Raw genomic sequence first — 223360 nt, 5'->3', positions numbered from 1 at the left:
TGCATTTAAAAACTTAAGATAAAATATATAAGAAATTTTTTTCCCCTCCCTTGCCAACCATGTCAGCCCCTAAAAACTAGGGACATCAAACAAACCATAATAGGAAAAATTTGTTCACATCCTATAGTCTTGAAGGAAAAGTGGCCCCATTTAAATTCAAAATTCAATGGACATTCTAAGGATCATCAATCTCACATTAGTCATGATATAAATGTGTAAATGTTTTTTGAAAGATTATAAGCTAGGTACAGTGGAGAAATAGAAATCTCCCAAGGTTACTTAAGATCCTGATGAATACAAATGTGGGTTCCACTTTCCTTAGAAGTGTAATATGATCCAAGTCTCGATGAATATTACATTGGGGCCAGAGTGACACACACCTGTATTTTTCTAGCAGCAAATGTTCTTAAGTACCAACAAAAATGCATTTCATATATTCAGATTTGAAAAAAGAAGGCCTTAACTACAAACCAGTGATTTTGAGAAAAATCATGTGAAATAACTACTTTATCAGATAAATATAGTCAAGGAGAGTAATATTTCTTTTTATGCAAAAGGAAGCATGGTTTTCAGAAAATAGAGGATCTACTTGAATATTGCTTGGAAATTGAGAGGTAACATACTGATACACGTATATGCACCCCTCTTTGATTTTCTCATCTTCAATAAGCTTTGTACTTCTGCATAACTATACATCACTGATTATTTTGGTACCAAAATGTGAAGTACATGACTTGCGTCCTTCTGTTGGTTGACCCTTGATATAAACTTGTTAAATCTTTAGTCATACTGTTGGCTACCTTCATCTGCATTTAGAGGCCTTTCAGATGTCATGAATATTGAGAAAGAAGTGGTATTACTTTCAACTGGGAGGAGGGTTTGAGTTAAGGACAAGGGTTTGAGTGTGTGCGGGTGTGGTACATTGAACCATAAAGACAGAAATAAATCACCAGGCATTACATAAATATCTTGATATTAAAGTTGTAAAATCCTTTAAACACATTTTTTTGACAAAAAATAGCTTAGACATCATTTGTCACATTAAAGCGAGTGAAACATTGCAAATAACAGAAAACTGCAACCAAGTATGCTGTAAACCCAATTTAGATAAATGCATGGGCTTGATTACTTGTCCCAAACTGAGAAAAAAAAATAAATTTGGAAATAATCAGTAAAATTTTGTCATCTTGGTGTTGGGACAATTTTTACATCAGAGAATGAGTGCTTTAGCACCACAAAGATACATCCTGCGGCACCTGCATCGACATGAAGCTGATCCTTGGAAAAACCTAATCAGGTGTTGAGCTATCAATAATGTTTTTTTTTCTCATAAACTCACAAGAAGTGTTGGTGCTAGAGGCCATTTTAAAAAGCGCTTCCAACAACAACACCAACACCAACATCAACACTTCCACTTGAAATCCCCTAATGTATGGATACCCCTTCTACATGGTAGTGGGTTGTCATAATTTCACAGCTTGTGAAAGCATGTGCCACAGCGATGTATTTTTATTCTACTGTTGAATTTACAAGCACAGTCGCTCCATGCATTTGACACTTGAGTCAAATCCAAAGGGATTTGGGCCCACATTTATGTCAGCTTGAAATTGATCATGTCAACCATTAACAGCTGCAATGCAAGGTCCAGGTAAGTGTAGTCTACTCCATCAAAGGAACCATGCATATATATTGTGTGCGGATCAATATGGTTCTGGTGCAGTAAATTAAATGCTGTTAATCATTGTAGCTTCACGGTCAATTAACACGGAGCAGAGGGGTTTGCTGCATGGACCATAGATTTCACAAGTTGATGTGATTCCCATCTTAAACCATCTTCTTAACACCCTTCCAATCACAAAAATAATAGTTAATTACAGGATTCAGAACTAGACAAGGCCTCAAAATAATAATACGTGTATTTTATTTGACATATTCACACCCGTCTGAAGGGGAAAAGGTCACTCATCAAGAAAACCATTTCATTGTATACAAAGAAAGTAGGACTACTTTAATTCTTATTGCCTAAAATACCTTTATAATTTTCTTTCACACTTCAAATGTCCCTTCAACCTTGAAGATGCTGCTGAGAAGGATGCAGCAATTTTAAAAAGAACTACTTTGCAAGAACTTTTTCTAGGATTTACATGTAGAATTCCAGATCAGAAAATACCAAGATTTTTTACTTGGTTGGGTGTGAAAGCACTAGCTTTGTAGTTTACATACATATAAGCAACTGCAGATCTGAGTATTGTCATAAAACATTAGAATGAGTAGCTAGGCAAGTAATGGGGTATTATGCATTCTATGAAGCAATTACAGTAGGTCACTATTTGCATTTTAAATCATGTAATATATTGATGATAGAAACAATGCTCTCCACCTCTCGATTTATAATTCAATAGACTATCATTTTCATATTTAAAAAATAATAATTTTCACAATAATGGCTTCTGTATGACAGAAATGTAATTCTTTTAAATAAACTATGAAATGATCTTTATTTTTATACTATGTCAAGTGAGAGAATTCTACATGTACATGTATCTCATGTTTCCAGTTCCAACACCAACCCAGTTCTAATGCCAAAATTATCACTTAAAATGTGAAGCCCCTTTCACAACCACACGGAGTTACACAAATGAACAATATTTATTTCTCTTGCATATTTTTTGCTGCAGTAATACTAGACTGCCAAATCCATAACAAATTTTGCTCTACTCCACCATCCATAAAGTGGATCAATTTTCTACTTAACAACAAAAGCAACATAAAATGCATTTTTTCAGGCCATGATTCTAGATTTCAGATGCAATTTATCTTCTTCCCTCTCAACTGACCAAAACTGAAGTCTCTGCTGGAATCGATCGTTAAAAAAAGAAAGATAGGACGCATATATTTTGAGTGAAAGCAATTGGGGAATGGAGACAGTGACAATGGCAAGTATACCACTTGGATGTTTTTCAAATATTTTCATTTTATTAGGAGAAAAAGACGGGGTAGTTTTATTGGGACATGCAGGGAATAGAAATAGCATGGAATAATTGGATGAGTAGATTGGTGAACTTTATAAGATGGAGGGTTGAAATGCAGAAGGACTCAACAAACTAAAAGTAGAGAATTTGAGGAGAGCAATGTTCATTTTATACCAAGCAAATCTATTGATATGTGGTGGAGTGTCACTTTGTGTCATAGGCATTTGGAGGCTGAGTTGAGTATCTAAGGATTTATGGTTAACAGAATCTGAAGGTGTTTCTGAATATTTGGCACCAAATTCTTGAAATGGCCAAAAGTAAGTTATGTCCTCTTGTTTGTTAACACTCAAGACGTTGCCTCCATGCTCTTGCCCTTTCCACAAATCCTCTTCTGGTTTATGATCGTTAACATCACCTGAATATAAATTGGGATAGCATGGGCAGATAATGCCTTTTAAAATACAGAAATATCTAGACAATATAGTAAATGAGAGAAGGAAAATGCACAAACTAGAGGCTTAGATTGATTCATTTGCAGTCCAATTACTGTAAAAGATTGAGATTAGAAGCTTATTTATAGTCAATGCAGTTTCACTTTTAAATCTAACAGTTTAAAGGTTGTGATTTTTACTTTATTCTTTCTGTTTATGAAAGAATGAAGAATGTGTACTTATTGTTGAATAACCTCTGATGAAATGATAATGTAATGTAAATGGTATAAAATGATATAATAATGTGTGCTTATGGTTTGTCAGATAACCTGCATAAGGCACCTCATAGCCATTAACCCCAGCTTAAGCATACATGTACATGTAGCTGCCGATGAGGTGCTTTACCATTTCAATTCAAGGAATGTATTCTTTCCACATGTCTACAGGTTCCCATACACTCTAAACTCTAAGGATTTGAAATAAATCCAGATCAGCTGTGAAGTGACAAATTTTGAATTTATATCAAATCTTAAGGATTAACTTTTAAATCTCAAAATATTTCAATTCAAATCTTTTAGATATATATTTAAATCAACAAGGTTGAAATCTATATCTAATATTCGGCTGGACACTATTCACAGCCGATCTGGACTTGGAATTTAGAGTGTATACTTGACCTTGACCTAGTAAGTCGAGTGAAGCAAATGAAGATCAATGTCTTGCAGGAAAACATGAGGATCACAGCTGGATTTGAAACCAATATTTTGTGATCTTAGTGAGGGGAGTGCATCTATCAAGTATATCGTGACATGTGTACCCATACATTAGCAAGATGTGGTGTTAGATAAAATTAAAAATCTAAACACCGGTGATTGGCGTTTATTTTCTATGCAGCGTTATTACCAAGTGGTTTGTACCTATTCAAATATCCAAACAGAACACATAAAGAATACCCTCTCCTTGAAATAAAGATCAAGTCACAAAAAAATTATAAATTTTCATAAAGCCTAAATTCTAAAGCAACCATGTATTATGTATTAGAAGAATAAGAAAACAAAAGGCAGAAAAAAATGAAGCAATGACGATAGCACAGATTGAAGTGGTATCTAGGATGCAATTTGCCTATTACAACTGAAACCATCCTAGCAATACATTTTTGATGATGAAACAATGTTTTAAACATGCATGGCCAGCCTAGAATTGTACTCTGAAAAGTGAAGTGTGTCTCGATCTCAGTCGGCAGAAACAAATTTTCAGCCTGCCTACTTTAGCACGTTTTTTCACCACTTCCGTCGCACACATCACAAGGCATCTTATCATCCGCTTGACAGGAATGTCCACAAAAACATTCAATCATTTTTTTTTCTTTAATATTATTCCATCAAACAGGTATATGACCAGAGCCCCCCCCCCCCCACACACACACATTTTCATTTCCTTCAACTTCAAGGATTCATGCATGAATTCATTTTTTTAATGTGTACATATTTTGATGCTTATTATGATTCCTTGAAGTGCATGATATTTCTCTGATAAACTTGACAAAACTGTTTACAAAGTATTGTGCAATGTACAGTATAGATTAATAGAAATGATAGCATGTGATGTAAAAACCGATGTGTATTCATGTTCCGCCTCATGGAAAAAACTTGTAGGCATATGGACAGATAAGTATAATGAACAAAAAGTGGGTCAATTTTATTATAATTTTCTGACAAACAAGAAGCCATGGAAAGTTTATCAGTTTCACAAAGGACAAAATGGCTCTTAAAAAAACACTATATTATTTTTGCTATGAGAAATGATGTGCTCCTTTCCTTTAGAACAAGAAAATTTTTATTATAATAAAAATTCCCAAAAATATTTTTAGAAAAAAAATGGCAATGTGATTATTAGAGCAAAGGATATTGCAAACCAATTTTTTTTTAATTCTTGTATCAGCTTAAAATCAGGGCATAGTATTTACAAGCAAACATCTCAGCATCATACTAAATCAAATACCTTGAAAAGAACAAGGAGTCAGTCGTTTTTTATGACTGGACACTAATTAAAAGAACATTTGTAATGGTTCTTGATTTACATCAAAATATATTTTGCTAGAACATTGTTCCATAGATGTAAATCCACATGCATGTGCGAGATGACGTGAGAAATAGATAAACAAAACCTACATAATCATTGATTCCATTCTCATATACATGCTCACAAAAGGCAATAATCCATTTACACACGATTGGGTACATTTCTGTTGCAATTAATGCAAGATATTAATTGAATTCAGAACCCCAATACAAATTCGATCGAGCAAAGTGGCCAAACACACAAACATACACACCGAGTCAATATCATGCTGCAATGGAAGTCAAAGTCATACAACAAACGTGATGGTGATAGAGAAATGGCTGGTATAGCTCCAATTCTCTGGGGATTCTACGTAAAGAATCACCATGGCAATGGGAAAGCGTATCTGAACAATGATCTACCTAGCGCAAACTAACCAAGGTTCGTTGTGCAATAAATCAAGCTGCTCTATACCAGCAAAACAATAGTGAGCATATAGTTTCCCCAATGCAAGCATTACTGCAAGAGCAGACCCGTCTTATTACTGATCAATCTAAAGCCCAATATGAGTAAAATAGCAATATGACTCACAATCTCAAATTTGAATAAATGCCGAGTATCAGAGAGATATGTATTAAAGGTGAACTACGGTAATCATCAGGCATGAAAAGTTCTCATGCTAAATGTACACAGAATCAGATACTGTATATCTACCAATATCACTTTGTCGGGTGGGATACTTGTGGACTTTGTAGATCTATTGAAAAAATGAAAAATCCATATTTTATTGTTTGAAATAGAAACATTAAGAAAATTCACCTTGCCCAATTGATCATGGGCCGGGCAACCACTGTGCAGTGTCAGATCGACGAGGATATATTTAACACCAAACCAGGTAGCAGCAACTCCACACTTTTTACGTCATTTGGTCTGACACGGCCGGAGTTTTAACTATCAGCGTCCCGGTTGTGACACCGATGCTCTACCAACTGAGCCAGCACACCGGTTTAAAAATATTTTTGAAAGCTGAAACATGAATATTTCAACATGAAAGGCATGTATCTCAGAAATTTGAAGCATTCAATTTTTGAAAATTACAGATTTGTGTGGGAATAATACCCAAATTCACTGATCAGCCTAATTGCTCCTATATTGTATTATGAATATTTTGTCAATAAAGGTTTTATTATTGCAGTTTCCCCAGTCCAATAATCCCATAATCAATATGTGCTGCAACAAGTGAGGATATAATGTTTTTAAAATGTAATCAGGAAAACAATATCTAGCTCCCGAAGCTCAAAAGACCACTCGAAACTAAAAAAAAGAGAACCCTAGAAATCCCCATTCATTGCAATGTGAAAGCTTACCAACGTGCAGAATTAGACAGTGACTTGTGAAAAGTAGAGCAATCAACATCCATTTCATTGAAAAAAAATGTATAAATGCATTGTGGATCAGTGGATGAAAAGACTTCGGATTGCGTTCTGAATACATTTTTTTTCTAAGATCATAAAAAAAACATGGTTAGATGCTTACAATTAAAATCAATTTCAATTTATTAAAAGAACCATCTAATGCACTATGATACATAGTAAGGTACATCATGCGCTAGATATCTATATATCAAGCAAAAATCAAGTTTAAATATGGAGTGCTATCTTAGGTAGATATGGATACCTCAACATGCAATAGTGGATGAAAATTTTTAAAAGATGAAATTTTGTTTTATTCATTTTCTCTCTAATCATAAATTCAGCATTTGTCAATTTAGTTTAGGAATTTTGGATGAATGGAAACCTGAACTCTCAAACAAGAAAAAGCCAGTGTAACAGGCACCTTTCAAATCTATGCAAATACACATGCTTCCTACTGTTTATTGATTGAAAGAAAGACATACATGTATGTATTAATAGACATAGCCTTTAATAAATACAAGTTTTTATGTGGTATTTAAGTTTAATGTTCAATATTCCAAGTCAAACGTTAATTCTTGTGGATAATAAAGGAACAATCTAACATGCATTCAATAATGCATTTCCAGCAACCTATTATTTACAATTTGCTTGGTTTATAGATTATTCAAAAGCATTGGAATTGAATCAATAGGCATATTTAGATCGTGCATTAATAATGATTTTAGTAAGCTATTGAAAATAGATGCAGTCGGCATACAATAAAATTGTGTAATTTCATTTTCATATTTCTGTATCTCATTTTAAACAGTTTGCAGTCAGGAAACACAAGTTTGAATTTGCATGGCCATCAGATTTCCTTACTTTCTTCATTCTGAGTATACAAAATGGCTGAATGTAAACCCCCTGTAGCAACGAAGGAGGTGAGAATCATAATTACATCTATGCTCCCTGAGAAAAGATGGGCAACGTCTCTTAGGATGCGTTCAAGCAAACATTGTTCACCCTTGAATTATGTTTCAAAGACGTTCAGTTGAAAGAGACAGATGCATTCAATTATTTTTCTACCATTTATACAAAAAAGATCCCTCAAAATGTGAACACACAACGCTGTTAAACATGCATGAATGTAACAGAAATTCAAACCACAATGTGACCATTCTATATTATTAAACTGGCCTGCTTCGGGTTTGGACATGCATTATAATACTCAAAGTTGACCTAACTATACTTCCAGGGTCAAACTATACAATGCAATGCCATTAACATATCTTGCATTATAGGTGAACTAGCATTGATTAAAAATCACTTGAACACTCTCTCACTCTCAATATCACATCAACTGGGTTTTGTATTTGAGATTTTTGTGATCCTCATTTGAGATTTTAGCATTGCATACTCCAAAATAGATCTTTATTTCCTAAGTCAAACTAAACATGTTAAGAATTATTTATGGGAGAATCCACACTGACGCAAAATTACTTGAACACTATCTCATTTGGATCAGCATTTTCTTTTCTTATTGTGATTTGTATGTGAGATTCCAGTTTTAGAAAAATGCCTGAACACTCCCTCTTGCTTTACTTCAAGTGGAGCAGGAACAGTTACGATTTTCCAGGTCGACATCAGAACGATCATTTTTCCCCGCAAAGCCTATTGTTGTTGAGATCGACTTGAGTGTGTGTCATAGACAGATGGATGAGGGAAGCAAGTACTCAAGAAAAGAACTGAATAGGAGTTACTTGCTTAGAGGGATTGATTTATCAAGAGAATATTCTGTCTGCTGAAAACATGAAATATGCATAGATTACAGTGGGTACATGAAGGTATCATCATACGGGGAAATAACATCACTGTCAGGCGTTCAAAATATAGACAGCAATAAAAATGAAGGTACAGAATCTGACATTGCATTTGATAATTACCAAAAAAAAAAAACAGGTGGTGAGAAGATTTAGCATGTACATGTAATGGCAGGGAATAATAATATGGAAAATGTTTAATTGCCCCACTCTTGATAACAGAATATTGGCAGCTCTGCAGGTAATCATAATATTTACCTCAATAGCTCAAAAAGTAAAGTGATATATTTCAAACATACCACCACAGGCGCAAGTGACAACGAACAAATATTTGCTCTGCTGAGGCTATTGGAAGTAATTATTTCTTAATAATGAATACAGAAGCAACATAGCTCTGCAAATTAAACAAGAAGAGGACACCGACATGTGACTCAAGAAAGGCAATCGCAATATACATGCACATTTGTGTATACTCTATGATTCTTACAACATGAATCACATATTTTTCCTTTTTTCCTTTTGACTACTTTTTTTTAATCCCACACAAAAAAGGAAATTCCACTTTTAATGTTTTCAAAATATTAGTCAGTTGACAATAATAATTTAAATCTATTTTGGCAGAAATCAAGCCATTTCATTAGGATTCAGTTTAATGTAAATATTCAAATTAACAAGAAAATTTACTGATTGACCATGGTGTTGAAAATGAGAATATGGTCTTTCTGGATGTAAATAGTTTTAGCATAATATATTATATATGGTATACATATACGCTGGTTCAGTTCACTTCAAAGAAATTCATTTATTTTTCTTTCTTTTCAGAAGAGAGAGTTGGTCATCAATTTGAGATTTCTAGAAAAGAGTAATAAGTTCAAAATTACAGTAAAACAGTATGGTGAATTAAAAGGCTTGTGAAATCAAGAACTAATTAGAGTATACATAGTAATGATTTTTTTGGTTTGTTGATTTTAATGAAATAAACACTTCAGATGAGGACAAAAAATTGACAACAATAGACAGAAATCAGTCATAATGAAATAAAGGAGAAAAGAGTGATATACAGTATGTACATGTAGTTGTTTATGTTTTGAATATGTGGGTCAAATTTGAATTGTTATGCTTGTAGTTAACATGGTTTTGATTTGTAAATTTCACTTTTAGCTTCATTTGGGGTCTTTAATTGTGTCTAAAGGACAAAATGTAATGCTCCCTGATGGGAGAAAAAACCTTAACTATTTGTTCCTCTACTGCATAATGTACTGCTTCATGATGTGTATGTAACGTAAAGCTGAAAATAAAAATAAGAAGACAGCTACTAGAGCAATGGTTGATTGGGAACGCTGAGCCCGAATGACTCCATGTTGGCCCCCAACCTGCATTCATCTCAGCGTTCATGACGGAGGCAATGAGGCTCATCAGGCTAACTGGCCTTCATACCATTTTAAATGTGGAATGCCACCAGAGCCTTGCCTAATGAAAGTACAACTAGCAGACTGTAGTGATAAGAGGTCCCATGGAGGGGGAAAACATTGGGTGTACTTATGGCTGGATTTTTATGTGTATGTTATCGGAATAGGTCCATGATTGTATGAAGCATATTTGTGATGCTTTGAATCAGAGAAGAGTGGTGACAGATTTCAAGTTGAGTAGAGTACGATGGGAACTTACGTCATTTAGCTAAATGATTCCAAACTCAAGAATTTTAATAAATACAAAAGCACATAAGTTCTAAATATAAGCTTGTACAATCATGTTGTTAACATAATATGTTGCTATCTATAATTCTGAAAATTGTAAATAGATTAGAATTCAATTTGACCTCATTTTCTACACCCAATTTTTTTTCAAAACATTTAAAGGTATCCAGATCCTATAAGTATACAAAATTTTAATAAAAGATTTATGATTTCAGCCACACCTCCCCTCCATGACAATTGGTACACATAGGTTTACTGAAAAGATTGGTCAAGCAATTTTAATTGCAAAATGAAAGAAACAGAAAGCCTTCTAAGCACAAGTAACCTCCATGAAGAAAAAGTAAGGGTAAAATGTCCATGCATGGGTTAATGATGATTCACTACAATCAATACCACAGCCGTACAAATGAACAGACAAGTTTACATCTGTAGCATATATACACCCCCTCTTTTCCCTCCCTTTAGATTGCTGTATACATTTTGGTGGACTTATGCAATTAGCAAACGCATTTGCAAAAATCCTCATCCAATTATCATCCTCACCGTGCTACGTCAGAAGGACAGATCGCATTATTTTGGGGCGCAACTGATTAATTCAATATTTGTCGGCGATGGTACTCGAACATGCAGCTCGGCCTGCATGAGCAACCTCTCCTATCAACTCCACTGGGATAAAATCAATAGTGACAACCAAATGAAAAGGCAGAATCAATGCTCTTCTCCTGGGCAATTTATATTTATCAACCCGCTCATGTACAGTTAATTCCGAGCCTTCACATTAAAGAATACATTTGCATAATATCAACCCGCAATTTATCTGCTGCAGTAACACTGCCGCAAGGTTGATAATTAAAGCCACAACGAATCACTTATTATATGGGTGATGTTTGCAGGTTACTATCAAGATAGGCACCTGTAATAGAAACAAATTGGTATGTGTTGTAGAAATTAGCAGGTTTGATTTGCTTTATTTGATTTGATTTACATATTCATTAAACATACAGGTATTGCTAAGAGAATGGAGAATAGACATGTGGAATGGATTTAAAATTATTTAATTTGTTTTCCCTCCATGTTTAATAAAAACAAATAAAAAAGATATCAATTCATTTAATGAGAGCTAAAACAAATACTGAAAATTGAAATTGCACACTAAACTACAAAGATTATTTTTTTCCTTTGCAGAATTTCTAATTCATTAATTACTATACATTTCAGTATTTAAACATTGTAATGGCGAAAAAAAAATTGTGCTTGTTCTAGCCAGTGAAACACGGGGCCCATGCTTAAATTTCACAGCCTCACAGTGGCACTTTTATTGGAATGTGTGCATCGGAACTTGTCCATGGTTGACCTATATTTACAAGGTCTAGCTGATCTGAACCAAAGGAAATTTAAGATTAAATGAGAAACTTATTGACAAGCTTGCACTGCAAAAGCTCTGCTGAAAGTGATGTGAAAAGCAAATGTGAACCATGGGTAGGCCTATATTCCCAGAGAGCATTTCATCACCATTTTTCTCCAAAGAGATTTTTTGTCCAACAAGTTGTCAGATCTTAGAATTTTCTTGATACTAAATGGCTGATAACAGTTACTATGGTAACTATTGAACAAAAAAGGACTTGTCGGATGAAATGTCTGACAAGTCCTTTCATGAAATGCTCCCTAGAACTAAAAATTTGATGTTATGCATAAGTTTAGCATAGAATATCACAATTGCTTACAGCAAATACAGTTTTTCATATTTTCACCAATTGGTGGACTTGGAACATCTAAAAAATGTTATTGTTGGTAATGTTGATTGTTATACCTGACTAAGGCTGCGTTTAAGCGACCTCAAGCCAGAACATGATTTGAATCATGATTCAAAATACAAACATGAATCACAATATCACCGAATCAGAGTTTAGACGATCTTCATTCCAATGCTGTTTCTTCTCAGATTCTCGGGCCAATCCAGTGCGCATCACAAGTGCGCAGTTTGACAGAGGAAGTTTTTCGCACGTGTTTCGGCTCTTGAAAAATCTTTTGCTCCCAGAATTCAGTCTATACCTCATTTTGTTTACTTCTATCATATAGGGTCCATATGCTTCTATTCATCTTGTTAGTTTATCCAAAATGGTGTTCGGAAGTGAATTTCAGCGTAGACCTAATTTAATATACTTAACAACAACTGAGATCATAGTCTGTCCAGTTAATTCATTTCCCAGAACTTGAAGTTGAAGACATGACCAAAAAATGAAAAGTAGTGGACGATACGATGACCAACACAGAACTTGAACATGACAAGAAATGCATGCATAGTACATAATCATGTCCATACAGTGAGCATATAGAGCGCCTTGAGCTTGGCAAGTGTCAAACCGAAAGTAGCCCGACACAACAGTGAGGTCATAGAATCATGATTGTAATCACGATATCGTTTATTCAAACATTTTCGTACGTGATTCTGCGGAAACGTCTTTCCAAATGCCCCTTTTTTGTGTTTCATATTTGTGATTCTAATCATGATTATATTCAATTTCGACTAAACGCAATCGTGATTCTGCAGAATCATGATTCATGATTCAGATCATGATTCTAGGGTAAAAAAGTGGCAGATAAACGCACCCTATACCAAATGAACTATGGCATTAAATTATCTCTGAGGAAAGGGATAATAAAGATGGATGGAGACCTGTTCAAGTATCTGACAAGAAAAACAATTACTTGTTACAAGTGCCTTTTATGATTTGTACAACCTACTTCCCTTTATATATCTTTGAAAATTTAATGCTCAGACTGGTTGCAGCATTCCATAACCCAAACTTTCTGGCCAGTAGACCCAGCACTTAATGCAATATCAAGCCTATCCAACCAGCACTAATAATGTCCCCATTGATAATGAAAATTGCTGAGATTTTGATTCTTGTGGTTTTTAAAAGCCAACAGATTTCAGTGAGAATATTTGTGCAAGCAGCAGGGTGTCACACCATGAAATCTCCAACAAGAGAAAATGGACTGTGACAACACTGACTAGAATTTGCTCCAGAGAGAGAGAGATCTCCTGAATATTTATTTAATATTACTACATTAAAAGAATTAGTTCGAATCAGAATGTTTATGCTATTGGTCAATGAATGTGTTACAGGAGGATGGAGGATAGTGCAATTGAATTACCAATACCATCATCATCATCTATTTGTCAATAATGACAGTGAGTTTACAAGAGTAAAAAGACTGGATACAAGCTTATCTTGTGTGATTTACCTTTTACAAATTATGCAGGGAATATACAAACTGTTGCTAAGTATGTAGTTTCATTGTTTTCATAAAGTTTTAGAGAGATAAGATAACTTCTAGAAGCTATATTTCACTGCATTGGGGCAGAAACAATTGAAATCTTTGGAGTTCTACTACCTGTGCATGTTGATCTTGAGCTTCCATGCAGAAGAATTTTAGTAAATTCTAATACAATGTATATGTTTTGCCTCTTCATAGGCCTATATAGGATCATTAAAATCAAATAGAATCATATCAAGTGAAAATTGAAGGGAAGTTCTACTCCAGAGCATCCTTCCTGGTGTCTGCTACATGTACATTTATGAGTCAGTGAATCAAAGAAAAACTGACAATCGAATGGACCATAATGTAGTGAATGTAGAGGGGAATTTATTCAGGCTGCATATGCATGTCTGTATGTTCAGGAAATTGCTGAGTGTACAAAGCTTGTTCACCACCCATATCTAAATGGGTATATTTGAGTCTGACCTGCTATGTCACAGAGGAGAAAGGACATCGGTAGATTTATGACGTCAACCAATAACTGATTGCCTAGTCTGGGAATCAATTTAAACATATGTCCTAATTTTGCATCTCCCCTTTTCACTAAAAAAAAATCATTTCTGCTCTTCATGAATAAATCAATGCATTGCTAAGAGGTCGGTTGATGCCGAGGTGTGCAAAAACCATTAATAGCCATCACCCAGAGTACACCATACATTCAACTTTGAGCTGAAAAACATAATAATAATAAATCACAGTGACATATTTTCACATATTTGTCTGTTGATTTCAGAAGACCTTCATCCTTAATTAATAGCCATACTGTATGAAGTTTTTTACTATTTCCTGCATTTTACTCTATTCATTCTGGCCCAACATTAGGTTAAAACTCCCTGAATAAACCAAAGAAAAACTTTGGAATGAAGGATGATCCAAAAATATTAAGGTGAAAAGGAAATTTTATACATGTAAAATTGAAAGAATATGTTTGACATGTTTGATGAGAATGACAGAATCACACGAAAAAAGAAAGAATGCATTTGTAAATAATCATCACAAACATATAAGAAATGGAAAGTTAAGATCACGATCGTATCAAAATAACTTTTAGATAAGGGGTCTTGCCACCCATTTCCTTCTTTTCAACCTAACATTAAAAATGAATATATAAATCTAAACTGTGATGATGGTCATTGATCTCTCGATATAATCAATAGACGTTACATCAAGAATATATACTGGATAGACGTCAGCACACCTGTCTTTTACAAAGAAATCTTGGCACAACCTAGATAAACATCCACATTAGCACATTTGAATGTGATGTCGGCCCGCTGCATTTACTCACTCGATTCCGCCTTTCACGGTGAGTAATCAATAATGTGAATTGTTCCTTCGTTATACACAGGTATTGATCTATTGAAGCATATCTCGGCATCCTATCATTAAAACATTTCAATATTGGCATCCTGTTTACATGACAAGCACTCACATTAAAACATGGACGCTTAACTCTTTGAACGCTATTTGATTTTCGATAGACATTTCTCTTAGGCCCAAATCCAAGATATCTTCAGTGTAGGGCTCAATGGAGTTATGGGGCATCATATCATATTGAAAACCGCTTAATAAAAACAATATTTGAAAAGTGGGCAACAGTTCTTTGCTACAGAGCACATGAAACAGTCAGGTCAGATTACAACTGTAACAGTTCATTTGTTTATACCAAGCTGTATAAAAGAGAAAAACAAGTTTCATTATGATACTCTCCCAGTATTGGCTTTAAAGGGATTACTTGATTTCAACAAAAGTAGACAAATTTGAGAGTAATGAGAGGTATAATACTCTATCTTGTTCTGTTGTATGACACATGCAATAATTACTAACTTTTGTATTACCAGTAAACTTTCATCTTCTAATACCCTACGCCCCCCCCCCCCCCCTCCTTTCCAAGCAAAACTAGGTATGACCATGGACCTACTGGTATGACAAGCCCCAAAATAGCATACAGAAGAAGGAAACTCAAAATAGCTGTTTACAGTGTATTATCTACCTGTGTATGCCTTTGAAGACTAATTTTCATTTATTTTGGCATGATCAGAAAAGAGAAAATATAATTGCTTGATTATCGTGGACACGGATTGTCATAGCGTAAATACCCAGGGCTTTTGTGCCGTGCTAGCAATTGATTGTGAGTTATCTTTGCCTCACACCTCTCAATGTCATTGTTGGGTCTGGCCAATATTTATGTTCTTGATGCGTAACAAAGAAGCGTGAGGCAGCACAACCTGGCCTCTTTCATCGCAGTTTAACCCGAACAAGCTAGGAAAATGGCAACTCTGTGGGATTTGTGTATATTATGCAGTGCCTATAGATGGTCTTGGCATGTAAGTGGTTAAAGTTAAACTACACCTACATATATTTTTTTCTCCCAGTAGCATTGGCATTAGTGGATCGACACTTCTGCATCTACAACAATTTTCATGTTCAGGGATGCACAAGTTATTTCACAAAAATATTACACAAAAGTATGAAAAATATTGCAAAATACTGATGGCATGGAAAGGATGGTTTACTCAGTTATCTCTAATAAGCTTTAAATACATGGAGAATATGAAAAGGACAAGTGTCTAGTTTGTGAGAAATAAAAAGGTATAAGGCTCTGTATTCTATAAGATACAACTCAATGGAAATATTGGTGAAATCATATACATACAACACACACTTCTCACATTACAAAGCACAGATATTCAATTGAAATATAACCCCCCAAAAATAATGCTCTTTATTATTTTCAGTATACATAGTCTGAGTTCACAAGAGTGTGATTAAATCAAGCAAGGACAAGGAGATTTCAAAAGCTGTCTCAAAAGAGGATTACATGAAGACCTTCATTCAACTTTGGATTAATATCCATGAAATCACTTTAAGCACATGAGACTTTACCTCAAATAAAGACTTAAAGGATTCTTGTGAAAGAGTGTGAGATTAGGTTCTTTCATATATGAGACCCATTGTGGAAAAATGAAACGTGTTCAATACATGAATTCTGGCAGCAAATATTTATACATATTTTTTTAGACATGCCATGACATTAAACTAATTTGCTTTTATTATAAAGGAAAATGAAGGAAAACCCAATGGTGACTTGATCAGTGCATGACATAGAAGTACACTGTACTATGTATGTTTGGCATACAAATGTTTGGTGCAAAGAATGGTTGCTTCAGTCATTTTAACTCAATAAAAGGGGCTGCATTGTGGGTTTTCGAGGGGAGAGCAAAGTGACCAAAATATGACTTACATATTTTCCTCAATGAAAGAATAAGAATATCATGATAGGTGCATAAACAACATAGCATACTCTTTTTATTACTCCACCATCCTTCTCTTTTATCTTTTCTCTTTTTTTTAAATAAATATATTAAAATATCATTCAAAAACATAAGGGGGAAGTCACCACCCTTCCCCCTCCCCTCCCTTGTGACGCCACCCCTGATCAGGGACGTTTGTCTTTTAGAAGAGACTCTGTCATCAGCAGCTGAGATGAGAAGTAGTACAGTGAATGATGAGGACACAGTTGCTGGAAGATTGTTTCTAATCATCCTGGATTATAAAGACAAATATTACCAAGCACAGGGAAAGCTGTGTGCATTCATTGCCAGATGCTAAGGGCGCAGCTTTGCATTCAACCTACATGTAGAGGTCTATTCACATCTCCCCATCAGGAAAATACCTGTAAATATCAAGGACTTTAATGTTTATACCTACATGCACACAGTAATTTATGTACAGGATAATCTAAACCAAATTCACACCTGTCTCAACCAGAAAGATTTGAACGTTATAAGCCCACAACGAGCAAAGAATATGCATTCTTCAATGTCATTCCTTAAATCAACTTTTTTTAATTTTGCCTTGATAATTTGCAAATTTTCCTAAACAGTGCCAAGTTCTTGTTAAATAAAAATGCAGGAATTTTCTTTAAGGGCAGGGGGAATAACAAATATTTGAATTCACCTCACAAAGGCAAAAATATCTTTGTCTGATTAAGGGTATGATTCCTTAGCACACAAAAACAGATAATTTGTGATTGGGTAGGTGTAAAAACCCCTTATATATCTATAGTAGATATAGACTGATAATTCACACCCACATTTACTCCAGCCTGATCTCTTCCCTGAAGTATGGTTTATTGCTGTGCTTCTCTGTGAATAATGATGGGCATGTAGGGTATTATATCCTCTTCTTTGGATTACTATGAATGGTTTGTTATTATCCTTTCTATGAACAATGGTAGATGATACTCCTCTTTGATGTCAGATGATTTCCAGATGAAAGGCTTGGAATCATTTCTTTGAAATGGAAATACGGATCTGTTTCTCCTGTTTGTCAAAACATCTTACAAATTAGATGAAATAAAATAGTGTGCAGGTACTAATCATCATATCATTTTGCATATTCATTTTTAAGTTTCTCAAAGATATACTTTCATTCTTTTGATACATCACTCTGTTTTAAAGGCATGAATAATTATTGGAACACTAACTTGAGAGTTAAGTCACGCTTCAATCATACTAAATACAAAAATCAGGCAAAATATAAATCCAAAATTTAAAAAGGTGATATTAAGGAAAGATGAAGTGACAAAAAATATATGCAATTTGAATTAATAATACACATTAAAAATGATGGGGACAAATTTTAGTTGGGCTGCCCATGAGAAATCAAATTCTCGATTAAAATAGGATGCCCAGATATTTATGTGTGCTAAGGAATCATACCTCTGATCAGACGAAGATATTTTAATCTTGTATACCACAGACATATGCACACACCCCAAAACTACTTCATTTCTGTGGGGGGGGATTGCAAACCAAGAAGATAATTGAGTATGCTAATCCTACACAATAGCCAGGAGATTTCTACAAAGTCTCTCCATGTCACCCCAAGCTGACTCAACCCACCCAAATTGGACACATCGCAAACGGCAGAAAGGTTGTCTTATTATGAGCATCCCTGAATTTATGCACGGAGCTAGGAGGAAGATGAAGGGAAAATGTCATAGGGCGTGTGTGGCCATTACCAGGAGCCTTTTGCTGCAGCGGCGAACACTGTTGCTCACCGTGTTAGTGTACGGTATGCAGGATTGATTATATGTGTGCAGCATCGCTACTGCTGCATGCATACTCCTGTTTACTAGAAGATTCTATCGTGTGTACTCCCAATTGAGTGTGTCTGCGTCATATCTGTATGAAATCAAATGAACCCTATAGAGAGCGAGTAGATGCATTTCAATTGATTATACAAAAATCAATGGACTAATAACCAACAAAATTGTCTTATTGCATTATATGATTCGGAATGCTGGGCTTTTTGTGAGAAAAAATAAAACAGAAATGACAAGAGATGATGATAGTGAAACACAATGAAATATGCTCTGAACAAAAATGTGATCTTTTGAATCATCCATCTAGTTATTAAAATAACAGCAACAATTACAATAATGATTAAGTGTGTTTATCCTCTGCAGAGTCTTCAAGGAGCCAGTTATTGTCAATTAAAATGTGTATCTTAAACATACTTGATATAAAATCATACATAATATTCATCTTAATTATCATTAATTACAATACATCCTGTCCAAATTTGAAAAAAACATGAATTAAACATGGGGGTCTACACTATACATTTATGAACAACTGGGTTGATCTTGGACCAGGAAAAGAAATGATGACTACAAAGATGCCCACGTTTTATTTGTAGGTCACCATCTATGCCTGGGGTTGGTAGAAAGGTGCAAGTCAAAGATCAATATCTCATCCTGATTGTCAAGGCAGAAAAAAATTCTAGTGAGTGAAAAAGATACATATGCAGTCATATCATAAACTGTAACTTACGTCAAATATTTCTACTCAGAATTACATTGTAGAAAATGTTCTTTAAATGTTGCCTCCATATGAGATCAACATCCACAACCTGCTATTACACACAATAACCTAAAGAAAAATTGAAATGCATGATTGACTTAAATATTTTTTATATATATTTTCACATTTAATAAGTCTGCTCTCTTTAAAATTTTGACATTTCTGTTTCATGAAGGACTCATCTTCACTAGGAAGTATTTGTGAGAGATAGATCAGATCATATACACTAGGACTTTTTCCTCACACCTTCAAATTAAGGGTATACCATCTCAGCCACATTCTCCCAGCTCCCTCGATTTTAGTAAATACAGCACCCTCCCATTTCCAACACACCGACAGTCTCCGGCCATGGATGAGATAAGTGCAAGGGCGATATTCATCCCCATCAGGGAAGTAGGCCCCTCATGTTTGTAAGATGCGTGGGTGTCCAGTTTGCACGGATCTTTGACCACTAGGCGGCCGTTATCCTCAAGTACCCGACAACATAATCATCAGAGACATATCACTGCAGCTCTCCAGAATGGGCTTTATTCTTTAAAAAAAAAATCTGCATGGTTATTAAGCAATATACAGCAAGCTTCTTGAGTCAAGGGAAATATAATCCAGGGAGAATTCATCCCAAGCTCTCGTACGGGTACTTCATTCTCAAGAAAATCTCTTCCATATTTAATCCTATGAAGACATCCTCTCATCTCAGTCTGGCACCGTGAGGTACATGATGTGTGTAATTTCAGAGAGAGAGTCATCTATGGTCGATAGTATACATTAGACAAAGGGCAAACTGAAATACTAAATCCATTTTCCAGACCTATTGAAATTGACAAAGTGACAAAGTGTTAAAAGAATAATTGCCATCCAATATGTCAAATTTGATTCAATTGTGCTTTGAATGTAAAATGGTCTATGATAAGTCCATTTCCTGCTGTTAGTAACAAAACTGTCCTGTGAAAAATTCAAACTCTTCGTTGATATTTGATTTGAAGGTTTTGAAAGTGACTGAAAATAGATGTGGTGCTTTGATATCGATTTGAGCAGACCTCAATTTTTTATTCTTATTTGCTGGACTGGACTGTCAGTGCTTGTGGTAATGCTTGCTGTTCAAAATTCAGTTTCAATTTCACCTCTTTATCATCTGGCTCCTTTTTTTCATTTATCAATTTATGTTTATAATGGAGTTCTTTTATTTTGCTTTTCTATAAAAATTTTAATATCTAGTCATTAATTTCATGTAAGTAAACGGGCTTTGATTCACTTGATTATTTTGAATCAATTTAAAATCTTTTCTTTTAGGATAATGAACATCAAATCAACACAAGAGCACCTTATAACCAATTAACTTTGTTTCTATTTTGAATGACAATATTTTTGTTTTTATGCCTGAAGGTCTGGTATCTATTAAAGGGACTATGTTAGCTACGTATATGTACATGGAACTAGTGATCCAAATTTCACACTTAGCATTTAATTATGTTTTAAATCAACAAAGAATCATCAAGGACATGTTGTCATAATAGAACACTTCTCTTTCTCTTTCAACTTTACAGTTTTGAGTTTAGATACGTACCGTTCAGCTGCTGTTTAATCATCAATTGTTGCGACACTACTTCCAAATAAATAGTTTATCCCACAATTTTATTCCAAATATTATACAGGAATAAAAAATACATTAAAAGATGTATTTATGGTCATAAGTGAATTTTTCCCTTTCTTGGCATCCATGCTTGCATGCTTTCATACCCAACCAATCAAAGGAAATGCCTTGCATTTTCTGATCAGGAATCCTGAATTTTGCCAGTGTATATATGTACTTGTAATTTCCCCTCAAGAAAATAACTGCAAGTTTGATAAAGATTAAATATTACAAGAACGTTTGTTGCCGGGGTTTTGGTAGAGTGAGAGCATATTAAGGAGATAAATGCAAGGTAATAAAAAAAGGTTTATATACATGAGAGAGTCTTGATGCTGGCTCATATCAAATTGGTTCAAGTGCAAAAATATATTTAATTTGTTATTGCACCCTCACCATGCTTTTGTAACTATAGGTATGAATAACTCTTAAAGTGATTCTCTTTCAATTTGTACTTAATGAAAAAGTTTTATCTTTGGCAAACAAATATAAAGATATGCATATATATTTTGGTATTAAAATTTAAATACATGTACATCTTAAATTGCCAAAATGATGTTGTTTATGCCCATCATCTACATTATTTCTTAATAAACATGAAACGCTGTAGTGGTACATCAGTTTAATTTTCAAACATGGAGCCAGTGCATCTTCTGGCTGTCTAAAAAGTATTTGCTTGTCTGCATAAATAATTCTTTCTCATTCTTTTGAGGTTTTCTCCTTGATTTACCCTTGGGAGAGCAGTCTTCATCATATCCATGCTGGCAGGACTGGAAGGATCCATACATGTCCTGCGGTCACACTATGGCAATTAGGGAAAAGTAGTCTAATGTGAAATTTTACGGATTATGGCTGGAAGTTAATGCTCAGACATGCTCATCCCCGGGATGATTGCAGCGGTGTCCGTAGTTCTGGCAATTCTGACGTAAATGCGATAGCTGGTCAACCACAAAATAATTGCACTGAATATCTATTGTGGTAGAGCTTGGTCATCAGGGTTTGGACGTACAATGTTTACTTGCAGGTTTGCCTTGTGAAGGTTCTGGGGAAATTTATATACTGAATGACTCGGATATCACAACACATGACATTCAAATAAAAAAAAATCTTTTATACATCTTTAAACCCAATTAAAGTCTTTTTAAAATGTAAATCTCTAGGCTTTCAGCCAGCCAAACTTAGATGTGAAAGAATTTTGATATATGCAGCACATTTGGACTGAGCAAAGAGGTGCACGTCTTACCAGGGGGAAACCTAACCTTGATGGGAAAGAATAAAAACGTTTTGATCAGCCCAGATCCCAAGTTCACATTCATGCTTGCTTGCTCGTGTGCATGGTTGGGACTTGTGTTCAGATTGCCAAAAGCGTAAGGATGGTGAGAAATTTTGACCAGTTCAAATCTTGGTAATCTGGATGACTTGCTTCCAGAAATTTTGATTTGGATATCCAAATAGATATTTATTTGGTCTAACATGATCTTAAGTTATGTGTAATTAAAGGGACAAAATGCATGAACTGAGAATCGACTCATTTCAAATCAAATCAAAGTATCGGTTTATTTGACTGGATGGAGCTTACTCCATTCCAATGCAATTTGTGAATATAAATTTTAATAGATCTGCAGAAAAAAAGTAGGTTCAAGAGTTTAAGAAGCTTGATGTACAATGCAGCAATATACTATTATTGTTTTTTTTTTTTGCATTTACATGATATTAGCAAATGTAATTATGATTTGATACTACAAGGATAAACTAGTGGCTACAATCATATTAAAAGGCAAAGGAAAACAAACGTGAATATAAAGAATGTTATAATTAGAGACACATAACTACATAAACAGAACATCATGGACCCTTACGAAAAACAGCATGTGCTGATAGGGTGTTCCATCCCACAAGTGGTAAATAAAAAAAATGAAAAAATAAATAAAAATAAAGATGCATGTACATGTATATTCAGGTGGAAACCAACACATTACTTTTTTTCAAAATTCTCACTATATGGTCTCATGTATTACAAAAGAAAGAAAATATTATCATGACATCAAATCTATTTTTGCAAGATTAAAATAGCAAAGCAGTATGTGTCTCCAAATGAAACATATCTTTCATGTAAGCTGTTGATATCACAAACTCAGATTTTGATTATTTGAGGCTATTTTCGTCGCCGTTTTTCCAACAATGTATACACAGTGCTTCATGCCATACCCAAGTCAGGCAAACACTCCAGGACCCTGGATCACAAATTTTAATTATTGATCATAGGAGTGATTTTACAACTGATTGCATGTATCACTACATGTTATCACTTGCACAAATTAACAATTCCATCAATTACTATGCTTTGTGTAAAAGGGAACTAGATCTGAAATTGGCATCCCTGTAATGATCGACACAATAACCATGATTGCGCACCCATCCAAATGAAAAAAATGGGAACCAATTGGCACCTTGCTTCGATATTGACATTTAGAGAAAGATGGGAAACAAGTAATTAAAGTGGTGTTGGAGGGAAGTGGGTTCATGTGAAAATATGTTGCTTCCAATAAAGAGAGTAACAAATACAGTCAAATAAAATCTCAACCAATTTATTTTTGGTAGGGTAGGCCTTATTGAGTATGAAATGGAAATTGCAATAACAGTGTATTGATATGAAAGGATCCAAAGCTCTCCAGTTCGTATTACCACCATATTACCTTGCTGATCCGCCAGCAATGGGTTAGAAAAGGTCATTTTATAAAAAATTACCAAGAATGGAATTCATTTTGCAAAGGCTATTCAAATGGTAAAGCATATTACGTTTGTAATTGCTTGTTGCAAAATACTTGATTGGTACAATAAAATTAAAGATTATGTCATTCTGAACCATGAACAGAAACTTTAAGATTCGAGATGAGCCATTACGAAACTAATATATCAAACTTTTCTACTGATAGAGGATCTTGCAATACGAAAGAGAAAATCAGCTATCCTTGACAGCATGAAATACGATTTAGCAAACGCAAGACTTTACCATATTGACATTTAATATTAACAGACTACAGGTGCTTCTTAAAGATTATAAACACATCAGGTTAATAACTTGAATCAATTAAAACCTAGATAAGTAGTGTCAGGGGCAGGTAATAGATCAGCAAAAGGAACTGTATCTATTTAAAATGTACATGTAATGTCAAGAAAAAAAATGAATTGAATTGTTAATCATTTAACTTCCAAAATTGTATATCTCTTCCTCCCTTCTCTTTCGCTTTATCTCTTTCTTTCTGCTCTATCATTTATTTTCTAGAAAATGCACTCAGAATTTTGTGTTTACATTTTGAAAAATGTCTATTTATATAAAGAACAAAAAAGAATTTTAAACCAAACTTTGATGTAATGATGTAATGTCTTGCAAACTGTGATTCCAGGGTGAAAAATAGTCACTTGAATGCAACTCATCCTTCAAAAGGGAAATGCATAGAGTGCACTTCTAATGGATTTAGAAAGTATGACAGGTCAGCCAGTGATGGTCAAGGAGTGTGCTTATTAAAGAGACTCAACATCCCATTAAAGATGACATTGAATCAATGATGCTTTTTACGCTAATGCACACATGCCATAGATTACCCCTAATGGGTAACAACGCTTTGGGAATCAAGTCCATGGATGCTAATTGTAAAGTACAATGTGTGTTGACATGGTTCAAGAAGGCTAACACTAAACCTTTCAATCATTATATGCTACAGAACATTCATTACCAGTACCATATTCACTACTTCATTGCAATATACAACACACAATTTTCTTAATTACAGATCTCATTTCCTTATGCTCTTGTACCTCCTCAAGACATCTCCGTTCATTGTCTATAACGCAGTTAACTCATGGACCTCGAACCTCTACATACTTGTGACCACGCTTTTTTTTCAATTGCCCCTTCCCTTTGGAATACGCTACCATCTTACATTAAAGAGAAATGCCAGTAGTTGCAGTAAACACTGATTTCATGAGAAAGTCTGTAAAACCAGGCTTAATTGTCAGTATATCATCGAGGATCTAGATCTGGTACAGTTACATAAACTGAACTTTGTGAAATCTTGAAATCTACGCTGAAAAATGTTCACACTGAAGATCACCAACACAGATAGGCACACGTGGGGTGGGACAGTGCATTATTATTGCTGGAATAAAGACCCGACGGAAGTGACCGAATCCACGCTTATTTTGCTTATTTCTCAGCAATTACACAATTTCTTCCAGAATCCTTTGGCACATATTTTTTATTCATACAAACAGACACTTGGGTGGTCATTATATTAGATTCTGTAAAAAGTCATTTTGAGATCGTTACCAATACTGGAATTTATCTTTAATAATGCCAAGTCTGTGAATCAGTTCAAAACCCTACTCAAAACCTACCTGTTTAATATGTGATTCACAGTTGTGGGTCGGTCAATTGGAGGTACACACCAGTTTCTATTTTTGATTAATATTAGTATAATTGAATTAGCTGTGTCATTTTCCCCCATCACATTTTTTTTCTTTCTTTCTTTTCTTTTCATCCCAAGTACAAACCATAACAGAACACAGTGCCCTTAGAATCACCAGTAGTATGCGCCTTTTATGTTATGTATTATTATATTATTAATTTTATAATGTTGTACTTGGCAAGCCAAAACGCTTCACCTGCAATCCACTCAAAGACGGGTTAGACGTACATGTATGCCATTTACAGAATATGATGTAAAAATAGAAATAAACTTTGACATTTGAATTTGAAAGGAGCAATTGATTTGGATTCTAACTCAGAGCGCAATATAACTAGAATAAAGATCCATATTTAATTATGTATTATGAGTATGTTCCCATCTTCCTTAGATCACTCTGATGGAACCATTTATATGAAAATGTCCGTTTAAAAGCACAACAGCCATACAAACACTCCAGTTCTAGGCTTCATAATTTCACACAAATAAAGATCTGCTGATCGAATTAAAGAGTGTATTCTTTTTGGTGAAGATGCAGCACTCTTGAGGGTATTTACATGTGAAATGGTACAATAGACTCAAAGTGCTAGATGAGTGCTTGTTCAAAACAATGAGAATAGCTGAGGTACATCCATCTTCACATCACAGACTCAAACTTGTGCATTTATCGAGTTTGATGAAATAGTACACTGTACAAGTATGTAACACAAGTTCTAATCATCAGTGATTTCATTTGAATTTTAACAGCTATTGGTAGTGTACAATAAAATAAAACATTGCTCAGTAATCAGTACTAGCTACATGTATGTACATGAACAGCACAGAGTATTGTTCACACTACACTGTATACTAAATGAGCATGCATCATCCTACTAATATGTAAATCCATCAAAGTTATTTAGAATATTCCAGCTATTCCTCTGCATACAATGTACTTTAAGGACTGTCGCAGTTATCTCACAGTTTACTTTGTGTGCATTCCTTTTACAACATGTTCATATACTCAATGAATTTATTTGAATAAACTACACCACTGGTGTATAGCACAACACAAGACATTTTTAGCAATGTTAAATTTCTGGTGGGTATTCATTAAGCTGTTCATAAAGTTACAAACGACTTTACGCACGACTGGAACTTGTTCTTAGGTCATTACTCAATTACATAGGGATAGCACAAGAAAGGATCACCAGTCGTGCGTAAAGTCATTCGTATCTTAAAATAAAAATAGCTCTTTCATGAAACACCCACCAGGTGTCAGACTGTTAGCTCAACACAAGTGATATCACGAGACTAATACACATGAAAATTCAAATTTGAACCTGTAATTCTAACACCCGAGGACACAGTATTCTATTATTCACCAATTAGTGTAATATGCACAACCCTATATTCTGCGAGCAGGAAAGACTACCCGGCATTCATCACAAATTATTAATAAGCCTATTTCCTGATAAAGCTTTCACAAAATGATATTTTCATAGCAAAAGTAAGAGAATTCACACTTATTTTCACCCTTCTTGAATAGGTATTTGTGCAGATAATTCACCCTATTCCTAAAAAAAATCCAACTTGAAAAGTGCACATTCCAAATCAACTGTCTTTTTAGAATATCAATGGGGAAAAGCCCCAGTGAGATAAACCCTGCTGAAATGCAGCCAATACAGGCCGTGTACTGCATCGTATCAGCACTGCTGATGCATTTTTATACAATACGCGCACAGGAAATGATGCAGTCAAGGTTTTTTCTTTTTTATTTGTCTAAAAAAAAAATAGAAATGGCAATCAAATCAACAGTATCAGTCGGCATCCATTATTTCTTGTGTGGTTGGTAGCTGATATTCTTAATATTCTCATCTGCCTTTAAAACATTTTTATAAATGCCCTTTCAATTTTTCCCAAACTGTTCTTTAATATTGGAATCTGTTGTAGGCTATAGATGAGTGCAGCCCCTTTAAATATTGAAATTTGAAGGAAGTCTATGCACTTGAGAGATTCATACATGAAAGGAACACTAGGCTAGTCTTGATACAAATTATATCTTTTTAAAAACTTGTGTGAATTTTGGTACAATAGGTGGTTTAGCACCTTAGTATTCCAGTTGCTCGTAGATAACTTTAATATGAAAAGTTTTAATTAATGAAACAGGTTTCAGCATGTTTGAGTATTTGATGATTTACTGTACACTGTCTATTTTCAGGATTATACAGTATATGATTATGGCTTTATGGGGCACATTTACATGCAGCAAAATTTGTAATACACACATCAAAAATAGAAGAACAATTTCTTTTTAAAATGAAATGATTAATGTGATGAAAGGAGGAATAAAAAGCACTTGTCATCAATAAGCATCCTCCTTGTCATATTTCCTGAGATTGGAAATAGATTGCATTTCACAAAAAGGCCGGCAAAGACCTATAGTTAGACACCAACTAATATCTATCACCTCCCACTCGCCTCTGACTTCCAGTGCCGAGGTCCTCCCAGGCTTTCACCACCTCAATTACTTAAATGTCAACCCCGTCATTTATTGTTAGCTGATGCTAACTCCCCCATCCAGGGGCACAACCAAGCCACATTAAAGAAAGTAATGGCGAGGAAGAAAACAAGAGCAGGGATTAGCACTAGATGAGAAATACATGTAGGATTCAATTAAGGTATACACCGTACTGGGTGCATATTAAAAAAAATACAATTCTGAAATTCAAACATTTACATGTATAACAAAGACTTTAAAGCAAATTATTCGAACACTAAACAGGTTACAGAAGGCTATTCTATCTAGAAGGAAATTGCTATTTTAAAGCATGCTGATAAAGAAGAGGTAAAACTGATATGACACAAAAAATCACCAAGGTCAACAGCAAAATTGATAACTTTACAAAAAATGTAGATTTAAAAAGAGCCTACTGGTACATGTACATAATGCAGCGACTCAAATTTTAACCAAATCATAATCAGGAATGGCTTCCACTTTTAAAGGTGAGCAATACTGGGTTGATACCAGTGGTTTCATTCCCAGAACTACAAACATACATTAGAAAATGATAAAGTTCTCAATGGATATTGATTAAAAAAAAACTTGGCAAAAAAAGTTCATTAAAGGTATCACTCTGGATCAGTAGCTGAAAGAAGAAGCCGAAGAAAGACATCTCAAATTGTATCATTGAGAGCAAACTTCATAAGACTTTCTGTCTAATTTTCTTGAACACCTACATGTGTATGATAATTACTTCTGTCAATATAAAATCATTCTCTCTATGAGACATGGTCAGAAACCCTATGAAAATAATTTCGAAAAACGCCCAGCAAATTTTCCCCCATGACGTCAAACCGGTTTTCTTCAAAATCACTTCACAGCCACAGGGATTTGGCTGAAAGTGGTATGCGTCATCTGTGTCAAGTGGACACAACAAAGATGGGATTAAGCCCTTTCAGACAAGTTGACTAAACCACTGCTTCAGTTTACTCTAGACATGGATAGTAGGATCCATGGTGAGACCAAGTCCAAGACCCTTTTAGACCAGGTGCTATGAACTTTATTAAAGAACAGTTTTAATTGACTAGGGTTCCAGGCAATTCCTTTTTAAATTGAATAGTCCCATACTCTATATTTATTTCAGCCCTTATTAAATTAATGACATTAACAAGATCATTCCAATCTATATAATCATCCACTTATCACAACATATATTACAACTATGATTCACAAAAATGAAGGTCAAGGACTCAGCAAAACTACGCAATCTGTCTTTCTACGTAAATCCCAAGCTTAGAGATCTCACACCTTGTCATTTAAGGGTCAATCTCCATTAGCCCTGGTTTACTAAATTACACAATTCGAGCTCTAATTAGCCATCAATATATTAAACCTGAGATTCTAGAGACTCCCTGTCCATCAGCCCAAGTGGGAATTTGGGCTAAATAGTATGTGCACTATGGGCCCCCATCACGTTATGGTACCATTCATAGGCCTACATTGTAATTAATCCAGAACCAAAACTTGAATGCATTTCTCCTTGTAAATTTGTTGGATAATTAATCAACAGACCAAATACATGAAGATCATTATTTTACGCAAAGTTGAATCAGGATTGTAATGTTGCTATACAACACAAGAAATAGCCTAATAATAGCGTTTGCATACAAGACAAAAATCGGGGAAATTAACTTGGATATGACAGTTTGATGAATAGCTTGGGCCGATGAAGACAGACCGACACTGTAATGGTAATATGATGAGCAGTGTATACCCTTAATGAGCCTCAGGTGGAGGGCAGTCAGGGGGGTAAGAGGTACCTGGTGGCAAGGTGTTGAAGCGGCACAAAGTGATTGATACCCTAATTAGATTGGAAGTTCTGGATTAGAGCAATAACTGATAGATGAAATATATCAAGCAAAATTCAGTTGAACACAGATCTATCAATCAATTGCAAATGGTGCCATTTATTAAATGGAAGAATGACAGCCTTCACCTGAATTTCACCCTAAACTAAAATCAATAATTTCCTTTTGAAAAATACTTTTGTATATTTCTTAAAAACTACATGTAGCAAATAATGTGAAGACTGGATGATGAATTTAAGTGTTACATAACAGAAAAATATGTACCTCATAATAAACTTAATAATTTGTAAGCAATACAAATTTAAGAAATTTTGTGATATTGCCCACATAATTCACTTTGAGGAATATCTCTTAAGACATGGCATTGGTATTTAATCAATTTCTGTAAAAGACATAAGTGACCAGTGTAAATTTTATCTATGTGCTGTTTTATGATCTCATCTTTGAATGAAAATCATATTGCATGCTTACATTCCCCTCCCCCTAATAATCTTTAGTGATTATGAAGACATCTGCTAGCTATAGCAGGATAGTAGATTCGCCTGAACTACTATACTGGTTACAGCACTTTTTCCTCATGATATGGTAATTAAAGCAGAATGTGATTAACACACACAAGGGATAGCAATAACTTCAAACAGGGAAAGATGGACTCCATCTACATTATGCTTGACAAATATCTGAAGGTTAGGTGACCATCTGCATTGGGTTTTTTTTTGTGATATACGGTGTACAGAATATATAATTGCTATAAGAACTGCAATGTTTACCTTTTAAAGCAAGTGCAGTGTAGTATCATACCAGGTACATAAAGAGTATTGTTTTACTTTTTACTGTCTTCTTACCCCATAATTATTATTATTTTGTATAATTTCAGTCACTTTCTGTTTTGATCTATAGTCAAACACTGTAAGTGAGTAAATGCTAATTATGAGTAGCAAATCTATTGTTAGCAGGAAGGGAAAAAGTACTTACCAAGTTTCGTCATTCTCAAATTCCAGCTCGCCTTCCACATCCACAAAGTCGATTCCATTTCCTTTGGCGGTTCCCTCGATCGTCTTGTAGGGAACGCGCACCATGCCTCTTGCTCCAGCAGATCGAACAACCTTGAACTGTGCCTCTCCAGAGGATTCTGGAATCTTGGCAACTTTGTCTTCAAAGTGGAATATGCCAGCATGATCATCGTCCAGGATGGTGATGGTGGCAAGGAGTGGCTCCACAATTTGTGCTTGCTGATCGTTGCAGTTGCTCTGAAACATCCCGTCAGGGCCACCAACACGGATGTTATTCAGACGCACATAAAAGTGCTCATCCTCCTCAAAGATATCGTCATCGATGATGCTGAGGGGAATCTCCTTGTGGGTTTCCCCTGGCTTGAAGATTAGAGTTCCCTCAGCATAGTGGTAGTCCGAACCAGCATTGGCCGTACCGTCTTCTGACTTATAGTCAACATACACGGTGCTGTTCATGTCCCCGCCGAGTCGCGCAACAGTGATGGTGAAATTTCCCACATTCTCCATGACAGTGTAGTTGGATGGGTCAAAGCATACGCGGGTGATGGAGTCATCCTGCGGTACTTCTATCTTCACTTCTGCCACACTTGCTCGCTTTTTCTCCAATGTCTTCTTGAGGATATTACCAGCGCCGCACATCTTCCTAGTAGCCTGAATACGGTAGAAGGCCCTGCTCTTTTGCTGGTTGTTAAGGGCTTCATAGTTGGCCATCTGCTCAAGGGTAGCAAGATCAGCATCTGGGTGTTTCTGTCTCAGTTCCCTAAGAAGGCGAATGGTTTCCTTCCTAGAATCCTCCAAATCCTTGATGTCACTCACATCTCCATCCAGATCCTTATATCTTTTGCCCTTGAACTCAACGCCATCCATTCCATGATTGAGATGATTTTCATGCATCTCATTCTCGCCCATCTCCATTGCATTTTGCAAGTTGGACCCTCTCCTAACAACCCTTTCAGCAGTGTACTTTTTCCTGAGAAATCTGTAAAAAAAGATGCGCTTATCGGCAATGTATGCCCAAATAACAGTCACAGGAAACAGCATCAGTGTTACTATTGCTTCCCACAATTGAATGACACCAGGAGAGAAGAGCTTCAAAATGGCAAGTAACCACACATAAGCCAATATACTGAATGTAGCGGTAACAAAAAACACTCTTAAATGCTTCAAGCGCCGAAGCTCCCCATTGGGTATACAGTATATACATATTGCAATGATAACAAACAGGTTAAATGCTGCACTGCCAACAATTGTTCCTGGGCCAAGATCTCCTGCCTCAAAATTTCGCCCACAAATTTCAATAATGGAGAGCAGGATCTCAGGAGCTGAAGACCCAAGAGCCATAAGAGTTAAATTAGACACAGTCTCATTCCAGATTCTTACATTCACAGTTACAATCTCTCCATTGGGCTTCTTGATAGTGACTTCTTTCTCCTTTGAAGTGATGACTTCAATGGCCGACATGAAGCGGTCAGCAATGATGGACACTCCAAGGAATATGAACGCAAGTGCAGTGAAGTACACGATAGCTCTGGCGATCTTATCTCCAAGAGTTATGTCCTCTTGCGGTTCCCAGATAGGCAAGATTAATCCTGGTTTACAAACTGTCTTATTATTGACATCTTTTGCTGCTTCTGTTCCAGAGACTGTAAAAACTTGAAGAAGCAGAAAGCACAGGAGTATCCTCAAGCTAAGACGTGTAGGCAGCTGCCATACAACAAACCTCCTTGTCTGGGCCATGTTGTCTGCCAAGCTCTGTGCTCACCTGTCTCCAGCAGCAGAATTGTTCAAATTAGCAAAGTGTACACTGATGTAACTTCAGGCTATCTCTCTAACTCATACATGTAGGTACTCATTGTGACATGTCTCACTTTCTAGAGTTTTAGAGAATGTCCAGTAAATGCTGATGTGGAACTGGGTACAGTTCAAAGGTTGGTCTCTATTACACAAGGCTGTTCAGTTCTCACATAGTGGAAGTCCGTGTAGAAATACCATGAACCTCAAACAGTACCTGGGTAAATACAGATAAAAAGAAAAAAAAGTGGTTATTTTCTTATTATTGTGGTGTAACATTACTACTACTACAACACCAATTCTCTCGTGTTTTGTGATGCAGTAAACATGTACTGCCAATTCTACATAAAATCACATTGTGACAGCTAGAAAACTGTTATCACTCATCCATCCAGACTTCTTACAAAACAGTAACATATTTGGATTGTGACTAAACATGTTTTACAGTATTATCAATTTTCCTTCCCTTTCCACATGATTAGCATTATGGATTATGTCCGACGGTCCACATATTCCTAAGTCACATGTGTATAATTCCAATGCCAAATGGTAATCTCTTTTTTTTTATAATTTGTCATGAAAGCTTAGATATCTTGAACTAATGCAGGAAATGAAAGATTTATACTGCACATCATAAGTTATACCTATCATACTGAAGGTCGCCAATATCTATCACGCATATGATTATGACCGTGACAATGTTCCATGACCATGTTCATATTCACACACAAATTGGGAACAGGCTAGTCATATCTTTAAATATATATGATGAGTCTTCAGGACTCTTTTTCAAAAAGTTTCTTTACCCATCTTTTGAGAAAATGCAATGTCCATCATATTTTACATAGACATCAATGAGAATTATGGGGGGTCCTAATCACTAAAAACAGAAAACCTACATGAAAATTATGTAAACAATTAGGCAGAGATGATATACAACAAGTACAACATATACTGAATATATTCTGTCACCGTCCTTGTCCTATATATTTAGTCTACTGTGATTAACAACTAAATCAATCAACTGGGGTTTTTGCCCTTTAATACACCCATTACGATGCTACACATTCATTTATAGAACAAGAACGAAACAAGCTCACTCTTTCTCACACTATAATCAATCAATAAACAGGGGTTGTTATGTCACTCAACCGATCAACTTCCTGAAAAAAGAATCAATTCTCAATTGTGTGGATTTCAGCCCAAATCAATCTATGGTACCCCCCCCCCCATATTCTTTTCACTCTCTTGGCAGTAACAATTGATCAAGGTCTACATGTACAGAGTAAGATGCTTTTAATACATTTATATGGCAAACGATGACCCCTATTTCATCTTGCAATTTAGTAACTTATGCAATTTCACTATAAAGACATAAGGTGAGGCTCAGGATATTAATGGAGTCCATGCCTTTATGGACAATTTATAATAAATGATTAGACTTATGTGTGTGATAGGGTGGGTGTGTGTGTATGTATGTGGTAGGGTGTTAGGCTTAATAACTAGTTTTCCCATAGGAGCAATTTTTGCTTGAGCAATTACCCCCGCCACCCCCCCCCCCCATAAACACATAACTACGGTCTTATGTTTCCAAAGAACCAAGCAAAGAACAATGATAATTTACATTACCCTAAATGAATGTTGACACTAAAAAAGAATTGGTCCTGCTCCAAATATAGGCCTGGCTGAAGACAAGAAATCTTAATCAGTCTGTGCGAGACATTAATACACCCAAGAGACTACCAGTTTGTACGGGAGCTTCTCAGATTATACAATTATCTGGTCAACTATAAAACTCTTTAGCTATTAAAAGACAAAACCCTATATTAAAAAAAAAGACTGAGTGATACTACATGTCTCACATCCATGGTGTTATTTCAGTGGCTAATAGTGATACATTTACAAGCTGGGGGGGGGGGGGTTTGGTGGAAAAATGACAATAATCACTACTCACTGGGTGCATTTAGATCTATCAAAAAATTGTCACATAAATAAGATAAACATGTAGATCTACTATAGACATGCAAAAAGTAAAATAACTTTTAATGTTCTTTGGTTTAGGTCCTGGGAACCTCACTATGCACCATTGTATCTAACTTAGAATTGGACAGACCTGAGTTGGACAGTTTATGCTTAAAATAATGCACTCTGGGGACAGCTAACTTACTTCAGACTTATATCCACCCCCTTCCCTCTGTTGTGACATCTGGGTTCCTTTTTTTTTAATTATCAAATGAGGGACAAAATAATGGAGGGCAAAAGATACGTTTTGGGGAGCAGATTGGTCAAGTTTTCTTAAACCAAACAAAGTAAATTATTGCTGTGTGCAGCGAGGTTGGTGCTGTGGTGCTGAAAATGATGGTAGGGAGGGGCAGTTGCCCCCCCCCCCCTCACACAACTTTAAATCTAAGTAGAACTAACTAGTATAGATCTAGTATAGTAGTAACACATCCCAACATTCCTAGATCCAATATTTAAAATACTAGTACGGTACAGTACTAGATAGCTCTCTTTGTCCACAAATTAAAACCATGAATTTCACTATTGCACATGCAGGTCCCTATCCAAAATTCCAAGCGTACATCCATCTCATTCTCATTCGAATGCTATAGACTTAGTATAGCACTTGTTACACAGCCACAGCTCAGACTCAGACAGTAAACTACTGCAGCTGCAGACCCACAAACACAGCGCAGGGCAGGGCCAGAGGCAGAGCGCGGCTTGGAATTGCAAGCACTGCACTGGATCTGGACTGGGCCTGGCCTGGCGCCTGTGACTACACTGCAGTTTCACTCAGCTCCTTATCGTCCACGACCACGTCCAAGACCACGTCCACGATCACCGTTTAACTTCCAATTTCGGGCTCTGCTCATATCTTTCAAAATGAATTCACCATTCACCTCACCTATTTCACAGAAGAGGACCTAATAATATCGTTTAATCCATTAAATTCCAGATAAAACATGAAAAATATCAAATATGTCGCAACCTTGTCTTACCGGTTTTCGTTGCAGACGATCTCGGGAAACAGCAGCAGCAACAAACAACGTATACCGTATATCTCGTCAAAATTTGTCGGCTGCTACGGTACGTACGAAAGGCCTCTCGGATACTGGTAAAGCTCCATGTATCAGCCGTGTGTGTCTGTGTGTGAGAGGAGCGGTATGGTGCCGAAATCAACTCAAAACCCGACCCATCACATTTTCGAATCATCTCATTATTCATTGACGTCATGAAATAGCGGCAGAGAAAATGATAAACGTACTGTGCGTGCATGGTATTACCTCCTCTCAAAAGCATATGATATCGGGGGAATAAGGCGCAATAATACAAAAAAGTAAAAAAAAATACTGATTCAAATGAAAACAAAAATCGTGCCAACATCAAACACATCGCAAAAGATTACGGATTTTAATCAAATTGAGCAAACACGTCAGGAATAAGCTTATTACGGATAAAGAATAAAATATTGACGGGGAAGCAGGGACGGGTCCAGCATTCGCCAATAAGGGGGGGGGGGCGATCAGCAGCTCAAAATTTATTTTTGTTTGTTTCTTTGAAGGGGTAGTCATAGCAGTCACTAGTCTTTCTTAGGCCCTATGTAAATCACAGGCGGATCCATGGGGGCGAGGGGTCCGTCCCCCCCCCCCCTTTGGCAGACAAAAAAATAAAATAAAAGGGGGAAAATTGGAGAAAAGTAAAAGGAAAAATAAGAGGAGGAAGACGAGAGAAAAAGGGGGAATACTTTGAAATAAATGTCCCTCGCGCTTCGCGCTCGCATTGCCTGTTAGGTGGTTTACATATCTTGCTCAATGGAGTTTAATATACAAAACATATTTGTGCTCGAAAATCGAACTTTCATTATTTTGTTTGATTTACAAATTGATATTTTTAAAGTGCTCTATATAAAAACGTCAGTTTTATGGTCTAAATAATAACATTTTCTGCTCACGCTACGCGCTCGCGGACAATTTGATTTGTGAAAAAATGAGCCACCACATGTGGCGGCATAGGCGGCGGTAGGTTGGCCTACAGATCATTTTCGTGTTTTCCATAAAGTTCTCAAAATATCCAAATTCAGGTGATTGTCAGGAAGTATCAGTTCGCGCTGGACGCTTACATTCTGATTGATGAGTATCTAAATATTAAGTCTGTAACAAATTACTTAAAATCCCCATTTCATGACAGTTTACAAAAAAATTCAGCCGCTTGTCGCGATTTGCGTTCACATAAGTTGTTAAAAAAAGAGTATCTCATGCATCCTATAATCATAATTACAATAGAGCTTGAAAAATCCAGTTTTCATGCCATATTATTAACAAATTTCTCGCTCTCTTTAGGCTAAAGTTTATCTAATAATTAAATTGTCCCTTTTTCAAAATAGAATATCGAAAAATTTTATCTCGCGATTAGGAAGAGGAATATTAAGACAGTCATAATTTTCATATGATGACAAAATGTCCTTAGAAGGTCCCGGTCCTGTATGTCAACACTATAGGAATTGATGAAAAATATCGGCTCTTCATATTAAGTGCGTTCGATCCATATCCACTTCACAAAGTTCCTACAAAGTCCTTGAAATATAGAGCTTGAATTAACCCACATCCAGATCGGAATATCAAATATTTTAAGCTCGCGCTTCGCGCTCGCTTTATTGATTTTCATGATAAAAAATGTATTTAGAATACCCGAATTCTAGGTCTAAATCTGAAACCCGCGCGTGCATGTTTATTCAGATACACAGCTTGATCTCTGTTTAAATCATTACGTCGGACAAAATTACCTTCATTTTGGGTTGAAACCTTTATATTGTATTTCTATTTATTATCATTTTTGCTTGTCAAATGTTCCTAGGGAAAATGTCCCCCCCCCCTTTCGAAAATCCTGGATCCACCCGCGATCATAGTGTTTGGCGAAAGCGGCGGGGCGCAAAGACACATGTCTGATGCTCCCTCTATTATTATTTTGAGAATTGATATAATTGAACCTTCATGAATCACGTAGCTTTTTTTTGTTTTGAATAATATTTTATTTTCTTCCTCTTTCAAAACAATAAGTTGACAATCACAATTCATATAAATAAAGATTCCTTGCATGTATACAATCAATAAACAATCAAACAAATATATCAATATCAATGAAATTACAAATATTTTTTAAATGATTACAAATTAAATTTAAACTGCCAAATTTCTCTTCTATAACAATGTGAAACATTTTTTTTGTGAAAAAAAATCACCTCATTATTTATATCATGTTAATATCAAAATTATGTCAAATCAAATAAAACTACTTTTTTTCATGAAACTCTACAAGCCTTTAAGAGGAAGATTACATATATATAATCTTTCACTCACCCCACATTCCCTACCACACGATCATTTTTTTTTTTTTTTTTTTCATATTGTTTTATTCTGATTCCATGAACAAAAATATATAACATTTCAAATTAACATTTCAAAACACATAATATTTTACATTTCATATTTGGACATTTTTCACTAACTTAATACCAGCATAAATCATATATAACTTAAAGGAGAAACAATGAAATCAGTTATAAAAATGTTTGAAACACCACTCCTCCCAATCAAAAAGTCTTCCACCCCAAAAACACACCCAACATACACCCCAAGAACACACACACACACACAAACCCTCCTTAATCTAAGGAAATTGTCATCTTCGCCCTCTCGATTTGAAAAGACTGGATCCGCCACATTTAAAGAGCTCAAACAAAGGCGCCTATTGAGGTTCTCACTGGGGTTCTTAGCCGAATGGCGTTATCAGATGCCTGGGTGTATAAAGAAACAATTTCCTTTAATTTCTTTGCCACTTTAAACATGGATTCTTACGGTCTTTTTAGCACAGACTCTCAAAACAAATCAGTCAAAATGAATCAGGTCAGCTATAGCTGGGTGTAACTGTTATTTTAGTAACAATTACTATTTTTAGTCATATTTTACGAGAACAAGATTTATTTCTGACTAGAATAGGCCCTATACGTCCAAAATTTGACTACATATTATTTGCACCCAGCTGGCTGCTGATCTATCAATAATTTGAGTTCGTTTATACGAGTAAACAGCAAAACTTGGGGTTATAATAAGGGGCGGCGCAAGGGCATAGTGTGGGCAAGACAATCTCTTTTTTCTCTCACTCTACTTCTCAATCACAGCCTAATCTTTTATTTTTAAGCTCTCTTTCCACTTCTCTTTCTTCCTTCTTTCTCTCATCCTTTCCATCTTTTTTTTTCATTCTCTTGAAAAACAAATGACCGGGGCGGTTGATCCATCAAGGCGCCGACCTCTAGGGTTCTTGTTTAAAACACACAAAAAAAGAACACATGAAAAGGGGAATGGAAAACTGAGTGAGTTTCGAAAATTATTTTGAAAGTTTTGAAAAAATAACTAAAAGAAACACAAAAATATACATGCATATCTTTGTGAGAGTCGTAGGCCTATAATATTGGCAGACTGGGTACCTTTACCAGTGGGTCCTTATATGTAAAACACAGTTTCATTTTTGACTGGGGATCGAACCCACGACCTGCTCAGAGTCGGGCGTTAAACTTCTGAGCCACCACATGTGGCGGCAAAGGCGGCGGAAGCGGGGGGAACGTGTCCCTCCTAAATTTTAGGTTGGGGGGACGATCCCCCCTAATTTTTTTGTTGGTTACTTTTTTGTGGGGGGGGGGGGCTTGTCAAAAAAATTTGTGGTGGTCCCCCCTAAAATTTGGGGCTTCCGCCGCCAATGTGTACCGGCAATGACTCCTAAAAAGATGAATATTATATACAGGGGCGGATCAGCTGCTCGAATAGCTAACAGTAGAGTTTGTTTTAATAACGAAAATAAAGCAATATTTTTAACTTTAATTTAAATATCAGATTAACATCATATTTCATACAGTCTAAAAAGATGTGAGCACGAAACGTGCGGAATACGCATGAAAAGGGACATTTTAAGCACATTTTGTATTATAATCGTGAACAAAATAAAAACGTCAAATTTCATCAAAGTAATAATGATATACTGATCCAAAAAAGTGTTGTTGCAAGAATAGATATGATATATCCGTATATATCATATATCCGTATCTGGCGTCGTGCATCTCATTAATGCGAGTGCAAATCTCGAGCTCGAGCTTTTTTATATACTCACCTATTCGGAAGGGACGGAAGTAAGATACTATATACTTTCATCAAAGATAACGAGTGGAACGCCACTAACAGTCTCGCCTTCATTACGCTATATTGAAAACAGCTATTGAATAATTATTCACAAAAGAAAACACTCATACGATGATAAAACACTGTCTCTATTGACCCAACATGACCTTTGGCCATGATCATGAAAGTGACCTACCTACGACGTGTACAAAACATACTTTATTACCCTTTTGTCTATGTTTCATGAACTACATGTGTAGAGCCAAACTTTCTAAATTATGATGCCAATTCAACAAATACCTAGCTCCAACACGGCCAAAGTTCATTGACCTTAAAATGCCTTTAATATTGGTCATGACTTAAACACGCACAGAATATGGCAGGGATACATGGTCACTCTTCATATGTTCAAGTTTTGTGAACTATAGATCAATAAAAAATTATGATGATCGACAATTCACAAATATAACCCAACGTGGTCAAAGCTCGTTGACCCAAAGTGACCTTTGATCATGGTCATGTGACCTGAAACTCAGGCAGGATCTTCACTATTACTCTTATACCGATAGTTTCTAAGTTTTTACGACATTTCAAAAACTTAACCTTGGTTAAGATTCCATATTGATTCCCCCGACATGGTCTAGTTCATTGACCCTAAATGACCTTTGACCTTATTGGTCATGTGACCTAAAACTCGAGCAGGATGTTCAGTAATACTTGATTACCCTTATGTCCAAGTTTCATGAACTAGGTCCATACACTTTCTAACTTTATGATGACATTTCAAAAACCGTACCTTGGTTAAGATTTCAATTTTGACGACGCCACCGCCGTCGGAAAGCGGCGCCTATTATAATAGTCTCGCTCTGATAATGCAAGTGAGACCAAAATGTGAGTGTAGCAGAGCGCGAGGTGGCTTTTATAATATTGACCCCAAAATGGGACATTCAGTTAATCCCATTTTGTAATGGTGAACACGAAGCGTACAGATACATCACAGAACAACCTGACAAGGGAGATTTCCCCCCAAAAAATGTAGAAATTCGCGCGAACTTCATACATATCTCACTATACAAATCAAAGGCAAGCACATAGTGCGAAAAATCCCCAATTGCTATTGAACGATATGAGCAATAAAGAGGAACCAATAATACATTTCGGTTCGCCACCACCGACATAGAAAAAGTTGGTCTGCATTGAATATCATAATCATCTTGTCCTACCCAAATTCGTCTTTTTTTCCTGAACGCTTTCCCTAATAAAATTGTTTTTGAAAAAATTTGCAGATTGATCCCACCCACGGAAACAATCGTCCTGAGGTGGTTGTAAGATGATGCATGATGGCGCTATCAAAATAAGAAGAAACTGTTCATTGTGCTTCATGGATGCACCGCACAGGCGGCGGAAGCAAGGGGGACGGGGGTCCTGTCCCCTAAATAACCCTTTTTTCGCATGTCAATTTTGTTTCCTGCGTCTCCCTAAATTCAAGTATAGATCCCCCTAAAATTTTGGTTGATAACCTTGTCCATCCCAAAATTTCAGGTGGAACCCCCCTAAATTGTTTGGCTTCCGCCAACAATGACCGCACATTAAAGGAAGTGAAGTAAACGTAAAATATATTTATAAATTAATAACAATAATTTATTTTACTCAGGGAACCAACTTATGAAACTGCTCTACATGTGGGCCCTGCATCTCACGATATAATTATCACTACCCTTCTCAAATCTTAACGCTGAGCGCTATAGTAAAGTCTGTGATATGACTTAGTAAGGGGCGCTCTTTCAGCATGTCTGGTCCAATAATTATAAATGAATATCATAAATATAAGATTGGATTGAAGAAAAAAAAACGTTTTCTTATTATTGTCTCAAGAAGAATTATCAAGGCACGGACTAAAACAATATCAGGGAGGTTTGGTCTGCGTCATAAGATTGTAGATCTGAGCATGTGAAGATGTATAGATATATAGATTTGTACTGAAATATGAAACCTAATGACATAAAATTCTTAGAGTTTTATCTGCCATAGCAACACTACATCCATACAAATAAGTTTTAGGTACCAACGTTTGGATACAGAGGGGCAAATAAGTTGTGTATAACTTCATGCCTACTTCCAAGGTAAATTCCAAGGTAAATACAAACTGGATTCCAACACGTAAATCAAATGAGGGCAAAATGTCTCCAGCTGCTTGGTTATAGAGCTGGAATGATTATCAATATTATACTGATTTGTATAGCGTAGATTATGTGCGTATATTCTGCGCTGTAATTAAGAGCTTATGAAATACAAAGGACAAATTTAGAGAACAGGGAAAAAGGAATGTATGGGAATTAACTATAGTGCTTAAACTTTACTACTCTTTGTAATATTGATATAGCGGGGTGGAAAATAGAGATTTGTATGTTTTGGTAAAAAGTTGTTTTGCCTTGCATTGCACTATACATTCCTAATGTCACATTAAAAGCAACTTGTTGCTGCGCGCGCCATGCTGTGCCCCCTCTTTTTTTTTTTTTTTTTTGGGGGGGGTAATTATCACGCATTGATCTTCGCCCTAATGCTCGGGACACAATCATAAAATATCTTGTCCATGACCAGGAAATTGTTGGCTCTTGCCCCCCCCCCCCCCCCCCTGTTACGCCCCTGATGATAATCAGAATTATAATGAATACAAAGAGTGCTTCATGGATTATGTTTGGATGTATATTCTAACAAAATCAGCAAGCACTTGGCACTCGCATTAGATGACTGCGGTGATGAGATAATGCTCTTAATGGATTTCACATACATACCTTGTTAACATACCTTGTTGTGGGCTTAAAGATTTACGTATAAAACAGTGTTTGCCCCTCACCCTTCTTCCAATTTCTTGAAGTCAGTAAAGTGGAAGATAGACTATGGCGATGTGTAGTTTCAGCCGAGGTAAAGGTATTAATGAAAACATGGGCATGTAAATGATTGGTCAGGGTTAAACTTGTCTTTTTGAGCTCCCAAGATTTCTCTAAATTTGACTTGAAAGAGTTTATGGAAGTGCTCTTATTTCGTCCTTGTTTGGAGTCAATATATTCACAAATTTCTGCTCGCGCTTCGCGCTCGCATCACTGATAAGTGAAATACTTTTGATCTCTGTGAATTCCTACAAACAAGCCTTAAAATGCCCCTCTTCATGTCTGAATTTCCTAAATTTTCAGCTTGCACTTCGCGCACGCAATCGGATGCGTATTAATGTGATTACGTACAGTTAATGACTACAAGTGCTTCCTGTATTTAGATGTATTCAAAATCTGCAAGCGCTTGGCACTCGCTTTAGATGACTTTGGTGATTATGTATATTATATTGAGTCATAAAATATAGTCCTTAAAATGTCCCTGTTTGGGGTCAAATCAGCTCGCGGCTTTGCGCTCGTATTGTTTGATTAGCGAGACAGGTACGTATCATGATAATAAAATTGGCTCAGTATAAATATGTCCATTTTAGGTCCGAATATCAAAAACTTTCGGCTCGCGCTTTGCGCTCACATTAGTTGAGCAGTGAGATTGATTGATTTGATTTATTTATTTCCACATTCCAATAACAAAAGCACATAAGTGTAATCATTTTTTTCTTAGCATATCATAAGCAAATTATATAAATAATAAAATATGCATATATGCAATCTAATAATCTAATTGAAATATATTTATACCTAATAAATTTCTTTATCATTGTTTAAAAAAATTGGAAGAAAAAAGGAGCAGAAAAAAATTATATATATATATATAAATTATTAGAAAAAAGTAGCAGAAAAAATTATATATATATATATATAATTTTTTTCTGGTATTTTTTTTCTAACAATTTTTTTTAAAAACAATGATATATATACAGTGCGTATCAATAAAAAGTTTACACTTTGAAAAAATCCTGTAAAATTATACATTTGTAGTTTCCTGAAAATTTTTCCACATTTTTACATTGGTACATGTCCATTAAAGAAAATGACGATATAACTGTCAAAAAATATTTCCGCTTGAGTGAGCACCACTTGCTTTTGAAAATTTAGTGAAAAATGATTTGCGCAGAACTTTGAAATAGTTATGCAAATAAAAGTAGACCTAAATCATGAAGAAAACGTGGAATTTAGCTATTAAAATTGATTTGAAGATATCCTTTACCTTTTTAAACTTGTTTCCTTGCCCAAAACACTTCGAAGAGTACATTGCGCCCCATCCCACTCCCCCACACACCGAGGCTATCGAGACGTTATTTGCTTTACACTGAGATGTGATTTACATGAAATGGCTTAGGCTTGATTTTAATTTTGTTAATCATTGTCAAGCTTGGGGAGAGTGTGGAGAAACAAGTATTAGATGAAAAATAGAATGTAAACCCACTTCAAATTATTAAAAAAATTGAAAAAAAAAATGCTGGAGATGTCTGATATAAACTTTTTTTTCAGATTCAGTTATGTCCTCAGATCCAGCTGGCACAAAGAGGGTAAAGGTTGTGCTTACTATGTTGATATTTCAATTTGGGTGGCAAAATTGTTACAAAATGCTTGAATGTGTCCGTTTTATTTCAATTGACTTAAAGTGCAAGGGAAATGTATGAGAAATGTTTCGCAGGGTAAGTTTGATTTTGCCCTTTCCCCTTGACACAGCTAGCTGCATATATATGCGCACAGCTGACGACATGACTGAAGTACGATATGCTATATGTAAAACATTTGGGGAAATTGTCTTCGGCGCAGATCCAGCTGCACTCCCGGCTGTATTCTCACTTTTGTACTCTTACAATCAGACCAAGCAGGTAATTGTCAGTGCTGAAAAATAATTGTTGGATTGGATTATGAGATGGAAATGAGGTAGGTCGCTAACCATAAAGAAAAACTTCAAAAGTTGAACAGGAGGATGATTAGACTCGACGAGCCGTCGCTGCCCAGGCCCGGCCCAGCCACAGCAAGGCCACGGGCAGGCCAAGCCTAGTCCTATGGTAGTGGATCGTATTACCGAACACTTTTCTTGAATTTGATCATATCAAACACATTATTTCAATAAAATTCACCAAACTTTCACCATAAATACACAAATACCTACAAAATATAAACATGCAGAAATTTTGCCGAAATTGTTTTTCATTTTTACGACATCAGCTTCCAATCGGACCCCTCTTCGCAAGTGAAATATTTTGGTCACTTGAAAAGGTATCGTATTACCGAACGTGTGTTTTCTATGGGAAAAGTTGTGAAAACAACAAAATCACTGATGAGCTATTTTGACCATATTTTATTGTTTTGAGGATATAAAGACTTCGAAATTGTGTTTTTGATAATTTTTCATCATTTTTCTATTTAAGTTCCCTTTCATCCTTTGGGAGGAAGTTGCAACTTAGGTTTTACTTTGAGCGTATTTGATTAGTTTCTGACGCATATGATGCGCGCGTTCGGTAATACAAGGCCGGTCGGTAATACAATCACTCACTATACCTCTAGCGAAGTTCATGCAGGCTCATAGTACCGGTACCGGTAGTCATAGAGATCAGGCGCGGGAACACTTTCATTTTTTTTTGGGGGGGGGCCAAAGTCCCGAAGGGGGCACAATATTTTTGACAGCGTGAGATACCGAAGCGATCGAGCGGGAGAGGGTGTGGGAAGAACTTTGTGTAAAAATGGAGTATGAAAGTTGCGTTTCTAAGAGCGTTCAAAAATAAATTTCTTGGGAATTAAACAGTCTTGGAGACGGAGTTCTTTTTGCTCCTCATTTCTGTTTCCTCCTGACCCAGACTGGTGTTTTTTCATGATCAAGGTCGCAGTTCCAGCAAATGACGAGCCTTATTGCAAACGAAATTATTTCAAACAAATTTAATATAGGCCTAGAGTCTAGGCCTTTTAAAGACTTTAAGATGACAAACATGACCATACGCAGCCGGGGGCCTCCAATTGAGAGGGCAAAATTCACCAAAAGTGTGCACGAAATCCTTCAATTTTGTTCTAGAAAATGCAAAAGCTCCCCCATCACAAGCCCCCTCGCTCTTAAGTTTTTTCGAAAATTTAGGTCTTGCAGCCCCACCCACCCCCGGATTTTTTATTTTTATTTTTGCAAACGTCCATGAATAACAAAAGCTGGGATGAACCAGAGAACATAGCTGCCATCTCGATCTGATTAGTAAAAGGTAATGGGAGGAAGTTTTGGAATCTAAAATACATAAGTGCTATATCATATGAGCTGAAATAGTATCAGACAAAACGCCTGCCAACCATGCCAATGAAAAGGAATAGAGGAAAATACGGGGCTGTGAAAATATCTTAATAAATTTTTTTATAGTAGAGCAGTACTGTAACGCTTATTTTTTCTTTTATGTTCTTTATTTACATTTTTATTCATATCTTGAATAATATGAGTCGGGTCAAGTAGGCACTTTCACAGATGATTTTTTTTTCATGTCTAAACATCTTTAAGTTGTTTTCGAGTGGGATTCACCATTTTCACAAATTAGAAATTATAATCCTCTACACATGATTATTCTGTGTGTAATTTTCTGATAACATGTCTATATTGAATTGAAATGACCTTGGTATTTTCTTTAGGGCACTGACTTGTTATTGTATTAACTCAATTTATATTTAGTTGAAAATGAAATAATTGAAACAAGTTTTCATAATTTGAATCTGTATCTTTATTAAACTGTACTTACTATTTCAGGGATGACTTACTCAGGCAACAAGTATATGAGATAATGATGATCTCAAGATATTATGGTTTCTGGGCTTGACAGCTATGACATAGATTCCATATGTTGCTCGAGTAACTAGTGTTCACGCGTGGTAGTGATATCAGGTCCGGTCTGAGCGTTTGTGGGCAACTGTGCGTTTGTTAGCCGACACAGCCAGCATCATAGAGTCTAATCATTGGTGGACCACTCAATTTGCCAGAAATCAGTAGGCTTTAATGGTTTTTGAAAGTAGACATCTCCAAGTATATTTTTCCATTTCAGTTACGTAAAATTATTGTGTCTTGAAATACAGTGAATTTAGTGCAAGGGAAATTTAATGTGACAAAATGTTGATTTTTGCATTAAAATTTACATATTGCCTATCACAATATAAAATTTGTATTAGAAACATATTTGTTGGCAAGATACTATAACTAGCTCTGTATTGTATCTAACTCCTAAATAAAAAAAAAAAATTATTTGAAGTGTTTTTCTGAAAAAAGTAGATCTTCAAAGTTTACAAAACTGGTTGTCGTGTCACTCACCCTTAAAGACAAAAAGTTTTTCTAGAGCTGTGTATTCTGAAAATTAATTTATCCCAGTATAGGAGCTAATAGTAGCTTGGTCCAATGTGTTACGGTTTTAAAGCTAAAATTAACTGTTAAAGTTGTGTCGTGTCACTCACAAAATTTCGTGTCACTCACGGTCTCATATTGTGTATAAAAAAGGACATCAAATAATTTGTAAAACATTTTACAACATAAATTCAATGATGGAGTCAAAATATTGTTCCTGACTTCATTTAGGCCTATGTAAGGCTAATAATTTTTTCTTTTTTCCCAACTTCACCACTATCAATGGAAATACAGAAAATCGACATTGAGTTCATCCATTTTCTTTCCTCTCCATGGTTTCCTCAGTTTCAAAAATCCTGACAACTTTCCATTCGTGTGAATATACTCAGATCCTAATTCATATTTTGATGACGTACTGAGATAAAAGAATATAATAACGTAATCAATCAACACAAAAATATGAATATATTAAGAGAAAAACTAATATACAGACCTTCATTTTTGAGAAGCGCGATCGCGCCAGCGCTCCTACTGCGCTTCTTAAAAAAAATAAGGAGAGCAAAAAATCGCGCTCCTCAAAAAAAAAAAAAAAAAATTGAATAAAAAAAATTTGCTAAAATTTCACATTTTACATCTTTAAATCCATGAAATGGCCTTCTTTTTTCCATAATTCCTTGAAATTACTTTGATTTAGTTGAAATCTATCAGAAAAATGAAGAATATTCATCTCTTTCCCGACTCTGATTTTAATTTAATCTCGGTAAATATTGCAGTCCCATGTAGTCCCATATGTAGATTTTCATGGCAACACCATGGAAGTCTACATGTGGGACTACAATATACATGTATACCGAGGTAAGTTCAAATCAGAGTCGGGAAAGTGGTGAATATTCTTCATTTTTCTGATAATTTTCAACTAAATCAAAGTAATTTCAAGGAAGTATGGAAAAAAGAAAGCCATTTAATGGATTTAAAGATGTGAAATTTTCGCAATTTTTTGTCTCACCTGCATATCAGAGTGAGACTATAGGCGCCGCTTTTCCGACGGCGGCGGCGGCGTCAACATCAAATCTTAACCTGAGGTTAAGTTTTAGAAATGACATCATAACTTAGAAAGTATATGGACCAAGTTCATGAAACTTGGCCATAAGGTTAATCAAGTATTACTGAATATCCTATGACCAAGGTCAAAGGTCATTTAGGGTCAATAAACTTAGACCATGTTGGAGGAATCAACATCAAAATCTTAACCTGAGGTTAAGTTTTTGAAATGTCATCATAACTTAGAAAATATATGGACCTAGTTCATGAAACTTGGACATAAGGTTAATCAAGTATCACTGAACATTCTGCATGAGTTTTATGTCACATGACCAAGGTCAAAGGTCATTTAGGGTCAATGAACTTTGGCCGAATTGGGGGTATCTGTTGAATTCCCATCATAACTTTGAAAGTTTATGGATCTGATTCATGAAACTTGGACATAATAGTAATCAAGCATCACTGAATATCCTGTGCACATTTCAGGTCACATGACCAAGGTCAAAGGTCAATGAACTTTGGCCGAATTGGGTGTATCTGTTGAATTACCATCATAACTTTGAAAGTTTATGGATCTGATTCATAAAACTTGGACATAAGAGTAATCAAGTATCACTGAACATCTTGTGCGAGTTTCAGGTCACATGATCAAGGTCAAAGGTCATGTAAGGTCAATGAACTTTGGCCATGTTGGTTTTTTTTGTTGAATAACCATCATATCTCTGTAAGTTTATTGGTCTAGTTCATAAAAAGTGGACATAAGAGTAACCATGTATCACTGAACATCTTGTGCGAGTTAGAGTAGTTTTCAAAGTCAGCACTGCTGCTATATTGAACTGCGTGATGCAGGTGAGACGGCCAGAGGCATTCCACTTTTTTTTTTTTAGCAGGAGCGCGTACGACATCTTGTAAACGTATTGACGTGACCCAGGCCTAGTTTCACCACAGATTAATTAATAGCTAACACAGCTATTACATATATACAATGTTAAGAAAAATCTACAATTTATCATACATGTATTGTAATGAATTGATTTGAGCTCCTTACGGAGAGCGATTCTAAGGAGCTCAATTGAGCTCCTCAAAAAAAATAAGGAGAGCGATTTATTGAGCTCCACGAAATTATTAACGTGAAGGACTGAATATACATAGTAATGAACAATTGAACATATGTAGGGGAGACCGGGGTTAGTTGGAACACGGGGTAAGTTGAAATATTGTAATTTTCTTTAATGTCTTTCAATAAATTTCTGCAATACTGCCCTCAATTTATTGTCATTATCAACAGCCATCCACCATATTACAGACAACATATGTGCAACAAGCCTGGTGAAGTTAGAAAGGAATTTTAGTTTTTTGACCTTCTGAGTAATTTTTTTCTCTTTCAGAATAATTTGATTATCTCAGAGAAGTTTATAGATCAAGTTGGCCAGTTTGGGAGTATAATAGACACTTATACCAAGCTACAAAATGAGATTATTAATATGTAGTGTTGTTATCTAGAAAAAAAATCCCGGTCCGAAACCGTCCCGGCAACTTCAAAATTTCCTTATCGGGATCCCGGCTCGTCCCGAATCATATCTCCACGCACAAATGCAATCCAAAACTGTATACCTTCATTTCCGGTACAACACTGCGCACTGGCGGTGCACCAGACAGTCAAAGTGTGCATGCCACCACCGCAAATTGTAAACATTCACTCAAAACATGGGGAAAATAATGATGAGACAGTCAAAGCGTGCCACCACCGCAAACTGTAAACACTGATGACCACTGACATGACCCGAATTATGTTTGAGTCGATCCAGCTGCTGATCTGACAGTCCAATAACACACGTGTCGGTGCCACTGATCTGTGGTCGGTGCGCACGTGGTTGACAGTTATAAGCAAATTGCGTAATGTCTTGTCAGTGCGCCCGGAATATGGATTAACTTTCAGTTTCACTCTCTGTCTCTCTCCCTCTCTCGTAACTCTGAACAGTATGATATCACTACTACTGAGAAAAGTGAATACTATCTTATCAGAGAAGCTTATTTGGAAATTTACACAAGATTAGTCCCGGCGGCCGGCACTTCGCATCAAAACAACAAACTCATTTTTTCTTTAATCATGAATTACTTTCGATCAAGAAAACATTATTTGAATAGATACTCAGACTATTCACAGTAAAAAAAAATATTTTGAACAACTATTTAAATATTAAGAAACAGTGTTTAAGCCAGTCAATATACAACTATTTTTTAAACTATTAAACCAATATAAATTTTTTAAAACTTTAAACTGTTTGTTTTTGTCTCACCTGCGAAGCAAAGTGAGACTATAGGCGCCGCTTTTCCGACGGCGGCGGCGGTGGCGGCGGCGGCGGCGTCAACATCAAATCTTAACCTGAGGTTAAGTTTTTGAAATGACGTCATAACTTAGAAATTATATGGACCTAGTTAATAAAACTTGGCCATAAGCTTAATCAAGTATTACTGAACATCCTATTAGAGTTTCATGTCACATGACCAAGGTCAAAGGTCATTTAGGGTCAATGAACTTAGACCATGTTGGAGGAATCAACATCGAAATCTTAACCTGAGGTTAAGTTTTTGAAATGTCATCATAAAAACTTAGAAAATATATGGACCTAGTTCATGAAACTTGGACATAAGGTTAATCAAGTATCACTGAACATCCTGCATGAGTTTCACATCACATGACCAAGGTCAAAGGTCATTTAGGGTCAATGAACTTTGGCCGAATTGGGGATATCTGTTTATTCCCATCATAACTTTGAAAGTTTATGGATCTGATTCATGAAACTTGGACATAATAGTAATCAAGCATCACTGAACATTTTGTGCAAGTTTCAGGTCTCATGATTAAGGTCAAAGGTCATTTAGGGTCAATGAACTTTGGCCGAATCGGGGTTATCTGTTGAATTACCATCATAACTTTGAAAGTTTATTGGTCTAGTTCATTAAACTTGGACATTAGAGTAATCAAGTATCACTGAACATCCTGTGCGCGTTTCAGGTCACATACCAAGGTCAAAGGTCAATGAACTTTGGCCGAATGGGTGTATCTGTTGAATTACCATCATAACTTTGAAAGTTTATGGATCTGATTCATGAAACTTGTACATAAGAGTAATCAAGTATCACTGAACATCCTGTTCGAGTTTCAGATCACATGATCAAGGTCAAAGGTCATGTAAGGTCAATGAACTTTGGCCATGTTGGGTTTTTTTGTTGAATAACCATCATATCTCTGTAAGTTTATTGGTCTAGTTCATAAAAAGTGGACATAAGAGTAACCATGTTTCACTGAACATCTTGTGCGAGTTAGAGTAGTATTCAAAGTCAGCACTGCTGCTATATTGAACCGCGTGATGCAGGTGAGACGGCCAGAGGCATTCCACTTGTTAAATATTATTTGCAATTTCCAACGATATCATTTAAAACTGTTAATATCATTGGAAATTTGTTTGATGCATTTAACAACATATTTTTACAACATATAGGGTATGATATGACTTTCAAAACAATGTTGTTTCAAAGTTTAAACAACGCCACTTTAAACATCGCCAATTCTAACAGCGTTTTGGTACAATTTTATAATTTAAGTCGAAATATATCTAGGAGAAACGATTTGACCGACTGGTTTGCAATTGTAAACATCAAGTCAACACTATCAACCATTGACGGCTGTCGATGACAGATGGTCCCCAGTCGTGAACGACCAAGCACTTCCCGTAATCCCCCCCTTCTCTCTCTCTCTCCCGGCTCTAACCAGCTGAAACATGGTGCGCATTCGTCTAGTTGTTATTTGCAAACCTTTTCGCAAAAAATACCCCAACAAATACAATCATCACAAAATTAATGTCGACTTTTTTAAATGACTAAATTTGCAAATACTCATAGATCATCATCGTCAATTGTTAGTAAATTATTTCATGATAAATTCACTAGTCCATACATATCGTAGCAGATTCAACTCGAAAGTATGGGGTAAATGAATGACTCGGTAAAACGAAGTGAGGCGAAAGAGGTCTGCACATGAGACTATACAGTAGACGGTTGTTGTCTGCGTAGATCTCTCGGAGCCGTGTGCAAAGCTAGATTGCATGCATGCTCATGCGATCGACGAGTACAGATAGCTATGTAATTGCGTAATATTTCGAGGTGCATGTGCACACAGCCAGTTGAAACTAAATTGTTCTCTCGTATTTCGTAAGTACAATTACTAGTTAGGGAAATATTACAACATGAATTTGGCCATTATTGATTTTATTTTCCTGCCGGGATACGGTCTAAGCTGATTGATCCCGGAATCGTCTCGGAACCGTCTCGGAGCCTCAGACTGCCAGGAATTCATCCCGATCCCGGACCGACTGACAACACTATTAATATGCCATGGTGAAGTCCCTTTTTTGTGCTGTAAGCTTAGAAATGTAAAATGGGCCTCCGGGGTTAGTTGGAACAAAGTTAAAGGGGCTAGTTGGAACATGTTCCAACTTACCTCAAACACAATTATGAATAAAAATATTGGATATGAGAAAAAACATATAAAGTATTTCACACTCTTCTCAATATGTACTGCATACCATGCTTGTTTTGTTTATCAGTTAGGTCTGAGTGTGCATTTAAGGCCTATTCTAGACCCCTAATGCAATATTTACCCTTATCAAACCGAGGAGGGGGGGTCAATTTGAGCCCCCCTTGAGCAATTTTGTCACTACGCTGTCGCGCAAATTTTTTTTACTACACTGCTCACCGACTTTTTACTTTCAAGTCTCCCGCATCATTTGAGACCAAATTTGCGATGCCTGTGTGCGCGGTATCAAAATTACGCAACATTTTGTACGTGCATGTTCGGACCCAAAATTGCTCAAAAACGCGATTCCATGTACATGTACAAGGTCAATGCAAATTGTATTTTTCAACCAAAAGTTATAAATGTTTGATTTTTTACTTTTGTTGGTTCAAATAGATTTATTTTATGCTATTTATGATCACAAAAGAGTCCTGACAAAGTTCATCGGAAAAAACAAACTTAAGGTTAAAAAAAAAAAAAATACTTGAATTATATTTTTTGCAATTTTGGGTGGATATTTGTTATAAATGTGAAAATTGATACTCTTACCAAAAATTAGCATTCTAGTAGATTAATAAATAGAATTAAAGGCAAAAAACATACAAAACAAATTTAGGGCAAATTTCATATGCTTATTTGCATAATTAATGAAAAAAATATAAACAATCAATTTTAGTCTTATGCGGAATTCTCCTACACAGTCTGCTTGCATGAGTGGCTGTATAATAGAAAACATTAAGTTCAACAAATCTACACTTTAATATTTTGAACTTGAATAAAATAAAGCAAATAGGCTAAAACCATGTACATGTAATATTACAGTTTTAAGTAGTTTTAGTATAATTCTTAATTGACAATGCAGTGTTCCAACTTACCCCATACCATGTTCCAACTTACCCCATATATGGGGTAAGTTGGAACGTTTGCGATGATGTTGTTCAAGGTGGATTTTTTCGGTAACCATAATAGAGTTTAAAATTTTATGGGGTACATTTGAAGTCCTTAGATATATGCTTCAAATTGATATATTGATTGTTTCATGAATAAAATCTATTTGGATTTTACAGCCACTTTTGTCAAAAATGTTCCAACTAATCCCGGTCTCCCCTACAGTGCATGAAGATTTGGTGATGGTTCAAGTTAGTCAGGTACATGTATGACTTGAACATTCTCTGTCTCCATTTACGGAAATGAGTAGAATGTTCACCTATCTTTTTAGAAATGTTATTTCTTTGTCTTACTAATTAAGAAAGGTTTGAAGCTAGCAAGGTCTGGGATCTTATTTTGAAATTGGCAGAAATTGCTAGAATATTCTAATGGTAGAAAAGTGTATGACAAGATCTCTGTGAACACCAAACATTCTTTCAAAATCAGAAAAAAAATCTTTCTCTTCTGATTAATTAAAATGAACCTTTTTTGCCACAAAGGTTGTATTCGAGGACATGAAATAAACAATTTTTTTGCAAGAACATCTCAGGTGAGAATATAAAGAGATTTAAAAGAGCATTTTGGATATTGCTTGAAGTAGCTACATGCCTGGTTCAAAATCATTCTTTGTTCGGCCACCGTTCATACTACTAGTGATGAACTACATGTAGGGTCTGCACAGCAAACTACCGTGATCGGCTGATGTGGGTTCAGAGTAGATTTGCATTACACACAACAAATTGATAGAGTAACTTATGTATATGTAGGTCCCAACGAGTCCCAACCAAGACCAAATTTGCATTTGAGGAACTTTGGTTAGTTGCCATGTTTTCAAGTACATCAATTTTTCTTCGGGAGGGGGTACCCTGGTTAGAACTGAGCTGGACCTTGTGGGGAAAAAAGCTATGCCATATGGAGGTATAGGGGGAGTATTTTATGTGTGGGGATGCTGAATTGACTTTCAATGTAACTTCCAAGGGCTCAGCAAAGGAAAGGTTAATGACTTGTAGTTGTAGGTAATACCAACAGACTGTACTGTGGCTTTCTTGCAAGAATCAGGTACTGACTATGCGTCTTTCACCTTGTGGCTTTCCATGTATTACCTGTGGTTTGGTTTATTATCAAATATGATAGTTAGCAATAAAAAGCAGCTTGCAAGATTGTTGCAGAAGATCATACCTCTGAACTTGGCACAGTGCCTTTGGAAGGTCCACATACAAGCAGTGTTCAGGAGAAAACCAATGCTTCATGAGTTGAACTTGATCCCTATTTAAGTTTCTCAAGGATTTGCTAATAGTCCGTCTGAAGTGTGCAGCCAAGTAACTGTGGTTTGATACAGTGTACAAAAAAAGACATTGAAGCTGCCAAGTCCTATTTGGACAATGTCTAAAATATTAAAGGACGATAATATCCTAATCCAGTATTTCAAGAAAGAGGAATCATGCATGACATCATTGGCTACCAGACCATGCCAGATGATGCGAGTGACAATTGAGAATACCTTTCTTACAAGGAAAAATGTTTCCATCAGTTGTGGATGCTGAATTGTAAACCCGTAAACTGTCATATACAGATAGGGAGAAAGAGTTCAAGTTTTGAATGAAATCAGGCCACAAAAAGAATGTTTGAGTTGATGTCAATGCCAAGACCACATAACACCTTCAAGTGCCTCCTCGTCCAAAGAGGAGAGTGGTATAAGCTCGAGTGTCACAATAATGTGGTATGGTATAGGGAATGTAAGTTGATGGGCAAATATGACCATAAACCAAGAATTAATCATCAGGATGACACATCCTGGCCCATGCCAGTCCTACATTGTATACAATATAGTAGTCATGATTGATTCATAATCTTTATTGAACCCAAGGGTTCATTACCATCCTGCCTGTAGGGAATATCTACAGGTAGGACTATCTTAGGCTATGGTATGCCAATATAGTGAGTGATTGTATTACCAACCGGCCTTGTATTACCGAACGTGTGCATCATATGCGTCAGAAAATGATCAAATACGCTCAAACCTTTCAACATCCTTCCAAAGGGAACTTGAATAGAAAAATGATGGAAAATGACCAAAACACAATTTCGAAGTCTTTATATCCTCAAAACAAAATATGGTCAAAATAGCTCATCAATAACTTTGTTCTTTTCCCAACTTTTACCATAGAAAACACTTGTTCGCTTATACAATACCTTTTTTTAAGTGACCAAAATATTTCACTTGCGAAGAGAGGTCCGATTGGAAGCTGATGTCGTAAAAATGAAAAACAATTTCTGCAAAATTTCTACATATTTATATTTTGTAGGTATTTGTGTATTTATGGTGAAAGTTCAGTGAAATCAATTTGGAATAATGTGTTTGATATGATCACATTCCTGAAAAGTGTTCGGTAATACGATCCACTACTATACTGTACACAGCACACAATTTAAAATATCATTAAAATATCACTTTTGTGACCAACAATACTAATTTCCATACAGTTGCAATTTTTTTTTCATTAGTAACTTGGGGATAATTTTTTAATTCACCAGAGCGCTTGAAAACTTGAATTTTTGGCATATTTTGTGTACGCCCTCTATTGGTGGAAAGTAATATGGCAAGATAATAATATGGAAAGTAATATGGCAAGATAGTAATATGGAAAGTAATATGGCAAGACTGGGCGTTGTGGCGTGCGCCTGTAATCCAAGCTGTGGGGAAGTTACAAATTGATGCAGAGGTTCGAGGTTCGAGCCCTGGTCACGTCTTTCGGATGGTGACGTTAAAGGTCGGTCCCAGACGTAAATAATCATATCTGATTGGTACACGTCTGACAAAACTCAAATACACACACACACACACACGATAATATGAATAGCTGCAATGGAACCTGACAGTGTCAAAAAAATCAAGCATTTGTCCCAAAGAAAAAGAGAAAATAAGCCAAACATTGCCAACCTTATTTCACCACACAGGGAGGAGAAACAGAGAACAAGGTTATATCATAACCTTGTTCATAGAATGAGTGTATTCACAACCGATTTCAAAACATTGCATGCGATCGGTCGCAGTTCAAAATATTTATATTATATTGGATGGCTCAGAAAATACCAGAAATATTGTAAGAGTTTGGGGAAATATTCCAAGAATCAGTGGAGTAAGAAATTAAGCTATTTTTCTTTCTCTTTATATTTTTTTCTTAAATTTTTACAATAAATAACTTTTTGATCCCACCTTTGTCACTCGGAATATCAGATCGAGTTCATGGTCCCGAAGTTCAAGTAGGTGAAGTGTAGTGTAGCGGTAGTGAAGTGGAGTGGAGCCTGCACGCACTTCACTCAAGATAGGAGGCTCCTAGAGAGTAAAAATCATTTACTATGTGTGTCTACTCTCCACGGAGTCAGGAATTGCATCCCATTCATGTGCGTGTACCGCGATAAAAACTGATTTTTTTTTGCCCCTGAGATTTCTACTTTCCTTACTTAAAAAAAAGATCTATTGTTAGACCTAATATAATGTCATGATGATCATGTACATGTAACGTTAAAGGTAAATGCTAGCTTTGGTAACGATATCAAAATGAGTTCGTACAGAATCCAATGAAATGACCACCAAAGTGTCTGTATAAATAAAACGCATGTGCCAAAGGATTCTGGAAGAAATTGTGTAATTGCTGAGAAATCAGCAAATAAGCACAGGATTCGGGTAGAGCGTCGGGCCCGACGCCCTAAGCAATAATTATACATTGTCCCACGTGCGCTTATCTGTGTTGGGGATCTTCGGTGTGAACAGTTTTCAGCGTAGATTTCAAGATTTCACAAAGTTCAGTTAATGTAACTGTACCAGATCTAGATCCTCGATGATATACTGACAATTAAGCCTTGTTTTAGAGACTTTCTCATGAAATCAGTGTTTATTGCAACTACTGGAATTTCTCTTTAAATGGGATAAGCTCTTCATTTCCGACATTTCTACAATACTAACTATAACTTAGATGTAACATTAGATCTTTTTTATTTACTTTTCAAACAATAATTCATTGAAAAATGAGGAAAATATTTGACAAATTTATGAAAAGATGGGGAAAAATTGCTGCGATGTTTACATTGCCATCTTGTTTTCTTTGTTTTTCGCCAAGCGACAAGACGCATATCATGAATATGCTTAGTGAGAATGGTGTCTAAAACAATGTTCTCACTCCCGTCCTCAAACTAGTTTACTGGAAACTAGTGTAGCAGAAATTAGTTACATGTAAATGTGAAATGAGAACAGTCGAAGCAGTCTTGGAAGCGATCTATCAAACCAGTTCAGAAATCTACCTCGCGATGTACATTAGTTTTGAAGATCGCTTTGACTCGTTAAACTGGTTTTAGCGTAAGTTAGGACACAACCGTTCTTTGGGAAGCGATCTTCGCACATTTCGAGTGCGCTACTCCACACACTGTATGTGGAGTGCCTATGCTGTGGTTTCAAATTTCGCGCAAAACATGTCACCCCATTGAGTGTCCCCATAGCCAGGGCTCGACACTAGCGTCAGTCCAACGGTCTTGACCAGTAATAGTCGCTGTCGGGCCAGTAGATTGTCAGAAATAGCAAGATTTACTGGTCTGACATTCGGGGTTTCCATGGTCATGGAAAATCCTGGAAAAATTTGTGGTCCTGGAAAGTCAGGGAATTTGGAAACTTTGTGAAAAGTCATGGAAAGGTCATGGAATTGCATTTACCTCATGGCTATGACAGCTTTCCGTTTGGTTGTGTCTCGCAAAGTTCTCTCATACTTAATTATCATACTCTGCTATTATAATTGGTGCTCATAATTTCCATCCAGATTTGTGACATCCCAAATTCTACAAAACTTTTTTTTCATGTCACCTTATTGTAAAATTTAAATATCACTCTTTTGTAATAATTGGCTCATGTGTGACATATGTAAAGTGTTTCATCTTCATATAATTCAGGGTTCCCCCAGAAATTTGAAAACAGAATTCCATGACTTTTATGTGGAAGTTTTGTCCTATAATAATGGTAAAAATAGGCATTCATATTGCGCCATCTATCTCGAAATAATCTATTCCGAGGCGCATTGTTATTATGGTTACAATTACCCCTGCTTTAGCTCAAGCAGCCTTCCAGTGCTCAGTGCATTTCAAGGAATTAATCCTGCTGGGTACATTCACCTTACCTGGGTTGTGTGCAGCACAATGTGGTTAAATTTCTTACAATAAATGGAAAACACGCTGTTCCTGGGATTCGAACCCATGTCCCTCTGAATGAAAGACGAGAGTCGTAAACTTCTAGACCATGACGCCCCAACCTTGTAAATTTTTATTATATGAAGCAAATTGATCTACAGAGTGTCTCAAAAAAATATACACTTTTGAAATGGCTGCCAAACAAGAAATATGTCTCTCTTTGGGAAAAAGACCTATATATATATATATATATATATATATATATATAAAAGGGAAGCGCAATCAAGTCAACTTTCAAATGAAACCAAAAAAGTTGGACAATTATTTACGCCTGAGTGGGCACTACCCACTTAAAGGGTACATGTATGAAAATTGGGCTGGGCAGGTATTAGACTTCCAATTTCTTTAAGTTTTGGATGGGCGAGTCCCTTGGAATTTGCAAAGTTGATGGTGTTGTGATAAATTAATGATCAATCATGATAAATTTTGGTTGTTTGAGCAAATTTCATGAATTGAAATTTAATGCATGAGTGAAGTTGAATTGCAATTTTTAGTGCAGCATATTGACTTTTTCATGTGGATCCCAGCAATGTGTTCATAGGAGTCGGGAGAATAGGGGTGAAGTTGGTGAAGATGGTTGATGGGATAAAGGTCAACAGAACATTTAGCCACCCCCCCTTCTCCCCTCCTGAGAGACTAGGCTAAGCGCTTAGAGACATTCTTTATGATAAGTGCTATACAGTGCGTATCAAAAAAAAGTTTACACTTTGAAAAAGCTCTGGGAATTAAAAAATATACAACATGTGGGTAATTTTTTCACATATAATCTTGGGTTTGGGTCTCATCTATCCAATGAAAGTAAAAGTTTTGACAGAATGTTACACTTGAGTGAGCACTGTCCATTTTTGTGAAGCTCGCAGAAATCTGTTTGCGCAGAAATGCTCTTTTTCACGCAGTGTCAAGGGGAAAGGGCGAAATCAAACTTACCCTGCGACACATTTTTCCTACATTTCCCTAGCCCTTTTAGTTAATTAAGATAAAACAGATACATCCAAGAATTTTTAAACAAATTTGCCACCCAAATTGACATTTCAACACTTAGTAAGCACAACTTTTACCCTTTTTGTGCCAGCTGGATCTGAGGACATAACTGAATCTAAACCAAAGTTTACATCAGACATCTCCAGCACTTTTTCACTAACTTTTTGTTATTTAAAGTGGGTTGACATTTAATTGTTCATTTAATACTTGTTTCTCCACACTTTTCATAAGCTTGACAATGATTAACAAAATGAAAATCAAGCCTAATTCATTTTATGTAAATCACAGCTCAGTGTAAATCAAATATCGTCTTGATGGCCTTGGTGTGTGGGGGAGTGGGGCGGGGCGCAATGCACTCTTCGAAGTGTATTGGGCAAGGAAACAAGTTAAAAGAGCTCAAAGATATCTTCAAATCAATTTTACTTGCTAAATTCTACGTGTTCTTCATGATAAAGGTTTACTTTTATTCACATAGCTATTTCAAAGTTCTGCGCAAATCATTTTTCACTAACTTTTCAAAAGTAAGTGGTGCTCACTCAAGCGGAAATATTTTTCGATAGTTACATCGTCATTTGCTTAAATGGATCTGTACCAATGTTAAAATGTGGAAAAATCTTCAGGATATTACACATACATAATTTTGCAGGATTTTTTCGAAGTGTAAACTTTTTTTTGATACGCACTGTATAAATGATGTTAATTATCATTATTATTAGGCTTTGCTTGGTTTGGTTCCAGTTTTTTCAGAAGTGAGTCCTTTGGAACTTGTACAGTTAAGAGTGTAAATGCTGAAATACTGATCAGTTGAGATCGCAAATGTCATGAGGTAATGAATTGAAATTTAATTCATGAGTGAACAGGAATTGTTATTTTAGTGCACATATAAGTTTATCATGTGGATCTTAGCAGTGTGTTTGGGAGAGTCACAGTAATATGATGGTACCTGTTGCATGCAAGGGGGCAAGATAAAATTTGGTTAAAAGGGCAATCTTTGTGTTCTTTTACAAATTACTATTACATTGTAGTCATATACTGACCCCCATTCACCCCCTCTCTCTTTCTCCTGGATGATATTAAAAAACTGCCAATTCACCAATAGTTGGGTCAATTTTTAGCTCATCCGGCCCAAAGGGCAAGATGAGCTTGTGGCGTGGCGTCCGTCATTTATAGTCCGTCCACAATTTCAAAATGCTACTACTTCGCAATTTCAAGTCCGATTTCAATTCTGTTTGCTTTATATGATAGCACTAGGTGGGGGATTCAAAAATTCTACACAGAATTTTGAAATTCATTAAATATGCTAATTTATGCGCATTTTTCAAAATTCACAAAAAATGCTTTATTTGTTGGCCAATTTTGAATTTTTTGCTTCCATCTTGGTAGAGCTTCATGAGGTTCACCAAACTTTTACACAGAATTTTGAAATTTTGACCAGAGCAATTTTTATGCTAATTTATTCTTAATTAATTTATGCATATTTTTTTAAATTCACATAAAATGCTTATTCTTCTTTATTTGTTGACCGATTTTGATTTTTTTTCTTCCATCTAGTAGAGCTTCATGAGGTTCACCAATCTTCTACACGGAATTTTGACTAGAACAGTTTTTATGCTAATTCATGCGAAATTAATTTATGCATATTATTTTTAAAATTCACATAAAATGCTTCTTCTTCTTTATTTGTTGACCGATTTTGATTTTTTTCTTCCATCTGGTAGTGCTTCAATGGGTTTACCAATCTTCTACACATAATTTTGAAATTTTGACTAGAACAATTTTTATGCTAATTTATGCGAAATTAATATATTCTATTTTTTAAAACTTCACATAAAATGCTTTTTCTTCTTTAATTGTAGACCGATTTTTACTTTTTTTCTTCTTCCATCTTGTAGAATTTTATGAGGTTCACCAAACTTTTACACAGAATTTTGAAATTTTCAGTAGAAAATTACTTTTAAATCCTAATTTATGCAACTGCTATACATGTCTGCTGATTCTATGTAGTCTAGGGACTGGAAGTGAATATGCAGAATCCCACAATGTTGGCATCTTTTCCCCCAAAATTGAATGGAAATCTCATAAATACTACGGGAAAAGATTATGTTTTTACCCCAACTCCAACGCAATATTTCAACTGCTATTATTGATTGCTGGAGATGTAAGTTCAAATCCAGGCCCAAATAGCAGCAATAATGAAGACCACAGAAATGTTTTGGGTGAGCCCCGAACTCAACCATCACCAGAGGGCGCAACTTATGTGTACGACAAGGCATCCTTGTTGGCATTAAACACAATTCATCTACAACGACTTAACCCTATATTATGGAGGACACTATCCAATCTCGGTATATCTCAGAAAAAGAAAACCAGACAAAGTAAACGACCCATGTCAAGAAGGACTTACCATGATAACTCACCATCTAATTCAGTTTCATCCAGTTTGCATCAATCCATAGCTGAAGTTGACATCTCAGATAGCAACAGTGTACCACAGGGCAATACAGTCAGAGATGGGGAATGTAATCATAGAGTACCATCAGATGATCGGGGTGAGAATCACTGTCCACATCTTGTCTCCACTACACCCTTGAAGAACCACAATGCATCTATGTATTCATTCAATGGTAGAAGCATTCGTAATAAAACTGCATCCATGCAAGCATTCTTTCATGATCACGTATTTGATATCATCTGTATAAGTGAAACATGGCCCGACAAGGACTTCAGCACAAATGAACTTGGCTTAAATGAAGAATTTTGTATCTTTTGCAGAGATCGATCCCTCAACCGTGGTGGAGGAGTTCTTGTGGGAGCTCGACCATATTTGCTGCCACAGCGAGTGTCAGAATTAGAACACCCTGACCTTGAACTTGTTATTGTTGAAATAAGTATGAGGGAATCGAAGTGGTTTTCCCCCAAAGTGACATGATTTTTATTTGGCGGCCATTTCAAAAGTGTATAGTTTTGTTTTGGAGATGCACTGTATGTTGATTGTAGTGAATGTATAAATTGTACCATCATTTTAGAGATGACATGATTGAAAGAGAAAAAAAATGAACTGCATTTTCCCAGATTGTGTGGATTTTCTTTGATCTACATACAGAAGTTGATTTGGACATTAGCACAGAAACTCCATCCAAAGCAGAAATTATTGTGGCAATTACAACCTTAAAGAATGGAAAGGCTTCTGGACACGACAACCTAAATGCTGAGCTCTTTAAGTCAGATCCAGATTTAGCAGCAGATATTTTCCAGCCTCTATTCTCAAAATTATGGGCCAACAAGAAAATACCCAGTGACTGGAGTTGAGGTATTATAGTGAAGGTTCCAAAGAAAGGGTCATTAAGGAAATGCAGTGACTAGAGAGGTATAACACTTGTATCAATAACAAGCAAGATTATGACTAAAATAATCATCAAAAGAGTAACTGATCCGGTTGATCATCTCCTAAGGAAAGAGCAGGTGGGGTTCAGAAAAGGCAGAGGGTGCATTGATCATATATTTGCATTTTGGAACATTGTTGAGCAGAGCAACAAATGGCAGAAGAAATATGCCTGTGATAGTATTCACAGAGATAGCCTGTGGAAAATACTGCGATCATACGGCATTGCAAAGGATCTTGTACTTGTTGTCAAGAGCTTCTATGATAACTTTACCTGTAGAGTAGAAAATGGTAATTATAACTTCCTTGTAAAGACAGGGGTAAGGCAAGGATGTGTTTTGTGGCACTTCTCTTAATCTTGCGATTGAATGGGTAATGAGGCAAGTAACTCAGGACCAGAGAAGAGGTCTTTGCTGGACCCTCTTCACATCGCTGGAAGACCTGGAATATGCTGATGATCTTGCTCTTTTGGCACACACACACCAGCACATGCAAGAGAAGACATCGCATCTTGAGAAATACTCTCAGCAAATTGGACTAAAATTAAACCAAGGGAAGACAGAAGTAATGACTCAATGTTTCAAATTCACTGCAGGTATATGGAGAAGATATACCATTCACTGAAGAGTTTGCATACCTTGGTAGCAATGTTATCTATGATGGAGGGGCAGGGAAAGACATTAAAAACCAACTCAACAAAGCCAAAACTGCATTCAGTATGCTTAGCAATGTATGGAAGTTGCAACAAAGAGTAAAGACTAAGCTTAAAATGTACCAGAGCTGCATTCTTTCAAGACTGTAATATGGCTCAGAATGCTGGAGGATGTTCAGTAGGTACCCTCCGTTGAATCAGTGTTAGATTGTCATCATATTCATTCATTTTTGTCAATCAGCAATACTAAATTTAAAGGTCCTATGACACCAATTCCATGTTATTCTAGATTCTGAGATGCCCACTCCACCCCCCCCCCAAAGGGGGGGGGGGGCAAGAAATAATATGACTGACTTTGAAAACAAGATCAATAATTTTTCACAAAGGGAGAAAAAAAACATGCACTAAAATTGTTGACCTCAAATGACCTTTGACCTTGATTGAGATTGAGAAACTTTATATCTTTTAGATATTAAATGACAATCTCATATCAGTTTCATTTAATTTGGTTCATTATTTTTGAAAATTATGAACAAAATATTAATTTCTAAGAGGGTTAATTGAAGTAAAATAAACTTTAAGCTTGAACTAGCAATCTGTATTTATACTGATCAAATAGACACCCCAAACAGTTCTCTCTTCTACTGCAGAAATAACTGAAATATAAAATGATGATAATAAAGTAATACTAATAATGATAGCGCTATAACAACAATGTTATAATTATTATTGATCATGATTAGCATCAACTGCAAAAAGATCAGAATATCAAAATAGTATAATTCCATGAACAATGTACTGTATATCCCTTGTGTAAAGCATTTGCAGTGTACCTGTACAGCCATTACACGTACCATTCAGCTACTAATACAGTAAATCAACTTTTAGATGAAATTCATTGAAATTCTGCCTTGTCTGACTGTCTTTGCATAATATTTGGCTTGAAACTTGCTGACAAAGCACAATCAAGCTTCATCTGCCAGGGTAATCCTTTCAATTCCTGTATCAGAAAATTGCTACTTTTTGAAAATTCCCAACATTTCTTGAAAATTCCCCATAAATTCCTGTTTATTCCAATAGAAAGTTTCCACCTCGGAAAGTTTGCAACCCTAATGTGATATATAATGCACAAGTCAAGTATACAAGTGTTCATAGAAATGATTGAAATCAGAAATAAGATTCCATTTCGTGGACCAGATCATTAAGATGGTTTTAAACAGGTGTCAGGGAAGCTTATATACTTAAAGTCTTGCAATTGGTTGTGCTGCTATTTGCTCTCTATGTAAGTTGTCGGCAAGTCAGGAAATTCAGGAAAAGAAAGGATTTTATCCTGTTAAGTGGGATTTTTTAAGGGGAAAATGAAACTATATGATTTTCCCCTTGAAATGGGATTATTTAAACTGGAAAGGATAATGATTTGTGGTATGTTTTTCTTTCAAAATTTAAAAGAAAAAAATAGAATTTTAGGCTTGCAAATGGTATAAAAAAAATGAAGAATAGGATTTTTTCACTTTATCTTTTTTTGCAGATCTGTTTTAGGTGTCTGTCATGAAATTAATGGTAAATGGATCTTATGAGGTTGGGCAGATAGTAAATCATATGATTTCTACAATGAATGTCCCATACTGCTATATAAGATGTGAAAGTACAAGTAAGATTACAAAGGTGCAGCCCATCATTAGTAGATATTTATACAGGGAGTTAACGTATACCATAATCAAATTGTCTTTCAATTTGGTGTTTGTCTTCAATTGTGGTGTTATTGAATATTTAATCTGGATGATGGGGAAGGTTGACATTTGCATAGAGCTATCAAGAGAATTTGGTCAATGTTCATCTCATGATATACTGTACAATCTACATGTATGTACAAATGTAAGTTAAATAAGATTATCCATGTACACTTTACCGATGTAAGTTTGTCAAATATCTGTCAAGATTAGTCAAGGGATATACTGCTTCAAGTTTTGTTGTAGTCTGTACGTTGCCCCGTCCTTTGGGCAGGGTTTTACATATTGTTTTTGAAGCACTTGCCCAGTCAGGCAATTAAATTTCTAAATAGTTGGAAAATGCTTGCCCCCCATCCTTCAAAATAATGTTTTACCACTTCTATAGAAAGTACTAAAGAAAATGAAGGAAAGAAGAAAACAGAACAGAAGGAAATAACAGTGAAGTAAAGATAGAATAAGGGAAAAGAATGAAAGAAAAAAAGCATGGAAGAAAAAAAGAAGAATGAAGGAATGAGAGAAAAAATGAAAAAAAGTAGAGGAAGGGAGCAAAGAAAATTTTAAGGAAAGAAAGAAAAAAGGGGAATAAAGAAAAAGAAGGAAAGTAATAAAAATAAACACAGAAAAGTATCAGGAAAGAAAGCTAGCAAAGATTTGAAATAAAGAAAGGTGGACAAAAAAGGGCAAGGAGCAATGATAGAAGGATGAAAAAAGAAGGATAGAAAGAAAGAGAGGAAGACAGCTCAAACTATAAACAAAAAAAATCCAATACTTTTACAAAAAAATCTTACTGATTTGTTTTTTAAGAAACATATTTAAAAATTCTTCTAAGAAATGAATAAAATTTCAAAGTGAAACATTGTAAAACAATAGATGAATTATCGCAGCATCACACACAGTTCGGATGACCACTGATGATTTAAAAACATTTTGTAATGGACTTCAATTTGTTATAATTGAATCATAATCAAGAAGAAAAAAAGATTCAAAGGGACCTAAGCTATTAGAACTTCGCTACGTTCTTGAAGTTGAGAAGAAACCCTAGGACGTGGCGCCAGCTTTGTTTGATATTCTTGAAAGATGTGAAATTTTCATGTGCGTGCTACTTCAGCGCCACGTTATTGTGCCAACTGAGCACAATAACGCAGCGCCAACTGATTCCCCTTTACACCAAAGCTACATCCATGTAGTTCTTGTCGCGTCAAAAAAAATAGCCATGACGCAGTGGGAACTGCTATGGCTTACTGAGATTCTGTGATTTTGGTGTGATTTTGGTAAAGCTGACAATGAGGGTGATCTTTATAATTACATCTTTATCACTCAATTGCTGCACATTTTATCAAAGATGCAATATTTGCAAAAATTATTATCTGTTTATTTTGTTACCATAGCAATGCAATGAATGAGTTTTCTATCCAAGCAAACTCTCAATTATCTCTAACCTTTGCAGATTTTCAAAATACATTATACAGTGTACATGTAAGATGTATGGTTTGGTGAAGTTTCCTTTGTTCAGAATCATGTAGTATGGTCTTGAATTCTCTCTACCATTTTTTTTTCTCATCAGAGTTAATTTGGCTGTTACGCACTATATTTAGATTTCTTTATCTAGATCTATTTCCTTTAATCAACCAAGTGGACATGTAAGTAAATAATAGTAACGAGCAGGATTTCTCCATTTGCTTGAATTTAGCAGGGCTCATAAGATTATAATCCTAAATTTATGTTGGAAAATGGTACCCCTCCTAGATGATGTGTAAATTGTATTTTGTGTATGGTTTCCCCTGCATGATTTGAATCTCTACAAATGTCTGTTCTCATCTCATCTTCCCTATTTAGAGATTCCAAGGCAAACTCAAACCCAGAGAGATGATGAACGATGAGACATAATCAATGTGATGTTATGGCAACGTACCTGAAGAGAATGCTGCTTTGATTGAGCAATCAGCAGACATCTTCTATTAAGCCATTCTTGCAAAAGGGATCTCGGCAAATAACAGAGAATAAAACTGAAGACAGGATTCAAACCTTTGTTGCAGTTGGGGACATGATGAAAAACCTGTAGCCATGGAAGTCTCACCGGACTTATCAAATTCGTGTAAGTATTCCTGCTACATTGAACTTCTTGCTATCTTGCACATTTTTACATACAGAGATACATGTACATGTAGTTGAGCATTCCTATTTTCTGCAAATATTTGTAAATTAACTGATGTGAATTCTTCTTACTCATTCAGTTTCTGTAAACTTTGAAGTGATAGATCATTGTTAAGATCATGTAATTTCTGGATAGTATTGCCAACAATGAAACAAAATTATTGGTTCATAAAGAAGAAAAAGATAACATAGGAGGAGGGGAGATAAGGGAGGAGAATAAAGGGTTCTAAAATGTTATAAAGAAAGTACATTGAATTTTTTAAAGCACAACAGAAAAACTTTAGCAATTAAGACTTCACTTCAAAAGTTCTGCTTTCCATTTTCACTAATTTATGAACTCAAAACTGCAATTCATTTGTGCAATTACAAATTACATTTACATGTACATGTAGATATAGTACGATGCATAGGTTTGATGTTCGAACCCTGGTCACTACTTTCAATTGGTGATAAAGTCTGGTCCCAGATGTATCTGATTAAAGTAGAAATATATTGAAAATCGTAAAAATGGAGAATCATATATCAAATTAAAGGAGAAAATAAGGAGAACATGATGGTGTACAAACATCATTTATCATGGAGACTGATGACACTCAGTTAATTGATAGTTTAATGTTCTCTCTCTGAATGCTTCAAACACGCAGAATTACGTCCGCGAAATCGAGGATTTTTTATGACGTCACTCTCTCTACGAGAGGCGTGATTTGCTCTCCCACGTGAAGCTCCACTTGCGTGCAAAACCTGTTGCGAGGGTACGTTTTCTCCACATTGTCACTGAACACTCGTTCCCGAAACAAAAGAAAACCCAGAATTTTATCTATATTGGATTTTCAAATTGATGATTTTGAAGATGAAGAGAATGATGATGAAGTGAACAACAAAGTGACGTAGTTGGAGGTAAATTGGGGGAATTACGCCGATGATGATGAGTCGGACAATTCAACTCGCAACACGATCATATGCCGATTCGCTACCAACTCATGCAGCTGCTAGTACAAGTGCTAGCTACACCGCGCGGGCCAAATTGAATTCATGAAAATAAATAACCACATCCAGACAGTGTTACCTCTTTCAAAATAAGAAGGAAAATAATGATATAACTGTACTTACAAAGAAGTGAATCACCTGCATAGCAGAGTGAGACTCATAGGCGCCGCTTTTCCGACGGCAACGGCGGCGGCGGCGGCGTCAACATTAAATCTTAACCTGAGGTTAAGTTTTTGAAATGACATCATAACTTAGAAAGTATATGGACCTAGTTCATGAAACGTGGCCATAAGGTTAATCAAGTATCACCAAACATCCTGCATGAGTTTCACGTCACATGACCAAGGTCAAAGGTCATTTAGGGTCAATGAACTTTGGCCAATTTGGGTTTATTTGTTGAATTACAATCAAAACTTTAAAAGTTTTTGGATCTGATTCATGAAACTTAGACATAATAGTAATCAAGTATCACTGAACATCCTGTGCAAGTTTCAGGTCACATGATCAAGGTCAAAGGTCATTTAGGGTCAATGAACTTTGGCCGAATTGGGGGTATTTGTTGAATTACCATCATAACTTTGAAAGTATGTTGGTCTAGTTCATAAAACTCGGTCATAACAGTAATCTAGTATCACTGAACATCCTGTGCGCATTTTAGGTCACATGACCAAGGTCAAAGGTCAATGAACTTTGGCCATAATGGGGGTATCTGTTGAATTACCATCATAACTTTGCAAGTTTATTGATCTGACTTTTGAAACTTGGACATAAGAGTAATCAAGTATCACTGAATATCCTGTGCATGATTCAGGTCACATGATCAAGGTCGAAGGTCATGTGAGGTCAATGAACTTTGGCCACATTGGGGTATTTGTTGAATTACCATCCATATCTGTAAGTGTATTGGTCTAGTTCATAAAACGTGGAAATAAGAGTAACCAAGTATCACTGAACATCTTGTGTGAATTATAGTAGTTTTCAAAGTCAGCGCTGCTGCTATGTTGAACTGCGTGATGCAGGTGAGACGGCCAGAGGCATTCCACTTGTCATGAATTCAATTTGGCCCGCGCGGTGTAGCTAGCACTTGTACTAGCAGCTGCATGAGTTGGTAGTGAATCGGCATATGATCGTGTTGCAAGTTGAATTGTCTGACTCATCATCATTGGCGTAATTCCCCCAATTTACCTCCAACTACGTCACTTTGTTATTCCCTTCATCATCATTCTCTTCATCTTCAAAATCATCAATTTGAAAATCCAAATCTAGATAAAATTCTGGGTTTTCTTTCATTTCGTGATTGAGGTATTCAGTGACAGTGTGGAGAAAACATACCCACGCAACAGGTCTTGCATGCAAGTGGAGCTTCACGTGGGAGAGCCAATCACGCCTCTCGTACAGACAGTGACGTCATCAAATTCGAGTCAATTCAGAGACCGATGCGAGGCATATTTCGGAGAGGCATTTTAGCGTTATTTAATCGGCGATTTTCACCATGTATTATTTTCATTATTTTTGAATGGCCCACTGATAATCCCCACATCATTATCTTTCCATTGATATATAATAAGACCACATTCATAATCAATATATTTCTCCTTTAATAATACACATGACCTGTAAATTGAACTTTTCAAGATATTCCATTGCATTGCATACAAAATTGTTGAATAGCATTCCACAAATTATGAGCCAAAATCATGTTCTACATGTACTTTGCCATCATTCGAAGGAAAAATCACACATGTACTTGTATGTAGAAGGTACATTTTTTATTCTATATATTTTCAATCATTTCATTTTACATCGTTCCTTGACAATTCTCACTTTGTTTTCTCTTCAGGAACTTTTTTCCTTCTCATGTTTTCTCTAGTGTTTTTAATGTGCATGTACATGTAGGTTTTGATCATTAGGAAGATGGGAAATCCCCAAGTAAGCCTCTGTGTTTTTTTTTTCACATAAACTGTAGGCTACCCATTATCCATTGAAAATATATAAATCACATTCCTTTTTCAATATATATTTTTTCTGTCTTTTGAAATGTTGGATGGAAAGCAAATAAATGAACGAAATGATTTAGATGCATTCATTGGACAGTTTCATCACTCTTTAGTACTGATTGTGCAAAGGCTTAAAATATCAATCTTTATAAAGATTGATATTTTAAGCCTTTAAAGAGGATTTGGTACATGAGATGGAGACCAAGTATTGGCATCCCTATGCTCATATGAAGATATATGCTGGTATGTTCATGTACATGTACACCTCTTGAAGATTTCCTTTTTCAGCGGGACTACAAGTCTGCTAATAAGGGTGACCAGATTTTGAGAGTTAAAAAAACGGGACACTTTGAGGCCAGATGTTAATGAATTTGAATTAAACCTCCCTAGGCTGCTGCCCCTATTTTCAAATTATTTGATAAGATTGAATTAAAATACTTAAGTATGTGATCTAAAATAAGTTTGCACAGATGTGAACATTAATTTTGTGATAACATAAGTTTACTTTATTCATCATCAGTTTTTTTGTCTCGCCTGTAAAGCAGAGTGAGTCTATAGGCGCAGCTTTTCCGATGGCGGTGGCGTCAACTTAACTGAAGGTTAAGTTTTTGAAATGACAGCATAACTTAGAAAGTATATGGACCTACATGTAGTTCATGAAACTTGGATATAAGGTTAATCAAGTATTACTGAACATCCTGCTAGTTTCAGGTCACATGACCAAGGTCAAAGGTCATTTAGGGTCAATGAGCTAATATACCATGTTGGGGGATTCAAGATCAAAATCTTAACCTAAGGTTAAGTTTTTAAAATTTTGTCATTACTTAAAAAGTATATGGACCTAGGTCATGAAACTTGGCCATAAGAGTAATCAAGTATTACTTGAACATCCTTCCTGAGTTTCAAGTCACATGACTAAGGTCAAAGGTCATTTAGGGTCAATGAACTTTGACCATGTGGGGGGTATTTGTTGAATTACCATCATAACTTTGAAAGTTTATGGATCTGATTCATATATTTTAGAGGCCGTTCTCATTAGGCTTTCTAAAACTAGTGTACTGGAAACCGATTCAGGAAACAAGTTTGGAAGTTCGCTTTGCTAGTATTTCCACTTGATCATACGAAAGTGGTTTTCAAAATCGCTTCATGTAAAGTGATCTTGTTGCTATGGAAACGATTTCAGTGGGGTGACATGTGACCCCTATGAATACAGCTTATACTTGTAAATAGTCAACACAAATATAATAATAGTAATATGTCCCAATTCAGCTGAAAAATCATGTCATAAATTGTTTGTATGCAAGATTTTTTGGTGTTTTTATGTAGAATTTAAAAAAATCAATTATTACTAATAAAAATTAATCAATTGAATAAATTGTTCAGAGTGTTAGAATATCATTCTACTCGTGAACTTCAAGCTTTAGAATGAGACCAAAATGAAGTCTCTAGCCCCCTGTATACCAAAGTTATTCATGTTTGAAATATGAAATGTGACTTTCCCGTAGATTTTGTGTGTACCGCTGCCCCCCTCCCCCTCAACCACCCTCACCATTTTTTGTCTCACCTGCGAAGCAGAGTGAGACTATATGTCATAACTTAGAAAGTATATGGACCTAGTTAATAAAACTTGGCCATAAGGTTAATCAAGTATTACTGAACATTCTATTAGAGTTTCATGTCACATGATCAAGGTCAAAGGTCATTTAGGGTCAATGAACTTAGACCATGTTGGAGGGATCAGCATCGAAATCTTAACCTGAGGTTAAGTTTTTGAAATGTCATCATAACTTAGAAAATATATGGACCTAGTTCATGAAACTTGGACATAAGGTTAATCAAGTATCACTGAACATCCTGCATGAGTTTCACGTCACATGACCAAGGTCAAAGGTCATTTAGGGTCAATGAACTTTGGCCGAACTGGGGATATCTGTTGAATTCCCATCATAACTTTGAAAGTTTATGGATCTGATTCATGAAACTTGGACATAATAGTAATCAAGCATCACTGAACATTTTGTGCAAGTTTCAGATCTCATGATTAAGGTCAAAGGTCATTTAGGGTCAATGAACTTTGGCCGAATCGGGGGTATCTGTTGAATTACCATCATAACTTTGAAAGTTTATTGGTCTAGTACATTAAACTTGGACATTAGAGTAATCAAGTATCTCTGAACATCCTGTGCGCGTTTCAGGTCACATGACCAAGGTCAAAGGTCAATGAACTTTGGCCGAATTGGGTGTACCTGTTGAATTACCATCATAACTTTGAAAGTTTATGGATCTGATTCATGAAACTTGTACGTAAGAGTAATCAAGTATCACTGAACATCCTGTTCGAGTTTCATGTCACATGATCAAGGTCAAAGGTCATGTAAGGTCAATGAACTTTGGCCATGTTGGGGTTTTTTGTTGAATAACCATCATATCTCTGTAAGTTTATTGGTCTAGTTCATAAAAAGTGGACATAAGAGTAACCATGTATCACTGAACATCTTGTGCGAGTTAGAGTAGTATTCAAAGTCAGCACTGCTGCTATATTGAACCGCGTGATGCAGGTGAGACGGCCAGAGGCATTCCACTTGTTCTATCAATTGTGGTGTTGCGAATCTGTACGTGCTACTGCGCTTTTTTTAGACATGGTAGAGTATATATTTAGCTTTAAAATGATACCAATTTCATGACAATATATCTCTCCATTCAATTGAGATATGGTATGTTAAACTAAATGAAAATGGAATACAAAACCACCTGTTTATGGGGCGAGTTCAAGAAGCATATATATTTTAATGATTGATTGAAATAAATTTTGAATTTTTGAATCGAATTTAAAAAAAATTGTTTTATTTCAAATCAGATCGTAGGTCAATCGTAATGTGTGTGGTGGTCTTAATAATATGTACCATTATCCACAGTGTGAATTATCATTACTCAGTCATATGAATCTTTCACATGACTTGTATTTGATTTCAAACTTTGAAAATAAATAATCTGTTGATGTGGGAAACATTTATATAAAAAAATAACAAGGTCCATATCCCAGCTGTGAATTTAGAGAAAAAAAACTACATTGTACATAGAAATTTACATGTACATATAACTTTCTTTGTACTATGGCCATACTTTTTGTTTCTAGAAACATGGTGTTCAAATATCTTCATTTCATACTCCTGGATATTTCACTCTTTGAGAACCAATATTTTATTGTTCTGGCAACGATATTGTTTCAGGATGTGCATCACTGGAAATGACTGAATATTTCTTGGTATTGGATTTCCTGTGCATATATTTACCATAATCAAAACATTACTTACAAATTAAAGGAGTAGATATTTGGAAGATATTTGGTGATCATTGTGGTTACATGTAGAATCAATGACTCAACATAAATGTATTGTTTTTTAATAGTTTAATCGTCTCAGTAATTTGAAACCAAAAATGGAAATGAATTTAGATTGAATGGAGTTGTACATGATGCTAAAATGATGACTAGTGGAAGGTTAAGTGTATGCCACTCACTGAACATGGTCAAGTTTCAAGATTATGGCATGAAATCTTGGTTCCAGTATCATTTTGTTTGTGGAGCTGGTATTAACCCTTTAGCGCTGATGTTGAGATGTTGCGCGCAAAGGTCAACTCAGACCATGTTTGGGGAATCAACATAGGAATCTAAACTTTGGGTTAAGTTGTTAAAATGTCATCATAACTTAGAATATAATGCACCTACATGTACATGTAGTTCATGAAACTTGGACAAAATCAAGTATTACTTAACACCTAAACCTGTTTGAGTTTCAGGTCACAATATTAAGATCAAAGGTATTCATTGAATTGCCATCATAACTGAATGTTTGTGGATCTAGTTGATGAAAATTGGACATGTGAGTAACCAACTATCAGTGAACATCGTGCACGAGTGTCAGGTCGCATGACCAAGGTCGAAGGTCATTTATGGTCAATGTCTTTGGCCATTTTGGGGGTATTTGTTAGTTTGCCATCATAACTTTTAAAGTTTATGGTCCATATAGATCGAGTTTATGAAATTTGGACAGAGGGGTAATCAAACTTGTCACTGATCATCTTGCACTTGTAAGTCTAATGTCATATATGGTCAATGTACTTATGTAGTACTAAATAGTATTTTAGTTTTTAGCTCATCTGGCCCTTTGGGCCAGATGAGCTAAATGCCGTGATGTGGTGTTCGTTGTCTGTCATCTGTCGTCCGTCCATAATTTAAAAATGCTTCTTCTTCGTCATTTCAAGTCCGATTTAAATTCTGTTTGCTTTATATTTATTTTTTTCGTCTTTATTTAACAGGGTAGCCCCATCAGTAGTTACAGTACTGTAATACTATGAGGCCCTGCATAACATAAAATACGAAAGATCAGTACAAAATAATATGGATGCTACTTGTCAACGAGCAATAATAGAAAACTAATATTTACAACATAATTTATGATTTAAATACAATAAATGATTGTCTTTGGTTAAGTTATGGTCAACGAAAATATAAAAAACAAAACAGTTCATTTTAAGGCTACTACCAAAATAAAGTGTAAGAAAATAAAAGACATTCGGTAATGAATAGTATCAATCAGAATAGGATAAGTGTGATTGTATGCAATGTGTAGTTGATTATTATATTGATTGCACTAGGTGGGGGATTCAAACATTTTACACAGAATTTGAAACTATTAAATATATGCACATTTTTCAAAATTAGCAAAAAATGCTTCTCCTTCTTTATTTGTTGACTGATTTTGATTTTTTTTTGCTTCCTTCTAGTAGAGCATCATGACGTTCACCCAATTTCTACACAGAATTTTGAAATTTTTACTAGAAAAATTGTTATGCTAATTTATGCAATATTTATTCATAAATCACAGAAAATGCCTTTTCTTCTTTATTTGTTGACCAATTTTAATTGTTTTTCTTCCATCTGGTAGAGCTACATTAGGGTCACCAAATTTCCAAACACAGAATTTTGAAATTTTGGCTTGAAAATTATCCATACTAATTTATGAACAATTTATTCATAAATCACAAAAAAGCTATTTCTCTTCATCTACTGATCAATGTCAATTTTGTTTGCTTTATATGATACATGTAGCCCTGGATGGGGATACAAAATTTCAACACAGAATATTTAAACTCATTAGATATGCTAATTTATGTATAATTTTTGTTGACTGATTTTGATTTTTTGTGGGGGTTTCGTCTGAGAGCTACATGAGGTTCACCAAGGTTCTACACAGAATTTATAAATTTTGACCAGAAAATTATTAATGTCATAAATTCATACAAAATTTATTCATAAATTACAAAAAAATGCTTACTACATGTATGTCATTTCTTTGTCGATTTCAATTCTGTTTCCTCATTTTATGTCACCAATAATAATAATTCACCATAGTGTCAACTGGGTAGAAATTAAAAATTGTGTTGCGAGATGCCGGATGAGCTCCACTTAATTGATAGTATTGTGAATAATTACTCTATAGTTGTTTTCAAATTCAGAACTGGTGCTACATGTACAGTATATTGAATCTTGTAAGGCAAGACTGTCAGAGGTTTATAAATTACTTGTTCACTTTCAGTGATTTTTAGTGTTATCGGTAGTTATTACAAAAACTCTTGAAAATGCATCTCCATTTGTGTATTATTACTATTTTCATTACAATTCTCAATAATACTTTGTCCACTGTAATTCATGATAGTACAAAGGTCATTCTATACAGCCTGGGATAAAGTCCCAAATTCTAATTTCCAGCTATATATATCCAGTACATAAAGATAACTGGACAGGGTTTATTAACTCTTAACATGCCACGCACACTACTAAGCCAATGCCACAGTGCTAATCCGATGCTAATCCCCTGTGCCAGCCACAAAACCCCCCTGTGCCACATTGATTTTGGGATCGCGAGTCGTATTCACTCCTTCCAATAGTCATGATTACAATTGCTTGTAACTCTCTAACGATTAGTTTATCCACAAAATATTGTGTAGTAAAGTTGTAGGAAATTTCATACTCCTTATAATGATGTCCTCATTATATGGATTGGTTATTATCTTTACTGCTAAAATATGAGTTGTATCAAGTAGTTCCATTTTGTGGAGTGTTTTGTATGGATCAAAAACCTAGGTCTCTTCCCTCTCAGAGGCGGAGCCATATCTTGTAAAAAATGTAGAAATACTCGAAAAAGTTGAATGTAAACCGCGTGAGTATGTTTATCTGTCAGAAAGCAGAGTTCACACTGCACACAATAGTGCTAATAACGGCGTGCGTGCGATGCGCAATACAATGCAAAACGGCGTAACAATGATTGTTATTCCGAATGTGCGCAGTCATGCACGAAGCAGGCGAGGGTAGGAAACAATGCAAGCACAAAGCAATCAATAGTAGGCGTGCGAGCACGAGTGTGGCATGTTATAGTAGGATACGTAGCGTGCACGAAGCACTCAATGAGTTAAAGTGTAATTTGAAGATGTTTGGTTAGTGATTGTATTTATCTCACAGAAATATTCAAGAGGCTTAGATATCATAACAAAATGTTTGAAATTAACTGTCACTTTTTATTTTACATGGTTTGCCTTCAACAATTTATTTGTTAAAACTGTTGTGTACATATACATATAGTATATACATGTAGAACATGAACATGGTGGAATTCGGGAGGATAGAGAATCCTTTGGAAAATGTTATTTTTCTATTTTATTATTGTTATTTTTTTTTGGGGGGGAGGGGGAAATGTGATTTCTTGGGTTACAACAAAAATCTGATTACAGTACCACACTCACATGCAAATAAAAGCAAATTTCAATATCAACAAAATTGTGCATAAAACTTAAATCCCATTTTGCTATTACATGTAAATATTGCATTGTCTTACATACATATGTTTTTGAAGCCCATTTTTGGTATTTAAAGAGGCTCTCCAGCAAAATGTATTTAAGTTTCACCATACATTCCAATCTTACAAAATTGTAGTGGCTATCAAATCCTTTCCAGCTGTCGATTAATTATGTAAAAAATGATTTTTTTAAAATGAATATTTAGCACCATCTTTTGATTATGTTTTCATTCAATCCCAAAGGATATTTAAGCACTTACTATCTTACAAATTTCATAATATCAGAAAGATACATACTGCATGACACACAAGGAATATGAGATCAATACGACAATTTTGAAGTACCTATGAAAAATCATTATTCACAGTTAAACAGAAGAATACAAACTTGTCAAAGACTTCAGTGTTCAACAGAAAAATGTGGTTTAATGAAAAAAAATAAATTCTATTCATGAATCTGATCAATGCAGGTTGATTTTTCTAGAAAAAAAAAGTACAAGAGTACAGAAATTAAAGCCTGCAGCCGCTTTGGAAAAAAAATGCAGACATCGTTGAAACCTTTTGTTACGTCACATGTCTTTTGTGTACGTGCGCATGCAGTGTTTATGCCTTGCCTCCTATTTTTTTTTCTTTCTTTGTTTAAAATATACAAACTACATATTGACATGGGATTTCACTACTGGTATTGTACAAATTAGGGACTCCTCGTACATGTATGTGCACAGTACACATAAAAATAGAGTATTATTGTGTCCTTTTCCAAACAGTTGATCACTAGTTCCCCTCTTCTAGTCGATACCACACACAGGCAAGTACTTCAGTGTAGTAAAATTTTATAGTTACATGTATGAATTTATTTTTGATTTAGGAATATAGACAGTATTTCAAGTTGGATTAGCAGCAGTAAGACAGCACCTGTATATGAATTAAGTGTGCATACATGTAGCCATGTACATGTACTGTCATGCAGATCGTTATTTTATTTGATCTTGCAGATAATATAGCCTACTGGTAGAATAAGTACAGCGTGTACTTTTTAGTATTTTTTCTTATAATCCATTAATAATTGTGGGTGATTAATCTGATATTTTCTTCAAAAAGTGGTCAAATGAATATTTTTAAAAAGCATGTTTACTATTCAAATATAATTGAAGTCGTAGACTAGAGACTGACTTTTCCACATCATGCATATACCTGTAATTTTGAAGTGGTAAAACTTATTTAGTGGGAATCTGTTCAGTGTAACTGTGAACTCTCCGTGTGATCTTGGTAGCAATGTTTACGTGATTATCCTGTGAATCAGTGGACTGTGGTTTTAAAGGAGATATATATTGATTATGAATATGGCATTATTATATATCAGTGGATATGTAATGATGTGGGGATTATCATTTGGTCATTCAAAAATAACGAAAATAATACATAAAATGCCTCTCCGAAATATGCCTTGCATCGGTCTCTGAATTGACTCGAATTTGATGACGTGCATGAGTGTACGAGAGATTGGCTCTCCCACGTCACGCTCTACTTGCATGCAAAACCTGATGTGAGGTTACGTATTCTCCACACTGTCACTGAATACTTCGATCACGAAATGAAAGAAAACCCACAAGTTTACCTAGATTTGGATTTTCAAATTGATGATTGTGAAGATGAAGAGAATGATGAAATTTCTAGCTCTAGAACAACAAAGTGACATGGATGGAGGTAAATTAGGGGAATTATGCCGGTGATGATGAGTCGGACAATTTACATGTAACTTGCATGTCGATTCGCTACCAACTCATGCTCTGCTAGCTGCACCATGGGTCAATTACGTGAAAATGAATTCCAGCATGACCACATCCATACAGTCTCTTCCCTCTATCAACAAAAGAATGAGAAGGAAAATAATGATGTAACTACTTACAAAAAAGTGAATATATCCGAACCTGAAAGCAAATTAACTAACGAATAGCAGCAGATGATATGCACCGACGATGTACTTCACGTGGCTGGGATAGATTGAGATAAATCAGAATTAGATATAAAAGATCATCCGTCTAGCTCGCATGCGATTGTAAACAAACCATCACAAACACGGGGCTAGCTTGCTCGCCTTGCTGATTGTTTACAATCGCATGTGAGCTACATGTAGGCGGATGATCTTTTATATCTAATTTTAATTTACCTCAGTTTTTTGCTTCAAGAAAGGTTTTATCCTAATCTAAAAAATAATACCAGGTGTTACTATATTTTTATATAGAAAAATAATTCCCCGAGTTTCGGAATTTTGTCAAAATAATCACTTTTTTGTTCTAGAGCTAGAAATTTCATCATCATTCTCTTCATCTTCGAAATCATCAATTTGAAAATCCAAATCTAGGTAAACTTGTGGGTTTTCTTTCATTTCGTGATCAAAGTATTCAGTGACAGTGTGGAGAACACGTACCCTCGCAACAGGTTTTGCATGCAAGTGGAGCTTGACGTGGGAGAGCCAATCACGTCTCGTACACTCATGCACGTCATAAAAAATCCCTGATTTTGCGGAAGTAATTCTGCATGTGAAGCATTCAGAGAGAGAACTTTATAAAGCTATCAATTAACTGAGTTTTATCGGTCTCCATGATAAATGATTTACACCATCGTGTTCTCATTTTCTCCTTTGATTTGATATATAATTCTCAATTTTTAGGATTTGCAATATATTTCTACTTTAAGATAATTTTGCAATGTGTACCAGTTCTCGAGTGACTGTAAATGATGGAAGATCTACAGTCGCACATGAAGCGATCTTCACCTGGGGGAGTTTCTTATTGTCTGCCAAGTTGTTCTTAGATCTGAAAACTTTCCTTCGCTTTGATTAAATAGCTGAGAACATATTTGTGATTGTTTCTATCTTATGGTAAACTGCTGGATAAAATATCTGATATACCGGTAAAGTTCTTTCATGAAATGCTCCCCTGGATGTATATAGTGTTGAATGCTACAATTAAAAAAAAATGAACATGTAGGGTTCACATTGTACATTTGTCCCTACTTCTCAATGCAGAGTTTGTTTCCATAGCAACTGAACTACATGTACATGTATATGTACCCATCTGGTTGAGAAGCGCTGCTGTAATTGACTACTGTGCTGTAATGTACATGTAGATTAAAAATACAATGCCCATCTGAATAATAAGATGATGTGAACATTTTGTTCCAAACCAACAGTAATTGTGATGTCTTTCTACAGTTTTGTGTATTTCTATGTTGTTTTCTAGCTAATGAACCATTGTTATACATCTACGTATCTCTTGATTCTCTTCAATGGGTTATAGATGTGGCAGGGGCTGTTTCTACTATCTTGATAACCTTTAAAATCATTTTTTTTAAAGCTATTGATGAAGTGAGTGATTCATGTACAGTCATTGTACATGCTTTGTCTTTTCAACCCAACTCAATTCTGGTTCCTTTTTAAAGTGCTCCCAACACCAACGGTTGAGCTCCTTATTTTCAGCCTAAATTCCTGTTTCAGAGCATCACCAATTTAGAAAACGATAGAAATTCACATTTTTTCCTGTTCCGGAGACCCTTGAATTTGTGATTTCTTGTTCCATTGCCCGCTCAGACTCAGTGCAGCCCAATGGCAAATTGCCATTGGCTGCGTGAATTCAATAGATACATGTACATGTGTAGCTAGCTCAGCACAGCAATTCGGAGTACATGTATGCTGATTGGTTCATCACACAAAAAACGTCATGACCAACCATATTGCAACACTGAAACAGTATTTTTGCCATTCCAGAGCATTGCATTTTAGCAATCGTTGATACTAGAACAGTTCCGAAGACCCCCATTTTAAGACCAACGTTTACATGTAGTTTCAGAACCCCTGATTTCGTTTTTGGTGCGGCACATACATGTAGGTATAATTTTATAATTTGAGTACCACCCCCTTCCCCCCGGCAACCAATCAGATTTCATGATTTCCGAAGCTTTTAACTGCTAGTGCAAATTTGTTATAGCAAGGTTTGTGAAACAGTTCTCTGTACTTGGAATACAAATAGTCATGATACCAAATTGCATTTTTTTCTCAGCAATATAGTTTTCACTTTGTTCTTTAAACAGACTCCACCAAGACCACAATGCAACTTGTCCAGTCCCCTCTGGCTTCAAAGCTCAAAGAACCTATGCACATCCATGGACCTACCACCAACAGTGTTATCGTTGCCTGGACAACCAGCCAGCCCTGGCCATCCAGTCCTTCCCCATCATCCCCATCCACAACATCATCAACCTCTTCCTCATGGAGGTCAGGAAACAGCCCTTCCTATTCCCTCCAAGCCACTGATCCAGGGACATCTAAGGTAGACCATGTGGTATCCTCCACCAAGATCCTGTGTGCCGTGTGTGGGGATCAAGCCACAGGACGTTATTTCGGTGCTCAAATCTGCGAAGCATGCAAGGTTTGTGTCTGAGTTTTTCAATTCTTGAACAATGCATTTACAAGTTTCCTCAATGATTCATGAATTGGTCTTTAGTTTTTCATATGTTGTTTTAAAGCATGGATGCATACTAATTCTATGTGTTTTATAAGTATGCACATGAGAAATATGTGCTTACTTATCCTTACTTCAGTATGGACTGCTAAGAGAGGCATGGTTGCTTCTAGACAGCCTCAAGGGAACCACAACACGACTATGATGGTCTGGCAGGTGCGGTATCCGCGAGCCTAAAGAAACAACCATGTCTAAAATATCAAAGCAGTCCCTATATATTTTATGAACTGAATTAAACGTTAGATCTAGGTCTAGATCTAGAGTAGATCAAAAACAAATTAAGCCTAGATCTAGTAAGCCTACTCCAGGCTAACTCCAAACGGTTACATGTAGGTCTTTAATATCAAAGCAGTAAAATTTAGGAACCGAATTGGAGTCATGTAAGTCTAAATTCTTCAAAACAGTCTAGATCTATGTCAGATTTAAGATTAAACATTAAGTCTATATCTATAGTCTAATCTAATCAACATCAGATCTAACGTGTCGTTAGATCTAACGTAGATCTAACGACATCGTTGTCGTTTAACAAAACGTCCCCAGGCTAAATTAACTTATCTTTTTAACTGAACTCACCTGCTTCATCAAGGCTTGATGATTGATACATCCGTTATGTCCTAAATAAGTTTCCTTTAGTCTTCTTTCCAATAATGTCTTTATTTCTTAACCAAAATAGAACAAGCAAAAGTATAGGATCGGTATCGTTCCATCGACATGTCATATCCGTTGCATGCTCCTGCGCAATAAGAACGTAAATGCGCGCATTGTCTAAAATTTTTAATTCAATTGTGCGGATATTTATGGTATCCGCAATCACCGCAGAAAGCAACATTTTGCACGCAATCAAATTGGGATACATGTATCAGTCAAATTTAACTATGCCTGTTGTGAAGGGGCGGATCAGGGGGCAAGGGGCAGAAATCTTCTATGCCTGTTGCCTTTAGTAACCTCCTTATTAGTTGTTTTTCGGGCATGGTCAAATACATGACCCCACATTCTTTAATAGAGAGAGGTTTATGATAGAAAATATCCTAGATGGATCCATAAACCCTATTATTTTAACTATTTTGTGACCTTGGGCTATTGATAAAGTTCCATTTGATGATTTCACTTCCTCTGAATTTAGAGCTTTTTCATCAGAAGCACAAGAAAAGGAGAGCCCACCTTTCGATGTGTGAATAACCAGGACTGCCACATCACCCCCTTTTCAAGGCTACTATGTCAGTACTGTCGCTACCAGAAATGCATGAAAGCAGGGATGGGCCGAAAAGGTAAGCACAATAATCTAATCTGGCAGAGACGTCACCAAGTGCTACCCAAAATATTTAATAATATGTTTAAAACCAATTGTTTCTTCTATAGTTACAACACACGTTTGCAAAATAATCTTTGTGTTCCTTTTACTCATTTAACAATGCAAGCTCATTCCATTCGGTACACAGGTGTTCATGAATGGAACTCACTGTGCAACAATCTGAAGTCATGTTCAACACTCTCGTTTCAGAATAGTACTGAAACGATCAATTTTTGTCTCACCTGCATAGCAGAGTGAGACTATAGGCGCCGCTTTTGCGGCGGCGACAGTGGCAGCGTCAACATCAAATCTTAACCTGAGGTTAAGTTTTTGAAATGACATCATAACTATGTATATGGACCTAGTTCATGAAACTTGGCCATAAGGTTAATCAAGTATTACTGAACATCCTAGTAGAGTTTCATGTCACATGACCAAGGTCAAAGGTCATTTAGGGTCATTGAACTTAGACCATGTTGGAGGAATCAACATCAAAATCTTAACCTGAGGTTAAGTTTTTGAAATGTCATCATAACTTAGAAAATATATGGACCTAGTTCATGAAACTTGGACATAAGGTTAATCAAGTTACTGAACATCCTGCATGAGTTTTATGTCACATGACCAAGGTCAAAGGTCATTTAGGGTCAATAAACTTTGGCCGAATTGGGGGTGTCTGTTGAATTCCCATCATAACTTTGAAAGTTTATGGATCTGATTCATGAAACTTGGACATAATAGTAATCAAGCATCACTCAACATTTTGTGCAAGTTTCAGGTCTCATGATTAAGGTCAAAGGTCATTTAGGGTCAATGAACTTTGGCCATGTTGGGGTTTTTTGTTGAATAACCATCATATCTCTGTAAGTTTATTGGTCTAGTTCATAAAAAGTGGACATAAGAGTAAGCATGTATCACTGAACATCTTGTGCGAGTTAGAGTAGTTTTCAAAGTCAGCACTGTTGCTATATTGAACTGCGTGATGCAGGTGAGACGGCCAGAGGCATTCCACTTGTTGAAAAACTATCATCCTTGGCTGAGTAGACTCCTTTGTTCTTCTTTTTCATTTTATCCTCTTTTCTCGCTCTCACACTTATTATCTCTTATCTAATTTTTCTTTCTCACTTTCCTCAATCTTATATTGCATTGTGTGTTTGCAGGTGTATGTGAATTTTTGTACATGTAGGTATGGTGTGCAGGCCTCTAGCTAATGCTTATGTTTTAAACAAAGTTAATTTAATGTTATTTTTGTATTTTATTGTATTTCTTAATTGTCATTTGGGGCCTCAAATATACTGTAAGCACAGGATGCTTTTTCAGAGGTCCTGGCTCATTCTTATGTATTTGTTTACTTTGTAACTTCTTGATTGTTTTAATTTGCCAAATAAAATTGAATTGAAGTGTTATGCGTGATTAAAAGTCATAATTGAATTCAGACCTTGCAGTAAGCTCTCATGCAATCAGTTGCCACAGGCTCTCTTTATGCTGTACAATGTATGTCAGTCACTCTTCAAGTAGAGGGATACTATTTCTATCATTTTTTCATGATAAATGAAGATGCTTCGTAAGAATCAGAAGAGTGGTATTATATAATGCTTTTTAACTACTGGGCAGTTACATAACAATCTTTTTTGTATTTTTTTAAATTCTTCACTTACATGTAGTAATGACTAGTCGAGTTGTGATGATTTCAATTCAATTTTATTTTAAGAGCATTATAACTTTTCATGTGCACTTGAAAATAGAGACCTTTAGATTGAGCAGGATCCAGGAAAAATGAACCATTTTACTAGGAGTCAACAAAAAATTATTTGCTGTAATTCAAGTTTTCCAAAGAAACGGGGGATTCATTACATCCATGTGCCACTGTTATATGCCAGGAACAACCTGATTACGCTCATCCCATGACTTTGCGCCTTGTTTATTACGAAACATAAAAAAAAATGATTATAACTTTTATCAGTATGATGTGTGTCTCCAGAACATGTACATGTACAAGTATGTATTTTCTCTCTATTCATTCAATCTATTACAGATGAAGGGCCTAGCCCTGAATATTTTTGATAAAACTTTGAACAAACTTGCAATAACAGCTTAATGGCACTTAGATCATTCAATCTGATTGGCTGGCAGGTAATAAACTTGTTAATATAGAAATGGTGCATCCGCTATTATAGCAATTCTTTACGAAATGGGCCCCAGATTAATTGAATGTCAGTGAAATTCATATACGTGTAGAGTATCTCTTGTCCATCTTTTACATTTATTAACCACTAGTACATTTATGTGCATTCATACTTAATGATATCTTCATTGTTTCAATTCTTGCAGTTAAAGAGCCCAACAAAGATTTAGCCAAGGACCAAGTCCCATGTAAAGTATGTGGTGATGTATCATCGGGTATACATTTTGGAGTGTATACATGTGAGGGCTGTAAGGTAAGTTTGAATCTCTTTGTCCTTATAAACTGTTTACCAGTTTTAAAAGATAAAGAAATTGTAGAACTTTATCACCTGGAACCCATATAACTTTTTTTTTTTAAATCATGAACTTTTAGGATGAGATTCCCAGAATAAAGGGAAGTCAGGGTTTGGTGTTTGGTCAGGATTAAAAGCATGATGTCCGCTTTCCAAGAACTATTGACACTATATGAAATTTAAAAAAAATCTTGGACAATATATGTCAGTTACTGGTACCTGTAGTTGTATTATTTGTCTGTGATTGAATTTTATCACTTAACATTGTGAGTGAAGGTGATGGAAGACTTTATACTCCCTCAGCTATGACATTTTATAAATTTCTATTTCTGAATCATAAGCATCTAATTTATCTCATTATAAAGAACCTGCCATGGTGACTAAATAAGATCACGGAATTCCATGATGTGATGTTTGAGCTGGGTAGTCATACAATCTATCACTGGTTTCTGATGAGGGCTCTGTGAATTGGGAATCTACTCTTCTCTCTGATATTTTTATTGAATATGATGCTTTATTTGTCTGCAAATTTCCCAGGGCTTCTTCAGGAGGAGCCTTCGTGATAGAAATACCTACATCTGTTCTGGAAAAGAGGAGTGCATCATAACATCTGTAACACGGAACCATTGTCGCTATTGCCGCTTCAAGAAGTGCCTTAGTGTGGGCATGTCAAGAGCCTGTAAGTCTTCTTACTCACATCATCCAGCTAAATGCCTTTAAAATCAACTAGACTGTTAAAGATATGCCGTAACTGCCTTTTAAAGCCACAAATACCACATGAAAAAGGGTGCCTTAAATTTACTGCTTCTGTCAACAGTTTAAAAAGTGCAAATTCAGTCTATCCCCTTGAATGAGAATGGCTCTATTCACCACACAGTTGCAGCAATCACACTTACTCCTTCTCTCCACTTTGCACAATTCAGTCCACCTGCTTTCCTCCTCCACTTGCATTTCCTCAAACCACCCATCTCAAACCCAAACCCTTCTAAAAAAATCAATCCTGTCATGCCTTCTTGTTCTTCTTGTTATTTGTCTCTTTCACATCTGAAGATTCTTGTCTAAGGGGAGGGGGCTGTTTCTGTTCAGATACTTGTGGCAGTTTATTAAAGCACAATGCCGCCTTTCAACATTTCTACAATGGCATGAAGGATGCTTGCTTTTATATTGATATTGTACATGAAAAAAGAAGTCTGAGCTGGATTTTTGATTCACAATACAGTAATGAACTTCCTTTAATGTTATATTACAGCGAAGTACTTGTTGGGTTACTATGCTCATAGATACAGTCACACCCATGAATTACTATAGAAAGCATGAATGCACATTGTCCATGTATGCACCTTAATAAATTCTGTAATTGCTTGTTCCCAAAAAATGGTTGAAGATTGAATCTTCCAATCATTTGTTGGCCTATTAAGGTTTGTTTATATTTTATATGATAAAAAAATGAATTCCCTTAGAAAGGCCAATTATTAAATATTGATATGTTACAATATTATTTCATCATATTATTATTTTAATAAATCTTGTCAATATTGTTGTGGCTTCACAGGTATCAAGTTGGGAAGACACCAGAAGTATAATACTCATCTTGTTGAAGATCAAGGTAAATCCTCAGTAACACCTCCTCTTTGGCCAAATGGAGGGATGCAGAGTGGTTTAAAATCTAGCCCTGAAACTTCATCATATAAAGAGAAAAGTGATAAGATATCTGCAAGGGATGTTGATCAGCGGACAGAGCAAGAGCAAGGCAACAGTATTCAGAGGGTCTTCAAGCAAGAAAGTGTAGTAGGTGCTACCCCAGCTGTAAGAGAAGCACTAAAGAAGAGCTCCTCCATACCAAAACAATTGAGTGAATCTTGCACACCCCATAGTGGGTTGTCTCCTTTGGACATTCCCAAGCAGTCTGTTAACCAGCCACATGTGTCCCCAAGTAATGCCCACTTCCAGTACTTACCACAAAACTCTGCTTTGCTTGCCACATCAGACAAATGCGCAGAGATGTCTGTTGCACATTCAAGGAGCAGAAGCAATCATCACAAAAAGAAACCCACTTTATCTAGTGCACACAGTGTTTCTTCAAGCCACCCCATGCCCCAGCCACTTGGTGTAAATAGCAGTGGCTGGGAAGATCGCAGTTTACCAAAGAATACATTTTCTCCATTGCAGTTTGACTCAGATAAACATTCAACTGTCAGTTCCAAATCTGATTCATCTGTACACCCTCAACCTGAAGACATGGTACTCATTAAAAAGGAAGTATTAGATGCCTCTGCATATTCTCCATACCATTCATACATTAGTAATCTGAATTGTTCCCACCTCAGAGAAGATATTACTGCCAACCACAAGGAACAAGTTGACATAGACACTGCCAGAACAGCTAGTGATGATGAAAGATTTGTTGGTAATCTAGTTGCTACATCCACAACTTTGACGGAGCCAGATGTAGTTGAAGTTTTGAGTACTATGGTAGAGAGAAATGATGCTGAACATGATGGTCATGTCTCTCCAGATTCTCAATTGATGTCTATGGAAAGTGAATCAAGAAAAAACATTCACACGAATATGTGCGTATCCCCTGCAGGATCAAGTGCTTGTTCTGTGCCTGGTATCTCTCCCCAGAGTAGTCCAGGGCCATCCTGGAATGTTTCACAGGCACCAAGTCCTGCAATCCCTGGCTGCGCCGGTGCATCTCCCACTGCATTGCCCACTCTTCCATTTGATAAGTATAAGCAACAAACAGAAGCATCAGATGAAACCAGAGAAGTAGCCTTTACATCTGGTCCAGTTACACCTGTAACATGTGCTTTAGAGGACAGTGACTATTCGCCTGCAGCTACCAGCCCAAGCCATTCCTTCTCCCAAAGTTCACCTATATCTCTTGGACATTCTGCTAACCCTAGTGTCAGTAGTCCCTTGATGGATCAACCTCAAAACAGTCAGGCTCTTCTTTCCTATGACAGGCTCTACACCTGTCCATTTCCTGGTCATGTTTCTGCCAATGTTGCTCGTAATGTTGCTTTGATCTGCCACAACCTCCTACAGAGGATGAAGAGTGGACATCTGACCGATCGAGTGTTGTCTGCCCAAACAGAGTTGGACCTGATGAAGCACACCAGTGATCTTGGAGCCCTCGAAAGAGACAGCATTCTGTTTGATTTGACACGCAGCATGACTGGATACACTGCGGTCATGAAGTCATTGTTTCACAACGAAAGCATACGAATAGCTTCAGAATATGTAAGTGTTTTTGCAATTTCAGTTATCCATTTGTGATATTGAAGTGACTGTCACACTTTTTTCACATACTAGTGATTGGATTTGAAATAGTCTTTAAATTCTTTTTGTCAAAACAGTGACACATGGGCATTTTATAAATTGGTCAAGTCCAATTGAATATTAATGGGCAGTTAATAATTTACTTTTTGCAGGTTGTATTTAAAGGAGATTTAATTTCCTGTGGGAGGGTAAAGGCAGAAATGACAAAACACGCTGTCATTTTTTTTCATGGACTGTATTGTTGTGTCGGTGCAGGAATGCCCATAGCACCACATTTCTGCGCACCTCACTGGTGCAGAAATGCTCTTATGCAATTCCCTAGTGCATGCTACTAAAGGCGTTTCTGGGTGCATGCAATGCGCTGAGTGTGGTGCTAAGGGCGTTCCTGCACAGGCAAGACGAAATGTATGCTAGTCTATCTAGAGAGCAAAGCCTGTCATCTGTGTATTGCATTTTCCCTTTATTGCAGAATGGAAGTACAAAATTGATTTGGATTTCTGCTTATTGTATTATTTTGTTTTGTAAAAAGCAAATTGAAAAGTTTCATTGCATGCCCATACCTAGTGCTCTTTTTATGTCTCAGACCATGGAGGTACTCTGCTGTGGGGTTTTCTTTCTGTCCTGTGTTTGTTCTTGTGATAATATAGTGTGGTACGGTATGTCACTGACACAGCTCCCGTAGGACTTGCGTGCCAAAATTGATTTTTTGGTTGTTTTGGCTTCAATAGGGTCCCCTTAGACCAAAAATGATGGGGTTCAAATTTTCAGCCCCCTCCTTCCCTTCGTGGGGGGTCCTTTTTGGCGCCCTATTGGCCTGTACAAAGCCCAATATGATAATCCATTGTTTTCAACATTATTTCTCACTTTTCTTCGCGAATTTTATTGTTAAGTTGTCTGGGGTGTGTGAGAATCAATATTTGATGATGTTGTGATGTCAAAGTTTTTTCACTTTTACCATATGGGGGCGGAATTTACGAAAAATGCCCCAAAATTGTAAAATATTACCCCTAAAATATGATTTTCCCCCTTTTTTGCACTAGAATTAGGACAAAAGGATTACAAAATGAAATGAATATGTCTTGTTATACAATCCAATAACAGAGGAATATATTACATGCAATTTATATCATTATTTTTGGTCAATTGATGTAAAAATCAACCCCATTTCAGGATTTTATGCAGTGAAGACCTTACTACAACACTAGAGGGCGCCATAACTTATGATAAGCACTTCCCTAAAAAAATCAAATTCTAGGCACTGTAATTTTATCAATAAATTTGAAAGCTGACACATTTCAAGAGCAATTATTTCCAATGCCAATTCATAGTATGGGCATCTAATTTGTTTTGATTCTACCCCGAAATGGTTGCCTTAGGCTAAAAATCCTGGATTCATTTTTTTTTTATTTGGTTTCAATTCAAAGGTTTTAAGGGTGAAGAAGTATATCGGGAAAATTTACAAGGACAGCAAGTGTCTCGTGCCCAGAAATCCAAGATGACTTTCAAAAATGGAGTTTAAAATGGCTGTTGATAATTTAAATGGACATAGCACATTTCATGTCAACCTGAGATAGATGGAATCGGTGTCTAGACCATGGTTTCAAAGATCAAAATTGGGACAAGAATAAGGCTGTTTATTTTTTTCATTTATTTAATTTTTGGAAGCCATCTGGGATTTTTCAACATACCGGGACAGTCAGTGGTCCGGTATGTTGAAAAAATCCAAGATGGCTTCAAAAAATTTAGTTTGAAATTGCTGTTTCTGCTTGAAAATAGTTGTTCAATATCCGGAAATATGATTTTTTTTTTGTGTGTCTAAAGTGGGTCAAATAATATTAACATTAGAATAAGTTACAAAGAGAGTCGTTGGTCGAGTATGTTAAACAATGGAGTATAAAATAGCCACTGTTATTTACAATTAATGGACATGTAATATCCATCAAGGATATTTTTTTTATGTCTTAACCATGATTTTTAAAGTAAGAAAATTAGTTACAAGCGTTCGAGTGTTGTGGCCCAATGGATTAGTCTTTTGACTTTGAAAGGGTCGTGGGTTCAAATCCCAGCCATGGCATAATTTCCTTCTGCAGAAAATTATCCACATTGTGCTGCACTCAACCCAGGTGGGGTAAATGGGTACCCGGTATGAAGAAATTCCTTGAATGCTTGAGCGCCTAAGCAGCCCAATTTAAAGCAGGGGTTATTATAATAGCAGGGCCCGCTGGGAGAACAGTTTTAGAACTGAAGGGGCTTCCCTAATATACCTATATTATTAATATTATCATAGTATAACAGTGGTCTATGTCGAAAACTCCAAGTCGGCGTCAAGAAATCTGAGTCTAAAGTGACTGCTGTTATTTAAAATGGACATAGTTGATTTAAAAGCCACCAAGGACATATGATTTGGGTGTCCACGCAATGGTTAAAATGATACTTTCGACTGGTTACAAAGATATGCACTAGTTAGTCCATTTTGCCTAAAAATCCAAGAAAGTTTTCAAAATGACATCCAAAATGATTCCTAAGACTCATTAATATTGGTCAGAGTTCATACAATATTAATCTGTGAGGAATAATTTTGTTTTCTACATGGTGGTATTAAGGGTCAGATAACACATTTGACAAATAACAAGGATATTTAGCTTTCCATTTTGCCAAAAATCCATGGTAGATTAAAAAAATTCTTCAAATGGGTGCTATTACACACTCATGAATCAATATAACTTATCCCATACATGGTGCCTAAGTTTAGGCACCAAAATATTTCTCACAGGTTGATATTGTATGAATGACGTATCCACTATACAATAGTCATTTTTAGAACCCATTTTTGAAAGTCAACTTGGATTTTAAGGCAAAATGGATAACTGCATAATCATTGTAACCAGTCCTTAATAAGTATTTTTAACTCTTGAAATACTGAAGACACCAAAATAATAGCCCCAGGTGTATGTTTAATGTTCTATATCCACTTTTAAGTAAAAGCAGTCATTGAAGCTATCTTGGATTTTTTGAAAAAGTTGACACCCGACTGTTCTTTCAACTTGAAACAATATACTTGATCCTTTAAACTCTAGTGTCGACATCAAAATCAAATTCACAATGTGCATTTCTAATGAATGTCTACTTTTAAAAGAACCACAGTCAATTTAGAACCTGCATTTTTGAGGCCATTTCGCATTTTTTGACATACCAGACCACTGACTGCCCCTATTAACTTGTCCTTATGTCTTATTTGACCCTTGAAACCATTGGTTTAGACACCAAAATCTCCCAGGCTGATATGAAATGAACTATGTCCGCTTTAAGTGTCAGCAGCCATTTTAAGATCATTTTTTTGAATTCATCTTTGGTTTATGGACATACCAGACCACTGACTCACTGTCCTTGTAACTTTTCCAGTTTACTACTTCACCCTTAAAATCATTGACTGGAAACGAAATTTTGGATTTTTGGCACACGGCAGCCATATTTTATGCCATCTTGGATTTTTCAGGTATCTTGGGGTCCTTATATTCACTCTACCCCGTTTCAATAAGTTATGGAGTATGAAACCAATTAGGATTCTCGGGTAGATAATGAGTGAGTCGTATTTATTAATTTTCAGTGAATGGTGGCCATCTTGGATACTATTTTGAAAATAACCGCTTTCCCTGATGCGGTTTTTGGTAGATTTTTAGTATACCATTCCTGAGGTCAATTAGTACTAAAAACTGTTGAAAAACAATTTGTTGCAATTTTTCCGAGTAAGGGTATTTTTGGTCGTACATTGAATAGTCTATAGGCCCTACCTTAGAAATTGAGCCACAATGCATGTTTTTAAGTTCGGAAGTTCTCTAAATCTTGTGAAGGTCAATCAATAAAACATCACATATTATTTCAATAATGATTATGTGCATGTGTGTGCGTGGGTGTGTGTGTGTGGGGGGGGGCTATAAAAAATACTTTGTGTTTCTATCTGTCTATCAGTAATTGGAAATTAGCCGAGATGTAAATAATTGACAATTCGAATAAAAGTCCTTAAATCGTGTACTCTAGAACGAATGGCCGAATGGTGAAAGTTGTATGCCAGTCAGTGGGGGGGGGTAGGGGAAGGGGATGTGGTTGGTAGGATGCTCGACTAACTGGAAGTCTTCAGATATAAGCATTCTAGCTGTCTAGGGATGATGAAATACCATAAAACAATTCATATTTTTAACCAGATGCAAAATTGCTAATACACCTGATTTTAGTCTTAATAGGTGACCCCCCCCTCGGGCAGTGGGTGAGGGTGGGGAAAATTGGAACCCTATCACTTCCTGATAGATTGGACCCAAGTGAATCAAAAACTGAAAAAATGAAAAAAATAATGGCGCAAAAGTCCCACAGGAGCTGTGTCATGACATACCGTACATCACTAATATCATCATGATAAGTTATGACGCCCTCTAGTGTTACAGTAAGGTTTTCACTGCATATAATCCTGAAATGGGGTTGATTTTTACATCAATTGACCAAGAATAATCATATGAATTACATGTGATTTATTCCTCTGTTATTGGACTGTATAACAAGACATATGTATTTCATTTTGTAATCTTTTTGTCCTAATTCTAGAGCCAAAAAATGGGGAAAATTACATTTTTTGGGGTAATATTTTACAATTTTGGGGCATTTTTCGCAAAATCCGCCCCCATATGGTAAAGTAAAAAGGCATTGACATCACAACATTATCAAATATTCATTCTCATACACCTCAGATAACTTAAAAATAAAATTGGCGAAGAAAGGTGAGAAATAACGTTGAAAACAATGGATTATCATATTGGGCTTTGTACAGGCCAATATGGCGCCAAAAAGGGCCCCCACGAAGGGAAAGAGGGGGCTGAAAATTTGAACCCCATCATTTTTGGTCTAAAGGGACCCTATTGAAGCCAAAACAACAAAAAAATCAATTTTGGCAAACAAATCCTACGGGATAACACACCGTACCGCACTAATAAAGAACACTTGACAGATCAACTTCGAACTGAGTCCAGGTACTGATATTCCAGTTGGAGTGGCAGTGATCTAGCTGATTTTTTTTCTATCAAGGTCAAAGGCCAAAAAACACATACAGGGGGATTATACATAGTTTAATCAATTTTTTTTATGTGATAACTGAGGAGCTGTTTGAGGACTGAACTTCAAACTTAGTTCATGTTGGATGGACAATGATCTGTGTAGATTTTGAGGTTTCAAAGGTCACAGAGGTCATGATGCATGTAGACCTGCAAAAAAAAAAATTTGTTCATAATAACTAAAGAACCGTACTAGGGATCAACTTTAAACTTGGCTCATGTAATGCATGCAGGTGTGATGATGATATGATCAGTTTGCTTTCACAAGGTTAAAGTTCATAGGATGATTGTTTGGAGAGTTTAGAATTCATGTAGTTGAATTTTTGTTCTTTTATTTTCATTTCTCTATTTAGTTGTCACACCATCGGGAATGCAATAGTGGCCTCCATTGGGACAAGTTTAATGAGACTGTCAGTATGAAGATCATTGCCAGTGTTCAGTATATCAAGAAAATACCAGGTAAATATTGTAAATGGTTTATTATAATCTACTATTCAAATGATCAGGGAAACCCATTTAACCCAAGAATTTAGACAGTTTTGATGCTTAAAAACACAAGAAGGCTTATTCAGCCTCCCCCAGTTCTTGGGTGTGACAGCATGCTTTGGATGAGAATTGTTGCCAGTGTTATAATCTTCAAAATTAAATCAATATTTTTTTTTCTAAAAAGGGGATTTCTTTTTTTTGTGTGTTCAAAGGAATTTTTTTTAGCTTTCGATCAGGGCTAATTTTTTGTCAAGGAAAATGCTTTTTAAAAATTTGAGATTTTTTTTGTTTTCTAATGAAAATCTTTGTTTTTCAATTAAGAAGTAATCAATAAAAATATATCCTCAAGAACCTGTTAATTGTTTTCACCATATTTTGTGCATTTGTTGTCATGAATGACCTTGGAGTAGGAGAAAGAAGAATGAGGGTAGGTTGAGAAGGAGAAGAATAGTTGACACAATGTCACCCCCTTGAACCTGATTACTACTGTTCCTTTTTTCTGCAGGATTTGCATCGATCGACATGAATGACCGTATAAACTTGATAAAGCACAGCGTATTCCCTATCATCCTGGTCCACAAAGCTTGGAAGATGGGTGAGGAATGGAAGTGGATGGAGGATACATTCTTCACCAATTCTTCCCTACGCAAGATGAGTGACGGCTTTAAGGACATGACATATTCTTTCATCAACCAGTTCAATTTGGGCAGCTTTGATAGCATCGAGGTGGCACTTCTCATGATACTGGTAACACTTAATCCAGGTAAGCTTATGTTTCTAGGAATGGAGGGAATGGGAAGGGGGGGGAGAGAGAGAGAGTGTGTGTGTGTGCATGCACTTACACACATAGGCAACTGAGGCAAATCATTCAGTCATTCAATATTAATTATTATTAAAATACATAGAGGGATGGGGGCTTAGTTTAGTGAGTTTTTTTTTTTTTTAGATATTAAAGTATATTTTTAAGGAATTTCATTCTATCCGTATTTGCTTCAGTATTTGATAAATCTTTTTTTTGCTTATCCTTGTTGATATAAAATGAAGATGTGTAATTTTGTATGTATTTATCTTGAGTTTATGTAATCCATTTGAATGAAATCCTTAATAAAAATATGTTGAAAAAATAAAAATGAGGACTCACATACTTCACATTTGTAACGAGAACATGTACATGTAACAAACCGACATCCGCAGTGCAAATGGTTCCAAATTATATGCTTTGTATGTTTGGGTCCAGTTAAAAATTTCTCAGCTAACATTGATTCGGCTATATAATGACATTTCATTTGGACTCCAGTTGACCTCATTTTTTCTGACAACATGGTTTTGAAAGTCTGACGATGTAAAAAGTACAATAAAATTGAAATTTTGATGTTTTTGTACGTTGACTGAAAAAGGTTTTTTGGCTAAACTTCCAATCCCCAGTTCCGCATCCTATGCATAAAATTCTAGATTATGTACTTAACAGTCTTCTGCAAATAGATTTGTGTGTTTGTCAGTCAAGTATAACCGTCTCCATCATTAAGGCATGGTCACACCGCCCGAGCATTGTTGGAGCGGAGAGAATAAAAATCATCACCGCTCGCTCCCGTTCACCATTTTCGATTTTGATTGTTTTTATTTTGTTTTTTATTTTTGTTTTTGATTTTTTCCCCCAATTTTGTGAGCGAAATTCAACCCCTCTCCCTACCGCTCCACGACCGCTCCAACAACGCTCGGGCGGTGTGACCAGGCCTTTACTCTCTGAAAGACATGTCTCAGGGCTCAAAATTTTGTACTCTAAATCTGTAGTCAATAACTTCCACATGTGGCTAGATTGTTATTATGAGAGAATTAGGGATCCAAATGTCGTCTGTCACAAACCTTATGACACAACTCCACAGCCCTAAGTCACTTTTTTTGTAGATGTATTTAGGAGACCTGCATTTCATGCTGCAGTCGCAGGTCACATGGTAAGGTCAAAGGTTATTTTCAGGGTCAAATTCAAGGTCAAAGGTCACGACATTATAAATCGCTCCAATACATTATTTGATGCATGTTTTGGATTCCTCTCTGAATTTCCTTTTAATTGGTACCAGTTTCGTGAAAATTGGTCAACACGTTATGACGCAATGGCCATTGAAAGTTGAAGGTCACGCCCATTTTTGTCAAAACAAGGAGAAAAGGGCGGGCCATAGCGCGAGAACCGATGGACCGATTTGACTAATTTTTTTTGTTTTGTGCGTGGGCCATGGTGAATTTTATGTCTACCAATTTACAACGAATTCCGAGAGGGTCGGGTGCAAAATTGCACTTTCATTGGGTGAATTGGCATGGAATGACCCTAACTGGAAATACTTGTTTACTCTTTATCTGAGATGGACCATTCACCTAGCAAGCCAGCAAACAGTGATGTCTCATTGTTTTTTCACTCACAGATTTGGAGGGCTTAGAGAACAAGGAGGCTGTTCTTAAACTTCACAAGGATTATCGCACCATTATGCAGAATTACTGCCTTGGTATGTAAAGGTGTTTAAAGAAAAATGTAACCTTGTAAACAAGTTATCTTCTGTGAAATAAAAAAAAAGATCGATTACAAAAATTAATGAAAGTTTGAAGAAAAATCGAACAAGTGATGATTTTATAAAAATTTGAATGTGGACATCCTCCCATTGGTAATGCAACCAACATGTGTGATGTCACTTTGGTACTATTACTAACTCCCCAAATATTTTCTATATATTTTACTACATTTGTGACTTTTATTTCAGGGCCCATTTTGATAAAATGTTGCTATGATAGCAAGTCGTGCTTGAATGTCAAGTACCATGACAACAGTGAAAATTCTGTTTTTGGCTCTTCCATTGAAAGGTGATATTCCAATAAGAGTTGCTATTATAGCAACTTTTTATGAAATGGGGCCCTAGTGTTTTTTTTCCCTGCCATGCGAAGACATTGAAAGGTTTAATAGACAAAGCATTAGTTATTTCAACAGTCAAATGCTCATAAATTTCTTAATGTCTGCCCAATTTTTCACACACTTTAATTGATCTCTTTTCTTTGATTTTTTATGTTTTCATGTAAGGCAACATGTTTCAAGGGTTTCATTCTCCTTTAAGATTTATTGTTCAATTAATTTTTGTCTCACCTGCATAGCAGAGTGAGACTATAGGCGCCGTTTTTTAAACAGCAGCAGCGCAGTCAACACCAAATCTTAACCAAAGGTTAAGTTTTTTAAATGACAGCATAACTTAGAAAGTATATGGACCTAATGAAAATTTTGCCATTAAGGTTAATCAAGTATTACTGAACATCCTGCCTGAGTTTTAGGTCACATGACCAAGGTCAAAGGTCATTTATGGTCAATGAACTTAGACCATGTTGGGGGAATCAACATCAAAATCTTAACCTAAGGTTACGTTTTTGAAATGTCATCATAACTTAGAATTTGTATGGACCTAGTTCATGAAACTTGGACATAAGGTAAATCAGGTATTACTGAACATCCTGCCTGAGTTTCACGTCACATGACAAAGGTCAAAGGTCATTTAGGGTCAATGAACTTTGGCCAAATTAGGGATATCTGTTGAATTACCATCATAACTTCGAAAGTTTATGGATCTGATTCATGAAACTTAAACACAAGAGTAATCAAGTATCACTGAGCATCCTGTGCGAGTTTCACATGATCAAGGTTAAAGGTACTGTAAGGTCAATGAACTTTGGCAAAGATGGGGGTACTTGTTGAATTACCCAAGGTCATTACTATGAAATTTTATTGTTCTAGTTCATAAAACTTGGACATACTGTAAGAGTAATCCAGTATCACTGAACATCCTGTGCATATTTCAAGTCACATGACCAAAGTCAAAGGTCAATGAACTTTGGCCATGTGGGGGTATCTGTTGAATTACCATCATAACTTTGAAAGTGTATGGATCTGATTCATGAAACTTGGACATAAGAGTAATCAAGTATCTTTGAACATCCTGTCCTCCGAGTTTCAGGTCACGTGACCAAAGTCAAAGGTCATTTCAGGTCATTGAACTTTGGCTATTTTAGAGGTAATTATTAGATTGCTGTCATTACTTTCAAAGTTTATAGATGTAGTGTATAAAATGTGGATATAGGGGTAATCAAGTATCACTGACAAGTTTGAGGTCACATGATCATGGTCAAAAGTCAATGAACGTATTATTGTATCATTATATGAATGGTGTTTTTTGTGAATAATTATTTGATAGTAGTTTTCAAAGTCAGCACTGCTTCTATATTGAATTGCGTGATGCAGATAAGACCGCCAGAGGCATTCCACTTGTTAAACCCTTTTTAAGCAAGGGCTGTTTAAATTTAAGATGATTATATTTATGTTGCATGTTTGATTTTTTTTTATGGGGGAGGGATCTTGGCTTTATTGGTCATAAATTTTTCATTTCTTATCCAAAGTGTCATAAATAAAAATGTAAGTGCAAAGAAATTAAATTATTCCTCTTTATTTGTGCTTCCCCAGCATTTTCTTGCTTGTTGGGTTGTTTATCCCTCCTAATGTTTATATGGTAAAGAATATTCTTGAGGATGACACATTAATTGCACTGAAAAGAATCCTATTGCCCCCAAAATGTCTCTACTCATGTAAGGCAGTGACAGTTGTCTTCCAAAAAGATTATGAACCATGTTATTATCAAAAAATATCTGAAAAGCAAACTTGGAAGGCTTGATACCTATGAATCTCCTTTTCATTGAAGTAGAAATCTTGTGATCTATCTACACTTCTAAAGCAAGTCATTCTAATGATAGTGATGTAATAAAATCTTTAAGATGGTCATAACATAGGCAAGTATTTAAACAAAATACCTAGAAACCCACAAACAATTGGACAGCTTGAATTAAAATACAAGGCATATACAGCTTTACCAATGTTTATTTAAAATTCAATATCATTGACTTCGTCAGCAGGCTATATACAATATTTTTATCATTCTTTGGTTTGTCACTTTGGGTTCATAAAATGTAAAATTTCATGGCTCAGATTTCCGAGTGATGAATGGTATTTTCATTCGTACTCCTTTATTTCTCCAGAAACACATGGCAAATTGGACAACTACTTGATCATGCTACAGTTTGTGCCCTATCTCTCCAAAATTGACATTGTCCACAAGCGATCCATACGGCAGTGTCAACATTCTACTTTCTCCATGCCAGCTCTCTTTGCAGAAATAAATCTGTCTTCATAATTTGATATTGATTTCTTGAAGAAACAGGGCAGGTTAGTTGAAGACATCATCAGATTCTTCTGTCAGTCAGGTTTGGCAGAGTTGAAAAAAGAAATATGTGTGAACTCTTCAAGTCTTGTGTATGTATCAGAAATTGTGTAACAATATTCCTAAATGGATGATGGCTAATCTTGTGTTTTCTTGTTATCTAGTTGTATAGTGAATATGATGTGATTACCTAGGATCTATAGGAACGATTTCTTCAAAAATCTCCTCAAAGAATGTTTATTTTATGAGACTCCTATCTTTTTATAGTTATGCAACAAACTATTTTGGAAGTGTAACAATTTTTTGATCCACACATTTTTATAATGTGCATTCTGTCTTTATGCCTTCTGTCTTCACAGATATTGACCATTTTAACTTCAATTTTGAACCATGGTAGAAATTGGTTGGAATGCAGTTGGGCAATTCCATAAAATATGTACGTCCAACCCCATGTATGTGAGGCCTTCATAAAATTTTCTGTCTCTGATTTCTTGTTCTTTTGACAGTCTGTAATGCTCTCAAATGGTCATGATTTGGTCAGTTTATGAAGTGAAGTGAAACTTGAGAAAAGTGGGGGTCGCATGTACAAGAAGGTTGATTATTTTATGGAATTGCCCAGTTGTAGTTATTGGAGGCACACAGCAAACTGCCCTTAAAATCAAAAACTATTTCTAATGCACTTCTGATTGGTGAAAAATCAGGTTGTGATCAATTATGTAGCTATTTTTGATTGCAGTTCTTCCTGCAACAGTCCCCTTGCATAAAAAAAAGAAGAGGGGGAAAAGAGCAGATTATTGAACTTTGTTTATTTAAGTTTTTGCTAGACATGCTGGAGAAAATCCTTTTTGTCGGACTCAGAACTTTTTCACCACTAAAACAATATTTTAGCATTTTCAATTTTGTGTTCTTTGGGCGAAGTATCTGATGACAAACATTATTGTGGATTTACAGGTAAATCTCACATTTGGCGTCTGTTGGGCTTTATTGCTTAAGAGCTAATGATTGCAATTTTTATTTCATAAAATGAATGCAATCTCAGTTTAATTTTAAGAAAACCAAAGAATAATACATATGGATTCCTTTATGAAGGTAGAAAATGCTTGCACCTTTTTAGAAAACAAGATTGATTTTACTAGTCATGTTAAATCTTTCCAAAATTTACCTCCAAATTGCATTTAATTGAATCTTATTATTTAAAGCACAATAGAGGGGAGGGAAATTTGTTTTCAATAAACAAAACATTTTCAACTAGTTCTGAATATTTGAAATAAGTTGAAAATAATTGAGTGACCATATTGTTTGAGGCCATCTCTGAAATTGTAATGTAATATGTGAATTCAGAAGCACGCAGTGTATACCCAGCGTAGATACACAAGAATATGCAAATATGGCCATTGTCTAAACCAAACTTAAAATTTGTTTAAAATTTTCTAATTTGTGTGTGTGTGTACTTGATGTGATAATTGTTCACCATGGAATGAAATGAATCACATTTGTATGATAATTTGTGTGTGAAAAAATTCAATGAAAGAAAAAGACCGAAGTGTACTATAAAAAAAAAACAGGGAGATGTGCACAATGTGTTTGTGCCTTTTGATTACCTCAAATATTTTTCATTATTTTTTTTATTATACAATAGATTTATCCTTAAAATTTTGATCGGCTCATTGCTGGTGGCATGTTTTGTTTGACGCTGAGTTTTAAACAAAATTTGTCAAGAAATTGCGTATTATAAAGATTTGTTTAATGTGACTAGCAATGTTGTATAGAATGAATTATGTGTCAATGTATAGTAAGTAGTCATTGGGAACTAAATGGATAAGTGTGTACTCTTTCTGATTGAAGTAAGCACATGTATTGGCATACACATACAGAATGAATACGCAAAGTAGTGTTTGTCGCACAAATAAATTTTGCAATGCTTGATCCTAATATGGACCTGTACACTTAAATTGATATTTTCCATTGCCTGTATGCACCACTGTGTATATTCAAATGCCTATATACATCGTTAAAGGATTGCAGCTTTGATACTTTCCCAAAGCTCTACATCCTTTCACGAAACTCCCATTGTAGCTTTGCCTCCAATGGTTATTACCGTGGAAACTTTAATTTGTTGCCATGGTTATTGTCATGGTTAACAAAGTGACCAGTAATGGTTCATCATTAACACAAAAACCATAGTTTTGATTAGCTGTTGAGCGATTTTGCGATGGTAGTTGCCATTGATAATAATTACCATCAGTGGTTTTCTGTAACCATGGAAACCATTTTGCGTGCTGTTGATCGACCTTGCCACAGATAACGGGATTCCTGTCCGTGGTTCATAGTGATGGAAACAATTTTGATAATCTGTAAAGTATTTTTGTCTCGCCTGCATAGCAGAGCGAGACCATAGGCGCAGCTTGTCCATCGGCGACAACATCAACATTGAAATCATAACCATGGACAAGTTTTTGAAATGTAATCATAACTTAGAAAGTATATGGACCTTTTTCATGAAACTTGGACATCCAGGTAATCAAGTATTTATGAACATCCTGCTTGAGTTTCAGGTCACGTGACCAAAGTCAAAGGTCATTTTAGGTCAATGAACTTCGACTATGTTGGGGGAATCGATATTGAAATCTTAATCAAGGTTAAGTTTTTTAAATGTCGTCATAACTTTGAAAGTATATGGACCTACTTCATGAAACTTGGACATACGGGTGATAGTGTATCACTGAGGATCCTGTTTGAAGTTTCAGGTCATGTGACCTACTTCAAAGGTCACTTAGGGTCAATGAGCTTTGACCATGTTGGGGATATTTGTGGAACGGTCATCATAACTTTAAAAGTTTATAGATCTAGTTCATGAAACTTGGGATATAAGAGTAACCATGTATCCCCGAATATCTTGTGTGTGTTTCAGGTCACATGACCAAAATCAAAGGTCATTTAGGGTCAGTGAACTTTGGCCACATTGGGGGTATTTGTTTGAATTGTCGTCATAACTTAGAAAGTTTATGAATCTTTACAAGAAGTTCATGAAACATAGACATAAGGGTAATCAAGTATGAATTATTGTTTTGCACATGTCTAATAGGACACATGATCATTGTCAAAGGTCATGTGGGGTCAATGGACATAGTATTTTATTATCATATGAGTGGGGTTCTTTGTGAATAATTATTTAATAGTTGTTTTCTAAGTCAGCACTGCTGCTATATCGAATCACATAATATAGGCGAGACTGCCAGAGGTGTTCCACTTCTGCTTTTATTCCTCAAGTTTAATTGCATAGACAAAAAGAGGTAGAAGAAAGGTGGAATCCCACATGCAGTTGAGCTTCAGAAGTGAACTTTGTAGGGTACATAAGCAGGCCCTGTTGCATAGAGTTGCTATAATTGTAACTTCCAATGCAATATTGTTCAACAGCCAATTACAATAAAGGATTCTTAGGAAGTTATAAAATTAGCCTGTCATTGTCCATGCACATTATTCATGTATGACAAAAATGGCAGTCCGTGCACAAATATGAATAAGGAGAAAATGGAAAAGACGCACAACTTCTCAGTACGAGAACCATCTGAGATCATTTCCTCTCTCAACCCAGGTGTATTTTATGTTGCCCGCCAGAAAATGCAGTGTTAAAAGAAAATGAAACCCCCAAAATATAAAGAAAATACCATATATTATCCCAATATACATATACCCCAATCTGATTCCCTGATATGGAGTACCAACTCTTCAAATTTGGCCTTCTTCAGGTTCGATGTCTCTGGATGAAGATTTTGAACTGCAAAAATGGCGACCTCCATCCAGAGACTTTGAACCTGAAGAGTCCCACCCTTGGAAGAGGTTGTACTCCATACTGAAAAATGAAAACCCAGATTGTGGTGTAAGTGGATTCATTTTGATTATCCTGTATTTATCAATGATGTTATGTGGTATGAGATTTTATGGGTTTCATTTTCCTTCTCTCATATCGATGGTTACAAAATCCATTTGTGCATTTAAAAAAAAAATCTTTTTTAGTGAAATTAATTCTATTTTTTTATATTACCCTGTGCATTGGATGATTTTTTTTATAGTCAGCATTATGAAACAAATTAATTTTGTAGATTATTTCATTATGACTACACTGGTTGAAAATTTGTAATTTTTACAGTGTCCTTGCAAAATATAGTACAGTGTAAGAATGTAATGTGAATTATTAGGTATACCATGCATGGGCAGACTTGTATTTTTATATTATGAACATTGAAAAATGTAAACAAACAATTATGAATTATAGGAAGTGTGTCTCTGCCTCTTCAGCCCTTATTTTTGTATTGGATATTTCATACATATATATTGTCAGAATTGAAAGTGTATTTAAATTATATAGATATGTAAATGTCTGGAGATTTATAATATGTTGATATTTTTACACACATGCTGTTCTAGTGCAATGATTGGAGTAAATTGATGAAGATTTTCTGAAATGTTGATAACAACTGAAAATATCTGCTTAAAAATAAAAAAGTAAAATCAGGAATTGTTGTGGAAGCCACATGTATTGTATAATGTATTGCAGAAAAGAAACTACATGTATTTGTTTAATCAGTTTTAAATGTAATTGTGTCTTTTAATGTTTTATACAGAACCATGGCCATGCATGATTGTATGAAAATAACACATTAATATTTTTTCCACTTTTATTTCTGGCATACATTTGGGGGTGATTATTTAAACATGTACATTTATGATAACTTTCAACTTCCAAACATGGTCATCTGTTCATAAACAAGTTTTATGTGCACCTAGTATTCAATTTAATCTTTGCTTATCAAACTACATGCATGGAAAATGTAAAAAGAATAAAGAAACATTAAACGTTTAGATACAATAGTATAATTAGTTTCTTCAATTATTCTTCAATCATTTTTTTTTCAGTCCTCAAAACTTAAATTGTCTCTAACTGTATTTTTCTTATTTTTGTATTTTTGTATGTTAAAATTGTGTGAAAAAAATAGAAATGGTATTTATTCACATTATGGGAAATGTTGTGTATTACGAGTATGTATGGTACATTTTTAATTAGGTTTCATTTTGTAAATATGTGATAGTTTTTATTCACTGAGCACTAATCCCTTTTATATATATCAATGTGATTTTTTTTACATAAATGAATTTTCAGGAAATGTAATATTACCTGCAAAGGTGAGGAGGTAGAAGTCTCAGTTTCATAAGATATGTCCTCAAGTAAAGGATGAATCCTTTAATTTTAATTTCCAGTCATTAAAGGGGAATGAAACCTTTGTAACAAGTAGGCTTGTGTTGAAACAGAAAAATCAAAGAATACGAACAAAGAAAGTTTGAGAAAAATCAGACAAATAATGAGAAAGTTGTTGGCATCAGAATATTGCAATCACTAATGCTATGGAGATCCTCCCTTTGGCAATGCAACAAGGATGTGTGATGTCACATGTGAACAAATTTCCCTTTGATGGAATGAAATACCCCCAAAATGTCTCTTTTTGCATTTTCTTATGGTGATATAAACTTTTTATCCATGTTGTATTAAAAAAATCTGTATTAGTATTACATGCCCTCATATAGAAAGAATATATGCTCTACTGCTAGATTTGAAAAAGAGGCAGTTTAAGTGAAATATATACTAAAGTAATAGGGAGAGTTGTTCACAAGTGACATCACACGTCTTTGTCACATTGCCAATTTGAGGATCTCTAAGGCATTAGTGATCGCAATATTCAAATGCTCATAAGTTTCTCATTTGTCCAATTTTTCTCAAACTTTTGTTGATCTGTTTCTTTGATTTTTCTGTTTTCACACAAGCTATCTTGTTCCAATATCCTGACTATTCAAGCACTGAATAGATCACAATGCCCTTCAAAATTGATGTTTTATTTCATTGTTTGTAAAATAATCTTTTATGTGCCTGAAGAGGATATTCATTGATGAGACTTGTCTAGAAGATGAGAAAAAAAATACTGATCGTGGAGAAACCAATTATTTTTAATCTTACAATTTCCACTTACAGTGTATTGAAAGGGAGAGTTGGGAAGTTGGTATTCATCAAGAATTTTATCTCACAGTGTGTCTTTATGCATAAACCGTGTCAAAATATATCATATCTCTGTTGCCTTTGTAACTATGACGTAATACAAATGTTTTCTCATATGTAAGAAAATTGTTTAAATTATGAGCATAGTATCTCAATGCCTATCATTCACACAGTAATGTAGATAGTTTGCGTTACATGTATACACCTCATACTGAGATTGTTATCTCTGATTGGTCAAAAGTGCATCTTGTGACGTGGTGCTTTTTCATCTATCATCGTCTCGGGTTTGATCTACTGTATATTTCTTCTATCAAACCCTCTGATAGTACTCGTAATCCCTGAGGGCGGGGCCACAAGTTGTGTTTCTATGACTAAGAGCGCATCTAGCTGGCTGCACTGCTGCTCGGTCATGGACTGCTCTTTATTCGGATGACAGTGAAAGTCATCGAAGAATGTTAAAACTGAAACATGGTGACATGATGTGCCCTGTATGATGTTCGTTGCATCAGATTTATTACTCACTGACACAGATGGCAGTGAAGTATTCACATGCCTGTCAATCCTTGGTCATCATCAATGGACTTTGGTCATGTTGGGGTATTTGTTGAAATGCCATCACAACTTTTAAAGTTTATGGATCTAGTTGATGAAAACATCAGTTAACATCTTGCATGGGTTTGAGGTCACATTACCAAGGTCAAAGTTCATTTAAGGTCAATGAACTTTGACCATGGTTGGGTGTTTGTTGAATTGCCATCATACCTTTGAAAGTTTATGGATCTAGGTCATGAAGCTTGGACATAAGAGTAATTAAGTATCAGTGAACAAATTCAAAGGTCAATAAACTTGATCATATTGGGGGAATCAACATCAAAATTATAAACAATTTTTAGTTTTTGAAATGTCATCATAAAAGTTTATGGATCTAGTTATGAAACGTTGACATAAGCGTATCATTGCTCGTCTTGAAAGAGTCTTAAGTAACAAGGTCAAAGGTCAGTTTGGTTCAATTAAGATATTTTTTATAGTCTAATGATTATTCTATAGTAGTTTTCAAAATCAGCACTGCTTCCTTATTGAATCGCATGATGCAGACAAGACTACCCGGAGCATTCCACTTGTTATTAAGTGTTTTTGTTTGACTTGTAAGTAATAGCACTCACCAGTGATATTGTAAATTTGATTAAAAATACATGGATATCTACATGCCCCCCGAAATCATTTGATCCATGTGAAAACTTATTGCAATTTTCTATTGCATTCAAAAGGAAAAGTATGTTTACGTGTTCATGGTATATCAACTTTTTCTTATTTGACTTACAACTCTGAATATCTGTTGAACATATACAATGATTAAATTATCTGTAACAATAACTTATAATTCAGAAGATGCCCTTATAGATGTAAAATTGTTGGCTAGTTTATTTATGTTTTAATTTTCATTATATTACTATCCTTTTGATTTGAAGTTAGTAGTAAAAAATAAAACCCACGATGACATATATATCTTTGAAAAACAAACATGATTGTTAAAATGGTTCCCAACTTTGTATCTAAGTGTTTTCGTTCTCTCTTTCATAGTAGTTTTCTCAAATCACATTTTTTTTTTCAGCACCCATGACTTGGAATAACGTGTATATCACATCACCTTTTCAGTAATAATAGCCCGAATTTACAAAGGTGGTTTTGAAAACCCACGGTTGAGTCCATAAATTACGCTTAATCGAGCGCGTGTATAAAATATGTCCAATGCCCAATGCGCCAAATTGATGCCTGTTACCATGGTTAGATACGCTATCTAATCATGAGTCCACTGTTGAAGAGTGGACTCATGAAAGCATTGGACATTTTTTTAATATACGCGGTAAAATAAGCCTAATCTATACAGGAAATCTGCATAAACCATGGACTCAATGGTGGGTTTTCAAAACCACTTTTGTGAATTCGGGCCAATGAGTCTTGACAAGTGGGTGATAATGATTGCTGTTACAAAATTATGTCCCCAAAAAATATGAAATGAAATGAAACTTCTATGAAGAATCTGATCATATCTTGTCAAATTAAGTATAGTACATGTATGTGGAATGTTAGATATTATGTACATTTTGATGTTTTTAAAGTATTTTTTGAACTTGGACTATTTTGTGATCACAGGTTTTAAGACGATTTGTAATTATGCAGATGATTGGAATGTTGATTGTCTGTGTCAGTCATAGATGTTCAGAAAAAAAAAGTTATTCAAGCTGTTCTATTATATGTTGTAAAAGAAAGATTGAAATTCATTATTTATTAATAATCCATCATATTCTATTCTGAAGTCTAAATTTTCAGTCAGGGGGGGGGGCAATACAGGAATGTTGTTAATTTCTGATAACTTAATTACTTCTATTTCTAAACATGAAAAGGTGCCTTCCTAAATGATTTAATTTTATATGGAAGATAGATTTTCTTTCATTTTGTAGAAACTAATTCAATGCTATATACAGGTACTCTATTTGCTTTACAAAACACATTTGAATTGAAGTGATTTTGTGTTATTGATGTACATGTTAATTTATTCCATTTCTTCGACTCATTGCTATTTGTTTTGTTGTTTCGGTGCAAGAACACACTTGGCAAAACATATTTTCGTGCACCATGAAAAGCCCTTATGCAATGCACCAATACCTGCTGCTAAGGGTGATTTTGCACATGAAGTGTGGTGTACTGTTAAGTGCATTCTTGCATGGACACATTGGTTTCATAATTGCTGTGATATTACAGTGCTCTATGGAGAACAGGCTAAATCCTGGTTATTATTTTTATTATTCAATTAAAGCTGCCTTTGTAACGTGAATGGTAAAAATACAGAAATGGTTTTCGAATGAGATGAAAGATAATTATTACTCAGATAAATGCTCACACATGTTTGATAATCATATAAGCTATCTTGTACAAATTTAAACCCACTTTTGCAGGTTTTACCCCTGTCAGATGAAGAAAATGAATTGCCTTGATATTTGCATTGTAATTATAAATACAGTCATAGAATGAATTATATTATAAAGAATACTTTTGTCTTCTCATTTAAACACATCTCACAGATGTAATACAATTTCATTGGTGGATTTTTTATTACACATTCTTCATGTTGTATTTGAAGGTAATTTTGTGAATCATTTTTCTTATTACACAGTGAGGTTGTACTACATATTGAATGTTATATATTGTGAATAAAATGTTAAAAATACATTTGAATGTCTAAAAGATTCTTTTGTTTGGGTGGGGTTTCTTTCCCTTTTTATACTATATTTTTATTTCCACAAAAGCATTCAACATTATTTTCAAATTAAAATATATTAAGATACTCAACATTAAACATTTTATGAATTTTTTTATCAAATAAAATAATCATGAATCACAACATTTGAAAAGTGAAAACTTCAAAAATACAACTTACGGTAGTAAAGTTATCATCTCTCCCCAGAAAGTCTTATTCCTGTCCATAATACTTTTTTGTTAAGGGAAATACCATCATAGTTGGCCTGTAAAAGTCCACAAGAAAGAAAAAAAAACCTCTGGCATTCATACGTGGGTCATGGCATGGGGGGCACCAACAAAAATTTTGAGTCACTTATTTGGCGCGTGAAGCGCGCTCAGTTGCCAGGTATGCTGACCTAATAGAGACATTTTACGGACTGCATTTAAACGGATATGTATCTCACTGATCAAATAATGCGAGCGCGAAGCATGAGCTGAAAATGTTTTGATTTTTTACGGACTGTGCATTTAAACGGATATGTATCTCACTGATCAAATAATGCGAGCGTGAAGCACGAGCTGAAAATGTTTTGATTTTCAGACCTAAAAAATGATTTGTTGAGCAAATTTTTGTTACCATGATATAAACAAAAAAAGCAAGCGCGAAGCGCGAGCTGAAATTTATATATATATATTAACCCCAAACAGTAATTTTAAGGAATATTTTTTGGGAATTCATGAAGAGCATTCACATCTTCATAATCTCACCATCGTGCTGATTTGTTAGAATTACAACGAAACACATGAAGTCCATTCTAACAAAAGGTTGATTTGAATAGAAAGAGAAAAATCCAAACATAACACTGAAAATTTCATCAAAATCGGATGTAACATAAGAAAGTTATGACATTTTAAAGTTTTTGCTTAATGTCACAAAATAGTTATATGCACATCCTGTTCGGTATGCAAATGAGGGGACCGATGACATCACCCAACTCACTATTTCTTTTGTATTTTATCATATGAAATAGGGAATATTCTATTTTTCTCCTCCTTGTCAAGTGAAACGACGATTAATTCCACCCTGAACATGTGGAATGAGCATTGTTTAATACTATATGATTCAGTCAAGTTGGTCCTCATTGTCAAATCTATAAACAAGGCAAAAGCGATTTTGTGTCTCGCCCACTAATGAAAATAACCAGAAATATCGTGATTTGTGAGGGCACGCAAAAAAAATTCATTGTGAAGTTACTGGGATGGAATAACACTTGACATAAGAGCCTTAATTGCACGTAAACTTTAATGTTGACCTGAAAATGACCTTTGATCTTACCATGATGTGACCTCCAACAGCACCATAACATGCAGGTCCCTCAAGTCCATCTACCATCCAAGTTTGGTTGAAAAGTGACTTACGGTTGCGGGGTTAGGTGTCATTAGATTTGTGACGGACGGACGACGTATATACGACATTTGGGTCCCTAAGTCTCGCCTTCACCTCCGGTGGGCGAGGCAAAAATGAAATATTGTATAATTCAAACAATGAAAAAAAAAAGAAATTGTGAGTGAGTGACATCATCAACTTTCTCATTTGAGTTGTGCATATCACTGTTTTGTGAAAAATAAGCAAAAATTTTAGGTGTCATAACTTTCTTATTTTACATCCGATTTTGAAGAATTTTTCATCGTTTTGTTAGTTTGATTTTTCTCTATTTATTCAAATCAACATTTTTCTAGGGTAGACTTGACCTTAAAGAATTCATTAAAGATTGGCAAATGATGCAAGAAAATGTTGATATTTAGACCAGAAAAAGGGCATAAGGACTGTTTTTAGGAATTCATGAAGAGCAGACATTTCACCATCCACTATATGTGAACGTAAGCGGACTGAAATTTTTGTAATTATATTCAGACCTTAAAAGGGACAATCACTTTTAGTAGTCATGAAAAAGAAGCATAATGTGTCACGACATAAATCAATAACTCGAAGTGCGAGGATATATGTTTAGTGTATAATGACATGTAAACGGGATGTTTTGTAGTACAACAGGATTAAATATCTCATTGAACAGACGATGCGAACACCAGGAATGATGAACACACAGGCCCTAAGCAATAATGTTTCATAAAGATATGAAAAAGATTCTGATGTAATACAATATAATATACAGTACGTCCCCCCAAAAAATTAACACTTTTGAAATGGCTGCCAAATAAAAAATATATCACTTTTGGGGAAAACACATATATGGCAGACAAATCTAGACAAATAAAGTCAACTTTCAAATGACATCAAAAAGTTGGAAAACTATTCATGCTTGAGCGAGCACTGCCCACTGAAACAAAGGGTATGAAAATTGGGCTGGGCCGGAATCAGCCTTCCAATTTCTGTCAGTTTTTGAGAGGCAAATCCTTTGGAACTTGCAAAGTTAAGGTCGTTATGATAAGTTAATGATCAATCGCTGTGAGCTTTATTGTATCTGTATCCCTGAAGAAGACGTGGGTTTACGTCGAAAATTTGGACTTGGAAATAAACTTGTTGAAACTATAACAATGTACTACCTCTCATCTGTGTCCAACAGGAGGAATGTAATATCGTTATATATATATATGATTATATAAATTTGTGAAATTATACATGTACAACAGCTTTGGCAACTCTTTTATTTGAATGTTTTGTGAAAAGAAATGGATGAAGAGAACAATGGTATATATCTTTCTGTATCTCTTTTCTCTCCCCCTTCCCATCTCCCCTCTCCCCTTCTCCCTCTCTCTCTTTCAAGTGTAATAGTGTATTTGTTTGTGTTAAATACTCAGACCATGCATAGTAGGGTTCATGCTCATACCTTGCAAAAACCTGTCATTTTCTCTTTGAGTAGTGCATGGACTTAGTACAATTGCCAATATTTTGAACGTTGTGTTATGTTATTGCTACTGTTTCAATACAGATATTTAGACTTCAAAACAGGAATTTAAGCACTACAATGTCCGTTTCGATACTAATGTGCATACAAACACTCATGCTTTATTTGTTTAATGAAACATGCATATATATATATATATATATATTATATGTTTCATTAAACAAATAAAGCATGAGTGTTTGCATGTACATTTGTATCAAAACAGGACATTGTTGTGCCAAGATACAAACAGGAAATGCAGGAGAGGAATGTTGTCAACTTATTCACTCTTTCTTTTTTCTACTACCCCAAATGCTCATTTAACTAAAGGGGTGCATTTTCCCACATTTGGCTGGAAAAGGGGGGAAAAGGAAACGAAAGTTTGCTAGAGTTGTGGGGAGCTAGGAGAAAGAGGGGGGGGGGGTTGTCACATGCCCTCTCTGCCCCCGTCACTGTGGTTTGAAATTCTGAAAGCATTACTGTAGTCCTTTGCTGTGGGTTATTCGCCTTCTCTTTCTTTTTTTTTTATGAAAGGTAAACGAATGGTAGACTAGAAATTATCAGAACTTAAATATTTTGCTATGCATGTCAGCATCTAAACATTTTTATTTTCATTTATCTTCTTGTTTTCTGAATGGCCTAGGAAGTTAAAACTTTTTTTCACCTTTCGTACATATTTCTCCCAATAGTGTGCATTTATTACTTTTATTTTTTTTTTCTCATTCGATTTCTTATTTGTTCTCATCCTTTTTTTTATACTTTACTCTGCATGCTTTTATTGTATTTTGCTTTCTTTTTTGTTTATTTCCTTTTTATTTTCACTGTTCTTTTCCTTTTGTCTTTTCTTTCTTTGTTGAATTTTTTATTTTCTTCTTCTCTTTCTCTTAGTCTTAATAGCGACAATGCAAGTAATCTTTTTGCACCTTACAAAATAAAACAACATACACAAATAGAAAAAAAAAATCAATTTGAAAAAAGGTCACTCTTTGTTCTTTAATTTTTTCCTTCTTTTTTCTATTCATATCTTTCCCATTTTTTCTTTTCTGTCTTTTTTCTATTGTTCTTCCTTTTCCTTTGTTCTATTTTATTGATTTCTTGGCTCTCATCATTATTTCAATTCCTTTCACTTCTTTAGCAATTTATTTCCCCATTTTATTTCCTCTCTGTTCGTCTCCCTATCTTTCCATGTTCTTTTCCTTGAAAATCTTTCGTTTCTTCTCCATTTTCTTTTCTTTCTACAAATCTCTGGCCACATAGTGGTCGAATATGACTGTAAATCACCAATCAAACCCGGTAATCGAACCAACAGAACATGAGATAAAAGGTCCCCGAGATAAAAGTCTTTCCTTTTCTAAATTTTCTATATGTACACGTAGTCTTTTACCAGTGATTACAGCAACTATTATTTAAGCATTAGTGAATAATATTATGGTCTTTTTATAAATATATATCAAGATTTATCTTACGAATACTTTTGGTAAAAGTTTGTATTCTAAATTGATACTTATCCTCATTCTATTATGAAATGTTCTGAAAGCTCACATTAATAAAAAAACAAACGTTTACAATCAGGCTAGCGTTGTCAAGTTAACTCAAGATGGCGGTCTAAACAACGGTGAGCAAAAGCCGAAGCCGAAGGAGAAACCTAAACTCGTTTTTTTTTTAAAACGATCTTATTCTGAAAGGTAAGCCCGTGTTTATTTTCAATGTGGCCAAAGTGGTCAAATATGTCTATTTTAAATAGCTATTTTAAATAGAAGTTGTGAGGAATTCGACGTCGATTCAAAATAGGAATTAGGATCATTTAATTATCCTGCGAGATCATCCTGCAGCCTAACCCAGGGAACTCCCGCCCGCTACGCGGGCGGGAGCCCAGGACCTTACGTGTTGACCATACTCACCTGACTAGCGTGAAGTATGGTCAAAATAATTCTCCGAATAAATAGTTAAAACAGAAATCAAGCACTTACCACGATTATATGGATGAAGGTCTAAATATGAGTGGCAGTTTTCCTGACCAGGCCTCTACAAAAAAATTTTTGTCACTTGCCCTGTTGGGCAAGTGATGAAAAAAATTGCTTGCCCGATAGAAAAAACTGCTTGCCCAATTTTTTAAATAATTTTTTTCATTATGACGGCACTACTCTTATTTTTATTAAGGTATACAAAATAACAATTGAGAATCATGTCCAGTATAAAAGAACACACATTGAAAAGGATATTTTCAGCAACGTAGGCCTGAGTCTTTACATTTATTTTGGAGAAAAAAATCAATATTTTATGGCTATTTAAGGTTTTAAAAAACCCTTCAACAAAAGTTGCTAAAATTTCATATTTTGCATCTTTAAATCCATGAAATGGCTACCTGCGTAACATATTTCCTTAGAATTGCTTTCATTTACCGTAGTTGGAAACTATAAAGAAAGCCAGTGAAAAATGTTCAGCTCTATGCTTAGAATCTTGGGTGTGTGTGTGTGTGTTTGTGTGGGTATGACTGTGACTGTGAGTTGAACTTTGATATAAATGAATTCAATATCTAATTTCTACTTCGCCTATTCCAGTACAATAACCTGTACTCGGCCATGTAATAAAGGCCCACATACCCTAACTTTTCCTGAAGTTCTTTGAAAACGCAGACTTCTACGAAAATTGCATTTCTCTATGGGGGAGTCTAAATTTGGTGAGAATGTATTCATTAATAACTTAAATATACATGACAATGAAGAAATCATCAAACTTTATTGGAAGTTTTGAATAATATACCCGAAATGTAAACTCTGTCTGAAACAGAAAATCACCATCATTGAGGCCTTTACTGAGCGAATTGTCCCCCAGAGCTCTGGCAGAGAGACAGAGCTCAGACTGGCTAGCTAGTATGCGCACGTGTGTGAGCCTCCCGCCGGCCTTGTAAAATAGATGGAGCTTTGTTTGATGATTTATTGTCTGATATTTACCTCATCCCCTCAAAAAGGGAAACAAATGAATTTTAAGTTATAATTAACAAATACGGCAAGTTATTTTGGATGTTAATAGGCCGTTTTGAAAAGCAAAGCCGAATGACATGACAACTCACCAATGCGAGGTTACTAGACTCTGTGATTTATTTCCTGTGTAATTCTAATTATTTTATCACAGAATTGTGATATGGGAAGGGGGAAAATGTGCATTAGAAATTGCACATGGTGGTAGTCATAATGGACCCATATACTACATTCAACTGTTTCCCGGCGCCATTGCGTTGATTTTTTTCATACCTGGTACCATGTATGGAAATACGTGGTACAGAAAAAATAACGCAATTTCGGAATTTGAAACTGCGCTGCTCGCTATTTTTTAAGGCTGATTCATGATTTTGAGTGTGGATTTTGGATGATTTATGGAAAAACGAGGTACGGAACAGAAAAAAAAGACGCAACAACCACTTGCCCGATCGGGCAATTGACTTTGAGAGGTGCTTGCCCGCACGTCATTTTCACTTGCCCCGGGCAAGCGGGTTTGTCGCGCCCTGTTCCTGACATCTGGGCATAGCCATGCCCATAGAACCTAAAGTTAAACTGGAACCTCAATTAAAAAACGAAAAGTTCTACGTATCGATCGGCCATTTTGTTACGATTCATAACAAAAATGGCCGATCGAGACGGGGCCGGGTAGAAGGAGAGAACTCTTCGTTTTTTGAGGTTCCAGTTCCCTGGGTTACCTGCAGCTGTGCAGGTGAATAAATAACGGAACGGCAAAGGACTATCTAGACAGCTGGCAGCCGTCTGTTTCGAGGAGTTTTTAAACATTTTTTTAAACATTTCTCCTCGTACACAGACGGCTCGCTATCGTGCAGCCACCATTAGGGGACTTGCAATGCAAAATCCTCCCGTCGGGGCTCTTCAATTTTTGTCTTTATTGAATAAAAATTTTGAAAATTAACGTGACCAAATGCAAATTTTTATTCCCTCTTGGCATTAATTGCCAAAAAACAGAGAAAAATGAAGTTAAAAGGAACAAAAACAGTGACTTACCTTGGCTGTCGCGCAATTCACTTTCACCGTTTGATCCGATCTTAAGTACATAAACATATGGCCATTGAGTCCCCTGTACAGATCGCGCTAGAACTTCGGTCTCTGCATTTGGTGAGTGAAGCCAACGAAGTTCAGCTGAACAACCAACAAAACAGAGACCGAAGCTTTTGGTCTAAGGACCTCCTTTCACTACAAAATGCAATGAAGCTTCGCTTCAGCGATTTTGGAAAGAATTGATGCAAAAGCTTTGTTTACAATGCGAAGCTCCTCACACAACTGGTTCCCTGATCATGCAATATTTATTCAGATTGCCATGGGTTGACAAGTTTTCAGATGACATCATTGATTCCGCAAAATTATAATTTTGAATTAATCCATCTACCCCGCATTTCCCTGCTCTTCAAGACCACTTTGCCACTTTCACAATGTTGACAAAAAGAAACGATTACAAAATCGATTCACTAAATAAATCACAAACAAGATATATATGGGGATGAATCGTTTTAATTTTAGTTTTAGTTTAGTTTACTAAGCCTGTTCATCGATCAAAGTAGAACGTCTATTGCTGCTCTCCTTCAGACAAAATTAGATGCGCTACTTATGTTGACAGGGAGGGGTGGCAGGGGTATCGTAGACAGCAAAAAATTCCATGAAAACACACGAGAATCGAGAATAACTCAAAATCATAGGCAATAAATATACTCTATTTCTACTCATGAAAATGGGAACCACCATAGCTAGTGCCCATTTTCATGAGTAGATAAAAGACAGCTTACTTGTGAGATTTGGCGTGTATTTGTAAAACCCTGGAAAAACTTCAGACTTATTATTTAGAAATTATAAAAGCAATATTTGAAATCCCTTTACAGGTATGTGATGCAATTTTCTAAAAATGAAAAGAGAAGACTAGTCAGCAAAGCACAATGGCATCGTTGAATTATACCTCCTCCTATGATGACACAAGCGATGATTCCCAATCTCCTCTGAAAGGCAGGAGTTCCCGGGAAGAAAGCCCTCAGTCTCAGGGAGAACTTATCATAGTGTCGGAGACCGATGCCAGGAGCTCCAAGAGTGCTCCTGCAGCCTTGCAGACTGGCTCCTTGGATGACTACTCCCTACTGCTCCAGGAGCACAATCTATCCTCGCCTCAAAAGCCGGTCACCCCTACCACACCTTTTACCAAGCCCACCACGAAACAGAAGACAGTGCACTTTGAGACAGAACCAGAGTTCTTTGAGCCAACCTCAAGGGCCAGGAAGAAAAGTCTGGATCTTAAAGCAAGGCTGTATGATAGGCCGCAGGATGCTCAGGTGTTCCAGACAATGAGACAAGGCCAACAGAATGGCCATACTGATGCTCTAAAAAATAAACAGGTATATGTTTCCAGTTAACATAGTTTGTGGTCTTATAAAAAGTACAAAAAACATAATAAATATAGGAAGCTGAAGTAAGAGCTTTTGAAAAGATGAATGAACAGGGAGCTGCCATCACGTAATAAAACCCCTTAGAAATAACCTGTATCATTTGATGGCCTACATATATATTAGATACAACATATAGGCTGTATGTTCGTTTTGAAGGTATTTTCCCGTACGTAGTATGGTTATCAGTTAAAAAAGCAATACAAACTGGTCATTTTAAATGCATTTGAATTGGGGTAGATAATAATTTGTTTGGTACTTTATATGGATGTTTGAATATATGCAGGTGGGCTTGCTAGGTAATAAAACAACCAATCTATTCACAGTAATATTTTATAGATACGTTGCTATAACTGTATGTTAAAGAAATAATGGTATGTTCTAATATTTACAGGGTGCACCGCTTCCTCCAATACCAAGACCTCCATCAGGTAGCAGAGTACCTGGTCCTGGTAACACCATCAGGACCACGTTCTTCAAGAGGGATCAGACAAGAATCAGGGTTAGACGTCAGATGGCAAAGAAGAAGGAGAGTGAGGAAGGGGTGCAGAAAGTACCCGAAAGCCCAAAGTAGGTCTTGTTTGTAAACTAATTTGATGATTAGAATACGTAACTAGGGACTTTTTGCAAAGCAATGTGGAATGAATCCTACAACCCACAAATTCCTTAGAGAAAATGCAAGTCAAGTCACAAGGAAGTTATTGTCAAGCGTCTGTGAATCAAAACAGCAGACTTGTCTCTGAAAAAACGACGTAGCTGTATTTGCAATTTTTTTGTCAGTTCAGAAACTTTGGATGAAAATGCTGTTCCGATTCACCGACCCTTGACAAAGACTTTATTATGATTTGACTTGCATTTTCAAAGGAATTTGTGTGTTGTAGGATTCATTTCACGTCGCTTTGTGAAAAGTCCCTACTGACGCAATGACTCGGCAATGACAAATCTATATGTCACAAGGAAAAGAAGCTGTTTCCAGTAAAGATGATTTGGTCTTTGATTAAAGTGTTATTACTTTTTCTGTTAAGTCCATATTTCAACATCTTATCTCAGTTTCTGCAACAATAAATATACTGTCATTTGATTCTTTGCACTGGCACTTTCCCATTGCAAACTGGTTAGTCTTCACACAGTAATATGATTATTGATCTAACTTCAAATAATTTGTTTGTTTTTCCTAATTATTAAAACTAACATTAATTTACTACATGAAAAATTATAATTGATATAGATGAGAAATTGTTTTGTTCTTGAAATTTTAAATATGAAAAAAATGATAATTACTGTAAACGAGAAATTGTTTCTTTTGTTCTAAAAAAAAAAAATTATGCAATAACAATACAATGACATGGTTGGATCGCCCATTTCAAAGCTGCTTGCTTAACTGCTTGGTTCTTTTATGTTGTATGATAATAGTTATATAATAACAATTAATAAAGCAAAATGGAGTGACTTAATCAAACTATGTTTACAAATTTAATATGAATGGAGTTTAACCAATAGATGAATATGCTCTAACAGTTGAGAAAAATTGTTTTCAATAGGGATATAGGAAAAGATCAACTGGTAACTCAAGACATGCCTGATGATCATCCAGCAAAGACTACCCAAAAGCCCCCTGTACCCACTGTGGCAGCTCCAGATAGCATCGGCGAGTACAGGGAATCCCCTCTCCATGACCCTGCAGAGGTCAGAGGTCATGAAGGGAGTGCACCAAGACCCTCAGAAAGCAGACACCTTGATACAGCAGGAATGGAATCATCCATTGCTCCTCTCTCACCCCTGATGCAGCTTGCCAAAAAGGAGTTTACCCCAGACCCCTCAGAGGGGTCTGTGAAGAGCCAAGATGCTACCCCCAGGAACATGTCTCTTACAGGTTCTCAAGCGGATGCAAGTGCGGTATTGACCTATCTACAGACAAATCTCTATGACAACACAGGTAATGCTGGAGTATATAATGATAATGATAGTAAAATTTACTGCATTCTCTTTTCAGGGACTTTCATGATTACAATTCTCAAAGAAAAGTAAAGAAATGTTTATTTGAGATTGAAATAATAACTGTCAGTATTATTACAATATGAATACAACAGTCTGTACCACTATTGATGTTTTATAAATTGAATATTTGGATAAGTGAAGGCATTTTTCTAAGAATAGAACATTGGCCTCTATATAACATCTTGTATGTTGACTTTTGCCTAACTAAAAAAATTCATGTGAACTAGAAGAGATTTAATTTTGCCATATTCACCTATATTTTAGTCCATAGCTCAGTATGATAGAGCCTAGCGCCCTCGAGCTGCTCTGTTCACTGGCAAACGATGTGACTTCATTTAGAAATCATATAAAACATTTCTATGTAGATTTCTCCAATTTTCTAAAAGCTTGATCATAACTATTGATTTATGGTAAAATTTCCTTATTTTGATTTACATAGCCCCTGCTGTGGATAGCCTTAGCTATCATATTAGGAAGATGCGCCGTGATCTAGGTCTTGTTATAGACCTTCCTCGCCATGGACCAGGGGTCAAGGAGGTTATTCCTACTCTTGAGATGAAGTTACAAGAGCCAGAGAAGGTAATTCATCATAAAATCTTTATTTTATTATCAATTGTTTGGTGTTATATTGCCTTTCTGAAATTCATTGGAAATTGATCATCAAGTTACTTTGAATATAAAAAGAATTTTTTTTTTGCAATTTGTGGTGTATAATTGTAATGCCCCCCCAAAATGTAGCCCTGCAAAGAGCAAACCCCTACATTAAAGATAATTGCAAAACAATAGATTTGTATTTCACTTTTCAGATGTTCTAATTAAGACAAAATTGTTCGTATTGCAATGTTATTATACCTCATACTCTAGGGGCGGCTCCAGGATTTTCCAAAAGGGGGGGGCACATTTTCCTGAAGAAAAATTTGACGAGCAAAAAAAAAAGGTCTTCACTTTTAAAGGGGGGCACACTTCTGTTTTAACAGCATTTTTATATTGCAAATTTTAATTTTGCCTCTTAAAGGGGGGGGGGATGGGCTGGCTTTAGCCCCCCCCATCCACCAGTACCTCGTACTTTTATTCTATGAGCAGAGTCACAGCAAAAGTAAGATAAAAATGATGTCAATTTCATATTCAAATGCTGATTTTTTTCTGTAATTCTAGTTTAAAACAAAAAGAAGAAAGATAGTTAGCCTGTAAAATGCAAGCTGTAATACTTATTGGGTAACAACGATCCATTCAATAGAAGTGTGATTATGTGTGATTACTATATTGTCATATACACAGTTTAACCATAATTCAGACAATCTTGTATTTACCTCATGTGCTTGAAATGTAATATCATACAACTCAGACCCAGGATGGTGTGCGAGAATATTTAGAGGTACAGTATAAAGTGATATGCTGTTATCCCCAATAGCTAGTCCCTTCAACTTTGTTATTCCTTGACTCTGTGTTATGAAGAGGTGTGATTGATCCAATCAGTCTCAACTATGGAAAGCCATAATATCAATGTCATTGTTCTTTATCAAAGTGTGTCTCCACTGTTGACAAAAGGAAGGGAGTATATTTATTGGTCCAAACAGTGCTGCTTTCAAGATAATTATATTTTAGCATTCCATAGTTGAGATTGATTGAATCAATCACAGCTCTATGTTAGGTTTCCTGTCCTGCGTTGTGTACTGCTTGTAAGACAATAGAATGTTGCATTCCACTAAAAAAATGCTAATTTTCTAATTGAAAATGAATTATCATTGCCACCAAAGAATTATGGTAAAGTAGGGAATATTGTATAAAATAGATTTGTAAAATCTATGAAATTGATCAGTAGATATTTGAAAATTGTGCAGCATTCTTTTGTCTGTTTTTGGTTTGTTTCTATCTTGACTCCTCCCTGGTATTATGTACATGTAGTTTAATAGACACTTGCTCTATTTGTGAAATTATATATAGTGTGATTGTAGAGATTTTTATGGACTGTTTGCATTTGATTTAGATAGAAAGAATGTAGCATTTAGTTAAGCTTTTCCCAAATCACCAAGTCAAAATCTAAATTCATTTGTATTTCAAAGTTCTTAAATTTAGTTCAATTGTTATTTGGATGTTGCAAAGAATTAGTTGTGAATGATCTCTTTATTTGAAGTTGTTTTAGAGAATATTACATGAAAATCGAACTTGGTTTTTTTTTTTAGATGAATCTAATCATTTCCATCCTAGTTAGGTACAGTTAATCATGAATTACATAAAGTAGATCATGGTTTCCTATGGATCCCTTTATTTTGAAGTATATTCTATGTTTTCTTTCTTGCTTGCTTGGCATATTCTTTTCAAATCTCTTTTTCAAGGCTCTTTCCTTTTTTCCTCTTGAAAAATGGTTCATAAGGTAGTTTGAAACCCTAGAGTTTCTAATGGAATCCGATGGTATTTCAGATACATTTTTCTTCACAGTTACCTGAATCATACTTTCAGTTTATGCAAAATACTCACAAACTTTTTTTGTATATTAAGTTAATTTAAAGAAAGGTTAATTTGCTTCATTCCTAGGAACATAGAGACAAAGATAATGTCTATTGACGTTTGAAATCTTCTTGAATGAATTATTGTATTGGATACTTCATGATGAAAAGTAAGCAGTAAACAATAGTCTCAATTTCAAAACATCCCTGATATAATGATAAAGATATTTTACCTGCCACAAACGCTATTTTAATTGAATTATAAATATGGAGTGATGATCTTGAAAACAAAATAGATGTCAACTCTTTTCGAGAAATCAAAGGAGCAAAACAAAATTAAATAAAGTTAAGTTTTTGTTGTGATCGAGTCTCAACTTTGAGAAGGATCTACATTAAACTGATAGTGAAAGGCTGTTTATGGATACAAACATGAATTTGTGTTTGCTGTAAGGTATTGGAATCACAGAAATGATGATTAAGTGTCTCAGTTCTTCAGAGTCACATGTCATGCACTGCACAAATATAAAACATGTACATGGTACTATACAAAATGGTCACCTTAACTGTTACAGATTTATTTTCTTAGGTCATATACATGTATATGAAGGCAATGACAGAGATTACCTTTTCAGAGAAATACTATGACAGGAATTTCATATTTTTTCATCTTTTTCGTAGCTCCTTTCCATTTAATCTAGTAGCTTTACTTTTAATGAAGTGCAACCACTAAAACTTGTCAGAATTGTTCATAGCTTCTCATGTTTATCGTTTATTTGGGAGAGATCTACCTCATACATTTTGTTTGCATTCCACTTTATTTTCCATTTTATTTTCTTGTGTGTATAGAATGTAGACAGACTCTTTAATTTCTCTAGATTGATTCTTACTAGTAGATTTCAGTTGTCTTGCCCTTTCATCTTTAAAAGTGATTGCATTTCTTTTTTGTTAGACCCTTATCTTTATAGTTTGTAGATTGATTTTTCTTGCTGGTATTAAGAATGAAGATGAGAATATAGAAGAAAATGGTATTCACTTTATTTAAAATGCTTTTTAAGGTTATCTATTGTTTCAATGTACATTGGTGATAATCGTCAAATGAAATTTTTAAAAAATATTTTACTTTCATTTGTAGCCTGTTAGTGGTATTATGGTAATTTAACCATTCTGTAACTACATGTACCATGAAAACCTTGTTTTTTCAATTGACTGCTGAGCCCTGTAAATATGGTACTTACAAATTGCCTTAGTTTATTTCTTTCTGAAGTTGGTGACATATATCATTCAGTATTTTTTAATTTGCCAAGAAAAAAACAAACTAATGATCAAATTATTTAGATTACCCGGTAATTCTATACTAAATGCCATCATTGTGGTCATTATATATGTTTGTTTCATATTATTATATGATATTTTTGTGCAAAATTATTTATATTGTAATATTTTGATTTCTAAATTCACAGGAAATTCCAAAGAACAAGTCACAGTTTGTCTATGCATTACCCCGGAATCGGCATGATCAAAGAGGGCGCTACAACCCTTATGATCTCCAAGTTGTTTCACCCAACGAGGCCAGAACATCCAAGCTTCACTTCACTGCCAGTGCAACTTTTGTTACATTGGTGAGTGTGTGATAGAGAATGAAAGAGATTGAAATTCAATGTATTGTAGAAATTTGTAAAGATCCATGTTTGAAATGTCTCTTTGAGATATGATCACCTTTTTGAAGGGATACAAGATGGACAGTTCATCAGAAAAGAATTTGATATGTTTGATTAAGTCGGAAAGATTGTTTTGATGACATTGTACTTTATATGTCTCCAATTTATATGATACATGTATGATGAAATGATTATAATACATTAAATGTTGTTAGATTCACTTGGCAAAATGTCATATGATCTTAATATCACTTACGTACTATTCTTTTATTTTTAGCATATTGAAGAGGGAGAAAATGAGTATGATGACATCACACCCACAATGCAATGGCAGTACGAGAGAAGGCTTTTCTCTGCCATTAATACTCAGTCTGTGTTTGTCAAATTTAGGTAAGTGATTCAATCTCTTTGCTTCAAACAAAAATTTCCTCCTCCTTTAATGCCAATTTTTAATATCTCAACTTGTAAAGGGAGTAAAATCTCAAAGAATATTGAGATGTTTTTATTTTATTTTGAGTCCTGATTTTTGTCTCACATGACCAAGATCTAAGGTCAATGAACTTTGGCCATAATGGGGGTGTCTGTTGAATTACCATCATAACTTTAAAAGTTTATGGATCTGACTCATGAAACTTGGACATAAGAGTAATCAAGTATCACTGAACATCCTGTGTGAGTTTCAAGTCACATGATCAAGGTCAAAGGTCATGTAAGGTCAATAATCTTTGGCCATGTTGGGGGTATTTGTTGAATTACCATCATAACTTTGAAAGTATATTGGTCTAGTTCATAAAACTTGGACATAAGAGTAATCAAGTATCACTGAACATCCTGTGTGAGTTTCAAGTCACATGATCAAGGTCATGTAAGGTCAATAAAATTTGGCCATGTTGGGGGTATTTGTTGAATTACCATCATATCTCTGTATTAAAGTGTATTGGTCTAGTTCATAAAACATGGACATAAGAGTAAACAAGTATCACTGAACATCTTGTGCGAGTTTATAGTAGTTTTCAAAGTCAGCACTGCTGCTATATTGAATCGTGAGATGCAGGTAAGACTGCCAGAGGCATTCCACTTGTTGTTTTGAAAATATGGGAAAATATATTCATGAGTTGAAAAGAGACAAGAATGATTGAGTTATGTTGATTGAAACACTGTTAAAGCATAGAAACATTTTTTATCTATTGGAAAACCTATAGTGAAGTTACCTCATCAATTTATAATATGTCTTGTGTAAAGTGTTGTAATATTTTGCCTCATGTACAATAGATTTCTTGAGGAAACCTGCATGTCATGTGTTGATTCTGTAGAAAGATTTCTGTAAATCAAGATACATTCAAGTTGAGCTTGATGATGATATTGTCTTTTCCTCAATATTATCATCTGTATTGTTTTCATCTATGTGCTTTAGGATATGGAAAGCATTCAATGTGTGGAAAATAAATGTCCGGGCAGCTAAGAATGCAACCGCAAAGTAAGTACCTGCCCATTTTCCTTCATAAAATTCTATTCCATGTTTTCTCATTTTTATTGCATCTGCACCTTTTGTTCAGTACTAAAATATTTCTAATGAAAGTATCACTAATTTTTTTTAAATTGGCAATAGAACATGGTTTTTCCACACATAACAGCACAATTCGATCTTCCAAGAACATTCTCTGTCAATATTGATGTTTTTATGATGCATAAACTTATAAGGAAAATGCAGCATTGAGAGAAATTTACTTATAATCATCATCACCATCATCATCATCATCATCATCATCATCTGGTACAAGATGAAGGTACGAGCCTGCATTTCCCTGACTGTTCTTGTATGGTCAGTACTGTAAATTTCAACATCATAAGCTTGTGTGAGGATTTATGGAAGCTAAAAGCTTGTTTTGCCAGTATTTGTCTACCTCATTTGAACTGTTATTTATTTGAAGAAACTTTATCAAAGTAGGTGTTAGATTATTCATCATCCGTAATCTAAAAGCCATAAATATATCTTTCTCCTCTTGAGATCTTGATCCATCCTGCCAAATTATATGGTTAACCACCTAGAACCTACTAGAATCCAGTGGTCCCTTTATAAAACCTGTATGAATTTGAAGAATAGTAGTTAACAAGTTATTTATTTCATTTCTTGTAAATCCTAGAACCATTATGAAGAAGCAGTTGTTCACCGTCAATGAGATCCTCCAGCGCTGTCTCCTCTATGTCCGAGCCCAGTGCGAGTCAGCCTGCTGCAGTATGACCGGCCAGGGCACAAGGGAAAAGGCCATTTGTCTAGTGGCCCTGGACAATCATAAGACATTGACCTTGGGGGAGTTCTGTAAGAACCAGGCTAACCAGTGTGAGACGGCTCATCTACAGTTATCAAGAATGAGGGAAAAGTTTGTCAAGCTTGCCTGGGAGTGCTGTGTGGTAAGATGAACACATCGGTGGCCTGTAACACAAAAGCATAGCAATCATCATAGAACATATAAAAATTGATTGCATTGACTACCATGTACAAATGTGAAAATCAACTGCAAGGTATATCACCAACCTTTGTGTTATTGGACCCTGATAATATTAAACCTAGGGATTATATAGTCCAAGGAGCAACAGTTATTCGCTAATTCAGCAAGAACAGATTACTTAATTTTGTAGAGGAAAATGTGTGCAATAAAGTGATAAGAAAATGATGATTATAAAATGAATTTTTAATGATTGTGGATACATAGTCCATGTCATGGATATTAAATGAATGAGATAAAACCGAGACATTGACTATTTTTTTAGTCTAAACCAAGGGTAATTATGAGAATACGACCTATTTGTTAAATTTTTTGTTTCTAGAATATGATCATTCTGTTAGGGAAAAATAAAATCAATGAAATTAGTCCTTGGTCCGTCAAATATAATCAACATAGAACAAGTAGCCATGTAGTTGAGTTAAAAAATCACTCATTTTCTATCAGGATTATTTGGCATATAATTTTGATTTATGCTTGATTGTTATTTTGTTGGATTCTGTTAGATTCCTTCTTCAATCATTTCCTCAACTATTATTTTTGATGGAGACACTCAAATGGTGAATTATTTTTTGCATGTAATTAATAGAAAGTAGCTGAAATGGAAGGCATCAATCATAAATTTCATCCTGGCATGGGACCACTCACAAAGAAGGTTCAACTCAAGAGAGACAAAGTGGACAAATCCAAGAAAGATGACAAGAGTAAGAACATCACACCAGCTCCTTGTCTTAATTTATTTGCTTTTACTACTTTTAAAGTTTGCATGAACAAACCAGCTGTTACTGATCTACTTGTAACATGTTCTGCATACTTAGGAGCTAAGAGAAGTTAAAAACACACCTTTTGCTTCGGATATTGTTGCTCTGAATCTTAATGAAATACAAAGTTAATGGTATCTATGCAATTTGAAAGAATCAGGATTTAATCTTATGTTTGAATTTTAACGATACTACCAATACCTTACACACAATATAAATGTCAGTTATGGATCTAAACCATGTGACCAATTTCATATTTTCCCATGATAAAAAATGTTATTTTGAGACCCCTTTAAGTTTGAACCAAGTCCATTTTTTAATCTGTGAAACTATTCCAATACGTCACCTCTATTTTGCAGGTAATGGTCCCACCTACACACAGATAGCGCAATGGCGTGCCATCCTGGGCCGTCTTGCAAAGTTCCTCCATGCAACAGACTACATCATCCTGGACCTCCTTCATAGGCTGGTCAAGACCGCTGTCCACTTACTGAGGGAGTTCCTTCAGATGTCCATCTCTACTGGAGAGGAGCTAGCTCTGAAGGACGAGGGATCAGACAGCGGGAGTGATGCGGAAGGGGATAGGCCAAAAAAGAAGACGGGAGGTGAGGATTCAGATACAAATGTTTTTTTGTTCTTGCTGCAAATTTGACCTGATTCTTTGTTTATATTTAAGCGCATAAAAGTCATTGTATGGATATAATGAAATGAAAATAATTGTGTTAATAAAAATAACCTGGAATTAACCAGAAAATTGATTTAAAAGTCAAGTCCACCTCAGAAAAAAGTTGATTTGAATCAATAGAGAAAAATCAGACAAGTACAATGCTGAAAATTTCATCAAAATCAGATGTAAAATAATAAAGTTATGACATTTCACTTATTTTTAACAAAAAAGTTATATGAACGAGCCAGTTACATCCAAATGAGAATGTCAGTGATGTCACTCACTCACTATTTCTTTTTTTTTCAATTGTTTGAATTATACAATATTTCAATTTTTACGAATTTGGCGATTAGGACCCCCTTGCCTGAAGCACAAAATATTAAAATAATGTAATTCCACGTGGTCAGGGAGGAATGAAACTTCATGTCACATGGCAATGACGAGAAAATAAAAATATTTCATATAATAAAATACAAAAGAAATAGTGAGTGAGTGATGTCATCAGTCCCTCATTTGTATACCGACCGAGATGTGCAAAGAACTGTTTTGTGAATAGGAGCGAAACTTTAAAATGCCATAACTTTCTTATTTTGCATCCGATTTTGATGAAATTGTTTTTTAAAAAATGAAGGAAATATGGATCATTTAATTCATAAGAGTAATACTAAACACATTATTATTATGATTCCCCTTATAATATATTACTCTCAAGGTTTTTCAAGGAGGCTTGCCACCTTAGACTTGGAAAGTCGATCAAGCACCCCTGAATCAGCCAGACCTGAAACAGAGGAAGTGGGTCACAGCAAGAAGAAGGTCAAAGGTCAACCAACCAAACCACCTGCAGAGGTTCCCAAATATGACTTTAACAAGATTGAGGAGAAAGCACAGCCTGTCAATATAGATCAGGTAGGATAGTCTTAAAAGTCTCACATTAACCTTTTTTGCATGTTTGGTCATGTACACCAGTCTAATAAATATTTTGAATAGCGTTGGTATTTTGATGGAAACACTGGTGTCTTGGCGGCTTTGGTAGTTAGAAATCAAATTCTTTTTAGTGTTTGGAAATTAGTCATATTGGTAAATTGACATGTTTTGTTTCAATGATCACCATTTTACCTCTCATATGTATTAGTGATCAATGCCCTTTACCTACAACTTAGCCAGGTATTCTGATTTTGGTACAATAACACAAAGGTTAGTGATTAATCGTACCCTCGATTTTCACAATTGATTGTACATTGTAACCAATGCAATCAATTATAGAAAAATATTCTACGATAATTTCTAAGCTTTGTGTTAATAGTGGCCCCTGATTTGGTACAGGATCTAAGAATTGTAGAAGCTGAATTGGGCTTTGGTTGTTAGTGTTATATATTAATAAGATTAGCTTCAGGAAAATGCTATAATTCACACCAAGTCTTTTATTATATGATGATTTCCAGATTCTAGATGATCTAAAGAGACAAGAGATAGTAGAGATGCCTCCTGATCCTGTCTTCCAGATTCAGTTGGTGCTTAATGTCCCTCCATTAGAGAAACACCAGTCTGGACCGTCGTAAGTTCTATGGCCTTTTCAAAACAATATAGTAGGCCTATTATATTCTTAGCCGTCGATACATAGAAATAATGTGTCATTTCACCGATCATCTGTTATTTGCCTTAGTATACACATTTTAGCTCTGCTATCTGGAATGTATCCTACTGGGTACCCATTGGCAAAGGTAGATTAATGTCGAGATTCTTCGTAATCCTGTCCTGGGGAGCATTTCATGAAGAGCTTAGTCAGTGATTTCCACTGACTAATCTGCTCTCATCCAATCGGATGCAAGGATTTCTGTAGCTTCTAACAATAGTCAGTGAAAATCAATGACCATTTGTTTTATGAAATACTCCCAGTTGAAACTTAGTTGTTGCAAAGCTAACACTCGATCACATAAACCTATGATCCTCTTGAGAGGACAGGCCCCATTTCACCCTCTGCTACTAGAACCAGATGATCTTTGTACAAAGCCTATAGAAAATACAAATCTCAGTATTTAAAAGTTTAAGAAAGAAATTTCTTCTAATTAAATTGCAGGAACAAGAAAAGTGGTAAACATTCCCGAGATAGAGGAAAGAAGAAGGTTGTGACCTTCCACGAATCCTCAAGCAGTAGTGACGATGAGAGCAGTTCCAGTGACTCAGATTCAGGTATTTGCTGTGTCATGAAACCTGTAGAAAAGTTACCTATTTGTTGGCTTGGCTGATTTGTGGTATTTATAATGCTTACCTGATTGGTGCATGTGCTTGGAAGATCAAAAATATAATCCACTTTAAACCTTGTCTGCAGGTTTTGTGATTATGCTCTTGCTTTGGCTCATTGCCATCTGGAATCAAGTTAGTCCCTGTACAAAGCCTATGGAAATTATAGAATTCAATAGTCAATGGGAAAACCAGTTATTGTGAATACTATGCTGTTCACTGTAAAAAAAAGCCCCCCCAAAATAAACACTTGAATAATGAAAATTAGATTAATTCAGTGCATAATCTTAACCCTTTCACCTAAAAAATAAATAGTATGCACTATAAAAAAGTGCTTGATGCAAAGTTTAAATCGCTGCATAATAGTACCCCGGCTTTAGCACAGCTACCCTAAAGGATGCTCGAGTATTCAAGGAATTCCTTCTTACCACGTACCCATTTACTGCACCTGTGTGGAGAGTGGCAATGCAGATAAATGCCTTGCCAAAGATGTGAGCGCTGCAGTGGAATTCGAACCCCAGACCTTGAGGTTCTTAGTCCTGAGACATATCAACTGAGCCACCAAACAACACACATGTAAATCACAATATGTTTAGAAAAAAATGATTTAACAGGAGTGTTCTCATGATCAGTAGAAATTAAAATAATCTAGATTTGTCCAGGGCTGTTATTTTCTGTTTCTTTGAAATTTAATGTGTTTTATTGGACCCTATTATTGGTGATTTATCCAATTTGAATTGCTAATACATTCTGTCTTGCGTGATCTTTAAGGGCATGAAAGTGAGAGCTCATCATCTTCTTCAGATGAATCCAAAGATGGACAAACCAAACAAAAACCATCCAAGAAATATGCCTATCCTGTTGAGTAAGTTTTATGATAATATTGCATGACTGTTCTCTGTAATAATCCAGATAGTCATTTTAACTTTAGAAGATTAAGTTTCCTGAAAGAGCAATTTTCCTCTACCTGCTGTTGAAATGTAAAGGCCGGATAATTCAGTAGAAAATGATATGCAAGTATTTATATTAAAACTATTTGTTTTATTTCTGGGAGTTAAACAAATCATTTACAATATATTCTTGCTTGAGTGAACATCAAACTTTAATCCCATTTTCTCTTGATTATGTGATTACCTCTCTCTGAATTTCTTTTAGATTGAATAAAAAAGTTGTATTGGTTACAGATTGTAGGATTTTTTTATCAAGTGAGGTGTCTTAAAAAAAAAACCCATGAGGATCTGCTAATTCAGAACCACAGAAATGTAAACATGCCTTTAGATGAACTTCTTATGGGTTTGTGAGGGCCAGTTACATTAAAGTCAATCAAAGTAAATCACTTAAGCATCTTTAAAAGCCTCTTTCAATCTTTGTTGTATGGATACTGTTCATTTCCGTAGACATGAAAAGGACACTGATCAGGTACAGAGCAAAGTGACAATCAGTCTACAGCCTTCAAGAGAACAGTTCATGTCAAAGGTCAAAGGTCTCATTGCTGGATTTGAACACACAGTGGGTGAGTATTGCATTATCATCAGTGGAATGTTGCATAGAACATCTTGTTGGATAGTACATCTAACAAAGTATGTTTTATCTGACAATTACCACAGGAACTGTGCTTCTGGGCCAATCAATGTGTAGGAAAGTTGTCAGATCTGATAAACTTGTTGGACATAAAATATTGATGAAATGCCCTTCAAATTCATTTGTAATAGTGAAAATGAAAGATTTTCCTGATGCATGGTTGTTGATGTTGTTATAGGTGGTGGTGGTGGTTTCTGTAGTGTTCCATCATCATTTGAATGATTTTTCACCCAGTTGGTTGGAAAACAATTTATTATGAAACAGAACACCTTTATGCCCTCTACACCCAATATTTGGTATTGGTTTTGACTTTAGGTCAAGTCCAGGCCTTACACCGTGACCCCTACCTCCAAGTGTTCTGGAGCCCTCCCCGCTATGACCTGAAGCTCTCCACCATGGGTATGGATGATGAAGAGAAACATCGACCTTGGCCTGATCTAGAGCTTCTGTTTGGTGAGGATGGGGAGTATGGTAGCTCTGTAACAGAGGTGCTCCAAGCAGTCTCAGAGAATGTCAACTCAGTTCAGGAATATGCCAAGGTAATTACAACTACAATTGATATATCTCATACAGCAGTGCTTGTGATCATTATTAGCGCCTATACAGTTATTCACATTTTTTATCACTTATTGCTGATTGTAACTCGTCATGTGTAGTAATGGTGATTAATGAAAGTTTATATTTTAATTGATATTAAAATTGAAACTTAATTACTTCTTTCATAAATACATTCATGAAAACATACAAATCAAGATATATGGAATATTTCAAATAATTGAATCATAACATAAGTGAGAATATTTGCAAGAATAGTGGAAGGATCATAGAGAAGTTACAAAGATTGTATAAATTAATGATTCTGGTGATCCTGGTTATGGTGTAAAAAAATGTAAAAAGTCAAAATAAATCACCATAAAAAAATGATATCCACTTCCATCTATTTTTTTTTCACGTATAAAGGAAAATAACATTATCTTCTTTTTTTTAAAGTATACCAATGAATTAAATTCTTTGAAAAAAAAGGAGTGTATTGTGCTGGTGTGGTTTGTGAGTCCTAAGATTTCATGTACCTTTATTTTTTTGCAGAATTTTGAACCATATACTGGTATGGTTGATCAGGCCAGACGAGTAGATGTAGAGGGCTCACTCCAAAAACGAGAATGGACTACTGAAGAATTTAACCATGTTCTCTCAGCCCACTCAGAAATGGTAAATGCTGCCCTTAGTATTTATTGAAAACAGTGGGGGCAGTTTTGGATTGGATTCCACGCCTTTAAGGGATGTTGAATAGTTTTGCTTGTGCACAATTCTGATTGAGATGATATTATTCCACTGTACATAGTTTTTACTTCCCACAGACAATGTCTCTATAAGCACTTACAGATACGTTTTCACCCTTGGTATTGGATTCTGGCTTTTGATGATGGCCATGTCCATATTTTTTTTATTCATTCATTTTTTAAAAAGACCTCGTGTTTATATTTCATACTATAGAAAAAAAAGGATATGTAAATGTTGCAAATTTGAGGGGTATTATGTGTTAAATTTGGCCCTTGTAATAATCCTGTCAAGAAAGTATCATTTAATTCCTGGTATTTCTTTCATTTTGTTGATACTGTTGTAGGTTAATTCCATGGAAAACATGGAGAAGGAACGTCGGAGTGGGATGATCCATGTCTTGGTTCACAACTTTCAGAAGACCTGTCTTCCTTACCCTACTGATGTCATGGTGGCTGTAGTCAGGAGACTTCCACAGATTGCTAATAGACGCAATGAGAACCTCCTCAAAGTCATCAAGGTAAGAAGAATCTTGTTCCAATCCAGTCTGGACATTCTTGTAATACCACTCTTAGTTACCTCACGAAATTGAAGTTAAAGGGATGGTCCAGGCTGATATTTATTGCTTAATAAATAGAGTAGAATACACTGAGCAAAATGCTGAAAATTTCATCAAAATTGGATAACAAATAACAAAGTAATTGAATTTTAGATTTTAGCAATATTTTGTGAAAACAGTCATGAATATGATGATGTCACATCCCCACTTGTTTTTTGTATTTTATTATATGAACTAGAAAAATTGGATTGACAAATAATTTAGAGCATTGGATATTTATTGCTTCAACTTATTTCATTATGAAGGAGAAATATTATTCACACAAGTATGAAATAATGAAAAAAATAAGATTTTATGTAATAACATAAAACGGAAAGTGGGGATGTTACATCATCAGTACACCTAATGAATATTCATGATGACTGTTTTCACAAAATATGGCAAAACTTTAAACTTCAATAACTTTGTTATTTGTTATCCGATTTTGATGAAATTTTCGGCATTTTGCTCGGTGAATTCTACTCTATGTAATAAGATATAAATATTTTCAGCTTTGACCATCCTTTAATAGGAAATCACAGAGTGGAGGAGGCAGAAAATATTCTGTGTTCTACAAATAGTTTTATTACAGGACAACTCCCACAATATCCCAGAATTTGCTGTTGAAAGAGTTGGGTAAGGTGATCTCTGGGTAGACAAATACTTGAGAAAGGTTTGCACAAAGTGAGTTGTCCTATTATGTCCCCTAACAGTCAGTAAGACTGTGATGGGTGTAGATGATTGAAAATGAATCACTATTCAGTGCTTGTCAAAGTTGTAATATTAATACTAGCAATTGATGAGGAGTCTGATGTCAAGAGAGGGATATTATATTTCTCCTGAGGTGCCAGAATCTTGTATCTAAAAATTGAAATGTTTAGGAGAGCAAAAATAACAAATGGCTGACTTGTAGTCAGTGTGATAGTTACCCATGGAATAGTGGCTAAATATTTTATTATAGTAAGCTGGGATTCGGACAAGATATCACAATTATCTTGACAATAAAACAAAAAATTGATTTTTCCCCAATTGGAGGGATCAAGTCATTTTACCCAAGAGAATTATTGATATTTTAATTATGAGTACAGCCAATAGATAGTGATCTCTTCATTTTGTATCATAACAGAGTGCCTCCAAGAAGCTGGACCACATGCCCCAGTCTGTGGAAGAGTTTGTGGAACATCTATCATTCCTCTCTCGAATGGGATCAGAGTTACCGTCCCTGGAGAAGGAATACTTTGTAGTGACAAGACTCTTCACCATTGCTAAAGACTTTGATGTCCCCATAGAGCCTGAGGAGCTGGCCTTGTATCAGACACTCATGCCAAGCTTCCAGCATCTTAAGGTATGGTTTTGAGAGATAGAAGGCAAGATGGATGGAAGGATAGTGAGTTGAGTTCACGTGGAGTAGAGAGAGACAGGAGGAGAGTGCAAGAGGGGGAGGAAGCAAGAGAAATAAAGAGAGTAAGAGAGAGGGAGCAAGAGGAGATGGAGCAGAGAAACAAAGGAAGAGAGAACATAAAGAAGGAAGGAGTGAGAGAAAGAGAGATAGAGCAAGTGAAAAAGAGAGTGGGGAGATGGAGGGGGTATGTAGAAAAGCAGATATATTTGCAATGCTTGTTTATGAGTATCCGTGAATTACTTGCAGATTCATATTCTGGATAAATGCACTCTTCCATTGACAGGATTCTGTAATGCAAAGTAAGTTGATGTCTATTTTGTTCTGCCTTGTTTTATTTGCGCAGTCCACCATCATATATTGTGAAGCTAAGAAGGATGAGAATATCAGCAAGTTCAGTGATGATCTCAATATTCATATTCAAGGACTTCTGGTGAGTTCAACTTTGCCTCTATTTGTAATGTTTTTTTTCCTTCAGATTTACAACCATAATTCCATCTCTAAATGTTAGTTTATATCATAGAAGCCCTTTTTAAAAAAAAAAACCTGTTTTCATTGATGTAGCTCAAGTGCTAGTAATTTACATCTGTTGAGTTGTATTTCATTTTGAAATGATAATTTGTACAAACTGCATATATGCATCAAACACCACATTACCCCATTAGCCCCATACAAAAGCTTCATGAATACTTCATAAATGTCTGTTGTTATCTATCCACATCATCTATTCCCTTTGACAGTCTGAGGCATATGACATCCGTAACCGGGTTCAGGCTCCAACCCTGCTCAGTGCAGATACCCTGGCAGTGGTTGCCATGGAGAACCTGAAACTACTGAATGATGAGCTCAATGCTGTGTCAGGCAAGGCTAGGAGCTATGCCAGCTACCAGGATAGGTTTGGTAGCTCCATCTCCACTCAGAACAAGATGAAAGGCATCTCAGAGTAAGTTTACTTTCCTGCTTTCAGGAGATGATTATTAATGTTACAAAGCAAAACGTAATTTATATGGAAGGTGAGCTTGCAAAGTCTTTTTACATTTTATTTAGGACGAGTATGATGGGAAAGCAGAATCCACTGTAAATTTTAGGATTGCTGTTGAGTCTTCAGATACCCTCCACATTCAAAATTTCTGAAAGAAAAATCTTCAATGATCAGGGCAAACTTGTGTCTGTGGACCCATGAATGCATTTTGTGTGCAGGGCATGTAACTTGGAATTAAGTCACTTTCTTTTGATGATTTAAGGTCTTACAAATGTAGAAACTCAAAAAGATTTAAATTCCTTGTTATGTTGGGTTTTACTGATAATAGTTGCCTATTTACTAATATTTTTTCTATTCAGGAATCATGTTACAGTTGTATTGTCTTTGCTATATGGTATGTGCATGTAAAATGCCATTGTCATTTTGCAAAATACATTGTCATCTTTATACAGAAAGACCCTTATACAGAAAGAATTATTCATTCTCTACCCTACTATGCCAATCCCTTGAATAATAATTCACAACTGACCATTCACTTTCCTTAGAGAGATCATGATGTCGGACTACAGCGACCGCAGTGCCAGTGCCCAGCAGATCCTTTCCGAGCTTTCGGAGATAGAGCGAGAGCTGCAGCTGAGGAAACTCCTATGGGAATCCTCAGATGAATGGGGCAACCTTGTAGAAGACTGGACAGAGACTCAGTTTGATGGCCTCAATGTGGACATCATGCAGAAGAATGTCAGCAAGTTCACCCAAACGGTGTTCATGTTGGAGAAAGGTAAGTGCAGATGTGTTGTTATTGAGTATTGCTGCACAATATTATAGAGATATAAGAATATTGTGACTTTGAAATTTAAATGATTAGGCAGTATTGGATAGGCGATTTATTATTGCTGATATTGGTGATAATATCACTTCTCGCAATATTGTAGAGAAGATGGAGGTGGCAATAAAATAATGCATACATGAAAAGCAGCTCAAATTACAGAAGACCTGTTACAGTAGGCCATAAAGATAATACATCCCTGAATTTAACTTTCTTAAGTGGAAAAGTTTCAAATTTGTCAACCCTGACCAACATATCCTCTCAAAATGCATATTGCCTGTATATTAGCTAATACAGCAGAAAGCAGGATATGTAGACATTGTTTGACAATTATTCATAGTTGATGATACTTGAATGCCCAAAATTCTTCCTTCTGATTGATGGAAAATCAAGTTACATTTGATTTTATTGAATGCCTATAATTGCATTTCATTCTGTAATGGACCACAGTAATGCCCACAATGATTGTTATATCTCCTTCCTTTGCTTTTCGGACTGGATGGTTTTTGTACAAAGCCTATATAATAATATTACAGAGTTTAGTAGTCAACAGTTTCGGTAGTTTCATAGCATAGATGATAATTTTTAACAAAATGTGTATATTTCTTCAGGATTACCACCAAATGAAGTCCTTCCTCGGCTGAAGGAGCGTGTCTTAAGCTTCAAGCAAGGTATGCCTGTCATTACAGCCTTGAGGAATGCAGCTCTGAGGCCAAGGCATTGGCAAGAGATCCAGAACCTGATTGGTAGGGCCATCATCAGGGACAAGAACTTCACTCTTGGAAAGTTTCTTGAGTTGCAGGTATGAGAGCCATATATGATGCTTTCACATCTGAAAAAAAAAATGTTTAATATGTCTAATATTATCTTTATTTTATATGAATTCATTATTTTTAGATGTAATCTCTCTCATTAGGAACTACTGAATGAAGGACACTCATCAATTTATTTTTTAACCAGTCAAAATCTAGTTTGAAAATCCAGAAATAGTTTTAGAAGTCTTCGAATAATAATTTGGTGTTGTAATTCTAGTATATAACACCTGCTATACTATGGAAAAAAAAACCCAACTGCTGCCTGATGGTGATTCACTAGTAGTTACAATCGATTACACGAAGCTGTAGATCAATCCTATCTATTTGTTGAATCACCCATGTATCATTTACAGTATTCAGTACAACAAAAAAAAAAAGCTGGGCGACCGGAACTGGTTGACTAGCTTAGCCGGGGTAATATACAGGCAAAAAAATATTTTTTTTATTTTCAGGGGCTACTTTTGACAACCTATTGCTTTAATCTGCAATTTTGGATAAGCTTTAACATTGCAGTAAATGTAGATTTTCGGGGGCTCTTTGAGCATTTCGGGGGCGAATTTGCCCCAAGCCCCCGTGTATTTTTTTCCCTGGTAATATAGGAGCACCTTGAGCACCTAGCAAGGTGGATACGTGCACTATACAAATCCTATATTATCATTTCATTGTATTTTTCTCACAGCTGTTCCAATACAAAGACCAGATCAATGATATATCCACAACAGCCAGTAATGAAGCTACACTGGAGGTCATGTTGAATAAGGTAAGACTGCATCATCTTGCACATCAAACCCTGTTCACCCATTAGGGTCAAACAAAGTGACCCCATTTTGTGATTTTGCCCAAAATGTATGATTCAGAGCCTTTATAGATTTTTATGAGTAAAAAGTAATAATTCTACACATATTATAAACTTATAAGCATTTTCACTAAATTTTCACTACCGGTACTTTTCTTTGATTCTGAAGTTTTTTGAGAAGGAAGATAATCACTGAATATAAGGAAAAATGCCCTATCGCTGTCTTTCCATCGAAATTTGTAACATATATATTCTTAATCCATTACTATTTATTTCAGCTGCATAAATTTTATCAAGAAAAAAAAGAAATAAGCAATTAAAGAAAAGTCTTTGCTGTTGTCAATTTGAGCTGCTTTTGTACAGCTTCAGATTATTAATTTCCTGAATAAATGTCTGGACAGAATGAGGCCATTATCATTATATGATTCCTCCTGATTTCTTACCAGGTAATTGATCTATGGAGAGTGACTGACTTCCGTCTGGTGCCTCACAGTGGGCGTGACTTCAGCATCATTGCAGGAGCCGATGACATCATGACCCAGTTGGAGGAGAGTCAGGTTACCATTGGAACCATCAGAGGCTCAAGATATGTCACTCCTATCAAGGTATTACTTTCTTCTTTAAAAATGGGAATCCTTATGACGTGTACAGACAAAGCGCAATGGCATGTGAATTGGGTTTTGACAGGTGTACATCTTTCTGATATGATTATTAATTGATACCTGGTTATTAACCATATATGTCATCATCAAAAAGATAATTGATCAGGAGCATGTTTTATCAACATTTGTAGCATTACAAGTTTTTTTTAAATTCATTTATATATTTATTCCATTTGTTTGTCTTTTTAACCCTGGGTAGCCTGTTCAGTCATCAAACACTGTTATGAGCCAGGACCATGCATAATACGTACATACATAGAGCCATCATAAGAACGTACTATACAAGACATAAGAAATTATGACATTACAATACAATTCAAATAGATTGAATGATATAAGTAATTGAAAAGAAACCAGATCTGACAGGATCTGATAAATGCCTTTTATTTTGATTGACTAAGGCCACCGCACACCTTATGTCTGGTCTGCAACCAGATTTTGGAATAAAACTTAATAAATCTGATGCCAATATTGAGACATGGAATATCTTACTGTATAATTTTTTAAATCATTGTTTGAGAACCTATGTTCAATTCTGTGACTTATGCTATCATCCTTATTTGAATAAAAGCAGATTAATACCTAGTCGTAATGACATCATATAATCGTAAGGTAGGCTAAGATTTAAAAGTAATTTGGCCTTTACTCCAAAATAAAGACTTGCAATCATCCAAATTAGTTATATCAGTATTCTTACAATTTAATTTGAACCTCAAATAAAAAGATAATTAACCTTCACATTTTCAGAAAATGAGCAAAATGATATTTTTTCCCAGAATTGGATTATGGATGAGCCGTAAGGTGTGCGGTGGGAAGCACAGGTGTTTGACTGTCCCAGGGTGCTGATTCATGGAGCTTTCCAGCACTGAAAAATCAACAGACTGATGCTTCTCAGGCAATAAAAACTCAATATTCATCAAAAGTGGATTTTGTTTATTTTTGAAGCCAATCTCTTTATATAATTATGTAAAGATACAATACAATTATATATTGTTTGTGTATATTTTGATGCTTTTTTTAGGCTCTTGTTGATGAATGGGACAGGAAGTTGAATGTATTTTCCCGTACCTTGGATGAATGGATGATGTGCCAGAGGAACTGGCTCTATCTGGAACAGATCTTCACTACACCCGACATACAGAGGTAATGGTTTTAAGATCTCATTTCTTATTTTCTACCCTATAACTCCAAATGCACACCTTGCAAAACCCCAAAGATTATGATTTTAATTAGTTTATAGGCAGACAAAGACAGAATTAAGATGCTGTAACTTGTCATTCAATTTTAAATGAGCAGAAGAAGCAAAGAGACAAAGTATGAAATATAATGATCTTCTTTCCTACTCTCAGACAACTTCCCACTGAAGCCAAGCTATTTGCCAGTGTTGATAAGTCCTGGAAAGACATCATGCGTCGTACAGAGGACAGGCCCAATGCTCTGAGGTGTGCCACGTTACCAGGTGTGCTTGAGATTCTTCAGACCAACAACTCCAATCTAGAGAAGATCCACAAATGCCTCGAGGTAAAATGGTTGATTTGAAGGTGTAACTTGACTGATTTCTGTCATTTAGTATTATTTTTTGTGAGCATGCACATTTTTAGCCAGGGATACAACTTTGTGTCTCAGATTGTTTTGGAAAATTACTTGTGGTAGAAGAGAGATCATGCATTGGCTCAAGAGGTCTCTTTTTCTGGTCTACGGAAGAACGGTTGGAGACCCAGATATACTCGGAAGGAAACTGTACAAGAAGATACCCAAGCATCAAGTATTAGTTTGACAATGGATTCTAAATGCTGATGATGACCAAGAAATATCCTGAAATGATTTGTAATTCCTGCATCATAAATTCATATGTTTGATTGACATTATGTTATATTTCTTGTTTTCATAGGATTATCTTGAGACAAAGAGACTAGTGTTTCCAAGATTCTACTTTCTCAGTAATGATGATCTTCTGGATATACTGGCTCAGAGCAAAAATCCTGATGCTGTACAGGTACAGTGGGTCATTCATTTTCTTCATCTTATTATTATCACCATCATTATTATTATTAAAGCAATTTAATAACCTTATACAGTAAAAACTTAATTAGGCTGTATGCAACTTTCTATATCCTTATACAAGTAAGCCATGAAAGTCTATGTCAAAAGAATCATCATGACCTTCATTACATGTAGAGAATGTAGGAGACAAGAATCGCTATATGGAATTTTCCTTCATTTTCTGAATAACACTATAGTCTAAGATATTTAATGCATTTCATTCATTTAAGACCCTTCTTATTTTTTTGTTATTTATCCTTATGTAAATAATGTATTCAAGAAAGATAACATATTCTTCTCATTCAATCTAGTGCAAAATACCTCTACCCTCTATAAAGTATTTGATGTCCTTTGTTGTGTCTTTCAGCCCCATCTTGTGAAATGTTTTGGTAACATCAAGAGTCTTGAGTTCCAGAGAGAACCTAAGCTACCTCCTACAGTCAGGGCTATGATATCAGCAGAAGGAGAGGCCATCTTCTTGCCAAAGTAAGTCAATTGATTATTTGTCTTTCAGAAAGTATGACAATAATATTCCATTCTTGTGTAGCACATATTGTGTTTCCATCTAACTTTTCTGTTCACCTAGAAAGAACATTGGATATCACAACCTTGGCTGTACACCATCTGCCTTTTCAATGCAAATGCATGTCAAGGAGTTGATTCCTTGAAATATCCATTTACCTTACCTGGGTTTAGGGTGGCAAAGCTAGATTGATGCCTTGCCAGAGGATTTTGGTGCTGTGACAAGGATTCAAACCTGGTATCTTGTGATTCCAATGAAAAGCTTGTAGGGGTACTTGGTTCAGAAATCAATTTGCATAGAGTAAAATCAATCAAGCAATATAATAATCTTGGTCACAGCAAATAAAATGTCTTTCTGGAACTAAATTGTCAAAATAATAAGAATGATTTCTCTCTCTACAGGAATGTACGTGCCCGGAATCCGGTTGAGCAGTGGCTTGGCAGTGTGGAATCAGCCATGTTTGATTCTGTCAGAAGGTAAAAACATGTTTGAAAATTTGTACTTCTGAAATTCCTGATATTTCTTGGTACCTGAGTCAACTTGAGAAAGGTCCAATATTATTCTCTATTTGGCCTTTTTCATACAAGGAATGAAATAATTTATTTTAATTTATTGATGTAAATTTTCTTGTTTGTATATGTCGTAAATTAAGATGAATTTTAAATACTTGACTTACTGCAAATATACATTTATTTGAGAATTACAGAAAAATTGAAAACATGTACTAATGGAGTGGGGGCGGGGGGGCTAGATAATCGACAGAAATAGTGAGGCAGAGATATAAAAAAAAAAACTCAGAGAGGCACCTATTGTTTTTAATGGAAAGCCATGAGAATTAAAGATTAATTGGTATGCTATGAAGCCATTAAAAAAATTACTCTTTCAATATTACAGCCGTGTCAGAGCAGAATTCCTTCATGTTCCTATGTATTTTCATTGCAGACATTACATAGCACACACATGCTTACATAACAATTACAAGAAACAGAATAAATTTGCAGTGAAAGTTTGTGGTATATTGTTAAAAGAAAGGGTCAAAATTATTTTCAAAAATATTTCATCTTTTGTATGCAATGTTCTGGCAAGAATCAGTGTGACATTTCATTTTTTTTCATTTCATTCTATGTGACATGTAATTCTATTGCTCTTTATTGCCATAAGGAATAATTATATGTCTAATCTTATCTTTTCACTGACCAACTATTCTCTTGCTATGAATAGAAAATATACTCTATACACCCTCAGTCTTTGCATACTAACCATTTATGATTAACCCTCTGTGTATCATATTTTGTCTTCTTTCTTTCATTTGATTTCTTATCTCTGTCCTATTTTCTCAGATTCATTAAGTTTGTGATGGCAGATAAGCATTTCCAGCTCCTATGGGGGAACACTGAACAGTTTAGTAAAATTGACAGTGTTATTGTTTAATCCCACATATTCATTTTTGGAGTTATCCCATATATGGATTGAGTTGATTTTATATGTTGAATGAAGAACAAAAAAATCCTTTCTGTGTTGCACAAACAATGCAGCCTTTGCAAATCAAGCATAACACAAATTATTATTTTTTCTTTTCAAAATTTAATCTTTTCAATTAGTTTTCTTCTGTCTTTCACTCTGCTTTTCAATTTTGCTTTCATAGACGCATAATTGATACATCTATATACCTTGAGTTGTTTCTTCTTTCAAAACAAGAAAAAGTATTTGATATTTTCCCCATATGTGATGTTAAACTTGCATCCCAATCGTGTTCTGTTGCGTTCATACCTTCAGTTTTTTTTTCATTTCAATTTTTGGTTCATCTCTATTATTCATGAGTTTGCATGTCATATTTTTGTTTTGTATTTTAGTGCTTCAAGTGCCACATTTTATTGCACTATAGAAATATTGTATCTCTAAAGCCTACATATTTTTGTTGTATATAATTCATATCTGTGGCAAATTTGCTAATTTATTTGTAATAATTATTTATATTTCATCCCTTCTTTCACTTTCATCTGTTTGTACAAATACTTGCATCAGAATAAATGAAAAATAACCATGTAACCCATGTGAATGCATGCTATTTTGGTAAACCATGCCATGTAAACATCTACATAAAAGAATGCAAAACTTTTTAAAAATGTAATTGGCATATTACTTTGAAAAATGAGCCTTTACATTGTTATCAGTTGTTGTTCAATTAGTTTATTTTTTATTGATTTTCTTCATTGTAATTACAACTCACAATTAGACATATTTTAGACTTAAATTAGTTCATTATGATAATATATGTACCTCTATATCTTGATCTAATGAGGCACATTGTGCAATTTCAAGATTCATTTTCATATCACGTTTTGTGTGTCCCATTGTGTTTCTATTGTCATGTACAATATCAGACAATGAATATATAAGTGTTCTCTGTTTAAGATGGCAAATGATGATTATTTGATTTGTGAAATAATTTAACAATTATTCAATAATCTATAGATTAAGTAATTCAATTATGTCTGTCGATTGAAAGAATGACAACTTGGTTAAGGACTATTCGAACAAAAATGAAATAAAGGTAGAAGCTCCTTCATTTGTTACTTTAATGTTTTGACAAGTTGATGTCTTATTTTATAATTTTGTGACATTCACTTTATAAATTGTAGATTGCTCATTCATGGGTCTTCCAAAGAACTTATTTATTGATTTCTGTCAGACATTGGGTCATAATTAACCCAATGTCCAGAATCATGTGTAGGTATTACATTTCTTAGACCATTTTTTGATGTTTAACATTTATATTTATAGAAAAAAAAGACTAATGGCAACCATACATCTCGTATATTCCATGATTGTATAATTATTGTGTACTATCTATATAACTATTTAAGTCTTAATAAAAACCCCCTTTTTGTTTCAGAAACTTGAAAGAAAGTGTTGGAAAGTGGGGTAAAGATCTTGAGGATTGGGTCATGTCACACCCGGGCCAGGTGGTTCTTACTGTGGTAAGTTTGTTCAGTGTTCTGCTTCATAAACAAGTTTATCTTGTATTTCGAAATTACATTAAGACTGAATGCTAGTATATGATTTGTTTTGTTTATACTGTATATCTTCTCCTTCGTAACAGGAATGTCAAATTTCCAAAAGTATTTACTTTGTTGTTCCTTCTGGATGAAAAAGAAATTACCAGAGAATACAGGTAATTTTTTACCATTTTTTTCTTGTGTTAGATTCACCGGCAGATTTGTGCCAACCTGAGTTCAATTTTTACAAGTTTGGTTGATATTTTTTTTCATTCAATAGCACTAAGCCACATGTCATCATGAAATAATAAAAGCTTCGGAAAGGGACTTGTCCTTTGATAGCTCTCCTTATACCCTACTCCTTTTACATTCCTGAATATCTGATGTAAAAGGTAGTAGTTACCATTTTTATCATATTTTCTTTATAGTCTTTTGTACATTTATGAACTGACAGCAACCTACAGGTTAAAGTGTCAACTATTCTGGCTATATTTTAGTTCCATGGCATGTGTTGTTAGCATTTTTTAAACTTGACCTTATCTGTTGCCACAGGTCCAGATCATGTACAACCGAGAGGTGACGGCGAGCCTAGAGGCTCACAAGGCTTCAAAAGCCCTGATGGAATCAAGGGATAGATTGGTTGACCGCCTCAACATCCTTGCGGGAATGGTGACTAAACCATTGACCCATCATAAGAGAAACAGTGTGGAGGCGCTCTTGGTCATCATGGTACATTCCAGGGATATTGTGAATAACCTCATCGATGGCAAGATCAGGAAGAGTGATGATTTTGAGTGGACAAAGTAAGTTTATTCTTTCAAGGACTGTTGAGGAAGACTTTTTTAGCTTGGATTTTTATACCTCGCAATCATTATCACCATTAAAATCATCATTATTCATACTATCATTATTATTGAGTTAATTAATGTAATTATTACTATTAATTATAATAATGATCATAAAACTTATTATATGAACATATTTTCATGACACAACACAAGGGTTAAAATTTTCAAAATGCCTTGCAATTTTCACTAAGATTCCTATTTGACTTGCAAAAAAATCAGAATAGGCTGAGACAATTTCGTTTTAATATTCTTATTTCTTTAACATTAAATTACATCAAAATATAGGTCTAAATGTACTCTCAGATGATACTGAACCATCTTCACAATGCCTATGAATAGCCTTGGAATTTATGGTATTTTCAATTAGTCTATCAATGATATATATGTCATATATTTTATTCTAATAAAAAGGGCAAGAGCAATAACAAAGTGCAAAATGCATAAAGCTTACCAACATATGCAGCCTGCTTTCCTCTGTTGTGCTGTGTGAAAGACTGCATGGATATAGAGTCGGGTCCATGGCATGCTGTTCCATCCTGACTGATGGTTTCATGCTCATCAAATAGGAAGTTGACTTGTTTCTTTTCTACCTTTATAGCTACACCAAAGATAATAATAATGTCATATTTCAACCTGGGTAGCCACTTTGGTGTTGAAAACTGTTTTCAACCCGAGCATTGCTTAGCATGGTAATTTTATCAATACCCTAGCGTTCAAAGAGCTACCGTACTCTGATCAGGCACTCAAGCATTCAAGAAATTTGTTCCTACCGGGTACCCATCTGCACTTTTTGAGGAAACCAAAAATATAATGGGCCATCTATCTTGAATGATGCGGAATACAGCTATTTTTGGCAAAATCAAAGGTGTAGTGTACAGAATTAAGGTTTATTGTGTTCGGCTCAGGATAGAAGAAAAGTTCAGAGTCTAAAGTCAGCTCTCTCTCCAGTACTGTTTCTGCGATACGTTTGTTGCTATAGGCTTTGGCTTCCTTAACTTGTTTGATGTGTTAGAGACTCAGTGAGTGCTAGAATCTTCTCCTCTCCTCTGACATGGTAGCAACTTCTTTTCTACCAAGCTCACATTCATGAGACAAACATCACTTCTTTGTTTTGATACCTGTATGACTTTGTGGTGGCATACAGATTTTCAAGTATCCTTAACTGATGTATGTTGCACATGAAGATATCCTGCCTTGGTGCACACATCACCATGAATCTCTCATATGTTTTCTTTGGTCAACTTTGCTGGCATTATTATAGATTGCTGTCTCTCTCACAAGGAGCTGTCGGCTGTGGCAGTCCATTCTCTCTGTCATACTCCACCAGGAAGTTCACAATGCATGAAGCAAGTAAAAAGGACATTGCATGCTTTGGTTTCTTTCGAGCAACATTAGGCAAAAAGAGTTGATGCACTATTTGTTACTGAAATTATCTTTTAGTTAAATATTTGCAATTTTGTTTACATCATATTTTTTTGTACCGTATGAATTATTACATACCCCTTTTCCTGACTTTTTAATCCCCATTCTCTATCAGGCAGTTGCGTTACCAGTGGGAAGAACAAAGCAATTCCTGTATCGTCCACCAGGCCAATGCATCTTTCCAGTATGGATACGAGTATCTGGGCTGCTCACTACGTCTTGTCATCACACCCTTGACTGACCGCTGCTACCTCACACTGACCGGTGCAATGCATATGCATCTGGGAGGGTCACCGGCTGGACCAGCCGGTACGGGTAAGACTGAGACGGTCAAGGATCTAGCCAAGGCTGTAGGGAAGCTGTGTCTGGTCTTCAACTGCTCAGAGGGCTTGGATTATAAGGTGACATGACCTTGCTGTTTTCTGAAAAGAACATTGTTATTCCAGGGGGGTTTTTCATGAAAGTTGTCAGCACTGACTAAATTGTCTGTGCTGACAATTTCAGTGAAATCCTTGGTTTTGATTGGCTGTGAGGCACTTGCCTCTGACTGTTACTGTGATAACTGTCGTAGATAGCCAACTTGTCAGTGCTGACAACTTTGAAATGCTCCCCTGTGCTACATTTTGGCTGTGATACCTTTCAAAATGGATTACCCTAATATTCTATATTGATATTCAAACAATAAAAAAATTGTATATAGCACTACTAGTGTGTAAACGTTGCACATTACAATTGTCATTATTTCATCAAAAGAATTATGTTTTTAATAAGATGAGTGAATTTATTTCAATGTGACAAAAACTTGATTTAGCATTGGATTTGAATGATATATCTTTTTATTGATCATGTTTTTTTTTAAAATGACTATGATATTGATAATGAATCAAACTGGTTAAACACATATTGAATTTTCCTTTTCATACAGCATTGATTAATAACAATTTATTGTCATTCACAGATGATGGGCAAGTTCTTCTCAGGTCTATCTCAGTCTGGTAGTTGGTGTTGCTTTGATGAATTCAATAGAATTGATGTTGAGGTACTCTCTGTCATTGCTCAACAACTTCACAGCATCAAGACGGCTAAAGATGCTAATGCCCTCAGGTAAGAACTTGAGTGCCCCCCCACCCCTTCCCCCAAACAGGCTTTTACAGATTAAAAGGGGCAGTCAGCATTGCATCTGTCAGTCTGTCTTTCCATGCATCAAGGTTTTCATGCATCAAGTTGAAAAAATTAAGGACAATTGAAACAATAATTGTCTTTAGTGTGTGTAGGTATTTCATGCTAAAATATATTACGACCTTTTCAGAGTTTGTAGGTTAAAGCTTACAGCTCAATTTAAATGCAGATTGGTTTCTGTGAATTTGTGGAAATGTTTTACTAAATTAAAGGGTGTAGGTAAATTACTGTGAAATAATGGTCTAGTTCATGAGATGAGTCTTCATGCATAAGGTCACAGCTCATTGTATAAGTGTAAAGAATTCAGTATCATAAAGTTGAAAAAAATCTCTAATGATTTTGGGGTTGTAGGAAAATCACACTAAAATACAGATCAAGTTCTTATTCTATCTAGTAGATAAATACCTAAGCAAGAACACTTTAAGAAGGTTTTCCCTAGAATGACATATGGAGATGTAATAGATCTTAATAACATAATCTAACCTGGATGATTTATTACAGGTTTATGTTTGAAGGTCGTGACATCAGGCTCAATCCAACATGTGGAGTCTTCATCACCATGAACCCAACGTAAGCATTGTCTCTTTCATTTGTCTTCTGATTTTGATTTTTAAAAATCATTTCCAACTAGAATACAATAAGATTGCATGTATTTCTTTGCTGGTGCTGGATTTCTGGCAAGCACTACATTATTGATGTGCTAATTTTATATTTTGCAAAACAACTTTATATCCTTCGATAGGTATGCTGGACGTGTGGAGCTTCCCGATAATCTGAAATCCCTCTTCCGTCCTGTATCAATGATGGTACCTGATTACGCCCTCATTGCTGAGATCATGTTATTCTCTGAGGGTTTCACCTCCGCGAGGTCACTCTCCAACAAGATAGTCAATCTTTATCAGCTTGCCAGTAAACAGCTCTCTCAGCAGGTCAGTATTTTTTTCTAGAACCAGATGGTCCCCGTACAAAAGCTTGGTGACTAGGGGGTCAATTCTATTTCTTTTGTTGACGAAGACTAAGGTTAGGATGATTTAACACTTAGTTGTACTATTTTCTTGATGATTTTTTTGACGGAATCCAACTTAACAGCCATCAAACGTTCATACATTTATCTATGAATAAATAACATATGCCAAATGATGGAGGTATAAATTAGCAAAAGGCAAAACAAGCAAGATGTTCTTTCATTAGATGGGTCTCTTTTATGATTTAACACATTTCCATATTGGCATTTTTAACCTATTTGAAAAATATTGTTTAAATTATTTTATAACGTTTTGATTTCTTAAGAACTTCTTGAAGAACTTAATATTATAACCTTAAAATTTCTACCTTTAATTTAATAGATTTTGTTTGTGTCATTACTCCATTATATTTCATATTTTATTTAGTGATAATATTCCATGATAAGAACATATTTGAATATTTCAAAGTTATACCTCTTGTTTTATATTTCACAAAAATATTGCATATTTGTACGCACTTGTATGTTTATGTCTTTTATAGGATCATTATGATTTTGGTATGAGAGCTATCAAGTCTGTTCTGGTTATGGCTGGACAAAGAAAAAGAAAGGCTCAGATGGAGTAAGTATATTTTACCAAAATATTTATGTAAATGAATTGTAAATGATTGTAACTTTAATCAGTGACATTTCATGAGCTTACAACCTGCCTTACACTTAAGTGATCTGTGTTTAATTATAAGAAGACTAATACAATTGACCAAATTCAAATTTCTGTTATTGTTTGTCATTTGCGTAAATTGAACATAATTGAAATATTTACAAAAATCATCTCATAAGTAACCACTGTAACAAAATTATATATATTTACTGATGAATTCTTTCTGTGGCCAATTTGATACCTGTTATAATTACAGGTCTGCGGAAGCGAAACCTCTTAGTGAGCTAGAGGAAGCCTTCATTCTTATCCATGCTCTGAGGGATGCTAACATGCCCAAGTTCTTGGCTGAAGATGTACCCCTCTTTGAGAATATCTTAGCTGATCTTTTCCCAGGAATTGACCCACCGCAACCAGACTTTGGGGTTTTAGAGGTAAGTGCAGTCAAGAGTTACATTGGATATTTCATGGTCTAGTTGTTATGACATCATTGTCCATTTAAAAAAAAAAAATGAAAAACTTGAGAGTAGAATAACCATCAGACATCAATATTGTCACCGAGGTGATAAAACCATTTGTATCACAATTAGGAAAAAATAATTTCTTTATAACTAGATAATCAACTTTCTACTGTAAATAAGGCAGCCACTACATGTATGTCATTGGAAGGGGAAAATATCCCATTAGAAGCAAGGACATGGCAGTCCTGTAACATAAAACTCAGTGTGTGTGATTTGTTTGTACTGATCAACTACTAAACTTTGTATAGCGGGCCCAGAAAGATTCACATCAGATACAAGGTTTTATTGCCGCAGTAGAGATATGATTGGCCCATCTACTTATTATTCCTACTTTATAATGCTCTCTGCATTACGTACAAAGTCATTTCCTGATGCCAGATCAGAATTTGGTATTCCATTTTACAGTGAAGTGTGTTTATAAAGAACGCCTGAGGGAGACAAGAAAAACAATCTTCATGAGCAGGTAGTCTCTTTGGACAAGTTCCTATCATACAGATGTCATTCAATGGCAAATACTATTCAAGGGAAACCAAAATTAATTCAGTCTTTCTAGACAGGTATTCTTCTGTACAGGTGGTTCATATGGCAGGTTTGAATGTATTTTGTTTTTGTATCATTTTTATCCACCCTATCCAATCTAGTCAGGTAGTTTTCGTAGTCAATTTCTCCTCTAACCGCTATCATTCATTAACTCCCTCACAGAAAGCAATCTCCATGGCCATACGTGACCTGACCTTGCAGCACTGGCCCAGTCAGATAGAGCATGTCAAGCAACTCCATTCCCAGATTCTAGTCCGTCATGGGGTCATGTTGGTAGGCCCATCGGGTGGTGGAAAGACGTCTGTCAGGAGCATCCTACAGAGGGCGCTAGTTGTCCTACCCACAATTCACATGGAAGAGGGCAACGAGAAGGGCAAAACTATCATGGTTAGTCAATATCAATGTATTACTCAGATTATATTCAGAAGACATATGCTATGGAGTCTTCTACCTTTGTTTTCACTTTACTGTGTCTTTAAGTCAAACATATTTTTGTGATCCCTTGCCTCCTTGAGACATAAACTCCATTGGAAAATAAAATTAAAATGAGATCATTGCCATTCACATGCACATGCAGATATCATTCTAATGCAATCACCATTCGATCCTTTTATCTAGAAAACCTATGGCAAGAAGGGGCGAGTGGACACGTTCACACTCAACCCAAAGTGCGTTAAGATGGGTGAGCTGTATGGTCAGACTGACCCCAACACCTTGGAGTGGACAGACGGTCTCCTTGCCTCAGCGGTCAGGAAGTTCTCCAGAGAGAATGCCAGTCACCACCCAGGAGGGGAGGATGACAGTAGACCAGGAACTAACATCAGTGGGACTACCAGGGATATGGAGTCTATGTCAGGGGTAAGATAGAGTATTGATTTTGTTGTTTCCTTGTAATCCATTAATTATGTTTACAATTTTATTTGTTTGCTGGACAAATCGTGGAACAATGCACCTTTTGCGAACATGTTCTCATTTTATACGTGTGAATTGGTGTTGTTTAGGATTACAATGTTGTAATTTCCTTACATTGATGAAATGCATTGTACCATCCCCTTCCAGATGACCACTCCAAGATCAGCCTCCCGAGGCCCATCCCCCGGTGGCACCTCCTACCCACCATCCACCTCCGCCTCCCAGTCCATCGTCATGGACTCCACCACTGGTGGGGACAGCATCCGACCAGTGACAGAGGACCGCAGTGAGAAGATGGGTCATGGTGCCGGTGAGCAGACACCCAACGACTGGCAGTGGCTTGTTCTTGATGGCCCAGTGGATACTCTGTGGGTGGAGAACCTCAACACGGCTCTGGACGATAGTAAGCTTCTGTGTCTGGCCAATGGAGAGAGAATCAGCTTGACCCCTGGGATGAGGCTACTGTTTGAGGTGGACAATCTCTCCCAAGCCAGTCCAGCCACTATCAGTAGATGTGCTATGGTCTATTTGGTGAGTTTTGGCTTTCATCAATATAGCTGTCTCATTCATGTTGTTCCAGCAAATTTTAGGGATTTCTTCCATATTCTTTTTTTAATACTATCTTATATTGTTATTTGTCTCACATTGATAAATTTTTGTTTTCCTCATGTATTTGTCTGAAATATTGAAAGTCAACCAATTATTTATGCAATATCCTCACCCAAACACTTCCAATGAGCAAAGTGCATAATATTCATTCCAAACTATTCTCGATTTCATTTCAATTATCATTTTTGTCTCACCTGCATAGCAGAGTGAGACTATAGGCGCCACTTTTCCGACGGCGGCGGCGTCAACATCAAATCTTAACCTAAGGTTAAGTTTTTGAAATGACATTATAACTTAGAAAGTATATGGACCTAGTTCATGAAACTTGGCCATAAGGTTCATCAAGTATTACTGAACATCTTATCAGAGTTTCATGTCACATGACCAAGGTCAAAGGTCATTTAGGGTCAATGAACTTAGACCATGTTGGGGGAATCAACATCAAAATCTTAACCTGAGGTTAAGTTTTTGAAATGTCATCATAACTTAGAAAATATATGGACCTAGTTCATTAAACTTGGACATAAGGTTAATCAAGTATCACCAAACATCCTGCATGAGTTTTACGTCACATGACCAAGGTCAAAGGTCATTTAGGGTCAATGAACTTTGGCCGATTTGGGGGTATCTGTTGAATTACAATAAAAATTTTAAAAGTTTTTGGATCTGATTCATGAAACTTGGACATAATAGTAATCAAGTATCACTGAACATCCTGTGCAAGTTTCAGGTCACATGATCAAGGTCAAAGGTCATTTAGGGTCAATGAACTTTGGCCGAATTGGGGGTATTTGTTGAATTACCATCATAACTTTAAAAGTATGTTGGTCTAGTTCATAAAACTTGGACATAAGAGTAATCAAGTATCACTGAACATCCTGTGCAAGTTTCAGGTCACATGATCAAGGTCAAAGGTCATTTAGGGTCAATGAACTTTGGCCGAATTGGGGGTATTTGTTGAATTACCATCATAACTTTAAAAGTATGTTGGTCTAGTTCATAAAACTTGGACATAAGAGTAATCAAGTATCACTGAACATCCTGTGCGCATTTTAGGTCACATGACCAAGGTCAAAGGTCAATTAACTTTGGCAATATTGGGGCTATCTGTTGAATTACCATCATAACTTTGCCAGTTTATTGATCTGACTTTTGAAACTTGGACACAAGAGTAATCAAGTATCACTGAATATCCTGTGCAAGTTTCAGGTCACATGATCAAGGTCAAAGGTCATGTGAGGTCATTGAACTTTGGCCACATTCGTTGTATTTGTTGAATTACCATCCTATCTCTGTAAAATGTATTGGTCTAGTTCATAAAACGTGGAAATAAGAGTAACCAAGTATCACTGAACATCTTGTGCGAGTTATAGTAGTTTTCAAAGTCTGCACTGTTGCTATGTTGAATCGCGTGATGCAGGTGAGACGGCCAGAGGCATTCCACTTGTTTATCCTTTAATTATCGAAGGATGACTAATGCATGGAGCATTACATTTATGTACTCTTAACATTGTGTACTATTGCAGGACCCAGTTGATCTTGGATGGAGACCTTCTGTTAAGACATGGATCTCAAAGTTATCCAAGGATGTAAGTATTAATGCTGTCAACATGTATAATTGTAGAGACCACTCAAGGAAGACAAGAAAGAGGTCTTTTCTTTTTGAACAGGTGTTTAAAAAGGCAAGCTTGATTGTATGTTTTAGCTGTATATCTTTTCTGCTTATCATATTTAGCTTTGAAAACGTTTCTAGGTGAGAAGAAATTTTAATTCATAAAATACAAGGGTACAGAGTTTGAACTTGTTAATAAATATTCTGTTAACAGAATTTTTGATGTAACCCTCATATTGCTACATGTACAAATTAAATCTTTGTAAAATATAAGGGAAAGTAAAAAAAGTATTGAGAGCGTCCATTTGTAGCTGCTTTTCTAATAGATCATCTTTCAACTCCTGTGTATACAGATACCTGATAGTGGGAAGCAGCATCTGCAGGCTCTGTTTGACAAGAGTCTTGATAAGGGCTTAGAGTTTGTCCAGGAGTACAAGAGTCACCAGCATGTACCAGCCTCACAGACAAGCATGGTCAACACCCTGTGCAACCTTCTTGGTGCATTTCTTGACTTCCTAGGCAAGAATGGCGGCTTCGGAAACCCTGGTGAGTTAAAGATCAAATTAGTCCCCCCTGTGTGGGTTTATTCTTAGATCTTAAGTTAGATAGTGACCATGCTATATGAGGTTACGTAACATCCAATACTCATAAGAATCATTCCACATTAATTCTGGCAGTTGGTTTCCACATGAAAGTTGCTGACACTTGATAGATGATATGGTTAGGGAGTTAAATAGATATATCGCAATGTAGAGAACAAATTGCAATCTACAAATTTTGTTAAAAGGGACCAACAATTGGCATTTCGTGGAGGCCTGATATAATTAGCTTGTCCTATTTCTAGTGATTAAAGCATATAGCGCCGATCAGCGAATGGAACAGAACATTTTGCAGCTTTTGGATTGTTTTAGAGAATGTACACATCGTGTTATCGATACTGACTTGCCAATACTTTAGTGAATTTTTTGGCGAGCATGCCTTTCAGAGTGCAAGATCAAAATTTTATTGCTGCAGCTGCCTTACCCCCCGCGCTGAGGCAGAGTAAGAGGGTTATCCACACCGTGAACTAGCCGAAAGCTTGGGGGTAGTCATATTACATGAAGGATCCAAGCAAGTCAGAGCGTGTTTCTCAAGGAGATGTGTGGCGAATGCTTCGTCGTAGTTCAACCGAATTTGCTTACTTCTGACAAATGATTCTCTCTTTCTCTGCCATGAATCATGGGCAGAACAAAGTCACACTTGTGTGGCATCAGCCTTTTTCCATTCCATTGCAAAAAAGGTGAATTCAAATTACTTTGAAATTGAATTAAAATATTTGCAAGAAAGCTAAAGTGTATCGTCGCACAAAAGATCTCAATACCTGCAATAGTGTGTATGTGCAGCGAGCGCTTGCAGGCGTGCAATCTTGTACATATATCGCTATTAGGCTTTGTTGTTGCTTCTTTCTTGCACACTATGAGTCGATTTCTGTTGAGCAAAACTTTTCGTTTTCTGGGCCTGCTATATGTTTACGTATAATTCCAAAACTTTATAGAAATACCCAAGTCGGGCCATGCCAAAAACACCATGCTTTGCGAGTGTTTGTCCCTTTAAGTATATTTTGTCTTATTTCTTTATTAGATGAAGAGAGACCATCCAGTGGAGAGAGTCTTCTGTCCAGTCATTCTGGACGATCATCTAGATCTGGTACCAGGAGAGGTTCCAGGAAGATTAAAGAGAAACCAAAGGCCCAGGCTAACAAGGGAAAGTAAGTCATATGGTATCTAGAAAATATTTTTTTCCCTCCCCCTATCATTCCTTTCCCAGTGGGGGGGGTCTTGTCTAGGCACTCAGGTCAATCATCTGGATCTGGAGAGGTTCTAGAAAGGTTGAAGAGAAGCTAAAGTTCCAATGAAAGAAATTGATGTGAAATTCATACTTCAAACTCTGGCCCATATTAGATGATTTTCATATTTTCTAAGTTGGCACACCTTGGCTCGTCATACAAAGAGTTGTGATAGATCAAATCAACCACAATTATGGAAAACCAGCAATGTCAATGATCATCTAAAATGCATGTGTGTTCAAAATATTTCTAGATATGATGTATATTCATACATTCATTTTCTTGACAATTTAGTGTGCTCCTTATTTTTTACAAAGGATATTCTTTAAAAATCGTGTAGGAAAATTTCTGACATTGATGGATTTTCATACAGTTGAGGTTATCAGATCAATCCCAACTCTTTGTAAGATGGGACCCAGATAGTTAAATAAGTTGGCGTTTTCCTCAATAAATCACCCATCCACTTCTCAAGTAAATTCATTCAGTGCTTTAAATGTTTTTTTTTGTTCTTTTCTTTTTCTTCCCCAACAGCACCAAGGAATGGTACCTCCAGAAGTACCCAGACCAGCTTCTCAACATGCTTGGCAAGATCTTTGTCTTCTGTTATGTCTGGTCCATTGGTGGTGTCCTTAGGAGAGAAGATGATAGTGATGATGATGGGGGTATCTCTATGGGACCAGCAACAGGCGGTGGAGGAGGAGCAGGAGGAGGGAAGAAGGCTGAATTAGTGGAGCTAAACATCTCATATGAATTTGATGGCTTTGTGCATGACATGTTTGATACTGAACCACCATTAGGTGAGTCTGTTTATAATTCAGTTCATACTGTATCATAGGTAAATATTTTCCTGGTAGTCTGTTACTGATGACTGCTATAAATATCTGAGATGGAGGAACTTCCAAATTCTTTGTTCATTTTTAACAGATTAAAGCACATTTGTTAATCAAGCAATCAACTTTGACAAGCATTTTTCATAACTACATGGTAATTGTACAATTATGTTGAAATTATGCTTTGGTTTTATTCCTCTCTAGGAGTACGACTACCCTCTGGTAGCCGAACTATCTTCCATTACTTTGTGAACCTTGAGAGTGGAAAGTTTGTTCCTTGGGATGAGCTGGTACCAAGCACAAAGTCACTCATAGATAAGGGTGTCGTCCATGTCTCTCTAGGAGAACAGCTGGGAGTTACCAACCAAATGAGCAAAGAGGTAAGGTAGAGATGATATGATGATGGTGATGCTGATATCATTATGATGATGATGATGACAATGATGATGATGATTATGATAATCATGACGGATGTTATGACGACAATGGTGATATTGATGATTATGGTAATATAGTTATGATGTTGATAATGATTATGACAATGATATTTATGATAATGATGGTGGTGATGAAGATTGTGATGATGATGATGGTGATAGTTTTGATGATGATGGTGATGATTTTGATGATGATGATATGACGATGATGATGATGATAATGTTGATGGTAATGCTAATATAGTTCTGATGATGATGAGGATGAGGATGATGATGATGATGATGGTGATGATGGTGATGATGATGTTGATAATGGGATAATGGTGCGCTATGTAGTCTTAGTGAAAGGAATTAAATAATACGTTCATGATCTTTGAAAATCAAATCAATATTTTTTCTTGCAGGCATCCCTTGAAGATGGTGGTCAGGTTCCCACAGTAGATACCATCAGGTATTCATTCCTAACAAGTCTGCTCCTACTCAACAAGAAGCCTGTTCTACTCACTGGTTAGTCATTCCCTTCTTGATCTCTTCTTAGCTTTATGGCACCTTGACCATTCTTAGCTAAGTTCAGCCATGTCTTGTAGAAGGAAGTGCACTTGACATCTTTTCTCTGGATTTTTCATCTATTAACAAAACGATAGGGAACTGGGGAAGCTTTTCTGAAACACTGCATGCAGAAAAGCCCTTGATATTGATGCAAATTTTGCCAAGGTACCTGGTAAAAATCTCTTCTGTTGACTATTAGCAGGATTTCACAGTTGCTTTCTTGATCCAGAAATGTAATGATAAGAAGGGAAAAGACAGTGGGAAGGATTTCTATTGAAAGACATGATCAGCCAAAAGTGGCTGTTATTGTTTGTTGAATATTAATGGCGACCAGTCATATTTGACTATTACCGCCAACTCATTAGGCCTATTGTTATTTTCTTTCTTTTCTTTGACGTGTCCTTTAAATCATTCCTCTCCTTTCTCTCTGTTTTTTTCTGATTATTATTATTATTATTATAAAGACTACCATATCTTACAGGTTACCGCATGATCCCGTCCCTTCTAACGACACCGTCCAGACATCGTCCTGTCTCTCCGGTGTAGACAGGGAGCTCCCTTTGGGATACTCTATATAGTCTTGAAACTCGGAAAAGAAATATAGAAATTAATAAACTGCATGTCAAAGAATCTTTTCCCGTGAAATGATCTCGCATATACCAATCAAATACATCCGTTTTGTTTTGTAAAGAAAGGAGATAAAATTGATATGGGGAGATTCGGATGATTCAAAATTTATGGGGGCATCCAAAATGAGGGCTATAATAAATGAAATGGTGCATTGTTAAATAAAGGTTAAGTTAGATGGACATGGAGATGGTATTAGTAAACGAGGTATATATATATATGTATATACACACATGCATAGACATATCTTTTTCTTTTTTTTCCCGTCTTCCATTTCTTCATCTTAATATTCTTTTGCCTTTCATTTCTTCTCCTTCCTTCCTTTTCCTTTCTTTTCCCTTTCAGTTTCTCTTTCTTTACTTTGTCTTTCTTTTTTTTCAAAATGGATAATAGCTCTACTTAGTACAAAGAGTGTAACCTAGAGTGAAAAGAGATATATCTAATTCTAGAACAAACAGAACAATGACCATCGTCTTATGTGGTCATCATACTCGTGAATGACATATATATATACACAAATATACACATATGTATCTATATGAAAAAAGTAATTAGATACTAATTAAATAGATCTTTGTTCTCTTTCCTTCAAGGATAAAGAATGAAAGAGAGAAAAAAAAAACCCTTTCCTGCTATCGAATTATTCTTTTTGGAAGCATTTCGTTCTTTGAACGAAACTAATCAGTGCATTTTGGACACCAGGGTCCTGAGAATTCAGGAGCCTAAGAATTTCCTCAGGATTGGCGATGTTTGCCTCAACAAGAAGCATTGACCTTTCAATTATGTTTTTAGGGCATTTTACTATGTAGTGTTCAATTGTTTCTTTCTCCGTACATGAATTGCACTGTCCCGTAGGGTGTATTTTCATTCGCCAGAGATCTTCATTTAATCCTATATGACCTAATCGGAGTCGACGGAAAATCTTTTCTCTTACTCGTTCTAATGAGCAAGTCGGTGTTTGTATGACTGACTTTTGGATTACTTTATAGTTGGTTTTAGGGGAGTTTTGCCATCTGGACTTAAAGTGTGTTATAAAAGCTAATTCATATAGCACAGCAATGATAGTTATTGACTACACTATGGTGAATGTAATATATCAATAAAACTACCCTGGCTGCTGTCAAGTTGCCATCAAAATGCTGCCCAACATCCAAAGAAATTATGTTCACTGGTTAGTGGTTTTCCATTTATCCCACAAGGTAAATCACATTCAGAGATCGAATTGAAATTATATTGCATTGAAATGAGCAAAAATATAACAGCTTACTTAGAGAACATATTGAGTATACTTACAAAAATTTACATAGAAAGTCTTCGATAACAAATCATGAACCTTTTGGGGTCAGTACGAGCGTTATACAGATCATCTGTATGTGCAAACTTTCACTTTTTTTATAACCTAAAAACCCGCATTGACTTGGTTCATGTATGCCCAAAACAGAAGCTTTTCATTTTTGAAGTATCAACATCAAAGTTATGTATTTTATTCTCAAGAAAACTCAGAACTATTTAAACCCTTTTCAACCATTTTCTTTTTGCAGGTGATTCTGGAGTTGGCAAGTCGGCCCTGATAAGCCACATGCTCAAGCGACTATGCAAGGACAAAGGCACCACCACAGAACATGGCTCCATCTTGGGTGAGGTGTTTAACTACAGCGATAGAGGAACCAACATCTTATCAAACATATCGGCTCTCACCTCAAGTGTACTCAATGAAGAGGGCATGGATGCAGGTAATTGTGACTTTGATTTTGATTTTAATTCTCATCTTATATATATAGAAAATACATGCATTCATCATCATCATATATTATTATAAACATCAATGGCTCATATCTCATATAAAGAGTGCTGACTAATAATATTGCAGTTCGAGCTAAACCTGAGGGTAATCATAGTTTTAAATAAAAGTTTGCATCATAATGTCTCCAATAAAGACAGTACTGTGTGAAAGCTTTTTATGAATATTGTTACTACTTTTATTAATTTTGTTTGTCTTGAACTTTGCCTTATCTTTCTGTGTCTTGTAGATGGTATAATGGGAGGTGGAGCCATGGATTTGACCTTTATGACCGGTCAGGTTAAGAAGCAAGTCACAGGATTGGTCAGCACCACCCTCCAGCTGAGTGCCCAGACCTCTCCGTCCAGAGTGACCACTCAGATACAACATAAGCTGATCAAGAAGGGCAAAGACACCATGGTTGGGCCAAGAGGCAAGAAGGTCAGTCTAGTTCAGTTTTTTTTTTTTGTTGGTTGGCAAAACTTACCCTTACCAAAATCCTAACTGGCACCTTAACCCCAAGCCTATGTATTATTAGAGAAATTAGTTAAGAAATTGTTGCAGGGGAAAATACCAGGTCACTGTAAAACTGTGTGTATAATAATTGGGTGAAGGTTGGATAGATTAACAAAAAAAAAATTGAGGGAGAATGTTGTATGGCTCTATGCTTGGGGAATTTATTGAGATACATGAATGCATGCTCTTGGTAATACGATCACTAACTTAACCCTTCTGTTCCCCTCCAGGTTGTGGTGTTTGTTGATGATCTCAACTTACCTGCTCCCGAGCAGTATGGAGCTCAACCTCCTCTGGAGCTACTTAGACAGTTCATGGAGCTACGAGGGTTCTATGATACCACTAAGTTAGCTTGGAAGGTAATATTACTCTTCTATTCATATAAAATAGGATATTTTCTTTGATATTATACCAATGATTGGGTAAGTCTACATAATCTTGAGTTGTGTTTGTTCATAAAAAATGGCCATATTCAGAAGAAACATTTTTTTAGCAATGTAGGTAATGTTAGACCCTCAAATTGCAAACCTTTGACCAAATTTCTGCTTCGATATGCCATATATCAAACCAGATTGCTGAAGAGCTTACAATTGAGATATTCTTGAGAATAATGTCTAGACAATGATGAGTTGCAGTTCTATATTTTCAATGTTCTTTACCTTTCAGAATATCTTGGATGTTACTCTTGTTGCAGCCTGTGCTCCGATTGGAGGAGGGCGTAATCCACTTAGTCCAAGACTGCTTAAACATTTCTGGTAAGTTTGAGTTGCTTTGCACCTCTGTTTTATATGAGTCTTGATAATGTATTGAAGAAAAAAAATCAGCTGAATAAATTTTCACATTTCATTGTTATTTTCAAAGGCAGTATGTCAATGGAAAACCTGTGAAGCTGTTAATAAAATGTCTGAAAAAGCAGATTATAATCGCACACAGTACTTGATCTGTTGAAAACACACCATGTAAAATAGGCTGTGTGAAAAGTGTGCACATCTCCTTGTGGTTCAATTTTATAAGTGATATTTTGACAGTAAGTACTGTAAAAAAGTAGTTGATTTTAACATATTCAATTGATTCCTAAGATCCGTTATCAATGTTCTATAATCGAATGAAAATCATTTTTTTGCAGCATGCTTGCCTTGCCTCAGCCATCCACCCGCTCTCTCCAGCACATATACCAGGTCCAGTTAGGTCGTTTCTTGGAGAATGGGGACTTCTTACCGGATGTGAAAGAACTCCTGAACCCTCTGGTTTCTGCATCCATTGCCATCTACTACAAGATGTGTGTTAACATCCTACCAACACCAGCAAAGTCTCATTACACCTTCAATTTAAGAGATTTATCCAAGGTAAATGCAAGGAATTTGGTGAATGGATGGTGTTGATGTTGAGAGCATAAAGTGGTATGATGCAATTTACTTTATTAAAAGATCAACACCTGGTGGCATCAGTTACAGCACCAGCCTCTTTTGGGGCTGTGGCTGATGTAAATTTTGACTTAACACTTAACACCACATGTTTATCAACATAAAAAATAGAAGTCACCTAGTGACATGAACTCCAGTGCAAACCTTATTTCAAAGTTTGGTGTTCTGATTGGTTTAAAAGTTGCCTTACACTAACACCAGATGTCAACACTGATTTTGAAATCACCTAGTGATATCAATCCCAGCACCAGCCTCATTTTCATCATAGTGTTGTGACTGGTGTAAAAATTTTTACAACACAAATATCAGATGTCAACAATAAACTTGAAAATCACCCATTTTATCTGCCCAAGTAGAACAGTAGTACAGGAGCATGAAAACAAATTATGAAAAAAAAAAATGTTCTTAACCCTATTTAGAAATGGTCAATATGTATGATATGCACTGATGATGTCCCATGAATCATTTGCAGGTAATCCTGGGCCTACTGTTAGCCAATGAAACCACAGTCACCTCCACAGAGTCAGCAGCCCAGCTCCTAGCCCATGAGGCTATGAGGGTCTTCCATGACAGGCTGGTTGATGACAACGATCGGATGAAGTTCTTTGAGTTCTTGGCAGACGATTTGCACAACTATTTCAAGGTTGGTTCAGCTCTCTATCAAACCTAACTACTATGGAAACTTTGGTTTTAATTTTGGGAGGAGGAAGAGGAAGGAAGGGAGAAGAGGGAGGGGTAGGGGAGAGGAGGGGAAGGAGATGAAAAATGAGGAGAGAAGAGGAAGGAGAGAGAGAGAGGGGGAAAGGGAGAGGGGATGGGTGGAGGAGTAAAAGAAGGAAAACTGAGAAAAGGGAGGATAAGGAGGAGAAGGAGAAGAAGGAGATGAAAAAGAAGAAGGCAAAGAGGGAGGAGAAGGAGAGTGAGGCAGAGGAGGATAAAAATTGTTAAGCTGTAGTAGGAGTGTGTGTTTTACAAAACCTATAATATGAAGTCTACGTTGCTTCACTGGTTAGTTCTTAAGACAATACAATGTACACAACTTAGGGTGTACTACTATTTAAATTACCTGTATGATTTGTAGGTGAAGTGGTCAGCAGAGACACTTCGGGACGAGCCATTCCTGTTTGGTGATTTCTTGGACCTGAATGCCCCCTCTGCAGAGCGTATTTACAGACCAATTAATGATTATGGTAAACTAGCCAGCATCCTAGAAGAATTCCTTGTCCGCATCAATTACTCAGGAGGACAGGTAAGCAGCTGTTTCTCTTTCTTTTACTTTGGTTTACACAAGAGTAATAACTCTTGCTAATCACCATGTAATTTCCTTCATCATTATTAAAAGGAAATTACCACTGAAAAAAATCATTATTGATTCATTTATGAGCACGCACACTGCTTGTTTGTACTGCCAGGATGTTCCACCAACCTCAAAAAAACTCACCTGATCTTTTGTTTTTGAAATGAATCTATGACAGTTTTTTTGTCTCCAAAATCTGAACTTTTCATTAATTCTTTCACAAACAAGGCTAGAGCTAATAATCACTAGATATTTCTCCATTCTATCTCCAGTTGGTCTTCTTCAGAGAGGCTCTTGAGCACATTGTCCGTGCTGCCAGGGTGTTCCGCCAACCTGGAGGTCATATGGTCCTGGTGGGTTTGGATGGTACTGGTAAGTCTACCACTGTCCAACTGGCCTGTCATGTGGCTGGATGTGAGCTCTTCAAGCTGATGCTGACCAGGGGTTATGGGCAGTCTGATTTCAGAGATGACCTCAAGACGGTCTTCAGGAAGGCAGGTGTCAAAGGCATCAATGTGGTCTTTCTTCTCACTGACAGTGATATTGTCAAGGTGAGCTTAGTGTTATCAGTTCAAGGGAAGATACCTATTGTTTTTTTAGGACAATCAAAGGACAGTCTTATTGATAAAAATCAATTGGTAATTTTTATACATATGAATAGATTTAATCACAATTCTGTATTGACATAAGATGGTGTTTTTTATAGAATCCTCGCCTTTTAGAAGCACCATGAAGCTCCATTTTAATGATAGAGAATTTCACTGTTTCTGTAGCAAATACTCAACTGGTAATCTATGGAAATTCATGAAAAAAGTCATTTATTACGTTACCAGTAGTGTATGATTAATAAAGTCAAGTTTTCACTTCTGATTAGCCTTTTAAGTGTTGTCAAATACAGAACTCCCATTAAGTACTTATCAAAAGTCCATTTTTGTTTTGGTTGTTCATCCTTGTTAATAGGAGTCTTTTCTTGAAGACATCAACTGTGTGTTGAATTCTGGTGAGGTACCTGACCTGTTTGATAATGATGACATGGAAGCCATCATGATGGAGCTAAAAAGAGTTGCTCAAGATGCTGAGATGCCTGACAATAGAGAAGCTGTCTATGGGTTCTTCATTCAGGTGAGATGAAGAAAACGTTTGTGATTGTGAAAGAGAAACATATTTTGTTGATTCTATACTAAGAAGTTCATGTGTTTCAATTCTGCCCTAATGACTTCTAATTTTGGTAGGATTGCTAGTTATCTTTAGTATGTTTATGACTTTTGGCATCTTAGCAATTCAGTAAAAATTGCTTTTTAGTGACCACTTGTAGGCCTATCAGTTATCATTCCTCAGTACCCCAAAATACACATAAATTCCACAAACCTGCAATCAGGCAGACTTTAGAATATTTTAAGTACATTTGGGGTAGAAGATATATTTGAATTTAGGTTGTCAACTCCTTTAAGCAGTTACTCTATTTTGTCACAAATACTGCAAAATTTATGTCTTTCTATATCCATTCAGAGGGTCAAAAGTAGACTGCACATTGTAATAGCCACCAGTCCAGCGGGCGAAGCCTTCCGTCAGCGTTGCCGTAGCAACCCATCCTTGGTGAACTGTTGTACATTTGATTGGTACGATGAGTGGAGTACAGAAGCCATGCTGAGGGTAGCTCACGTCTTCCTCATGAGGGCAGACTTTAAAGGAATCCTTGGGGATACTGACCCAGAGGTAGGTTTGATGCTAGGGGCCTGTTTCAGTTACAACTATGGTAATTACCATGGTAACAGGACTCAGCAGCCAAGCACAGTCAAGGTTTCCATGGTAGTTACAATAATGGCAAAGTAACAATAATTGAAAATCTTTATGAAACAAGCACCAGGACCCATTAAAAACAAAGTGACCACATTTTGTGGTTTAGCCACATAACTTTTGATGCAGTGCCCCAGAATAATACAAAATGCAGAGGAATAGATGAGCAGAAAAAATAAGATATTTTCACAATCTGCTCATCTTTATTCCACTGGTATCTTTTGTTTGATGTTCAAAAGCATTATAGGGAAATATGAAAATATCTAGATTGGCAATGGGATAGTAACATAAACAATCACTTTCTTTTTATGGAATGGGCAAGTTTTCAGAAAAATCATTACTCTTCTTTAGTAATTTATATATCAGTTGTTTATATATTCCAGTTATTTTACTTCCTTGAATGGGACCATTCCTTTGGTAGATAAGAAAAGACTCCATTATCCTTTTAATCTTACATTAAGAAAAAAAGATTGATAGTATGGTAGGGTTTATTTTATGTAAGAGAAAATGTTTTTAAATTTTGACCCAGTCATAAGCTATCCTGATTGTCAAGTGCTATTGATGTAGGCATTAAAATATTTTATTTATATTTGATTTGATTTAAATATATATATGTGTGTATTTCCTATATGCTTCCTTAGACTCTGAAGGAGAACATAGCACAGGTATGTGTAGGTGTCCATGGTGATGTCACAAAGGAATCAGTGAGGTACTACAATGAGATGAGACGTCATTACTACACCACACCCAGTAGCTATCTAGATCTCATCAGGCTTTACTCAAACATGCTTGGAGAACAGAAGGGATACTTCATGAATAACAAGTAAGCGTAAAATAATGTCAATTGTGAAATGATTATTATAAATAATAATAGTGTTAAAATCAATTTAATTTAATTAAAGCCAAATAGATTTGAGTACACACACTGTTCAGATATGGTATGGCACTAGATTAAGTCTAGAACGGCCATTAATCCTTTGCGCGCTGATGTTGAAATTTTGCGCATTCGTACAATTAAATTCGACAGTCATAATAATTAGTTTTCTCCCCTACCTTCAAATTAGATAAGCTAATTAAAGGCAACAGTTCTTGGATGACATCTATATAATAATAAGTATCAATGGTGCAATATGGATATCTTGAATTAAAGAAAAAGATATAGAAACAATTGTCATTATTATCCCCCTTAAGTTAATTCAGCATGCAAAGAGTTAATTTCTTTACCTGTGACATGTCTGTCTGTAAATCTTTTCATCTGCCTGTCCAAAAATCCATGTTTCCATGTGATAACTTTGTTGTGAGGCAGATTTTACTAAAATACAGGTCAAGTTGAAGCTCTAAATCGGCCAGACAACAGTTAAAGTTCACAGCTCATTTTATATGCAAATTGGGCTGAAAAATGTTTTAAAGATTTTGATACTGTCATGTAAATAGATACATCACACTGATTAACACTTAGATGAATTTTGAATTTAGATCTCACAAGTCAAAGTTTAAATGTCAAAGGTCAAATGTCAATGTATAATGTGAAAATATTTATCAGCTAGATTAACAATAATAATTTTCCTTTTTCATTTATCCCGTTCCATTTACTGCTTTCAGGAACCGTCTTGGTGTTGGATTGTCCAAGCTAGGTGAAGCTAACTCACTGGTTGATGCTATGCAGGATGAATTGGTTGCTTTAGGACCAAAGATTGAGGAAAAGGCTAAGGTAAGCAGTTGTAATAGATTTTATGTATTAAAAATAATGATGACAAAACATATTTACACTGTATTTTTATTTTTCATACATCAGAAATTTGTTATAGTAAGAATTTTTAAGAGAAAGGTAAAATAACAGAAAGAAAAATAATTTCACAGATAATATAAGGAGACAAGATTTTGAATATTGAAAAAAGTTAATTGTTCAGAAGAGAAAAAAAACATGTATGCCACAATACTGTATACTGCAGGTTAATCTTCTATTTCACATGACACAGTTGCTTCATGTTGGGAATAGACAGCCCGGATTTGGACAGAACAACATTTGAGTGATTGTCTTGTAATTAAAAAGGGTATTTTCCCCTTTACAATAACATAAGTTACAAAGTATTTAAAACAGAATACATTTCCTTTAATCTATTCATTCAAGATAGGTTTCATTATCTGTGATAGGCCACATGACTTCAGACATGATTTTCACCAGGTCAATGCTCTCCATTCATTGTAAATTACACATTCCTTGTTTACAGATTTTCAGCCGAGAAATTGCTGTTGTAGATTTCACCCTTCCTGTAATCTACATACAGGGTTTGCCATTGTTTCAACATACCATGATTGTCAATTTCACATCAATGGTATGCCAATGTAATATACAAATGTCAATCAAAGCCAGCTGTTGAACTTTATGACCTGATTCTGTTACTTCTCTGAAACTGGTTTAAACCAGTTCAAATATGAGTATGAAATATATTAGTCTCCAACGAGAAGCAAAGTGAAATAACCAATGAATATTTTTCAAATTCATTCAGTAAATTATATATGAAATGCATCAAAAGAAGAAGAAAACACAATTTGAAATAAAATCATTGATACACAGTGATGTTTGATTTGAATGTGCGCTTTAGAATTTCATGTCATTCGAGAGTTGATATTTACAATTTTTAGTATTTATTGAGATGTGTATGATGTGTATGAAAAGCTTTGAAAGTTGTAAGTAACAAAATAATATTTATTTCTTTTATTCTAGGACACCGAGCTCCTTCTAGAGCAGCTATCTAAGGATCAGGAAGCTGTGGGTCAGGTCAGGGCTATTGTAGAGCATGAGGAATCTATCATGAAAAGAGAGGCTCAGATTGTTGAAGATTATGCTAATGTAAGTCTTTCTTACTCAAAAATCCTAGTATACTTAGGCATATTTCACCATTTGAATAGCTTATTTTAAAACAATTTGCTGGAGGAGGGGCATAAAAAATAGTCATTTGGAAAATTGACTTTTTTTCACCTTTTTACCAAGTATTTTCAAGGAAAGCATTAATTAATAATTGCCCAGTTTGCTAGACATGCTCCAAATAACACAAAGAAAAATAATCATAAGTTTGGCTGTTTTCTTTCTAAGTCTGGCAAATTAATATGTATAAATACCATACCTCTGGCACTTATTATCATTTTGCATAGAATCTTGCCTATGCTCAGATCCTTCCAAATTTCTTTACAACTCTTCATGTTTTATTTGATATGCAATTCATTTTTTTTAAAGAATCCCTACTATTTTTTTTTCAGGCAAATTAACCTAAATGAATATTATTACTCTAAATTTTTAATGGATCTTAATTTTGTAATGAAACTTGCCAAGATTAAATTTTATATCATATTACATTCTCTTTAGGGAATAAATCCCACATTACATGTTTATATGCATATTTTATGCACGTTTATGAAATTCACCAACATAGTTTGCAAATATTGCATAACTCGGAGAACAATGTTATTAAAGTACCACTTAAGTGAGAAGTCATTGGGAAAGAAGTAAGACCTATGATTAATTAATGATATTTTATTAAGGGGTCAAGAATGATTTTCTGTGTGATGCAGTGATCAGGATGCCATTACTACCCTGCTTTTATTTTCACTTTGCCTACTACAAGCCCTGCAAGACCTACAATTACTCATCCCAGCCCTACAGGAAGCCAACTTGTGTCCTGGATTCCCCGGAATTAAGAAAAAATGCCCTGGATTCCCTGAAATCTATAAAAATTAATGTTGATAATTGATTGCACTTTATAATTAATGCCATCTGTTATACATATCAGAACAATCAATTGATACTCTTTATTAAACAAGGCCCAGAGCTGTCTTTTATACAATGATATCTATTCTTATCCTCTAAATTGTTTTCATTTGATCCGCAGCAAGCCCAGCAAGACCTCCAATCTGTCATCCCAGCCCTCCAGGAGGCCATCGATGCCCTAGACTCCCTGGACAAGTCAGACATCTCTGAGATCCGTGTCTACACCAAACCACCTGACCTGGTCAATCAAGTGTTTGCTGCTGTCTGTGTCCTGTTCAAACAGAAGCCTGACTGGAGCACAGCTAAACATTTGTTGGCTGATCAAGGATTCCTCAAAAAGCTGGTTAACTTTGACAAGAACAACGTCCCTGATAAGGTAGGGATGTTTTTAAAATGAAGACAATAGCATTCACTTAAAACAGGGTTCTTTATCAAAAGTGGCGTCAAATAACTGTGCTGCATGCCAGTTATTTACAGCAGCTTTCCGTATCTCTCCTTGATTTCTAGATGAAGATATGTAAAGGTTGGAGAGGAAAAGATGCTGGATAGAAGACCAGCTAATAGTTATGACCAAAAGTGGCTCTAACTTGTTCTTTTTCACAAGGAAACTCCTCAAAGTCCTGTCAGGGATTAAATGAGGAGGAATGTCATATTCAGGTACCTAAATGAAAAAAAAAAGAAATGTATAAAAAATAGTATGCAAATTCTAAGTTTTTTGTAATTTTTTTTTATTTGTCAGGTAGATAGAACTTTTATCTTGGATTACAATCTTATCTCTCTCTCTTTTCAGATCTCCCGTCAGGTCAAGAAATACACTTCTTTACCTGATTTCATTCCTGAGAAGGTTGGTCAGGTATCTTCAGCCTGCAAGTCAATCTGTCAATGGGTTCTTGCACTGGAACACTATGTAGAGGTCACTAAGGTTAGTAGTCTTTTACTCTTTTCACTATATGTATTCATTGAATGTTGTTATCATGACTCTATTTTTTATTAGAATTTTCGTCAGGACAAATTATATCAAGCTTGTCATATTTCTTTGCATCAGAAGCTTCCATTTGATGTTGCTAAATAGTTGAAGAAAAATAATCATCACTTATTGCTGTAAAATTGGCAACGGTATTTGAATTTATGACCATTCTCTTTACTTTTAAAATTGGCAGATTTCAAAATTTGGTTTTCATTATCAATTTTTCATTAATATCCTGGAAATAACTTTCAAAACAGTAATGTATGTAGTAATAAAATTTGTTTGCTGCTGTTTGCAATTTAAAATATATAAGTTGATCAATTATCACTTCAAATGATTTATTATCCTGAATGTGTTCAAATGGGTCTTAATTTTTGCCGCATGTGCTCCAAGTTTGTCTGTTTGTTTTTTTTTAAATATCTCTTGCTCCAGTATACTTTAAAAATATCTTTCTTCATGCAATACTCCTGTGAAAAATAAAAATACCATGTGTTGTGTTAATTTTTAGATGGTGAAACCAAAGCAGAAGAGAGTTGAAGAGGCTAAGGAGGCACTCAATCTAGCCCAAGAAGGACTAAGAGAAAAACAAGAAAGTTTATCCAAGGTAAACTCGACAAGTGGGATGTGTTCTCTTCTTGTATCTACTTCTCTTATACCCATGTGATTCATTGTTTTGTGACTATATGTGTTCCAGAACTTGAAATCTAAATTTTAAACAGAAAGATAAGAATATAATGATTTAAGATATGAAATTAGAAATTTATAAAATTTGATATTTTCTTTTTATTTATACCTGCATGAATTTAGGAAGCAGTTTAAAATTACTTTTGATTATGATTTTTGTTGTTGTAAGCTTTAAAGGATTTATTATTGGGCATCACTGTATTCTAATTGTGTAGATCCAGGACCATTTGAGAGTATTACAGCAGCAGTATGATGACAGCGTGCATCAGAGAGAGTCGCTGAGAGAGAGGAAGGTCCTGACCACACTCAGACTCAAGAGGGCATCGGTTCTTATTGCAGCTCTGGCTGATGAGGAGGTTTGTTAAAATCATTCTGTAACACATCAAAGCAAATTGAATTACTGCACACAAACATTATATTTAGTATATAATCTCTTATTATGAATTCAAGAAATCTTAATTTCATTGCAATAATGTAAGCAATTGATGTAAAAGATATGATGAAAAGAAAGACTTCTGTATCTTTTAAAAGAAATGTACATGTACCTGAAATTGCTATTTCAGAATTCCTTTGAATATTGAAATATAAGTAATTATTAAGATTAAGTATTTGAATACTTTCATGTAAAGTGAGATAAAGTTTATTGTCCAGGGAACTCCTTAGTATCCATGTCCAAAATGTAACTGCTTATTTTTTTCTTTCTTATATTTGTCGCACAGGTGCGATGGGCGGAGTCAATGGACATATTGGAGGGTAAACTACAGGGTGTGGTCGGTGACACCCTGGTATCAGCCTCCAGTATTGCTTACCTAGGGGTATTTACTGCATCCTATAGGAGAGGAATGATCAATAAATGGGTTGATATGTGTCAGAGTAGGGGAATTCCCTTGTCACATGACTTCACCCTCATTCACTCCATGGCTGAACCTAATGTTGTAAGTTATGCAGTGTGCATTAATATCTTTGTTTTTACATTTGTTTATAGTAAATAATGCTGAGAATCTTAACTACAGAGAGCCACTTGCTAAAAAATGCATTCATATATTAATAACTGATAATATTAAACTATGTTGTGAATCCTGTTTTCTTGCAATTTATAAGCACTGATAAATACCCATACAAAATAGATTGAATCCAAAATTTTTCAGCAGGATAGTATTGCTTTGTGCAGTCAAAGGCTAATAGGTATATGAGTCGAACAGGGATGTGTTATTTAGAGGATTTTTTTTTTTGGGGGGGGAGGGGGAGGGGGCACAACCAGATATAAGTATTTCTCAGTCATAAATGTTTCATATTTTCATAGATCCATAGTTCCCCTATAAATGGATGTGCTAAAGTTTACTTCACACCCAGTCGCCCATATCTCCTTATTTTATGTTGCCCATTATTCTTTGCACCTTTCAAAACACATTCCCCTCTTTATTTAAAAAACAAAAATCTGTATTCATGGATTATGTAATGTTCTTATTTCAGGTCCGTAAGTGGCATAATGAAGGGCTCCCTCAAGACAGTCACTCCACCGAGAATGCCATCTTTGTTAAGAGAGGTCATCGATGGCCCCTCATGATTGACCCTCAGGGTCAGGCCAGCAAGTAAGTTTAATATCACCTGTTACTATTAAAGAGATCAGTTCTAAAAGGTACTACATTAACTTTCCAAGAAAATTTAGTTATTGATTTCAAGACTTTTTCTTGTAGTGTCTCGTCTTCAAAGAAAAGTATTCACTCTGATTTGAGTGCACTGATGAGAAAATGCACTCTCTAATATCTTTGCCTATTTCATGTGCAAAATTTGGTAATCAAACATGATTTTTGATGTATGACTGTATGGAAATGAGGTGAAGGCTATTAACACCCTCAACAACAATCAACAACCCCGATTACGATCAACAACGATCAACAAATCTCACTTTATGATTTCTTTTTGAAATCATAGATCATCCTCTTGTTCATTATTGTTTTCTTAAATTGTATGATTGACTTTGACCTCTGACCTGTTTTAGGTGGATCTGTGAGATGGAAGGAGCTGCCTTGATGAGGGTACAGGCCAATGATCCTAATTTCATCAGAGATCTTGAGAGAGCTGTTAGGATTGGTGAACCAGTACTCTTAGAGGTTAGATTGTTCGTCAAATATTCCATAAAATAGCAAGTCAAATTATACCCAGGAAACTATCATACAAAGACTTGTGACTGGTCCAATCAATCTCAATCAATTCAATGATTGGAATGTTATCAGAGGCCTTGAAAGGGTTTTGAGGATTAGAGACCCAGTACTTCTTGTGGTGTGTTTCTGTAAAAATAAATCTCCCCCCTTCGGACTGTATTCTATAATTAATTCTATAATTAGCAGGTGTGTATTTAGTATATGAATATACAAGAAACAGTTATCATTCTTGTATTTGTATTTGTTTTAAATCAAAATTTGATATAAAGTTTGAAATAAGTTGTATGTTTTTTTATCAGAATGTGACAGAGGTTCTTGATCCCAGTCTGAAGCCAATCCTCCTGAAAGAGTTTGTAAGACGTGGTGCTCAGGATGTCATCAAGCTAGGAGATACAGAGATTGAATATAATCACAATTTTAGGTAAGCCTTAAAACACACAATTGGGGAGTTGCTAGTATTTTATTTAAATAGATTGCAAATTTAGATTTAAATCTTGAAGTTTATGATTGACTTGGGACCAAATGTTAACTTGCACTGGATTACATGCTCCCCTTAGGTTTTTCTCCACCAATTGAGCTTCTTGTAGAAAATACAATTTTGTGTATAGGGATTTCAGGGATAGGTGTAATTTTTTGAAATGTTTAGTATTATTTTTTTTTGTTTCTTTGCAGTCAGTATTGTATGGACAAAAGTATGTTCTTCAGACTCATATACTGTTTGTGGTGTATTGCCCGTTAATGAAAACATGTGAAGAAAATGTAATTAAAAAATCACAAGGAAAAGCACATATCCCTATCTAATTGAAATTTGTCTCTGCAATCTCATTATAGAGCACATGCACATATTATGGAAATGATACCATGAATGACTCAGGACAGTATATTTCAATGATACAATTGATGTATTTGAACTGTCATTTTCAGGTTGTACATGACAACAAGTATGGCGAATCCTCACTTCCTACCTGCTGTGTGTATTAGAGTGACCCTCATCAACTTTACAGTGACCTTTGAAGGTTTGCAGGATCAACTTCTATCAACTGTAGTGCAGCAGGTAAAATACTCACCAAGGTTTGAAATTTGACACTGCTATTTGTGGACCAATTTTATATAACCTGAATATTTGTTGGTCATAAAAACTAGGGGTAATGAATGTTAAGACAATTTGTTATGCAATGATTCATAGTTATCCACCTCAAGAATTTTACACCAGGGAGGTCTTCTAGGGGAATTATCCATGTGGGGAGTTGTCTTCTGGAAGTGTTGTCCTCCAGGGAGCTGTCGTCCAGGGGAGATATTCTCTTGTGCAATCGTTTACTGGGGAAATAGTTAGGTATGAGTTGTCATAGAGGATTTGTGTTAGAACCCAAATAAGATAAATGGATGACATGGATTCTAACATTCTTTTCTTGTTTTAAATTCTTTCAGGAACAACCTATTTTAGAGAAGCAGAGAGGAGAGCTATTGGAAAGCATTGCCAGAGATCTTACTTCACTCAGAGATCTAGAAGATAAGTCTCTTGGACTTCTTCAAAAATCAGAAGGTAAAGAAATAAACACATATGAAATTCATTGTGATGTATTTTGTTTGGATCAGTAATGAAAGAATAAAACTCATCATTGAAAACGTATCCCTCTGAACGCATTTATAATTTCCGTTTATTTAAAAAAAAATTCTGAATCGAAGATCTGTGTAAAATAACTATATATGTAGTGCATTACCAAACCTACAGGCAAGACATCATATATTGGCTTGGCACAAACTTTTCGCTGTTGCCAAAGTACTTGTAAATTTCAAATAATTGGTTCATTATTTAGAAGTTCTGAACAATAGCTTTCTTTTCATCTAGTCTGCAGGGTTCACAGTGATGGATTTCTTTTATATACAAAATTTATAAAGCCCTTTATGGTAAAGTTTCAAAGCGCTTAGAAAGAAGGATAAAAAGAATATAAGTACAAGATATCTCAGTAAAAGAGAACAACAAAGAAACTGAAAGTGAAAACACCATTGCAAAAATCAATTATGCATACAAACAAATAGATAATCGGCGAATATACAACTTAAACAAAACGGGTCGATAATCATGTATGTAAATTCAAATAATCCTGATAACTAAGAACACAATCAACTTTTAAAAAATCTGAACAAATGAACTTTCACAACTAACCTTTCACCTTACCAAATATAGGTCACATCCTAGATGATCAAGACTTGGTGGACACTCTTGAGAAGAGTAAGAAGATGTCAGGAGAGATCCAGAAGAGAGTAGCTGAATCAGAGATTACTCAGAAGAAGATTGAACAAGCTCGCAAGAAATACCTTCCTGTGAGTTTCATATGCTGCTCTTGCCTATATTTGTTCTTGCAAAAATTGCCATATGGAGCCATGTTAAATATTTTTTTTTTATTTTCAGGATAAAAATCTCACAATTTTACTTCTCTTACATTCCTTTTTAAGATTTGGATTGTTGGATTCATATTGAAGTCCTCAGTTGGTGTCACATACTGTGACAGCTAACATTGCTGTGAGAGCTAAAATTGCTGTGACAGGTTATTAGTTAAATCCAAATTGATTCTTGCACTCCATCCAGGTTGCCACTCGTGGAGCAGTGCTCTACTTTGTGCTAGCTGACCTGGCAGCCATTGATGTCATGTACCAGTTCTCCCTTCCCTGGTTTCAAATGCTCTTTGGCAAGTGCATTCGCGATTCCTCTAGGGAAGGTTTAGCAAGTGTTGGCAGCAGTCAGCGCCCCGGGTCAGGAGGGTCCTCTGGTCGGCCCCTCAGTGGCAGGTTACGCCCCTCCAGTGCAAGGAATAGTCCTGACCTCAGCAGGCAGTCTGTGGGTGGCAGGGACTCTCCCATTCTATCACGGGGGAGTTCCAGGCATGCACTCCAAGGGAAGGACTTGATACGTCATCTCCAGAGTATGGTGCGCAACCTGACAGAGACAATTTACAAGTAAGTCAAATACGATGAAAAGGGGAAAAAACTGCATCTATCCTTATAGAGCCGAGTTGATTCTATATGAACAACCACTGGTCCACGTTATGAATTATATTTTCCTTTATTGGATTTATACAAAGATTCAAATGGCCCATTTTAAAGAGCACTTTTGCATTGGTCATTGATAACGAGTTGTGTATCTCATCAGAGAAATGTGATTCAGAATGCTTTCTGTTTTATATTTTACAATCTTCATTGTTTCTTATCTTCTGATTGTTGTAGGGTTGTGTCTGTGGCCCTCTTCAACCACCATCAGCTTGTGTTCTCCTTCATGTTGTGTAGTAGCATCATGCTATCTAATGGACGTATCGAGAGCAATGATCATGATGAGGTTGGAGGTAATATGGGCCGCATCTCACAGGCAGAGTGGCAGGTCTTCCTTCAGGGCCAGGTATGATACATAGAAACAATATTATTTTCATTTTGTCATTTCTATGTTCATCTTTCTCTTTCTATCCTTCATTCACTACTAGGGCATTTAAGAGTGAAAGGTATATGATTCTCTTGTGAAAAATGGGTGACAAAGGAAGTGAAACATGTGGAATGAAGTTGTTCAGGGTACCATGGGTAAGGCTGAAATGAGGATTACTAGGTGGATAATATGTAGAGCATTACTTCATGATCAAATAAAGAGAGTGAAATTCCTCATTCAATATGAAAGATACTGTAAGAAAAGCATTTCAAAAGGGCTTTAAACGTGCACTTGTAGAATAGAAATCAGCATTTCCCCCAATGTAACCACTTGCATTTCACATGTTTTTAAGGTGTTGGCAGAGACAGCTGACCCTCTCATCCTGGAGAAGCACGATGGCCTCACCCCCATGCAGCGACTGGAGCTTGAGAGTAGAGGAGGGAGCGCTAAGAGCTCCCGTCCTGGCTCCTCCACCTCCTCCATTGGGAGCAGGACTGGTCTGACGGGCCATATCACCTCCAGGCCTCCGAAATGGATCCCAGAGAAAGCCTGGAAGCAGTGTCAGTACCTGTCCTCCACCCTAGAACCTTTTCAGGGGATCTGTATGTACATACTCAACTGCCATGATCAGTGGATGACCTTTGCCAAGGTGGAGGATCCCTACAGGCTCATGACGGAACCATTTGTAAAGAAAACTTCAGCTGCTAAAGGTAATTTCTAAAGTCACTGAAATTCATTTCATCAATGAAATGAATGCTATTGTTTCAGCCATATTTAAAAAAAAAAAAATCTGAACTGACTTTGATATCATTGTCTAACACTGAATTTCAGGAAAGAATGATGCTGACAATCATGGCTTTTCAAGTTTAATGCTTTTTCTTTATCCTTATCAAGGTCAAAGGTTAATTTTGTGATAGAGTACTATTCATTATTTCCTTTTCCTATCATCGATTTTCTGCAGATCCATCACCTGGACCCACACCAGGGTCGACTCCATCGGGCGGGAACCCCTTCAGCTGGGAAATTCTCAAGCCTATTGAAAGGCTTCTACTGATCAAGGTCCTGAGACCGGACAGCTTGGTGGCTTCTGTCAGAGCCTTTGTCAATGAGCTGATGGGTGACAAGTTCCTGTCCAGTGGTGGCTTTGACCTAAAGGAGATCTTTGAAGGATCCACTGCGGTCAATCCCCTAATCTTCATCTTGTCACCAGGTATGGACTGTTGCATTAAACAGTCTGTAACATCATTTTCCACTGCAAAAATTGATTCTGTTTTAGTGCAGTTCAATGAGGAAGGTCCTAAGAGTTTTCAATATTTCATGAATTGTGTGACTCATGTTTCATATCCTTGGTCCTATTAACATAATATTTACCCTCCATAGCACTCCCCCAAATGATTGATAATTACTAAGGTAGCACTGCTTTAAACGTATTCAAATAGTAACATACATCCCCCAGTGGATTTTTTTTTGAGAGAGACTTTGATAAGTATTTAGGGTTACTTAAGCTTAGTATATCTATATCATTTTTCTGAAAATAGGTGTGGACCCTACAGCTCAGCTGATGAGGTTTGCCCGTGACATGAGGGGAAGTACCCTCCATGTTGATCTCATCTCACTAGGACGTGGCCAGGGACCTAAAGCTGAGGAACTAATCTCAAAGGCACAGATCTTGAAGGGTAGGTGGATCTTCCTGCAGAACTGCCATCTTGCTGCTTCATTCATGCCCAGGCTTCAGGATATTGTAGAAGGGTAAGGACCAAATCATTGTTCTGTCTCTGAAGTGCAGTGTTTTGTTTGATCACTATCTTTTTCATAGATTCAAATATTCATGATTTGAAATATGATTCCTGTTTCTATTTATCACTTATGCAATGGCTTTTCTATTCAAACATACTACATGTACATATGTAAGGTTTTTGTATAACAGTGACTTATAACTGTCAAAAGTGAATATTAAACTTTTTGTTTATCTCAATGCTATCCTACTTCTTTAAGAATTCAAACTGTGATAATTTGAGAGTATTTCTTTTTCTTTACTCTCTTTACTCTTGTATGAAGTAGGAAACAGTTTTGCCATGAAGATTTAGTTAAGGAATGTGCTGCATGTCAGGATCAGACATGCTTATTCAATGGAATTTGCCCCCCTGTCAGTGACTATGTTTGCATTTAGAAAGGCAAATGTACATGATTATAAAACCATCCATGATGTTACTTGTAATATCAATTATTTGTGAATATCATGCTAGATATAAAATGGGGTAAGTTGAAAATTTTATGTTTGCATTCTTACAGCTAATTTATATTGGTGATATAAATGCAAAATATGTAAGCTACCATTCAAAAGTACACAGTCTTGATTCTATTGATACATATATACTTTGATTTCTGTTTTGCATTGCTTAGATTCAGCAAACCCAATGTGGAGATTGACCCTCAGTTCAGGTTATGGTTGAGCTCTAAACCTGATCCATCATTCCCTGCGTCCATCTTACAAACTGGTTTGAAGGTAAGTACTAGCATACTCAAGAAAGGAGGGAGGAAGAAGTGAAATGGTCATCAAAAGTCTTGCGATTGTTAATTATTTCTTTTATATTTAAAAGCCCCTGGAATATTCCATGTAGATATGCATGAAAGTATGGAATGCTAAACAATATTTTCAATCATTTCATTTCCTTCTTGCATGAATTCATATTGGAATGCCAAATGACAATGTATACTGTAGTAGACTGCAAGAGCATTGGGGACTGGGGTCTTGTCCTCTAGGGAGTTGTCATACGGAAAAGATGTCCTCCTGGGACATTTTCCCTCTGAAAGCTCTCCTCAGGGAAAGATGTGACTTACAGGATTTTTTATGTTGGATTTGTATTTGGGTAAAGGGATTGTCCTGTTATGGTCAGGGATGTAATCGAGGCCGGTCAGAGTCTATGGGAGAATTCTTTCTCCAGTGGCCTCTTGACTTTGAAGTACCAGCTTTAACTGCATCCTTGGTTATAGTATAACCCATATCTCATGCTTTTGTCTCTTCTCTTGTTCCTAGATGACTGTGGAATCCCCTCAGGGTCTGAAGGCTAACCTGTTGAGATCATTTGGTGGGGGTGGAGCAGGGGCTATCACAGAGGAGATGTGGGAGGATTCAGCACCAGGAGAGAACTGGAGGAGTCTGGTCTTTGGTCTCTGTTTCTTCAATGCCATCATCAACGAACGAAAGAAATATGGTGCCCTCGGCTGGAATATCCCTCATGCATTCAATGCATCTGATTTTGAGGTGTGTGCAATAGATTCTGAGTAAAAAATCTTATTAACATATGAAGCATTCCAATACAACATGTTTTATTTCAACAATGCTATTTAACAAATCTGAGGGCAGAAAATAAAACAATTTTTTTTTATTTGATCATCCTTAACTTAAAATATTTCCATGTTATCTATTTTCTTCTAATGCTCTCCTCAGACCCTTATATATATCAGTAACATGATATGAAATTATAGCTGCATAAACTGAAATATATTGGTAGTGATGTAGGTTGTGATAATACTGAAAACAATTTATCTATGTGAATATATGACAAACCTGTCTGTATCTGGTTCTAAATACATTGATCAACATACGATCATTGACTAATTTCTGACCTCATCAGGTATCAGTACAGCTTCTGAAGATGCTGCTTGTTCTCCATGAGGACACACCCTGGGAAGCACTGATGTACCTAACAGGAGAGGTGGTGTATGGCGGGCGTGTCACTGATAACTGGGATAGACGATGCCTCCTGAGTATCCTCAATACATTCTACTGCAAGGAAGCTCTTTTGCCTGAATACTGCTACTCACCTGATAAGGTATACCTTCTGTGTGTTCTCATCTATTCATCTTTTTCTTTCACTCCCATTTGCTGTCTCTCCTTTTCTCTCTTTTATTCTCTCTATGTTATTCTTCTTTGTCTGTTCTCTTTCCTATTCTCTCTACCTCTGTGTGTGTACCTCCCATTCCACTGTCTCTTCTTCCCCCTCTATCTTGGAGTGTTGTGGCCCAGTGGATTAGTCTCCGGACTTTAAAACAGAGGGCCGTGGGTTCGAATCCCAGCCATGGCGTAATTTCCTTTAGCAAGAAACTGATCCACACGGTGCTGCACTCAACCCAGGTGAGGTAAATGGGTACCGGTAGGAAGTAATTTCTCAAGAAGCTGTGTGTGCTGTGAATGCCTAGCTTAGCAGGGTAATATAGGAGCACCTAATAAGGTGGATATGCTGGCAATATAAATACCCTATATCATTATTATTATATTTCCTCCCATTCACGTTTTTGTACTATTTTACTTGCAATGCTCTTCTTTCCCTCAACCTCTCTTTTCATGAGCTTCATTTCTTATCTACCTTATTTTTTTATTACAAAAGAAACTTTCATAATCCAATCAAATATATATATTTTTAGCATATACCCAATGTTATAAAGCAATTGATAGCTTTTGTAATATTTAGGACTCCTCTGTTCTATGCTTTTATAGATTTGTAGTTCTTCCTGGATTGCTCTCCAGTAAGTGGAGAAAGTATATACATCATGTTTGGGCAAGCCATAATCCTGTGATTGGAGAAATAATGTATCAGTAAAGCAGTCCAAAAGCGCATCATCCTGATGTGTTAGGTGCCATACTAAAAGCAGAAAACTTATTTTTATTATTCCTCTCCTCCGCAGATATACCACCCTCTTCCGAAAGGCTTCTCTTTGACATCTTGCCAGACGTACATCGAGGGGCTTCCAGAAGCAGATCGTCCTGAGGTGTTTGGTATGCATCCCAATGCAGAGAAGGCCTATAGGGAGAGTGAGGCACAGAAACTGGTCAATACACTGCTGACAGTACAACCTAGGGTTAGCATGCAGATCATGGGGTATGTAATATCATGGAATATTTCTAGATTGATGTTACTATACAAATGCCAGTGATCATTATCATCATAGAATAGATTTTAAAGATAGAGATAAGGTTGTGAGTTTGCATTTTGGAAGAAACTTTCTAACGATTGTTTAGGAACTTTCTTTCTTCTTTTTTTGAGTATAATGCACTTAAGAATTAAAGGACCCGTAAGAATTTGTAATCACTGATTTTGACCAATTTAGTGGAATAAAAAGTGCTTGTGTTTCATATCATATGGCTCTGTGATTATATGGATAGTGAAAAATAAAAATTGGTCTTATTTTGGTCTTGGTAAAAGTTCACCTTAACTCAAAATTGATATTATTACCCATTGGAGACTGGCTGACTGTACTGTAACACACATTTTCAATAGATCAATGCTTGCACATGTTCTAAGTCTGTCTTGAACAAGTTAAACAGAGAATAAACTATAAGGATGACATTGAAAAATAATTCAAAATCTAATGATAAATAATTAAGTTACAGAATTTTTGTCTTTCTTTGCAGAAAAAGAGGAGGAAAATAATTTGCATAGCACGGCCAGTGAGCAAATGTTGGAGCCAATGATTTGAGACGCTCACTTTTCATGCTGTAATTCCTGATATTAAATTTCAATTATTCAAGATTGCCCCCCCCCCAAATGTAAATCAACATTTGATCCCCATGGATCAAGATTTTTTTGTTATCAAATCTAAACAAAATGAAACGCTTTTTGTTTAATTGTAGAACTGGCAAGACAAGTGATGAGATAGTCCTGGAGCTTGCCGAGGAGATCCAACGCCACCTGCCAGAGAGCATCCAGAGTGATACAGGGGAGCCTGAGAAGCTCCGGGGGCTCTCCAGGAAGCAAGACAAGGATGAACCAGGAGCAGGGGGAGGCATGTTCCCTGGATTCAATATGGCTGGTGGTGGAGGGTTCGGAGCAGGGAAGAAACAAGACAACAAAGGTAGGGTATAAAGATGAAGATAGTAGTGGAGTTTGTGATAGTGATAAGATGAAAGATGCAGGGGTGGGGGATCCTGGTGGTGATGATGATACGAGGAATGTGATGATGATGTTGATGATGATGATGAAGGTGATGGTGATGATGATGGTGGTGGTGATGACGATGATGATGATTATGATGATTTATGAAGATGTTGGTGGTGATGGTGATGATGATGGTGATGATCGTGATTATGATGATGTTGATGATGATAGTGGAGTGGTGATTGTGTTGATGACCATGATGGCAATAATTGTGTTGGTGATGGTGATAATTGCGATTGTAATGATAATGTAGGTGATGCTTTATAAAATTCTCTAATATGTCTTTCTATTAATACTCCACTAAAATAAAGTTTGTGAAAGGTTAATTGACTCTCAATAATATTTATATCTGCTGTCTTTCAGAGTGAAAATTTAATTCAAATCTAAACTTGGAATATTACTGATAAATATGTAAATATATATCATTCCTTCCTTCTTGCTCTTATCATGTCATTGCTATAGGTATAACAATGTTCATATTATAACAAAGCAAAATGAATGGTCAACAAGACAACATTTATATTGTCTAATTTATTTCAACAACAAATTCAGGTTATTTGTTGAATATCAAGAAAACTGAAATATTTCAGTCCTTATTCAAATAATTTTTAACCCCAATTAATATTTGTATTAACATGATTGCTTTAAACTGGCATGCTTTCTTCTATAACATGCATCTGTTATTCTGTTATGTACTTATTATAAATTTCCATGGAATTATCTGCATGGAGGTGCCTTTAACTTGTTAATTTCTTTACCTAGAAAATTCAGATTGGTTTTCAGATGAGGAAGGCAAGTTTTCTTGTATTCAATGGAATGGACTTCCAGACAATACAGTCAATGTGGAAAGGGATCCTTTACACTTTTACAAATTTGATGTTGCTTGTCAAACTTTCTATTGTAGTAGGAGTCAGCGCAATCTATATGTTTTATTGGCTCTTATTTTTTTCATCTTTAAGGGTGGAGAAATGTGAAAAGGGTTCATAATTTTCTTTAAAAGCCCTGTAGAGAGATGCCAACTGTTTGCAATTATTCATAAAAAAAATAAAAATAAAAAAACCAAGATGTTTTCCTCCCAAATTGGATTTACTTCTGATATCTTTTGTAGAATATCTTTTTTTTCTCCAAATAAATTCAACAGTAACATAAACCATTAAGAAGTTGGCATCTCTAACTCTATTGTACCTTATATTCTGTGTTGATGGGGACAATGTGATATTGTACTCTCCTGGTGAAGATGATTTCAATTTCAGCACATTTGATTTTCAAAACTTTCTCTGTTTTGGTTCACTCTAGTGTGTGTTATTCACTTTGTTTCTGTCTTGAACCTAGTTTTCAATTATTGTATTTTGCAGAATGAATATTAGATGGTTACTTTGTGTATGTAGTTGTAGTGAAGCACAATGGTGCGCTGAGCTTACTTTGCTTTTCATGTACAGCTGATTCCAATTGTTATGAAGTTTATATAAACTGAATAATGTTTTGTCAACATTGCTGCTAATAGTTATGGTAGTGTCAGTGTTCATGCGTATATCCATAATGATTTGAATACAATATACCTGAGTAGAACCATTACAGGAAAAGCAAACTAATGGATACAATGATCACATGAAAAAAAAAGAGGAAAGTGAATATAATAAAGTGAAATGAAAAAAAAATCCATAAACTTAATCAGAGAATCCCTAGGGTTGGTAGATTTGTGGTAACTATTTAAAACTTTTATCAGCTTAAGGATGTCCTTCAATTGATTATAAGGTCTAGTTTATTAATGAATTGTGGTTAGAGATTTCATGAAAATCAGTATGATATGTCGTTACTTCAAACCCAGGTCAGGCATGGTAGGTCCAGAATTTGAAAAAAAGCAAAATAACAAGGTATCTTTAAAACACTAAGTTTCTTTAGAATACTCAGTTTCTTTTAAAGGTTATTTTTTAAGGTAAGAGGGATACACAAGGGACTCTTGAATCAAATGAAATCAATTAATAAAATGGAATGTAAGTATTAACAGTCATTTTTTTGCATGCACTCCACAGTGTCCACACCTGTGGTCAAACCATCGGAAGAACCTCAAACACCGTCTGCCCTACTGACCATCCTACGGCAAGAGATTGACCGTTTCAATCGTCTTCTAGCGGTGATCCATACCTCACTGACCTCTTTAGCTCTGGCCATCAAAGGAGAGGTGGTGATGTCTGACCAGCTAGAGGAGATGTTCAAGGCATTGCTAAGTCAGAGGGTACCCAGGGCTTGGCAGGTGAGTCTACTAGGCTCTTTTTTAAGTTACTTGAAATAAGATTATGTTTTATGTTTTCTTTGACTATGTAAAGTATTCATTTATCCTCATGATTGTTATCATCATTGTGGTCATAGTTTTCAATGTCATCATCATCATCATCATCATCAGATTGTGATCATCAGAATCGCAATCGTCATCATTGTCATTGTTATCCCAGAGATGCAAGTCTTCAGGCTTTTGCCTGGTTTCAAGCCCTGACATCTTCCCATTTCAGAGTTTTTCAAGCTTTATATTGTTCAGAACATGTGGCTTTAGCATGATCAGGCCCTTTTTCAGGCCAAGTGAGTCAAACTTATGGGCATCCTTGTAATATCATCACAATTGTCAATATAATTATCCTTGTCATCATGATCATGATTGAATTGACGTTATACATGCCTGTTTGGTGAAAAGCAAAGTGAACAACTGTAACTGTTCAGTCTTGTAGAGTCTCTTGGGTCATCAAGAATAATTTAATAAATCTTAAAATGTTCATATATTCAGATAAGTATTGTACATTTGATATCTTTACAGCAAGCTGCGTATGAATCCTGCAAGCCCCTAGGCTCATGGGGCATTGACCTCCAGCAGAGGGTTGACTTCTTCTCCAGATGGTCTGACCTGATCATAGCAGCCAAGGAACGCAAGGAGAAGGCACTGGGAGCACAGGGCCAGGCTCCCATGGAACCAGAGGATGTGGAGAACTTGAGGGAGCAGCCCAGGAGCTTCTGGTTACCAGGATTCTTCTTCCCTCAAGGTGAGTGGATTGGTGTAGTGAAGAAGTCAGTCAGTGAATAACTTGAATGAATAAATTAGTACACAAAATTGATGGATAAATAAATGAATGATGGAAAGATAATTATTGAAACAAATGAATTGATGAATCAACAAGTGAACAGAGGAGGAATGATAATTAAATGAATTTAAGAATTAACAAATGAGCAGGATGAATGAATATTTGAATGAATGAATGAAAGAGAATTTATTTATTGATGGAGGGTCAATCAAGTTGGATAAATTATTAAGTGAATGTCTGGAATGATTAATAAAGAAAGAATGATTTTAATATATGAAACAATATGGATGAATAAATTAGTGAATTGTTTGATGGATTGATCATTAGATAAGATATAAGGTGATCAAAAGAAAGGAGTTGGATTTAATCAATTCAATCGAAAAAATCATCTAATGAATGTTTTGATTTCTAATGATTAAAAGTGATAAAAATGTACAAAAGTTCACATAATTCTTTAGATGAAGCGAAATGAATAATTATTTTTAAGAAATCTTAAAAATATTTTTAAAAATTTCTTTCCTTGTAGGTTTCCTAACAGCTGTACAACAGAACCATGCAAGAAGGGAGGGTGTGTCAGTGGACTCATTGACCTTTGACTTCCACATCATGACAACTAATGACGACACGGAGGAGAGTTTGAGTAACGTCAAACAAGATGTTAACATTCGTGAATCAGCCTTCAAGGTAGACTAAAAATAAAGTTGAACCTACCTGATGTTTTGTGTGAAGTTGTGGTCTTGTTGTATGAACATTGTTTCCTTGAATTATGAATCTAGTGATCAAATCAAATCAATCATGGCTATGTACATTAATTTACTTACATGAAATTAGTTGCTCCTTCATGTTGAATTCCCATTTGCAGCAGGAACGGGATGATACCTGCATGATGCTTTGGACACGATTGTTACAAATTTGCACATATGTACAACTGAATTCAGCAATCATGATTAATTTTCTCCATCACCTGTGCACTCAAAAAGCTAACATATTGATATAATCCTTAAAGGCCTGGTCACACCGCCCGAGTGTTGTTGGAGCGGTCGTGGAGCGGTAGGGAGAGAGGGTCGAATTTCGCTCACAAACTGGGGGAAAAAATCTAAAACGAAAATAAAAAAAAACAACAAACAATCGAAATCGAAAATGGTGAATGGTATAGCGAGTGGTGATGATATTTTTCTCTCCGCTACACGACCGCTCCAACAACGCTCGGGCGGTGTGACCAGGCCTTAAGTAACATCTATCGAACAATACCCAGTATCAATGCTAATTAGACAATAAGGATTGAAAGAAATACAAGATTTTTTTGTAAATTATTGTCCCCTAGAATGATTTCAGTAAGTAATATTTAATACATTGTGTTCTTGTATACAGGGTTCCAATCCACCATCTGATGGTGTACTAGTATTTGGTTTGTTCCTGGATGGGGCACGTTTTGATCCCTTCAATCACACCATCAAGGATTCTAGACCAGAAGAGAGGTTCTGCAGACTCCCGGAGGTCCACTTTATCCCAACCCAGGTCTGACATCTTGTACAATTTTTTCATAGATTTATTAAACTGAATAGAATTTATTTTGTATTCTGGTGTAAAACAAAAAGAGGCAAGAAAATTCATTCATCTTTATGGTATTACATTTGTTTCAAGGAGGATGAAAGCTCTTGCAAAATATGTATTGTAAAGAAAAGAGAGGATTTAGAAAAAAAAAATTATAAAAAAAAAAATAATTCTATCAAAACAAATTTAAAAAATTAGAAAGTCATGAAAGTTTGAATAAGTCTCAATTAATTTCTATCCTCAAAGTGGCATTGCAACTTCAAAATAGTAGGTTTTGTATTACTACTCTCAATTTGTTTTGTACACAAACTTGTATAATTTTTTCCATCCCCCCAAAAAGGAGAAGTCAGGTTTATGCTAAATTGGTTCAATAATAAGTTTTTGTCTCACCTGCGAAGCAAGTGAGACTATAGGCGCCGCTTTTCCGACGGCGGCGGCGGCGTCAACATCAAATCTTAACCTGAGGTTAAGTTTTTGAAATGACATCATAACTTAGAAAGTATATGGACCTAGTTCATGAAACTTGGCCATAAGGTTAATCGAGTATTACTGAACATCCTATTAGAGTTTCATGTCACATGACCAAGGTCAAAGGTCATTTAGGGTCAATGAACTTAGACCATGTTGGAGGAATCAACATCGAAATCTTAACCTGAGGTTAAGTTTTTGAAATGTCATCATAACTTAGAAAATATATAGACCTATTTCATGAAACTTGGACATAAGGTTAATCAAGTATCACTGAACATCCTGCATGAGTTTCACGTCACATGACCAAGGTCAAAGGTCATTTAGGGTCAATGAACTTTGGCCGAATTGGGGATATCTGTTGAATTCCCATCATAACTTTGAAAGTTTATGGATCTGATTCATGAAACTTGGACATAATAGTAATCAAGCATCACTGAATATTTTGTGCAAGTTTCAGGTCTCATGATTAAGGTCAAAGGTCATTTAGGGTCAATGAACTTTGGCCGAATCGGGGGTATCTGTTGAATTACCATCATAACTTTGAATGTTTATTAGTCTAGTTCATTAAACTTGGACATATGAGTAATCAAATATCACTGAACATCCTGTACGCATTTCAGGTCACATGACCAAGGTCAAAGGTCAATGAACTTTGGCCGAATTGGGTGTATCTGTTGAATTACCATCGTAACTTTGAAAATTTATGGATCTGATTCATGAAACTTGTACATAAGAGTAATCAAGTATCACTGAACATCCTGTGCGAGTTTCAGGTCACATGATCAAGGTCAAAGGTCATGTAAGGTCAATGAACTTTGGCTATGTTGGGGTTTTTTGTTGAATAACCATCATATCTCTGTAAGTTTATTGGTCTCGTTCATAAAAAGTGGACATAAGAGTAACCATGTATCACTGAACATCTTGTGTGAGTTAGAGTAGTATTCAAAGTCAGCACTGCTGCTATATTGAACCGCGTGATGCAGGTGAGACGGCCAGAGGCATTCCACTTGTTAATCCTTTACATTATCCATACAGATACCACCAGAGGGAATGATACCACCCACTCCATCCACATCAGCCCCCACACCCACCCCACCCCAGTCAGCCACTTCATCCATGAGACACAGGAACTACCCTGTCTATGAATGCCCTCTATACCGTACCTCTGCTAGGTCAGGTACTCTCTCCTCTACTGGTCTTTCTACCAATTTCGTGACCTCTATTGACCTCCCCACCGAGCAGTCACCTGATTTCTGGATCAGAAGGGGCGTGGCACTGCTTTGTCAACTGGATGATTGAAGCAGAATACATGCTATATGTATGAACAACTGAACTAACACCGAATACTGTGATTACATGGGTTTACATAGGGACCTTTGTTCCCAGTAGGCAATGAACTAAAGAATGGGGCAATATGATGGGGGAAGTCATACATGATAATCCAGCTATGTATGGAACATACACTTGATTTCTGAATTAGAATGGACATGGCTCTTATGCATCAGTCAGATATTAATACTAGTCGACATATTGTACAGGTGTCTCATGTAGATTTCTATTCTTAAACTCTAGAGCATACAAGTCGTATGGGTCCATGTACCATATGTTCAAACAGTAGATCCTCAGAGATTTTATTCCTTGGGTTGCAGTTGAGTCAAAATGGGTTGAGTTTAAGCATGTACAGTATTCATTTAATCCATGAATGATGAGATTAATACGAGTTTTAGCATGATGCTAAAGGCATGGCAAACCTTACTAATCAGATGCGAGAAAAATCATGGCTGCCTGAATGCCGTATTCAATGAGAAAGCATTCCTTATCACGTGGCATAATATATATCTTTATGAAGATGGAATGCCCAGGGACTTCCAAATGGCATCATTCTGATCCAAAGTGACACACATTATACAAAGTATCTTCTTCCCAACAAAGAGAATCTACATTGTTTTCATTTGTATAATATTAAACCAGAGTGAATAACCAAGTATGATGTGATTTCCCACCAAATATGACTCTTGAGTTGGTGCTTGACCTTGAACTACCAAAAAGTTTATTATCTTTTGTCGGTTGAAGAAAACTGGTGTTATTCATGTATCATTTCAGGTGCAATTTTTCAATTTTGACTTGTTTTTTTTCCAAATTAATTGATGCTACCTTTGTATCAAACAGAATATAATTTGTGAATAGTAAATTATTACATTGTACATAGAAATCCTTTGATAAAGTGGGTTTTTTTAAAACAGAAGTTAGAATAGATTTGTTCTTATTCTGTTATTCCTCTTTCAGACCAAGAATTCTTTTACTTCTCTTTTTGGGTTATTATTTTTGTAAACTTTTAATTGAATATTCTGTTTATATAATTCGACTGTATGCAACTTTTATAGGTTTCAAAAGATTTTGATAACCTTATCTAAACCTTGATGGGGGTATAGTCAAGCCTGTCGCATGATGAATCCCATAAGCTCATGTATAGGAAATTTTTATGAAATTGCAGTATATAGATGATGGGTATGTTGGTTTTTTTTGTAATATAAATCACAAACATCAAAACTTAAATCTACATAAAGTACTGAAATTAATGGATCACCTTATTCCTGCTTGTTTCCAATGGGGCAAACATGTTTTGAAACTAACACACCTGCATGGGTGCCGTTTCATAAAGCTGTCGCATCGCTTCATATGATTTTATGAATGACTGGAGTATTAAGTGTGAAATGCGTTTGCGCTGTAATCATAGTAATTACGGCAGCCAAGCTACAGCTGGGGTAATAATATCCAAGTCCTTTGGAAGCGCATAGAGACATTATTCATAATTGTGATATGCGCTATACAAGAACTGTTTATTATTATTATTATTATATTAAGTGCCAAAATGTGAGGGGTTTAAATGAGCAAACCATGCCTGTATTTCAAATAATTAGGTTTAAATATAGGCAAAAATATATACACTCACTTGAAAAAAAAAGAAGATTTTCCACATCTATTACCATAGTGTTTTTGCATAGCCAGGTCATTCTCATTTGAGATCGGGCATTAAACTAAGTGGCCCGAGTTTAGAGGAACTGACTATCTATGAGAAATATGAATGTAACAGTCGCAAGGTTTTCCAGTGAATAGTTCAGTTTAAAGTCTTTTTGCGCAAGAACCATTTTCTCTTTTATGTATATGGCTATGATTGTGTCTCTGTTTATTTCCTTGGACATGTAGTGCGTTAAGTCAAAATTCATCACGATCTGCACATTGAAAATATCATTATTATTTGACTGAAAATATATCTGTGTATTTCAGCTTAAGCTATATATGTAAATGAGACACACAGTTTGCTTGCCATATATCAGTTGTTCGTGAGGTTGTAAAAAAATTTATAAACAGCTTTATGAAACAGCCACCTGTTTGATAGTTTGCGATGATGTCCAGATGTTTGTTTTATGTCAACAAACTTTAGTAATTGAATGTAAGAGACTGAAGGAGTTATCTTGCAATTTGTCAATGAAACAAAGCCACTCAGTATCTAGACTGATTAGTAAACAATGGGGTCATACTGAACTTTGTCAGTAAGTTTGTTCCCTATGAGTGTAAACATCAGACTAAAAAATGTATTTGTATAGCAAAAGATAATGTTATTATCAATTTGATATAGTGTATTATTCTAGTATGTGTAGGTCATATTGAGATATATATGAAGCATTTATTAGATTCCAGTTGTATGTTCATTAACATTTGCTTTCTATTATTTATTTGTTGAGGTGCATGTAAAAAAAAAACATTGGGAGTTATCAACTGACTGGGGGGGGGGGGGGTAAATACAATACTGTAGCATTTAAGTATTCATGTTTTTTTTTAATATGTTGGTATAATTGATCTTGTCATTTGTTTTGAAGAGTGTGTGGCCTTCTTTGGTTTCATAAAACTAACTTTCCTGACATTCCTGCCATTGAATTTTCATATTTCAAAAGTTTGTTTTTACATTTATTTTATCCATGTGTCATTTATATATTAAGAAGAGAATTAATTTATCTGTTTATTAATATCATCTTTTTTTCCAACTCTTCGTTGGACATTTGAAAAGCCTTTATTTTTTTGGCCTTCCTTTCTTTAGCATCAAAAAAGTTTAAGAAAAAGGCCTTTGTGTGTGTAAAATTAACAATTTTATTGATGAGTAGATATGCACTTGAAAATTAGAATCTAAACTATGATTTTGTATATTATGTGAAATTTGGTATTGCTATTTGTGATATAAAAATATGTATCGGACATATGTCGACAAAATGAAGAGGAATCATTAAGATTATATCATGTGTGTAATAAGTTTTAGATCCGAGATACTTAAAAAAATATCATTTTAAGTAATATATGTATATAGAGTAAACCCTCTACATGAATTTTACAAGCCGTCCAACATGAATTAATACCTTTTACAATGAAATATTTTGTGCAAATGTAAGATAAAACAATAATGATTTGATTTTCTCTTTCAACATATACGCACTTATAGAGGTCTTTCAAAACCAATACAATCACTCACTCTACCGTCCTTTTTAATATATATTTACTATCACCTTGTATTTTTGTACAGTATTAGATTTATGTTATTGTTGTAAAAAATGTAAATATTGAATATTTCCATAAAACTAAATTAAATGAAGAGATGATATTAAAATGAAAATTTTCCAGAGTACTTTGTATATGTCTTTGAAGAAGTTAGTATGGGTACCTGGATATTAGAGATGATATTTCTGCTTTGAACAATAAATCATATTATCATCTAGACAGAGCGCTTTAGCCATACATTAAAAACATATATTTTGGTCTGCATCTATTTCCTGTGGAGTATCAGAGCATATCCCTAGAATGACCCAAAATCTGAAGAATATCCCTTAGGCTCCTGTACAAAATTTGCTATTGAATATGAGAGCATATTCAATAGTATATAGTGCATGCGCGAATGCGTCAAATATACAACGCGTACAACAATGAAAGCAATGCGGTGCACAGCATAAGAGCACGACACTCAATTACGTCATAATGAATTGCTTGCAAGTTGCATGACCAAATTCGATCTCATGAAGTTATGATGTCATTATGTGATAAGTGATAATGACTTGCTTAATCAAATTTCTCCCTCTTTTTTATTGTTAGGGGGTGGGATAGATGATTATAATTATATTGGATTGCTTCCTTTCATGGAATACCAGAAATATTCCACTCATCTGCGATTTGTAGAATATTTGCCCAAACTCTTGGAATATTTCTGGTATTCCATTTTGAGCCATCCAATATGATATAAATATTCAGCTCAAGAGATTTTGGTCTGATATACATTTTTTTTGTTGCAGCTGCTTCTTCAGATGGCAACTTATACATTGGTTACCAGAGATGAGGGAAAGAGTGAGTGTGTTTGAGGAAGAGAGAGAGAGAGGGGGAGAGGAAGAGGGGAGGAGGGCAAGGGGGGTCATTCTAGGGATATGCTCTGATACTCCACAGATATGAGATGTAGAAAAATGTAAGTAATAGTCACTAAGCAGGTCTGATAGAGTGAAGATGAGGGAAAGTATGCCTGTGCAAGAGAGATGGGGAGGGGGAGGTCTCTAGAGCCTCTTATAAACAATGATTTTCTTACAAAATTAACATGCATTAAGGAAAACAACCTGATACAAAAAGAATCTAAGCCTAGTATTAAGCCTATCTGAAATAATGCCATTCTTCATTCAGTACAGGAATTCAAATTGACAAAGTGTTCATATACATGTATATATGAGCATTAAACTAACAATCGAAAATTAAGTCGTACAAAAATTTGAAGCAAAGTGGCCAAGAGGTTAAATCACAAAGTAAAAAGGCAAAAAGGATTGCATGAAATTATACTGTGTTAACTTTAAACAAATCACCATCATCAAGGCCATTCTTTTCTTTAATGTTCGTAATTGTATGAAAATTTAATACTTCTAGAAAGTCCACATCATATAATTAAAGGCGAGTTGAAGGAGTAAAATTAATTCATAATTAATTGGCACATGCTGTATACACTAAGAAAACAACAATCACATGCACCCCATACACTAAAAGGGAAATTATTTCAAATTGTTTATGAACAAGATTAGACAATTTTGACTTTTTGAACACTTTGTGGCAAATTAGTGTCTGCGTGTAGACTATTTGACGATCAGCTGTTGAAGGGAAAGTCCCTTACGTAGTCTCACGAGGGGGGATGCGTAGCCTAAAACAAAATCTTTCAAAATTATAACCCCCTGTAAACGTTACTAACCTGTTTATTACATTACATACGGATCACCGCATCATTGAAACGATATTTTATTTTATGTGTTAGGAAAATATGGCAGAAAATTTTGGTTTTAAAAAGTGAAATTTGTATTCTTGTCTTTTACAGATGACAAAAGAGAGCAGAGTATTGTTGTTTGAGTAGACTATGGTTAGGCGACTTGCACTTTCTTTGTAGCTCTGTTTACGTTTGTGCGTGATTTCGTCCGCATCCGTACGCTGCGCTGCATTGTTCTTGCACCACCTGTTGATTTTCGCTATGACTATTTGACAAGCATCATCAGGCATTTTCTCAACCTCAGGGCACCTTGAGTGGCGTTAGATCCTACTGTCTGTCCAATAGCATTTCACTTCTTTGAGACTGAATCGCAGAAGGGACAATGATGAAGGCACCGTGTATTCTCTTCCTCTGCCTCGTCGGCACAACTTTTGCTTTTCCAGAGCATCTTTTTGGTTCGCGACAGTTTGCCGATCCTGACCCCGTCGTGAAACATTGGGCTCTCCTTGTTGCGGGTTCAAATGGATGGTACAATTACAGGCATCAGGTAAATTTTAGCTTTTAGCTTTAGATCTACCAATATTTGACATGGCCATTAACTTTAAATGAAAACCGTTTGCGAGGCTAGTCATTGATTTACAATATAATGAATCAAATGCCTGGGGGGGCCACTTACATTGACGAGTGGATACCAAGCATGCGCGACAAAAAAAAACACGTAAAAAGGATGTCTTTTTCACAATAGGGAACGTTACGTACGTAAAGTGATAAGGGTGTCAAAAACACAAAAATAATGAAAAAGGGGTATCTATTTCGTGAGGAAAATTACGTGTTTAGGGTCGAATTTGCGGGGATGATAAAACAAAATTAAAATGTTTTATAGAGGATGTCCTGTTTGCCCCAACTCTTCGTGTTTAGAGTCTGATTTGCGCGAGGTGTAGAATGTGGGGTCGTACTTGCCCCGGGGACCCCGACACGTCTTCAGACAGTGTCGGGGTCCTGAGTTCCACCATGTATTCTCACCGGAGTACAAAACTTCGCGATGTTTGGCATTAGAAAACCGGTGATAATAATGAATTAAAAATCTAACGATTAATATCAATCTTACCTAAACAAACTGTTCCTAAATCAGCTTAACTTTCAATTAAAACTGATGTATACAATTCCAAGAAATCCTTCGAAAGAACGTCAATTTTCGGACTTTTGTTCCAATCGCGAGATCGCCATGTTTGAAGAACGTGAAAATAGTTTCTGCGCATGCGTATATAAATATTCATAAGATGACGTCTCTGCCTTTACAAAACAAATATGCATGTAAGTCAAAACTTTCGGCAAGTCGCCTCGTGATTTAGGCATGTAATTCAATACCATTTTTTCATTTTAATTTGAAAAAAAAAATCTGTATTAATGAAAAAATAATTTATTTCATATATATTGCTATTTTGTTACATTCTGTGTTTTTATAATATATATTTTTTTATTTGTCATTTGTTATAAACTTATATTTCTTTCTCCTTTTCATTCTTTTTATGCTTTGTTTATGGGAAGGGGGGGGGGGGGAGCATGACTGTTCTCTTGGTGTGTGTGTGTTTTATATACTGAACAAATAAAATTTACGAATAGCATGATTTTTTTATAATTATATTAAGAGATATCTAGATCATGTAGAAACTTTTAGTCTGTATTATGATTATTCCCTTTGTGATTATGAGATATTAAAGAAATAGTTACAGATTCTAATTTTACATTTAGAATAACGATTTTCTTAAATATGAATCCTGATTTTATTGATGTTATTCATCTTTTTCACTTGTTATAGCAATTAGGAAGGAATGAATATGATTTTAAATGAAAGGACATACTGAAAAACAACTTTGCCTCCTTTTAAAATAAATATCAAGATATTGTAAAGAATAAATAATTATGATTAAAAAAAAAATTCTGCCGCTTTGATAATCTCTAATCACCATGGCAGTAGCATAGGTTTTTTTAATCGCCCCCCTTCTAAAGAAAATTGATACGAAACGACCTCCAATTTTATGTTGAAGACCCTTTTGTGCTTGTCAAATTCACATTAAAAACATCCAACTCACTGCCGGATCCGGGGGGGGGGGGGGGGGCAAAGCCGGCTCGTCCTCCCCCCTTGAGAAGCATAATGAAAATTTGTGAAAATGGTGTTAAAACCGTACTGTGCCCCCTCCCCTTTTTTTTTCTTGTCAAATTTTTTTCGGGCCAAATAATTTTTTTTTTGTTAAAAAGATTTCTTTCATTTTGTTTTATTTGGCTTAGCAATTTTTTTTCCTGGACGAAATTTCCTTAATTTTGGTTGGAAAACCTTTCTTCTTTTTTTTTTGCTCGTCAAATTTTTTCATTGGAAAAATTTGCCCCCCTTTTGAAAATCATGGTTCCGCCCCTAATTGAGCTCATTTATATGAAGTGCTTACACTGTCAAAAAATAATTTAAACAACACTATTTATTGTGTGAATTGCGCAGTAGTTGTTTAAACATTTTAAATAAGTGTTTAAACTCTTAAACAATCAAGCTTTAATTATTGATAATTTGATATTTGAATTTAATTATTGATAATCAAATTTTGAATTTAAACTGTGTTGTTTAAGATTTTAAATACTTGTTTAAACAATTGTGTGATTCGTGTCGTAAACAGCGTTTTTTCAATCATTTTTAACAGTGTATTTGAATGATTAGGAACAAAAAGTGACATGCAAAATATCAAATTAATGGCGCAAAATAGGCGACAGGAGATTGATGACATATGAACTTCCATCATCTAGTAATATTGTACTTTTTTCACAATTTTTATAACTGCCCCTTTACATGCTCATGATAAGGCCGTCTGCGGCCCCAAATAAATTCACTAGTAAAGAGCTGAAAAGCGGAAGAAGTAGCCTTTGTGGGTAATTGACATCATTGTTATTATATAGTTTACCGCCCTTACCTAGGGATCGGAAAAGTTGGTATTGATCAATTTGAAGAAATATATTACTTTGACCTGTAATCTTAATACAAGTTCCGTTCCCAAATATTATTTTTAAAAACTTGATGCCGCAACGAAACAAAATAGCATTAAGCCGAGATGGGAAAACGGGGAAAGGTAAACAAAGGAGAAAACTATATTTTCATGATTTCCTCGCAAACTTGCGCAGAAGCAATATTTATAGAGAAAGAAAATCCCGCAAAGCTATCTTTTTCGCCATTGCTTTCCCCTTCGCTCTCACCATTTCTCATGTTCTTTTTTTTGGGGGGGCGTTAGGATGGGGAAGGCCACCCCACCGCCTCCTTGCGACGCACTTGTTATAGAAAAATGGAAAAGGTTCATGACAAAGGCCTGACTTTTATTGGGATGTTATGACAAAATCTATCACAAAATTTGATTTCTGCATCAATACTTCAGTGGTACTGCAGTAGAAATATAGATAAGCTGATTTAGTGTCATCATTATTATTCATTAATTCTTATAAGCAAAACAATTAAGATAAAGAACGGGACGTATTCGAAAAAAGCGCCTCTTGGATGCCAGGAAAACAATCAGATAAGCAAGATTCCCGGCGAATTTATGCATCCTATATGTAATGACCAAATTCAATTCTTTGTAATTACAGGCCTACAGTGTATATCCCGCAGAGATTTATATACTCAATGATTGAGGCTTAAAGAATGCCAACAAGATGAAAGATTACATAGTAATCTAGAAACAAACATGAATTTTAATCATATTTCATGATCATCTTATAATCTCCGTTCAAACAAATTACAAATCGATATTGATATAAGCATCAATAGTATATGAAAATTGTTGGATGATAATGAGATTAGCATATATTTTCATTTCATTTATTTATTTTAAATTCTATTTAAAACATACAACATACAATTCAAATTAACAGAATGATTCATGCATGCACAGTATACAAAATAAATAAAATGGAAAACATAACAAGAGAGAAAGAACAAAATTAAAATATGTGAGAGCCAGCATTGGATTCCGTGATAATGTCTTTAAAATCATTTCACATCACGGAGTCCTCTAGATTCTAGGCTAAGTCAGCGCAGACCTTTCAGTTGCTGGGTTCCAGAAAATGGGCATCAATATCTTAAAGAGATGATTTGCTGATCACTCAATAATTTTGATCAACGAATATTTTCACAAGCGTACCTAAGAGGGGGGGTAGACAGCCCCCCCCCCTCTGACGAGTCATAACTCATGCAATGGACGTACCCCTGCCCCCATGACGAATCACAACTGATCCCGACGAGCCACAAGTGCCCCCTCTTTTGAACTTGTAGACCTTTTTTTTCTTATTTGCTTGTCAATTTTTTTTCTGGTACGAAATCATTTATTTCTGGTTGAGACAAGTTTTCTTTTTTTTTGCTTGTCAAATTTTGGGGCAGAAAATTCTGGGTACGCCCCTGAAAATATTCCTTTAATATATGAGTATTAATTAATTTCTTCGCTTGTTTATTTACCTCTATCTGTAGATTTCTATAATAATAATAATGATAAAAAAAATGTAGTACGACACCATGAGTATTATCTCTCGAAAACAAAGAAGACAAGAAGAAAATTAGAGACAAAAAAAGAGAAGAAAAAAAATGAAGAATAAAAAAGAAAAACAAAAGGCAAAAACTAAAAAAAAGGGAAGAAAAAAAACCGACCCAAAAATGAAGAGAAGGTAGGGGAACAAAATAACGAGAATAAAAAAAAGGGCAAAGGAAAATAAAATAGAACAGAAGAAAAGAAAAAAAAATGAAGGAGAAAGAAAGAAAAAACAAATAATTCAAAAGAAAATATGTTATTTCTTTCAAAGAAAAAACCAAGGCCGTATGTTGACTGGTTATCAGGCAAAGGGAAAAGCAAGAATTTACGGAACTAGACTCATGAATATTCATGTAAATCTTTCTCCGACGCATCGAATGATAGCCTTTTGTCGGGGCCTTAAGTTATATTTTCTATATGGACTTTAGTGCTATTGGCAAATCTGATGAACATACGAACTTACTGAAATTCACACATATTACGCATATTCAATTATTATTTTATTTTTAAGTATATTTTTCTTTTATTGTTTGTTTTTGTTTTTTCGCCTGTTTGCTGACAAAAATCAAATTTATCTCGTTGCCTCGTCAAAAGGCTATATCGATCCTCCATTGGTTCCTGTACAAACGACTTTTAATGCACATCGGAAAAACATCCCTCCATTTTTGCCTAGTTTTGGGACATTACTTCTTCGTTTTGAGGATTGTGAATATTGCGGCTTAAGTTGTAAGTATGTATTGATTCCTTCATTCAAATTTTGTGTAATATTTCTAATAATTATTAAATTCCCGAATCTCTTTTGGCCGATCCGGTCCGGATCCGGTGAGCTTGGGTGAAGCTGTTCGCAGCCCGAACACAGTACGTGTGCGGGCTGCCGCAGTTAGGGTCGTACTAAACCAAATAAGTTAAAGCCGACGACCGAAGGACCCGTAACAATAAAACATTCATGTACTTGTTTAGGGGTTCATTTCAGGGAATATTTGCCAAGAGTATCGTTTTGTCTTCAATACTTGTTAAGGGTAGGGTTTCACACGCCAATACTTGTTAAGGGGTGCATTTTCAGAATATGGAAATTACATGTTTAGGGTGCTTTTTGAGACCCCATGGTCGCGCATGGTATCCACTCGTGAATGGAAGTGGCCCCCCCGGGATCAAATGACAGGTACAACAACTCTAACTAGAGGGATATACGCTAATTGTCTAGTGTGGAATGCCAATGGAACTGGAAGAAGAAGAAGCATGTTTCATCGATCTAATAAATGATGGAAGGTTTCTACTTTCAATTCTTTGTATATACTGTACTAGTATTCTATTCAGTACTGTATTCCCGGGAGGGGGGGGGCACTTGACCAAAAAAGTGGTAGGGGTGTGCCGAGGGCGAGACAAAAAACGGGGGCCTTGGAGCGGGCTTATTGTAAAAAGGAGGGTCCTCGGAACAGGCTTCTGAACTACAATTTTGTGAAAACGGTAGTCCTTGGAACGGATCGCCAGCGTGTGAGTACGTGCGTATGCCCCCCTATGGAACGTGCATGATGCAGCTAGCGCGGCCTCCGCCGGGTGCGCTCGCGCAGAGACGATGGTTGGACAGCGCTCGGCGGCCGCTTTTCACCAAAATTGCAGCAGATCAATGCGACCGGAACTGCGTAACGAAAAATATGCGAAGCTTTGAAGCGGATTTCTTTCTTTTTTCTCGATAAGAACAAAATGCTATGCCTTGCCCATGGAGCGGCTTTCTTTGTTTTTTTTCTCAATAAGACAAAACTGCTATGCCTTGGAACGGAAATTTGGGTGTAAAAATGGGGGTCCCCTCCGCGGCACATACATGTACCCATTATGCATTGAGTGCCCCCCCCCCCCCCGGGACTGTATTGCGTTGGTCAAGTTTATTTGAGAGGTAAGAAACAGATACATGTCATCATTGTACTTGAATTTGATCAATCTGAATTACATACAATGTAAATTGAAGTGAATGCAGTTTTAGGGTTAGAATCAATAACATATTGAAAGGGAGGTTATTGAAATGATTAAGCCTATGTTTGTGCAGTCTCCTATAATTACGTACAAATTTTTTTTCAAATGTGATTTCTTCTGTTTTTGTTGTTGATAAGTTTTCACAAGACCTGAGGGAATTTACAAATTGTATTTTTATGACAATTTGTAAGAAATAGATTTTTAAGTTTTGAAAGTCTTTCTGTCAGTGCATTAGTGTGTGGGATAATCTAGACTGAAAAAAGGTCTAATTCAGTTAGCAAAACCCTGAAAAATTAATCAAACTCTGATGAAAATAAATAATTTTTTTTTTTAAAGTTCAGCGATAATTTTCATTAAAAACTGTTTTATATGCATCATAAATATGTAGTAGGTGGGCTGATGATGTCATGTCCCCACTTTTCACAGTATACACCCTTGTAACAGTGTGTAATGATGCGTATGGTTATCTCACACAGTAATTCTTCAAAGTTTACATTCTTGGAGGAAGAAAAAAAATCCATTGGATAAAATACAAAAGAATGAATTCAAGATTTGACATCATCAGCTAACTCATTGCATATAAATTATGAGTGCATGAAAATGCAGATTTTTGAAATGTCATGACTATTTTTATTCTTTATCCCAATTTTGATGCAATATTCATTATTTTGTTTGATTACCGGTATAAATATATCTGTTCAAATCACATAACTTTTCAGCCTGGAATACCCCTTTGATATGAAGTGAATATCAAAGTACATGTAACTATCATTTCCAGACTGAGTGAGCAAGGAATACATTGCAATGTTTTGAATAGGGGCTAAATTCATTTGTCCTTTTTTCTGATAACATGCCAAATGACATTTCATATTGAACCTTGGGCTGCTCAAGTGCTGCCCATGAAACATTAAACATTAATGCTCATGAATAGGTGTCTGTTTAGGCATTTTTATGTTCAGCAATATGTATCATATATATATATATATATATATTCTTGTTAGAAAAGTGTTTACTTTTATCATCAAATTGTTGAGTATATGCTTATTTAAGGCTCCCATAATATATATATATGATATATATTGCTGAACATCAAAATGCCTAAACATATACCTATTCAAGAGCATAAATGTTTACTGTTTCATTTGTGAACTGATGAGCTTAATTTCTTATCATGTGTTTGCATACTGCGACTTACTTGTAAGATTGGAAGAAATCATGTACAAACTGGTGAACACTTTACTAACATGAATATCAATATGTGGGACTAGAGTGAAATTTCATGGTATCTTTGGAAGAGTTTTAAAAGGTGAAGAAATAAAATATCATTGGTTTTAACATATTTTGTCAATATCATACAAATAATTAACATACACGAAAATCAAGTTTAAAAATTATTTGTCTGGGTGTTAAAATTCAAGGTCAAGGGTCATGACCTTATAAATCGCTACATTATTTGATGCATGTTTTGGATTCCTCTCTGAATTTCCTTTTGTTTGGTACCAGTTTCGTGAAAATTGGTCAACGCGTTACGACGCAATGGCCATTGAAAGTTGAAGGTCATGCCCATTTTTGTCAAAACAAGGAGAAAAGGGCGGGCCGTAGCGCGAGAACCGACGGACCGATTTGACTATTTTTTTTGTTTTGTGCGTGGGCCATGGTGAATTTTATGTGTACCAATTTACAACAAATTCCGAGAGGGTCGGGTGCAAAATTGCACTTTCATTGGGTGAATTGGCATGGAATGACCCATTTTCAAAGGGAAAATTATGAACTACTCTCAAGATTTCTCCTTGATTTTGCAAGAAATTGGTTGTAAAATGAAAAAAAAGGAGGTGTCTTCGAAAAAAGCATAAAATTTTTTTTTTTCGCACTGCTTTTACCTTGAATCTCATTATTCTCTGCATAAAAGGGTGAAAATAGGTGAAATACATGTATCTTTGTTGAGGAATCTCTGAAATGGTCATGCACTACCCCTTTTTAACACAAAGTGGGCCGACCAGGATTGAGTTCCTCATCAATTTGCTGCCTACATGTAATTCCCAGTACTACATCCAACATGTATAATTTTAATTACGGTACCATAATACATGTCTTATTTGTGAATTTTCTTTGCCAAGTACATGTGCTTGTGTGTTTGCAAATTAAGGTAGGCATACTTATTGAATCATTGCCGTTCTTTGTTCCAGTGAAATTTGTTATTTTTATAAAACATACAGTAGATTTGCAATACTATTATTGTGGAAGATTCTGAATGCTATGTGCATCATAAAGGCTTCAGGCCACTCGCCATTGACTGTAGATTTATGCAGAACAAAATAATTGAGTTGAGATTTTAAGAGGGGTCACCATCAGACTGACATGGTACCCATGTGTGTCCCTCATAATGTCCAAGAGTTCTGACGTACTGTAAGGTGTCAATAACATTTTTTAAAGAGATATTTTTCAGTCTTACATTCAAAGTTTTAAGGGAAAGGGTTATATTTTACATAATCTTACACATGACTTTTATGGGCACATAAACGCCATTTACATGTATGGGTAGAATTTTACACCAAGGAGTATGCAGGTATCATGCCGGGGGGGGGGGGGGCACTCGACCAAAAAAGTTGTTGGGGTGGGCCTTGGAGCGGGCTTATTGTAAAAAGGCGGGTCCTCGGAATGGGCTTTGGAACTACAAATGTTTGTGAAAACGAGGGTCCTTGGAACGGATCGCCAGCGTGTGAGTGCGTATGCATCCCTATGGAACGGTCATGCGTGCATGATGCAGCTAGCGCGTTGTGTTCATTCTATCATGGGTGTGGGGCCATGGGGCAAAATATTGAGTTGTGATATTCATGAATGCGATCTTTTCCTGAGAATGACCACCATTCAGAATGGTATCATGCCCATCAAGTAGAAGAATTAGAAAAGTGTATTTTGTTGATATTGTATGCATCTTGATAATTAAGAACTGCATATTTGCTTTTAAAAATATGGTGAAGCTGATTTGTCATGAATCAGTTATTATATTCATCAAAGTTTTTTTAGTAACAGAACTCTTCATTTATGACTCAGTTTATAGTATAGATTAAGGTATAATATAAGTTGATATCTCTATTTGTGAATGAGCCATTGTGTATCAATTGTTTGTGTTCTGTGTAATCGCAAACATGCGGATACTTGTATCTATTTGTGTAAATATTGATTCTGTTTTTAAAAGTCTGAATAAAAATGTTAAGTGGTGTCACAAGACATCACAAGACGTCATCCTTGTTTTAATAACCTCTACTGCTTCTAAATGTAGCTTAAACTAAAGATGACCCTGCAAAACTAAGCTAAGCAATTGATTGTAAGAATGATTTTTACAATTGATTAAATTGATCATTATGTGCAATTGATCAATTAAATCAACTCTACATGTACGATCAGTCAATGATGTTTGTGTCACAGGCACCAGAAGTTGAGAACAAACTTTTAGTATTGTTATTGATTTTACTGATAATATATGTATGTGTGTTGTATCAGTGATGCACAATGAGATCACATGTGCAGGCTTGTCTTTATTATGTTTTTAACATTGTTTATCTTCAAAAGAACCAACTTGTGTTTTGAAATTTTAAATTTTACTTTATACATGTATCGATATGGCACAATCTGAGAATATACTAAGTAATCAAAGAGATCCTCTAATGACATTCATTGTTTTCATGAGAGTAAATTTTGTTTTTAATTTTGAAAGTGATTATGGTAATTATATGATTAAGCCATAATATTACATGTACTTTTCAATTTCTGTATCCATATTGGAACAATTTTTGTTTCGCCTGCATAGAGTGAGACTATAGGCGCCAATTTTCTAACCGCGGCTGTGACGGAGGTGACTGTGGCATCAACATCAAATCTTAACTGAAGATTAAGTTTTTGAAAAGACAGCACAACTTGAAAAGTATATCGATCTAGTTCATGAATCTTTACATACTTAAGGTTAATCAAGTATTAATAATCATCCTGTCTGAGTTTCAGGTCACATGACCAAGGTCAAAGGTCAGAGCATCAATGAACTTAGACCATGTTAGGGGAGTCAATATCGAAATCTTAACCAAGTTTAAGTTTTTGAAATATCATCATAACTTAGTATATGGACCTAATTCATGAAACTTAGTCATAAGGGTAATTATTACTGAACATCCTGGTATGTAGTTAACTTTGAAAGCTTATGGATCTGATTCATAAAACTTGGACATAAGAGTAATCAAGTATCAATGAAAACCATGCGAGTTTCAGGTCACATGACCAAGGTCAAAGTCAAAGTACAATGAACATTGGCCATTTGGGGGGTATTTGTTGAATTACCATTGTAACTATGAAAGTTTATGGATAAAGTTTATGAATTGTGGACATACATGTAGGGGTAATCAAGTAACACTGACAAGTCTTAGGTCACATGATCAAGGTCATATGTCATTTAGGGTCAATAAATGTAGTATTGTATCATTATGGTGTTTTTTGTGAATAATTATTTTATAGTAGTATTCAAAGTCAGCACTGAGCACTGCTATATTGAATGGCGTAATGCAGGTGAGACTGCCAGGGGCGCTCCACTTGTTTTTATTAGGTGGTCTGTCATTTATGACAGATCACCTCTTAATTTCGTCAGAATTTTCTTTTTATTTCTTTATTTATTTTTACGGATTTTCTTGTCGCCAAGATATCTCAAAATGGACTTTATCAATTTCATTGAATTTCATGTCATTTATAGGATCTATCATGGACACGTCAAAATAAGCTTTTCAAGGTCATCAGGTCATGATGACGTCATCTAGGCGCCATTTTGTAAATTCACATTATCAATCATATCTCCATTATCAATTATCAAAAATAGATCAAATTAACATCACATCAACTTCAGGTCAAGGGTCATCAGGTCATGTCATCAAAGGTCACCTGGAGGTCACGACGTGGGTGTACGCGCGCGTCAAAATTTCAAAATGCTCAAAATCACTTTTTGACCGAACGAGAGTACGTTTTAGGTCATTTAAGCATTTCAAAATTTTGCACGCGCGCACACATGCGCGCGCGTTTCCGCGCGTAACGCCTTAACGCAACGCAGAAACACCGTTTTTTTTACTTTTACATCATTTCATTGATAATAAAATTCTGAACAATTTGATTCCTTGATCGACCTTCTACGACCATTAATAACGAAACTAACACCCGTTAAAGTTTGCAGCACGTGTGCGCGCGAGCTCTCACTATAGGCCATATATGGGCAAAAACATGCCTATTGAAAATTCACTGTAGATCTTTAAATAATCCGTTGACCCCCAATTTTTTTTTCATATATCGATAGAGTATGAGTTGTAGATTTGATTTCATGTCACCATTGTCCCTAAATTATATCGTGACGTCATCAAAATGGCGCCTAAACTAAAAATTTCATTTTTTCAAAAATGACGTCATCAAATTTATGCAAATTTGGTTGTAACTTCTCGAATATAGATCGTTTTTCCCCCAGATTTCGATATGTTGTAGTTTAGAATGTACTCTTTCTCGTTAGTTGTCATGAATTTTCGTTTTGAGAAACGCATCATTGCGTAAAACAGCGATGAAAAGAGGCATGTCAATTTTCCTCATTTTGCGTGTAATCTCTATGGGACATGACTTTTTCTCAAAACTAGATTCGACATTTCGCTATTTCGTAAGCCATATCTCCATTTTTTCTTGTCAGTTTTCCTTAAGCTTTTAGTATGTTGTAGCTGAGAATCTAAGCTTTCGGAAGTGTGCCCTTTATTTTTTGATCAGATGCCGGGATCATGCCCGTATTTCACTTGCAAAATTGGACTTGTAATTCTCAAAATTGCTTACGTGTATTCTCTATGGGGAATATCGTGGCTTTGACTGCTTTCTAAAGGGCGCGGGTTCGAGTCCTGCGGTGAACAAGATGATTTTTTTTTCACTTTTTTTTTCTTTTTGCCACTTCTTACATCATCCTTTATGATAATTAAAAGGTATAAAAGTTGAAATTTAGCAAGATAAAACAGATTATAATTGATTTTTTTCATATCACATGTGTTTTGCGTGTAATCTCTATGGGACATGACTTTTTCTCAAAACTAGATTCGACATTCCTCTATTTCGTGAGCCATATCTCCATTGTTTCTTGTCAGTTTTCCCTGAGCTTTTAGTATGTTGTAGCTGAGATTCTAAGCTTTCGCGAGTGTGCCCTTCATTTTTTGATCAGATGCCGGGATCATGCCCGTATTTCACTTGCAAAATTGGACTTGTAATTCTCAAAATTGCTTACGTGTATTCTCTATGGGGAATATCGTGGCTTTGACTGCTTTCTAAAGGGCGCGGGTTCGAGTCCTGGGGTGAACAAGATGATTTTTTTTTCATTTTTTTTTTCTTTTTGCCACTTCTTACATGATCCTTTATGATAATTAAAAGGTATAAAAGTTAAAATTTAGCAAGATAAAACAGATTATAATTACTTTTTTCATATCACATGTATTTTGCGTGTAATCTCTATGGGACATGACTTTTTCTCAAAACTAGATTCGACATTCCTCTATTTCGTGAGCCATATCTCCATTTTTTCGTGTCAGTTTTCCCTGAGCTTTTAGTATGCTGTAGCTGAGATTCTTAGCTTTCACACCTGTGCCTTCATTTTTCGATCAGATGCCGAGATCATGCCCGTTTATCGCTTGCAAAATTGGATTTGTAATTCTCAAATTTGCTTACGTGTAAAGTCTATAGGAAATATGCTAGCTCAATCGGTTAGGCGTCAGACTTGCATCTCATTCAATCATGCGGGCAGGGGTTCGAGTCCGCGGGTGAACATGATTTTTTTTTTTTTACTATCTTGCGCACGATCAATTATAACAATTCTAATAATTAATAGCTTAAATATTGCAAAATAAAACAGGTTATAATTACTTTTTTTTCGTAATATATCTATCTAATCATATCCGTCCATCCGCTAATTGTTATAAATCTATCTATATTTCTATCTATCTATCCATCTGTCTATCTACCTACATGACATAAATGTCTATCTCTCTATTCAATATATATCTACCTGTTTGAATATGTCTCTCTCTCTCACTCTATCTATCCATATATATGTCAACCCCTACAGAAATTTCCAAGCTTGCGGGAAGCGTGCGACTAGCTTGCGCAAGCTTGCGGCATGCTAGTAACTAGCATGCGGCTAGCTTAATAAGCGTGTGATATGCGTGCAGAGTAATAGTTAAGCGATCTTTTAGCGAGCAGGGACTGTTCGCTAGCAGGCACTCGCTTATTAAGCGAGCGCCCTGCTAGTCGCATGCTAGTTACTAGCAAGCGGCACGCTTAAATTTCTGCAGGGGAATATGTCTATCTACCTACTTTGTATATGTATCTGTCTATCTATCTCTCTCTCTGTCTAATATAATATACCTATCTGTTTAGATATACATATTTATCTATCTTTCTATATATCCATCCATCTATCTGCCTGTCTATCTATCGTTCTATATGTTTGTCTGTCTGGCTATCTATCTATCTATCTATCTATTTCTCTTATATATATCTATTTGAATATGTCTATCTTTCTATATCAATCTATCTGTCTCTTTACCTACCTACATGTATCTATCTGTCTATCTATTTATCTATCTATCTATCTATATGTCTGTCTATCTATGTTTTGTTAATATAACCACCTATCATTTATCTCTCTATCCATCACTTGATCCATCCATTGCGCCATCCATCTATATATATAATCATGATCTATCTTCTATATATCTGTTTGAATATGTATGTCTGACGATTGTCATCACCACATTAATAATCACATTTGGCAATGGTCAAAATTTATTCTCTGGATGTCTACGATCAAGATTATCAATCATATCTAAATGATTCATTTCATACATTAGCCCACACCGAATGACAAATCATGACAGACCACCTAATTCGTCCGCATGACGAATTAAATTCTAGTTTAGTTTTATTTTGGTTATTGACAATTCTGCTTTGTAAATACTATTATAGCATACATGTATCTGTGAGATGATGATGTTGATAACTGATGATGGTGATAAAGATGATGATGATGGCCGAGGTCATTATGGTGCTTAGCCATTTTGAGACTCTATTTTCAGGTACATTGAAAATTTAAAAAAAACTTATAAATCCATATTTTCTGTCTGAACTTCTATATAAGACTTAAGAATACTCATGACTCTCATTCCTGTACTGTTTTTAATTTTATTTCATGATATTCTATGAAGAAGTGTTTAATCTTGATGACTCATTTGTTTACTAAGTTTTGAAAATGGATATCCTAAATCTGGATACTTTTCTTATGGTATTCTTTTTAATAAATTGTTATTGATATTTCTTTATATTTTCCCTCCTTTTTATACCAATTCCTAGGCCGATATTTGCCATGCCTATCAGATCCTACACAAGCATGGAATTCCAGATGAGCAGATTGTTGTTATGATGTATGATGATATTGCCAACAATGAAGAGTAAGATATGTTTTTTGTTCTACCAATTGAAGAGATTGTATCTGCTCTGAGGAACGTTTTTAATCAGATGTTATTATGTTAATTATGAATAAAAGTAGTGATGACTTATCAGTTTTGATAATGACGATCGTAGATTATCATTGATATTTCTTGGCAAGTAATATTAATACCCTTTTCATAAACCTATCCTCCAATTAGCGGCCTAAGAGTAATGCGGATAATTCAATAAAAATTGCGTTCATAAACTCCGAAAATAAGCCGCATTATTTTTACGAGCGCCCGTCCTGAAAAAGGTGGATAATCGCCATGACAACTGGACACGCCCCCTCCGATGCGGTTGTGTTGGAAAAGGGTGACCTTGTGACCGCACCATGGCAATTATCTGCATTATTTGGAAATGCGTTCATAAACTCAAAATCTTATCCCGATGCCGCTATTATGCGGATAATAGCAGCATCAGAGTAATGCGGATAACTCTTGTCCTCCTCCAATTTTACGACCAAATTATGCTGCTATTAGCCGCCTAATTCATAGTAATTGGGTTTATGAAAGGGGTATAACATGCACCCTACCAAGCTTACCTGCAATTCACCTTTGGATTGTTGAACATGCCAGTATGTTAGCTTAAATCTCGTGATCAATATAATGTTTTATTAGGCACAATGGGTACAATAAATGAATTAGATGAATAGGTCTTGTAAACTTTACTCATGTGATAGGGATGACAGTTAAAAAACTTAATGAATGGTATCATTGTGTGTCCTTGTCATTCTGTTTAGAGTGAAAGTGATCATATGTACATTGTATGGAGAGTTTTATTCCAAAAGGAGGTAAAAACACTTTTGGAGTTTTTCTTTAAATCAATTTTTTTTAGTTCACCACTTTCCCTTATCTACTGCTGTTGTATTTTGATATCTATGTATATTAAATCATTGATTAAATCATGCTTTTAAAAATCTAGCATTCTTAAAGATTTTTTAGAATGTTATTTCATGGATTTAGCTCCTTTGGAACAAAACCTTAGCTGAATGCCCATTTTTGCCAATTTAAACATGTTTAGCATCGGAAATTGAATACGAAATATATATTGTTAGCAGAATACATTTTACATCATTTCTGATGTTTTTTCCACTGAAAATTTATAGAAAAAAATTGATATTTTTTTCATTTTTTCTATGGATGGTGACTTTTCAATGTTTTTTTCTAAAAGCAGCTGCATCTAAAAAAATTATACATGGAAATAGCAAAATTGTGTAAATTTTATCAAAATTTGCACTGATAATGTGAACTTGTTTCCACAATATGTAAGAATTGAATGCATAACTTAATGAGAAGTAGTAAAATTAACCATTTTCAAATGACTCAGTAGTGGATTTAGCTCCTATTTGAAGAAAACTGTTTGGGATTTAGCTCCTTTTGGAATAAAACTCAAATTTATACTCAATTTTTAACAACCTTCCCAATTCTTTTTTCAAATGCGATATGGTGCCTTTGATTCCCACGTCTAAGATACATGTACATGCACTTGTATATGAAAAAAAATAGTTTGGTCAAAAGTGGATTTAGCCCCTTTTGGAATTATATCAAGCTCTTCATATATAGTTTAAATGATGAATCTTTTTTGTTTCTGAAAATGGAATATAGCATGTTCTGACATGTAAAAAAATGCAAAATTAAAATAAGAAGTGTTGATAACATCAAATCTCCTGGTGCATTCACGTGTCAGTGCCTGGTGATGAAGATAGATGAATAAAAATGATGTCTAGCTGATTAATGTTGTTAGGCCGATTTCAGTTATTTTCTAATTTGAAGCTCATTTTATTTTTTTAAATACTTTGTTTGTAGGCCTACAAAAGTATCAGAGCTTTTACAATTTCAGCTATTTTAATTTTGGGTTCATTCACAACCTGATGATGTCTAGTCCATACATAATGTACATACTGTAGAATCAGTGCAAAAGAAAATAAGTAGGCTAGATTTTCAATGGTGCAAAAAGCTACAGGAATGAATAAATTATAAGAAATTAAAGAAAAAATATAAAAGTGAAAGACGAAAATTAAGGTGAAAAATGAAATAAAAAATATTGGAAAATATTGCATGTATGGAAAAATAAGACTGTCAAGAGGCTTTTTACACTGAATTTTGGGTAAGCCTCTGTGTCCTCAACTGTATCAGCTTCAATTCATAACCTCTTTGCATGTATATGTAGTTGTCATTGTCAGTGACAGCGTCCATTGTTTGAACAAGAAGGCGTTTCTATTGTGAATGAACTTTGTATTGCATTTTTGCAGTCACGGGATGAAAATAAAGTTAGGATTGCAAGAATGACAAAGCAGAAAGAATGCCCCAAGGATTTGATTTATGATTTAATTTCTGGGTTTTTATTGTGAGCATCTAGGTATATGATGTTTGGAAAGTTGCTATTAAGTTGTAAATGTTGCCACGCCAGTTATCTGCACTTTTCCTTTTATTTACCTCAAATGCAAAATGATAGTGGATTTCAACTTCCTTTTTTTTAAAGGATGAAATATTTAAACAATTCTTAACAGTAGCTTAACAACTTAGCTGTTAACTTTTTTAATTCATTATTTTTCAGCAAAGCATTATTTACTTGGCAGCAACCCCCCCCAAAAAAAAAACACACACACACACAGAATGTGAAAACAGAAATTGATTTTTTCTGAAAATGTATATGAAGAACATGTATTTTTGCAATTTAACTTTCAATACAACTGCTGATTTGAAGGATATAAAACAAACCATAAAAAGTAAAGTATTCCCCTTTTCAAAGTAGGCCCACCATAACCTTTTTTACAGCAAAAAGCTTGTTGGCAGGGGTTTTACATACAGTATCTATGAATGAATATAGTGATCTGTCAACTTCATGCATTCGCAAGCACACAAGCAAAAATGTTATTACTTTCCCAAAGCCAAAAATTACTGATCTAGAATTTAACAAAATAGGTGTTTTGGACATGTATGATAAAGCATTGTTAATCATTATAAATCTATTGCTTGACCCATACTCCTCTCATGTCACTTAAATATTTGTATGGTTTAGTGAGCTAAATTATAAAGGTTCATCTTTTCATAACATAAAAATTATGATATTCTTCTAGGTTACAAAAAATGAAATCTAATATGTTCTACATAAATATTTTTCTCAGCAAAACACATCTTCACATATTGTTTGAACATCAAAGGTTGTTACCATGTAACAATTCAGAAATGTACAGGAAAAATATTTTTTTTAAGTAGACATGTAATGACTGCTTGGCAATAACTGTTTTAGAGTTTTGGGCAGGTTATTTTAATACTTAGTAAAATCTATGAATACTTACAGACACCCCCTTTAAATCTTGGTGGATGCATCATGATCAATGAGTTAAAAAGTTATGGCACAAAACTTGGGTAAGATTCTTTTTGTGTTGTTTTGAAATTTGATGAGATCTTTTTGTCATTTCTTTTTAAGAAATCCCAATAAAGGGGTAATCATCAACAAGCCAAATGGACCTAATGTTTATCCTGGAGTACCCAAGGATTATACTGCAGAAGTAGGTATCTTTATTAAATTTTGTATTTTGTATTTTCTATTTTTTGTGGGGGGGGGGGATGGGTAGATTTCAACCAAAACAGCTTTTCATACTCCCAGTTTGTCAGCTTATTTTAGTGTCTTATGTTTTGTTCAGCTCAAAATCTTAAAAAAAAAAATCAAAATTAGTTTTTTTTTTCTATCACATTCTATGATCATTAGCCTTGTAGTTTAATGTAATCATGTGATTTTTATGACCAAATTCAAGGTGATAATTCACTTTAATTAGGAGACTGTTTTATTTCAAAGGAAACTGAGACTTTTGTTTTTCATAAGCACTCATATTTTATGATGTTTTACATTTTATGTTGATCCAGCCTCATAAATGAAAGCAAAGATACTTTACCACCAAATTCAAAATGATGATTCTGTTCAGTCAAATAAATCAATACAAATCGGAAGAAAAGTGAGACTAAAAACTAGCTGATCCACTTTATGACTTTCATTTTATACAAGGTTAAACATTTTGTTAACATGAAACTATCTATTCTTTTTAGTTTTACAGCTATTATTGATCAAATCCTTGTAAATACAAACTCGTGATTTTTTTACGACCACCTTCAATCAGGAGACAGTATTTGTTTTCCAGGCTTTTATCTTTAGTAAATGGGTCATCAAATTTTAACTGAGAAGATGATGTCACTGATGTATTAGGGTGGAAATAAAAGAGTGTATTGCATTCTTATCAAATCCTATGAACATACGTACTATATGCTCTTTATTTTTTCATGTTCATTGATATTTAGGCCTAATGCTCCGATTTTTTTGCTATGGTTGGGAAAATTGGTTGAAAAAAAATAATGGTTGGAAAAACAAAAAAGTAAGATTGTTGTTTGTGACTCAATAAGTGTGTCACAAATTGATAAAAAGCAGTCTGTGCTTCAAACACATCCAAATACGGCAAGGCCATGTTTTGTTCTCTTATAATCATGGCACACCCATTTATAAGTGCAATGCAAGTGACTGAAAAATTATGCCAAGTTACATGAATTTTTATTTTAAATTATCAAAGTATTTATGCCTTTATTGTGTGTTCACTGAGCATGCAAGCGAAAGATCCAATGATCTTGGCAATCCCTAACAGTCATATGGGGCATTGCAAGAAAGTTGAGTTACAATTGAGTACATTATATGCTCTTAATTAATTCCCTCCTTTACTCTCACATCATTTTGACTCACCAATCAACGGGATATCATATCATTTATTTCATTTTGATTTCTTGTTGACAAATATTCTCTTAGTGATTTGATTGGTCAATTTTTGTTGATAGGATGTAACTCCTGAGAACTTCCTGGCCTTGCTTCAAGGAGAGAAACCTCAATCTTGCAACATGTGCAGTGGTAAAACTCTGAAGAGGTTAGTTGAAGTTAATGTAAAGTGATGGAATAAACATGTTAGTATTAGCTCATATTATTTTACCCACCAAAGAAACAGAAACTCCTACCTTTTCGATAAAACATGCCTAGAATTACCCCCATTTTCAAACAACGCCATTCACTATTGACCTAAATGCTAAAAAAGATCATTTTGATTTGAAAGGGTTGTGAATCCCCAGAAATCCTACCATTCTGAATGAATGTATCGAGGAGCAGGAGTGAAGAAGGGTAGGAAGGGGATGAAGGAGGGAGGGAGAGGAGAGGAGGATGGGGAATGGTGAAGTAAGGGATGGGGATAGAGGAAGAGAAGGAAAAGGAAGAAAGAAGAGGAGGAAAAGGAACAAGAGGAAGATGAGGAGGAGGGGGGTGGGGCAACTAGGAGAAGCTAGCATTCAGTCATAGAAACTAACAAAAACATGTGCTTCAGTGTACAAAGTGAAGTTTTCAAGCTGGAGCATCTTTAAAGATTCTTTTTACATGTATTTCATTTTAGTACACTATTTACTCTCTTATGTGGTCTCTTACAAAGGATTGTTATATCATTAGCCATTCTTTGTTATCTATTTTTTGTTTACAGTGACAGCAATGATCATGTCTTTGTTTACTTTGCTGACCACGGAGCAACGGATCTGATTGCCTTCCCTGACGGAGAGGTGAGCATTTATATCAATGTGAAAATCAACAAAATTATTCTTGATGTGACGGAGGAACAAATGAAATTCAATTGGCTTGTCCACATCAGCCCAAGCTTTCAAATGATCCCACTGTTAAACCGGCAAACTATCCCAATCAGAAGACCCTTAAATTATTTGTTATTTTATTTTGAAGACTCTATTTGTAGGCTATTTCTGGGTTTTTATCTCCAGATTACAATCCTGAGTCAACTCAAATTTGTAAAAAAGCAGATTAGGTTCTTGAGATTGAGCAGTCCTTGGTCATGGTTAGATGATTTTGTTTAGAATTTCATATTTGTTGAGTAAGATATGGGTAAGTAGTCAAAATTCCTTTGCAGAAAAATAAGAAAACAAATCTTTATTTTTCATAATGTGCATGCATACATGTATGTGTAAAGGTTAATCATGACCCAAGTGTGTTTATAGGGCTTTGGAACAGCTTATTATAAACATTTGGAAATTATATTTTTTGAAATACTTATTTTTTTCAATTTTTCATTTTTCAAATTCATTTCATTTCTTACTGTATTCATTCGATTATTATTGTTTTTATCTTTTATTTATTTGTTTATTTATTTATGTATTTGTTTGTTCATGTTAATATTTATTTATCCTTTTTTTTTTGGGGGGGGGTAGGGACATATTTAATAAGTTTGGGATTAAAAAATAAGTTGTATACCGTATATTCCTTTGTTCCCAATAAAGTTTAAAATATTGGTACTGAGGTTTCTTAATGCTTTTTGCTTTTCAAAAAATCTATGTCAATTAGAATTTTGGAATGAATCATTCAAAATAATAAGCCACTATATTACACAAATTAATTTAAAAGTGAATTTTACTTTCATTTTGTCTTAGTTGGAAAAGGATGACCTGATGAAGGTCCTGAAGAAGATGCATAGGCAACAGAAGTTTGGAAAGGTAGGTATGATATATACATTGGTGATCGAATATTTATTGAACCCCACTAGAAAATGAATATATTTAATGTTCAAGTTTTGCCATGATGAAGTCAGGTGATAAAATATTACATTCAATAAAGTTTGGGCTTGCCAGACATTGGAGTGTTGTTCAGTGTCTACACTCAGCATGAAGGAGTGCTATGTGTTAGGATTTACTATTAAACTTTTGAGCACAACTGTATGTTAAACTTACAAGAAGAAAAATAAATTGTTCAAATTATGGGATTTCTTTAGTTAAATTTGGGAAGTAAGCATCATGATTTTCAGACTTAATATAGAAAAAAAGTTTTTATTTTTATTTTTAAGAATAGTTGAGAAAGATCAAGTTTTTTCGTCCTTCACTCTTCAAAGTTCTCAAGTGAGCAAGAAATTGTTATCGCAAAGTGTAATAACATAATTAGCTTGTGACCTATGGCTTCGTACATTATCTCAGGGCACTATATTACCAATTCAAAAACATAGGACAACAAAATTTGGTGTGCTGCCCTTAATTTTCCTTTGTGCAATTACATTTCTCTGGGAATTATTACTATCCTACACTTGTGTCTTTCATCTCAGTATTAGTCCCATGCATTACATTTTCTGTACTGACTTTATCTATTATTTAAAGCTTGTATTCTACCTTGAAGCCTGTGAGAGTGGATCCATGTTTGATGGAATGTCAAAGGATCTTAACATCTTTGCAACAACTGCAGCAAACCCAGATGAGTCTTCCTGGGGTTACTACTGTAATAACTCTATGGATAACTGCTTGGGAGATGAGTATAGTATTCACTGGATGGAGGACTCTGATGTGGTAAGAAATTGCTAATGATGGTGGTAGTGGAGATGATGTGATGGTGTTTAATGATGATGGGTGGCGGTGATGATGTGATGGTGTTATTAATGATAGTGGTTGTGGAGATGGTGTGATGGTGTTTAGTGATGATTGGTGGTGGAGATGATGTGATGGTGTTTAATGATGTTGGGTGGTGGAGATGATGTGATGGTGTTATTAATGATGATTGGTGGTGGAGATGATGTGATGGTGTTATTAATGATGATTGGTGGTGGAGATGATGTGATGGTGTTATTAATGATGATTGGTGATGGAGATGATGTGATGGTGTTTAATGATGATGGGTGGTGGTGATGATGTGATGGTGTTTAATGATGGTGGTGGTGGAGATGATGTGATGGTGTTTAGTGATGATGGGTGTTGGAGATGATGTGATGGTGTTATTAATGATGATTGGTGGTGGAGATGATGTGATGGTGTTTAGTGATGATGGGTGGTGGAGATGATGTGATGGTGTTATTAATGATGGTGGTTGAGGAGATGATGTGATGGTGTTTAGTGATGATGGGTGTTGGAGATGATGTGATGGTGTTTAATGATGGTGGATTGTGGAGATGATGTGATGGTGTTATTAATGATAGTGGTTGTGGAGATGATGTGATGGTGTTTAATGATGGTGTGTGGTGGAGATGATGTGATGGTGTTTAATGATGATGGGTGGTGGTGATGATGTGATGGTGTTTAATGATGGTGGATTGTGGAGATGATGTGATGGTGTTATTAATGATAGTGGTTGTGGAGATGATGTGATGGTGTTTAATGATGGTGGATTGTGGAGATGATGTGATGGTGTTATTAATGATGGTGGATGGTGCACCTCATATTATATCTTGCTTTTCAGAAACTAAACGCCTATATAAATACGATTCCATTTTAAAAAAACGTAGGAGGACCTGAGCACAGAGACTTTGGACAAGCAGTTCCACATCGTAAAGCAAGAGACAAAGAAGAGCCATCCTCAGGAGTATGGTAACCTGACAATGTCATCAGCTACAGTCAATCAGTATCAGGCCAGTCAGGGTGGTGAGATGCATATCATGAAGGATGTCCTGGTCCGTGAGCAGACTCCCATCAGTGAGGTAAGAGAGAGGGGATGGTCCTCCAAGAGGTGTTTCATAGAGCTGTTCATAAATGTATGCATGTTATGAAAGGCTAGAATATGAAGTTAAAGTGGGAGCTTATTCTTTTTATGATAAACTACGACTAGTTTCAATAGTTTTAAGATTGTACTTTGTGGCCCATATTCTGAACATTTGGTCAACATAAAATTCTAAAGCAGTGATTTAATGATTGGTATCCAAATGTGGCATATTAATGTAAGATTCTGTCTTGTATATTTCATCACAATATTTTGCATTCCAACTTTTATAAGCTGTTTAGGGAAAACAGTGTTATTACAGGGCATTGGAATTCAATTGGTTTCGTGTTTCAAATCATTAAAAAAAAATCACTAAAGTTTTTCTTAAGTGTTTCCCCAATGCCTCCCACTTTCATCTATGTAGAGGAATCATAGGACAAGCATACTCAAATTTCAGTTCTGATCTAGATCTTGAATTTTGGTAGAATCATTGCCAATTACCAAAGTGAGAATATATTTTTCTAATTTCTGCTTAGAATGACACGTACTCTTCACTGAAAATCATGAAAAAGTGTGACCTGTCTGATGTAGCTGTAGCTTTTACTTGATATATGATTGTGAGGGCATATGCAAACTGAAATTTTACAATTGAGAATTTTTATGATGCTTTTTATCTCTTTCCTATCTTGGAAAGATTTTGATAGCTCACATTCTAACAATAGTCTTTATGCATATGACATGATAATCTCATAGCCCCCCCTTTAGAGGATATTGGAATATTGTATAAATAGAGATTTCAGTGATGTGCCTGCTGCAGATCACCAAAGCATGCAAGACAATGGCTTCAGCCTCTTTAAGATGTAGCGTGATGATGTCAGTGCTCAAGGTCTATAATTATTTCCATCTCTCCCACCACTGTATTATCAAGTTTATATTTGCATTATTACCAATGTTCTTTTTAGCTTGATTTTGTGCCATCTCGAGAGGTTGAGATGACTATGCTGTACCGTCGTCTGATGAAGACCACTCACCCTACAGACAGAGATGCTATACTCAAGAAGATCATGGTCCTGGCTCAGGTAGGCTGACTCTTTGTATCCATCCACAGATCCAAGGGAACAGGAGGGGTACGCCCCTCTTTGCCTCCCATTTGTCGAGTGATAGCATTGGTAAATGGGTACCAGCAGGAAGTAATTCCTCAAAAAGCTGTGAGCACCAGAATCAGTAGACTAGCTTAGCCAGGGTAATATAGGAGCACCTTAAGCACCTAACAAGATGGATACATGCACTATACAAATCCTATATTATTATCACTATTTATTTGTCTTGTTTGTTTTATGAGTTAGAACTTTTGAGAGGATTTCTTCGCTTGTCAATGTCAAACAATTCTGTAGAAATAGAAGAGACCTTTTATTCAATGTCGCTTCATCTACATTGTTAAGTCACACAGTTTGTCATTGGGTCTTTATCTGTGCATGAAAAAACCCTCAGGAAATCGGTTTGAGTGGCATGTACTTCAATCATTAATACATAGTAAGTTGCTATAATGGAGCAAATATTCTTACTTATATAGATAAAGTTATTCTTGTAATTTTTCTGAATTCACTACTTTGTCAACTAATTGACTTTAAGTGTGTTAAGATTGAAGGAAATAACTGAACTTAGATGTAAATCTCTGCTTTGATTGTACTTTGTAGACCCAGCGTAACATCATCCAGACCATGCGTAGCATCATCATGTCTGTGACCTCTGACCCCGAGGCTGTAGAAGCTCATCTCCAGCGTCCTGAACAGCTCAGGGTCGTCGACTCTGTTTGCTACCATAGCGCCGTCAAACTCTTCTCAGATACTTGCTTCAGGCTTGGACAGGTAACTTGATCAATATCCACTATGATATCCCTCCCCTAAGCCAATATGTGACCACTGAGCTTAAAACCAATACAGTTACCCAGGAAAAAAAACAAAAGGCATGAATATGTACTGTATAGATGAACTGAGTACATATTCACTTAAGAAAACTGTGGGATGTTTCACAAAGTGTGTCTCTATAGTCGCAAATAAATTTACAATTATGTGTGCGGTATAAAATTCATTGGTCAAATAATGCCAATAAGATTGTAAAACATGTGTTACATATCATGTGACTGTTGGCATTTAGAGCCCTTTTTAAGCATTGGTAAATACCCCCAAAATGTAGCTATCACTGTTACATGTATATGAATGTTCTTGCCATAGAACAGATAAGATGTGGAGGATATGTAATGAAAATGTGTTTTACAGTATAAGTTTGTGATTTTTAATGAAAGTTACTTTAATCGGTTGCCGGATCAAATAAAATATCTGCGTGGTTTTTAACAGTTGATGTAAGCCTATTCCAAAGCATGGACTGGGCTGAAAATTTCAGGATATTATCTTTGAGCTTCTTAATGTCGAATTCCCTAAATATGAAAGTTAGACATTCAAAGAGCCCTTTTAAAGGAGAATAAATATATTGTTGAGAGGGTGCTAAATATGTTTGGTTTGAATATTTAAATGTTTAGAGAGAATCTGCAGTTGAAGAAAAAGATCAGATTGGAAATAGATAATACTTCAATTCAATTTAATTCACACTAATGAAGTTAAGTTACTGAAGTATCTATTATGACGTTTATTCTGCTTTGTATACGTTTATTATCTGAAATATGAAAATAATTAGATTGATCCTTTACTTAAGATGGATTTCAAGCATGATTCTAAAACTCTTTGATATACCCCCAGGCCTATCGGCTGATGAGCTTTTCTTGTCCTGGGCAACTACATGTATGTCATTATTAAAAAGATTCTGGTACAAATCAACCTTATGAAGAGGTAGGGCTTAAAGGGGAAGTTCACCCTAAAGAAAACTTTGTTGTAAAAATAGCAGAAAACATAGTAAAAAATATTGGTGAAGGTTTGAAGAAAATCTGTTAAAGAGTAAGAAAGTTATTAGAGTTTAAAATTTGGGATTTGTGACGTCATAAACGAGCAGCTGCCCCATGTGTTATGTAATATAAAATGCATGAATTTCAAATTTTGTATGGTTCCTGATGACTTAATTTTGTTTTCTTTTCATGATCGGGTGTGAAATGATTTGTCTATTGATATACAAAAGTTACAGTGAAAACCATTTTCAATTTTCTGAGAAAATGACATTTCATTGATCTTTTACCATTCGCTATGTAGGAATGCTGCTCGCATATGACGTCACAAATCAAATAATTGAAATTCTAATAACTTTTTAATTATTTGATGAATTTTTCTCAAACCTTCGGCAATATTTTGTATTAATTTTTTCTGCTATTTTTGCAATAATTTTTTTGTCAGGGTGAACTTCCCCTTCAAGATGGTTTCAAATGATGATGACGACGATAAAATGTAAAGCTCCTCAATGTCAGAGTGCCAGTGATATATGGAGGTTTATATCTGTAGTATGCATAGGTTAAATTTTTGTTTATGTACTTTATTTTCAGAATGACTATGCTATGGGCATTATCTATGCCTTTGCCAACATGTGTAATGAGAATGTCCCACAAGATAGGTAAGTATTACTAGTACTATTTTGTTGCTATTCTTTTTATGGAAAGATTAAGATTTTCTTTTAAAAAAATAATACATGGGTTTACATATTACATGGTAAGCCTACCCCATGAGATTTTCATGAAAAGAGAAATCAAATAAAAGTTGCATCAATATTGGATATGAAATAAGTGAAACTTTAACTTGAGATTTATGCACACTCAGGTTGCTATACAAGATTTCATTCCTCATTAATATTTGGGCTTTCCATTAATCACTGGTGGATCCAGGGGGGGGGGGGGGGGGGGCAAAGCCAGCCTGTGCCCCCTTTTGTAAAAATTTGTGTAAAATTTGTAATGTAAAAATGCTGTTAAAACATTAAGTGAAGAACCTTTTTTTTGCTTGCATAATCTGTAAACATTGAAACATGCAAATAAAAGTCGATGTCACACACACACACACACATGCTACTTTATAAAGAAAAGAATATCACCCATTTTGTGCATTTAACTGTATGGGGGAAAATATTAAGCAAAACTAAAATTTGTGGACGACAGTGGACAATGGGGGAATGGGTGTGCTCTGAAATTTCTAATGATTATTGAGGGGCAATGGATTCTAAAAAGACTGTATTACATTCAATTCGTCGGCGGTCATCCAAACCATTGTGTCAGTCACTTTTGGTCAAAGAAAATTAATAGTTTTTTATCTTTTTGCAGAAAATGAAAGTACAAGTCCTACTCTATTCATCATTCAATTTCTAGGCAGCAATTTATTTTATTTTCTTTGAACTTTGAATTCAATTTTCTCTGAAACGGGTTTGCGCTGTCGTGTGATACGACAGTTCGGATGACCGCCAACGAATTTATGATTGAAAAATCATGTGCTTGTTTCTAAGGAATGACCCATTATCGTTAAAAACTTCACGTGTCCTCAAAGAAAGCTTTAAAAACTACTCATTCTTTCAGTCAGAAATTAGCCCATTGTAAATTAATTTGATCTTTTTTCTTTAAACAGGATCTTGAATGCCATCAAGAATGTCTGCTAGAGTGTACAACCAATCCAGTTGACTCAGTAATCTGATAGAAACTGAAATAAGCTGCTGCAGTCTTAAGGGTGTATTCCAAAATAAATCCAAATTTACTGAATATCATTTCCAGTGATCTGTGGACATAATGAAGAATGATTGTGTACTAGGTGCCTGTGATTAACTGATAGTGCTCTAATGAACATCCATGAATTATGGAATGTTAAGCACATACCTGGGTGGAGTTGTTTTGCACGACTGGAACATGTTCTTAGATGCCACGTCAGCACAAGAAAGGGTTAATAGTTGTATGTATGAAACCCTATAAAAAGTGATGGAGACCCACCATGTTAAAGGGGTTACTAATTATGCAATCTTGATTGTCACTTGGTGTACCATTTCTTTCTAGGTGGTATTTTGTATCTGATTTTGAAATATTTTGTATTTTCCCTCCACAATGTTGTATGTTTAATACACAAGTTTTTAATGTAAAGTGCATCCCACAAAAAAGGAAACCTGTTTTCAGAGACAGATATCACAAATATTAGATGTTTTTACTCTAATATATGGTTAAGTAAAATCTCATCTTTGATATGAGACCAACATCTTAGCAAATCATTCGTACATGGCAGATTAAAAACAATAAATGCTGAGGCATGCCATGATTGATTTGTGCAGAAACTCATGTGTAACTCTGAATCCACTCTCATTTCAGGTGTCTGTGAGAGAAACTTACAAAGAATACAAAAGATATGCTAATGAGCCAATCGTCAAATAAGCTTGGTCGCCGTATCATGAACCAATGTTGTTCAACTTTTCTGCGCAACTCTTGCTCATTAATGTGGGAAGTGTTTGTCTCACATTAGGCATAAAAATATAGAATAATAAAATGATGTGATGATGTAAATTAACTATCAGGATTCATTTCCTTTGGAGAAAAAAGACATGGGAATCCCAGTTTCCTTTTTTCTGGGATGCACTGTATAGTCATGCTATAGCTCTATTAATTAGAACATGGTCTTTCAATTAACCATTTTTACTTAAATTGTTGTGCCTAAATCTAATTTTGTAAGAGTGATTAATATCACTTATTTTGATCATCTATTCCATGTTGAATCTTTTTTTGAAATGGGATATTAATCAATCATGGAAATGTAAGATTCATAAAATTATTATTCATGTGAATATAGTATGTTAATTCATAGTACTAACTTGTTCTTTATGTAAATGAAATTTATATACAAAATTAATAAAATACAGAATTTACTCAGCAAATTATTGTTTCATTTTCTTATGAATGCATTTTAATGTCATCTGTACCCAAAATGGATTCATGGTTTAGAACATGACATTTTACACTCTTGTTTATAAATGACTATACATATAATGTAAATACAGTTATTTACAAAACAAAGCAATAAAACTGGACAATAGTCAGCATTAACCCGACACCTATAATAAATAAACAAAAATAATATCACAATACATACATAAACATACTTCCCACATTTTTGGACACATTCATTGTCATGAACCTGCTGTTATACAAGGATGAATTATCCAGTAACCCAATAATACATTAAAACTCCAGCTATGTATTTGCATCATATTAGACTGATTTTATATTTTTGAGATGATATATTTTTTTCCTCAATATCATTTTCTAAAATCTATTAGAAATAGTCCTATTCAAGTTAGACGGGGAAAGAGGCAGTTTCCCGATTTATATCAGAATCAGAGTAAATCTAACCAAATCAAATGAAGGCAGTTTTTATGCTTGTTCAAAAATTCAATAAATCCCAATAATTCTGTATACTATACAGGGTAAATGAATACAAAATGATACATTTGATGAATATTAATTTCAGTACAGGCTTTAAAAGATTAAGTACATTAGATAATAATGATATAATGGTAGTTTCAGTAAATAAAAGTAATAAGCAGAATTAAAGTTATTGTAACCTGTGATATCAATTTCGTCCATATGCAGTGCAGAGGGAACTACAGATGCATGATAAGTTGT

General features: G+C 35.4%; 4 protein-coding genes and 1 long non-coding RNA gene across 9 annotated transcripts; 3 read left to right on the top strand and 2 right to left on the bottom strand.

Moving 5' to 3' along the window:
- Positions 1 to 26843: 26843 nt before the first annotated feature.
- Positions 26844 to 36098, bottom strand: LOC121419082 (sodium/calcium exchanger 3-like). 2 transcript variants are annotated; one of them, XM_041613380.1, is made up of 2 exons: positions 35816 to 36098; positions 26844 to 33033 (listed from the first exon to the last, which is right to left on the bottom strand). In XM_041613380.1, the coding sequence occupies exon 2, from the start codon at positions 32760 to 32762 to the stop codon at positions 30984 to 30986; it is 1779 nt and encodes a 592-aa protein (XP_041469314.1). In that variant the 5' UTR covers positions 32763 to 33033; positions 35816 to 36098; the 3' UTR covers positions 26844 to 30983. The 2 variants fall into 2 exon arrangements, with proteins under 2 accessions (XP_041469314.1, XP_041469315.1); XM_041613381.1 differs by lacking the exon at positions 35816 to 36098 and adding an exon at positions 35399 to 35641.
- Positions 36099 to 44646: 8548 nt separating this feature from the next.
- LOC121419081 lies at positions 44647 to 102671 on the top strand. 3 transcript variants are annotated; one of them, XM_041613378.1, is made up of 11 exons: positions 44647 to 44777; positions 67618 to 67876; positions 81866 to 82203; positions 83420 to 83564; positions 85919 to 86025; positions 86602 to 86743; positions 87617 to 89307; positions 94799 to 94904; positions 95437 to 95694; positions 97349 to 97429; positions 99990 to 102671. In XM_041613378.1, the coding sequence occupies exons 2-11, from the start codon at positions 67846 to 67848 to the stop codon at positions 100142 to 100144; spliced, it is 3054 nt and encodes a 1017-aa protein (XP_041469312.1). In that variant the 5' UTR covers positions 44647 to 44777; positions 67618 to 67845; the 3' UTR covers positions 100145 to 102671. The 3 variants fall into 3 exon arrangements, with proteins under 3 accessions (XP_041469312.1, XP_041469311.1, XP_041469313.1); XM_041613377.1 differs by having other exon boundaries at positions 44647 to 44832; XM_041613379.1 differs by lacking the exon at positions 44647 to 44777 and adding an exon at positions 53762 to 54022.
- A 5114-nt stretch (positions 102672 to 107785) lies between these two features.
- Positions 107786 to 109495, bottom strand: LOC121419080. Its single transcript, XR_005970550.1, has 2 exons — positions 108155 to 109495; positions 107786 to 107868 (listed from the first exon to the last, which is right to left on the bottom strand). It is a non-coding gene; the product is annotated as an uncharacterized LOC121419080 (long non-coding RNA).
- Positions 109496 to 113947: 4452 nt separating this feature from the next.
- LOC121419079 (dynein heavy chain 6, axonemal-like) lies at positions 113948 to 189717 on the top strand. Of its 2 annotated transcripts, XM_041613375.1 has the most exons (88): positions 113948 to 114051; positions 117246 to 117749; positions 118192 to 118367; positions 119339 to 119733; positions 120235 to 120374; positions 121141 to 121170; positions 123703 to 123861; positions 124178 to 124290; positions 125315 to 125377; positions 126045 to 126312; positions 126994 to 127108; positions 127525 to 127770; positions 128545 to 128738; positions 129275 to 129387; positions 129910 to 130022; positions 130845 to 130938; positions 131471 to 131586; positions 131970 to 132193; positions 132741 to 132863; positions 133279 to 133452; positions 134657 to 134875; positions 135276 to 135362; positions 135670 to 135872; positions 136457 to 136689; positions 137349 to 137539; positions 138232 to 138312; positions 138795 to 138953; positions 140032 to 140153; positions 140360 to 140531; positions 140902 to 141006; positions 141421 to 141539; positions 141978 to 142052; positions 144473 to 144557; positions 145128 to 145378; positions 146961 to 147246; positions 147804 to 147949; positions 148526 to 148594; positions 148767 to 148953; positions 149531 to 149610; positions 149906 to 150080; positions 150870 to 151094; positions 151326 to 151565; positions 151767 to 152150; positions 153755 to 153817; positions 154194 to 154386; positions 155461 to 155587; positions 156197 to 156462; positions 156700 to 156875; positions 157337 to 157439; positions 159650 to 159841; positions 160139 to 160329; positions 160635 to 160763; positions 161071 to 161159; positions 161531 to 161750; positions 162301 to 162471; positions 162910 to 163077; positions 163398 to 163676; positions 164086 to 164247; positions 164635 to 164841; positions 165564 to 165745; positions 166525 to 166633; positions 167651 to 167776; positions 168813 to 169067; positions 169482 to 169613; positions 170167 to 170262; positions 170558 to 170698; positions 171062 to 171277; positions 171816 to 171934; positions 172345 to 172456; positions 172807 to 172928; positions 173432 to 173561; positions 173936 to 174050; positions 174696 to 174832; positions 175098 to 175465; positions 175733 to 175901; positions 176275 to 176632; positions 176884 to 177132; positions 177461 to 177671; positions 178326 to 178428; positions 178960 to 179187; positions 179561 to 179758; positions 180612 to 180805; positions 181558 to 181778; positions 183895 to 184115; positions 184671 to 184893; positions 185459 to 185616; positions 186304 to 186450; positions 187993 to 189717. In XM_041613375.1, the coding sequence occupies exons 2-88, from the start codon at positions 117300 to 117302 to the stop codon at positions 188254 to 188256; spliced, it is 15240 nt and encodes a 5079-aa protein (XP_041469309.1). In that variant the 5' UTR covers positions 113948 to 114051; positions 117246 to 117299; the 3' UTR covers positions 188257 to 189717. The 2 variants fall into 2 exon arrangements, with proteins under 2 accessions (XP_041469309.1, XP_041469310.1); XM_041613376.1 differs by lacking the exon at positions 121141 to 121170.
- Positions 189718 to 193454: 3737 nt separating this feature from the next.
- On the top strand, positions 193455 to 221831 carry LOC121419078 (legumain-like). Its single transcript, XM_041613373.1, has 12 exons — positions 193455 to 193781; positions 208162 to 208259; positions 211732 to 211813; positions 213123 to 213208; positions 213806 to 213881; positions 214758 to 214820; positions 215472 to 215657; positions 216587 to 216778; positions 217740 to 217856; positions 218475 to 218645; positions 220265 to 220332; positions 221328 to 221831. The coding sequence occupies exons 1-12, from the start codon at positions 193617 to 193619 to the stop codon at positions 221356 to 221358; spliced, it is 1335 nt and encodes a 444-aa protein (XP_041469307.1). The 5' UTR covers positions 193455 to 193616; the 3' UTR covers positions 221359 to 221831.
- Positions 221832 to 223360: the final 1529 nt, after the last annotated feature.

This window comes from Lytechinus variegatus, chromosome 7 (genome assembly GCF_018143015.1).
Source record: "Lytechinus variegatus isolate NC3 chromosome 7, Lvar_3.0, whole genome shotgun sequence".
In the NCBI taxonomy this organism is placed as follows: Eukaryota; Metazoa; Echinodermata; class Echinoidea; order Temnopleuroida; family Toxopneustidae; genus Lytechinus; species Lytechinus variegatus.
Note: the sequence above shows the minus strand (reverse complement) of the source record. Positions and strands in the feature narration are given on the sequence as shown.

What these genes read in the sequence shown, in the direction of transcription:
- LOC121419082 (XM_041613380.1), bottom strand. Translation starts at nt 32,762, where the DNA reads ATGGCCCAGACAAGGAGGTTTGTTGTATGGCAGCTGCCTACACGTCTT.
- LOC121419081 (XM_041613378.1), top strand. Translation starts at nt 67,846, where the DNA reads ATGGAAGTCTCACCGGACTTATCAAATTCGT. An exon ending in TGTGGGCATGTCAAGAGCCT is followed by an intron (nt 86,744 to 87,616) that starts GTAAGTCTTCTT and finishes GTGGCTTCACAG; the next exon opens with GTATCAAGTTGGGAAGACAC. An exon ending in TACGAATAGCTTCAGAATAT is followed by an intron (nt 89,308 to 94,798) that starts GTAAGTGTTTTT and finishes TTCTCTATTTAG; the next exon opens with TTGTCACACCATCGGGAATG.
- LOC121419079 (XM_041613375.1), top strand. Translation starts at nt 117,300, where the DNA reads ATGGCATCGTTGAATTATACCTCCTCCTATGATGACACAAGCGATGAT. An exon ending in TTCCAGTGACTCAGATTCAG is followed by an intron (nt 130,023 to 130,844) that starts GTATTTGCTGTG and finishes GTGATCTTTAAG; the next exon opens with GGCATGAAAGTGAGAGCTCA. An exon ending in TCTTACAAACTGGTTTGAAG is followed by an intron (nt 178,429 to 178,959) that starts GTAAGTACTAGC and finishes TCTTGTTCCTAG; the next exon opens with ATGACTGTGGAATCCCCTCA.
- LOC121419078 (XM_041613373.1), top strand. Translation starts at nt 193,617, where the DNA reads ATGATGAAGGCACCGTGTATTCTCTTCCTCTGCCTCGTCGGCACAACT. An exon ending in GATATTGCCAACAATGAAGA is followed by an intron (nt 208,260 to 211,731) that starts GTAAGATATGTT and finishes TTTCTTTTTAAG; the next exon opens with AAATCCCAATAAAGGGGTAA. An exon ending in CCAAGGATTATACTGCAGAA is followed by an intron (nt 211,814 to 213,122) that starts GTAGGTATCTTT and finishes TTTTGTTGATAG; the next exon opens with GATGTAACTCCTGAGAACTT.